The sequence below is a fragment of the Cryptomeria japonica genome, chromosome 7 (genome assembly GCF_030272615.1).
Source record: "Cryptomeria japonica chromosome 7, Sugi_1.0, whole genome shotgun sequence".
In the NCBI taxonomy this organism is placed as follows: Eukaryota; Viridiplantae; Streptophyta; class Pinopsida; order Cupressales; family Cupressaceae; genus Cryptomeria; species Cryptomeria japonica.
In genome coordinates this window covers 337,858,252-338,146,609 of record NC_081411.1, presented here as the reverse complement: position 1 = coordinate 338,146,609, position 288,358 = coordinate 337,858,252, and the positions used below count along the sequence as shown (strand labels likewise).

The following is a 288,358-nucleotide window of genomic DNA, read 5'->3' as shown; positions in this document are numbered from 1 at the left end:
AGACTTTAACCCTACTTTTGTCGCAAAATATAGGGTCTCTTGAAAAGGATATAAAGTTGAGAAAGAGAAAGCTAAGGAGGAATCTAAAAAGCAACCCACATTGTCTAAACAATTAATTAACAATTTCGTGGTTGCTTCTAATTCAAGAAATTATTCACAATCTTCTTCTTATTCATCTAATTATGGCATTGAGACCTATGAGGCCCCACCATCTCTTTTTCATTTGGCGTCCCTTTATGGTCATGGTTTTCACGTTTTACCTAAGAGTGGATATAATGGCAATGGTTGTGGTGCAAATGAACAAGGGATTAAAGTTCCTTTAGAAAATAATATGCATGAAGCTTCATTTGTACTTGGATATAATCCTTCAAAGCCTACAAAAGCTTCTAAAAGACCATCTCTCAATGTGAATGCTATATTTAGTAGTGATGATAAATTCACTTCAATTAGATCATCCTCTATATCTCGTAACACTCATCACCCTCATAAGGAAATTATGGTGATTGACAAGTCCCTTTATGAATGTCCTCAAGAGATTTCCAATCCTACTTATGATGGTTTATCTTCAATTTGTTCTAAAATCCTCTCTTCTAGACATAAAGCTCTAATGAGTTATACTTGTCCCTTTCCTAAGGTTTCTTGTGCACAAAAGGAGCATGACTTAGTGGCCTATTATTCCCCTACAAACTATTCTCTTCATCAAGAATTTTCAATATTTATCATCTTATGCATGTTTTTCCTCTCATCAATGGTAGAGAATTTAACATGTCATATTTAAAGTATTTATCCAATTTGTCATATCTTCAAATAACATTAGTGTCTATTATGTTGCTCATCATTATGTGAAATTGGTAGCTCACTTATAGGGGGCTCATTTTCATTCATGATAGTACAATTTCACGTGCAATCATACTTTGGAAGCAATATAATAGCCCATTTTTGTCCCATCTCTTGTCTCTATGTATGGGGGTAGGAGTGATTTCAAACATCTCTTCTTCTTAATATTAAATTTTTCCTCTTTGTGAAGTAGTGTCTTCTATAAGGATTTCTTATCAATTGTAGAGGTGTATATTCCTATTGGGAACTCCCTCTCTCATATTGGAACAAGTATCCCTAATTAGGATCTTTAATACATATCCTTAATTGGACATCTTCCTTAGTGTAGGAAGTCTTTAATCATTCATCAAATTATTTTCTTCATTGATTGGCATCTTTTATAAGGAACACTTCTATGTTGTGAATGTGCATATCCCTAATGAGGATCTCTTTACTTCTTTTAGAAGAATATTTCTTTTATAAATGATCTCTCTTTGATGACCTTGCCTCTATAATTGGGGGGCAAGAGTGGTATTCCAATCTTCTCTCTTTTTCCAATGATTCAACTTTCCTTTGTTGAGTTGCATTTTTCAAATGGATTTCATCTCTTGCATATAATATAGGTTTTGTATTTAGGACTTATTCTTTGTTGAGAATGATGCATCTTTTATGAACAATCTCTCCTTAGTGAAAGTGTGCAATCCTTTGCTAAGAATCCTCTTTTCTTAAATACTATAGAACGTGTGTATTCTTATTTTCCTTCTTCTCTCTTTCAAGATGTTATCTTAATCAAAGATCCCCTCTATTCTCAAAGGTGGATGTCTTTGAATAATGATCTCTTCTTGCTTTTTTACAATTTAAAAGGTAATTTTTTTATAAACCCTGATTTGGCATTTCTTTTTCGCTTAATCTTTTATCTTGTGTTAGAGAGCTCCAATACTCACACTCTTGGTTGTGTTGGAAATGGGTGTGGCTCTCTTTCTTACCAAACAATCCATGATGTGCTTCAATCTTGTATTAAGATTCATTGTGAGCATTTGTCATCACCTCTGTTCACAATTCCCTGTGGTAAACATGATACCTTGTTCCACCTCACTAATTAGCAAGCTGAAATGAGTGGGGGCATATAGCTACCCATGAATTTCATCACTTCCCTAGTAAGAATTATGAGATTTTGTGATTTGATCTAACATGTGGTTTTGTAGGGTGTGATTCCTAACAGTGTACTGCAGATACCGCTGGGGGCTTCGTCTGACACCTTATGGATATATCCTTTTTCATGAAATCTTTACTTTTCTATACTTTATCTTGCATATGCATGTAGTGTCATATGACTGCTAAAGTGGGGGTTAAATGTAGTGTCGTAAATTCTACACCCTTAATTGGGTGGTACAATTCCACACTTAGGTTAGCACCTGTCTTAGTGTATTTGCATTTTGCATTTCAAATTCCCTTTAAGAATTTAATTAATTAATTTAATTTAATCTAATGTCTTCTTTTATCCCTCTACACATCATAAAATTAGGCCCTTTACCCTAAGTGTGTCCATTATTATTTTATTCCTCCAATTAATCATTTCATTAAATACCCTAATTATGTCTTATTTCAACCTTCAAGGCCTGATTTCACATATCTAGACATCTCAAATTCCCACATACTCCTAGAATTTTCTTTAAAATCACAATATCTTGCTTCCCCAAAAATTTGGCAAAAAGTTGGTCAGATCGTTTGTTTGGACCATGTTGGTACCAACATGGTCCCGACTTTTTTTCCTCAAATTTCAGGAGCATGTTTTGGTGGCATTTTAATATTCAAACCCAAGAGATTGGAGAAAATTAGTATTTCTAGGTCGGCCTATGACTCAGAACAAAGTTAGGGTCTCATACATAAAGCCTTTCTTTCCTCATTTGAAGCATCTAATAAAATCTCATATCTAGCAATTGAAGGAGCCTCTTGTGAAGTGAAAGTATAGGTTATGTGAAGTCTACAACAAAAAATCAAACATTCATCAAGCATTTATCAAGCCTTCATCAATCATTTTCAACATCCATTAGGAGTTTTGAAGACATTGAAGAATAATAGGAGATCACCGACTGTTGATTGGCTTGTACCTCTCCCTTAGGGTTTGGTATGGTTTCATGTTATTTCCATGTCTTTGTATGAGCTTCATAACATTCATTTTCAGATTTAATATCATGCTTTAGATCCATTAATGTATTTGTGATTTCAAGAATTTACATTTACATTTACTATCATTTAGGGTTTGTTCTCCAAAGCATAGGGTAGAACTCTAAATTTACTTTCTTGTTCATCTAGGATCTTGCATACACACAAGATTCTTGCACACATATTTTCAATACATTATTGACTATTTGTGGAGGTGGAAAACACCAAAACAAGGGATTTAGCTAAGGCAAAACCCTATATAGCCACCCAGACACCATTTTTCAAGTTGTAGGTGGAGGTATAGAAATCTGGCGAACGCACAAATTTTGGGACCAAGAAAGACACAGGTACAGACTCAGCTTCAAAAATAGATCCCAGTTTCTGGGGACTAGGGTGTGGTGCCTTGGTCCAAGACTAGGGTGTGGCACCGTGGTCCTCCCAGTTTTCCTGTATTTTTTTCCAAATCTGCATCTCTAGCTCTCAAGACCCCGGATCTGCAGTTTCAGCAAAAGGATAGGGGTGCCCAATGCCCTAGGATCTACCAATTTTTCATTAGTTTCAACAGCAGGTCCACCTCTAAATCCATTTTCCAGCTCTCCTTTCTATCTTTTAGTTTCAATTTAGGTAGAATTTGCATTTTTGGTTTATGTGCACTTCATCTCTCATCTCCTAGCGTAGTTTATCATTGCGTCATATCTTGCACATCTCCTCTTCATTACAACAAAGGAATAGAAACCCTAAGAGATATTCCTTGAACCTCTCTCTTACAATAAGTGGTCAAAGTGAACTATCTCTCCAGGCTCTTTCGTATTCTAATGTATACATGAGAGTGGAATTAGGTCTTAGCTACTTGGTTCCATTTTTATGCTCCATAGTTTCCTTGCTCTATAAATATTTACTATTATGAATAAAACTCCATTCTAGCATTATATTTAATATTTCACAGCCAGAGGGACTTGTTCCTATAGCAATTATCGGACTTGTTACTTCTAAAATTGGACACAATTTTGAACTGTCAACTCTAGTCAACTCTTGGTGACAATGCAGTGCATGCTATTCAAATGTGGCACTCAATAGACTCCACACAACCCTAATGGGCCTTCAATACTCATTTTGTGGGAGTCTTTTTCATTTAACTCACTTCTCACCATGTTTTAAGCACCACGTCATCAAGTATCATATGCAGTGCCATCTTGTTCACACGTGCCCACCATCATTCAACTTCTTTCAAAGCTAGTATGATACATTTACAAGGTACATAAATTTCCACATGAATGACATCTCCATTTGGATTTACATTTCTTCCTTGTAACAACCCATAATCATTTTAAGATTGTATTTTGCATTGTATTAAGTATCAAAATTAATAAACATATTAAATACTATCCCTTTTGCGTCCAAGTGAGGACACTTTTCAGTTTCAGTTGGGCAAAGTGGTTATATTTTTGTATGATGTTTATGCATGCAAACTTTTGTAAGCATAAGTCTTTTAGCAATAACTCATTTTCAATTTTCACGTCTTTTTGCACTCTTTTCAAGTACTTTAATGACTATATGATAGCATGGTCATGTCATTAATTCCTATTTTAGCCTTCAGTTGTTATTTCTAAATCTTGTTAATTTTTGCATCTAAAACTCTTGCCTGAGTCTTGAATACCTTCTAAAGAGAAACCCTATCAAAAAGAGCTAAAATTTAGGACATTTTCAAATTTTGGAATTTAATAATAGTTTGAGGAGGAATTTTGGTCATGCGAGGAGACCTAGTTTGCAGATCACCTTGAACCATTCATAATTTCATAGATGATGAATATAAAAGGTGTTAGGATTCCCACAGATACTAAGAGGCAGGGGTGAATCAGTATCTAGCCGGTTAAAAGATTTTCTTGACTTAAAACATGTAGAGCATATTAATACTGTGTACCAGTAAACAGAAAGTAATGCAATAAACAGAGACAAAAGAAACCACATGAAAAACACACCATAACACAATATTTTAACGAGGAAACCCGGTGTGGGAAAAACCTCAGTGGGATTTGTGACCCACAATATTCGCTTACTGGCCAATAAGAGAATATTACTACTACAAGAGGGGCCTGCACATGCAGGAAGGCCAAGTGCCTAGAGCTCACTACTCAATTACAAAATGGGAAGTCTCACTGACTTACAAAATGGATTATATAAATCCAGTGTCTTGTACTTGCTTCAAAATAGCATCTATAATGCCAGATCTAGTACCAGTTTCTGCTCTTCTTCTTACATAAACCCTTAACCTATATTTCATATAATAGGTATGCCTTATTTCACCTAATTAAATTCCTCTATCCTTACATAATTGTTCTACAATGATCTCTCTTATATAAGAGTCATTTTACAAATTGCCAAGTCGGCTTACAATGATTTTTCAACAATAAACAAAATATATTAACAATAAAATTCATGTCGACTTTTGTGTCGGTATGCTTCCTTTCACTGTCGGTGTCGGTGGTCTGAGTGCTGGTGTAGTCTCTAATCTTGCTAGTGTTGGTGGAATGCCTTGCCGGTGTCATAGGATTGTCAGGTTTCCATCAATGACAAAACCTTCAATCACCTATAATGTCTCATTGGAGTGTGCATATGCCAACAATCTCCCCCTTTGGCATTGATGGCTACACTCATGAGAAAATTCAAAAAGTGTATCCAAAACTTGTAATCCAAAAATTATGTACCAAAAATATGTGAGCTCCCCCTGAGTAGATAAGTCTTTTGCTGATTATTTTCTCATACTACTACTCCCCCTTTGGCATCAATGACAAAGGTTGTAAAGTGTCAATAGAGTTGTAGTTTTCTATCTCAACCTTGTAACTGGGTGGTTACAATTTGAAAAAGATCCACCAAAATCAAATTTATGCTTTCCAAAAACTTCTTACTGTCTTTTATTGCTGCCTCTATTCTTTGAACTATATCGGTGAGGTGTTGCATATGCTTTGCCAGTGTTTTTTGTCCTTGTACTAGTGCCTCAGATATTTCCTTCCTCAGGGATGCTAGATAGTTCAGTCTTGGACTTAGTCCTAATCTCATATTCTTAGCCTTGTTTATTATTCTCTCCTTTTCTCTCTCTAGCTTCAGTAATTCTTCCTCAAAACTAGTTATCTTTTGCTCAAAAACTTATAATGTATCAGGTGAATTAACAAAATTGTTAGCAAGTTTATTTATTTCTTCTTGTACCTTGCTCATTTTCTAATCTATGTCAACTGTTAAAAAGTTTGTCTTACAAGTGTCTCTATACAAAGTTTTGAACTCCTTCAATGTATTACATAGTTCCGGTAGAAGTGTGTCAAATTGCCTAGTACACTTCTTTATTTTCTCCTCAGAGAATTTATGTTTTTCCTTTTCTAACCTCTCTTTGAATGCTTCCTCCTTTATTTGTTCAATTGTCACTGTGTTGTTAGTAATCTACTTAGACAAAGTGTCGAGTTGGCTCAACAAATCCTTATTATCTACATTACATTTTGGAGCTATCATCTTCAAAACTGGAATTGTGTCATCTATAGCTTTATATGCCTGTGAACTACAATTTGATATTTTCTTTAGAGAGTCCAAAAGTACTTCAGTTGCATTTGTTGATTTAAATCCTTCAGTTGAAGAGCTAACATTCTGAATTCCACCGGTGGGAGCAATATCCTTGCTTGCAGTGACCTCTAGTAGGTTAGTCTGTGATTCCATTTCCTTAAGAAAAGTTTTTTATTGTTCTCCTATTGTCGGTGGCACTATTTCCACATGGACCTATTGTTGTTCCAGAGCCTGTTGCTCTACTTGTCTCTCTATTTGTTGATCTATTGGAGTCTCTATTTTCCCATCTGTCGGTTTACCTTCAGTGTTATCAATGTTGTCAGCTACCGGTGGCTCACTAGCCATATCTATGTTATCGGTTGTGTCCTTGTCTATCATAATGTTGACCTTTTGAGTATCAACATCAACTGTGTATAAGACCTCAGGATTAGGATTTGTATCCTCTATATCCATACTCTCATTTGTCGGTTGATCTTCAGTTGTTGTTACCGGTGGAGTAATCAGAGGTAGTGGGGATAAGTTGTCTCTTATTTTGATACTAGGAGGTCCACCAACATTTCCTTTACCTTTGTCCTTGTCTTTCCGATATACCTTTATTGGTTTAGGGTTTCTGTATTCTTCCTATTTTTCTTTCTCAACAAGGAATATATCCCATGCATTTTCAGTTTCTTCTACAACTTCATTTACTTTTCCAACCATTAGTGCAATATGTCAGTGTACAATAGAGAATACTAACTGGTTAGCCTCTGCAATTATGTCATCTATTTCCTTTTGAGAGTTAACTAGGTAGACAACAAGTAATTTTTCAATTTTTTATTTTCTTGTCAAGTTCTACAATAGATTGTCTTCTTGCTTCCAATCTCTTGAATAGTTCATCTAGTATTTCATCTACAATTTGCATCAAGAACTTTTTGTAGATATCCAAGTGTAAAATAACACTATTTTCAACCTTTTCTTTATCATCAACTGATAGTGAGTCATATAGTTTGTTGATGTTTTTAAGTTTTCCTTCTTCTGTGATTTCACCCAACAGTTTGTTAATCGAAGAAATATTTTGTTGAGTCCTTTTCTTTGGTATCAACTTTTTCTTCTTAGGAGTAGATTTCTTGACCGAGGGCCTCACTGCCTACTATTTTTGCCTAGTTCTTTTGGGTGAAGGTGTGGATACCGGTGAAGGTTGTCTTTTCCTTACAACTCTTTTAAATTTAGTTGGCATGTCACTCTCTAAAGAAGTTACTACTGGTGAAAGGTGAGTTTCTAGTTGTTGTACCTGTAACTCATCTTCAGTGATAGCAATTTGTTTCAATACATCTTCTTTGATAGCCTTAGCCTACCTTGAACCTCATCTCACAGTTGCTTCAACTTTCTTTACTCTCTTCTTAGATTGAATTTGGCTTTCAATGGTCTCAGCACTACCAAATACCTCTTCCTTAGGTTCCTTGGGTGCTTACAGAAGGGCTTTTACATATGTTTCAATGATGTGATCATCAGTCTCATAAGCCATCTCAGTAACCCAAATTATTCTTGGGATAACATCTTCTATCCAAATCTCATCCTTTTTAATCACAAAACATATATCATCTTTGTATTTGTTAACAATTTCCTATGACAGTCTGACTCTTTTGTTCATTCTGACCTTTAGTGCTTGAAAATACTCATCAATATTCTTTTGTTTTCTTTCACCCATGTTGTTGAACAAGTATGATAACTATTTCCCTATCGGTATGTCAAATCCAAGATTCTTGACACCTATACCGAGCACCTATTTGGTTATGTGTAGCATTTAGCATAAAAGTAAGTTACCAAATCTAAATGTTCCTTTCTTATTCTTCTTGATCTTCCCTAAATTGTCGATCAATTCATCCTTTAACCATTCACATACATCAATTTTCACATTCTCATTTACCATATCGCGTGCACTTTTTATGCATAAACTGGAGACTAAGTTAAATCTATTTGTATGAGTTACTTTGTAACCTAGAATCATGCTAATGAATCTTACATTTATGTCGGTTACATCATTAACCCTCAAGGACCTTTTGTCGGATGTTGCACCTGTTAGATTTGTTACTAGGTCATTTGAGACCTTCTTTGTCTTGTCTGGTCTGTTACCGGTGGAAGGTAACCCTGTTACAGCTTTCACAGCTTCCTTTGTAATTTTATGAACCAAATCTAGCCAAAAAGAATGCACCATGTACCCTGCTCAATACTATCCTAATAACTTCTTTAGGAAAGTCTGGACTGCAGAGGATCTCAGTGAATCCTAGGGTTTCAACAATTTTGTGTTCAGGTTTTACATTTTTGAAGTCATCACATATGACAATCTTGTACATGTTTTTGATTTCTTCATCTCCTAATTCTTCTATATGGCAATGGATATAAATTCTAGGGTCTTCTGCAAAAACAACTCCTTTTGGGATTTGAGAAAATGCACCAACATTATCATCCTTTTTAGCTATCTCAGAACTAGCTGAAATACGGGCCTAGGGCATTCGATTACCTCGACTACAGTAAGGTTTGCTATGAATTCAAGTACAAAAGAGGATACCATGATTATAAATACCTTTTTCTACCTTTGGAAAGATTGATTTCTAAATGCTTTGCCTCTTTGCTCAAAATTCCTTAGCTCTAGAAATTTCATGCTCTTCAAATGTTTGGATGCTCGGTGAAGTGAAATGGAGCCAAAAACACTAATTTATAATGTCAATTTTCCATCTACCACATTTAATGCTTGCCGGTTAAGTAATTACTTAACTTTGTCTACCGGTATAGAAGTAATTTTCAACTTTTCACCATTAACCGAGGGAATAATAGCATATGTCTCATTGATTGCCAAACCCTCAAAGAAATTTCTTCAATATGATGAAGAGACTCCTTTCGTTGGAGTGCTACTCTATTTTGTCGGTGGAGTTTTGCTTGGTTCTACTGATGGAGGAGTATTCCCAACACCATTCAGTTCTGATTTCCTGATCCATTGTTTTGATAATTCTTGCTTAAATTCTTCAACCTTTTCTTTTCCTTTCAAACTAGAACCTTTGTTGTCTATCGGTGGTGCCTTACTTTTGCAGAATTTTGCAATATGTCCAATCTTGTTACAAGCATAACAAGTCACATTATTTTTCTGAATAGCCTTTCCATAACCTATGCCAGTTTGTGTTCTACATTGATTAGATAAGTGTCCAAATCTTCCACAAACATAACATCTCACATTCATTCTACAATTCTCAGAGTTATGACCAACTTTGTTGCATTTTGAACATTGACCAGTGGGTGCATTGGTATTCTGATAATTTCTAGATCTACATTGATTTTCTCTATGACCATACTTGTTACAATTAAAGCATTTGCCATTGAATTTATAAGCAGTAGGTTGTCTTACTGGTTTGCTATGATCCTGTGTGTTTGTAGTACCGGAGTTTTCACCAACTTCAAATCCAATTCCACAAGTGTCACCTTTAGGTTTTTGATTCTTCAGCAAGTTACCAAGTTCTTCTGAGCTTTTCTTGAATTTCTCTTTATGTTGATTTTCAGTATCTAGTTCTCTTTGTAAGACTTCTTTCTACCTCATCAGTTCATTTGAGTCATTCTATGTGTGCATCAGATCTATCTTCAACAAATCATTTTCATAGTTAAGTCTTGTGTTCTCATTTGCAACATCACTTAGTCTTCTAGTCAAATCTTCTTCATTCTTCTTTCTATCTTCAATTTCTTTACAGAATCTCATAGTCATGTCCTGCATCTCATTCTTTGTTGTCATGTTCTCTTGCTTCAGCTTGTTTATCATATCATTAAGAGTTTCTTTTTCATCATTCTTATTTTGCATCTTTTCACAAAGTTCTCTTCTCTTGTTTCTTGAAATAGTAAAATTTTCTTGAAGTGCTTGAATGATATCCTGAGCAGCCTTTAGATCATCTTCAAGTTTGATATTGTTCAATTTTCTGCATCATAGTCTAAGAGAGCTCCTTCAAGTTGCTTCATCAAGTTTTCCATCTCTACTGGTGTCAAGATCTTCCTCAAGTTGTCAGACTTTTGAAAACAGAGGACCAGGCTCTGATACCAATTGTTAGGATTCCCACAGATACTGAGAGGGGGGGGTGAATCAGTATCTAACCGGTTAAAAGATTTTCTTAACTTAAAACATGTAGAGCATATTAATACTGTGTACCGGTAAATAGAAAGTAATGCAATAAACAGAGACAAAAGCAACCACATGAAAAAAAAAACACCCCAACACAATATTTTAATGAGGAAACCTGGTGTGGGAAAAACCTCGATGGGATTTGTGACCCACAATATTCACTTACTGGCCAATAAGAGAATATTACTACTACAAGAGGGGCATACACATGCAGGAAGGCTAAGTGCCTAGAGCTCACTACTCAATTACAAAATGGGAAGTCTCACTGACTTACAAAATGGATTATATAAATCCAGTGTCTTGTACTACTTCAAAATAGCATCTATAATGCCAGATACAGTACCGATTTCTTTTCTGCTTCTTACATAAACCCTTAACCTATATTTCGCATAATAGGTATTCCTTATTTTGCCTAATTACATTCCTCTATCCTTACATAATTGTTCTATAATGATGTCTTTTATATAAGAGTCATTTTACAAATTGCCAAGTCAGCTTACAATGATTTTTCAATAATAAACAAAATATATTAACAATAAAATTCCTGTCAGCTTTTGTGTCGGTATGCTTCCTTTCACTACCGGTGTCGGTGGTCTGAGTGCTGGTGTAGAGTCTAATCTTGCTAGTGCTAGTGTAGAGTCTGATCTTGCTAGTGCCAGTGAAATGCCTTGCCGGTGTCATAGGATTGTAAGGTTGCCATCAATGACAAAACCTTCAATCACCTATAATGTCTCATTGGAGTGTGCATATGCCAACAAAAGCAAGGAAGAATTTGTGAATGTTGTTTGGGTTGGAGTTTGATTCAAACATAGCCCTACAATTTGCTCTTACTCTTGAGGATGACAAAGCCACAATGAACGGGCTCCGAATTAATGAAACTATAAAGGCTATAGTAAATGTTTTAGAGTTATCAATTGATAGTGAGGATTATATGAAGTCTCATTATGTTGTATTTTCAAAGGCAAAATTCACTAGGCTAGGATATAGACCCTTAGAAACTAGCAATAAAGAGATAAGTAACATTACCTAATAAGTGGGTGATAGAAACAACTCACATCATCAAGTATTTCACCTGTGAGGGCATATTGTCAACCCTAAATTATCATCACTTTAAATGTTTGAGTCACCTTAGGCATGGGAGGTTGATCAATGTGCCCACATATTTAGCACATTTCCTTGCACAAATGTAAGATGAAGTGTAGAAAGGTAAGGATACCTCATTAACCCACCACTGTCTTATAACATTGTTGGTGAAAAGAATATTAGGAATTTATTTTCCTCAAACGAGTTGGATAGAGTTTTTAGAAGTAAAGAAGGTTAAGCATCTAAATTTAGGCCTTGGGAGAAGGAAATTTATAATTATCAATAAAAATAAAAGTAGCTTTGAGGAGGAAGAATCTAGCTCCTCTTAAGAAGAAAAAACATTAGGTTATGAGTCTGAAATAGACCCTCTAAGGATGAATATGAAGAACCTAAAACCACACCCCCTACAGCCAAAACTAGAAGCAAAAAACTAGCTTAAAAGCCACCCTATACTAAAAGTGTTAAGAAATCCTCTATTGTAAAACAAGAGAAGGGTAAGGTAAATTTTGAAGAAAAGGGGAAATCAAACAAAGTAGTAAAAGAAACCCTTTATTTGGGCTCAATAAGAAAAAATGGGTTGTGAATTAATATGCTACTTCCCCATTAAAGAAAAAGAAAAAGAAGGATTTCCCCAAGAAGGAGTAGTAGAGAGATCCATCCCCTAATCATTCTAAGAAAAAGATGAATAGATGACCTTAAAAGGAAAAAAAAGACACCAAAAAAGGTAGAATCACGACCTAGGCTAGTAGAGGAACCTTTCCCTATTGTAGGAAAGAAAAGAAAAGCCAAAGATTAATTAAACCCTCCATCACCAAAATAGCCAACTCTTTTTTATTTGATTGAGAAGTTACCTCAAAATCAAAAGACTAAACCCTCTATTTATATACCTTTGATAGAGAAACCACCACCAGTATCTCTAATCTTGCATATAATTTCTAGGAAAAAGGTTTCAGCTACTACAGTTGACTTGGAGGAAGAATTAAAATTGAAAAAGGTTGTTAAACAAACAACCAAAAGATCTTAGAGGTTGAAAACTACTATGGGAAAGGAGAAGAAAAAGAAAACTCAACTTGTGATAGACAACCCTTCTGAGGCCAGTGGTGAGAATAATAAAACTAAGATGGAAGAAAAACTGTCAAAAAAAATCAATGTCAAGAGAGGCACAAGGTGTAGAAGGGATACACGATATGGAAGAGGAATCTTAGCATGAAGAGGAGGCAGTAGATGTAGAAGAGACTCGTAGTAAAGAAGAAGCACCAATTAAAGAGGATACACTAGAAATAGTGGAGGAGTAGAAGGTAGAAACAATGTTAAAATAAAAAAATGTTAAGGAATTAGAGGTTAAAGTCGTGAATGTAGATGACACTAATCTAGATCAATTAGCAAAAATGGTTGCTTAGGAAGCCAAAAGAATTGTACATCAAATCACTAGTACATTTCCTAAACAAGGTATACTATCACCTTCTATTCCCTTGTCCTGGCCTACTTTAGCATTAAAATTATGGAAGCAACTTAAGTAGTTACAATTGACAAAAGCAAAATGGATAAAAGAAAAGGAAGAAATGCAAATAAGACTTGATAAAGAGATCCAAGAGGAGACTAAAGTAAAAAAGATTGAATGGAAAAGTAGATCATATGGCCATTATGGTTCCTCAAATTATGAATTGTAGACTGCCAACCAAGGTATACAATCTCTTTCTCAAAGAGTGATGTTTCCAATTTATGCAATTTTATTGTGACTTACCCCACTCCTTAGTTACTCCAAAAGAATAATCTAATCTAGAATTCCATGGTGGAAGTGCAGAATTACTTGTGTGAGTTTTACTTATACAATCTTGTCGTACCTCGTGATGCAGAGTGGAATCCTCTCCTTAATGTTGGTGATCTCCAAGTGAGAGCTTTATGCTCCTACATGTATAATGAGGATAATAGACAAAAGAAAACAATGAATAAAAAGGAAATGAAGAAGACATCCATTTTAGGATTGAGAGCATAGTCAAAAGATCAAAATTTAATATCAAATAAATGGATCCTATTAATGAACAAGCCAAATATACAGTCTCAAGTATTTCAAAATAGGAGGAATAGATATGCCATGTTTACTTGGCTAGAAACAGCCACTAGGAATAGTGTATTAGCACTTGTGTTGCATAGAGATGGAAAGAATAGAGTGATGAGTTAAAAAGGAAAGAGCCACATTCCCTGTTCAATTACCATGTAACAATCTGGAGGATCAAAACTTTCATGTATTTGGTCGACAGGCAGGACCTTACATGGCTCCCATTTCTCTTTCATCCATATTTAATGTGGTGGCCAATGCTAGGTTAGCGAGGTGTTGAATATGATGTTGATCAAGAAGAATTGAGATGGAAAAGGATTGGAACATCAAATGGATTCTATTGAAATCCACTTACAGCCAATCTTGGGATTACTGCATCTGTTGATTTTAGGGAACTTCCTTTATTAAGAAATAGCTTGGTCACCCTACTTTGGGACAAGTAGGTAATTCTTTCAAGCAAAATGATCCAGGGTGGTTTATAATCATCTAAGAGTACCTCTTCAAGAGAAAAGGTTTCTTTCGGAGAAGACATAGATTGAGTAGAATCCTTTTCAGGAATATTAGGATTGCTAGGAGAAAACAATGATATTTGAGGAAAAAGGGATGCTAGAAGAAGCATTGAAAATGGTTGGGGAAGAATTTGCAAGCAAGCTTGGAAATTGGTATCAGCAAACAAAGTATACATCTTGTTCTTGTAAATGAATTTAACTTCCCTATGCAAAGTAGAAGGGACAAATTGCATATTATGAATCCATGGTCTTCCTAACAACAGATTATAAGTCAAACTATCAGGTATGACATAATTAGGTGTGGGTAAATTAATAGGTCCTACCTTAATAGGTAAGGTTATAATACCTATTGAAGACCTAGCCACATTATCAAAGTCATGAATAGTAAGAGAATCAGGTTTGATAAGAGAGGTGTCCACTTTAATCTTGTGTAATAGGTTCACACTACAAATATTAAGGCCTAAGCCATTATCCACTAGGGTTCGTCTTATATCATTACCATTGATAAGAAAAACAATCATAAGAGGATCATATTGATGTTGAACTTCATGAGGAGGTATCTCATTGTTAGGATTCCCACAAATACTGAGAGGGGGGGTGAATCAATATTTGACCAGTTACAAGATTTTCCTGACTTAAAACATGTAAAGCATATCAATACTGTATACCGGTAAATAGAGAGTAATGAAATAAACAAAGATAACAGTAACCACATGAAAAACACACCATAACATAGTAGTTTAACAAGGAAAACCGGTGGGGGAAAAACCTCAGTGGGATTTGTGACCCACAATATTCACTTACTAGCCAATAAGAGAATATTACTGCTACAATAGGGGCCTGCACATGCAGGAAGGCCAAGTGCCTAGAGCTCACTACTCAATTACAAAATGGATTATATAAATCCAATGTCTTGTACTACTTCAAAATAGCATCTACTATGCCAAATCCAATACCGGTTTAAGCTCTGCTTTATACATAAATGCTTAACCTATAATTCGCATAATAGGTCTGCCTTATTTTGCATATCTTCTACCTTTTTTTTTTTGGCTAAATGTTCTATAATGATCTCTTATATATATGAGTCATTTTACAACTTGCCAAGTTGGCTTACAATGATTTTACAATAATTAACAAAATATATTACAAACGAAATTCTTGTTGGCTTCGAAATTCTTGTTGGCTTCTATGTCGGTATGCTTCCTTTCACTGTCGGTGGTCTCTGTGCCGGTGTAGAGTCTATCTTTGCTAGTGCTGGTAAATTGTCTTACCAATGTCATAGGATTGCAAGGTCGCCATCAATGACAAAACCTTCAATCACCTACAATATCTCATTGGAGTGTGCATTTTCCAACAATCTCCCCCTTTGGCATTGATGGCAACACTCATGAGAAAAATCCAAAAATTGTTATCCAAAAAGAATCTACCAGAATTACCAAAATTGTGTACCAAAAGAATGTGTACTCCCCCTGAGTTGATGAGTCATTTACTGATTATTTTTCTCATTCCACTACTCCCCCTTTGGCATCAATGACAAAGGTTCTCAAAGTGTCAATTGAGTGTGGTTTCCAGTTTCACCCTTATAACCGGTTGGTTACAATCTAAAAAAGATCTGCCAAAACCAAATTCATGCTTTCAATGAACTTTTTGTTGTATTTTATTACAGCCTCTGTCCTCTGAACTGTACCGGTGAGGTGTTGCATTTGCTTTGTCGGTGTTTTCTATCCTTGAATCAAAGCATCAGATATTTCTTTTCTTAAGGAGGTGAGGTAGTCCAATTTTGGACTTAGTCTCCATTTTAGATCTTTAGCCTTACCTTTTATTCTTTCCTTTTCTCTTTCCAATTTTTGGAGTTCTTCCTCAAAACCTATTATTTTCTGCTCAAAAACTAATAATGAATCAGATGAATTAATGAAATTGTCAACTAGTTGATTTATTTCTTCTTGTATCTTGCTGATCTTCTTGTCTATATCAACTGTCAAAAAGTTAGTTTTAAACTCCTTCAGTGTACTACACAGTTCCGATAAAAGTGTGTCAAATTGCCTTGTATACTTCTTTATTTCTTCCTCAAAGAATTTGTGTTTTTCCTTCTCTAATCTCTCCTTGAATGCTTCATCTTTTATTTGTTCAACTGTCACAGTGTTGTCAGTAATATACTTAGACAAAGTTTCAAGTTGACTCAAAGAATCTTTATTATCTACATTACATTTAGGTGCTATCATTTTCAAAATTGGAATGGTATCATCTATTGCCTTGTATGCTTGTGAGCTACAATCTGTTATCTTCTTTATGGAATCCAAAAGAACTTTTGTTACATTAGTCGATTTGAATTCTACATTTGAAGAGCCAACACTCTGTATCCCGCCGACAGGAGCAATTTCCTTGCTTGTGGTGACCTCTGGTAGGTCAATTTGTGTTTCCATTTCTTTAAGCAAAGGTTTGGATTGCTCAGCTGTTGTCAGTGGCATTGTCTCTGTGTGAACCTGTTGTTGTGATGGAGCATGTTGCTCAATGTTATCATCTGTCGATTTACCTTCTATACCATTTATTACTGGTGGCTCACTAGCCATATCTGTTTTCCCAATTGTATCCTTATCTACCACAATATTGACTTTTTGTGTGTCAATGTCAACTGTATATAACACCTCAGAATTGGGATTGGTGTCCTCTTATGGTATGTCCATACTCTCACTAGCTAGTTGATTTTCAATGGTAACTACCAGTGGAGTATCTAGAGGTAGTGGGGATAGATTATCTATTATTTTTATGCTATGTGGTCCACCAACTTTGCCTTTTCCCTTATCCTTCTGATATACCTTGATGGGTTTAGGGTTTCTATATTCTTCGTACTATTCTTTCTCTACAAGGAATATGTCCCATGCATTAGCAGTTTCCTCTGCTACCTCATTCACTCTACCAACCATAAGTGCTACATGTCGGTGTGCAGTTGAAAATACTAACTAGTTAGCCTCAGAGATCAGATCATCTATCTCTTTTGGTGAGTTGACAGGATAAACAACAAGTAGTTTTTCAACTTTTATTTTCTTACCAAGCTCTACAACAGCTTGCCTTCTAGCTTCAAGTCTTTTAAACAGTTCTGCCAGTAATTCATCTACAACTTGCATTAAAAATTTCTTGTAAATGTCCAAGTGTAGAATTACACTATTTTCAACTTTTTCTTTTTCATCAGCTGATAATGAATCATATAATTTATTGATGTTTTTTAGCTTTCCATCCTCTGTTATTCCATCTAGAAGTTTGTCAATTGGAGCAATGGTTTGTTGAGTCTTCTTCTTGGGTGTTAACTTCTTCTTTGGGGTTACTTTTATAGCTGGGGGCCTTACTGCCTATTGTTTCTATCTGGTCCTTCTAGGAGAAGGTGTAGATACCAGTGAAGGTTCCCTTTTTCTCACAACTCTTTTAAATGTAGCTGGCATATCACTTTTCGAAGAAGTTGCAACCGGTGAAAGGTGAGTTTCTGGCTGTAGTGCTTCTAACTCATCTTCAGTAATAGTAGTTTGTTTAAGTATATCTTCTTTGATAGCTTTAACTTGTCTAGATCCTCTTCTAATTGTTTCTTCCACATTCTTTACCCTTTTCTTTGATTGGATTTGATTTTCAATAGTCTCAACACTGCCAAATACCTCTTCTTTAGGTTCCTTGGGTGCTTCCAGGAGGGCTTTTGCATATGTTTCAATTATGTGGTCATTAGTTTCATAACCCATTTCAGTAACCCAAATGGTTCTTGGGATAACTGCCTCCATCCAAATCTCATCCTTCTTAATAACAAAGCATATTTCATCCTTATACTTATTTACAATTGCTTGTGATAATCTAACTCTGGTATTCATCTAAGCCTTCAATGCCTGAAAGTACTCATTTATTTTATTTTCTTTGTTTTCACCCGTGTTATTTAGTAAATCAGACAATTGTTTGCCTACCGGTATATCAAAACCAAGATTTTTATTAATGATACCAGGCACTTGTTTTGTTATGTGTAGCATTAAATAGATAAGTAGGTTTCCAAATCTAAATGTCCCCTTTTTGTCTTTCTTTATCTTTCCAAGATTGTCAATAAGTTCATCTTTCAACCATTCACACACATCTATTTTTGCATTATCTTTAATCATATCATAGGCACTCTTTATGCATAAGCTAGAGATTGAGTTTAACCTATTTGCATGTGTGGTTTTGTAGCCTAAAATCATACTAATGAATCTGACATTGATGTCGGTTACATCATTTACTCTTAAGGATCTCTTATCAGATGTTGCACCTATTAGGTTAATCACTAGGTCATTTGAGACCACCTTTGTTTTATCAGGCCTGTTACTAGTGGAAGGTAACCCTGTCATAGCTTTTACTGCCTCTCTTGTAATTTTGTGAACTGAGTCCAACCAGAAGAATTCACCAAGGACCCTGCTTAGAACTATCCTTATAACATCCTTAGGAAAATTAGGAATACTGAGAATTTTAGTGAAACCTAGGGTTTCCACTATCTTGTGTTCAGCTTTAACATTGTCGATTTCATCACAAATTACTGATTTATACATGTTCTTCATTTCCTCATCACCTAATTCTTCTATGTGACAATGTATGTACATTATAGGGTCTTCAGCAAAAACTACTCCTTTGGGGATTTGAGAAAATGCACCAACATTATCATCTTTCTTGGAAATCTCAGGAACTAACTGAAATACAGGTCTAGGGCGTTTAAACACTTCGACTATAGTAGGGTTTGCTATGAATTCAGGAACAGATGAAGAAGCCATGGATATAAATACCTTTATCTACCTTAGGAATGATTACTTGTTGAATTGCTTCACTTCTTTGCTCGAAATGCCTTTTCTTAGGAATTTTTGCACTCTTTGAATGTTTGAATGCTCGGTGAAATGAAATTGGAGCCAAAACACTGATTTATAATGTTATTTTTGCTAACCACCATATTTAATGCTTGTCAGTTAAGTAATCACTTAACTTATCTACCAGTATAGAAGTAATTTCAACTTCTTACCATCAACCAAGGGAATTATAGCATGTTTCACATTTGATTGCCAAACCCTCAAAGAATTTTCTTCAGTTAGATGAAGAGTCTCCTATCGGTGGAGTGTTACTTTGTTCGGTTAATGGAGGAGTGTTCCTATCACCATTTAGATCTGATTTCCTGATCCATTGTTTTGAGAATTCTTGCTTTACTTCTTCAACCTTTTCTTTACCTTTCAAACTAGCACCATTATTACTTGCCGGTGAGGACTTGCTTCTACAAAATTTAGCAATATGTCCAATCTTGTTATAGGCATAACAAGTCACATTATTTTTTTTAATAGTTTTCCCATATCCTATGTCGGTTTGTGTTCTGCATTGATTAGATAAGTGTCCAAATCTTCCACAAACATAACATCTTACATTCATTCTACAATTCTCTGAATTATGACCAACTTTGTTGCATTTGGAACATTGACCGGTGGGTTTATTTGTGCTTTGATAATTTCTAGATCTACATTGATTTTCTATATGACCATACTTGTTACAGTTAAAGCATTTGCCATTAAATTTATAAGCAGTAAGTTGTCTTACCAGTTTGCCATGATCCTGTGTGTTTGCAGTACCTAAGCTTTCACCAGCTTCAAAGCCAAGGCCATTAGTGTTACCATTTGGTTTCTAATTCTTCAACAGGTCACCAAGTTCTTCTGATCTTTTCTTGAATTTTTCTTTATGTTGATTTGCAGCAGCCAGTTCTCCTTCCAAGATATTTTTTTGTCTCATGAGTTCATTTGAGTCATTATGTGCATGCATCAGATCTGTCTTCAACATATCATTTTCATAACTAAGTCTTGTATTTTCATTTGTAGCATCATTCAGTCTTCTAGTCAAATCTTCTTCATTCTTCTTTCTATCTTCAATTTCTTTACAAAATCTCATAGTCATATCCTGCATCTCATTCTTTGTTGTCATGTTTTCTTGTTTCAGCTTATTCATCAGATCACTAAGAGTTTCCTTTTCATCATTCTCATTTTGCATCTTTTCACAAAGTTCTCTTCTCTTGTTTCTTGCAATGGTAAGATTTTCTTGAAGTGCTTGAATGATATTGTGTGCAGCTTTTAGATCATCTTTAGGTTTGATATTTTTCAACTTTTCTACATCATAGTCTGAGAGAGCTCCTTCTAATTGCTTCATCAAGTTTTCCATCTCTACCGGTGTCAAGATCTTCCTCAAGTTGTTAGGCTTCTGAAAATAGAGGACCAAGCTCTAATACCAATTGTTAGGATTCCCACAGATACTGAGAGGGGGGGGTGAATCAGTATCTGATCGGTTATAAGATTTTCCTGACTTAAAACATGTAAAGCATATCAATATTGTATATCGGTAAATAGAGAGTAATGCAATAAACAAATATAATAGTAACCACATGAAAAACACACCATAACACAGTAGTGTAATGAGGAAACCCAATGTGGGAAAAACCTTGATGGGATTTGTGACCCACAATATTCACTTACTGGCCAATAAGAGAATATTACTGCTACAATAGGGGCCTGCACATGCAGGAAGGCCAAGTGCCTAGAGCTCACTGCTCAATTACAAAATGGGAAGTCTCACTGACTTACAAAATGGATTATATAAATCCAATGTCTTGTATAGCTTCAAAATAGCATCTACTATGCCAGATCTAATACCAGTTTAAGCTATGCTTTATACATAAACCCTTAACCTATAATTTGCATAATAGGTCTGCCCTATTTCGCTTATCTTCTACCTTTTTTTTTTTTTGCTAAATGTTCTACAATGATCTCTTATATATATGAGTCATTTTACAACTTGCTAAGTCGGCTTACAATGATTTTATAATAATTAACAAAATATATTACAAACAAAATTCTTGTCGACTTTTGTGTCGGTATGCTTCCTTTCACTGTCGGTGGTCTTTGTGCTGGTGTAGAGTCTATGTTTGTTGGTGCTAGTAAATTGTCTTGCCGGTGTCATAGGATTGCAAGATTGCCATCAATGACAGAACCTTCAATCACCTACAATTTCTCATTAGAGTGTGCATTTGCCAACACTCATCTTGTGTGAACACAATTTGAGCTTTAGGTGTTGTCACGGAGTCAATCAAAGAAGACATATTATTAGGTGTCACTATGGGTGGGACATCCAAAGTCTTTAAAGCATCTTGTAATATTCCATGATCCATGGAAGAAGTTTGAATTAGATCCCAAAGTGATATCTTGGTGGGAGTATCTTTAAGTTGTTTAATAAGATCATACTCCTTACCAAGACTTTGTCAAATATGAGGTGCTTGAGGAAGAATAGGTTGAGGATTAGGTAGTGAGAATGGAATAACTAGAGGAGGGGTGGGTTGCCTATTGTTTCTTGTGTTGTATGTATGAGCAACCAAATTATAACTCTCTCTAGTTATTTTTTTAGCATACCCATAGGGACTCTTAGTGGGATACCCTCCTTGCACGATGATAACAGGTTTATTGAGAGTGCAAAAGGGATCATTACCATAACCACCTTGAACCACAAAGAGATGCTTATTAGGAGATGTTTAAAAATTATGTTCATGTTAACATTTATATTGTTAATTAACCTTTTAGATGTGTGATCTTTTCTTGAAGAAATTAGAATTATGAAATTGTTAAGAGCATCATCCAACATAGCATGACCATATCCATTAAATGGTTTGTCTTTAGATGAAAAAGGAGATAAGTCATCATAAAGAGGATTGTTTTGAACCACCATGTTACTAGATTTAGAGGATGATTTGATGGGAATGTATTCATGGGAAGAACCATTCAACTTATCTTTATCATCTCTACAAAATGGCATAGTAACAAGGTTGATTAGCCTTTGGCAAAATGTTCGTTTAGAAGGATTAGGATATAAAATTCATCAAGAGCTTCGTCAATTTATTCCTTAATAAAATCATAATCGTCATAAGAAAATGCATTATCATATGAATGAAAATCTTGTAAATAAAGATCCAATATTTTTGAAATGAAAAATCCATACAAAACTTAAAACACACAATGCATACAATGTATAAAAAGTTTTGTTTTTTTATTCAAAAGAAAGATGCAATAACTATATCTAAATAAGAAATGCAAATCTAAGAAGATTGGATTCACGTTGGGTTCACCAAAATGTGTAGGATGAAAATGGAATCAAGTAAACTAGGACCTAATCCCACTCTCATGCACTCCCACTCGCATGCACACATTAGAATATGAAAGAGCCTAAGGAGATGATTCAATTTCAATACTTCTTGCAATAAAGAGAGAGAGTCAATTAATATGTTTAGGGTTTCTATTCCTTTGCAGCTATGAAGAGGAAAAATGCAACAAAATGATCAATTATGCTAAGAGAGATGAGCAAGAATGCATATATAAACTGAAATACTGAAAATTGCAGATCTCAAACTGAGACACTAAGTACAGAGTAGAAGAGGGAATTCAAGTGTGCACCTATCACCAGAATTTGAGGCTAACTAAGTAGAACCAGGGCACCACACTCTGTTCTCTAATACTGTAGAGAGTTTTCCTTCTAGAAATTGGGTCTTGAAATCTTGCACTGTTGAACTGCCACAAAAAGTCAAAATAGGACATAATTAGGGCTTTTGATGAATTAATCAATTGAAAGAATAAAATAAAAAGAGTCACACTAGGGTTAAGGGCCCAATTTTATGATGTGTGCAGTGATGAAAGAATACTTTAGATTTAATTAAATTAATTAGCTAAATGCTTAAAGATAATTTCAAATGCAAGATGCAAACACACTAAGGCAGGTGCTAACCTAATCATGGAATTGTACCACTAAGGGTGTACAAATTACAATTCTACAAAAAGATCATGCTTCAGGGGTAGCTCAATTGGGCTCTATCCTATCTCCCCATGTCATGTGGATCCCTATCCTTGGCCTCCACTTGTCTCCCCTTATCCCTACAACCCCTATGTAGGCCCCATGGCTGACCCGATCAAGTGCCCACTCTATTATGAGTGTGTGTTGCTTCTCAAGCTCTCATGTCTCCTAGAGCTCTCCCTCCTACTCAATTTCCCTATGCCCTTATTGGATGCCCTCTATGTGTTGTGCTAGCTCACTTGATCCTAGAAGTTGCCACACATACCTCTCTCTACCCTGATGGAACTATAACCTCATACTTGGTCATGTACCATCTTACCTCATGTGATAGCTCTTTGATGTCATCTAGCTAGTGCTCTACCATTGTGGCTAGTGCCCCATCTCCACCTCTTCCAGTGCCCCTCCTATCCTTATCTCACTCCCTCTAATAGAAAGTAGTCATCTCCTTTGTCCTTTGTTGAGCATGCTCTATAGCATCCCTCGATGTAGTGGTTTCATCCCTCTCCTAATATAGGTTGTCCCTCTCCCCCTATAGTTGAGTCCTCTCCTTTCCTAGCCCATCCCACTCTTGTCTTAGTTGATATTTCTCCTATCTAAGGTAATCCATCATGGTCATCACATCCTTCAACCTCTGCTCTGCCTGAGCTAATGCCTTCTATAGGGACTGAACTCATATAGCTAGGTCTATTGGTGCTATGGACCCATACCCCCTAATCTCCCTCTTGCCTTGTCTCCTCTCTCTGCCTTTTGTCTTGGGTGGTTGTGCTCTTATCTCCACTACCTATGTTGGTTCCTGCACACCCTCATCTATGTCCATGGCCATTGGATTATTCTATCCCAGTCCCTCCCCCCATCTCTTCTTATTGTTTGATCTACATCCCTCAACCTTCTCCTCGACACTCTCCTTCTTAATGTTGTCAGCATCCCCCTTTCCCTCAAAATTGTCATAGATGCTCTCATAACTTGTAGAGAAGACATATATAGGCCCACTCTCTTGCCTCTGGCCTATCCCTCCCTCATCCTCACCCATAGTGGTGGTAACCTTTCTCTCTCCACCAGCCTCAATACTCTTTATGCCCACCATGCTATGTATGTATTTGCCACCCTTGGGTCGGCCTACCCTACATGAGGATCCCATGATCCTATCTATAAGGGTTCAATTAGGTCCTTTTTGTGATTAATCATGTCCTCACTAGTGTGGGGCAAACTCTACAACCCTCTCCCTAGTCGTCCTCCAAAACCAGTGCTTTGGCTCCACTACATCCTACCTGAAGCCAAACTGCCTTCTGACTCTATCCAGCTGATACCTCTCCATAACATACTCCAATCGGCCTATAATGTAAATGGGTGTAATCACATATTGGTTATGTCTCATATCCTCTGCCCAACCTACTCTCCCCATGTAGGGCCTCCATGTGACGCTACCTACATCCACCTTGTTTATAGCCTATCTCCAATGATCCACATCATCCACACCCTCATGATGGAGCCCCTCTCTCTACCTATATAGTACTAGCTCTTTGCACTCCTATCAACTTTCCTTGTTGATTGTATGATCACAATATGCTCCCAAGCCCATACTTGTAATAATGTGATGTATCTAAAGTTGCAACCTACATGATAAAAAAATTCATGGAGCTCCCTGTATTGCTCCACCAACACCAATGTTCCTAAATGCCATAGGTTGACCTGTATCCACTACCTTGATGAAGATTTAAATCATCTCCAGTACCACTAACCTACCTCCTCTATCGAGCAAGATATAACCACTTATCAATGCACAAACATAGAAGTATATATGTCTATTTGTAAGCGGCTGTGTCAATGCCAACTCCAAAGATAGCTACCCATGGTGGAGTGATACATCTACTCCTGCCAATCTCTATACTACATTCTATTATGATGTCCTCTCTGCAATCACTCATACTCCATGAAGCTTGAGGATCTTATAAATATCCTCTCTTGTAATTTAAATCTCCCATATCGATAGCTGAAAGGTTGTGGTATTGCTCCTCCATCTCTCCACCAATGTTGTCACCATGGCCATGTGCACTCAGATTTGTGACATCCTCGCTAAGTTTCCCAAGCCAATGGCATCTATCCACACCCACTTTGCTACTCCAAACTGATCTACCATTCAAAGTACTGCAAATATCCTCTCCTGACTCACCAAGATGTTCACGCTCCACTACATCCAATCCACAAGACATGTTAGTCATTCTCCTAACTAATATTTTCTATAAACCCCTTCCTTTTTCTTCGAAGTGTCGAACCTACCACTTTTGGTGGCATTCCTATTGTTTCCCTTCTTTTGTGGCATTCCTTCCATTACTTGGTGTGATCCTATAGGCATATGACTGACTGTACAAACATCACTCCCCTTGCTTGTCCTATGTCACAAGATTGTGTTCCCACTACTAGTCCTAACTTTACTACATTCTAAAAGCTTGTTGGTTCATAGGAACATATTCCCGCTATCCTAGCAAGTAATCATGCTCTTGCAAGAATGCACTCTCGATCTACCATGCTTTTCTAGCTTAAACCCATTCCCCTTGCACAAGTAGTGGCCGCTTCCATGTGCATTCCCACATAACATGGTCTGACGGGAATTCTATTTTGTGACCTAACTCTAGGTAATAAATGATCAAAATTAACTACAAGGTCCAAGTTCTTTGGTCTCACCTATCGGTCAAGTCATTGGGATTGTTGGACGCTCACTATGACATCTGTGTTGTGCCTCAGTGTGCCCCTCGTTGCCATCTTATATGTCTGGGAATTCTCTAGAATGTACTAGGGTGCTTTAAATCTCTCATTTTCTCTCTCTAGCATAGTAAAAGTGAATAGTAAATTTTTAAATTTTCTGCTATAGGGCCTTCTTAAGCCCTAATTTTTACCGTCTTGGTCCCTTCGAGATCATTTTCACGTCATTTCTTCATATGGGAAATTTTACATTCAATATGTCACCCAGTCTTCCATTTCTTGTGCACCCTCTCAAGGGGGTATTACTAACTCTCTCTATCTGTCAGCTCTGCTCGACTATCCATTTTTTTCCTCCATCTAGGGCACTTTGTCACTATAGTTTCCTCAAGTTGTGTGTGTCTTTTTTAATTTGCAGTAATGCTATTTTAGTGCCACTGCAAAGAGGGGCAAAATGTAGATGCTTAAATTTGATTAATTTTATTAATCGAATTTAGTCGCCTTTGTCACATTTATTGATTAAATCATTGCATTATTTAATTAATTAATGTCTTTCTCCTAGCTAGATTAATTTAATTAATTAATTTGCACATTATTAATTAATGTATCTTGTTGATCATTTAATTAATTAATCTCCCCTTTCTTCTATTAAATAAAATAAATATATTTATTTGTTTTATTTAATTCACTTTGTCATTCTTCTTTATTCCCTAATTTGAATTAAATAATTAAAATTATTCCTAATTGGAGCATATGGCTCCTAATATTAACCCTCCCTCCTAACCCTTCCTCTAATCCTAACACACTAACTAACCCTTAGTTTCTAAACCAATCTTATCCTAATATGTGCATATTTCCTATTTTTAACAAATTGGAAAAAATTTTGGGTGTATTGCTCCCAAAATTGACATGTGCACTTCTCTCCACTCATCATCATATGCATTGACACTTGGCCTAAAAGAGAACAATTGTTACCATTTGCCTTGCCAATAGGCCTCACCAAGAGACAAGTGACACATTTTAAAGCATCTTCATCTCTACCTCAATTCTTATTTAATGGCTTCATTTTTTCTCACAATGGATCCACTCATATCATAGTAGCATTATAATATCATTTTACATCCTCAATCTACATACATCTTGCATTCATAATTAGCTTAGATTTCATATTTGCATAATCATGGAGCAAATTCAAGCACTCATACCAAAGTGAGCACATATTAAATCACACACAATCACATCAAACAAGCTTGGAGTTTGAATTCTTTGCCTACTCTATTATTTTCTTAGCTTCTTTTTTATCATCCAACCGTGAGTTTTTTCTTGGGTATTTGTGTAGTTTAGATTGTTTAGATTTTCTTTTTCAATTTGTTTTTGCTTACTCACAATTCCCTACACATAGTTTCCAATCTTATAAATTTGCAAAATAAAGTTTTAACTCATTGAACATTCATTACAACCCCAAAATCCTTTCAAAATCCTTCAATTCCTTCTAAATGATTCCTACAAGCTTTCCAAGCTAAGAAACCAAAAATAGAGGAATACCTAGCACTAGTAACCTTTAGCTCTTATAGAAAATGCTAGGAAATAAACAAGTTCAATACCAAAGATTAAAGATCAATCTCTATCCAATAAACTAACTAAAGGATGAGATTCAAGGTTTGGATAGTAGAAACATGAAAATATGAAACTCATATGAAAATCTAAAAATTAAGTTGCCTTAGTTGTGGAAAACCCCTTATTAGATCCTTCTTCTTTATGATGCCAAAAATCAACTTGTTAACCATGTTTAATAAACATATCTTATGTGAACTTATAACAAAAAAAAAAATGATTAACATCAACATAAGAAAATAACAATAACGCATAAATCAACAACATAACATCCACACAAAATGTAGGATTTACGTGGAGAAACACTTGTGGGAAAAAACTCCACCAAGAAGAAAGGGCATGCTTGTATTAACAACAATAAATATGCTTACAATACAATCACTTCCATTCTCCTATATTGGAGTTGAGGAAAAATCAACTCTACAGCTCCCAAAGATCACCTGCATGCAAACCTGTCACAGAAGGAGAGAAGCAAAAAAGCTATGGGGGCCAGAATTCAGAGATCTAGAAAAGAGGAGTCATATTGATTGTGCAACAAGAATGCAATTCAATAACTACAATTGTTATGAAAATACAAAGAGAGAATCCTTATAAAAGGATACTTGAAACCCTAAAAGTGAAAACCCTAAAGAATTACAAGATTCCTAAGTTTAGCTTAAGCATAGAGTATAATAGACTAATAATTAAATAAATAATTATTAGATAATAAAATATTACTCTAACACCCCCCCTTAAGATGAACTTAGAGAGTAGCTAAAAAACAACTAAGGACTGAAAAAATATGTAAAAAATACAGGAAAGCAACAATGGGTCCTAGCAACTAGGCTTGATGAGGTACCCAAGTACAATAAAATCTTTGTAAAGTGGAGAAAAAGGAGAAAACCTTGTGGGAACAAAACTCCTCTCCAAGAAGAGATGAAATCTCAAGTGAAGGACTAAGAAGCCTCCAAATAAGAGTGTTCCAGAAGTTAGGAACAAAAAAGAAGAGAATGAAGAACACCACTAAAGCATGAAATAGCTACAAACACTGTCAAAGAGTAACTGTTGATCTAAAGAACCTCCACTGAAATAGAACATGACCAGTTAGAGAAGACTATAATCTGAATGAGTGCCCTCAAATGACACTACTCAAATCAGATGGCAAACAAAGGCAAACAACTGAACTCGAAGATATAGATGGCATGAAACACCAAAGCCTAAAGAGTTGATCAATCGAACCAAGGAAGCATTAGAACAATAGGACAAACCTCCCCATAATGTTGAAAAGGGAGAGGGATGGGTACACTAAAAAGAATGGCCAACAAGAACTACATGATGAAGAACTAGGAACATCGAAGGTGTAGAGAAAGTATATAGTGTCATGGAAGGAACACTCACTTGACACACATCATGAGGATAATATCATGGAAGGAACATTCACATGACAAAGGTAGATGGAAAACAAAGGCAGACATCAACCCCCCATGGCACTTTATAAGTAGTGCATGTATAGTAAGACACAAGATGTGCAAGATCCCAAGTATGCAATGCATGGTGGCACTTTATCTTAGTGTATTTGCATAAATAAAATGCTACAATGATTAGAAGAGATAGAAGACTAGAAATAGAGATAACAACCAAAGATGAGACATCCTACTCAAAGAAAGAGATCCCAGGACCTGAAAACATCCAAGATATTCACCAGAGTGTTGAAAAGCAAAAAACTAAATAAAATATATCTGGATCAAAACTTGGAAATAAAAATCATATGAATAGAAATAACATAGAACAAGCTTTCCAATGATATAAAGTTTTCAAAAAACTGAGTTCAGATGCTCAAGTTATGTCTCCCAGAGTGCAAAAATGAACCTCTGGCTTTGACCAAAAAAAAAACAAAAAATACCATCAAAAAAGCAAAATTAAAAGTTCAAACCTCTCGATCTGGATAGAGCTAGGAAAGAGCTTTCCAACGATATAAGGTTTGTCAAAAAATGCCTCCGTATGACCAAGTTATGACCAAAAGAAAAAAAATCCCTTTTTTTTTTACGAAAATTTTCTGACACATTTGCAAGTACAACCGTATGGAATTGTGTGCCTCGAAAAATGTGCCAATAAAAAATCATGTCCCAGATGCCTTTGTCACTTAAAATAGGCAAATTATATATCAAAATTCATGGAATCGGTCTCCTGAATCCAACCGTGAGGTCCTTTTGGCACCAAAATGTACCAAAAAATTAGCTACCCCTAGAAATGGAAAAAACAACTATACAAACGCCTGAATACTCAAATCTGAAGAACAAGGCCCAAAAACTCTCATAAAGAGAATAGGGGCATGCAAATCTGGAGCTCTGATACCATATTGGAATTGAGGAAAAATCAACTCTACAGCTCCCAAAGATCACCTGTCACAGAAGGAGAGAAGCAAAAAAGCTATGGAGGCCAAAATTCAGAGATCTAGAAAAGAGGAGTCATATTGATTGTGCAACAAGAATACAATTCAATAATTACAATTGTTATGAAAATAAAAAGAGAGAATCCTTATAAAAGGATACTCGAAACCCTAAAGGTGAAAACCCTAAAGAATTACAAGATTCCTAAGTTTAGCTTAAGCATAGAGTATAATAGACTAATAATTAAATAAATAATTATTAGATAATAAAAGATTTCTCTAACATCCTATTTGCCTCCATCATAGTAGAACCTATGTACATGTGTACAACCTCCTTGTGTCTCCCATTCATCATTCATTCCTGTAGATAAAACTACATTCAACTATTCACCATTCTATCACACACAAAATCTACACCAAAATGTCGAATTTATAGAATGACAAGAGCTCTAAAACCACTAATAAAGGTTCCCAAAAGAAGAATCTTCATTAATCACGACCAAAACCCTTCAAATGCCTCCATGAAACTCTAAAAGATATCAGTTTAGCTTCCAATACCTTCCCTCCAATATGGACACCTATAATTGCAAGATAAACATTACATTATATGTAATAAATGATCGAAAACTAAGAGACACAGACACATGTTGCCTCTTCCATGCTCCCACTTCAAAAAGCCCATAGGTCACTATTTTTAAACTTTCTTATTAAATATCTTATTTTAGATATCCATAAGTGGGAAAAACAATATTAAGTATTTGTGTTTAAAGCCCACTTTTACCGCTACTACTACAACCCATCACCCCTTATGAATGTATTACAAACAATGGTGAGAATTAAATATTAGTAATTATTTTCCCAATACATCTTAAGTGCCTTAGGACACTTTTCAATTATGTTTCAACCATGTCATAGGATTTACAAGGTAGATTTCATCTTAATCTTAGCAAAGCAAAGCATGAATATAAACTTACTCATCTTCATACCCTTATTAGTAAACAAACCCTCTCAATTTAAGGTATTAGGGATGTGTAGATCCATGATCCTTGACTTATATCATATTAGGATCTTCATAGTAGGATCTTCAAGGGTCATGGATGTTTCCATCTTTGATCTTGATCTTTGTGTCTTGATATTAGGCTTTCAAGGGTCATGTATATTGTCATATCTGATCCCTCCTTTGCGGAGTGGAATCCATCTTTTAGGGGTGCGAAATCAAAACCTCCTCGATCCTCATTGTAAGCTCTATTAGCAAATATCAAGGGTCATGGATGACATCATTCCTAACCCAATTTTGGGTATCTGGGATGAGGTATCACTAATACTTGAAATTTTTTCTTCTTTTGATTTGTAGATTGGGGGTTGTGGATAGGAAGATCCCCAATCCTTGACTTAGGCCATTTTTCTATGCAAAACCCTAGCCACTCAAAACATGATAATCTTAACTAGCCTTCACACTGGGTGGTTTATGTATTTTAACAAATTTAGGGCATGAGTATGGGAGGAAAAACCCTACTTATTGGGAACAAAATCGAGCCAAATCCAATATCTAAGTCTAACCATCAAAGCACATACAAACTGACAAAGAATAAGGTAAATAAGAGAAGACCCAAAAAACACTCTTTCCATGTGGTGGAATGATGGAGGGTACCCCTACAGGTCGGACCAAAGAAAACAAAACAATAGAAAATAATGGTGTGAAGGTCCATAAGAGTAATCCTAAGCACAAAACACAAAAAAGAATGAAAGACAAAGCAAATAAACCAATGAAAACAACAAAACAAAACCATACCTTTGAAAAAGAAACACTTGTTATGCCGATCACTCGACCTTAAAAATCACCTAGGGAACCCTATCACACTCACACACTAAACAAGAGGAAATAAATTATGTGAGTGGCAAAAAACTAAAAAGTGAAGTGAGGATTATTGAATCTCAAATTGGGTATTTAAAGGTCAATAAGGCACATTAAATGCAACCAAGTGGTAGGTGAGGTGACACATGTTTGAGGGTCAAGGGTAGCAAGTGTGTTTGATAAAACATACACTCGTATCCCTTATCCTTGAAAGGAATCATTGGGAGTTGAGAATAGTAGGATCCTTGATCACTTCAAAGATAAGAAAAGGATAAGACCATGGGATCAGGAATCTAGGATCTCTAGTTTCCAAAATAGAAAAGGGATCTCCAAACCTCAATCCCCACAAGCCAAAAAGGGGCAAAAAGGAAAGGAAAACAAGAAGAAAAAAAAGGGAAGAAAGGAAATGATAAAAAGGGAAAAAGAAAGGAAAAAAACAAGGAGCAAAAGAAAAAGTGAAAAGAAAGCTAAAAAGGTGGTCCCCAGTTTTGTCAAGTGAGAAAATGGGGTGTGAGTTGTGGAGGAACAATAGTTCCCACTAGTCCTTAAACTAAGGGTAATAATAGGTTTATGATATAGAATTGTAGACACTTAAAAATAATTATTTTAATTATTTTTAATTCCTCACATAATTAATTAATTAATTATGTTAATTAAAATTATTCTCCATATTAATTAAATATAATTAATATTGTCACTATAGCATATGATTTATTTAATAAATCAATCCCTTTCTTTATTCTTCTAAAAAATCAAATCCTCACAAATCTTCCTCTTAGCTAATTAATTTGAATTAATTAGTTAACCTACATGATTCCTACAAATCATCTTCTTAATTCATCATTAACCTAATAAATTCTTCTAGAAACTCCCTAAACTCACTTAACATTATTCTTCTAATTCTTTATTCCCTCCACTCATTCTCTCTCCTAGTCAAATTCTCCTACAAATATAAATCCCACCTAACATTTCCTCTAATCCCCCTCCTAATGAGTTGTTAATGGCTAATCATCATGATTAGCCACAAAGTCAACTCTTTGTCCTTTCATCCAGCCACTAGCTTTAAATGCTCTTTTTCTAGATGAATGTAAGATTTTCAAAATCTCACATTCCTCTAGGCATTTCCCTCTCCCAAGGAATTTTTAATTCCTTTTTATTCTTCTAATCCCCATAATATCCCTTTTTGGAGAATTTTTAATTCCTCCAATGCATCTTGTAGAGTGTGGAGATACGAAATGCCTTTAAGGCATATTTCTTGGTCTCCACACCCTCTATTGGAGCTTGTGTGAGCTCACAAATAAATCTTAGCCCTTCATATTCATCCTAGCCATCCGTTTTCCTCTCCTCTTCCTATAAAATAGGGTTCCATCCCTTCATTCAAAACATTTTGAAATCCAGTAAGCTTATGCTGCTCTTTTGAGCCCAAGAAATCATCTTGGCAACTTGATCATCTCATCCTTATCATTCATTCTTATCATTTGTGCACAATATTGGAGAGCCATCCACATCCAACAATCAAAGGAGCACATCAAGTGGAGCATTATCAAGGGGCACCTTCACTTCATCAAGCTCAATCTGAAGGAGAAGGTAAAATAGCAAGGTGAAATGGTCTTTTATGATATTTTAGCATTCTGCATGTTTATTTCATTATGTTTTGATCAGTTTGCCTTTCAAATCTATTTTCCCCTCTTCAAGAATCAAAGATTGGCTATTAGGGGTAATGAGATTCTTAATTAGGATTTTGGAGTCCATTTACAAGACTTCACCTTCCTTGCCCATGATAGGCTCATCTTTAGCCTCTTGTTAAGAAAAGTTTTATCACTTCCATCATTGTTCAGAGTAGAATAGGCTAGGGTCATCTTGTTTAGGGTTTTTTGAACATCCTTAGAGATTGAATAATTCTTATGGTCTTGACCTTTAGAGGTCATTTAGAGAGAAAAAAAATCTTCTTCTATGGGCTCATTTGCCAAATGATCAGAGAGGATAAAAAATTTGTTCGACAAATTCATCTCTAACTAAGTCTTAGAAGAGGATGCAAGACTAATAGGCCTCTCTAAAATTGAAATAGAATAACTCTTACTCTCTAACTCTTGGACAATGGATTTGATAAGTGATCTCGAGTCTATGGGTTGGGCATCTTTAACAAATATGAAATCATTTAAATTGTCATTATTCTTAATAAATTTATAGAGTTCCAAGTTCTCTTTAACATTATCCTTCTTCATGTAAAACTTCTTGATCTTATCCAAATCATTTTGTTGTATATTATTTCTCCTAGGTTTATTATGTTTGGCGGTGCCATTAAAACCATACACATCATTTTTTCCTTTCGAGGGTTCTTGAATCTAGGATAGGGATTTAGAGATGGCAGAATAGGGTAAAGGATCTAATTAAATTTACCAACCTCCAAGGATTCTAGATAAGTAAAATTGCTATGGGGGTCATTTATAAGGCACAATTTATCCACTAGGTCCTTCAAGTCTTGGTGAATAGCATTAATTAGAGAATTGAGATTAGCAACTAGGTTAGCCTTAACCACTTTAAAGTCATTGCCAATGATAGGATTGTTACCCATACCAATATGTCTAGGGTTAGGATTCAAAGTTTCAATAGAGGTTATACCTTCTAGAGGCCTTTTCTTAACTTTGACACTAGTTTTTCTAGGTCAATTTGAGATTATAGGGAAGCTTCTTTGAATATGCCCTTCCTTATGGTAGAGATAACAAATATTTATGCCTCCAATAATTTCAATTTTAGACGAGAAGAGATCATTCTCAATATTGATTTCAATTGGGTCGGGTATTTTGATTCTTGAGTTAAGAGAGATGAAAACCCTCACATCTAGTTGAGGAAGGGTAACCCTCACATCATCCTACCTCACTACTTTCCCTAATGATGCAAGCATTTACAACTAAAGAGCTCCTAGAGAAATGGAGGGACATTTTTCATATTAATCCACCTAGGGCAAGATAAGGCCATAGCTTCATCATTATAGCATCAAACGACCATTTTAGGGCCCTAAAAGTATAATTCTTGGTATTCTAATATTGCCTATTAGTAATAGAATCTTGCATTTTGAAAAAAATAAAAAAACAATTTTTTTAATCATGTGACAAAAAGAAATTTGTATACACATTTTATTTAGCCAAACATTTTTAAACTATTCTCTTAAGAATTTTCTTGTTGACACTTTGGAAAGAACCACTACACCTAAGAATTTTCTTGTTGCTTTCTTAGTTAAGAAATTCAAGAATTTTTGGTGTGGGAGAAGTTATAAATGTTTAGGGTTTTGGTTTGGGTGCTTACCTCATCCTCCTTCTAGGATCTCATTCTCATTTCCAAGAAGCAAATTGTTAGCCACAAAACCAACACCTTTCGAAAATACCTTAGGGTTTTCAACTAGGGCATCTTTAAATTATTTAGTTTCATTGTTATTAATCTTTGATGCCTCTTCAATTTGGGTGGATGAATTCCTATCCATTAGCCACATGATAGACCACCATCCCAACACTCATCAAGGCCACTTCCATAGACCATACATGAGTACAAGATACCAAAAACAAGTTCTAATACTGTTGCCAACAATTAATGATAACAATGAGGAATAATAGCCATAAGGGGTGAGGGTGCTTATAAAGAGTGAGTTTCAAACCTAGGTGGACACTAACTATAATGTTGTAAAAATGAGGATTTCACCAAATAAGATAACAAAACCATGAATTTTACCTTAGGGACCACTACATTGAAAAAGAGGTGAATCCAATTGATCTAGCCACAATCCAAATAGGAAAAGCGCTCAAATTCTGATTAGATTCACAAGTTTTTAGTTTTCTTCTTGTTTCTAGTTGAAGGCTGGATGTAAATTAGGAAACTAGGGAAAAACAAGGGATAATTGAAGTAAATTGAAAAAGACAGTAAGCTACAGATGTTCCATGAAGCCAGAAACTAGGATCTAGGAAAAAGAAGATGTTTAGAATCTGTACCCAAAAGTTCGGCCTAATTTTTTAGGACCAGGTAGTACAGATTCACCCTTGTCCTTCAACTTTCACTCTAGCAAAAGTTGAACCTATTCATCATCAACAACTCTATTGGAATATTTGAGTACAACTCCTACGTCAATTCCTTATACATAGAAAGAGAGAAGAAAGTATTGTGGATTGGAGTTTTTCTTAGGTCAAACCCTAGTTAGGAATTAACCTTGAATTGAATAATGTATTTATACTGAAGTAAATGCTAAGATATATACCTTAGATCTGTAATTGTTGATGGAAGCATTGATGATGCAATTCTCTTTGAATGTAATCATAAATTTTGAATGTAATCATAAATTTTGAATGTAATGGTATGACAAACACATAAACATGAAAAACCTAATCAAATACACATGCTTGCATGAAGATTGATGTAACTTTTCTCCATAATGCTTGATGGATGAAATGATGCCTTGAATCTCTAAAAATGTTGGATGATGAATGCTTAATGGATGCATGAATATTATGGATAGGTAGTATATTGAGTCTTAGATCTAAAATGAATTGATATGATGTCTTTATATAGGGCTCCCTAGGTAAATTACAGATTAGGCCGACCTTCAATGGTCAAGTGTAGCCACAAGGACCAATTTACATTAGGGAGGGACAGAGCGTACTTGGTCCTAAATTGGTATATGTTTAAGGGGTACTAGGGCACTTGGGGACGCCTTGGTCTACGACTAGGGCATTGAGTGCCCTATTCCTCCAAAAATAGGACCAAAAATATATATCGAGAGAAGACAGTTCTAGGGGGGCCTACCTAGTGGTGTCAATAGGTGACATCGCGATTGGAGTAAAATGGGTCCAAAATGGGCCTAAGGGAAATGAAGATGGGACACACTAAAGTAGGAGCACAAACATGAGGTGTGAAATGTATTAGTTACAATTTATGATGCTACATGTAGCTCCCACTTTAATGGGAGTATGAGCCTATGCAAATACTCAGATTAAAGTAGAAAGATGAGAGAGAGAGAGAGGAGCAACTAGGAGCAAGACCATAAAGAGACAAGACATCACTAATTTCGAAGAACCAAGCACCCAATCTTATGATATTAACTCACACAATCAAATGTAAGGACACAAAAAACAAGATAAAGACAAAGAAACAAACAAAGACAACAAAGACAAAAAAATGCATGACATAAGGGGTTAGTACTAAAAACCAAAAAGGATCCAAGTCAACTATTTGAAGATACCTCAATAATCAAATGTCTCAATTCCACTGCTATCAAAGGAACACAAGTGGTCACATAAAAAGAGCAAGAGCATGCATCAAGTGGTTAATCATGATCCACAAATAACAAAGCGATGAGCTCATGGGGAGTAGAAAATAAAGAACATGGATGTCATATGTTAGAAAGTTGCATTATGCTAGGTGATCCATGAGAAGAAGAGCAAGAGAGGTCATGGAATCAATAAGCTAGCAAGTTGTGCTATGTTAGGTGACCCATAAGAATATGAATACTCACATAACACCAAGTTGTGTGATTCATGTAAAGAACAAGAGCCAGAATAGTCTAGCAAGGTATGTTATGCTAGTTCCACTCATCTTGAAAAAGGAAGAGATGAATGGTATAGCAAGTTGAGTTATGCTAGTCAACTCAACCTACTACTTATGTCACTATATGGTTTTAGGAGTTAAGCATCTCTTCTAAGAACTGGGTGTGGTTTTGAGCATGCAACAACCTATATAACACATGTAACAAAAACAAAATATGTCTGGTTTCAAAAACATCTCACATAAGAACTAGGTTTGGTTTTGTAGCGTCCTAAAATTGTGTACACCTTTACAATTTTGACTGCATTTGGGTCCTTCTCTTAGTGTTTGTACCCCTAGGCCTAACTGGGAACTGATTTTGCTCACACCATGCAAATATGAACTTAGCCCCTTATCTTAGCCCTAAAAAGGGGTAGAACCAGGGTGTCATGCCTTGGTCCTCCCTATTTGGGTAGCTCTTTAAAACCCTTTTTGCTATTTCAAATTTGAGCAAGAAACCTAGCGTCGTGTCGACTCATGTTAGAAAAATAGTAAGTTTTTTGATGGTCAAGTATAAAATGAGACTTTCCTCCCTCATTTTGATATACAAGCATAAGATACACACATACATTACAACACACAAGCAACTATATTCAAGCATTCAAGTAATTGAGCAAGTAATTGATCTTTCTTCAAGCCTTGGAGCATCAATTAGAGTCAAGATTCAAGCATTTCAAAATGGAGATTCACATCCTATTTTGTTAAAGACTTCATGAAACCCTAATCCCATATGGAGACAAACAAAACTTCACAAGGGGTTAAATCATTAGGTTTTCAGTCATTATTCAGCATTTCCCTCAAAAGGACAATCTTCCATTACAACAATTCAATTATATTTTATCTTTATTTCATAGTTAATTTCAAAACCGAGGTTTGACTTAGACAAACCCCCATTCCCAAACTATTTCCATTTCTTTATGTGTGCAGGAAACATGTACAAAGTTGTGATCTTCAAGATAAGCATTATTTACAGTGACGAATCAATCCCCCTTTGGTGTGTGGAAAGTTTGGAGGACCAAGGCAACCACCACCACAGTCCCAAAAAATTAGGAGCTCCTTCAAGGATCAAATCTGAATCTGCTTATATTTCTCAAATCTAGGTGTGTGGCTCAATCCAACGACTGTAGCTCTTTATTTCCAAAACTTTACCCTACTTTCAGAAAATCAACTTACAAAAGAGGGTAAACAAATTCATACCTTGAATCCTATAAGTATTTTCAGTCCTTATCCTTGTTTTTTTGTGACTAAATCTATTAGATTCAATCCCTCTTTTGAATGTAATAGGTCCTTAAGTCACAAAAATAGTGGTTTCTTCCTTCTATGGTGGAAACCCTATTTTTTCACCATTACATTTTTGTGAACCCGACTCCTTACACTTTTAATTATTATTTATATTCTTAGATCTGAGTGTTTATATAATTTAAAATTCAATTTTTCATTTATAAGTTTGATTTCCAAGTAAATCTTAAAAATTTAGAGGTTAAATTCACCAAAACCCTAATTTTTAAATTTAAAAATGAACTTGATGAATTACTTAATTTGGATTAATTATTTCATGTGTGAGTGTTTTCCCATTTCACAATTCAAAATTTTTACTTACAAGTTTAATTTCTAATCAAATTTTTAAAAATTAGAGGTTAATTTCAAAAACCCTAATTTTAAAAAATTTAAAATTTAACTTGTGGGTTGTCTAATTTTTGGATTGTTTTAGATCTAATTGTTAATGTTAATTCAAAATTGCAATCTTAGATCCAATTTAAAATTAATTTTAAAAATTAAGAGGTTATTTTCACAAAACCCTAATTTTTAAATTTAAATTTACTAGTGGATTGCATTTATCTTTTCAAAATCACAAATCAATTAATTGAATAATCATTTTTACAAAAATTTGCATTGTTTAATTATTTTAAAATTCAATCTCAAAATCTCAAATCTTAAATTTCAAATTTCCCTATTTTGTGCATGAGTTTCACTACTATTAGTCCAACCTATAATACCCCCATGAGAAGTTGTCGAAGTAAGGCTTCCCAAGATTTAATTATCGAGGAGGTGGGGCCTAATTTGGATAACTTGTGTCCATGAGGATGTCTTCCAATCCTACAAATGGCTTTTTTAATCCTCATTCTTTCCTTAATACTTATGATGTAGATGAATCACTCGCTAGGGTTTCCATTGACCAATTGGAGAAGATTGACAATGAATTTGAAAATTTTCAACAGTGGATGAGTCAACAATACCTAGAAAGTGAGGCTCTAATATTGATTGAAGGATTAAAAATAATGGTTCAAATTGATAAACTTGGTGTCGATTTGTTGCATGGTATTTCTCATATTGTGGATACTAATATTATGTCTATGAAGAGTTGTGCTAAAGTCCTTGGTTATACACAACCTCCTAGTCAAATTAATCATTCCATTCCTATGACTACTCCTATGGCTAATGTTCCCAATTTTACATCTAACATCATGGATACCTCTACACAAAATGTCATGCCTACACATGTTAGTCAAGGGGGCAATTCCACTATTCATAATTCCTTCATCCCTCCTCCTATAAGTCTTCCATTTGTTTCACAATCATCTACCATACCTACCTACCATAGTGTACCACCTCCTTATTCTCAAGCTCCTCCTTCATTCAACAATGTTACCCCTCCATCTCAATCTAACATGTCCAATTTCAATCCATACATCGAAGCTACCATCACTAATCTATCCTAGATAGTGTCTTTCTTACAACAACAAATAGCTTCCATGAATCAATCTAAGTATAATGTGCCCACATTTGATGTAGAAAGCACATTATCCAATGATATTGTTCGTATTCTCCCTCCTAAACATTTAGAAGTCCCTCAATTGGATCTTTATAATGGAAAAAGGTGACCCTTTAACTCATGTGAAAACATTTCAAACTTTGTGTAGAGACTTTGCTCATGACCAAAAACTTTTGGCTAAATTGTTTACTAGAATGCTTAGGGATAAAGCTTTGAAATGTTATTGTTCTTTTCCTCCTTATTCTATTACTTCATTTCAACAATTGGCTAATGCTTTCATTCAACAATTTCATAATAATATTGGTCCTAAGATTACTTTAACTGATTTGATGCATTGTAAGCAAGGTGTTAAAGAAAAAGTGACTTCTTTTATTGGTATATATAAACATCTATATTCACAAATTACTTTTCCTATTCCTAATCAAGATATTCAAAGAATTTTAATTTCTAATTTGCAAAAAGACATTAGAGATAAACTTCTCTTTTATGAGTTTACTTCCTTTACATAGTTGTGCACAATACTTCACAATTATCACCTTATAATCTCCTTCAATGGCTCCAACTCTTTAAAGTGAAAGTGCTCAATAACCTTTTGTGAAGTTCAAACCGAATAAGGGATTCATCAAGCTCAATGAAAACAGCAACACTCAAGTAGCAGTCACAACAATAGGTGTGCCTCCTTTGTCCAAGTATTTTAGAAAATAATTCACTCCTCTTAATGAATCTTTTCATAGTATATGATGCAATTGTTACAAAGGAATGTGTTGAATCTTCCCCCTATTTAACCACTTGATGCTTCAAAGCCTTTGTCACCTTACTTGATTCCAAAGCCTTTTTCCAATATCATTGTTAGCACACTGAAAAGTGAGATTCAAGACTTAATTGATAATAATAGTATATTTGTGGCTGGTGTAAACGATAAAGGAAACAAATTTGTAGTGCCTCCAAATCAAAATCTTTAAATTTTCACTAATACTTTACCTTCCCATTCCACTAATGTGATTGAGATTGATCATCTTGCCTTCTCTCCTACTGATCTTGGTCTTGAGTCTAATAATGTGGTGAAACTTATTGATAAAATTGAACCTCCTAAGGACTTACGCATCACATTTTATTGTAGTGAAACTATTGAAGCACCCAATGGCCCATTATATATCACTACGAGAATCAAATACATACCCTCACGAGGGGTGCTAATTCATCCAGCTTGTATTAATGTTATAACTAAAGAATTTATTTTTACTTTACAATTACATCATGACATGTGATGAAACTAATGTGATAGTTAGAGTCTTTGTTGGCTTCTCTTATCCTTCTATTAGTTCTATTACATTTCCTATTGAGGTTGGCACTAAGTGCTTAGATTTTGTCCCTATTATCATTCCTACATCAGATCAATTTTGTGTGAAGTTAGGACATCCTTGGCTCCCTTCCATGAAAGTGATCACTTCTACTATTCATAAGTATTTGATATTTCCTCATGATGATAAAATTATAATTGTTAATCAAAGAATGTATCGACCTATGATGAGACATGAGATTTTTGTCTTGATTTTTTTGGTCCGAACAATTCCAACCTCTTTAGCCTAGAAGTGATGTTCTCTTTAAATCCTATCAAAAATGAAAAAATGAGATGATTTTGTCCTTGAGTAAACCTAGAAATCCAACACTTAGTCTTCCTACCAAAAATGATCATATTCCTTCTCCTTAGGATACTCTCCCTCTTCCCCCTAAGGATAAACCTATTATTCCTAAAAAGGATAAACATGTTATTCCTCTTAAGGATAGACCTATTCCCCCTCCTCAAGATAGACCTGTTCTCCTCCCTACACCTTCTATTCCTCCTTTATATGGTGTGATTATGCATCCTACATCTTACAAAGGAGAGAACCCAACATCTCATATTGTTAAACCTAAAATCCCTTCTCCTATGCATCATTCCTTAAAAGAAGAAAATAAGTCTATGCCTGTTGAACCTAAACCACCACAACTTTCGACTAAAACTAAACATAATTATTGTATGAGAGAACACCAATGGAGATGTCGCACTAGGGCTCATGAACTTGCTTCTCAATCTATTTCTTCCCAAAAGACACCAATTGTTGATATAATCCCATTTTCTCAATCATCTCCTAACCAAGAGGTTCAACCTAAATCTCCAAGACATAAAATTATTAAGACATATGATGGTTCAAATTCTATTTCTATTAGATCTCCTATTTTTGTTAATCTTGATGAAGAAATAGGTGAGAATGTTGTTCATGATGAAAATTTTGATGCTATAATTCATATGATTAATATGAATATGTTGATGTTGACAGTGATTTATCTAAACAATTTTTGAAAGCATTAATCCTAGCTCCTAGTAATAGACAAAGTGAGTCATCATTAGAGCATGGTCCTTGTTTGGAGCTTGTGATATCTACATCTACCATGCTCGAGGTTTCTCCTCTTGCATGTCATCCACCTTCCCAAAATAATGATGAAAAAGATTGAGAGGTGGATGATTTGCATTGTCAGCTTCATTCATGCCATAGACTCTCTCTCTCTCTCTCTCTCTCTCTCTCTCTCTCTCTCTCTCTCTCTCTCTATCTATCTATCTCTTCTCTTTCTTATTTGTGACCTTCTTCTATTTATCGTCCCTATTGTTGTCTACTTCAGGACAATGCAAATCATTGAGATCTCTTTTGGTCTCTCCCATGTTGACTCAAAAGACACATGTTCCCTTCTTCCATGGTGCTTTTTCTTTCTTTGGGGGATGAGTACAACTCTATGCAAATATATATACATGATATATGTTATTTATCATAAAAATCATACTAACCTCGGAGTTAAATAAAACCTTTTCCTATTTTATGTATTGTAATCATTATCCTTTGATTTGCCCATTCTTGGGGGCATATTATTGTGATAACGTGCTTGTTCTTTTGGGTGTACCCTACATTAAAGTGATTGTGTACCCTACCTTAAATAAATTGCTCTCGATAAGGCATACACAATCACTTTAATGTGGAAGCATACACTCTACTCAATGATCTCTCTCTTTTTCATATCTTGATACTTAAGTTACTTCGAAAACTTAGTCTTTTGCTTCGTAATTTTGGTATTTTCTTTTCATGACGCATAGTAGAGAACCTTGCTAGGTTTGTAGTCATGGTTCTCTCTTTCTCTTTCCTTCGTGATGTCCCTTTTATCTCATTATCAAAGTTGTAAGATCCTAAAGTCCATTGGGGGCTTGGTGTATCTTGCCTCCTTGATGACTTGGTGAAAGTTTTTCAATGTGAACCCTTGTACTTTATTGAGAGTATGATTCAATTCATACTCTTACTAAAGTGGAGGCTAAATTTAGCATCCTAAAATTGCACCCCATTATAATTTTTATCACATTTGGGTCCTTACCTTAGCGTTTGCACCCTTAATACTGACTAGAACTTAATTCTACTTGCACCATGCAAATATGACTTCATTATCTCTATTTACACCAACTTAGCCCCTTATCCTAGCCCTAAAATGGGATAGTACCAAGGTGCCATGCGCTAGTCCTCAATAGGACCAGGGTGTCATGCCTTCATCCTCCCTATTTAGGCCCCTCTTTAAACCCTTTTTTCTATTTCAAATTTGAGTAGGAAACCTAGCCCTGAGTCGGATCATGTCAAAAAAATAGTCTTTCGATGTGCAAGTATAAAAGGATGTTTTCCTCCCTCATTTTGATATAAAAGCATAAGATACACACATACATTCAAGCAAACAAGCGACTATATTCAAGCATTCAAGCAATTGAGAAAGTAATCAATCTTCCTTCAAGCCTTGGAGCAACAATTAGAGTAAAGATTCAAGCATTTCAAAGTGGACATTAACATCCTATTTTGTTAAAGACTTCATGAAACCCTAATCCCATGTGGAGAAGAACAAAACTTCACAAGGAGGTATATCATTTGGTTTTCAGTCATTATTCAACATCTCCCTCAAAAGGATAAACTTCCATTACAACAATTTAATTATCTTTTATCTCTATTTCCTTGTTAACTCCAAAATAAAGGTTTTACTTAGGCAAACCCCTATTCTCAACCTATTTCCCTTTCTTTTTGTGTGTAGGAAATAGGTACAGAGCTACGATCTTTGGGATAAGCATTATTTGCAGTGACGAATCAATCTCCCTTTGTGGTGTGAAAATTTTGGAGGACCAGGGTGACCACCACCATGGTCCCTAAAAAATTAGGAGCTCCTTTGGGGATTAGATCCAAATTTGCTTATATTTCTCAAATCTAGGTGTGTGGCTCAATCTGACGACTGTTGCTCATTGTTTTTGTGTTTTACCTTAATTTCCAACACTTTACCCTAATTTCAACAAATGAACTTACAAAAGAGGGTAAATAAATTCACACCTTGAATCCAATCAGTATTTTTGGTCCTTATCCTTGTTGTTTTGTGACTAAATCTATTGGATACAACCCCTCTTTTGACTATAATGGGTCCTCAAGTCACAAAATTAGCGGTTTCTTCCTTCTATTGTGGAAGCCCTAATTTTTCACCATTACATGTTTGAAGAATGTATACCCCATATAAGACATATAATGGTTGCATCTAGTTTCGAGAATGAAGCATCTCATCTAAGAACTGGGTCTAGTTTCCACAATGTACACCCCATATAAGACATGCAAAATAAAAATTATAGTACAAAGTGAGTGTTATGTATGCTCCCCCAACTCCCTTAAGATGTCAACATAAAGGTATATTGATGTCTTAAGGAACCTAGAAACAAGGATACACACCGTCAACACCAAGGAGATATCCTTTAGGAAACAATGTATGCAAATCCAAAGAGATAGGACTCTTAGAAGCAAGGAAAAGATAGTTGTAAAATAGATATCTTGCAACAAGTGTAAAGGGAATCCTATGGAGGAGAAGGAAGAAGAGATATTTTCTCAAATACATCTACCTCCAAGAGGAGATTTTGAAAAAAATTAAATCATTGTCCAAAAGGAAGGAGAACAAGAATTCATACCGTCATCTCATTACTAGGAAAAAGTGATTCTTGATGAAGGATAACACACGTTTGACCCAAAGTGAGGGGTTTTTCAATAAGAGACATACATTGCCAAGTGAAGAAGAGGTTGTACAAAAGGATAAACACCTCTTGCATAAGAGAGAATCCTTTAGCAAACAAACTACTTCACACAAGGAATAACATTGTATCATAAGCAAACACCTCTCAACAAAGGAAAAGTGGATCCTTCAAAAGGATAAGAGAAATCGATGCCCCTGAAGCATAGGGACAAAGAGAAGAATCACACAACCTCCAAAGAGAGATTATACATAAAATATGTAGCACTTCAACCAAAGAAAAGGTCCTAAGAAAGTAACACACATGTACTCACATGAATGAAGATTCAATTGCAAGAAAAGACATCAAGATATGAAAAATATAGCTCAAAGGGAGATGCAATCATCGAAAGGAGAGAGGATTGAATATACTATCATTTCCCCCCAAGCGAGGAGACAAGGATGGATTATGTATTTTATGTTACTGTCTAGTTATGATTGGAACTGAATATTCATCACCACACATGACAAAGATCCCCCAATAAGGTGAAACTACTAACTCTATAGGGTGAGGAGCAACATAATAAGGTGAATGGAGTGCTAAGGCACCACCTCTTCAACAAGAAAAACCACAAGATCAGTTGTAAGAGATATGGAAGCCTGATCATATTGGTCTCAAACAAAAGCTTTACAATTTCTACGAGAAGGAGAATAACAATGATGAAAAAGACAATGTTAATCACCTTCTTTATTCTTATTATTATATCTTATGAAAGGAAAAACAATATTCTTATCATACTTCAATCTCTAAAACGTTCTTGTAACTAACTTGTCTTAATTGTCAATAGGTGTAGGTCTTGTCTCTTGAGATGTAGGACAAGGTGTGCTAGCAAAAAGAGAAGGATTGTTTTCTATTATTTTGATAATTCTATTATCAATGAGTGCTTGTATTTCATTTTGAAAATCGGGACATTCATTTGTATGATGATCATTAGTTTGATGCTATGTACACAAAACATTATTTGAGGAAGAAGCAAGTTTAGATGGATGATAGACTTTATGTTTTGAAAGATACTCCTTAAATCTTTGAACTTTAAGGAGCTCATCCATAGGTGAATGATAAGGATGTACCAGACTTTTTGTACTATCTTGTGGTGGAGGATTTATAGGGAATTTGATTCCTTGTTCATATTTTCCAAGTCCTTGTCCACTATAGCCTTGTTTTGAGATTATATTATAACAACTTCTATATGAACATTTTATTTGCAAGGAAGAAGGAATATTATTATGAATTTATCTAAAAATTATAGTATAATGGTACATGGAGGAATCAAAGGGATGAGTAAATGAAGAAGGTATATCCTTTGTTGGTAAATTCTCCTTTCTATGATCATCCATGTCCTCTTTGATAGGTTGGGAACAAGAGTCCTTATCATCTAAAGTTTCATCTTTACTTGAAGTTATGTGAGGAGATAGGTCATGAATAAAATGCATAACATCATCTTCCCAACAAATATGTTGATGATTAAGATAATCTCTAGGAGAATAATGAGGATCTAAAGAAATTGATACACCAACATTTTGATCTTGCCTCCTTGCACTAGAGTATGCACATGAGAAGAAGATGGTATCATGTTGCTCTTCAATGCTTGCTCTCCATTAAAGAAATCATTAATAGGAGATATTGACTCTTTCCTCATTCACATTAGATACCCTAAAAGAGGTACATGTATTAGTCTTTTCAATGTCGTCTTAAGGATTATCATTGTGTAGCATCCTAAAATTTCACCCCTTGCAATTTGTTACTACATTTGGGTCTTCTCCTTAGTGTTTCTACCCATTGGCCTGATTGAAGACCTGATTATGCATCACAAAAGCTAAAAAACATCAACTTTGCACTTATCCTGCACCTTGATCTTGGCCTAAAATAGGGTAGGACCTCACCAAGATGAGGGTGTGGCGCCTTGGTCCTCACCAGGACGAGGGCATGGTACTATGGTCCTCCCTAAAATGGGGCCCCTTTAGACCCTTTTTCCCAATCCAAATTTGAGTAGGATATCCCTCTCCATGTCAGCTCATGTCAGAAAATTAGCCAATTAACCCGATAGGCAAGTATATAAAAACACCAGTTCCTCTCCCAAACCATTTCTTCTCCCAAGAACACTAGCTGTTGACATAATTCCATTTTCCCCTAATAAGGATGTTCAACATAATTCTCCAAGACGCAAAATTCTTAAGATAAATGATGGTTCAAGTTATATTCCTATTAGAGCTCCTATTGTTATTAATCTTCATGAAGAAATAGGTGAGAATGTTGTTAATAATGAAAATGATGATCCTAATATTTCTGACACTATGGTCCTCCCTAAAATGGGGCCCCTTTAAACCCTTTTTCCCAATTCAAATTTAAGCGGGATTTCCCTCTCCATGTCGGCTCATGTCAGAAAATTAGACAATTAATCTGATAGGCAAGTATATAAAGAGGATTTCCCCTCTCATTTGAATATATACACACATCTCATGAAAAATCAAGAATCATTCAAGCACACAAGTGATCAATAATTCAAGAGTTCAAGAGAAATTGAGCCTTTTTCAATCTTCCTTCAAGCCTTGGAGCAGCAATAAAGTCAAGGATCAAGCATTGAAGTGGAGATCAACATCCTATTTCATGAAACCCTAATTCCATGTGGAGGCAAGCAAAACTTCACAAGGAGGTATAATCATTTCATTTATAGTCATAATTCAACATCTCCCTCAAAAGGAGAACATTTTCTTTCAGTGATTTCAATTACATTTATCTCAATTTCATGGTTAATTCCAAAACTAGGGTTTGACCGAAGGCAAGCCCCTATTCCCAACCTATTTTCCTTTCTTTCTGTGTGTAGGAAGCATGCACACAACTGTACTTCTGGAAGTAAGCTTCAGACATAGAGATGAAAGAACCCTTTTTGATGTGTGAAAAATTTAGTGTACCAAGAGGCAACGCCACAATCCCTCTATTTCAGGGCATTTTCATAAGACAAATCCGAATCAACTTATATTACTCAGATCCAGGTGCACGGCTGAATCCTAAATTTGTAGCTTAGTTTTTTCTCAATTTTGTCTTCAATTTTAGCACTTTACCCTAAATCAACATTTTGACTTACAAATGAGGGAAAAACACACCATAATCAATTGATCCACTTAGTATTCATTCCTTATCAGATTTCTGATTGAATCTAGTGGATTCTTCCCCTTTTTGAATGTAAAAGAAATCCCCCTCAAAGCCAAAATTGATTTGGTGATTTCTCCTTCTATGTAGCAAATTGCCAAATGAATTTTTTTCCTTTACATTTTGTTGAACCTCACATGTCCTACACTTACTTCTTATTTTTGTTTTTAGATCTAAGTGTGTATGCAATTTAAAATTCAAATTTTGATTTACAAAGTTGATTTCCTTGCAAATTTGAAAAATTTAGAGGTTAATTTCATTAAAACCCTAATTTTCCAAAATGAGCTTGTGAATTGCATAATTTGGAAAAACTATTTCAGATCTGAGTGTTATTCAATTTCAAGATTTAAATTTTCACTTTCAAGTCAAATTTCACATTTAAATTTTAAAATTAAGTTTAATTACAAAAACCCTAATTTTAAAAAAAAATTAAGTGAGCTTGTGGGTAGTTTAAATTTTGAATTTACTTATTCAAATTTGTCGTTAATTCCAATTCAAATTCAAAATTGCAATCTTGGATCAAATTTCAATTTTAAAATTAAGTGGTTAATTTTTTTTTATTTTTTTTGATAAATAGTGGGCTGAAGCCGATAAGGTGTACATACCCTACCCCCTTTGTGGGATTTGAACTTGTGACCTCTATTTCAAGAGTACAAGTTCTCCACCACTAGGCCAACTTAGGTTGTACAAAATTAAGTTGTTAATTAAGGCTACCCTAATTTTTGAATTTAAATTAATCTTGTGCATTTTTCAATTTTTCAATTTTTCAAAATTTCAACATTGGCTCTAACTGTAAATTCAAATTTCAAAATTAAGAGGCTCTTTCTACAAGACCCTAATTTTAAATTTAATTTATTATGGATCATTTCAAATTCAAATTTAAAATTAAGTGGTTCTTTTTACAAGGCTCTAATTTTAAATTTTCCTTTCAATTTTTTTAGAAATTAAGAGGTTATTTTTTCAACCCTAATTTTAAATTTGAATCTCTATCTCCTAGTGGGTAATTTTAATTTTAAATTAAGATTTTATTTTTAGCCCTAATTTTAAATTTCAATTTCCTAGGGGGTTGCATCTTTTCAATCAATTTGTTCATTTAATTGAGACATCATTTTTCATAGAATTTTGCAACTTAGATTCCAAAATTCAAAACTTCAAATTTCAAATTTCCAATTTCCCACCCTTACTACATGAGTTTTACTACTATTAGTCAAACCTACAATATCCCCATGAGAAGAAGTAGTATAATTAAGGCTTCCCAAGGTTTAATTACCGAAGAGATGGAGCCTAATTTGGATCTTTTTCAATAAGGGTATTGGTGGTTCTTCCAATCCTATGAATGTCCCCATTTATCCTTGTTTATGGTGAAAATGGATAACAATAATAACAAAATTGAAAGGCTAAATGAATTCAACCTCCAAACCCTAGCCTAACAACAACAAAGATCCACCATAACATATGAAGATTACCTAAGACAATGCAAATCAAATGAAATCACAAAGATTATACCATCACATGTCCAATAGGGTTTTGATCTCCATTCTTCCTATCTCCATTGATCTTGCTTGATATATTTGCTCTCATATTTTATGTGCACAAGAGCTCAACAAAGAACAGAATGTGGTTGCAAGTAGGATCGTAGTATAGTCAAATGATCAAAAATAGTTCATTAGGTCATTAGGGTTTGATAATGAAGGAAGCATCTCCTTAAATAGAAGACACTATAAGAAATGGAGGGATAAGATTGAGAGGTGTAAAAGGAGGTCGGCTAGGATTAGAGGGTAGGTAGAAGAAATAATAAAATAATGAAAGAGGTAGGTAGTGTAGGAATTAAGAGATGAATGACATGTGTCATGTGTAGAAAAAGGCTAATGAATTAATTAAATTAATAAAGATTTATTTAATTAATAGAAGAAGTGGGATCAATTAAATAAATAAATATTTATTTAATTTAAGAAAAGGATAATTTAAATAAATAAATGTATTTATTTAAATGAGAAATAAGACTAGAAGAGGATAAATGAATTAATTAAATAAATAAAGATTTATTTAATTAATAGAAGAATTAGGCTTAGATAATTAAATAAATAAAATATTTATTTAATTAGACATGACAATTTTGGGTGTCTACATTTTGCCCCTCTTTGAGACAATGCGGCTTGTCGCGTTGTTTCAAAGAAGATAATATGAACTGATACAGAGTTGCCCCAAGATGGGAATGATATGCCCCCTCAAGAGATTGGATGAAAAAATGTCTGAAAAGATCACAAACAATCTCTCGATAAGAAAGATGGGATAAAATGGACTGATCGGATAAAGTGACAAAGTCACAGGATAAAGAAGACTGACTCGGGAAATGAGGGCGAGGGCTAGGGTAGGCTATAAGATAGACCACGGGCAAAAGACTTCCTCATTGTCATCCACACATCCATGAGAGAAGAGTGCAGAGCGAGAAAAGAGCAGTAGCAGTCAGCAGCGATGGCTTTCGTTCACAAATTTGACCGCATTCATTGATTCCAGAGGCCAGCAGAGGTAGGAGAGGCAGTAAGTACCACAAAACCTCCTCATACTTCGATGCATTTATTTTTGTCATTAATGCATGATAGGTAGAGCAATAAATGCGCTTAGAAATAGGGTTCAAAAATGTCAAAAAATGGTTAGGTGCGTCTGCGTTGGTGCCAGACGCATCTGTGTCCACCAGGCACGTCTGGGTTTGTTCCAGGTGCGTCTATGTCTGGAACTGCATCTGTGTCGAATGCGGGTGCGTCTGTGCAGTGCAGGGGCATCTGTGCTAAGAAGGCACGTCTGTGTCGCCTAGGCGCGTCTGTGCAGAGCATAGGCACGTCTGTGTCGCCTAGGCGCGTCTGTGTTTTTCAGGCGTGTCTATGCAGTCTTTAAGCGCGTTTGTGTCAGGAAAGCGCGTTTATGTCCAAAAAATGCAAATTTTCATCTTCCAGGTCAAATCGGCAGTTCTATGATGAACATACGTTGTCGATTGGATAAGCTGCTGAGAGGATACACTCAAGAAGGTCCTCTAGGGAAGACTAGGATAGATCAAGGCACTTTGTGATGAACAGTGAGTACCAAGATAGAGTACTTTGTGATGAACAGGGAGTACCACTAGGATAGAAGCAACACTTTGTGATGAACAGTGAGTGTCACTAGGATAGATAGCCATATGCATTTAGATAAAAAGTAGCATTTTGTGATAAACAGTGAATGCCACTATGACTGACACGATTGATTTGCTTGACTGCAGGAGTATTTACTGATGCTAGAGTCACGAGAGAGATTCTCATTGACACAGAGATTGTGACCTGAGTTGACACTTGAGGACCGAGCAGTGATTGAGGCTATGGGATTGAGATACATTCTGTATGTGCCTGAGTTTCGGGCAAACATGGGATTGCTGACTGCACTGGCGGAGAGGTGGCACTCCGAGACATGTACTTTTCATTTGCCGATGGGGGAGATGATAGTCACCTTGGAGGATGTATACAGGATTCTGCAGATATCGATCGATGGGGAGTTAGTACCCTACGATCAAGACGGAGATAGGGATGCACTGAGACAAGTGTTCTAGGATCCAAGACTGAAGATGAGGGCGGGACATGTGGCATGGGATACCATGACATGGACAGGATTAGCACTACCAATAGTGTTGGCAAGAGTTATTAGTGGGTTCCTTTGTATCAATTTTGTACCATTTTGTATGATGATGTAGACACCTTCGGGTGATTGTAGCCATATGATTTTGACATCATTGTATCATGACACTTTATATATATATATATGAGATGATTCATCTTTGCGGCAGCTATATGCATGTGTACCTATGTGATGAGATGTTCTTATGTGATGCTTATGATATGGATGCAAATATGTATATGATGCAATGCAATATATTTTATTGTTCTTTTATGTTTTATATGTGTATGCATGATGCAAATGTGAATGTATGTAATGCAGATGGATATGATAATGCAAATGTAAATTGTGCTAACATGTGTTGTGTGCAGGATGTGATGTAGTTGTGATATCTATATGTATGTATGAAATGCTTATATGTGGTAATGCAGGTGCAAATACATGAAATGCAAATGTTTTTGGTGTGTCATTATACTCAGTCATGTGATAGTAGGCTACACAGACTCAAGAAGGATGATGGAAGTCAATCAAGAAAGAGGGATGAAAGATAGAAGATATGAAACTGAAAGAGCTTCTTGCACGTTATCATCATTGAGCTTTATTATGGCAAGTAGGTTATGACAATCGAAGCATATGTTCAACCCAGAAAGTCATTGTACCTATTTGCATGGAGATAAGACAGTCACAAACAAGGAATGCCCCAGTTCATACTAGACTCACAGTGTCCTCATATCCTTGGACAAGTCATAGCATTACTAAAAGACAATCCACAAACAGCAAATACAAATAGGTGACGATACTCCATCCTTGCCTTTTTAGTCAAAGACATCCTGGAGATATAATCTCTAGTCAGAGACATCCTGGAAAAGCTAAAAGACATGTCACCAAAAGATAAAATCAAAAGAAAACCAAGACTCGACACTAACATCCACTGTAGTCCTCAAGTTTAGTGTCTCTTGTCACTTGTATAAGTCTTATTTGATTGTAGTCACAATGTTTACTTTCACAAAAAGGATAGATAGCACTGAACCATATGTTGTCTGAGTCTATTGAAAGATTTGATTTGTTGAAGCTCATTGTTGCTGTTGTCTCATCTGAAACTGACTGAATCCATGAAGCTGATACTTTATTGCGGAGAAGATGAAACTTTATTGCGGACTGGCGATGCAGATGTTGTTTTATTGCAGATTGTGCGTGGATAGACTAAGGAAGTTGGAAGAAACTATACTCCTTGAAACATGTGATGTTCTTAGTTCCACACCCATCACTAGACATAGGATTTGCCGTAGCCACAGATAGGATTTGATTTATTATGGATGGAAAGGGAGGTGTATTATGAATGGCTAGCCAATCTTGGGTAGATCAATAACAAGCCATGATGGGAATGGGTAAGTTTATTATGGATGAATTGGTCGTGAGTGTGTGCAAAGTGAAAGGATGAAAGTGGATCCTAAAGGAGGGAGGAGCAATGTCTCTACGCATGGTGCTGGTGACCCAGTTTTCACCATGGTACTTGCCCAAGGCGCCACCAAAGTGGTTTTCACCATTGGACGAAATTATTTCTCTTTACTTTTTTCAATTTTTCAATGTTTTCTGTGTCACAAGGTGCCTATTTGCCAGGTTTTCACCGAGTAACAATTTTTTTTGTTTTTATAATTTTTTTTTTGTATTTTTGAAATTTTTTTATTTTTTATTTTTTGTATTTTTGAATTAGGATAGTCCGAAGAGCTATGTGTAGAACCTATGAAGGTGCATGCTGTTGATAGGATCCTCCAAAGGTTCACCTTCTGTAGTTGAGAGCTGATATGCCCCAGATCCATATACTGCTGTAATGATGTAAGGACCAAGCCAGTTTGGTTCAAACTTGCCCTTCTTCTCTCTGTCTTGCTGATTTTTGGGGTTTTCTCTGAGAACCAAATCACCTACCTCAAATGTGCGAGGCTTGACTTTGTGATTGTAGCTGCATTGTTCCTTGACTGAATGATGTGTAGCTTGAGTGACTGTCTTCCTTGATAAAGGAATTGAGATAGAATTACTAGTGTGTGGACTACATAGGCCCATATGCATGTCACCTAAAGAAGTTTGGGCATCCTTGACAACAAAGTCCTTCGAGGAAGCTCCATTAAAGGTCCATGATGTATCGCCAAAAGGGAATGGATGTGTGGAACAAGTGGATGAGTGATGAAGGCTTATGATTGTGAAAAGAAGTGAAAGTAGGATGACATGATAGAGACTAAGGATCAACAAGTATGCTTTATGACTTAAAATTGTAGAACTTTTGCCCCCAGTTATTTTAATATTAGGGGAGATCAACTCTTGCTCTTTTTGCTTCATAGGATTTTTATGCTTGACTTTGATCTTTGTAGAGTCCAATAGCTTTTGATTTTGATTTGGACTAAAGGACTTTTCTTTATTTTTGACTTTTAGATTTTTCTTTTCAAATCTTTATTTTTGATCCCCAATGAGTAAGAGCTTTTGTAATTCTTGTTGATCCAAGTCTGGGAGAGAAGTGAAAATGGAATGAGTGGATGATATGGTAAAGCTATGTGAGTTCTCAAGATGGTTGGCGATATGCTCAATAGATTCTTCATTGGAACCACTCTTAGGACTATTGATATCAAGAGTTGCTTGCACCACTAGAGGAGATTTGCATTCAGACTTAGTAGCCACAACACTAGGTGGTTCACACCCAATTCCTTGCAAATTGTTTATAGATTGTTCATGTTGACTGGATGTCTTAGGAAATAGTGGGAGTTGATCAACATGAAAGATATATTCACCACATCCCAGCTCTTTAATCTTGAACTTTTCTTTGATCTCTGCCTGTTTTGGTGCAGAAGCTTTTAAGGATTTTGGATCCACATATGCTGATGAAGGAATAGCTTCTCGATTGAATGGGATTGTTATTTTTGATCTAGGTTGAAAATTGTTGCAATATATGAATGGATTTGGGTCAGCTTTGATAGTCACTTCAACTCCATTGTGTGGAAACTTGATGCATCGATGATATGTTGATGGTACTGCGCTCATCTCATGAATACATGGGCGTCCCAAGAGTATGTTGTATGTGAGATCTAGATCAAGGACTTGACAAACCACATCCTTTGTAACCAGTCCAACTCTAAGAGGTAAGGTGACTGTGCCTTTGGATGAACACTCTTCATCATCATATGTTGTTATAGTAATTTTGTTTGTAGAATTCACAGCTTTGTCGGAATATCCCAATTGTTTAATAGTGCTCAATGTACAAATGTTTAGACCTGCTCCTCCATCTATCAGGACTCGTTTCATTTTATGTTTGTGTATGAAGGCTTCAATGTGTAAAGGTGCATTATGTGGCTGACTTATGGAGGCGTCATCAGCTTTTGTGAATGTAAGGGAGTGTGGAATGGAAAGGTATCCCACCATGGCTTGAAACTGGTCCACGTTTAGATCAGTAGGAATGACAGTTTCTCTCAAGATTTTGTCAAGAATGGCTTTATGAGCGGGGGATATACGTAAGAGCTCAATTATGGAGATGAGCGTGGGTGTCTTCCCTAACTGTTCTACAAGGTCATACTCAGGTTTGGTTGATGAAGAAGCAGTGTTTTTAGTGGAGGTACCTTGCAAAGTGATTTTACCTCGACGGGTTGTAACATGACATTCAGAAGTAGGTTCGGAAGAAGATCCAACACCTTTTAGGACAATCTTGGGTCTCTGAGTAGGATTCTCAGGGGTTTTGTCCTTGATGATAATAGTAGAGACATAATTATCCATCGAGATGTGATTGATAGTTGAATCATAGTTGTAAGATGCTTGGGTATAGTTGGTTTGATCATCTGTGGCTTTAGCTTTTCCCTTGTCATGTTTTGGGAATGGTTCCTTAAACATCTCATGTTCTTGATTGGATGAGTGTCCCTCAATCTCAATGTCACCTCTATCAATGAGATCTTGTACAATGTTCTTCAGTCGATGACAATTTCCTGTCTTATGACCCTTGCTCTTATGAAATTCACAATACTCATCATCATTCCACCAATTTGGTTTAACCTTTGGTTCATATGGAGGAAAATCTAGAACTGTGATTACCTTGTTTGCCACTAACTTTTTGAAGACTAACTCAAGTGGTTCTCCTAATGGGGTGTACTTCCTTCGTGATCTAGAAGTTGTTTGAGTATTCACTTGATTGTTTGTAGAAATTGATCCTGAAAAAATGAATTTGGGTCGCACTGTATTGGCATCAACAACATCATCATTGACTGTGTTCTTGTTTTTATTCCAAAATCTCGGCTTGTCTTTTCCCTTAAAGTCATCTTTGTTCTCCTTAAATATCTTAATGACTCCTTGCTCAATTAGGACCTTTTTTGTTGCTAAGCCTTTTTCAATGACGTCCCTAAAGGTGGACAAACAAGCTTTCCTTAGATCATAACCAATGTCTTTGTTAACGTTTTGTGTGAACATCTCTACCATTTGTTTTCGTGGAATTTCACAAGAGCATCTGCTAGCTAGATTCCTCCATCTTTGTAAAAATGACGCAAAAGACTCTCCCTCTTTTTGCTTGGTGTTGCATAAAGTAGTCACTGATATGTCTGTCTCTATATTGCAGGAGAAATGTTGGATAAATGCCTCTGCTAAGTCACCCCATGACTTAATACCAGGTGGGAGTTGGGAGAACCATTCCATAGCTTGGTCACCTAAGCTTTGTGGGAATAATCTCATCAAATATGTCTCTTCTGAAGCTACTTCAATTCAAGTTGTGAAAAATTGTCTTATGTGTGCCTTAGGATCCCCTTTTCCTCTATACTTATCAAATTTAGGCATCACAAAGTGTGTAGGAAATGGAGGCATTGGAATGCTCTTGTTGAATGGATAAGGACATATGTCTCTCATTGTGTATGTTGGCTTCGGTGTATTTATGTCCTCCATTTTCTTTTGTAAGTCCCTGATTTGTTGCTCCAAATTGCTCTTAGGTGGAGATCGACTTCTTGAAGCATACCCCATGTTTGAGGCACCAATTGGAGGAGGAGCATATTGCATATATGGATGATATTGATCATACACATGTTCATATGGAGGAGGTCTATAGTGATGCTGCATATATGGACCACTTGGTATAGATTCATGTTGAGGAACACCATATCTATTTTGTGCATGTATACCATACTCTACAGGCATGTCATGTTCTAATGTGTTGCCCCCAAATTTGACACAGGGTTTCCTTGTGTCCAAATTTTGAGCATGCCTTTGAATATCCAATTGCTTTGGTAGTTGATCCTTAGCATTTGTATGTGATTGAGCATATCTTTCTGCATAAGACTTCCATGATGGTCTGCGAAGGTGAGATCATATGCTTGACCATGTGTATGTGGGACCTTTGGTTTTTGAAACAAAGATGATGGTGATTCAGGCACAAGATGTGGTCCTCTATTTCCTCCACTATCAGGCCTCCTTTGATCCATGTTGGAGTGAGTTTGTTGCAAAGGTCGATTTTCCATTATTTGAGACATGTCAAAATCATGAGGTATCTTGGCTTCAATTTGTGCCATCATTTGTAAGAAGTATTGTTTATCTCTCCTCATTATTTCCTCAATCAGTCGATTGAAGCAGGGGTCCATAATGGATTCTTCCACATATGCTGAATGTACTGAAAAGTTGCCCATATTGTCATTGTGTGTATCATTGTTGTTTGTAGTGTCCATGTTCTCAACATTTGGAATGTTTCTATAGGCATCCATGTCAGGTAATGTGTTATGATCAGTATTGAAAAAGACATCATTGTCATACTCATAAGAACTCATGTTTGCGGACTCTTGAGCCTCTTTAGTTTCTCTCCTAGATTTTTTGAAGACGAGTTTCAACCATGAACTAGGTATTGACCGAGATGTGTGAGACTAGATGAAAAATGGAAAAAGTATGGAAGACCAAGAGTTGGATGGAGTGTAAATGAATCTGAGGTGTACTTGCAATGTCCAAAGTGTAAGACCAAGTATGTATGTAGTAGAGTAGGTGTGACTTCCAAAGAGAGGATAGTTTCTCTTGATGAGGTAAGTTGACCTTGACTCTAAGTAAGACCAAATGAGACCCAAAGGTGATAGACCTTGATGAGGGACCACTTAGCAAAATGTTGTTGTATGTAGTGTGCTGACAAAGTATAGTGAGGACAAGCAAGTGACCTTTTGACTCAAGTTTAGACAAGTGTGAATGTAAATCAAGATGTAAAGCAATGATGGACTTTGTGAGACCCAAAGACAAGTTGAATGCTAAATGAAACCTGGAGAAATGACCTAGGAAGCTCAAGAATTCTGAAACTGATTGCTCTTGTTTGCTGGACTGTAAAATTTTTTCAATTTGTGAAGTTGTTGGTTGTGACCAAATCTGAATGTTTGACTATTTTTTGTGACGAGAGAACACAATGTTGATGAGGACTCAATGTTTGCAAGTGTTTAGACTCAAAATGACTCCAAGAAAAGTGTGTTGTTTGATGTAAAATTGTTTTGCATACACTTGAAGACACAAGACACAATGTTTTGCTGTTTGGTCTTGAATGTTTGAATGTTTAAAATAAGTCAAGCACAATTCTTATGGTTGGCCAAGACAATAGTTGTTGATCCCACATAGGGTTTTACCCCCGAAGCTACGCTATTCAGAGCGGATACTTAGATGCTTGACCTCAATAACTCCACCCTCGACACTCACTTCTCGGGTCAGCCAAGCATCAGTCCCCACGAAAACTCCCCGTGGTGAACTTTGTATCTCTACTAAGAACCGTATGTGTGTGGGTCACTACCAGAGGTCCGACCTCCTGCCCCAACAACTAGAAGGATTTGGGCTTCTAAAACAAAAAGGTGCTAGTAAGGGCATCCGCTCGTGTGGCCATACATGAGGCACTTTCAGCTCTATAAATACAGAAGGCTCCCAACCGGTAGGGGTTACGCCCTACAACTGATCAAATAAATTTGATCAAACGGGTTTATGGGGAGACATAGTGTCGGTATGAACTAATCAACACACGTTATTCATAGTTTTCACCATGAATACATTTGTTTATAGTGGTTCGGAAGAGGTGGGTTTTCCTCACTACCACTTGGTTCATTCTCTTCTCACTAGTACTAATGACCACACGGGAAGACATGCCCTCTAAAGATTAAACAAAAAGAGCCTATTGCTCAAGACACAAAAGATAATGATTCAATTTTAGTGCACCAATGGAAGTGTTTGCTAGTCTATGAAAACAAGGCACACAATAAAAATCCAAAAAACCCTTGCCAAGGACCTGCAACAAAGAGTTGTTAGTAGTTTGAATTGTTTCAAATGATCACCCCTTCCTGCAAGCACACAAGTTAGGTAAATTTTAGATCCAAAAGACTTTGTGAAATAGGGGCCTTCAACAATGCATTTTGTTGACCAATTAAAAGATCTGATTCATCATAAAAAAAGAACACCTGTAAAATTTCAAGAGATTTCCAGAAATGTAAGAAAATCCAAAAAATTTACTAATTTGCTCCAAAAATTAATTTTTTATGAAAAATCATAAAAAATTCATATAAAATTCAAAATCAATCCAAAAAATATGAAATTTTTACTGGAGAGTCTTGATGGTCTTCCAAACCTACATAAAAAAATTTCTACAACAAATCCAAGCAATTTGTGAGATATGAGTAAAATAATGAAAAACCCTAATTTTCAAAGATCTAATTTTTGAGGAATTATTTTGCAGAAAATTTAAAATAAAAAAGACTATATCATATGTATAATTCTGAGATATTTCCAAAAATGTAATAAAATCCAAAAAATTTGCTAATTTTCTCTCAAAATTAATTTTTTATGAAAAATCATAAAAAATTCATATAAATTGCAAAATATATCCAAAAAATCTAAAATTTGTACTAGATCCTTCTAATACTTTTCTTGACCTGCATAAAAATTTTTATGCCAAAATTCAAAGCCGTTTGTGAGATATGATCAAAATAAGGAAAAACCCTAATTTTTAAAGATTCAATTTTTAGGGAAATATTTTGCATCAAAATTAAAATAAAAAAGAATAGATCCTGTGAATAATTATGAGAGATTTCCAAAAATGTAAGAAAATCCAAAAAATTCTCTCATTTTCTCTCAAAATTAATTTTTTATGAAAAATCATAAAAAATTCATAGAAAATGAAAATGTGCTCCAAAAAATCTGATTTTTGTATTGAGAGCTCCTAATACTTTCTTCAACCTGCAAAAAACATTTGGTGTAAAATTTCCTAGCCGTTTGTGAGATATGATCAAATCTCTCCAAGATCTTGATTTTTGGTCCAAAACCCTAGCTGGACAAGGTTATTCTCCAAATTGTTTTACAAAACAGCAATATAGGGTTAGAAAAATCTGCAAAAAACATAGATCTAAGAAAAATCCATGTCCCACAGGGCGTGCCAAAATGTTTATGGTGAAAATGGATAACAATAATAACAAAATTGAAAGGCTAAATGAATTCAACCACCAAACCCTAGCCTAACAACAACAAAGATCCACCATAACATATGAAAATTACCTAAGACAATGCAAATCAAATGAAATCACAAAGATTATACCATCACATGTCCAATAGGGTTTTGATCTCCATTCTTCCTATCTCCATTGATCTTGCTTGATATATTTGCTCTCAGATTTTATGTGCACAAGAGCTCAACAAAGAACGGAATGTGGTTGCAAGTAGGATCTTAGTATAGTCAAATGATCAAAAATAGTTCATTAGGTCATTAGGGTTTGATAATGAAGGAAGCATCTCCTTAAATAGAAGACACTATAAGAAATGGAGGGATAAGATTGAGAGGTGTAAAAGGAGGTTGGCTAGGATTAGAGGGTAGGTAGAAGAAATAATAAAATAATGAAAGAGGTAGGTAGTGTAGGAATTAAGAGATGAATGACATGTGTCATGTGTAGAAAAAGGCTAACGAATTAATTAAATAAATAAAGATTTATTTAATTAATAGAAGAAGTGGGATCAATTAAATAAATAAATATTTATTTAATTTAAGAAAAGGATAATTTAAATAAATAAATGTATTTATTTAAATGAGAAATAAGGCTAGAAGAGGATAAATGAATTAATAAAATAAATAAAGATTTATTTAATTAATAGAAGAATTAGGCTTAGATAATTAAATAAATAAAATATTTATTTAATTAGACATGACAATTTTGGGTGTCTACAATCCTCATTCTTTAGATAATTTTCATGATGTGGATGAATTACTAACTAGGGTTTCCATTGACCAATTGGAGAGGATTGACAATCAATTTGAAAATCTTCAACAATGGATGAGTCAACAATACCTGGAAAGTGAATCTCTCCCATTGATTGAAGGATTAAATAGAATGGTTCAAAGTGATAAACTTGGTGTAGATATCTTGCATGATATTGCTCATATTGTTGATTCTAATATTATGCCCATGAAGAGTTGTGTTGAAGCCCTAGCTTATACACAACCTCTTAGTCAAGTTAATCATTACATTCCCTTGACTACTCCTATGGCTAATGTTCCCACATTTACATCAAACATCATGGCTACCTCTACACAAAATGTGATACCTACGAATGTTAGTCAAGGGGGAAACTCCTCTTCTTTCATTCATCTAGCCATGAGTCTTCCATGTGTTACCCAATCCTCTCCCATACCTACCTATCATAATGTTCCACCTCCTTGTTATCAACCCCCGCCTTCCTATAACAACATCCCTCCTTATTCTCAAGCTCCTCCATTATTCAACAATGTTACTCCACCTTAATTCAATAATGTTACTCCTCCTCCTCAATCAAACATGTCCAATTTCAATCCTTCTATTGAAGCTACCATCAATAATTTAGCCCAAACAGTGTCTTCCTTGCAACAACAAATAACTTCTATGAATCAATCTAAGTATAATGTGCCCACATTTGATGTAGCAAACCCATTATCCAATGACATTGTCTGAGTTGTCCCTCCTAAACATGTTTAAGTCCCTCAATTGGAAATTTATAATGGAAAAGGTGATCCCTTGACTCATGTTAAAACATTTCAAACTTTGTGTAGTGACTTTGCTCATGATCAAAGATTGTTGGCTAAATTGTTTACTAGAACGTTAAGGGATAAAGCTTTGCAATGGTATTGTTCTTTGCCTCCTTATTCTATTACTTCTTTTCAACAATTAGCTAATTCTTTTATTCAACAATTTCACAATAATATTGGTCCTCAAATTACTTTGATTGATTTAATGCATTGTAAGCAAGGTGTGAAAGAAAAAGTGACTAATTTTATTGGTAGATATAAGCATTTGTATTCTCAAATTTCTTTTCTTGTGCCTGATCAATATATTCAAAGAATTTTCATTTCTAATTTACAAAAAGATATTAAGAATAAACTTCTCTTTTCTAAGTTTACTTCCTTTACGCAGTACTTCACAACTATCATCTTACCGTGAGTCAATTGGAACAATCATCCTCTTCAATGGCTCCGAATGATAAAGGTGAAAGTTCTCAACAACCTTTGGCAAAGTTCAAATCGAATAAGGGATTCATAAAATTTAATGACAACAACAACACTCAAGTGGTAGTCACAACAAGTGTGCCTCCTTTGTCCAAATACTTTAGAAAAGCATTCACTCCTCTTAATGAATCTTTGCATAGTATTATGTCTCTATTATTATAAAGGAATGTGTTGAAACTTCCCCCTATTAAACCAATTGATACAACCAAGCCTTTGCCAGCTTCTTATGATGCCAAAGCCTTTTTCTAATACCATTGTCAACCCGGTCATGATACTACAAAGTGTTATTCTTTGAGAAGTAAGATTCAAGACTTGATTAATAACAATACCATTTATGTGGCTAGTGTGAATGATAAAGGAAACAAATAAGTAGCTCCTCTTAATCAAAATCTTTAAATTTTCACTGATATTTTACCTTCCCATTCCACTAATGTGATTGAGACCGATCATCTTGCCTTCTCTCCCAATGATGTTGGCCTTGAGTCTAATAATATGGTGAATCTTATAGATCAAAAAGAACCTCCTAAGGAATTGTGCATTACATTTGATCCTAGTGAGACTATTAAAGCACCTGATGGCCCATTATATATAAGTGCAAAAATCAAAGGCATACCTTCTTGAGGAGTGCTTATTGATCCAACTGGCATGGTTAATGTGATAACTGAAGATTTCTTTATACTTTGCAATTGCATCAAGTGATATATGATGATATTGATGTGGTTGTTAGAGATTTTGATGACTTCTCTTGTCCTGCTATTGGTTCTATCACACTTCCTACTTATGTTGGCACTAAATGCTTAGATGTTAAATTTTCTATCATTCATAAATCCAATCAATTTCGTGCCAAGTTGGGACATCCTTGGCTCTATTCCATTAAAGAGATTGCTTTTAATGTTCATAAGTGTTTGAAATTTCCTAGTAATGATAAAATCAGAACTGTTAGTCATAACATATATCAACCTACAATGAGACATGGAGATGTTTGTCTTGATTATTTTTGGTCCAAACTATTCCAACCTCTTCAACCTAGAAGTGATGATCTCTTTAAATCCTAGCAAAAAAGGAAAAATGAGATGATTTTGTCATTGAGTAAACCTAGAAATCCAACACTTAGCATTCCTCTTGATGATCATATACCTCTTCTTAAGGATAAGATTGTTCTTCCTCCTAAGGAAAGAAATAATCTTCTTCCCATAGAGGAATCTATTCTTTCTCCTATGAATGAGTCCATTCTTCCTCCCAAGGATAGAAATGGTCCTCCTCCCAAGCATCAAGAAATTCCCTCCCCATCTCCTTCCTACACCTCCCATTCCTCCTTTATATGGTGTGGTTCTGCCTCCTACATCTTACAAAGAGAAGCAAATGGCCTCTCCTATTGTTTAACCTAAAAGACCTCAACTCATTCATCCTTCCTTAAAAGAAGAAAATAAGCCTATACATGATGAACCTAAACCTTCACAACCTTCAGCTAAACTTAAACCAAACCATTGGGCGGGAGAACACTGATGGAGATGTCGTGCTAGAGCCCGTGAACTTGCTTCCCAAACCATTTCTTCTCCCAAGGCACCAACTGTTGACATAATTCCATTTTCTCTAAATGAGGATGTTCAACCTAATTATCCAAGATGCAAAATGCTTAAGACAAATTATGGTTCAAGTTCTATTCCTATTAGAGCTCCTATTATGATTAATCTTGATGAAGAAATAGGTGAGAATGTTGTTAATAATGAAAATGTTGATCTTAATATTTCTGATGATGGATATGAATATGTTGATGTTGACAATAACTTACCTGAGAAATTTTCAAAAGCAGTAATCCTAGCTCCTAGTAATGAACAAAATGATCCATCATTAGAACATGGTCCTTGTTTGGAACTTGTGATAGCTCCATCTAGCATGCTCGATATGGTTCTTCTTGCATATTGTTTGCCTTCCCAAAATAATTATGAGCAAGACCAGGAGGTGGATAAGGTGCTTTATTAGCTTCATAAGCACTATAGATTTCTCTCTCTCTCTCTCTCTCTCTCTCTCTCTCTCTCTCTTGCTTGTTTGCAACATTCTTCTATTTGTCTCTCAATTCTTCTATTTTTTGTTCTTAGTGTTGTCTACTTGAGGACCTCTTTTGGTCTCTCCCATGTTGACTCAAAAGACACATATGTTCCCTTCTTCCATGGTGTTTTCCTTTCTTTAGGGGATGAGGACAATTCTATGCATATGTATACATGATATACATGAGTTATCATAAAAAGCATACTAACTCAAAAGTTAGGGGAAACCACCTCGTGCTTTGTGTTTTGTGTTCATTATCCTTTGATTTGTCCTCTCTTGGGGGCTAAATTATTGTGATAACGTGCTTGTCTTTTTGGGTGTATCCCACCTTAAAGCAATTGCTCTCGATAAAGCATGCACAATCGCTTTAACGTGGGGGCATACACTCCACTTAATGATTCTCTCTCTTACATATCTTGATACTTAATTACTTAGATTTTGCTTTGTAATTTTTGGTATTTTTCTTCTCATGACTCATCGTAAGAGAACCTTACTAGTTGTGGTCATGGCTCTCTTTTTATCTCTCTCATGATCTTCCCTTTTATCTTATCATTGAAGTTGTAAGATCCTAAAGTCCACTGGGAGCTTGGTGTATCTTGCCTCCTTGATGACTTGGTGAATGTTTTCAATTTGAACCCTTTGTACTTTACCAAGAGTATGATTGACTTCATACTCCCGCTAAAGTGGGGGCTAAATGTAGCGTCCTAAAATTGCACCCCTTGTAATTTTTGATCGCATTTGGGTCTTTGCCTTAGTGTTCACGCCCCTTGGTCTGATTGAAGATCTGATTATTCTCATACGCATCACAAATGCCAAAAATGTTGACTTTGCACTTATCCTACACCTTGATCTTGGCCTAAAATAGGGAAGGACCATGGCGTGGCACCATGGTCCTCCCTAAAATGGCACCCCTTTAAACCCTTTTTCCCAATTCAAATTTGAGTGAGATTTCCCTCTTCGTGTCAGCTCATGTCAAAAAATTAGCCAATTAACCCAACAGACAAGTGTATAAAGAGGATTTCCGCTCTCATTTGAATATATACACATATCTCATGAAAAATGAAGAAGCATTCAATCACATAAGTGATCAAGCATTCAACCGTTCAAGATCAATTGAGCATTTTCAGTCTTACTTCAAGCCTTGGAGCAATAATAAAGTCAAGGATCAAACATTGAAGTGGAAATCAAAATCCTATTTCATGAAACCCTAATTCGATGTGGAGGCAAACAAAACTTCAGAAGGAGGTATAATTATTTCATTTTCAGTTATAATTCAACATCTCCCTCAAAAGGAGAACATTTCCTTTTAGTTATTTCAATTACATTTATCTCAATTTCATGGCTAATTCCAAAACAAGGGTTTGACTGAAGGCAAGCCCCTATTCCCAACGTATTTCCCTTTCTTTCTGTGTGCAGGAAATAGGTGCACAACTGTACCTTTGGAAATAAGCTTCAGACACAGAGATGGAAGAACCCTCTTCGACGTGCAAAAAAATTAGAGGACAAAGAGGCAGTGCCACGATCCCTACTTTTTTGGGGATTTTCACAAGGCATATCTGAATTAGCTTATGTTACTTAGATCCAGGTGCATGACTGAATCCTAAATTTGCAGCTCAGTATTTTCTTAGTTTTGTCTTCAATTTCAACATTTTACTCTAAATCAGCATTTCAACTTGCAAAAGAGGGAAAAAGACATCATAATCAATCAATACACTTAGTATTCAATCCTTATCTTATTTGTGATTGAATCTAGTGGATTCCTCCCCTCTTTTGAATGTAAATGAAATACCCCTCAAAGTGAAAATTGATTTGGTGTTTTCTCCTTCTATGTTGAAAATTGCCAAATCAAATTTTCCCATTTACACATTATTTGCAAAAGCTTTTATGTGATCTACATATGCAATGCATTTTCTTAGAAATATCATCATAAAACAACATACAATATGGATAAAAGCTTTGTGAGATGATTTACAAGTAAGAATTATCTTTGAAATGCTAAAGACCTAAAAACACAAGTGAAAAATAAGTAATGTAAAGTGAAAGAAACCATTATCCAACACATGATTTTGATATGTAACTAAGAAACAATATAATCATATGTGAAATAGAAAACCAATTAGTTTTAGTAAATTCCATTATCAAATAGCCGAAATCAGATCTAAAAACACAAGTGAAAAATTATGCAACCCACAAGTCAATTTTAGAATAATAAATTAGGGTTTTTGTGAAATTAACCACTAAATTTATGTAATTCAATTATAAAATATGAATTATGAGTACAAAATTTAATGTTCAAATGGCTACAAATCATATCTGAGACTATAAATAAAAAATAAGCATGAAAGACATCGGGTTCACAAAAAATATAATGGTGTAAAAACTAGGGTTTCACTAATTAAGATAATAAAACCACTAATTTCACCTTAGGGACTGCTACATTGAAAGAGGGGAAAATCCATTAGATCTAGCCATAATCCAAATATGAAAAGGGGCTGAAATTCTAATTATATTCACTGGTTTTTAGTTTGCCCCCTCTTTCTAGTTAAAGGTTGGATGTGAATTAGGAAACTAGGGAAAAACAAGGGATAATTGAAACAAATCAACAAATATAGTAAGCTACAGATGTCCCATGGAGCCACAAATTAGGATCTGGGTAAAAGAAGATGTTTAGAATCTATACTCAAAAGTTTGACCTGATTTTTCAGGACTAGGTAGTACAGATTCGCCTTGGTCCTCTGACGTTCACTTTGTCAAAAGCTGAACCTATTCGTTGTCGTCAAATTTGTTAGAATATTTGAGTACAACTCCTGAGTCAATTCCTTGCACACAGAAAGAGAGAGGAAAGTGTTGTGGATAAGGGTTTCCTTTAGGTCAAACCTCGATTTAGGAAATAACACTAAATTGAATAATATAATTTTTTTTTTTTAGTAAGTAAATAGATGGATAGGCCAACACCTGTATTACTGGTAAAGTTTTTATATCCGAGAGGTGTCAATATATCATTCCCTCCAAAAAATAAAGTAATACCAATTTTAGAGACACGCAACAGAAAACCAATTGACTATCTATATATCAGCTCTGGCCAGGAGTACAAAATCTAAGCACAGAGGCCTATATCCATTCTATATTGTATTATCTATCCGAATTTATAAAACAGAGCTAAAAAATAAGAAAAGTATTTGAAAGACCAAAAAATTCTTGTGAGAAAGGGCACCATCATTCACTATCTGAGGAGCTTGAGAGATTGTCATAGACCTGCTGGGTAGCAAGGGCCTGAGCTACAACAGGGCAGTCTTTGCTGCAGTCCACATGAGCCTCTCTAGTCATAATTTCTTCCACCAGTCTCATGTCGTTTGGAATCCATAGCTCCCCATGCCCCAGACCCCAATTGTTGCCTTCCACCACAACACCATTCTCATCCACCCTAACGTCTTGCCTACCCTGCAAACCTTCCTCTCACACATATTTCCCCAGATCGAATCCCTTCGACCTTGCCAGACTGCCCATCACATACAAACTAAAGCTCAGGTTTCTATTTCGCACTAGATGACATTGATTGTATTTTTCCAACTCCATGGTCTACAGAATACAAAATTTCCTTGTCTGCCCCACCACATCTCGAGCCATGTAATATTGATGGGCCAACAAAATATGGTTCTGTTCGTCTATATTGTCCAAGACCATGTCAATTTTGCCCAAGAAGGAATGCTTGCAAACCATCTAACAAACCTTCTTCATTCAAGGTTTGCACACACCCATCTGAATGCAGATAGCCAAGAACATGGTCGAGATACTCGTGTTTGCCCTGTACTTGTGCGCTGCCCACAAAAATTCCAAACCCAAAATCTTCTTTACTGCATGCAGTAATAATGGGTGCTTCAACTCCATTACCATCAGGATCTGTTTCTCTATGATCTCTCTAAGAAATGCCATTTGTTGGTTAGTTGATTCCAATTTAGAATAGGGGTATCCATGCCTACAACTCCCAACTCCCTCAATGAGAATGAAACATGTGATGCAGTTGCAACCATTCTTGCCAAATATGTAATCCCCCTCCTGAAAAAGGTTGCAAGTTGAATTGAAGTAAATGCTACCTGAGATATAACTCAAATCTGTAATTGTTGATGGAAGGATTGATGATGTAATGCACTTTGAATGCAATCACAAATTTTGAATGTAATGGCACATGACAAACACATAAACATGAAAAACCTAATCAAATACACACGCTTGCATAAAGATTGATGTAACTTTGATCCATAATGCTTGAGGCTACCTTGAATCTCTAAGAATGCTTGATGATGAATGCTTAATGGATGCACAAATATTATGGATTGGAAGTGGATGGAGTCTTAGATCTAAAATGAATTGATAGGATGTCTTTATATAGATTTCCTTAGGTAAATTATCGATTAGGCTGACCTCCAATAATCAAGTGTAGCCAATTATCACACATGGGAGAGGAGAGGCAAGGAGAGCGGCGAGCGGGAAATTCAAATTTCAAATCTGGGAATGGCAGATTTCCTGGGGATGGCAGTCTTTTTGCGGGTGGAACTGGTAATCGGGTTGGTTTCCAGGCATCTCAGGGTACTGAAGGGGACATGGAGACAGTCAAATAGGTGGAAGACAAAGATTCCAAAATTGGGGACCCACATGATAGAGGTAAGGAAAAAAAATGGTCTTTGCTTTTTGGAGTGAAGCTACTGGTGAAATCTGGGCTACCGAAAGTTAAAAATATATCTGATCCTATGATAGGGCTTGCCATGATTTCTGTTCCGAATAAGCTGGTGGATCTCATTGTGTCTAGATTAGCTATGACCTTAGTTGGAAGGTTTGCTAGTTTTAGGCCTAACATTGATGTTGTTAGTAATTCTATAAGGAGGAAATGGGTTCTCAAAGGTCAAGTGGATGTGGCGGCTTTGCCTAGGGGTTTTTTTACCTTTGCTTTTAATTCTAAAGAAGATATGAATAAAGCTCCATGTGAAGGACCATGGATGTTTGGCAAGTCAACTTTGGCTTTACAGAAATGGGTTCCAAACCTTTCTCTTGACAAGTCCTTTTTTGTGTCAGTGCTTGTGTGGACACGTCTCCTGGGCCTCCTGCTGGAGTTCTAGAATGAGAAAGCCTTCAAGGGGATATCGAGTTCATTTGGAGAACTTCTCTCAATCGATCCGATGACTGCTGCAAAATCAAGGTTGGTTTTTGCCCATATCTGTGTTAATGTTAATCAAATGATGGATATGCCTCAATCTATTGAGATTATATCTAAATTGGGGAAATGGACCCAAGTGATTGAATATGAATCTCTCCCATTTGCTTATTTTAATTGTAAAAAGTTGGGTCATTGGGAAAAATCTTGTCCGCTTAAGAAGAGTAAGAGTGACAAGAGTGATAGTAGTTTGAAGCAGAAATGGCAAACGAAAGGTAAGAGAGAAGACCCACCAGTAGAGTGTGTTCCTGATAAGGAAGTGATTGAGTTGGAAAATGAGGATAAGAAGGATACAAATAGTAATAATGAAAAATCAGTTTGTGCTTGCTCTAATAATCAAATAGAAAGTACCAAAGAGGAAGAGCAAAGGATAGAGGCAAATGCTCAAAAACATGATTCAGAGGACCAGAAGGGAAGGCCTATCAGTCAGGATAAAGTTGGGGAAAGTTCCAATGATGATGCATCTCCTTCATCTAATACAAAAGCAAATGAGGGAGACTTCAATGAAGCGTAGGACTATAACATTTTGAATTTTGAGCCTCTTTTGTTATTAACCAATGGAAGCCCTAAGCCATCTCAATGCAAAACCCCATCTAATAGTTTGGAAATGGTGGCCCTGGAGGGAAATCTTAGGATTCTCAGTACTAAAGAAGGGAAATCAAATAAGGAAGGACCCAATGGAGGTATCTCAACTAGAAGCAAGAATAAGAAAATAGCAGATATTGGAAGCCACAATAAAAAGCAGGGGAGACCTTCTCTAGAAAATCAAAGGGAATAGGAAAATTGGAAGAACCGTGTTGATGGAACACAGAGCTCCATCGAGTCAACCTTATCCCCGGTTAAAGTATGAAGATAATTTCTTAGAATATAAGAGGGTTGAATGCCCCTCATAAGCATGATGTGTTACGTAATATTATAAGAGATCATAAACTGGATGTTGTCCTTGTTCAGGAAACTAAGATGTGTAAGGATAAAGTGGAAAGGATCAGAATATTTAAAAATAATGGAGTTATAGGAACCAGTTCCGAGGGTGCCTCTGAAGAAACAACGATTTTTTGGAACCAAAATACTACTATAGGTAAGGAAATCATTTCAGAAATCAATAGGACTTCAGTTTTGCTCGAGCATATTAAGGATAACTTTGTTTGGGTTATCACTAATGTCTATGAGCCTAACACCAAAGCTGGGAGATCTAAATATTGGAGGAGCCTTGCTGAAGACAGATTAAATTTTGCTGATAAAAGCTGGATAATAATGGGAGATTTCAATACATCGCTTAAAGAGGATGAGAAGATGGGAGGCCTTCCCTTGTAGCTAGATGGTAAACAAGATCTTATGGACTTTATTAATGATCAAGCTCTTATGGATGTCGATCTCCAAGGGATTAATTATACCTGGACCAATCGTAGAACTAGAGCTAATCTTATTCAAGTAAGGTTAGATAGATCCTTGATTTCTCCTGAGTGGTTATCTAAGTATAGTTGTTCTTTGGCGTCTATTATTAAGATTGGATCTGATCATTTCCCTATCTCTTTTACCACCAATTCTTTTTCTGCTAAGAGAAATTTCCCTTTTAAATTTGAAAAAGTGTGGTTATCCCATCCGTCTCTGGAAGCTTGTGTTGCTAATTGGTGGAGCTCCAAGGTTGAGGGAATGACTTTATTTAGAATAGCCAAAAAGCTCAATATTATAAAGGCCAAAATCAAAATTTGGAACAAAGAGATATTTGGTGATATCTTCAAAAGTAAAGCCCAAATTAAGACTGAAATTAAAGAAGTCCAAGATAAAATCCAAGAGGAAGGGCTTTCAAAGGATTTGAGATCTATTGAAAATGGCTTGTTGTCTAAATACCACACAATTATTTCTAATGAAGAGAATTTTTGGAGACAAAGATCAAGAGCCTTGTATTTGAAGGAAGGTGATAAAAATACCTGATTTTTTCACTTAACTACTCTTAAGGATAGGGTGGTTAACAAGATTTCTAGGTTATCCTGTGATAGGGGGATTTTATCAGATGAAAATGACATAAGAAAGGAAGCTCTGGATTTTTTTAGCAATCTCCTGGGAGAAGTGGATGATCTAGATTTAAGTAATCAAACCTTCTTTTGCAGGCTATCCCTTCCACCTTGAATGAGGAAGACATCAAAAATCTCTCTCAGATACCTTCTATTCAGGAAATCAAAAAGGTGGTGTTTTCTTTTCAAGGAGATAAGTCTCCTGGTCTGGATGGTTTTCCAATGTTCTTTTTCCATTCCTTTTGGCACACCGTGGAGACTAATATCTGTAATGGAGTTAAAGAATTCTTTGGTTCTAGAAGGCTTTTAAAAGAACTAAATGCGACCTTCATTGTTCTAATTATGAAGATTTCAGGGGTTGACTCTCTTAATAAGTTTAGACCTATTAGTCTTTGTAATTCTGTTTACAAGATTTTGTCTAAGGTTCTTACTTCTAGAATGTTGGATATTCTTCCCAGAATTATTTTAGCTCAGCAAAATGGTTTTGTCCCTGGTAGAAAGATTCTGGATTCCATTATTTCAGTTCATGAAAACATTCACTCTCTAATGGCTGCTAAAAATCAGGGTTTTTTTCTTAAGTTAGACATGTCTAAAGCCTATGATAGAGTGAATTGGCATTTTCTTTTCAGAATTACGAAAGCTTTTGGATTTGGGGAAAAAGTTATTCAACTCTACTCTCAATTGATGGAAACTTCCTCCTTTGCTGTTATTGTTAATGGATCTCCTTCTAGTTTCTTCAAAAGCACTGGAGGTCTAAGATAGGGGGATCCCATTTCCCCTATCTAGTTTCTTCAAAAGCACTGGAGGTCTAAGATAGGGAGATCCCATTTCCCCTATCTTGTTTACTATTTTAGCTGAAATTTTGGGTAGATTTATAATTAAAAATGTGGAAGAAGGTAATCTCAAAGGCTTGAAAACTTCATCTTCCAATGTAACTTGTACTCATGAACAATTTGTTGATGATTCGATTACCATGGGAGAAGCAACTATTAGGGAAGCAAGAAATATGAAGAATGTATGGATATTTATGAATCTGCTTCTGGCCAAAAAATTAATTGGGATAAGAGCTCGTTGTTCTTCATCAACACCCCTGTTCAAAGACAATTAAGGATTGAAAGAATTCTTGGATGTAAAATTGTTAAGTTTCCCTCTACTTACTTGGGGCTTCCCCTTTGTATTAATCCTGCAGAGAATTTCTGGATTAAGCTGGTTGATAGATTCAACTCTAAATTGGCTAGTTGGAAAGGAGCTATCCTTAGTCAAGTAGGCAAGGTTATGCTACTTAAAGATACTCTCCAAAACTTGCCCATTTATGCTCTTAGTCTGTTTAAAATCCCTAGAAACTTTGCGGAGGCAATTGAAAGAATCCAAAAAAAATTTCTTTGGTCGGGAGTGGAAGACAAGAATAGAATTCCCCTTATAGCTTGGAACAAAATATGTTCTCCTAAGGCCTCTGGGGGGGTTGGGTTTAAGGAATATTAGTTCTATGAATAATGTCTTATTAACAAAACAAATCTGGAGAATGAAAGGGGAGGAAAGATAATGGAATTTAATCTGGAAAAAGAAATATCTTCATATGCAACCTTCTAAGGAAGAATTTCTGGATAAATCTTTTACTGTTGAAGGTTCTACAATTTAGAATGTAGTTCAATCGGCTAAAAGTTGGGCTGTTGCTGGAAGAATGTGGAAATTGGGGAATGGAAGAAGTATCAGATTTTGGGAAGATAGATGGCTTCTGGATAAACCTTTGGACAATATTCTAATCCTTAAAGATTGGAAAGATTGGTTCAAAAATAGGTATGGGGGTTTGGTTAGAGACTATTGGAGAAATGGGAATTGGACTGAGTTTAGCCAACAATGTTCGGGATTAAAGTTTCTTGAGATTTTGCTTTCTCATAAAATTTTGAGGGACAATAAAGAGGATACTTTGATTTGGAGGGAGACCTCGGATGGGAATGACTTTGTGTCTTCTGCTGTGGCTATCCACAACAAAGTTCTAGAAGAGATTCCTATTTGGGCTAAAGTGTGGAATAAGAAGTTAATTCCTAAAGTTAATATCTTTTTTTGGATCTTTATCCAAAATAAGGTGCTGACTCTTGACAACCTCCAAAAGCATCGATTTTTTTTTCCTAACAAGTGTTCTATTTGTTGCAGGGAAGAGGAGTCTTCTTGTCATATTCTCTACCAGTGTACTTTTAGCCAAGAAATTTGGAAAATTATTTTTAGTAGGTGGAAGTTGAGTTGGGTTTTCCCAAACTCTATGGGGGAGTCTTGGCAGCAATGGTACTGTCCTAATTCCAACCCTAAGAATGTTGAGCTATGGTTACTTACTTTCCCTAATGTTATCTAGAACATCTGGAAGGAGCGCAACAATAGGATTTTTAGGGATAAAAGTGCTAACCCTGAAGTTGTGGTGGATAAAATCTATAGAGGTATATTTGAATGTCTTAATGGAACTGATCATGGTTTAGCAGCTAAAGAAGACTTTAATGATAGATGAAACCTTTCTATTACCAAATCAAGTAAGGAGAAGGGTAGGGATGGTTTGGTGTGGTGCTCTCCACTTCAAGGATGGATAAAGGCCAACTTTGATGGGGCGTCAAAGGGGAATCTGGGTAAAGCTGGTTATGGGGGCATTGTCAGGAATTTTGCTGGAAGTTGCCTTGTGGCAATCATTGGCCCCCTGGGTAGTCAAACTAGTCATTATGAAGAATCATTAGCTGCTTTGAATACTTTGATCATTGCTAAGAACCTAAATCATGATAACTTATGGCTAGAGGGAGACTCACTAAATATTATCATGTGCTTGAAGGGGGAAACTGAGCCATCGTGGTCTATAGAAAACATAATTTTTAAAGCTAGAGAAATTATTGCTAGCTTTAAAGTTATTATAATTGAACATGCCTTTAGAGAAAAAAATTTGGTTGCGGATAGCCTAGCGAACCTAGGTGTTAATTCCGAAGCTCAAACCATTTGGCACAGGGAAGATAATATTAATTTTAATATTAAAGATCTTCTAAGAAAGGATAGATTCATGGGGAAAGAGGGACCGCACAATCAATTATGATAGTTGTAATGAGTAATTTATGCATTTATAGAAAGGTTATGATTACTTGACAAAGGGGTAGAATCCTAATCAAAGATATTAATCCTCTGCACACTTTGTGGATTAACATTTTCAAATTTTTGAGAGACAACAAGAAGGAAGCTTTGAAATTGCAGAAGAACAAAGTTGGCATTTTGAACTTGACTATGGGAGGGGATCTAAGGAGGGAGGAAACATATAATATCTCTAGATGGAAGGAAATGCCAAAGATATGGACGAAGCTGGAAAAAGGGTTCATGACAAATTTTATGGAGAAGCTAGTCGATTACGATAAAGGTAGGGTTAATCTTGCAGTCTCTAAAATTACTGAAAACTGGAGTAACGAGTCTTTTAAAATCCATGGTGCGAGGTTCAAATTGGATGTGGGCCTCATAACGACTATAATAGGTATGCCCCACTCAGGTCTCAATTTTTTTAGAGATTTGAAAGTTTCTAATAACACGGTTAAGCTTTTTCCGCGTAAGGAGAATGAGAGGGCAAAAATTGGTAAAGCAACGGGGGGTTATTATGATGCTTCCAACATTAAGAAAATTTGGGGCTGTGTGTTGAATGCTATCATGGAATACATTACAGTGGAGGGTCATTTTACTAGGGCCCACACATACCATTTTGTGTTGTTAAATCATTTCAGGCATGAGAAAAGGGTTTCCCTATCGTACTACCTCTTCAGGTCTCTGTCGAGGTCTCTTAATAAGCACAACAAGAATCCTTTGAACTCGGTGCTTCATTGTGGCCTCATTTTGCTCATATATGAGCACTGCAAAATCCTTGCTATTCAGGAAAATAAGAGATTGTTCGCATCTCCAGGGAAAGGTAAGATAAAGTTGGAGGAAGGTGGACCCAGTAAGGAAGAGTCGACTCAGAGAAAAAAGAGCAAGAGTGCTACTGGGATGAAAATCCAAGAGGACAAGAATGATTCAGAGGATACCAGAAAAGATGGTAGTGAGATGGAAACGAATGAGTCTGGAGGTGAGGAAAGTTGGAAAGAAGAGGACGTGGGGGAAGAGGAAGGTGAAGCTGAGGACGTGTCCGACCAAGATAGTCCTACTCATAGTGCTAGATTAGGCAATGACAACAGCCAGCCAATGGTGGAGAAGGATGATAAGGTTAATGAGGAAAAATAAATGGATATTGAGAAGGAGAAGAATAAGGAACCTGAGAAGGAAATGGTCAAGGATAATTTGAGCAAGGATAAGGAGTGTGCTAGAGAAGAGTTATTTCTGGATAATCTCAAAAACCTAACCGAGGCTAGATTGGGTTTTGATAGGTGGACTTATGAATTTATAAAGAATCTGGAAAAAAATGGGAAGCAACTGGAGGAGAAAGGGAAGGAAGATGAAAGGAATGAAAAGAAATGGAAGCAGGACATGGAGGAAAAATCTAAGAAGATGGAAGCTCAGATTGATTATCTGGAGGAAAGAAAAGCTGTAATGAAAAACCTATTGGGAATGATTCCGGATAACTTGACTGCTGCCACTAAGAACCTAGAGGAAATCTCTAAGGTCCTTGAAAGTTCCAACTCTCCCAAATTGGTGGTGGACCTTGACATTGATGAAGATGCAATCGAGACTGGGATCGGGGAAAGCACTCTTGGTGGAGTGACAAAGAGAACTAGGGCAAGCTTGAAGAAAGCTGTTGTGGCCTCTTCTAAGGAAATCCCTAAACTTAGGGATAATATTAAAGAACTATATGGGATTAGTGGTAACTTGGCTAATGCCCTGAAAAACATAAATTAGTTCCTTTTCTGTGCTTTGTTTGTTTTGGTTGGTCGTCACTGGTATTATGGGGCTTTTTTGCTAGTTTTTTCTAGTTGCTATGCTGACTTTTTTGATGTATGTTCCTTCTGGTTTCTTAATGCTCTTTTTGTTGGTGTAAATAATTATTCATCTCAGATATTATTACACCTTACTTAAGTTTACTTAGGAAATGCATTTCATAGTAGTTTGGGTACGAGACACTTGGAAGTTTGTGCCACACTGGGATAGTGTGTGTAGGACAATTTCCACCTTTTATGGTGTGATCTTGTTGTTACACTCCACATTCAGTGGGTGATCCACCTCATGTGGATTATTGTATTGTTTCTCCTACCTACCTACACCTATTTCCTACCTACCCTTGTGTAAAGCGGAAAATCGAACCCTAGGTGTTCCCCCACTCCAAGGAGAGAGAAAGGAGGTCACTAGGATTGACGGTTTTCACTTAGGAGAGACTTTACATTCAAAAGAGGGGTTGAAACTCACAAGATCCAATCCCACACAATGCAAGATTGAATTCTAAATGAGTTTCAAGGGTTGAGACAACAAGGATACCCTCTTTTGTAAAGAATGTAGATAGAAGGATTGAACTAGGAGTGTATGTAAAAGTAGGAAAGATTCGCTTGTAGACGGAGATAGAGACACGGGATGAAGCTACAGACCTGAAATTAGCAGTAAAATGTCGAGACGATGCTGTCTTGCAAGTTTGAGTGAAAGTTGATGGGATGATGGCGCCCGGAGTGCACACGGTCCTCCGAAAAATCCGCGAAACAAAGGGGGATCTGTTCGTCTCTGCACAAGGATTCCAGATCTTCAATTACAGTCGTGTACCTGCAACCTACACACAGAAAAGAGAGGACGATTGGGGGGTTAGGGATTAGGGGTTTGCCTTCAGGTCAAACCCCGGTTTTGGAATTAACCAAGAAATGAGAATGCTGTAAATGTAAATGTTTGTAATGTAATCAAGTACTGATACCTTGTTGTAAGAATGTTTGTATTCTTACATGCGAAGGTGTAATGATGTTGTATGTTGTATGTTGTGTGTTGTAGGTGATCTCCTCTTCAATGGTTGAATCCTTGTCTTGAATGCAACACCTAGCCTTGAATGGAGACCTTGAATGCTCAATTGCTTGAAGGAATGCTTGAATGTTTGAATGTTTGAATGTTTTAATGTTTGCCTATCGCTTCCGCCTCTTGCACACATATGTTTTTCCTTCTCTTCCCGTGAGGGGAAATGTAGTTTATATACTTGTCAATTAGGGTTAGGAGACTAATTTTTACGACCTTAGGCCGACCTAGGAACATTATTTTCCAAATTGCAAACTTGAAGACCCGATGCCCAACAAGAGACCGGGCCCAAAATAGGGCCAGGGACCAGGGCACTGGGCGCCATGGTCCCACCTCCCGGGACAACAGGGTGCAAGGAGGATCAAGCCAAGGTGCAGAAAGATGTAGTTTTTGATGTCGTAAATAGGTTTTGGGGTCTCCATTCAGGTTCAACATTGCGCCGCCATTGTGAAGACCCAAATGCAGTCGAAATTGCAAGTGTCGCAATTTTACGACGCTACACCTTGTTTCTTATTGAGCCACATGTCATGTCTGTGTGCTCACATATCCATAAGCCTTGCCTATATAAGCAGGCTCATCTACTTTGTTTGTACGGGTAATCAATCTATATCTTGTAATGATTTAGTTGATCATATTTTGCATCTTGATAGAATACAGTTTATTCCCATCATATATTTTCTCTCTCTTATTTGTGCTTTCCATTGCCTCTTGATCTTGGCAAAATCTCACACTTTTTTCTTAAGGATCTTTTGTAAAGGGTTTCGAGGCCCCTTCAAAACCTGATTTTACCGTAATAAAAAATAATCAAGTGTAGCCGCATGGACCAAATTCCATCGGGGAGGGAGAAAGCCTACCCAGTCCTAAACAGGAACATGTTTAAGGGGGACTAGGGTGCTAGGGGGCACCCTGGTCCTCCAAAAATAGGACCAAAAACTTAGAGACCAAGAGAGCATAGTTCTAGGATGGGGCCCACCTAGTGGTGTCAATAGGTGACATTAAGGCTGGAGTAAGATGGGACCAAAATAGGCATAGGGGAAATGAATATGGGACACACTAAAGTAGGAGGACAAACATGACATGTGAATTGTACTAGTTACAATTTATGACTTCAACCTTTGTTCGTGACCTTTTTCACAAAGTTGTTATGAATTTCACCTATTGACCAATTTATGATGTGTATTATGACACTTCATAAGTCATCTTTTTTTGGTGGATAATTTAGGGGCTACTTTTGAGTGATTTTATCTCATGGGTTTCTAATTACCATTTTTTAAACCTTTTATAATTTCATTTTTGTAGAAAGTAAATTATGTGATTTTATGTTCGATTATATAATAATTATTTTAATCTATTTATTTTTGAAAAATATTGATCATTTTACCAAACTGTATAAATTCTAGTCAGGGCTTCACTTGTTGATTCTAATGAAGATCTCCTCTTTAAAATGGATGCATACACTTTCACTTCCATCCATCTTATTCTCTAAACTCTTCTTAAATATCACAAGCATAATATATTATGTAGAGAGGTTTTGTGCATAAGATGTTTCATCTTTTTAAAGCCCACTTAAACAATCAAATACTCAACAAAATTTTTATACAATTAATAAAGTCTATTTCTTTCTTAAATATTGAATGAAGATACATACACTAAGGGAATTTTTTCACCGTTTAGCTAGCTGTATTTTTATGATAGAAACTTTTAAATTCTATCCAGGATTTTACTTCAATTCCAACACACCCTTTAAGGTACATTCTTGTGGAAGTTATCTAAAACACATTCAAAATTTCACACGTGATATAATCTAATTCTAATAAATTTTAGATGAGATAAAATTTCACCTATGATAAATGACTTTTAATTCTAATTACTTTTGTAATGCAATAGAATATTTAACCAATATCCTATAAATAATATATTATATAAAATAAATATATTTTAGTAAGGATTATTATCAATTGGCAACAAATGAGTCAATTAAATGCTAGAATTTAAATAGTTTCACCAAATTTTATAATGTATAATTTTCTCAAACTTCTTTTAAAATATCAAAATTGGAGGATTTTCATCCACAAAGTTGTATTAGCTATCCAATACGGAATCATGAGCATGAGTCTTAGGTTGAACTTCTTCAGCTAAGAGGTAAGGACTAAGGGGTATCTATTCCACCAAATTTGTTGGGGCATGATCCCAACTTCATCCCTCTTTGATGTTGGAGCCTTGTACTCAACAAGACTTGATTCATAGTGGGCTCATTAAGAACCTTTCAACTTCACCAACATACTAAGGACCCATTGATTAATTTATCCACCATTCTATTGCACAAAAGTTGTGATGTAAGCTATGAAATCTTTTAACTTTTTTCATTTTGAATACAAAAAAGTTAATTGTGCAAACTCATTTTCATATCACTTTTGTATTTTATTTATTGTCTTATTTGATAAATGACATTATTTTTATTCTAAAGGTTGTGGCCAATGAATACAATTTATTTTATTTTCATATTACTTTTGTATTTTATACATTGTCTTATTTGATAAATGACATTATTGTAATTTTAAAGTTTGTGACCAATGACTACAATTTATTTCATTTATCATATTTGAGTCAATTTTAATTTATTGAAAAAGTGAAATAGACAAAACATGAGAAATTGTGATTAAAATAATTGACAATACTTTTTTTTAATTTACATCTATTAATTTAAAATACTGTCAAAATTAACAATAATAAAAAATAATATTTAATAAAGATTAATATATATTTATATATGTTTATTCATTTTATATCTATTTTAAATTTTTGTTGAAAAAGAATACTAATACATATTCAATTTCTTTTATTAATCTAATCAATAAAAATGTAAAATTAAAAAATTGAACAACAATCTTATAATCTATTAGTAATTCCAATAACACTAACATATACAATATTCAATTTATTAAACAAACAAAATTATCCATGAAACATTGAGTCTATTAGACACAACAAAATTATCGAGGAAACCTCTCCGATTGTTAGTTGTAAGATTTTTCCCTTATCCATAAGCTATCTTGCTCTAGCAAAGCATATTAAAATCTCGCTATCCCGTTGCCTCCCTCGTCTTGGATTTGTTTTCTCAACGGGTCTCCCGGGCCGATGCGGTCTCGTTAATCGGAATAACAATGGGAGTCGTCGTCCGTGAATGCCTCTATTATAATTTTAAAGCCTTTAACGTGGGACATACGCCAATAAGGGTATATAAACTGCGTTCCTTGCTAAAAAGCATTAGAAGCACAAGAGGAGTGAGCAAAATCAGCGATTATCCGGTGCAAAGGAGGTGCTTCACAGTAAACATGGGGACAATCTCAGCTCCTGTTGCAGAGAAAGTAAAACACACCATGGAGTTGTTCGGAGATGTTCGAAATGATGACTATTATTGGCTTAGAGACGATTCCAGGTCGAATCCCAAGGTCCTTGCTCATCTGCAGCAGGAGAATGCTTACACCAATGCAGTCATGTCTGGTAATAACATGCATTTCAATTATTAAATGTTGAGGTCATGGATTGTAGAGGTTGTCTTTTGTTTGGTAAATCGTAGGAGAGTAAATGGGTTGTCTTCTGAATACCTTGTTTTAAGTGAGGTTATGGGTCACCTTTTAATGATTTTGTGTTTAAGGTGGTTTCAAAGGTTTTGTTTGTCATTGATGTTAAAAATGATTGTCTTCTAAAAGCTTTCTCTCATGGTAAATTTTTAGGTAAAGTTATGAATCTTCTCAGAAGTTACCTCTGTGTAGAGATTTTAGGAGAAAAAAGTGATTTTACGTGATAAGATAGAATCTTGTGTAAGAAAATAAGAGTATCTATTTTTAAAATTTTAGATTTAAGGAGGTGTCTTTGAAATTGGGGTTGAAAGTTTCCTCTACAGACTTTCTTATTTTTTTTTAATTTTGTCCATAATTTCTATTGAACCATTTCTTATGAAAACTCATATTTTGGAAAGTCCCGTCAACCTAAAAACACCAATTTAAAACTTAATATTAAAAGTGAAAAATTCAATTTAATCTCATAACTGTATTTATTTTTTAATTTTATAAAATTGTTCCCAGGCCAAACCCCTTTCAGGAGACCACAGACTTATGGTGGATACAAGAAGGGGTTAGCATATTGTGTTGTGTTTAATTGGATCTCAAATATTTTCTGATCTTCGAATGCCCTGAAACTTCAAAGGTCATGTCAACACATTGACAATGATCAACTTGGCGTTTTGAAAACCACGAAGGACAGATTTTAAAATTTTTTTTTATTGCAGATGCATCTGATCAATCTTTTAGAATTGATTACATTAGTCATAGTTATGAGATACGGTTTTTGTTAAATTTGAACCAGAATAAATAGATAGCAGAAAACTAAACTTATGAACAACACAAACACAATAACTTATCCTAGGAAAACCCTCCACTTGAGGGTGAAAAACCCAGCCCACTCAAAAATGAACTTTATTGTATCTCTGAAAATGAATACAACTGTTGATAGTTTCAGATTACTATCAATCACAATAAGATAAGATAAGTTTGATTCTTTGCAAATCAATCATGAGAATGAAGTCAAATGATACATCACATACACATTCTATAAACCTTCATAAGTCTGAAAACTTTTATTGAGCTGCAATCACTCGGCTAAGCTTGCTCCTTTAACCACACTAACAGCAAAAGAAAGAGCGTTGAATATAAAGAATTGAATAGCAAGTGAAGAGACTCCACAATGGAAGAGGAAAAGTCACCGACAGCCAAAGACATCTTCACCGACAGCCACATAGACATCTTCACCGACAGCCACCAAAGCGATCATAAAAGAAGAGTATTGAAAGGAAAAATGGAAGCCAATGAAACGATTCAAGATAGGAAAAGATAACTGAAGTCACGAGATAAATGAGGGACGTTGCATATTGAATCTCTATCGCAGCTATAACTTCAACACTCCCTCTTAGCAAGAGAGAGATCTTTATTTCGTCATCTCATGACAGGTACATACAGCTGCAACCAAAGAAAGTTAACAGAGTCTCATCATAGATTTTATTCAATAAAATTGTTATCTCAGCATAACAATACTCACCATAGCTACTCCTAGAGGGTGAATGAAAACATAAATAAAAATTCTAAAGTCATACACATGAATTCCACCATAGCTACTCCTAGAGGGTGGATCAAAGGATTTCACCTCGAACTTCTCTCGCAGAGAAGAACTCATTAACAAGGGATTACACCTCAAACTTCTCCCTCATAGAGAAGAACTCATTAGTCAAGAGATTGCACCTCGAACTTCTCCCTCACAGAGAAGAACTCATTAGTCAAGAGATTGCACCTCGAACTTCTCCCTCACAGAGAAGAACTCATTAACAAGGGCTTTCACCTCAAACTTCTCCGTCACAGAGAAAAATGCTTTAACCAAATCTTTATGACGATGTAGCTCCCTCTGAAGCTGAAATGTTAGGCTCCCTCTGAAGCTGAAATGTCATGCTTCCTCTAAAGCTGAAATCAATCTTCTGACCTCCTTGTCCAAGTTTACTTCTGACGATATGTCAGACTCCCTCTGAATACTGATTCTTCCTCTGCGAAGAAATGCAAGCAATCTTCCTTCCTTGAATGCAATCTCTGATTCGTCCTTTTATAATTTTGCTCAGCAATGTAATTTCCATTCACTTGGATTGATCACACCGAAGCACCGAGTGATGATCTGATGGCTGTGTGGCCTTTGGCCCTTGCCATCACTCATCATCTGTCCACAATATCTGCCCCGTGCATAGTTTAAGCATCATCTGAAGAACTGTCTTTAATACCATCCACAACAAAGTGATGGACCAACCACATAAATGCGACAAAAATTCACCTGTAGCAGGGTGTGCCAGAAGGCTAAATTGCAGTGCCCATCCTAGGACAAAAGCACATGATCTACCTTCAAGCGATTAGGCTCTATAGGAGGAACCCACTCTAATACCATAAATTTGAACCAGAATAAATAGATAGCAGAAAACTAAACTTATGAACAACACAAACACAAGAACTTATCCTGGGAAAACCCTCCATTTGAGGGTGAAAAACCCAGCCCACTCAAAAATGAACTTTATTATATCTCTGAAAATGAATACAACTGTCGATAGTTTCAGATTACTATCAATCACAATAAGATAAGATAAGTTTGATTTTCTGCAAATCAATCATATGACAATGAAGTCAAATGATACATCACATATACATTCTATAAACCTTCATAAGTCTGAAAACTTTTGTTGAGCTGCAATCACTCGGCTAAGCTTGCTCCTTTAACCACACTAACAGCAAAAGAAAGAGCATTGATTATAAAGAATTGAATAGCAAGTGAAGAGACTCCACGATGGAAGAGGAAAAGTCACTGACAGCCAAAGACATCTTCACCGACAGCCACATAGACATCTTCACCGACAGCCACCAAAGCGATCATAAAAGAAGAATATCGAAAGGAAAAACGGAAGCCAATGAAACGATTCAAGATAGGAAAAGATAACTGAAGCCACGAGATAAATAAGGGACGTTGCAGCTTGAATCTCTATTGCAGCTCTAACTTCAACAGTTTTGAGGGATTTCACAGTGTGTATTTGGAATTTTATCCCATCATACTTAAACTAGAAATAAACTATTAGCCTTAGGATTTATAAAATCTATTTAGTATATTGAGTTCTATTGTAGCAAGTTTTTATTTTGATTATGGAAGTAACTGAACAAACTAAAAACGATGAGCTTTTTAGTTAATTGAGTTTTTTTAAAATCTGTCAAAATGACTAAAATTGAAAAAACTGATATAAAAATGAGATGGATTGCCGAAAATGGAGGTTTCATAGACAAAAATCGTGATTTATAAAACAATTCTTAAATTGCACATTATTGACCAAAAAACCAAGTCGACTTATTAATTTAAGAAACCAAAGATTTTTCGTGAAAAGAATCCTGGAGGACAAGCAGAGATAAATTGCAATGTATAAAAGATTTCTGCAACCATTGATTTTTTTCTAGGGGAGAGGACCTAGTAGTTGTGCACTCTAACTTCGCGCTTCTCAAAATCCTATGTGGAAATTTCAAATTACTCCCAATTTTTTACAGCAGCTTACTTGGCAAGTCCCCTGCTTATAACTAAGGTTTCAGGGCCACATCAACATGCTTTTTGCCAAGGTGTCCAAAATAGCCCCCAAAAAAGTTGAGACCTATAGGCGTGCAAAAGGGGCCCCAATACTTGTGCAGCTGATGTAGCATCACATGATTGGTTGATTTTCTCAACAAAGTATATTTCATTCAATTATTTGTACTCATCATCAGCAATAACAACTTTAAAGTCACAACTATTGGTGCAATACTGTACAAAAATTGGACATTAAATCAGCAAGTATGGGGGTATTAAATCAATAACTTCTATAGTTCTATCACAAGAATGGGAACACGCTCAACTACTGGGTCCTCTCCCCTATTCAAAGTCTTAATGTGAAAAGGTAATAATATAGTATCGATATATTTTTTCATCAATGTTAACAATTTTAACTCTAAACCACTTCTCCCCGATAATGGGGCAGCAGTATGTGGGCATTCGAAAGTAATTTTGGAAATTATATAAACTTTTATTTGTTAAAAATGATGTTTTGTCATATTGTAATGCATTGTTTGAATTTTTTTTTCTATATTTGAGATCTGCTGTTTAAAATGCTTTGTTTGAAAGTTTGCTACTTTGGTGCTAATGTTACATAAAACGTTTTATTTTTAAGATGTTTAAATTATTGTTTCAGAGCCTGGTGATCCTAGGGCCTAGGTTATGCAGACTTAAGAGCAAGTGCCAACTCACAAACATTGGAAGATAGTGTGATGTATCACATTTAGAATTACTATGAAAATTAGGCATTGAAATAATTCTTTCATATCATTTTCAAATCATATTCATGTGATTATAAATAGTTTTGTCAATTATATAGCTTTGAGCATTTTCCAAACTTTGGAGAACCTTCAATTCTCTCAAACCTACTGAACTTCTCGAACCTTGTTGCCATGGATCAGACTCAGTAGTAAATCAATACACTACAACGTCTCCACATATTTGCTAGAGTTATGGATTGGCTTTTAGCAGTGCAATTAAGATTTGTAAACATAAGCCATATTGACGAACCCAATAACTGTCTCTACATGTTGGATAGATTCAAAGGCTACCTATTCTGATAAGGAAGTTTGAATCGGGGTTAAGCTCTCTTGACTGCCCAATTGCTATTTAGAAAGTGGGCTAACTTTTTATTTTGAAAGAAGGGGTAAAAATTTATTAACTCTATTCCACTCTCTAGAAATATGACAAAAAGAGACAAACTCCAAAGAACTACTTAGACTCAAAACCTGTCTAACCACCAAGGACAAATGCCAATTTGCACCATCCAACTTTTTATCATTCAACGTATCCAACACAACTTGTGAATCAGATTCACAAATAATCTTATTCCAACCAAGGGTACAACCTCTTTCCACAACATAAAGAATAGCAAGGGCTTCCATGAGGTTATTAGTATGCTGTCTTTTGTAGATAGAAAAGAAAAAGATAACCTCCAAAAACAGAACTATCACTGCCAATGCCACCAACTCAGCATGTCCAGGATTTCCCTTGGAAGAGCCATTGATATTAACCTTCAAAACTTCTCAAGGAGGAGGAAACCACCAACCCTCACGATGAATCTTCCTCTTAGCCTATCAACATGTCCTCCCCATAGCATAACCAGAACCACAATCAGCCATATTCAAGTTTCTTATCATAGCCAAATCACTAGGGTCCACTATATCAAAAAGATTTTCACTTAGCAGAAATAGTCTCCTGAAGCTTCCTGATAATCCTTTGCCACAATTGATGTTGCCCAACTTTCTTATCTTGGAAGATCTTACGATTCCTTTCTAACCCAAAGATGCCAATTAATGAAAGTAGGACAATGGACTAAGCTACCTGAAGAAAAGAAGTCTTAGTAGGAGGCCTACCTAGTCTTCCCCAATAGTCAACCAAAGATGTGGCATGCATACAAGCCTGATTCCAAACTCCTCACAAGAGGTGCCGAATCTCCCTAGAGTAAGAACATTGGAAGAAAATATGTGAGTCATATTCCTCACTATTAATACAAAGAACACAAATAGAAGTACCTGGAAACCTCTCTTTCGAAAATTCTAATAATTGATAGAGTCCTGTTATTTTGTAAAACTTATGTTAAATTTTTCTGATCTTATCCTACACAGCCATGGGTGTTCCATTGACATGATAAGTCATTCAAACAAGAGAGTTGAAGTGCTTTGCATATATCAGATACTTAATGCATTTAACTCAGAATTCTTAGTCTTCATTCATCAGGGTTTTCAATCCATTGATGTCATTGTCTATCTTAAAATTATCATTTAAAAGAATGCTTTAATTTATTGAGCTATAGAATCATTAACAACATAGGGAGTGTATCCACCTATTTGGAGAGATCTTTAAAACAAATATTTGAGATAAATTTGATCTATCTTTTCTTGCATTTACCCCCCTCACAGAATCTGTCTGTATGATATGGCTGGGAGATTTGCGAAAGTTAATACAAAAGTTTGCAAATAAATAGAAAAACAAACATGACACTGGTCATGTTTTATACCGCCTGAACTTTGGCTTCATACTTGTGATTTTTTCCAGCTGTTACAAGTAGTCCTTTGTTTATAAGCCTACTTTATTTGATGTTAATAATGCTGTAATTTAAGACACTTTCTTTCTTTTTCGATTGCTGCAGATACAAAACAATTGGAAGAGGAGCTTTACAAAGAGTTACGAGGCCGAATCCAAGAAGCTGATATTACTGCTCCTCTTCGCAAAGGATCTTACTATTACTATGAAAAAACACTGGAGGGAAAGCAATATACACAATACTGTAGGAGGTACATTGTTGAGGGTGAAGGGCCTTCCTCTGTTGATGAAACAATGGAGACGGGACCTGATGCACCAGTGGAGGAGGTTCTATTTGATGAAAATGTGAAGGCTGAAAAACATGAATTTTATAATGTTGGAGCATTCAAGGTACATTTCTTGTGCATGATTATCTCTTATTTTCATATAAGGAAGGTATGTTGATGTCATCCCAATTCTCATGTGTTTGTAGATGAGCCCCAATCATAAGTTGATTGCATATGCAGAGGACACCAAAGGGGATGAAATATATACTGTCTATGTCATTGATGCAGAAACCAAAGAGTTCATTGGCAAACCTTTAACAGGAATTACTGACTACCTGGAATGGGCTGATAATGAGACACTAGTGTACATTACCATGGATGATATACATCGTAATGATAAGGTTTGTATCCCTGAACTATTTACATTTGAGTTATATTTGAATATATGATGTGTAAAAGCTATGGAGGATGCCTATGTTAAAAGCCAGTTTAAAAAATACTTGCAGTAAGATTTACAAAACCACATAGAGGAAAGGTTGTGAAAATCTATTTTTCTTCCAGTCTGCTCTCCAAGAGAAGCCAAATGAGGTTCAGGAGTTTGCTAGCAGTCAGAAAGAAACTAGACATGTTTCTTATTGTTTCAAATTTCTATACTACAATTGCCTGTAATAAAAACTAATATGGTTGTTCTAGCTGAATTTGTCCATTTTGGCTTGCCTTGGGAGGTTTGATGTCCTTTATCTCCTACATCTAGGTTGTCATTGGTGAGTCTGCATATCCATCCTTTTAGATACTAGAAGTTTATTTACAGCTAAACAACTGTTAAACCACAGCGCTGAAAGGAAGATACACTAAGAACCAGAATGCCTTTCATTAAATGCTAGTGGGAAAACAATAATAGGCATCCATATGATTGAGATTCATAGGCACACATGGCTGTGGAAGGAAAGATCACTGGTTTCCAGTATTATGAATCTCTATATCTCCCCCAACAAACAAGAAAGTAGATAGTGCATAATTGAATATACATAGTGGATGTTGACTAGAAGCTTGAGCTGGCTTGAGAATAACAATTTGAAATCATTACAATTAATGTTGGGACTTGAATGATATTCACTTGTAGAGAGTTCTTGAAGTAAGAGTTTAGCAATAAAATGGAATGTGGTAAGATATAGTGAGTTCTAGATGTTGCGGTACAATATTCATGTTGGTCAGAGATATATTCCATGGACCATGGCTGCCCCAGTTGATCAAGGACAAGGCCAATGGTCATGAAGTGTAAGTGTTGTCTTGTCGGGAAGCAAATCCCCAAGTTCCAAGCCTTTTCCTTCATGACCTTGGAATCCCGAAACCCCAAGTTCCAAGTCTTTTCCTTCATGATCCTAGAATCCTGAAACCTCAGTTTCCAAGCCTTTTCCTCCATGACTCCGGAATCCCGGAACCCCAAGTTCCAAGCTTTTTCCTTCATGACCCTGAAATCCTAAAGCCCTAAGTTCCAAGCCTTTTCTTTCATGACCTCAGAATCCTGGAGCCCCAAGTTCCAAGCCTTTTCCTTCATGACCCCAGAATCTCGGAGCCCCAAGTTCCAAGCCTTTTCCTTCATGACTCCAGAATCCCAAAACCTCAAGTCCCAAGCCTTTTCCTTCGTAACCCCGGAATCCCGGAACCTCAAGTTCCAAGCTTTTTCTTTCACGACCCCGGAACCCCAAGTTCCAAGCCTTTTCCTTCATGACCCCAGAACCCCAAGTTCCAAGCCTTTTCCTTCATGACCCCTAAATCTTGGAAACCCAAGTTCCAAGTCTTTTTCCTCATGACCTCGGAATCCCAGAACCTCAAGTTCCAAGCCTTTTTCCTCGTGATCCCAGAATCCCGGAACCCCAAGTTCCAAGCCTTTTCCTCCATGGCCCCGAAATCTCGGAACCCCAAGTTCCAAGCCTTTTTCCTTCATGACCTCGGAATCTCAGAACCTCAAGTTCCAAGCCTTTTCCTTCATGACCTTGGAATCTTGGAACCCCAAGTTCCAAGCCTTTTCTTCATGACCCTAGAATCCCAGAATACCTAGGTTCCAAGACTCCTCTTCCCTTGTGGCAAGACCCAACGTCCGACTTTCGATGACTTGCAACACTTCCAGATGATGTGATCAACACTCAAGGCTCTTAATGCTCCACCAACCCTTGCGACTTGTCTACTTTCATTCATGGAGCTACATGGGGTGCATATAATGCTTTTTGCAGGGTTGCCATCAGGTGGAGTCCAGGGCCATATTTATGGTCACTTGATGGCCTTAATGTCAAGCCTACATGCCCTGACTTTGGAATGTCAAACAATCCACCTTCTAGAAGTACTTTTCTTCTTGGGATTGCGTTGTCAGGGTATGGCCAAGTTGCTTGCACACACAACCATGTCAGGTTTGTGCACTTCCCTGCCTTCCTTGACTGACTTTCCTTGGTGCATGCTAGGGTCAAGGCTTCCCCTCCTTGTCCATTTGTAATATCCCTTGCTAAATCAGATTGAAAATTTCTGATTTAAACGCTCAAGGAATATTGTCAAACACTTGTCATGAAACTTTTGTATTTGCTGATTGTGGTTTTTTTTTGATATTCTGATTTATGAGATAATAATATGCATTCATTGAACTCAAAAGGTCATATATCAAAGTCTGAAACTAAATGAGAATGCAATGTAACACCTACCACTAGCCTTTCAATGACAATGTGTGACTGAAATCATATGAAATATACATCTACAGCTGTTAGACATTTCTACAAACATTTGGCATGCATTCTAAGAAACCAAAATTCACTTACAGCAGATTGTCATTAACACAAACACTTGTCATACATACATGTAATTCCCATGCAATCCTCATTCTTGACACTTGTATCATGAGTGCTAATACTCATCTGAAGTTGCTCCTAGGGTTGGCTTCATCCAGAAGTTGACATTGTGCTGATTGGAGATTTATTTTATCAAGAGTTTGAAGGGGTTTAAAGATCGATCAATTAGAGACTTGTGGCTTCTACTTGGCGGCCATTAAAGAGCAGATTGCAGGCTTTTATCAGCTGCTACAGTGCCCGTGAATAGTAACACTACAATACCCGTGAATAGTAAATCGCTACAGTACTAATGCATTTTAGAAGAGTTAATCTACAGAAATTCAAAGGGGTTTGAAGAGCGATTTTCAGATTGTTGGAGGCTACATTTATTGCTGTTAGTACCACTCATTGGCGCATGGGAATTACATGTATGCATGACAAGTGTTTGTGTTAATGACAATCTGCTGTAAGTGTATTTTGGTTTCTTAGAATGCATGCCAAATGTTTGTAGAAATGTCTAACAGCTGTAGATGCATATTTCATATGATTTCAGTCACACATTGTCATTGAAAGGCTAGCGGTAGGTGTTACATTGCATTCTCATTTAGTTTCAGACTTTGATATATGACCTTTTGAGTTCAATGAATGCATATTATTATCTCATAAATCAGAATATAAGAAAAAAACCACAATCAGCAAATGCAAAAGTTTCATGACAAGTGTTTGACAATATTCCTTGAGCATTTAAATCAGAAATTTTCAATCTGATTTAGCAAGGGATATTACAGTGGTATCAGAGCGGTTTCCTGCCAACCTGTTGGGTAGATTGATTCATCTAGTTAATAATGGTTACTTCAAGTACCCAGAATCAGCGGGACCAGAATATGAAGCAAGTGTATTCCTCATTGGAAAAGTTAAAACAAAACTAGAAGAAGCTGGATGAATTGATTTCACACCCTGCAAAACTTGATAGAATTGCTCGGTATATGACATCTATTTTTAAGGGGAAGGAGAAACATGAGGACTTTACAAGGGAAGTATCTAGAAACCTCTGTAATGAATTTCTAGCAACTTGTGACCAGCATACGGCTGAACCTATGGCGAGCAAAAATCAGACTTACATGGAGAAAGATGTTGGGCACAAGACACTTCATGATGACTCCAAGAGTGAAGAGGAGCAAGAGCAAAAAAGTAGGGTGAAATTTGAAGTGGGTGATGATGAGTCCCTTCATGATTCCTTTGCGGCTGATGTTAAATGCACTCACGAAAGTCCAGAGAAAAAAGATAAAAAGGTGAAACTTGAAGAGAATGTGGTGATTATTGGCACTCAAAAAGTTGTTATCAGTCATGATAACAAGTCTGATTTTCATGACAACAGCCTTGCACTTGAGCGTAATGATGATTTGAAAGTCATGGAAATTTCAGAAAGGGTTGTGGGAGTGACCTTGAGTATTAGCACCCGTGATACAAGTGTCAAGAATGAGGATTGCATGGGAATTTTGGCTCATAAGAGTTCTGATCTACATGACAGCAGTGATGAAATTTTGCATCAGCATGAGAGAGCAATGACTCCACATGTGCAAGATGCTTCTATTAAGTTGCTGCATGAAGGTACTCGAGATTTGGGTACTAATGGTGTAATGTGTGATGTGGATTCATGCCATTTAGAGTCTGATTTTTCAGATCAGACCTTAGAAAACAAGTTTGAAGATTCATGCTTTGGCATAGGATCCCAGAATCATGAGTTGGATGGCCATGTAGTTACATTGGAAGTGGAAGTGTGTGAAGATATTGTCATAACAACAACTTCTACCTTGTCAGTTGAGCCATCCTACAAGGTACATAGCAGCAATACCTTAGATTTTGATCTGTGCACAATTGATTGCACACATGATGCTGTTGATCACGAGGTGAGCGATGTTGATTCGGTTTCATACCATAGTGCAGATATGGGTGGAAAGAATGAGTCACAGGGGTATCATCGGCAGTTGAAGGTTAATGATGATATGTTTTCTACAGCTTTGGAGCATTTTGATGTCACTCGACAAATGTTGGCGACCTTTGGTTGGAGTACTCCTGAGACATTTGAGCACGGTGATAGTAGCCTTTCCCTAGCAGAGTTCCATGCACTTCGAGCAGCTATTGAGATAATGAAACAGAATTACTTGCAGTTACTTGCTGATAGGGATTATCTTCTCGAGTGGGATTTCACTTGCTACGATGCACTGAAGGGAAAGGAGGAGGTTGATGAGCTCACACATGAGCTTGAGGTGACTATGGACTCGTTGGAGAGCGCTCAGTCAGCCCTCCGTGAGTCACAGTCATAGGTTGAGGAACTTACCATCGCGTTGAGTTTAGCACAGTCTTCACCATCTGTGGATACAATTGAGTTTCCTATAGCATCACTTGGTGATGAGTTTACACCCACGGGTTGTAGTGATGGGTGTGTTGAGGATGTGGTTACATCCGTCATTGATGCAGGTACAAGTGACTTAGCTGGGATGATTATTTGGGTTGAGAGTAGCAGAGAACCACTTGTTGCATCAAGTTCTCTCGAGGTTAGTGCTATGACAGATGATACAGGTCAGATTGTTGATAGCTCTTGTGTGGCAATGGTGGACTCTCTAGAGAGTTGTGTGTTAGTATGCAACGTTATTCCATCCACTTCACATGGAACTCGCATAGTGTCATCTGGTTGGGAGTATGGCTCTCATGTAGATTTGTTTCCCTCTCCTCGAAGCAAATCTGTTACTTCATCCCATGCAGCTGATTTTGGACGCCAGCTTGTTGTTTCTCAGAGTCAAAGTGATCAGCTGCAGGTCTTAGAGGATAAGGTTGACTCAACCTTATATTGTTTTTACTGCACACATTCATTTGTTGAGTACCTTCTTGAGAGTCTTGAGTTTCGAGAGGGTCTGTTTGGAGCCACCAAGGATACTCTCATCCGAGGTTCTCTCGCCATCAAGCGTGGTGTGGGAGTAATTATTGATACTCTGACTACAATGCTTCCTAATAGAGATTTTGTGATTGGGTTTGCAGAGAGGGCTACCAAAGCCCCTACCCAATCAACTGTTCGAGGTCAGAGATTGGAGCCATCTCATGATTCCAGTATTGTTAGAGATGAGCCCTTGACCGAGGTTGGAGCGTTTTATCGCAACTACACAGTGAGGAGTGCTCATCACTTTTCTTTTGATCCACACGTGGACAACTTGATGATGCATCGGTGTGGATTGGTTTCAGGATTATACCATCCATTGTGGGATGGAGAGTTACCATCTTCAGTAGATGGAACTAGCAGTTGCAAGTACCCGACTCAGTTGATTGTTGGTGGCTACTTGCTCGAGCAATGTTCAGTTTCCCATCATGCCGATGTGTACCCGATGGAGATTGTTACTCCTATGACATAGAGACCATCTTTGGATACATGGCTTCAGAGAGACTATGGTGACAATGGGCATGATGGTTTAGTTGGATATCACATCCATGAAGGTTTAGTAGAGGTTGTGGAGAGATGTTGCGTAGCAGATGTTTCCAGGTACTCCTATCTTCACAGTATAGATGAATGTGTGTATAGATTGCACTAGGATCCAGGTGATGACAGAGTTATTGTTGCAGTTTGGATAGGTCCCATGGGTTGGCTTCACCACATCTTGCATGGTGAAGTGGCGATCAGTGTTGAGTAGTGAAAGTCTGAGGGAGGTTTACATGGCAGATTTCTACCCTGGATTTGGAATCCAGCTATACTATGTGGGACACTAGTGAGTATGTTGAGGGATCCTTTGTGTGCATCCGAATTCTGGTTGGTGTTCCCTGGTAGGTTTCATTGCATGTACATGGTGTGCATCGTTGGTAGTCTCATTTTGTGTTCTCATGTACATGATTTGTCTTAGATGCATAGTTCAGTTACGCATGTGTTAGATGATATGTTTGGCAGCTTATCTTGTGCAGTTTTGGGAAGCAAACATTGTCAGTTTTCAGAGTTGCTTCACTTGATGTTCATGTTCTTGTGACACCTGCTGTTGAGGTTGATTTAGTTTGGCAGGTCTTGTTAGTTGTGCCCTTGGTGTGGGCATTAGAGGAGTTGGTTGGTAATACTAGGGACATTACACGGGTCTTCATTTGGGATCCAGGTGGAGGAGTTTATTTGCAGTCGATATTGCTTGGGGACAAGCAATTTCAGGAGGGGCGGACTGTAATCTCCCCATTTTAGCAGACATGGTTTTTGGGCGATTAGCCTATCATTTTGACCCTCGTAGGCTAATGAGTATGGATAGAGGGTCTTCTGAGGCTTGTATCGTTTCTAGAGTTTAGTGTGTTTCGATTTGGCTTTCGTTCGGTATCATTTGAACTTCATTTGCTATACTTACTGTTTATAGTAAGTTTGAGATGTTAGAGATGGACCCTTTTTATTTTTAGTAAAGGAGTATGGTCATATGTAGCTTCATCATGTTAGCTCCCAGTTCAGACGACGTTCAAAAATGTTGAGTATTAATGGAGATATCAATGTTTATTTAGTTTAAATAAGCATTAATGTTTTGAGCTTATATTATTAAGTTATAATATAATTTAATATTATAACTTAAGGGTCCAAGTATCATTAAAGGGGACCTTTTAATTAATTAATTGTGGCTCTTTTACCAAGGTGAAATATTAAATGACAAAGTGAAAATATTATATCATTAAATGTCATTTAATATCATTAATGGATTTAATGCCTTATTGGAGAAAATCGAACCTTCATGGGAAATATATATATAAGGCTTTTGAAAAGAAGAGAAGGGGGATTGATCATTGTTATTTTTGATGAGAAGACTTGTCTCTTGGCTTTGGAGAAGAAGCTAGGGTTTCTGCAGCTTGTCTAGAGTATCGGCATTGGAGAACGTGAAGACTTCATTGCATCAGCAATCTGAGGGTGTGAGATATTCATTTGAAGTTGCTCCTATGGTTGGCTTCATCCAGAAGTTGACATTGTGCTGATTGGAGATTTATTGGCATAGCTGAGGGCATATGTATATGGCAGACTGAGAACATCATACAGAGGGTTTATTTGCTGCTCAGTGTCGTGAACAGTGCGCGTGAACAGTACGCATGAACAGCGCGCTACAGTGTCATGAACAGTGCGCGTGAACAGTGCACATGAACAATGCACTACAGTAGTTCGAATTCTATAGAAGGGAATTTAGAAAGGTGAACAACTATATATATTTGACAAGGGCTTTGCATATGAGGAGAATCAAACCAATATATCAAGGTAGCCATTGAAATTCCAGGTTTTCTATCTATGGGCATTGTATTAGAAAATCATTACTTCATTGCATCATTTGCTATTATGATTATATCATGAAATACTTGGAGGTTGCATATGTTTAATGGAGATATAAGTTGCATATTCCACATTCATGGTGACATTCAACATTGATCAGCCACTTAGCTTTCATTCCAACTGTTTGCTTAAATGCCTAATGGCTGTAGGTATACTTTGGGATGCATGACAAGTGTTTGTCTTAATGCCAACTAGCTGTACTAGTTAATTTCAGTCATTACATGTGTGTGTAAAGGTCTAAAACAGCTAGCATATCATTTCTATAACAACTTTGCATTGTTAGAAGCTTTCCATAACTTCCTTTGAAGCCTACAAACCCAAAGAAGACAAATAAAGAATTCACCACAACGGCTTCAAACATTGTATGCCAAGTGTTTGACAATATTCCTTGGGGTTCAAATAAGCGAAATAGGGTTAGATTAGCCAAGGGATATTAGACCATTGGTCTCTCTTCTGCGACCAGTTTGCTATATATAGGCTGTTAAGCCTCATTGTAAAGGGTTCTCTCTTTGTTGGCTTGAGCTTTTCTTTGCTCTTTCACTTCTCTTGAAGGCTTGTATATTTCTTGAATTTTTGCAATTATAAGTTTGGCCATTGGCCTGAGAATGAATTGAAGTTATCATTCTTGTCTTTCTTGAACTTATGCATGCTGTGTATGTTTCCTTACCTTCATCATAGGTGTATGTTTTATGGCTTTTCTCTCACATATATGCTATGTTAACTTGTTTTTGAGTGTGACTTGTGGGAAATCTTCTCCCCTTTGACATTCAACAAATTCTCACCTCCATACGTGCGTTTGGGGTCATTCATGCAATTGAAGTTTGTTCGTCTCCTGGGTATTTGATTGATTCTTTGTGTCATTTTTGGGTGGGGAGAGAAACATCTCTTATCTTGGTGCATCACCTCCTTTCATTTTCCTTTTTTCTCTGCAAGCTATTAGGATAGGGTTAGAAGTAGAGTTTGGAGTGTTGAGTTGGTTCAACACCTGCACTTGGATTGAGAAGGAAGCCGACCTTCTTTGGAGATTCAACCCTGTTGCGCAAGGTCCCACACTTTGGGGTTGTTTCCATGTTTCACAAGGTTGTTGAGTTGATAGCTCAGCAAGGGTGCAAGCTTTTGTGACAACAGTAATCACAAGTGATTTGGAGAAGAATTAACAATTGTTGTGATGTCCCCATGTTATCAAATAATAGTAATCTATATCTGAATATGCTCATGCATCAATTATTTAATTATAAGTTTATTATTCATTCAAATAGATTATTATATTACATATTTCATTAAATAGCATCTTCATATTAAAATTCTTATTAATATTTCAAGATCATTAATTAACCACTAAATCCCTCAAAAAGAAGTAATTATCAATCACAGTAAATAAATATTAAGGAAACATCTATATTCAGCATACTTAATAATGGCAGACCAAATCTGACGCATGTCAGATCTGTCTGCCTTTGCATTAATTAAAAAGACCATTCATAAACATATACAGCGATCTATATACAAGTTAACAATGCAACGAATAGATTAAGGGGCCATCGGACATGTTGAATTATGTTTTATTAAGCATTGATGAGGTGCGGTAACAGCAGCAGTTATTAATTAAAAGGCAAAAGGACAATTTATCAAAAGTCGCCACTTTTGCAAGGATCATATCCGTGGGAAACGACATAATCTTCCATCCAAATGAAGCAATATTTATACAGCATATCAACCACTCAAAAGAGGCATCGAATGCTGAAGGAGAAAGGCAGTTCGGTCAAATTGAGAATAGCAGTCACCAATTTAATTGGTAAGGAGGAGTCATGTCTTACTATTGATCGATCACCATTTCAATAAATAAATTTATAGATAATATAATAAGAATATTAAAGTATAAATATAATAGGAAGGATAATAAATTTCTTATAAAATTTAAAGTAATATTCTTGTATTATCAATAGAAATTATTATATGAAGAGAGTTAATGGGTTTGTGGACCATTAATAACTTATATAATAGATAATTAGTAAATACATAAATAATTAGTAATATAATTTATTTCATTTATTTAATTATGTATATATTCAAATCATAATAAGGATAATAGACCTATATATAATAATGATGTAAACAAGATTTATTTTTGCTTGTTATACATACATATATACTTGAAATAATATTAATAAGATCATATTTATATATTATGAAAAAAAAAAATTCTAAACATATATATGGAATAAATAAGTTAATAAGTAAATTGATTAATAAACTACAACTCCTATTTAAGGAATAAACAACATTGTGAAATTAAGGACTAATCGGTATGATATGCGTTACTACCAAAATTATGAATAAAGCAATTGCATATCCAAACCTAGTGGGGTAGATGAGGAATTAGGCAACAGGGATAGCAGGAACTAGGCCTCTGCCAGGTAGGCCACCCACTGCAGTTGACAAAGGGCTTCTGACAGTAGGGCCAAGGGGGAGTGTACCGCCCTTGGGCCTGATAAGCACTACGGGCATCCTATGGTAGCTAATCCTCTCAATCCCCTTAGGAATTAAATATGGGAATTGACTTATTGGTAATAAGTGATTTAAAAAAAAATGAATTTGGCTAATTACCCTATAAATAAATTATTCATACTCAAAATAAATTGTTGAAATCCACTGTTTATATGTCTCTTTAGATTGCGGAGTTGGGGACATTACAATTGTGTATAGAAAATAGTTTTGTTGTGTTGGTAAACAGATTTGTCACTTTGAAATATTCAGTTATGTGCCCAATGGGAGAGTTACAAAAAGGCTTCCAAAAGTTGGATAGATTGTTCTTCGGATACGATCGTCCTCTGCATTTGAGAGGGGCAGCTCCCTTGTATGATATGAGATTTTCTATTAAATTCCTCATGCGCCCTGTCTATGCTTTCCACATATTGCATGTATGAGCCAGGTCGATTTTAAAGAATAAGATTTGCAGCAATTTTAGGATTCAATGAAAACATTAACATTGGAAATATTCAACATATATTCATATATGATCTACTGGCACCAAGAAGAGACATCCACATAACATCCACGGGCTTGACTGGCTGTGTAGTAATAAGATTTAGCGTGTATTCAAGATAGACGTCATGAGCACAAAGGTCAACCAATAATATTCGCTAAGCTTCATATTGTAAGAAGGGCCTCATTAATTCAAAATTTTTAAGAACTTCCCTGCAAAATCCATTCTGTGTACATTCGGCAACCATTTCATTTCACTCCTTGTAACTTTATCTCTTGCTGTGTTAAATAGTTCATGTGATGCTTTGATGGACGTCCATTCGATGCTCCAAAACTCGCATTTTGGCACGGGCAAGAAGGATGCTAGCAAACATTGTTGAATTAGATTTTACACTTGCGAAATATATCCATTTGAAAACTCTCTCGCACTTTCAAGAAATTTCTCAACTTAAGCTTTTTGAGCAAGGGAGGTTAGAAAGTTAGGATTTGTGAGCAAGTGAGCATAATAGGTTAAGATTGCTCAATTTTTGAGCATATCTAACCCCCTAAGGTTATAATTTTGACTTTTCAAAGCAATAGGTTAGGATTTTGAAATTTTTGAGCAATAGGTTAGGCTTGCTCACTTTTTGAGCATTTTTAACCTATTAAGGTTAAAATTTTGACTTTTTTGAGCAATTAAGGGCTTTGAGCAAAAGATTTATTTCATCCGAACCTACCTAAGGAGTTTTGATTGCTCTTTCGCTTCAAAAGCTAAAAATGAGGAATATATTGAAAACAATTTAAAATATTTGAATTATTTTTAAAAGAATAATTCAAATATTTCCCATAAGACTTTAATACCTTGATTCAGGAAAAATGGCCACAACTTTCAATTGGTAAGTAGTTAGGCTCCGAAATTCGAAACACGCCTTCAAGGTAGGAGGAAAAGCATATACCATCATTTATTCCTCATGATGATACCTCGGATGTGGGATTTTAATTGATTTAAAGCAAGGAACTTAAAAATTTGAAAGTTTGAAGTATGGCAAACTGTGAATTGGGTTTAGGCAAAAATTGGTCATATGATACAAAACGATGCTTAGGACATGTTCACAAAGCAATTTTCCTCAATTCTTTATAATTTTCAAAATTCATCCATTTTTCACATTTTGATTGACAACAACCTTGGATCACATGCTCACTCATTACACAAGACACATATTTGGGCCTTCATTCAACATTGGGACCAATTTGAAGTTCAAATTTTAGGTATGTCAAATATGGGGCAATATGTTGGAAGCATAGTTTGCAAACTCGGACTCCACAAACCAAAAAAGGCAAAAAGTATGCAAAATCTTGACAAAACTCAATAACTTATAAAATACTTAATTTTTTTGAAAAAGCATAAGTTTAATGCAAAATATAGCTACAAAATGTATTAAATGAGTTTGATGGGGTTGAGGGGTAGTGCAATTGATGTGTTCCCAATTGTAATATAGAGTGGAGTTGAGGTGTAGAGCCCATGCCACCGAGCCCAAATGAAGACCTTTAAAACCACATAGACCTTCATAGCACACACCATTTTCATAATTGTTTAAAATGAAAAAAGCCATGCCTTTTCATCATTTGAACATCTAAACCATGTCTTGCAAGTTTTTTAGTTTGACTCACCAAAATTTGATTACTTACAAATTTTCTTTGTCACCAGTTGCTGAAAACTCTGCAGCTCAAACCGACAAGTTTTCTTAAATTAGAATACATTTTTGGGGTAAAAAATCAAGTCGGTGAGTTTGCGAATTATGATTGGAAGTATGAATGGCAATGCATGAGCACTTATGACAGAGATAGAATTTATGCTTGACTATTTTGTGGACTATGGAGAGAAGTATGAATGGCAATGCAGGAGCACTTATAATGAAGCTAGTGTAATATCCCTTTTTAAATTTTCCTTAATTTTCTTTGAATATAATCAACCCTAATTCACAATTGCAGAAGTTTGCATGACTAGTATAAATATAAAATCCTTATGATCCAGATATTTTTGCTGATAATTTTATAAATTAAATTTAATACTTAGAAAATACTTTAGAATGATCAAATTGTCTCTTTCCAGCAGTTGGTAAAACAGTCCCTTCTTTTTGCAACGATTTATTTTCAATAAATTGCCTTTGAGATGTCTCTAAATCTGTTGGAATCAGGGTTTTCTGTTTGCTGACTCAGGAATGAAATCAGGGGGTTTTTGTTCTCTAATTTGTAACCTAGAAGGGCTTCGTCCTCAAGTTGGTTGATTCACAGTCAACTCTCCTCAAGGAGTGAATATCAGATATACATTTGTTTTCAATGATATCTTCTTCACTGTGCTTAATCTCTCTCAAATAGAGTCCTCCTCCGACAATCACCACTCTTCCAATGCCCCTTGAAAAATAAACTTTAATTATAAGTCCATTAATTAATCCAAGTGTTGCCTTTTACTTTTGTGATTTCTTTTCATTTGGTATTTTTTTGTCCTTTATTGCTTAAGATAAGGGTTCGTGATCAACTTATCTTTTTTTATTGCTGATGTGGTTTGAGGTATTCAACATCTCTAAATTTATTTTTATTCGGCATCTCTAATTCCTTTGGTGCCTACTGAAACTAGTGGCTGTTTAGAAAAATAATTCTCCCTTGTCCTATAGTGGCTTCTCACAAATGTGATTCTCTTTTAACTACCTTAATTGTTAAGATTTCTAATTATTTTAATCAGGGCTTTTGAATCAGGGACATTATAGTTGGAGTTTATGCAACACAATTTGAGAGAAGGATAATGTCTTGAAAGATGACACAATATACCACAAGCAGTTAGAAGTGATGAAATGTTTGTGTGCTGATTAGGGCTTGGTGTTTGTACTATTGGCTATATGAGAACATGAATTTGTTGATAGTGTTACATGAGCAACTATTGGTTCATAGTGTGCTGCAATGGCTAAGTATACAAGGTGATTATCCATGTGGAGAGTGCGGTGCTAATATCATAATATGGCTGTAATATAGTTTGTGCGACTCTTGCCATCCCTTGTGTTGGTTGGACAATTAGATGATTGGAATTTTATGTTTATGTCTATAGGTATCATCTCATGTGAAGGTGCAAAGGTTGGATGGTTGGACATATTGGAAAAGGTTAGCATATGATAGAACATTGTTGGTGGAAGACATTAGATCAATTACAGAAGAGCATGCTATAGATTGAGACTTCGTATAAAGATTTGTTGTATTGAATCCCAAGATATGAATGATATAACCGTGAATGTCTTTTGCTGGTGGGTTTTCTCCCATAAAGGTTTCCCACATAAATATTTGAGTCTTGTGTAATCTTGTGCGTGCATTCTTTTCCATTAACTTATGTTAATGTTGTTAGATTTTGCGAAATATTGTTGACTGTTTTTAAATCACTATATCTTAAGTTTCTTTGATCCAATTTATTGGTATTTTGCATCAAGGTTGCAAATCCCCCACAATTATTTAATATGGTAGACTATTGTTGATAAGTTACTGGATAGTTTGTTGAGACTCTCACTTAAGAGCTTAGTTTTGTTCGTTGACATCATCATCAACATTATTTTTTTTGGTTGGATCGTATGATTTATATTGGCTAGGCATATGTTTAGGATATTGCCAATGACCATAAATCCTCTTATAACTTGGGCTAACCTAACACATTTTTTGTACCCTCTCATCTAACCTAACTCATGTATATTGGTGTGATCACAAGGCTTGGGTACTCGTAAAGCACACAAGCACGTTTGTGCATTTTTAAAATATGGGGGAAGAGTGATGGGGTTTTGAAGATCTATTGTGTTGGGACATAGGATAGAGTGAAAAACCTAATATGGTGGATTTTCTTCAAATCATTGTTCTTTCCCTATGCCAGCGAGAATGCTTAAATATGCTATGTGATTTGTTGTTTCATTTGACTATTGATGTTCATGAGTTAAATGTCATAGAGATATGGTCAATTATGAAAATAGTCATCATAAACTTGCATGTTAAAAATACTCCAACATAGTAATGAATCCACAAAAAAACTATTTTTATAAAGATTTCACTTCAATAGTGGGCTAATATAATGAAATTGTTTATTTATGACATCTTCACACCTTTTTGTTATCTTGCCTAGTGCTTGACATGCATAAGTTCTTAATTTTGCATTGCATGTACTAAAGCCTAAGTGGAAATGTAAGGACATGGATTTAGCACTAAACCAAGTGGAATATATGTTCAATGCATATTTGAAAGATGAGACAAATGAAACCATTGACAAGTTCTTCTTTGCTAATGTAATGTCATACTTGTTGTGACATTTTCACACATCTCCCCATTGCAAATGGGGACCCCTACTTTTTAGGCCCTCTTGGTCTTTTGGTTGTGTTTTTGTGGGTCTTTTTTGCGGCTATCCCTTCGATATCCCTGCCTGCAAGTGTTTTGGTGAATTTTGATCAAGTTTGCAAGTCGTTTGAGCAAATTTTGTTGTCTGGAACTCATTTGGTCCCTTTTTTAGGGTTTCGGCCTTCAAACTTAGATTTGAGGTCTTTTCCTTAGGGTTTTGGAAAAACTAAATATTGCATTGGAATGAGGATGCTTCAACGAAGCTACGGGTAAAATCTAAGCGAATTTTGAGCAACTTTCTATTTTTAGAAAGTTCCTATTTTTTAGGAATTTCACTACCTCTCCAATTGTCTTTATTTTGCCAAAAATCAAACTTACTATTTTTAGTAGTTTCTATTTTTTAGTAAGTTTCTATTTTTAGTAAGTGTTGTCTCGTCTTGATTTGCCCTAATTTTGACATTTTGACGTACTTAATATATTTAGTAAGTCTATTTTTGGTAGGTTCAGCATAGGTAGGGGTCCCGACACTAAAGATTGAGTATTCCTAAACATGTCTAAATCCGGAAAGTTTGAAAAGGCAGACAGTTGATCAAGAAACGACTAAGTGTGGAATTCATTCGACAAGTGGAAAGGCATCGGAAAATCTCTTAAGGCACAAAAATCCACCTTAATCCAAGATGGCATCCCGATTTGGAAAGTGCAAAAAAGGCGAAATTTGGAGAAAAGCCAAGCAAGAATCCTTCACCAGAGAAATGCATCCAAAAGAAGGTGATTGCCAAAGTAGGGTCTTGGAGGAATTTTCCTTCCAATACCAAATTCTTGCAGATGGTCTAAGTGGCGCTCATGTTTGGGAGTTGGGCGTTAAATTGGGGTCATGGAGGAATTTTCCTCCATGACCAAAATTCTTGAAGATCATGTTTTTGGTGCTCAATCATAAGGGAGGGCACCAAAATGGGGTTGTGGAGGAATTTTCCTCCACACCCAAATTCCTTCACTATGTCAATTTAGTGCCCAGGTATGGAGGTGGAGCGCCAAAACAAGGCTATGGAGGATTTTTCCTCCCCAAAAAACATTCCTCCACACCATGATTCCAACGCCCAATCAAGGGTATGGGGTGCCAAATTGAGGGTCAAGAGGAATTTTCCTCCTTGACCAAAATTCCTTGACCACATGGAAACAACGCCCAAGCTAGGTAAGAGAGTGCCAAATTGAGGTCATTCAGGAAAAGGTTAGAAAATGAAAGAATCCTTCACAAGGTGATTCCAGCGCCCAATCCAAGAAATGAGCGCTAAACGCAAGGCATCATGGAAAGTCAACAAAAGTCAAATTCCTCCATGACAGGGAATTAGTGCCCAGCTAGAGAATGGGGCGCCAAATGAAGGTAAGGAAGGTATTTTCCTTCCAAGAAGAAATTCCTCCACCACATGAAATCAGCGCCCAAGTTGGAGATGGAGTGCTAGACAGGGGTAAGGAAGAAATTTCATTCCGGATGAAGAATTCCTCCACGTGATGAAATTGTTATTGGAAGAGGGGCATGGAAATTAATTCATGGAAGAATTCAAAATTCCTCTCCCAAGATGGAAGTTCACCAAAGAATGAAGAAATTTCAAGAACGAGAAGAAAAATTGGCTGAGAGAAGTCTTCTCTCTCCTGAATTTCAAAGCTAAAAATGGAAAAATTCGTAAAAAATAGGAAAAGTGAAAAATTGATCAAGAATCTGCCTCAGATTATGATGAATTCAAAAAGCACAAAAAATTCCTTCCTCAAGGAACAAATTTCCAAAATTTCTTCTGTAATTCCAAAATGTGCCCAAGTTTGGAAGCAGGACGTGAAAATCAAGGTTCGAGAAGAAAACTTCAAGAATTCAAAAAATTCCTTAGGGAAGAAATGTGCCGAAGGTGAAGAATTTCAAGGCACAAGGAAAATTGGCTAAGACGATTTTCTCTCTCCAGAGCCTAGAACAAGACAAAATTCTTTAACCACAAAAAAATGGTTAGTGGATAGGAAAACCTTCCTTCAAGACGAAGTGTGCACAAAATTTTTCCTTAAGGACAAATTCTCTCTCCAAGAATTCCAAACGTACAAGAATCCTTCAGAAGTGGAAAAGATTGTTAAAATTCTTCCAAGGCAGGAAAATCTTCCAAAATATCTTTTGTGGGCCTGAAATGGAAAGGTTTTTATAAAGGATGAGTTGGTGACATGCAAAGATAATATTCCGTATTAATGAAGCACAACTTGAAAAATTATAGAAGTTCCTACGATGGCGGGGTCCACTTGCATGGTGAGAATCTATTGAACGCATCGCAGCATGGTGGTGCATTCATTGCTGGAATGTTTGACCAAGTGGCGGCCGAGTCAATCCATGGCAAGATAACAGAGCATTTATTGGATGGTGGAGCATTTATTACACATTGGGCAAACTTGATGGATAGTGGTGCTGAAATATCCTTTGTCAAGCAAAACAAACAAAAACTCTACGCTAGATGCAGCAAATACATTTTTATTGATTTTCAGATTTCTGGAAATAAACTGGAAATGAAATAAACAGAACCATTAAGAAATTTACTGTCTGAAGACATGTTCTACCTTATTACACATTCTCCAAAGCACTCACAAAACTTAGTGTCCACGGATAGCTATTTGTATCCCTGAAATCTTCATGAAACTTTGAGAACTTGGTGACTTCTAGAAGTCTGGAATGAGTTGTGGACTTCCTAAATCTTGAACTTCATGGCTGATTAAACTATTGCGATCCTCAACGGATGCTGGATGCTGATCCCACGCAGTTGCACTAACATGCAGACCTTGGGTGGCCATCCAAGCTGGTTATCATGGGGTTTTCGTCCCAGGACAGGCAAAGAGAAATAATAAAAATCAGAGTCATCAATAATATCCCCGCTTTAACTCTTCTCCAACCTTAAGAAGACAATCAAACCTAAAATCCACGCCCACCCTAATTCCTATAAATCAGGCGGCTTCCTTAGTTAATTCCAGTGATAATACTTTTCCCTTAAAAGTATTCATCAATTATGTATTTAGCGCCCCCTCCATAAAGGATAAGGAATCTAAAGAAAATGTTTGGATAATGAATTGCAATGGCCCCATCCTCATGACTGAAAATCAGGAGTCACTTAAGTGAACATGGACCCTGCCACCTTATTGAAAACAACCTCCTCTTTATTCACTAAAATCGACTAAGTGTTGGAGGAAAACTTACACTTAGCGAGTTGTTTATTGAGCTACAGCGGCGCTAGAGAGGGGACATGACAGATGCATTTAATGCCCAGGGACACCATTTTGGGTAAACAGGAATTTATTGCTAAGTGGGCATGATGGGTTATTAATGTTTATTCCCACCTTGTTGCATCATGTGTGTGGAATCTTTTGGGCCAAACCCTAATTAGGGTTTGCATGTAATCAAGGCTTGAGGCCTATATAAAGGGGTGACCCCTTCATTTGTAAAGAGAGGGAGATTTGTATGAAATTGTTGCAATAAGTTATTGAGATAATAAGAGTGAAACATCGTTCTTTGATGGTGTCCACTTAAGTTATTTTTCAAAGCTTGTGTGTTTACACCTTCCTCACTTAGAGTAGAATTTTATTTTCCAAGCATTTAGATGAATAGGATGATGATATTGTTTATAGTGAAATCTTTTGCTCATACCTTTTGCAAATAGATGATTTTTATTTGTAGTGTAAGGTTAGTTTGAGCCATTTTATGTGGAACTTTAACTTCGATCATCGTAGAACATTGTTCTTTGATGGTGTTCATTGGTGTTATGAAAATCTCTTGCACAACCTTTGAAGATTGCACCGCCTTTGTGTAGTTGTACAAAGTTGGCAAAACAAAGTGTGGTTGATTTCACTTAAGCAATCATTGTCTCCTATGTTCTTAGATTTAGCTTAGACTTCCTAAACCCTTTACCCTTTAATTTCAGTTCATTCCAGTTCAGTTCGTTTGAAGTAGAAGCATCGCAGAATGATGAAGTTCCAGCCATAGCAAAGACGTGAAAAACAATCCAAACGTAAGTCCCCTTGGATTACCAGCATATGACATCAAGCCATCTGAGTCACATCCATTGCATAATCGGAACCTTGGAGTCAATTGTTTGAACTTATTGCAATCTTAGCATACAATTGAACTTTGATCAAGAGAAGATAAGGTGACCATTGGGAAACTTTATTCTGTGTTGGTGTGGTCACAAAACGCACGTCAACAATACCTCGTTAAGAACACTGCCTTAATAAATATAGATCAGAGCTAGTCAATTTAAGGAGCCGACTAAGGGTAAAATGCCCATTCAATGAAGGGTCGACCAAGGCAAAAGAATACAATAGTAATTCAAAATAAGGGCTGACCAAGGTAAGAAAGATTATCAGTGATTAATTAAATGAATTCATTGTAAAAGGCCAACCATAGTTAAAAGGGTATAATTATTAATGGGGGCTGATTGAGAACTGGGCAATCCCTTGGATAAAGGCAGTGATATCGACATAATTAATAATCATTACCTTTATTAATGGACAACATAAAGCAGTTCTTAGAAAGTCATGTCTATTAGAAAAGAGATCTCCATTCAAAGGGTTGCATCACTTCACTTACATATAGAGATATAAAAGGGATGAGGGCGGAATCATCAAGTGAAAGCAGAAAAACAAAAGAAATATGTTCAGAATAAAAGCAAAAAGATACACACACACACATATATATATCTCAAATTTACAGCAGAATTTATATCCTGAAATATTTTCCAAAGGAGTCACATATATTGGACCAGCAAGTTTATAAATTATCTTAAGCCGTGTTGGTGTCTGTTTTATCATCTACCAAACATTATAATAAAGTACCCAAAGATAATTTATCCTTTCTTGAAAAATCACCGCTTATGCTAAGATTGCTAGAAGATCATATGGTGATTCCAAGGTTTCTTTTGTCAGGTCTTGACGTGTGGATAAGCTCAATGGGCATTGTGATTTGCAGGTAATACACAAAGGGACTTACGCTTGTATGAATTGTCAACAACTTTGGGACTCAGATGGATTTGTCAATTAAAGCTCTCTCTTTCTTTCTTTCTGGGATTTTTTGGGGTTTAAGACTTTCAAAAAAAGGACAAAAGGATAAGGGTTGAGAAATCTACTCTAATCCTATGAATTCCAGAGATGGTATTGATTCGATGAACTCAATAAACCACACTTTGTTCCACCTCACTTAAGACAACTTACACAAAGTGGATGCAATCTTCAAGGGATGTGCTTATGATCGAAAGTTTAAGCATACACAAAATGGAAAGCTCAGACTAACTTTACACAGTGAATGAAAATCATCCATTCACCAAAAGTATGAGCATAGATACACCATAAACCAATACTTATCAGATCTTTCATTCATCTAACAGCTAACCAATATGTTGAAGAAATTGAAAACCTTGCTTAATCACTCAAACAATTGGGATTACAAAGCCTTAAGAGAAAGCACACATGTAATATATTATCTGAAAAATGACCTTCACGCAACAATATTTCAAAAACCTCACCACACTCTCCAAATGAGAGGAGGAAACCTTATACAGTAGTCCTGAAATTATGAACGGCCAACATCGAACAATGATCAAGGGCTGAGATTAAAAGTTCAAAACCCTAATTAGGGTTTCCCTAAACTCTAACAGTTAAAATGAATAGGAAAGAGACAAGTGGCGCAATTGCTATTCTCACTGAGGTGGGTGTCTGTTGTGACGTATTCACACATCGCCCCATTGCAAATGGGGACCCTTGCTTTTTGCTTTCTAGGGTTAGTTTTCTTGGCTTAGTCTTTTAGGTTCTTGGCTATTAATCTTTGCATTGGAGAGTTGCTAGAGAGATCATTAGGATAGCAAGGTCTGCTTGAATTGAAGTGGGTCAGTAAGTGGTCCAGGTCAGGGTCCCTTCGAAAGCCTCCCCTTGGTTAGGCTTGGGTCTTGTATCTAGGGTTGAGTCTTGATTGAGTTTAGGGAAGTCTTTGTGTCATGCTAGGAGTCTTGCCTTTTGAGACCTATGTCATTGAGTTAAGGAAGTGATTGGATGTCTATGAGTATGTGTTCTCAAGGATTCTTCCCTTTGAGGGTTTGAGATTGGTCCAATTAATGAATGATGAAGTTCTTTTACCTCTAGGCATTGATTGGTATAAAATTGACCTATATTGCCCATAGAAAATGCCTAATGATCAAGTCTAGACTGTTAAGAATTTGAACTAGATTGTTAATTTTACTCCTGACCCTTCCAAAGGGACAAGAGCGAAATCCTCCTTAGCTCCCTTTTGACTCCTATTCTAGACAAAACCTTCACTTTATGGTGTGGATTGGGAGGAAATTAGCTTGAATTCACCCTTGGAGATGCCTTGGACAAACTTAGACTTGGAAATTTGGAGAAAAGGTCAAGAATTTGAGCATTATTGCAAAATTTGCTCCTGACCCTTCCAAGGGGTCCAGAGTGAATTTCCTTAGACTCTTCTCTTGCTCCTAGTTTAGACCTCAAAGCTTGCTCCTACGCCTTGACTGAGTGAGGAATGACCTATCTATGCCTTGTGAGCATGTTGGAACGAGATGGGATGAGGAAATTGAGCCTAAAACATCAATTTCGCTCCTGACCCTTTCAAAGGGTCCAGAGCGAAATTCTCCAAAGGACCTATTTCCTCATTAGAAACATTGAATGGTGGTCATGCATGGCAAGGAAAGGATTCAAAAGTTCAAGTCTAAGACAAAGTTTTGAGAAAGAAGTATGAATTGAGCCTAAAGGAGCAAATTTTGCTCCTGACCCTTCCAGAGGGTCCAAAGCGAAATTTCCCAAACCTCTATTTTGCTCCTTGTTTGGGGTTGAAATCTTGGTTCCTAAGGCATGGTTGAGAGAGGATTGATGTATACTTGCCTTGAGAAGTGGATTGGAGCAAAGGAAATGATGGAATTGAGACTAAATGACAAATTTCGCTCCTGGCCCTTCCAAAGGGTCCAGAGCGAATTTCACTTAAGCTCCTGACCCTTTCAAAGGGTCTACAGTGAATCCTCTTGAAACCTCCTTTTGCTCCCAATTTTGTATCAAGCCTAGTGTTGATTGAGGTTGATTAAACTTAGAGGCATCCTTAGGCATGCATTTAAGTGAGTTGTGGTCACAAAGAGTGAAGATTTTGTCCAAAATGCCAATTTCGCTCCTGACCCTTCCAAAGGGTCTAGAGCAAAATTCCTAGGTGGTCTAGTGTTTTGCTTAGGCCCTTGAGCGAAACCTATTCTTTGGTATTTTTGGAGGTGAATGATTTGATCTTAGTAAGGTAAGGTTGAAAATGAAGTCTATGTAAGGTAAATTGAGCAACTTTGTCAAATTTCGCTCTTGACCCTTCCAGAGGGTCCAAAATGAATTTCATTATAGGGCAAGTTGCTAGTTTGGAAGTCGACCATGTCCACATCATCAGTACAGGCGGCGAGTGTGCATTCCCAGTCAACTGCTTGTGCAAGGAAATTCTCATCAATGAGGAGAAAACTTGAAATTCTAGTGAAATCTCCTTTGAGAATTGTTCCTGAAACCTTAAAAAAGTTTGATTGGATTCTAGCTCTTAGATTTTTGGCACGCAAATGCTTTTCTTGCACCACCTCTTGCTGCCAGATTTTTGCTGCCACATGAAATACCTTATCCTTAACAATTTTCTCAACTTCCAAACACTCGACTTTAGATTTCTTCAAGGTTTCAGCCGTCGTTATCAAAGTAAAATACCAAGTGCTGAAGTCATATCTATTTCCTACTTGAATGATCCCTCCATCCACTAACTCCTGCTGAGAAAGCCCCCGAATGATCTTCAATTGTGGGAGAACCATATTCTGAATTTCTTCGACTTCTTCCCAATTCTCAGACAAATCCTGAATTCTGACCAACAAAGATGAGGTAGACTCATATGCTGATACCATTTTTTCAACAAGTGTATTTGCACGTTCTAAGGCCTCAGAAGTCCATTCCTTGGCTTCTCTAAAGGTAGCCTTCATATCATCATAGTCCCTCGTGAATTCTTGTGGAAGAGGTGCACGAGGAGCAACTGGTATTTCCTAATTGAGTGGCTTCGTCAACTGTATCACATACTTCTTCCACTGCTCGTTCTCTTCTTCCAATCTTTTCCTTTTCTCTGCTTTTTTGTTCAACCTTTCCTTCAATGTATTGCAAGTAAGATCAAACTCCTGAACTTCCTCGAGTTTGGTACTCTTTCCAAGGTTCACAGTGGTGATCTCATAATCCTTTGGAGCAATATTATCTTGAGTTTTACCTTCTTTGGGTACAACTATCTATACTGATCTGAATCGTGCACTATCTCTTTGAATTAAAGAGAACTTATTAGCTGATTTGGGGGGTCTTATCTCAATTGGTTTATTCACCATAGCCAGGAATGGTGCTGTGTTCTCTTCTGAATGAGCTTCCTCAGGAGCCTTAGCCTTTATTTTTTCTCTCAACCAATCTGGAATGGTTGATTGCTCCATGCCACTCATCAAATTTATCTTCAGTTTCCTTGGGCATAGTGACAATGCCATCAAGAAATTCTATCGAAGGCTCACGTTCTTCAACTTCTACAACCTTGGCAGGATTTGGCTCTTGAGCTAGTTCTTCCATTATCTCTTCAACTGAAGGAGAAGGAACTCTTACTTCATTATCTCCCATATTAGTATTTATCTCTTGTTCATTAATTGTAGTCCTGACTAGAACGATTGATGCAACACTTAAGCTCGAATGACCTTCATCTGATTTATACCCTTTGCTTGCATCTCCAACTATTTTCTTTCCTTTACCCCTCATAGAGTTTTTAGTGGGTTCTTTCCTTTTCGTGGACCCAACACTTGACAAAACACCATGGCTTGAAGACATCGATTCATTGGTTCCCATAAGATCATATGTGAGATTGACACCTTTTGATCTCAGACCCTTTGTCTTCTCCGTTGCCCACCATTTCGAATACTCAATCACTGGTCTCATGAGGTCGCTCAAATCAGACCTCTTAGAATTTGACCAATCAACCTAGGCAAGGGGCTCATTTCTCAATTTATCAAAGTGAGGATGCTCAAACTTAGGATCATCCTCAAGCTGATCTGCTACTCGAAATACTTCTGATACTCTAATCAAATTCAGGGGAAGTCTAGACCACAATATCCTTCTAATTTCAAAGCTATGGGTAGTCTTCTAGATCAGGTTTATGCTCGAATATCTCTCCATCAACCTTTTTCATTTGGTGAAAAAGGTCAAAATGCCTTTTGGCCTTATACTGAAAGAATGGGTACCAAGAAAGCTCCTTTTCGACACTAGTGGCAGCTTGTGCTGATGAACATGTCTCTAATCCATTTCCAACATGAAGGGGAAAAGATGCTCTTGTCTTTTGCTTCCCTCTTTGAACAATCATAAAGCTTTCAAGCTGCCTGATAACTTCAAGCAACATTACTGTGTTGGTGGGATAAATGGGTAACTTGTAAGGAGGTCCGGAGAATCCTTGAATCCTCAGATAAGTAAATCTAGGGTATTGGATGTACCAATACCTGAATCTGCTAACCAAATCTTTAGACTCCTGAGAGAGCCTTTGATGAAGACCACCTTGGAGCGGCCTGGTAATGTGTATCATGAATGCATCGTTGACTCTCTTAAAGTGAAGTTTTTCCTCCAAGTACAGCTATGGGTAGCAATCATAAACAACAAACTGATTCTCCTTATTCCCCACTTCTGTACAGGTGAGTCCTCTATATCTGTAAGTTCAAGCAAGAGAGTATACCAAATAAGAACTCATATAAAATGTCCTGTTCTTTTCCAAGTTCTTTAGTTGGTCATCAAGATTATTACTTATAATCTTTGCCCAATCAATCATCTTCACTCCGGTAGTTATTTCATTGATGAAGTAGCACATCCAAGGCTCAAATGGCACGCCTTGTGGACTACCCATGACTCTGTTCAACAAACCTATCAGGTCTCCGATATCCTCCTTGAAGTAGGCTCTCACAAGTTCCTTGGGTAACTTAGAAGCACCCTTCCTTGGCTTATCCAACCAGGAATGGTTGATATTGGCCTCAAATTCCTCAACATTATCTTGATATAGTTGTGTTGCTTCCTCCTTGGTCATGTAAATTGGGTTATGATATTCAGGAATGTGGAAAGCTTCCTTGATAACAACCTCACTAATGTTTGCCAAGACTCTCCCGTCAGGTGCTATGATTTCTCGGTTTATAGGATTGTAGTGTTTAGAGCATTCCACCACCAACTCAGTACACTACATCGCTGGAAGGAAACCAACAACTTGTACAATTCCATTTCTCATCATCTTTCTGTCAGTTGCTGTAGGCATCAGGTTGTCCAGGCCATACATTCGCTTCCTAAACTCTCTCAAGTTGATATGTCCCAAGTTAGTGTCTCTGACCAGCTTCCACTTGGACTTCATCTTATAGGGGAATCTTTATCCACCTAAAACTTCATCTTGGCTGTGAGATGTTCCAAAATCTGCAAAACAATCAAACCAACTCAAATTAAAATCTATACTTTCAAGCATAGTTTGTGAGTAATCTGTGGTTTTCACTTTCCTCTCAGCACTTAGCCACAAAAAACTTGATTATTCTGAGAATCTTAAGAAAAGCTTTGAAAATCACGGTATTTAGGAAATTTAAGGTCTGATTTTCACTTCAAAATCAGATTTTGAAAACATTAAGTCCAAGAAACTCCATTCAACATTACTTCAACTTGCTTTAAAGGGCAGAAAATTCAAAAGAGAAGAAGATTAATCTGTGAAATTTACTCTTTCTTTTCAAAACAAAACCACGTTAAAACCTTGATAGTCTGCCCACAAAATGAACTTTCACCTTCAAAGAATGAAAAATCAGATGTTGATTAATGAATTTGCCTCCCAAACAGTCAAAGTTCTTCTAAAATCTGTGTGCAAACTTGTGAAAAATGGGTGAAAATCTCAGACTTGTACTTGAACTCTTCTTCAAAACACTTCCAACCTGCAGAAATTCTTTCAAAATTTACTCTCAACTTGCAGAAAACCTTTCAAATTAACTCTCAACCTGCTCTAGAAACTTCAAACTTCATGTGTAAGAATGAAAGAGTGAATGAATTATTTGTACGAGAGTTCGAATTTGCATTTAGAAACTCAAAATCTTCTTCAAAATTTGTTTCTAATCCTTCCTCAGTGTTTCGAATCTGCAGGGAATGTTTCTAATTTGGTCTTCAGTGGACTTGTCATCTCTATCAAGTTCGAAATCCTCATCTTGTTTTACAAATGCAAGTTTCTAATTCGATTTTCAGTTCATAATGCGAACTAAATCTGCAATATTCTCTTTCAAAGAAACTTCTATTTTGGTTTTCAGTTCGAACTTGGGAATCAAATTTTGATGTCATCACCTTGGAATATTCCTTTGTCTCAAACTTAGCAAGTTTTCTCTCTTGGGCAGACTTCATTAGTTTCATTCTCTTTTCACTTGAGGTAGGGCGGACTTCATTGATTTCATGTCACATAGCATTGACCAAGGATGGACCTTGTTATGCTTCAAGGCGGACTTTTTTGAGTTTAGGCCCCCCCTCCTATCTTGCTTTAAGGCGGACTTCACCTGCATTGTGTACTTAAAAACACTTCCAAGGCGGACTTTGTACAACTTGTGCACCAAAACTTATGGCAGACTTTGTTGAGTTTCATGAACAAGGAGGGCAAACTTGCTCTAACCTTTGCACTTCTTCCACATGCTACTTCCTTCTCCTTTGGGCGGACTTGATCTGATTCTTGGCACCATTTCATACACTTAGCCATATTTTCTTTATCTCAAGGGGGACTTGGATTGATCTTCACACTTCACTCATTACCTTGGGCGGACTTCAATTCACTTGGGAACCTTTCATTTGCATCATAGGGCGGACTTTACTCTCTTCATGTCTCGTGGCGAACTTCACTTTGCATTGGATCCTTCAACTTTATTCCTAAGGCGGACTTTGTTTGATTCATGCACCCTCATCTTGGGCGGACTTCATCTCTTTTAGGAACTTCTTCATCATCCATAGGGCGGACTTTGTACCACTCATGAACATTGCCTCATACCCTAAGGTGGACTTTGTGAACCTTAGGCAGACTTCATTAACTTCTTGCATTTCTCACTCAAATCTTGTGCACCATCATTTATAGGGCGGACTTTATCATTTCCTTGCACCATGAAGGTGGACTTGGTAAATGTTGGGAACCAAGGGTGGCCGACTTCACTGAACTCTTGACCTTGTGAACATCCTTAGGTAGACTTTATAGAAGTTAGGAACTTCATACATGGGTGGACTTCAAGAAGCTCAGGCACCATGGGATCAAAACTCAAAATCTTCATAACTTGTGCAATTTTTCTTAGATCTGCTTGAAATTTGAAATTCATACATCTTTCATCCATTGAGTTCCTCAAGATCCCTAAAATCTAGGAAATTGGCTTTTTTGATCAAAACTTGAATTTTAGAGGAATTTGACAATTGTTTTCAGTGAATCTCAGAGCCAATAGTACAAACTCTAGATCCCCTTTCCCAAAATAGAAAAAATAAGCATCCCTAAAAAATAGGAAAAACTTTCCAAAAATAGCCACTTCGGGGATCGTGCTCAAAATGCCAAAAACGAAGCTTCCTAAAAAAATAGGAAAAAGCAAAAAGCAAAACTTTCCAAAAATAGAAAGTTGTCCAAATCTACTCAAATCAATCACAATCTTCATCCTTCAGCCTTTCTAGGCACTTTGACAGTGTCTAGACTTTGCTCTAACCATGGCTTGCACAAACTGACTCATGACTTCTAAAACTTGGACCATTCAAAACTGACAAACTTGGCAATACCTATGCAGGAAGGTCACAAGGCTCTAACAAAAACCCTAGAGAGCGAGAAGAAGGAAGGGTCCCCATTTTCAATGGGGTGATGTGTGAAAAGGTCACAACAAGCCCCAACCTATATTTATTTATTTCTCCTAGCAAGTGATTATAATGAATAGAAGAGGTATTTATTATCCCTTATTATAGCAGATTTTCCATTAGCAATATATTTTGAATTTATATTAATCTCTTGCAATCAGGAAGGATAGCCAACCTTTTGAGTTCATGAGACCCAAGCATGCCACCCCGAGATGAATGTTATGCTCGTGGGCTAGGGGGTGTGGAGTGCCTCTGGGCTTGACACCCCATCAAGTGCACCATTTTGAGATGGTTGGAGCCATACTCATGGGCCAGGGGGTGTTGAATGCCTTCGGGCTTGAACAAGTATGACAACCTCCAAGGTGGACTAAGGGATGGAGGGGATCTTACTTTTTCCATACTCGTGTTCTAGGGTGTGTTGAGTGCCCCTAGGCTTAGTATGCCACCCCGAGATGGATGGATGGGAGGTTAGCCAATGCTCTCACAATACAAATACCATTGTCCTTGAGATTGCAATTTGCCAGATAAGTCCTAATGAATTCCTAATATGATTGACTATTGGAATATACGTGCTCAAAATTATATTGATGTGGAATTAGATATTAATGATGGATTTATGGAATTAAATTCTATTATGGATTATTAATATTAATTTTACTAATATAAGTTTCTAGTGAATAATGATGTGTGTAGATCCTAAACCAGAAATAATTCCAAATAAGGGACTTTAGAGTTGGCAATTTTTTTACAAGTTTGTGTTACTGAGGATAATGCGTTTCTCAACTTGAGTTGGATTTGTTGTTTCAAGACTGAATTCAAGTAAATCCCAAAAGGGGACATTACATTTAATCCTATCCTATGCTGCTTGCTTTCCTTATTTAAAGGAGGCCATGTCCAAGGTTGCATGAGTAAGGCCTTCATATGTGGCACTAATAGATACAAAATTGAGGACTATTATCTTAGATAATAACTATCCCAAATTAAACTAGTAATGGAGGAAATGAAGGACTCATTAATGCCAACTTTATCATGGATGGTGGATGAACATTAGACATTGTCCACTCATCAATACTATGGTCACATGTAAGAAGGACCCTTGCTTCCTTAGGGCAATTAACTATTTGGGGAATCACAATGATACAAAGTTCTAGTTTCAAATCCTTCAAGATGCCAAATAGGTCATTGACCTTGATAATGTGCTACAATTTGTGACAGATGCAACATACATGCACAAGGTAGTTAAGGATTTTGTTGAAGCTACCTACAAGCAAATCTATTGGGTGAAATAGTTTCTACTTGATGTAAGAGATGTGTAGATTCTTCTTTACGCTCACAACATGCCATATGCACTATTTCAGAACTTCTCCAAGAAAGATTTTAGAAATTCTTTTTAGACCAAATATGCATTTTACTTCATTCTATTGGAGAGTATCATTGAGCTGCAAGAGCCATTGAAACTAATGATCATGACATAGGAGTTGAACTGGTGGGTTCCATGAAAGGTATAACAAGGATTGAGGGTGTAGTGGTAAGGACCAATGCTTTTTGGTCAGATGTTAAATACATAAGCTTTGTCATATCCCTAGATTTCACAATGTAATAAAATATGGAGATTTTGACAGTCCCAACATTTGGGGAGATATATGAGTGCATTGATAGCATGCTTAGCCAAATGAAGGTTGTTGTTCAATAGAGAGACCTGCATTGTAGATCTACAATGAGCATGTTTAGCTTATCATTTAGTGGAAGTGAGAGAAGCTCAACATTGCTTTGCACATGGCTGCCTACGTGTTGAACCTGAATTGGTATGTTTAGAGGCATAGTAGACTTTATCCTCATAGATGTGACATGGGGGTGAAGAGGCGCTTCATGAAGGCCATCAAGAAGATGTATAGTATAAAGGAAGCCACTTTGGTCCAACAAAAGTGGGACCAAATTTGCTGATCTTAAGGGCTACATGAGTTCAATAAAGACAGGGATATTTAGGCACAAGAAAACATTGTTATTTGGTGGTGGTTGTATGGGCCTTCATCCTTGATACTACATTGGCCATTCGGCCCTTATCACAGATTAATAGGTCCTTTGTTGCTGAGAGGAGTTGTTTACATACAATCTTCATCCATTCTATCAAGATGAATAGACTTGTTGTTTGCCAAGTAGAGAAGCTTGTGGTTTAACGTAGTACTTACATCTCATGGATAACAAGACAATTGAGCACAAGGAGAGTCTATCATACATGGTTGGTTGTGATGTAGTTGTAATATGCCAGGCTTATTTTTCTTTTGGTATTCGATAATTGTTTGATGGAACTTTAATATGCAGAAATAATACTATATAACAACTAAGTAACATTACACAACTAATACCACTTTCATGATATTATCAAATGCATTACAAATAATTATTCAAGTATTCAATTCTGAACTAGATGCAATTTTCACAAATTCAAGAACTGGAAATAATTGGTTTTGTACATAATATTATTAAAAATAGTTGAATGGGATATCTGACTTGTTCATTGAATCGACAGCTGAATAAGCTCCTTACCAGCAGCTGAACATAACTGCAATTTGCCTGACTTTTTCAAATATTTTGTGAGCCACCTTATTCCTTGCACTGCTTGTATACCACAAATTCCCTTTAGAACAGATGTGGCAGGGAGTAGAGGCTTCCTCGACCCCCACGATGCTCCTCACAGCTCCTTAACACTTTACACATCAAACTCTCAATTATTCACGCCACCTAGAGCTACATCCAATGCAATTCCCCAGACACCTCACATCACTCCTATAAGTGGGTGATGCTTTTTATAAAATTTAAAACTCCTCTGGCAAGGCTGTGTGACAAGATTTATACAGTCCTAATTGGAATGGGACACCTTCAATTTTCACCTTTTCACTTGTATGCTGCCCCAATGTCATCAATAATTTTTTAAAAGCTTAAATACCAACAAATAAGTTGGGCATTGATTTGTAGAGTCCTATTTATAATCCTCAATCCTTACTTTTTAACCTGCTTGCTACCTAAAAAAGTTCCCATGCCACCTTATAGTCATTCAACAACTTTCAATGCGAAGGGTAAAGATGGGTGACATATAAAAAAGTTATGGCCTGTTTTAGGCTTCTCCAACCTCCATTAAACTCTTGTTGGATTATTATAAACATTGTCTATAAGTTTTGCATGATTTTTGTAACAACTTGGATTGGTAAATTAAAATACCTAGATAATAGCTCCAAAATGCCTATGAACCTTGCATGAATCCACTTGTAGCTTGGCTAGGAGGGTTTTCGTCCTAGGGTAGTGTTGATGTGCGTTTTGTGACTACGCCTAACATAGAATAAAGTTGCCGAATGGTCACTTTACTCTCTCTTGATCAAAGTTCAATTGTATGCTAAGATTGTGATAAGTTTAGGCAATTGACTCCAAGGTTCCGACTTGCAATGGACGTGACTTACTTGGTTTGATGTGATATGCCTGTAATCCAAGGGGACTTACACACACATAAAGATTAAACAATTTATGACTGAGGAGGAATTTGATCACGAATGATTTGTCAATGAAAAGCTCTTATTTAGGACTTTTTGATTTGAAAATGCTGAAAGTAAAAGGAAGGGTTTAGAAAACAAAGGAGACAATGATTGTTTGAGTGAAATCAATTGCACTTTGTTTCGCCAACTTCGTACAACTACGCAAAGAGGGTGCAATCTTCAAAGGCTGTGCAAGAGATTTTCGTAACACCAATGAACACCATCAATGAACAATGTTCATCCGATGATGGAAGTTAAATTCCCACATAAAATGGCTCGGACTAACCTTGCATTGTTAATAACAATCAGCTATTAACAACAGGTATGATGAAAGACTTCACTACAAACAATATCATCAATGCCGTTCATCTAAATGCTGAAAATAAATCTACTCTAAGTGAGGAAATGAAGACCATGCAAGCTACAAAATAGGACAAGTAAACACCATCAAAAGAACAATGTATTAGAGTTTACTACTTCCATAGCTTATCACAACAATCTTAGACAATCTCTCCTCTCTTTACAAATGAGTGGATCACCCCTTTATATAGGCCTCTAGCCTTGATTGCATGCAAACCTTAATCGGGGTTTGACCCAAAAGATTCCACACACATGATGCAACAAGGTGGGAATAAACAATAAATGCCCATCATGCCCATTTACAATAAATTCATTCCTGCCCAAAATGGCGTTCTCTAGTGTGTTAAATGCACCACTTCTCCATCAAATTTGCCCAATATGTCATAAATATTCCACCATGCAAAATTACCCATGATGCCATAAATGCTCCATCATCTTCTAAATGTGACGTTTCCATGCAAAAGATGCTCCACTATTTCATTAATTATGCCAGCTACATGCAAAACATGCTCCACCACCTTGACATGTGTTGACCCAGCGACACTTGGTCAAATATTCCAGCCATGCGTGTGCCATTAAGTCAAAAGATTCTCATTTAGAAATGGATGACCATTATCTCGCTCATTAATGGCATATGCAACGAACCTGACGACAATGGTCTCCAATTCTCCTATGGAGACACTTGGCACGCTTTCCATCTTGAATTCCATCAAGGCAATTTCTTCTCCACACTTGGAGAAAAACTTCTCTCATTCTGCTGCCAATTTTTGAGTCTTCCGCATTGTGCTAGAAAATAAGGAAACATTTTCCAGATGCGCCATGGAAAATGATTCTACAAAGAAGAAATCATGCAATCTGTCCCTTAGGAAGTCCACTATCAATTCTCCCTCAACCAACCTTCTTGCGAATAATGCCTCAATTGCGTTGAGGATTTCCTCTTCTATGTTCTTGATTGAGTCCTTCAAAGTCTTAGATTCCACGTTGAATCTTTCAAAAGATTTCCTTCTAGTGCAAATAGCATAAAACCACTGCGGGAAATCATAGATTTCGTTTTCTTGGACCACTTTCCCATCAATCAACATCTGCCTAGGAACTTTCATTAACTTTTTGAGTCGTAGAATAGTCAAGTCTTGGTAAATGTGTACATCCTCCCATGAACTATCTGTGACTACTAGCTTGTAGGAACTCTAGAGTGAAGTCGAGCCAAATTCTCAATGAGTCCACTTGCTGAAGTGAAAACACCTTCCACCCACTCCTTAGAGCATTGAGATCTCTTCTTTACTTCTTCTATGCCATCAATAGGTTCCTTAGGAAGAGAGGAGGGAAGGACAAAAGATGGATCTTCCTTCCTAAGGGGACGTTTAAAACTTCGCACATATTCACACAGGGCTCGATTTTCACTCTTCACCTCTTGCATTTCTCTTTCATCTTCTTCATTTTCTCCTTCATGACCAGAGAAGATTCTTCAAATTCATCCACCACTTGCGTGCTGTGGAAGCATGCCCAAGATTAACTTCTTTGATTTTATACTGATCGGGCGTGATTTCATTTCTATCTTTATCAACTCTAGGTTTAGCGAAGTGTAATGTCTTGGATCTAGATTCATTACGTGTGATCTTCGAAAACTTCCGGGCTGCCTTCTTCTCTACCAGTTTATCCATCCCGCCAAAAAGTTCCAATTCTTGTGCTGGATCCTTTTCTTCCTCCGAATCCCTTCTTATCTTTTCCCTAAGGTAATCAGGAGCAGCTGTCGGTTGATCGTGAACTTCCACGTGCACTTGCTCTTGCTAAACTTCATCCATGTCTCCAAGAATTGTATTGATGAAAACATCCTAGTCTTGCTGTCCTGGTTTGGGAAGAATCTCTTGCCTTTGAATTTTAGGTGGAATAGGTCTGTGAGAAGTGCTGCGCTAAGAAAATCTTGTGCTAGAAAACTGCCAAGAACATTGTCCTGAGGCTGATTTCTTGGAACTTCTTGTGCAAACATTTCCATTTCCTACACGCTAGAGGAACTGGCCGACGATTGTGCCTCTTCCACCCTTGGCCTTTTCTGCTGAGGCTCTTCCGGCTGAATTTCTGGTTGTGCTTCTGGTTGGGCATCTTTCCTCTTCCTTGTTCTGGATTTCTTAGGAACATCCATTTCTTTATTATGTCCAACTCCTTTTTGCTGGATTTCTCCTTTCGCTTGGGCTTGTGATGATCCTTTTGTGGCATCATTTCTCATCAGTTGGTAACTCAAGTGGACATTTCTTTGCTTCAACACCCCGATGTGCCGATCCACCCAATGCCTGGTAAATTTCAAATTTGGCGTAGCCAAAACATTTAAATCATCAATTTTAGGTTCTGACCAATTCGGAGGTTGGATAGGTGTATCCTTCAACTTTTCAAATTTCGGCTGCATCACATTCGGATCTTCCTTCACCTGATTTGGCACCTGAATGATTTCACCATTTTGGATCATGTCAATGGGTAATTTGGAAAACATTCTTTTCGGGATCTCAAGATCATCCTTGGCATTTGCCTAAAAATCCTCGAAGTGAAATTTATGCCTGAACTTCATTTCGACGACCATCCTGATTTTGTTATATGGATCAAAGGAAGATCTGGTCGAATGGAATGTCAAGTGGTAGAATGCCAATTCCTCCAAGGAATTTTCCGCTGTCGCCAATGATGGACACAATTCAACATAGTCACCTATGACAATAGGGAATTCTACGGACAACTTCCTCTTCTTTTTTTGAATCATGTCGTAAGTAGTGAATTGTCTGGTAAGCTCCAGCAACACCATTTTATCCGATGGATATCTTGGTAATTTGTGTGGTTGAAGGCAAATCCTTGGACCCAGATATAAGTAAATTTTAAAACTGAATGTACACGGATCCAAATTTCTGCATCAGTGCTCTGGCCTCCGACGACACCCTTGTGTGAAGTTCATTCTGCAAATTTGGTTAGATTCATGATGAAAGTGTCGTTTGCCAACTTGAAAGACTTAGTGTCGTGCAGATGCAACTAGGGATAGCATTTGTGGACTTTCAACTGTCCTATGCCACATCCCATGGGCCCTTTTCCTGGTAAGCCATTGAAGTTGCCCATCCTCGCCAATGAATAAATCACATACAAGCTCATGTAGAAGGATTGGGTACGCTTCGCCTTTAGGTTCTTGAATTGCTCATGCACATAATGGCTTATCAACCTCGTCCAATCCACTATCCCATTGGCATTCATAACTTCGCCAATGAAGAAGAATATCCAGGTTTCAAATGTGAATGCATGGGGACATCCCATTATTCTATTCAACATTATTACAAGGTCTGTGTATTCTTGTTTGAAGTCAAGACAGGTGATTTGTTTAGGCATATTAGAAATATGTGGTATTGACTTCTGCATCCAGGTCTTGTTGATCATTTCGACACATCTTTCAACGCCGACTTTGTATATTGCTTCTGCTCTATCCTTGAGTTTGTAGGTCATAGAATGATGTGCCAGAATTCCAAAAGTTTCTCCAATAGCTTTGGTTGTCAGGTTAGCCAAAAGCTTGCCATCCGATGTCATAATCACTCGTCTTTCTTCATCATAGTGCTTTATGCATTCCAAAATCAGTTCTGGACATTGAATGGCTGGAGGGAAGCTGGTAGTTGAGACAATTCTGCTCTTGACAATTCTGGCAGCAGTAGGTGATGGAACATGTCCAAGTGTTCCAAACATCCTGATCCGGAAAGTACCCAGCTGGAAAGTTCCTAGGTTGGTGTTGCTGATTTCCTTCCACTTGGGAATAATTTTGGATTTTGGAAGGAATCCCTTCATCTTATTCTTGATTTGGGCCTGCAGGGAAGTAGCTGTAGCCTTGCTTTATTCTGCCATTGCTACAAAACAAGGTAAATTAACATTAAAAATCTTCATAAGGAATTAAATAAAATGTTGGAGAAGAAATTTGAGTCGGTAAATTCCTAATTAGGGAAAAAAAACCTCCGTGATCAAGAACTTCTTGAAAAGAAATAAAATTCTTCGTTTGTGAATCTTTGCCACTTCTCTCCAACTTCAACTTTCTCCAAAATTACATGTGAGAAATGAATTGAATCCTTCGTTTAAATAGTGTTGTTGTGTAGTTAGGTCGGATCCCTTCTAGGGCCGACCTAGTGCGCAAAGTGCCAAGTGGCCTGTCGGCCTTGGCATTTGGATATCTCAGTTGTATGAGTCTAATTTGGGGCAGGCCCTATTTGGGCGAACCACTTATGTGTAACTTGTGATTAAGTTAAATGTAACTTGCAACTAAGGGAGACTCATGTAACTTGTAATATATAGGTCTGACCCTATCCTTGGTGCCAAAAGTATATGGTTGACTTGAGGTCTATTAGGAGGTATTGATTCATATATATGCAAGGTCATGATTGCATCAATAGATATGAATTCAATAACATGAAGGTCATGTAGTGTGCTCGGGGGTGACGATAAGAGCTTATCATCTATGGTTGGAAAGGCAACAGATCTGATGTTTGCCTATGGTTAACGAGCAGTACCATAAAATCAACATGGTATCAGAGCGGGTTCCTTCTATAGAGCCTAACTGCTTGAAGGTAGATCCTGTGCTTTTGAGGGAGTTCAATCAAAGTAATTTGCAGATTGAGAAATCTAAGTGCAGGCAAAACTCGATTACCGAGCCTCTCAACCCAATCGTGAGCATCGCATATGTTCTGCGGCGAGTAATGACCGTTGAGGTGTTGATGATCGCCACAGATTTAGTTCGATGCCTTGGCGTTGAAAGTCGCCAAGCCTGGTATTGAAATGTTGACGGTAAGTGGAGTTGCTATGGACATCTCTGTTCGTTTTAACATTCTATATTCGAATTCTTCATTTGGGGAGGAGAACATGTTGTGGAGGATTCTCTCTGGCGATTGTAACATTTTACTAGCAAATGAAAGTGATGGAGTTTGCTCGCTTCACGACGCTCGTGGCTAGAGACATCGACAAGGTGGCAACAAGCATTTTGAGGATTCAACGAAGCGACACGAGTTGGTATGCGTGCTATCGACTGCTCATTATAATGGAAGGTTGAGATCGAGTCGTAGCATAGTGGCGAGTTTTGTGATAATCACATTAAGCCATACACAAATGTGAAATGTGTGCGTATGGGGACGGAAGTGAATGGAGGCACCTAACGATCAGGAATGGTGGAGAAGGCCTCCATGCAATAACGCCTTGCAACAACTCTCACATCATCCTAGAAGCTTCGAGAGTCACATGAAGCATTCATTTCGCTGAAGCCTGCATAGGCATCAGATGATAGTGCAACTGAAGGTCCAGTTATTCGAGTTCTTACTTATGTTGCTCTTGAAGATCATCTGAAGTTTGTCCTAGGATGGGCACTGCAGCTTAGCATTCTGGCACACCCTGCTACAAGTGGATTTTTGTTGCATTTATGTGGTTGGTCCATCACTTAGATGTGGATGGTATTAAAGACAATTTTTCAAATGATGCTTAAGCTATGCTCGGAGCAGATATTGTGGACAAATGATGAGTGATGGCAAGGGCCAAAGGCCACGTAGCCATCAGATCATCACTAGGTGCTTCGGTGTGATCAATCCAAGTGAATGGAAATTCCATTGCTGAGCAAAATTATAAAAGATAAGTACTCTTTATGTTTGAATAATGCTACATCATTGAATAGTGAATCATGTATTGACATTTCCCCCGACTATCATTATCTCTCTCTGAAATGCTTCCAGGACGAATCAAAGATTGCATTCAAGGAAGGAAGATTGCTTGCATTTCTGCATTGAGGAAGCATGACATTTCAGCTTCAGAGGGAGCTTGACATTTCAGCTTCAGAGGGAGCTTGACATTCCAGCTTCAGAGAGAGCCATGTCATCATGAAGATTTGGTTAATGCATTTTTCTCTGTGATGGAGAAATTATAGGTGAAAGCCCTTTTTAATGAGTTCTTCTTTGTGAGGGAGAAGATCTAGGTGCAATCCCTTGTTAATGAGTTCTTCTCTGTGAGTGAGAAGTTTGAGGTGTAATCCCTTGTTGATGCATTCTTCTCTGGGAGAAGTTTGAGGTTAAAGCCCTCGTTCCACCCTTTGCAAGTAGGTATGGTGGATCCACCCTCTACAAGTAGGCATGGTGGAGATGCATTCTTCTCTGGGAGAAGTCTGAGGTTAAAGCCCTCGTTCCACCCTCTGCGAGTAGGCATGGTGGAGATGCAATCTTCTTTGGGAGAAGTCTGAGGTTAGAGCCCTCGTTCCACCCTCTGCGAGTAGGCATGGTGGTAATGCACCCTCGTTCCACCCTTTGCGAGTAGGCATGGTGGTAATGCACCCTTCTCTGGGAGAAGGTTGAGGTGAAAGCCCTCTTCCACCCTCTGCGAGGAGGCATGGTGAGTCCACCCTCTGCGAGTAGTTATGGTGGGTATCATGGAAGAAATTCCATGATGTGCTTGTTCAGCCTCTGGGAGTAGCTGTGGTGAACGTATTATTCATGGGAGTAGCCATGGTGGTAGTCACTATGTGACTTGGTTATTTAGAAGTGGTAGTCACTATGTGACTTGGTTATTCAGAAGGAATCATCCCTAGCTAAGAGGGAGTGTTGTTGTGTAGCTACGTCGGATCCCTTCTAGGGTTGACCTAGTGCGCAAAATGCCAAGTGGCCTGTCAGACTTGGCATTTGGATATCTTAGTTGTATGAGTCTAATTTGGGGCAGGCCCTATTTGGGCGACCCACTTATGTGTAACTTGTGATTAAGTTAAATGTAACTTGCAACTAAGGGAGACTCATATGTAACTTGTAATATATAGGTCTGATCCTATCCTAGGTGCCAAAAGTATATGGCTGACTTGAGGTCTATTAGGAGGTATTGATTCATATATATGCAAGGTCATGATTGTATTGATAGATATGAATTCAATAACATCAAGGTCATGTAGTGTGCTCAGGGGTGACGATAAGAGCTTATCGTCTATGGTTGGAAAGGCAATAGATCTGATGTTTGCTTGTGGTTAACGAGCACTACCATAAAACCAACAAATAGAATTTATACTTTTTGAATTTATCTTGTTCCAGTGGAGATTTTTCATCAATTTGTCACATTTCCTATTTTTAGGAATTTTTTCAAATTTGGTTCCGACATTCAGGAGAGAGAAAACTCTCCCCCTTGACCAATTTGTCTTTGCCTCGAAATGTTTTCAATCTTTTTGCAAATTTCCATGCCTAAGAGAGGTTTTTGATCTTGTTCCCTAAGGGGATTTCCTTTGTTCTCTATCATGGACTTAATTTCCATGCCCCTCTTTTCAACTTCTTCCTTGAGTAGACTTTCGACCTCATGGAGGAAAATCTTGCTTGGAAGGAAATTCCTTCCTTACACCATTTTGGCTCTATTCTTTATCCTTGAGCACCATTTCCATGTCACGTTGGAATTTTGAACCTTTTAACATTTCCTCCTACACTTAAGTTTGGCACTCTAGTACTTGACCTGGGCACTGATTTGACCCTATGGAGGAATTCTTCCTTGGGAAGAAATTCCTCCTTATTTTAGTGCTCACCCTTGATGCTTGGGCACTGATTTCATGCCATGGAGGAATTTGACTTTGTTGACTTTTCCATGATGCCTTGAGTTTAGCGCTCCTCAACCTAACTGGGCGTGAATTTCATGTTGCTCAAGAATTTTGTTTGAGGAAGAAAGATCCTCCATACCCCCTATTTGACGCTTTCCAATTGGGCTTGGGCGTTGAATTGACCCCTTGCAGGAATATTTTTCATGGAGAAAATTCCTCCATGACCCCATTTTAGTGCCCATCTTCCATGCTTGGGTGCTGATTTGACATGGTGAAGGAATTTTGGGGTGGAAGGAAAATTCCTCCACATCCCCAATCTAGCACTCATCCATTTTGGACTTCATTTTGCCAATGCAAGGATTTTTCATTGATTCTTCACTAGACTTGCAATTTTTTGCACTTTCTAGTTTGGGTTGCCATCTTGGATTGAAGTGGATTTTTGTGCCTTAGGAGATTTTTCAATGCCTTTCCACTTCTGGAATGAATTCCACACTTAAGCCTTTTTTTTTTTTGGATCAACCACCTGCTTTTTTAACTTTCCGGATTCAGGAATGTTCAGTCTCTAGTGTCGAGACCCTTGCTTGTGATGAACCTGCCAAAAATAGACTTACTAAAAATAGTAAGTACTCCAAAACGTCAAAGTTAGGGCAAATTAGGGCAAGATGACTCTAAAAATAGAAAATGCTAAAAATAGTAAGTTTTATTTATGGGAAAATAAAGACAATTTGAGAGGCAACAAAATTCCTAACTTATAGGGACTTTCTAAAAATAGAAAGTTGCTCAGAATTTGCTCAACTTTCATTGGTAGCTCCCTTGAAGGGTCCCGATTCCAATGCAATGTTTAGTTTTTTCAAAACCCTAAGGAAAAGACCCTAAATGTAAGTTTGAAGGGTGAAACCCTAAAATGGACCAAACGAGTTCTAGACTTAGCCAAATTTACTCAAACTTGCAGACTTGATCAAACTCAATCCAAAACACCTGCAAATCGAGGAGATTGAAGAGATTGCCACGAATAGACCCAAAGAATCAAAACTATAAGATCAAGAGGACCTATAAAGTAGGGAGTCCCCATTTGGAATGGGGTGATGTGTGATTAGGTCACAACAGGTAGAAGATGATCAATTGATTGCTCTCCAAATTGAAGTCTTGAAAATGAAATGCCAAGAATGCCTTTTTCGTTTCCTCCTTTTATACACTTTTCCAAAAAATAATAAAATAGACCAAGGGTCCCTGACTTGACATTTACGCTTGCGAAGGGGACATTACAATAGTTGCTTACATCTCATGGATCACATGACAATTGGGAACAAGAAGTGCCTAGCAGCACAATGGGTGGAGGGCAAAATTGACATAGATTGATAAGGATATAGTCATGCATACTTAATTGGTGAAGGCCCTTGGAGCTATGTGTTAAATATTTCGGCAACTAAGAGGGGGGGGGGTGAATCTGTTGACAACTAACCTTTTTCTTCAATTCTTTCATAGGTCCGGAATAACCAATAGAATTAATTAAAACAGATATAACATGAAAGCACATACACAGAATAGATCACACAATAAACACCAGATTGACGTGGAAAACCCAAAGAGGGAAAAACCATGGAGAATGTTAATTCTCAATATATAGCATTGGTTAAGGTGATTTTTACAAAAGGTGGCTCACTGCCAGAGTGCTCACTGCAGGAGGGCTCATTGCCTAGAAAAGGCTCACTGCCGAAGGAAGAAGAAAGAAAAGAGAATCCGCCATTGAGACATAATCTGCAATACTGGAACTACTTCCGGTGCCTCTCAGCAACAACACACTTCACATATCAACATCAATCGGATTTTTCCTTGTCAGACTCGCACATCTTCCATACCTCCACACATTCAGATCATCCTCTTATTTATATTGTCTCCAGACAACATAATCTTCTAAGTCGGCCAAAAAGAGATTTGAAATAGGTTAGCGCTAAACATTCCGGTGGTGGAAAGGAACGAGAAGTAGACCATACCACAACGCACTTCATCGGACATATCAACACGTTACATCTATCACAAATATCAGAGCCAAATCATGACTCATACGCTACACAAATGCCGTTACTTATTCTCCAATTCCGGATCAAACTAGACCCAAAATAGCACTACCCAACTCAGCAAAAATAAGAATGGAACCAAGATACTCATGAATACAATCGATCAATACCATATTCAGTAAATAGAGAAATCCGGATCACCATCAACACGAACAAACAGTACTGAATATCAACTGTAACACATCTTTCGGAGCACCAAACATTCCGGGAAACACATCTTTTGGATTACCAACTTAAGGAATTGTTATCACAAAAGCTCGCACCCTTGTTGAGATACCAACTCGGCAATCTTGTGAAACATGGAAACAACCCCGAAGTGTGGGACCTTGCGCAAGGGGGTTGAATCTCCGGAGAAGGCCGACTTCCTTTTCAATCCAGGTGTAGGTGTTGAACCAACTCAACACTTTAAAACTTACTCCTAAGGCTATCCTAACAAATTGCAAAGGTACAGGGAAGAGAGAAATGCTTAAAACAAAAGGAGGTGATGCACCAAGAAGAGATTGTTTCTCTCCCTACCCGAAATGACACAAAGAGATGCACAAACTTCAGTTGTATGAGTGACCCCAATGCATGTATGGAGGTTAGAATTCACTGAATGTCAAGAGGGAAGAAGGTTTCCCACAAGTCACACTCATAAATAAATTTAACACAACATATATGAGAGAAGAACCACAAAACATACACCTATGATGAAGGTAGGAAACATACACAGCATACATAAGTTGAAAGAAGGCAAGAATGGTGATTTCAATTAATTATAAGGCCAATGACCAACTTACAGTTGCAAATTACAGAATGATACGAGAGAAGTGGGAGAGCATAAAATAGCTCAAGCTAGTAGGGAGAGAACCCTTTACAATGAGACTTAACAACAACCTTTATATAGAAAAATGGTTACAAGAGTGATCACGACTCCTACCTGTCAGTCTGGGAGTGCAGGGAAGTGCATGCAAGCAACCTAGCCATACCTTGAAAAGGCAACCCTGAGAAGGGTGGATTGATTGACCTTCCAAAGTTAGAGTATGCATACATGACATAAGTCACCACAAGAAGCATGGCCCCGTACTTCTCCTGATGGAAATCTTGCCAAAAACATTAAATGCACCCTTGTGGCTCCACAAAAGAAGGTGCATAAGTCACTAAAGCTGTTGGAGCATTTAAAGCTTTGAGTGTCGATCACGCCATTCGGAATTGTTGCAAGTTGGAAGTAGTTTGGAAGACTTCGGAGAATTGGGTCACTGAAGTTGGGGAAACTTTGGAGACCTGGGTCACCAAAGTTGGGAAGACTTAGGAACCTGGGACCTTGGGGGTTCTGGAGATCCGAGGTAGAAGAACTAGGAACTTGGGAACCTAGGGGTTCCGGAGTTCCGGGGTTGAAGAGTTAGGATCTTGGGAACCTGGGGGTTCCGGCGTTCTGGGGTAGAAGAAATAGGAATTTGGGAACCTGGGGGTTCCGGGGTTGAAGACTTAGGAACTTGGGAACCTGGGGGTTCTGGAGTTTCAGAGTAGAAGAACTAGGAACTTGGGAACTTGGGGGTTCCGGGGTTGAAGACTTAGGAACTTGGGAACCTGGGGGTTCCGGGGTAGAAGAACTAGGAACTTCCTTCTGACAAGACAACACTTCATACTTCATGATTCCATTGTCTTCTCTTGATCAACTGAGGCAGCGCTGGTCCATAGAACATATCTTTGATCGGTTCTTACTAATGGACCAAGGGTGTCATAAAAATGACAACAGGAACCGACCCCAAAACAATATGTTGACATCAATGACAACCATCAACATCACATTTGCAATAATCTGAGTCTAGCAGTTCTAGTGATGATGAGTATACCATGACATTGCATTAGACAGTGATTTAGATTAGCCATTGTACTTTGTATCTTAAATTTGATGAATAATAAAAAGTTTTGGATCAATTGGTTGTAAATTGTCAAATCTTTTGTATAAATTTCTGTTTCTTTTATTGATATTGCTTATATATATGATAAATTGCAACAATTTTTACCATTTTATTGTATTAATTATTGAAATACTAGTATTTTGTACTTATATTTGTGAAATACATTTATATATCTGAAAAGCTGCCCAAAATGCATGCCACTCAAGATATAATAGCAAAGAAAAAATCATCTGATATTCTTTTATTTGCAGTTAAGTGGTAGATTTGATATGCTGGATGTTATTGGTGTCAAATTTGTTTTTTGCGAATGTTATTTGTACAGTTGCTTCTATGGGTAGTTGAAAGAGGTTAATAATGCAAGTTGTTATTTCTCAGGTATGGAGGCATATTTTGGGTTCAGATCAGTCTGATGATTCTTGCCTGTATCATGAAAAGGATGACGAGTACTCTTTAGAGCTTATTGCATCAGAAAGCAAGCAATACCTTTTTGTTCTGTCAGGAAGTAAAACTACACAGTTTGTGTTATTTCTAAATGTTTCAGATGTACAGAAGGAACTAAAGTTCCTAACACAGCGTATTGAGGGAGTTGATATAGATCCAACTCATCGAGGGAATCATTTTTTCTTTAGAAGGAGGAGTGATGAGATTTTCAACTCTGAGCTACTGGTTTGCCCTGTAGATGACGTAACTGCCACAACAGTGCTCATCCCTCACAGGCCAAGGTAATATAAAGTCCATTTTTACCAGTTTATGTTTTCAGTTAGATTTTTTATTTCTTAGTTCAGTGGCTGAGAGTGCTTGATTAGATATTCTTGAGGATTATTTATTCCTGAATTTCTCATTATTGTAATAAAATGACAATTTTGTTTTGTTAAAAATTCCTGAACGTCAGCTTTCAAAGAGCAGCTGACCTCATAACAACATGTCTATATTGTTCACTTCTTGTCGATGCATAGTTTAGCCTGGATCTGTGTTGCAACTGTCTCTAGGTGTCTGAGAATCTGTCTTTCAATAGTTATAGAGGTATTCATGAATAAATAGATGTTTGCCATGGATAGATATTTTTCCTATAAGTATGCTCATAGAAAATTTACTTGCCATGTCAAGGTCATTCTTTTTGCTTTTATGTCATACAGATTGACTAGAAATATATTTCTGTCCTTTTGAGAGATGAAAGAGGAATTACAATCATCCATAGGATGGGGGATGTGTAATTCTTTTAAAAATCCCTTATTGAATGAGGAAATAATTTTGACTGAAATTGAGTAATGAGGATTCAAAAATGCATTATCACAAGAAGAATTAAACTCAAAGCCCATGAGATTCTCCTGGCTGAAACAAGCACCTTCCCTAGTAAGGCCATTGCCATGGTGCGCCTCCCAAGTTATCTAGTACGAGAGAAGAAGCCTGGGATGAAAGAAAACTTCAAGTGGATGAACAATGGGGCATCCCCCAAATGTGTTTCCAAATAATAAGAAAGAAATAGAGGCTTTTGTTATGGATGAATTTTGCAAGGCTATGTGAGATTGCTGGAGAAAGAAGAATTTTGCCTTGTTATCACCCCAGTTACAATCACCAACAGAAGGCATAGATAGGGACAAATATCCCTCGGAGGGGAGAAATTCTTATAGTCCAATTGAGAACTAGCTCACATCATCTTCGATGTGAAATGGGTAGATGGAAGAGGCCTAAAGAAGAATGGGTGGGAAGAGTTCATATCTTTTGCTTGGCTGGGGCAATTGAATCAGAAAAGTATTTTATTCTAGAATGTGAAGCCTACAGGGACGTTCTGGACAAATAGACAAATACATTAATGGTTGCTTTATTATAGGTTTTGTTTGAAGAAGAGAAGGTTGCGAAAACAGGGCAGATAAACTGCAAGCTTATTAGTGGAAGGTTGACAAATCAGAAAGATAAAATGGCAGGTTCTACTGTCCCGTTGGCTATTTTTGGCCTTGTGGATGTCAAAATGCTTTTATTCTATGGACAGTGCAAATTATTTTGTATAAGTTCATTTTCTTACATGAAAAGATGCAGTCATAAAAATAGCTTTTCTTTCTACTTTCTGTGTACATTGGGATGTAATTACTTAGTAGTAAAAATTCTAAAGAATTAAATCCTTTGTATGAGGCCAAATCACTCATAAATAATTGTTATTCCCGCAGAATAAAGTTGACGGAGGTGCAAGCATTTAAAGATCACCTTGTAGTGTATGAGCGTGATAATGGTCTAGTTAAAGTAACTGTTTATCATCTTCCACCTTTTGGGGAGGCTATTACAAGACTTTATGGTGGGCAGACTATTGAGTTTGTTGAACCAATATATTTAGTCTCATCTATGGAATCACAGTTCAATTCTCATGTACTACGATATAAGTATAGCTCATTCCGTACACCTCAATCTGTTTATGACTATGATATGAACACTGGAAAGTCAGTTTTGAAGAAGGTTACTCCGGTAAGTGGTTTATCTCTTGTATTTTTTTGGTAATTGATGATATTTATTGTTCAATTTTTTGATCTTTTTAATCAATACCAAATCTTTTGTAAGACAAGATTAGCTTAAGTTGTTTGAATTTTTATTGTTTCTTAAAGAGATCATCATTTTAAAATACACACTTCCAATTTACCATCTGAGTTTGACATTCAGATAAACTTTTTTTACATAAATCACTCAAAATAGCACTTGACAGATAAAGGAAGGGGTATTCAGGTTATGTACAGACTGGTGCATGTTGCTCAATGGAAAACCATTAATGGCACATGCAGGCTTGAGTATCAAGTTCTTATCTTTTGTGTAGAAAGCCCAAAAAGAGTTCTGATATAGAAAGGTGCAGGTTTATTTTGCACTGTACCACCGCCTTACATCCACCCTTTAAAACATATAAACATACTAAGAGATCATGACAATGTAAGATGCAGTTTTTTGCCAACTGTAAAGGTATATTACATCTTGAAATATAAGCTAATATTACTGTTACATTTTATGTTCGTTTATTTCTAATAAATTGGTTGTTTCAATACTTCTATTTTATAGGTCTTGGGAGGATTTGACAAGGAGAAATATGAAACTGTTAGAGAATGGGCAGAAGTTTCTGATGGGACAAAAGTGCCAATTTCTATTGTGTATAGAAGAGATTTAGTAAAACTAGATGGCACAGATCCTCTTCTTCTCTATGGATATGGCTCATATGAGGTATGCTTTCTTTGTAATAATGTGATATCACATCCACATCCATGCCTAAATTAATTCCCAGAATGCATTTGTTATATTACTTTTTTTAAAGGAAGTGATAACTCATAATACACTAATAAAATTCAAGTCATTTGAATCTCTGATCCATAAGTAGGGACGATATTTGATATCTTGCTTCATTAACATGAATTCTTTTTGACCTCAATATAAATTGATTAAAGAACTTGATGTTATTGCAGGATTATAGGAAACAATTCCTAGGATACTATGTCTAGCACAGTGAGTGTGCTTAGAAATGTATGGAAGTTTGCAATAACAAGTATGAGAGATTAGAAATAAAACTGTGTTCCAGGGAGGGCTAGTCAGCCTGCACCCTGCCGAGAAATTAAAAAATGTAAATTTCCAAGGGAAAAAAGTGCTAAAACCCCCTAAAAGCTTAAGTGGGAGTATTGCCACTGCAAATTCAGTACAAAATTCAGTACATTGTTTTTGGTTTTAAAATTTCAGCTTTTTATAGTTTTAGTTTAAATTATTTTAATGGCCATGACTTCATTGTCCCTAAAAGTGTGGATTTGTTTTGCTATACTCAAAACTCTGTTCTGGTTTCGATGCATCTTCTCATCATGGAAATTTGGAGAAACACAATAAATAAGAGACAATAACAATGTAACTTGGAGAAACCTAATTTAGGTAAAGACTATTAAAGAGTAAGCATTTAACTCCTTAAGCCATTATCCTGGGAGTCGTTAAAAATAGTTTACTACCTTTTAAATCCCTTTATGGATGCTCTTCCATACACTGTAAAACTTCTCAAATTGCTATCACATACCGTCAGCAAACTATTACTACACTAAAACTCATAGACTGATGCAATAAGAGCTTAACTCAATCAATTTTACAATAACGCTAAGAAAAACTACTTCAATTCTTACAAATGACCTTGCTTAGAGGTCTATAAAGAAAGGAGAGGGGATGTTGGAAAGAATCCCAAAAGATATTGGAAAACAAAAACCATGGATTTTGGAGGTGCTTCAATTTCCAAAAATGCCATGGGCATTGTCTTTTGTTTTATATCTGGGATTTTTTTTGCATTGGATGAGTTCAGCTGTGGTACAAAATGGTAGACAAATTTGACTATGATCAAACCCTTAACCCATCTTCATTTCTTGTCTAACTTTAATACCTTGAATGTTAGATGAATTTGACAATGATCAAACCTATCACTATGATTAATTTTTGTCTAACTTCAATACCTTGAGTGTTTGAATCAAAGATGTAAATATCTTAATCGGCAATAAATCTTTTGGCTGTAAGTTTTTAAAAAATCGGGAATCGGCAAAAAATCGGGGAAAAATCAGCAAAATTATCGAACATTTGAAAATATATAATTTCTTAAAATATTCTAAAAAACACATGTATACACTAAATTTATAGAACACAATAGCATATTACTGGTTTCCATCATATATAAATCATAGTTTGAGTCAAATACATACCATATAGCAAAGTGATATACCAAAAAACAAGTTCAAGTTCTAATTACGTTTGAGTCAAATACATATCGTAGAGTCTAGTCCACAAAACAAATCGAAGGCGTCGGGAGTTTTGATGCAGGTCGAAGGTGTTGTGGGTAGCAGTCGGCACTGGTAGATGAAGTCAAGCAATACAATAAAATGCATTTTTTTTCCCGTCCGCACTTTTATTGCCTTCTGCAAAAAAATTAGGGTTTCACGTCACTTTTTCAAGCCACGATTTTTCATTGCAAACATGCGATTAAACTAGAAAAAATTGCAATTTAAACTGATAAAAACTCGTAATTTTTAAGCAAAAATCACAAGCAATTTTTTTTTGAGATTAAATCGGCCGCCTGTTCGCATTGCGATATATCGCGATTTCGGCAATTTTTTGCCGATTTTTGCATCTTTGGTTTGAATCACTTTGTGCACATATGTCTTTATCCTTTTGTTGATGTGTGTTTTGTGACATACACCATTTGCAGAATAAAATACCAAGTATTCTATCCCCTGTTGAACAAGGAAAAAATGCTAAATGATGTGATCAAGGCTACCCCAAGGTTTCTATAGTCAGGTCATTACATGCAAATTGGATAGACTCCATTGAAGTGATGTGATTTTTTGGTATCACAAAGGGACTTACACAAGGACTTTATCAATTATCCTTTATGGAAAACCTAATTTTTTTTTGGTGCAGTTGGAACTTGAATTGACTTAACGTTTACCAAACAAAGATCAAAAGGAAAGGGATAGAGAATCTAATCTAAAACCTAACAATGCAATAAATGATTGCTGACTTAGTGAAACCAAACCAAGCTTTGCTTTGCCATGAATAAACAACTACAAAAAAGATGATGCTATCTCCAAAGGGTACGCAAATTATTTTCAACTCACTTATGCACATCAACACCATGAATAATAAGCATAGAGCAATTGAAGTTAAGATTTCAATATGAGTTCAGACTGACCATGCACTGCAATTTGCAATCAACAAATTTCAAATGGTATGAACATATAAGCTTCACCATTAATCAATAATAAGGTTTTCCATTCAACTAATTCAACTCCTTGTAAACAAATCTAAACTAATTGAGAAGTAGAAAGACAACAGGTTGAAACTCATACAAAGATCCACCATATCTTCAATGAAATCAAGTATTTATTTCAACATAGTCTTGACAACAATCTCTAGTCTCCTTCTACTATTCTAACTCTACTCTTGCTACTGTTAACTATTCTCGCTTCCTAGTCTATTTTTCTTTACAAATGAGAAGAGCAAGCCTTATACAAAGTTCTTGATTAGAAATGAAGGGCCCATATTGATTCAAAATCAACGACCAAGATAATTCAATGAAAAAATCCCAAGGTGAGGTAGTTACAACAACCATCTCATTGACCAATGAGAAAATTACAGATGTTCAAGTATATATCCCTTTGAGAATGGACCAATGAAAGAGGACTTGTGGTATTGGATAATAATTAATGTAGGGTCGTATATCACTTGTTCTCCTTGGACATGTTGACATGGCATCACTTGATTGGTTGAGGTGAATAGGCACCTCATCAGCCTGCACTCCTCTTAGATCATCACAAAGAAGTCATTGCATCCTTATCAATATCTCTTGATCCTCAACATCATCATCTTTTCGTATGACTGAATATGACACCTGATATATCCGATCACATTATCTTAATCAAGTATCTAACTTTGATTAACTCTTCTGAAACTATCATAATGTCCTCCTTGATCACATTTCATCTTCATGTTTTGTGATAGCTCATATTTATATATATACTACCTTTTGGCTTTTGTAGATATAATAACCATGCACTCTTCTTGCAAGGTAGACCTTATCAAATTGAATCAGCACATCAACAAGGAGAAACGCAAGGCAAGGAATTGACATCAATATGGTAAAGGTATCATGACAACTTAATGAGACAAATAATGACCATAACGACATATCAATGATGACTTTATGACGTAAAGTACTACCATACTTATGACACAAGAAAAGTATGGAACAACACATGCAACAAGACACAAATACTCTGTGTGCATTTTCAGGTTTTCAGAATTATGATGTCTTACCATTCTCCTTGGTTTGCTTCCCTCTTGATGAGCGCTCGCTTATACTGAGAGATGGGGGGTGGGTGAATCAATAGAAGCTAATCTTTTACTTTTTCAAACTTAATAATCACAATAGAAACAATAACACAACTTCAATTATGCAATACAAGAACACAGGGTTTACGTGGAAACCCTTATGAGAGAAAACCATGACCAGATATTGCTTATATAAAACTCTCTTACATGTTTTGTAGGCACTAACCTACCAGAGACACCAATCCTTACAATTTGTAAGCATGAAGCTATTGGAGGCACCAATCGCCACAGCTAAGCACCAACTTAGCAAGAGACACCAATCTCTTCTTTAGGAAGGACCAACTTCCAAACAAAGTTCCACCTTAGGAATGTTGCCTTTAGATGATCTCCTTCACAAATTTAATGCAACATTTACAACCCATACTTCCCTTCACAAATCTGCTTATAACATTTCTCAACATATGCACTCTTCTTCCACAAAAACTGCCTTAAATCTGCTCTAAATTACCTTCAGGATCTACTATAAATCTGCCTTAAAGGTCTGCTCTAATTTTTCTTTAGATCTGCCCTTGGTTTGCTCAAATTCTGCTTATAGATCTGCTATAAGTCTTCACTAAAATCTGCCTTTGATTAACCTCTCTCTTCTAACACAAATCTTTTGGTGTTGAATAATATTTTTATCTTTATCCCTCAACACAGTTTATTCCTCCAAAGTTTGTTTAAATGATATTACATTTGTCTTTCACACACCTCCTCCAAATTCCTTAATAAATCTACACTAATTCCCTTCACAAGTATCCTCCAAATTTCTTCATAATTCTGCTTACACATCTGCTATAACTTCTGTTTCTAAATCTGCTAACAGTCTGTTCATAATTCTCCTTCAGATTTGCTTATAATTCCTATTTAGGTCTTCTCCTAAATCTTCTTTGAATGGGAAATATATTTCATTGAATTGATTGTATTGTTTTCTGCCCACGCATCTTCTATTTATACCAATTATGCCTTTTTTAAGAGGAGCGACTCCTCAAAAGATGCAACTCCTTGAAGGGGTCAGCCAAACAATAAGTAATTAACTTTAATCACTGCATTCTTTAGTATGAGGTCGGCCATCCTAATTGCTGTCTTTATTAATCTTCATTGCTGCCTTATACTCATTAATCGCTGCCTTCTTATATTATTTGCTGCTCTTTATAATGATTCCATTGTATATAATTGTGAATGATTTAAATCATAGTTATATTGCAATGATTATTGATTGATTGATATTTACAAAAAGAGACAAAAGCCACTTAAATAGAGATTACAAGAGGATCTTTCCATAATGGAAACAATCAAGAATAGAAACATGAAAGGCATAAACAGAAGTTACTTAAAAACGACTAATTGACATACAAAATAGAGAGTTACTAACTAAATTATTTAAATGACTTAAAATGACCATTAAATATTACAATATTACTTTAATACACTCCCTTAATGGTCATTCTACTAACTATCCTAGAAATACTCTTGACATAATCTGCACAGATCATTTGGCCACTAACGCATAGAAGGCTGCCCCCTCTCTTTTGAATCCTCTGCGACATGAGCTTGCTTTTGAGACCCTCCCTAGTTGGACTTCTGATCAGCCGACCACTTTTTGCAGAACTCCTTCCTATGACTAAGCTTACCACAATCCTCTTAACCTTTGAATGTCTTACAACATGATGTTGGGTAACAAAGCCATCCCTCCCTTTATCCAGATATACCAAGATCAATACTTTGATTTTTGTTGATAAAAAATGGCAAAAAATTGAAACCATGATTTTGCCGAAAAATCAAACCCTTGATGTGATGCTGAAATCACATACCTTCATTTTGTGAAAAAATGGTAAAAAAAAACCTTCGTTTTTGTGGAAAAAACCCAATAAAACAGCAACACCCTTCTTGATTTTTTGTGGAAAAAAAATTAGAAAGCCCATAAAAATTCATGAAAGAGGAAACAAACCCCGATTTGTTGTGCCTTGCACACACTCCCTGTCGTCGACAGGCACCCCCCCTTTCTCGTTTTTGTTGCGTCCTCGCTGAGGTCCTGTTGTGACCTTTTTCACACATCACCCCATTGAAGATGGGGACCCTCTCCTTTCCTGCTTTCTAGGGTTTTTGTTAGTGCCATGTGGCCTTTCGCTTTAGTTCTCCTCGGTTCTGTTAAGTTTTGAGCGGTTTGAGTCCTAAAGATTGAAAGTCAATTTGTGTAAACCAAGTGATAACAGAGTCTAGACATCGTCAAAGTGCCTAGAAAGGCCAAAGGATGAAGAACGCAATTTGTTTGAACGAATTTGGACAACTTTCTATTTTTAGAAAGTTTGTTTTTTTGCTTTTTCCTATTTTTTAGGAAGTTTTGTTTTTGGCATTTTTAGCCCGATCCCCAGTATGGCTAGTTTTAGAAAGTTTTCCCTATTTTTTAGGGATGTCTACTTTTTGCTTTTTCAGAGTGGGGACCTAGGGTTTACACTGGTACCATCGACCTGCATCGATCGCGATCAAAGATTTTCAAGTTTTGACCCCAAAAGCTAAGTTCCTACATTTTAGGGGTCATGACGCTTCGGATGGGTTACTTGAATATGGATTTCAAGTACCATGTTAATCTGGCTATAATTGATGAAGTTATCAAATTTTGAAGTTTTTTTCAAGTATTTCTCTAAGTCTTGCTAATCAATGTTGATGGTGAATGTATGTCAGAAGCTCTTCAAACTCTGCCCTATGGATGATGGACAAGGTCATGGTTCCTCAAAAAGTCCGCCCAAGGTGGTCTCCAAAAAGTCCGCCCAAGGTGAACTTCAAAAAGTCCGCTCTCCAAGCAAAGTAAATGGTGTTATGTTCTCTAGTCCGCCTTGAAACATGAGCCAAAATTCCACCTAGGCTGAAGATGCACAAGACTCCAAAACTCCGCCCTATTCTTGGTTGCATTGGAACATGTATGAAAAAGTCCACCCATGATGGGAACTCTCAAAAGTCCGTCCTCAATATGCACAAGTCTCTCAAAGTTCGCCATAAGGGAGAGATGAAAAGTCCGCCCAAAAGGGGTGAATGAAGATGCCTAACTTCAAAAGTCCGCCCATGATGAAGAAGGTGCCTAAGTCTCTCAAAGTCCACCTTGATATGTGATGCTTGAGATGGAAAAAGTCTGCCTTACCTTGCCTTGAACAAGATTCAGAAAGTCCGCCCAAGGTGATGGAGAGGGAGTCCAAAGAAGTTCGCTAAAGGTGAACTCAAAACTCTGCCCTCCTAACATCATAGCCAGCTCAAAGTCCACCCAAGCAAGTGTTATGAACTCTATTACTCCGCCCTAGGTATGAAAGCCATGAACTCCAAAACTCCGCCCTCCTTTGGTGCCTAGGAAGCCAAAAGTCCGCCAAGGTAAGGTATGAAAAGTCCGCCCTAAGGTAGGAAACAAGTGTGAAAGGCAAGGTAAAATCCACCGTGGTCATATAAAGAGTGAAGTCCGCCTTCCTACTTGGAGATAAGACAAGCAAAAGTCCAACAAAGTCTGCCTTATAGATGATGATGATGGTGTAAGTAAGGTATGAAAGTCTGCCCTCCAAAGTCCGCCTTGTCTAAGTGATTGCCTTGGAGCATGAGCTGAAAGTCCGCCTTGCAATGAATGATGAAGTCTTCCAAAGTCTGCCCAAAGGATAAGTAAAGATGACCCCTTCCAAAGTCCGCCCTAGCATTGGAGCACAAGTCATCCAAAGTCCGCCCTGAAGTTGAGTTCTTAAAATCCGCCCTATGAAAGACTTTTGAAGTGCACAAAGTCCGCCTTGTCAAAGTTGAAGGTGTTTGGAAGAGAGAAAAGTCCGCCCTCCTAAGATCTTAACCAACCTAAAGTCTGCCTTGCAATGAAGGTTAAAGTTTTTCAAGTCTCTCCAAAGTCCGCCCTAGGAAGAAAGCACATGAGATGCACACATGAAGTAAAGTCTGCCTTAAAGGTTCCTAAGTGTGATAAACTCTGCCAAAAGTGATTAACGATAAGATGAAAACAAAGTCCGCCTTGATGGAGGTCAACTAAGTTTGACAATTGGAATATTTCGAGTGATGTCACTATGATCTTGAAGAATTCGAACTGAGATTTGAAAATAGAAAGTTTCTTAAGAGATGAATTTTGGAGATTGAGTTGATTTTGGAACTAGAATTCGAAATAGAAAGTTGCATTCAAAGGAATTCGAACTCAAGGATGATGACTATGCAACTTGAAACTGAATTAGAAACTTTCTTCATAAACATTTAAGACTAAAATGAAAATGGAAACAGATTTTAGAGAGTATCTGCGTGTTTCTAATTATGAAATTCAACTTCAATACAAATTCTTTCCTTCATTATTTTTCACAAGTGTTTGAAGTTTCAAGTGTTGACAGCAAAGTTAAGAGACATTCTTGCAGGTTGAAGGATATTCGAAGGATATTTCTGCAGATTGAACGTATTTTTGGAGAAGTTAAGAGCATTGAGTATCATTTCCAACCTTATTCTCCCACAAATACACGGATTTTGGAGATAAACCAGCTGATAGGAGGCAGATCTATCGAAGTTTTTGAGTTTTTAAAAGTTCCTTCTATCTTGTTGTCTCTTTCTTCTCATTCCGTCGAAGGTGAAGTTGGTTATGAAGGCAGATTTATTAAAATTTCTGAGTTCTTTGTTGGCAGATTCTAAAGGTTTTATCCAAACTTTCAATAAGAAAGATCATGCTAGATAGACTATTCCTTTCTTCTTTCTTTTACCTGCGTATCCAGGAAAGGTCGAATGAGGTCCTCCAAGTTATAATCTGAGTTCAAGTTTAAAATCAGAATCTGATATTCTCTAGGTTTTCACATATTCTTCAGAATTTACAAAATACCTACATGTGAAAACTTCATTTTTATGACTAAGTGTCGAGAGCAAAGTGAAAACACCAACCACTTAGCCACCAAACTCACAAGTTACTCTTAAAAGTATAAATTTTAACTTAATTTGGTGTGATTATTTTGCAGATCTCGCAGCCAGGATGAATTTTTTCGTGGATAAGGATTCCCCTCCGGAATCCAAGATGAGGTCTAAGTGGAAGCTGGTCGGAGACACGAACTTGGGACACATCAACTTGAGGGAGTTTAAGAAGCGAATGTATGGCCTTGACAACTTGATGCATACAGCAACTGCCAGAAAGATGATGAGAAATGGAATTGTACAGGCTGCTGGTTTCCTTCCAGCAATGCAGTGTGTTGAGTTAGTAGTAGAATGCTCTAAATACTATAATTCTATAAGCTGAGAGATCACAGCACCCGACGAGAGAGTCTTGGCGAATGTCAACGATGTTTTTATCAGGGAAGCTTTCCGCATCCTTGGATATTATAACCCTGTTTACATGACCAAGGAAGAAGCAACACGGCTATACCAGGATAATATTGAAGAATATGAGGCCAACATCAACCATCAATGGTTGGAAAAACCGAGGAAAGATGCTTCCAAGTTACTTAAAGATCTTATAAGAGCATATTTCAAGGAAGATATTCGAGATTTGATAGTTCTGCTAAATAGGGTCATGGGTAGTCCACAAGGTGCGCCATTTGAGCCTTGGATGTACTACTTCATCAATGAAATAAACACCGGAGTGAAGATGATTGATTGGGCAAAGATTATAAGTGATAATATTGATGCCCAACCGAAGGATTTAGAGAAAAATAGGACATTCTATATGAGTTCCTATCTGGTGTACTCTCTTGCTCGAACCTACAGATACAGAGGACTCACCTGTAGAGGGGAAGTGGGAAATAAAGAAAATCAGTTTGCTGTCTACGATTGCTACCCGCAGTTGCACTTAGAGGAAAAATTTCACTTCAAAAGAGTCAATGATGCATTCTTAATGCACATTACAAGGACACTCCAAGGTGGTCTGCATCACAGGCTCTCCCAGGAATCTAAAGATTTTATCATCAGATTTGGGCATTGGTACATCCAATATCCTAAGTTTACTTATCTAAGAATTCAAGGATTCTCCGGATCTCCCTATAAGCTATTTATGTATCCCACCAACAGGGTAGTATTGCTTGAAGTTATCAGGCAGCTGGAAAATTATATGATCATTCAGAGAGAGAAGCAAAAGAAGGCAGGGACATCTTCTCTCACTATTGGAAATGGATTGGAGACATGTCCATTGTCACAAGCTGCTGCTAGTGTTGAAAAGGAGCTTGCTTGGTACCCATTCTTCCAGTGTAAGGCTAGAGTACATTTTGATCCTTTTCGCAGATGAAAAGGGTCGATGGTGAAATATTTGAGCATAGATCGGATCTCGAAGATTATTGGGCTGATGTAGCTGATAGTTTTGAAATCAGAAAGAGATTTTGGTCCAGACTTCCCCTGAATTTGATTAGAGCAACAAAAGTATCTAGAGTAGCATATCAACTTGAAGAGGATCCCGAGTTTGAGCAGCCTCACTTTGACAAACTGAGAAATGAGTCCCTTGCCTTGGTTAATTGGTCACATTCTGAAAGGTCGGACTCGAGTGACCTTATGAGTTCAATAATTGAATATTTGAAATGGTGGGCAAGTGAGAAGGCAAAGGATCTTAAATCCAAAGGTACCAATCTCACATATGATCTCATGGGGACCAATGAATCAATGTCTTCAAACCATGGTGTTTCGTCAAGTGTTGGGTCCAGGAAAAGGAAAGAACCCATTGAAAATTCTCTAAGGGGTAAAGGAAAGAAAGTAGTTGGAGATACAGGTAAGAAATATAAATTTGACGAGGGTCAGTCGACCTTAAGTGCTGCATGTGCTGCTCTAGTCAAGGCTACAACTAATGAACAGAGGATGAATATTGATATAGGAGTAAGAGCTCTTTCCCCTTCAGTGGAAGAGTTAATGCAAGAACCAGCCCAAGAGCCGAATCCTGTTAAGAATGTAGAGGTTAAAGAACCTGAGTTTCCAAGGGACTTCCTAGATGGTATGGTTACAGGACCAAAGGAAACAAAGAATAAGTTTGATGAAAGTGGCATGGAGCAGTCAACCATTCCAGATTGGCTAAAGGAAAGAATAAAGGCTCAGGCTCCTAAAGAGGATCATTCAGAGGAGAACACATCAACATTCTTGGCTATGGTGAGTAAACCGATTGAGATGAGACTGCCCAAGCTAGCCAAGAGATTCTCTTTAATTCAAAGAGATAATGCAGGATTCAGAATAGTGCAAGTAGCTGTACCTAAAGAAGGTAAAACTCGGGACAATGTTGCTCCAGAAGATTATAAGATTACTACAGTAGAGTTGGGTAAGCCTACTCAAGCTCAAGAGGTTCAGTATTTTGACGATTCTTGCAATACCATCAAGGCAAGACTAGCTAAGGAGAAGGAGAAAAGAATTAAGGTTGAAGAAGAGAATCGACAATGGAGAAAATATGTTCTTCATCTAACTAAGCCACTTGATCATGAGATACCTATTACTCCGCCCATACCTCTTCCGCAAGAGTCGTTAAAGGAGTATGAAGACATGAAGGCAACCTTCAAAGAAGTGAAGGAATGGACGACAAATGCCTTAGAGCGTGCTGACATACTCATCAAGAACTTGATAGCAGCACATGAGTCCACATCTTCCTTATTGAGTAGAATTCGAGACATGGTTGAAGCTTGGGAAGATAGTGAAGATATTCAGAAGAGAATTATTCCATATTTGAAGGAAATCTAGGGACTTTCTCGGCAAGATCTTGTAAACAAGAAAGTCATCTAGCCTGGTGACTTGTATGATTTCAACACTTGGTACTTTACCTTGGTTACAAGGGCTGAATCTCTGAGAAAATCTGAGGATAAGTGTGCAGAAATTGAAAAAACCGTCAGAGATATTCAAGACAAGGTTCTCCTTGTGGCAGTTGAGATATTACAGCAGGATGAGGTGCGAGAGAAGCATCTGTGTGCGGAGAATTTGAGGGCCAAAGTTCAAGGAAATTTCTTCAAAGTTACAGGGCCAGTTCTCAAGGAAAATCTCTCCAGAGTCTCGAGCTTCATGCGCATAGACGAAGATTTCCTGACACAAACACTCAGTTGGGAAGATACTCTCGCCACTTGTATTGATGACATGGATATGGTTGACTTCCAAATCAACAATTTGCCAAGTGTGACCCTGGAGGAGGTGCGGATTATTGTGTCCAGATACAGTGAATCTACAAAAGGGGAAACTGGACACTCACCCCAGTGAGAATAGCAGCTGCGCCACTTGTCTTCTTCTTGTTCACTTTAACTGATAGAGTTTTGGGAAACCCTAATTAGGGTTTATAACTTTCAATCTGGGCCCTTGATCACTATTTGATCTTGGCCGTTCATTATTTTCCGAGAAACTATATAACGCTACCTCCTCTCATTTGGAGAGTGTGAGGTTTTTGATATATTGTTGCATGAAGGTCATTTTTTCAAATAATACATTGCATGTGCGCTTTCTCTTAAGGCTTTGTAATCTTTGTTATTTGAGTGATTAACATGGTTTCAATTTCCTCAACACATTAGTTAAAAGTTAATTTAGATTTGCTTTCAAAGTTGTTAGAATTGAATGAAGGATTTGATAAGTATTAATTAACGGTGTATCTCTGCTCATACTTTTGGTGAATGGATGATTTCCATTTCACTGTGCAAAGTTAGTCTGAGCCTATCCCCTGTGTATGCCAAAACTTTGATCATAAGCACAACCCATTGAAAATTGCACCCACTTTATGTAGTTGTCCTAAGTGTGGTGAAGCAAAGTGCGGTTTCTCGAGAACACCTAGTTAATACCGTCTCTAGAATTCGTAGGTTTAGATGAACTTTCTTAACCCTATCCCCTTTTCCCCTTTTGAAAGTCTAAATCTTGGAAAATCCAATAAAAAAAAAGAGAGAGAGCCTAAAATTGATAAATCTATCTAAGTCCAGAAGCTTGAAAGACATTCATAAACCTAAGTCCCCCTTGAGATTTTCAGCATACACTACCCAAGAAGCTATCCCACCAAAGTCGCTTGTTCGCATATATAGACCTTGGAATCAGTAGTGATTTTTCAGGAGAGGATAGAATACCTTTGGGTATCTTATTCTAATGTTTGGTAGATGTTAAAACGTACACCAACAGGTCCCGAGTAGGAGGTCTAGGTAGATTCGCGGAAAAGATGCAACAATGAGGAGTTTGAGCGTTGAGAAGATGATACGTCCTAAGTCATGGGAAATTCGCACCTTGAAAGATGATCACGATTTTGTTTGCAAAGGAAAGTTGAATGAAGAGTCTGAGGCGAAATTGCAAATTTTGCCGAGTTGACATTGCTCATGGGCAAAATTCAAGCCTGAAGTCGGTTGAGATGGGTGAGCAAGATTTTTCTCGCAAAAGCCTCTTTTAGGCCTAGGGGAAGAAAGGGCTTTCAAATTGGCCCTTTAAGCTGAAGAGAAGACAACTTAAAGAGCTTAAAGGCGGCCTCTATGGTCGAAATGCAAAACAAAGGCTCACAAGTCGGCTTGAAAGGCTGAAATTCAGGCCAAAATGCTTAATAAAGTTCAGAATTCGGCCTAAAGGGGCAAAATGCTAGACAAAGACTCCAAAATGGGTTTTTAAGCTGAAATTCAAGTCAAAATACAACTTTAAAGATAAATTCAGCCTAAAAGGCCAAAATGAGAGCCCAAAATTGGAAAATCGGCCTAAAAGGCCAAAATGCGAGTTACAAAGGTGTCTTTTGAAGCCGAAATGACACTTAAAGTTCACAAATCGGCCCCAAAGTCCAAAATTCAAGGAAAAGAAGGAAAATTGGCCTCCTAGGCCGAATTAGGAGACAAAGCTTGCAAAATAAGCTTGGGCGCCCAAAATAGGGAGAATGCCGTTTAAGTGTAATGACCAAAAACTCACAAATCGTTTTCCTAAGCCGAAAGTGTAACAACTCAAAAGCTCCCAAATCGCCTGTCTAAGCCGAAAATGATAACATCTCCAAATCACACATTTTCGGGTAACGTGGTCAAATTGTGATAGAGTTTAAAATTGCGCATTTTCCCTTGAATGGCCGAGCTTCCAAACAGAAAACCCCAAAGTTCAAATTGCGAAAAAAGCCTCTTAGGTCGAGACGAAGTTCAAAAGCTCTCAAAATCGGCTTAGAGGCTGAAAATGTAATAGGAGGTTAAATTTGTGCACTTAGCCTATTTAAGCCGAGTGAAAATCAAGGATGTATAAGTTCGTGATATCATCAAAATGCCAAAAATATCAAAAGAAAGAGGCTTATGAAATCGGCTTGTAAGCCGAGAGGGTTAGGATAAGCTTAAAATGTGCAATTGAATTTATCAGGCCAAAATGAAGTAAAAGACCAAGTTCTTTAAGCCAATAAGGTCCAGAATCACGTCGTGCCCTCTTCCAAGCCAAAAATAAGTAGAAGAAAAGTCGCGCAGTAGGGTTTTCTTGCTAAGCCGGAGAATCATTCAAGATTCAAAGTCTCCTTTCAGCCCAAAAATAAGTAGAAGAGAGATTGCGCTAGTCTTTGCATTCACCAAAAACCAAAGCAAATAAAATCTCCAAGTTCACGAAGGGTTTTCTTTTTGACCGAAAGTCACTCAAAGGATTGCATCGTGCAAATTGGCTTATGTAGCCGAAGTTTGTGGCAAAAGGATGAAAGAAAGGTCGAGCAAAATAGTGTTCCAGGCCGAAAGGGTGAAGAAAATGTGAAGACAAGTTCGTCATATATCTCCAAGTTCACAAAGGGTTTTCTTATTGACCGAAAAGCATTCAGAGCTCCAAGCGCATAATCTCCCTCATCTAGCCGACGTAGGAAGAGAGCCGAGGGTTACCTTCTAAGGGCACCCAAGACAAGCTCTTCGCTGCCAGGTAAGTTTGAATTTCTCCTTCAAAGGGTTAAAATTGTGCAAAGTAATCATGTTATTTACCCTAGGGTTAAAGTACGAATTAAAAATTCAAATTAATTTTAAAAACTTAGCACCCAAGATATAATCAGCATTCAATTGTAAAAAATCGACCCTTCCAGCTGGAATTTGAGACTTAGACAAATTTAGGAATCCTGGCACAGTTACACTCACATAAACTCGTCTTTAGGAAATTGCGAGCGCATAATCATCTTTTCAAAATGCGCATTCAAAATGATTAGCACAAGCAAGATTGAAAACTTAAACACTTAAGTCGCACAAATCAATAGCATCTGCAACCTTTTTATCGTCAGCAACATAGGAAATCACATTTTGAAAATCTGATCAAACCAACTAACTAAACTGACTGATTTTCAAATTCAAATTGCATTTAGTCCCCAGCGTAGAATTCAAATTGTTTAAAAGGCCTATTTCAAAACATTTTCAAATATTAAGTTGTCTGGCTGTTTAAAAAGCCTATTTCAAAACATTTTCGAATATTAAGTTGTCTGGCTGTTTAAACAATTTTTTTATTGCTAACGCCGTCTTTGGGCACTACTATCCTATATTTTCACATTAAAACCTGTTTCGTAATCCGTGTCCGGGTGTGTAGGATAAATGCCTAAGCAGGCAACAACATCTTCAAAGGCACCCGACGCACTAGAAGCATTGCAGACCTCCAAAGTTGATATCCCTCGTAAGCTCGAGAAAATGAAATATCAATATCAGGGAGGAGTAATCAAAGAGTCAAAAGTCCAAAGTATTTGGGACAATATAGGGGATACAGACCTCGGGCACATAGACATTTAGGACTTCAGAAACAGGGTGTACTCTCCCAATGCATATGGCAAACCCAGATGGATGTTGGAGAGTGGTATTGCTTAGGCTGCTGGTTTCTCATCGACCGTGCAAAATTATGAGCTTGTGGTTGAAGCCGCTAGGCATTACTAGCCTGAAACCAGATTAGTGGTGGTGAGAGGGATGGTAATGGCTGACTTCACACCTGAGGCTATTGGAGAAACATTTGATATTCCGCTTCTTGAGCGCGCCACTGCAGTAACCATTGACAAAGCCCAACTCGCTTATGACATGAATCCCGGTAAGTGCAAAACACTGATAAATGAAGAATGGTTTAAAGAAAGAAAAGCCTCGAGCACTAGGATTGGCGAAAAGACCCGCTGAAGCGAGTTCAACAATGAATAGGGGACATGGTTACCTTGCTTAGCCAAGTCATGGGACTTCCCCACTCCAACCTATTTGAGGAATGGATGTTCTATATTACCAAGAAAGTCTTCAGTGGGAAGGCTAAGTTTGACTGGGCTCAAATCATCAGCGACAACATTCATACACAGCTGGTTGAGCTTGAGGAGAAAAAGTACTTCACCATGACCTCCTACTTAGTCTATGTGTTTGCTCGGCATCAGCCGCTATCGGGATTGATAAAAAAGGGTGAGATTGGGAACGAGCCAAATTAGGTGAAAGTGTATGATTGCTACCCTCAGCTGCATTACTATAACATAGCTCAGAGAGAGAAAAACAACATTGCGTATGCAATTGGTCTGTATGAGCGTGTAAATGACGCATTTACAATGCGCATGGTCAGATTAATGTAAGGGGGGCTGCGCATAAGATTATCAAAGAAGGCTATCACACTGATTCCAAAGTACGGTACGTGGTTCATTCAGTTCCCTAGATTCTCCTACATTAGAATATTAGGCTTTGAGGGAACTCTGTATCGGCTTCCTCGTTACCCATCAGACAGATTAGTCCTCATGAAGGTTGCAAGACAGGCACACCCAACAGGTAGCATACTCAGGGACAAAAAGAAGTCGGGATTCACATTCCTAATGATCATAGGCAACCTTGATGTGCACTTCAAGAATTCTGTGCAAGCCGAGGAATCATTTGACGAGCTGACATCATATTGCTTGCAGGAGCACTTCCCCAGGAAGTACTTTGATCTTGCTGGATTGGGAGAGAAGGCCTATGGCAGGCATTACAGGGCTAAGGCGTCCAGAGAGCACTACTGGAGCAATTGTTCAGATGACTTTGAGGTTTGCCGACGGGAATACTCAAGATTGAGTGTTCAACAATTGCGAATTTACGAGTATCGCCAGGTCCCAGATCAGGTAACAGACTATGGGAACTGCTTGCAAGTTTAGGAGTATGAGGTAGTCAAAGACCTCCCGCAGCCACTCATTGGGCTTAGGACCCAATCACGGACTTTGAGGCCGTCATGGAGGGTCCAAGAAGATACACAGACAACTGGCTAGCCCAACAGATAGAGAGGCTAACCCATGAGCGAACCCAATTTACCTATAATATGATGGGTAGTCTAGATTCCCAGTCTTCAGAAGACGAGGGAACATCAAGCGTGCCAAGGGAGTAGGTTGAAAAACTTGAAAAGAAAAGAAAGAAGGCAAGGGCCAGTAAGAGAACCCGGACATCAAAAAGGACAAGAAGGGAGAAGATACCAATCAGAAGGCCAAAAGTTACTACCTCATCCAGGGATCCCAGTTTGGATGATGATGTAGTTGAGCTTGATCATCTACCAACTCCACCTCACAAAATGATCCAATTGCATCAGAGGCGAATGATCCGTAGATGCAAAGTGAGCATGAAATAGAAACACGGATCATTGGTTTGGAGAGACCTGAAAATCAGGTCGAAGATGGAGAGATTGTGCCAGATCAAGGGACTGACAAACAAGAGCCCATGCAAGGGAGCAAACATGAGTTGTAGCAGGAGGAAGGTGGCAACAAGGATGACACCACTGTTGAGGGAGAAAAAGAAGAAGATAGAACCCAAGAACCCAGTAGAACTGAGGAGCAGCCACTACTAGAAGCTACACATCAATTGCTCAATGATGTGGGAGAAAACTCAAGGGTGAGTAAAGGACCGGATACTGCACCCAATCCTCCTATGTCCGATCAGTTACGGATAGGCAGTGAATCAACTGAGGCATCCAAAGAGCAAAGTGGGGATTTGGTAGTCACATCAGGATAGCCCATCCCTCACGACTGGTTGATAGCCCAGGCACATCTGAAAGCGGCTATCAAGTCACCAATTAACATGGAGGACATCTTCTCTCGCAGAGGAGAAATAAAAGCCAAAGGAAAGAAAAAGCCAAGAACTTACTCTAGGATCACCAAGGATGAGCAAAGGAATCGGGCGATTCATATTCGTGCCCCACCTATAGACAAACCAACAGATTAGGTTGCATTAGCCGACTATAGCATCACAACCATCCCGATAGGGAGAGCAACCAAAGAGAAGGAGAGAGAAGAATTCAAAGATTCTGTGCAGAATGTGCTTAGGCAGCTAGATGAAAAAACCGTTGAAAGGGATATGTATCAAGCTCGTGTTGAGCAAGTTGAGGGATACATAGACCACCTGTTAAGACCGCTGCAACGTACTGTTGAGTCCCATATTCCTCCACTCAAGCAGCTATCAAGTCACCAATTAACCTGGAGGACATCTTATCTCGCAGAGGAGAAATAAAAGCCAAAGGAAAGAAAAAGCCAAGAACTTACTCTAGGATCACCAAGGATGAGCAAAGGAATCGGGTGAAACATATTCGTGCCCCACCTATAAACAAACCAACAGATCAGGTTGCATTAGCCGACTATAGCATCACATCCATCCCGATAGGGAGAGCAACCAAAGAGAAGGAGAGAGAAGAATTCAAAGATTCTATGCAGAATGTGCTTAGGCAGCTAGATGAAAACACCGTTGAAAGGGATATGTATCGAGCTTGTGCTGAGCACGCTGAGGGATACATAGACCACTTGTTAAGACCGCTGCAACGTACTGCTGAGTCCCATATTCCTCCACTCGCGTTGGCACAAAAAACTACAGCCAAGGTAGTCAGATAATGGATCCAAGGCATTAAGGCAAGAGGAAAGAGAATCATCGATGATGTATTTGAAGTAACACTCAAAATACATTCAACCCGACTAAAGATGGTGGAGGTAGAAAAGGAGCATGCCAAAATCTAGGAGACGATTGGCATGGCCCAACCACTCATGAGGGCTCTCTTCTGGACTCACACTCAGATTCCCACACTGCATACTATCCTGGATCCTCATGACATCAACACTTTCAAGGAATGGTATTGGATTACCTGCATGAAGATGGACATGGCGGACATCGTCAGAAAAACTCAGGAGGAGTGCGAGGACTTGTCTGGTATTGAGAGCACTGGTGAAGATATCCTTCAGGCATTGGTCACTGAATGGAAGGATAGAATGGGAGATGACGATGTAGTGTCACGATGGAATCGCAGGTTGAGGGCCGATAAAACTACATACTCTGCGGAAGACATAAAATGCATCAGCAGGCTGCACGCAGATATACTGCGTTTTGAGGATCATCAATCAGATTGGCGCGAGCGGCTGAGGATAGTCTACACTCATCTGGAGGGCATGTGGTTCAAAATGCGTAATCCTCCTATTCCTTCTAATAAGGAATTGTTCTTGGTTTGCATGAGGTTTCAAGAATATGTTCAGGAAGAGCGCGTGGCGAACTGGGACATCTGGAAAGGGTACTTGTGTGAGGAGATTGAATTTTTGGTGAAAGAATCTGCCTCGGGAAAGGAAAAAGTGCTTTCTTAAAAAAATATATGTTTATTTTAAATTCCAAATGCACTTTTCCAAGTTAAACTTCTTTTCAACTACCCAAAGTCATTGCAGTTTTTGAGCTCCATGCAAGTGCACTTTTTGGGGAGCAACTTTATGTTGGGTAGTTATTAGTTAGTTGGTAGTTGGTAGGGGATATTTTGTTCCTTATTAATTGGTATGGGCAGCCATACTTTGTAAGATGAATTTGGGCCACTTGTAAGATTAGATCTTGGCCATTCATCCATTTTTGAAAATCTATATAAGGGATGGTTTCTCCCTCATTTTGTAAGTCGTCAATAGGATCAAAATGTTGAAAAAGATGTTAAATTTGTTAAAATGATCCTATGTGTCAAATTGCCTTAGCTTGGCAATTTTATATTTCTAAGTGTTGAAGTTGCAACTTGCCTTAAAATTTGAACGAAAAATGATGAAAATGTGGCAAATTGATGCAAATTTTGTGTGAACATGCCAAAAGTTCCTATAGGGTTCGTTTTTCCATTCCTAGGAGGTGAAATGAACCCAAAAATGCACAAAGTCTTGATGGACTTATATTTTCCACCCTTCAAATCTTGGGAAAATTCATAAAGTTCCAATGGAAATATAATTTCCACTGCATAAATTGATGAAATTGGGTAAATGTGGGCTTTTAAAGTATGCAAATTAACTAAGTCCCGATGGAAAACATTTTTCCAGTGAGCAGTTAAGTCATAAATCACAAAGTCCTGATGAAAGGTGTTTTTCCACTGAGCAATAAAGATGAAAATCATGAAAGTCCCGATGGAGGTTGTTTTTCCACTCCATTTTGAGCATGAAGGTATCAATTTAATGTTAAGGATCATGAAAGTCCTTATGGAGGTCGAATTTCCACTCTAGGACTAAGTTTACATGCAAATGAAAGTGATAATGTGGAAAGTCTCGATGACTAGAGAATTTCCACTCAGGACAAAACTATGGAAATGAAGAGTCCTGATGGAGGTTGTTTTTCCATTGGGTTCACAAAGGGGAAAATGCATGAGGAATTAAGAGTCTAGATGACCTACAATTTTCCACTTGATGAAAAATGATCGAGACAATGCAAAAATAATGTGATTTGAGTGTTTTGATGGAGGTTGATTCTTCACTTGGGGCAAATTTACAAAGGTTTGACCAAAAGTATGAGTCTTGATGGACATCGATTTTCCACTTGAGGTATAGTTACCAGGTGATGGCTGAATTTCATTTAAAAATAAAGTCCCAATGGCCATCAGTTTTCTACAAAGAGGCTGGAAATCAACATAACATGAGAATTTTTAGGGACAAATTAGTCCTGATGAGGAGTGATTTTCCACCATTCCATTTTGTGGACAAAACAAGGAAAAAATAAGGTCAATTTAAATGTCCCCATGAATATCGATTTTTCACCTTGCTGAAGGTAACATGTTATTTATCCTACATTTGCCATGTGGTGATGATGAAAGGTGACTTGCTAAATAAAAGCACAGGCCAACAAGTAATAAAATATTATTAAGTGGCTTATTAGACTCCAAGTGAGCTGCAAGAAAGGAATGTTGAGATCGCCTAGGGTGTTGAAGGAGATTGTGCCACCATTGAAAAAGGTATTGCGCCCCCATTGGAAGTATTTTGCAGCATTACTAAAGGCGCCATTGCTGGCTGAGACCACCATTATCAGCCATTGTCCAAGGGAAAAATGTATCACTTCCAGTCACACCAAACACAAATTGCATGAACCACATGAATTGTGCCATGAAAGGGGATGATTTCCAGCTGATATAACATGATTTCTAGCTTATGTTTCAGACCTTTGTACTCAGAAATCAGACCTGAGACAGCGAACTGGGTTGCAATGCCATTCATTTTCTGAGTTTTGGAAGGATGTTTTCAGACTTACACATTAAAATCAGACCGATCCTGTCTGAAAATCAGATTTCTTTTATGTGAATTTTCCAAATTTTGATCCAAACATTTGTATTTTCCAGAATTATTTTTCATAACTTTGAATTTCAGATTTTAAAAAGCTAATAAGTCTGAAAATCCTTTAAAAATCAGAACTTAGTCAATTCTGGAAAATTAATTATTAGAGTTATCTTTGCAAATTTATTGACTTCTAGCTTCGTATAGGTACCATGTCAAAGGCGGGGATAGCTACAAGAAAGACTCAGCTGAAGAATGTGCTTGAAATGGAAGAAGGTTGGAGACACTAACATCAAGTACTTGGATAGGAAGAGGATGAAACGAAGGATGTACGGAACGAAGAACCAACTACCCTCTCCCTTAGTAGTCAACATAATGAAGAGTGGAATCTACCACGCAGCTGGTTTCCAACCATCAATACAATGCAATGAGCTCTTGGTTGAGTGTGTAAGGCACTACGATCCACAGTCAAGAACAATCTGAACGCCTAAGGGGTTGTGTTGATGTGTATTTTGTACACGACCAAACACAGAATAAAATACCTAAAGTTACCTTATCCTCTCTTGAGCAAAGTTTCCCGACTGCTGAAGATCTTGCCGAAGGATCAGTCGAGGCAACTCCAAGGTTCTTGTATGTAGGTTCTCTACTCGTGGATAAGCTCTCTGTGGTATGATGTGATTTTGCTGGAATCACAAGGGGACTTACACTTGATGACTAAACGTCTGATTTGCTTTGAATATTGCTGGAACACAGGATTTCACTAGCCTAGATTTTTTGAAAAAAAGGAAAAAAGGATGAGGGCGAGGGAAGGATCTAATTTTGACACTAAGAATGTAGGAGCAATGATTGATCTTTGATGAAATTCTAACTAAGTCTTGTTTTGACATCCCAGGACCATCTCCACAAGATTAGTGCGATCTTCGGAGGAAAGCTTTGTGATGTTCAGATCATCGTTACAGGCATAGACACCATCGGGCTGATGCATATCAGTGAAGAAGCGACAATTGAAGTTAAGCTTAAGCTGAATGATTCCAGTTGACTACACAAGGCAAGTCTGCAATCAACAAACTGCTAGTAGTATGGATATACAAATTTCACCATCAATCAGACACATTTCTTCCACTCATCTAATAACATGAAATCAAATCTGAGAAGTATAGAGACCATGCAAATTGTTGAATCGACCCACAGATTTCACCATTTCTTCAATGAAGTTTTACAAGCCTTTTACAACGACATCTTGGCAACAATCTTTGCCTTCTCTTTCTATTCTACTCTAACTGCTATTCTATTTGCTATTAATCATTAGCTATTCTAACCTTTATGAACTGACTATTAACCTTCTAGCCATTAATGACTAACTATTAGCCTTTACAAATGAGGAGCCAAGGCTTATATAGCGCTCACAATACAATTCAATGGCCCAGATCAATTTGAGATCAATGGCTGAGATTTTACAATAAAAACCCTAATTAGGGTTTGTTACAACAAACTCAATTCTGGCCAATGAAATAATTGCATTATTTGGACACATGTCTTCTCTGGAATATTCGACCAATGGATAACCGGGGTAAGTACATCAAAGTTTGTTTCATCTTTGATGAGTCAGGTACATTGAATCTGGATACGCTGAGGTGGACCAATCCGACTGGAGGAGTGATGATTGGGATGCCACCTTGTCTGACACTTGTAACTTGGTAGATGCTCAATTTGATGATGTTGAGAAGCTAACTTTAATTAACTCTTTTGAAACTGTCTGCTTCTTCAACGAACCCTTGCTTTAACCTCCTTTGTCTTTGATGTGCAGGATGGATGGTGTACCTTTCCTTGGAATGCTGGATTGGAAGATGTCGTCCTTGATGATGCTAGACTGGAGAAGGTCGTCCCTGATGATGTTGGACCGGAGAAGGTCGTCCTTGTTGATGCTGGACTGGAGAAGGTCGTCCTTGTCTTGGCCTGGTCTTCTTTCAACTACAAGACAAACCAAAAGATGATTAAGGACACATAATAAATTCATTTCAACATAGTATTTTACACCTTAAATCATCAACAAGAAGACATCAAAATGAAGTTTGTTCAAGATTCATTCTAGGGACAGGCTCTATAAGAATTTCGCCCTGGACCCTCTGGAAGGGTCAGGAGCGAAATTAGCATTCCTGGCTCAAATTGTTCTCACTTTGCAACCGTACTTGCTTAGAGACATGCCTAAGGATGCCCTCATTCTCAACCAACACCAATCTTGATGCAAATTTGGGGCAAAAGAGAGGTTTTTAAGAATTTCGCTCTGAACCCTTTGGAAGGGTCAGGAGCGAAATTCAGCTTTTAGGACAAAATCTATCATGTTTCCACTCCAAAATACCTTCCAAGGAAAGCACACACTAGTTTTCCTTCCTCCAGAGCCCAGGGATCCACGCCTTGACCTCTATCATGAGCAATTTGAGTGAAATTGGGAATTTCGCTTTGGACCCTCTGGAATGGTCAAGAGCGAAATTCCTGTTTTAGGCTTATTCCTCCATCTTCTTCACTTTCAATTTATCTTGCAAGGCTTAACTAACCTCCATCCAGTCTTTTCATGCCTTAGGAATCAAAATCCTATCTTGACACAAAGGGGAAATAGTGATTTTGATGAATTTCGCTCTGGACCCTTTGGAAGGGTCAGGAGCGAAATTCACTTTTTGCTTGCCCATTCACACCCAATTTGACTTTGTTCACTTCATTTCATCTGGATTCCCTCACATGGAATCCACTTCCCAACTTGGCAACATTGGTTTGATCTCCACAAGGCCTAAAAAGTCAAATTCGCTAAAAAAACTAGCCAGAGATAGGACCTATCCAGAATTTTGCTCTGGACCCTTTGGAAGGGTCAGGAGTGAATTTCTTGTTTTGAGCTCATTTCCTCATATTTGATGACTTTTGGCAATTCAAGGACATGCCCAAGGATACCTTTAATCTTGATCCACACTAGACTTGGCATAAAATTGAGGGAAAAGATAGGTTTTGCACAATTTCGCCCTGGACCCTCTGGAAGGGTCAGGAGCGAATTTCTTCCTCTAGCCCACAATCATCATTTTTGGAGACAACAATCAATTCAAGGGCAATCTCAAGGGCATCCCTCACCTTGGTCGAGGCATGGCTTGGCACAAATTTGAAAGGAATAGGTGGATTTTAGGATTTTCGCTCTCGACCCTTTGGAAGGGTTAGGAGCGAATATCTTGTTTTAGGCTTATTCCTCCATCTTTTCAACTTGAATCCACCTCAAAAGGCAAGAAAACCAATCCTGACACTCATCCAAGCTACAAAAACCCAAGTTTGACTTGATTCTGCTAGGAAAATAAGTGATTTTAGGAATTTCGCTCTGGACCCTTTGGAAGGGTCAGGAGTGAAATTCACTATTTGGCTCAATTCCTTCAATTTTGATAATCATTAGCAATTTGGAATCATTCCTAAGGACTTCCACCACAATTCACCTTAGTCTGCACTAGGCTTGGCACATTATTGGGAAAAAAGGTAGTTTTGAGAAAATTCGCCCTGGACCCTCTGGAAGGGTCAGGAGCGAATTTCTTAATTTAGGCTTATTCCTCCATCATTTCAAGTTGAATTCACCTCAAAAGGCTAGAAAACACTTCTCCTCTCACATCCAACTCAAGCTTGACTTGATTTTGCAAGAGAAAATAGGTGGTTGAAGAATTTTCGCTCTGAACCCTTTGGAAGGGTCAGGAGCGATTTTCCAATTTTGACCCAATTCCTTCAAACTTGATAATTTTTGGCGATTTGAAGCCATCCTTAAGGCCTTCTTTAATCATGATCCACACTATATTTGGCATGAAACTAAGGGAAAAGATAGGTTTTGCACAATTTCGCCTTGGACCATCTGGAAGGGTCAGGAGCGAATTTCCCTTTCTAGACCAAAATCATCATTCTTTCAATCCCAATCTTCTTTGCAAGGCAAAATCTCCTCTCTCTTCGCCCTATGAACAAGGTCTAAGCTCAAGCAAGGTTAAAAATATAGGCTTGTAAGGAATTTCGCTTTGGACCCTTTGGAAGGGTCAGGAACTAATTTTCCTTCCTTGGCTAAAACACTCATTCCTCAACTCTTTCAAATGTCCTTAAAGATTTCAATATGCCCATTCTCTCTTTCAACATGCCTTGGACATCAAAATTGGGTCAAACAAGGAAGGAAATGCATCTTAGGTAAATTTTCTCTTTGGACCCTTTGGAAGGGTCAGGAGCAAAAATCTCATTCTAGGCTTGATATTTCATCTTTTATTGCTTTCCATCATTTCTCAAGGCAAGAATATGTCTATCCCTCCATCATCATGCCTTGGACACTAAGAACTTGGCCTAACAAGGAAGACAATGAGGTCCATGAAGATTTTCGCTCTGGACCCTTTGGAAGGGTTAGGAGCGAAAATCATGTTTTGAGCTTGATTTTTCTTTCTCCAACGCTTTCAAACATTTCAAATGGCAAAAGATGTCCATCCTTCCTTTCAAGATGCCTTGCAAATCAAAATTTGGTCAAACTAGGGAGGAAATGAGGTCTAAGAAGATTTTCGCTCTAGACCCTTTGGAAGTTTCAGGAGTGAAAATCATTTTTTAGGCTTGATTGTTCATATTTCAAACTTCAATTTTCTCATGGAGGCAAATATAGATCGTTTCCATCAAAGGAGCAAGGTTTCAAGCCCAAACAAGGTAGCAAATGAGGTTTGTAAGGAATTTCGCTCTGGACCCTTTGGAAGGGTCAGGAGTGAAATTCTCTTTTGGGCTAAAATCTTGATCTTCCAAATCATCCCACTCCCTCTCAAGGCAAGAACATACTAATTCCTCCATCATGCCAACGCCTAGCCAAAACAAGGAAGAAAACAAGAGATATAAGGATTTTCGCTCTGGACCCTTTGGAAGGGTCAGGAGCGAAAATCATGTTTTGAGCTTGATTCTTGACTTTTCCAACTCCAATCCTCTTTGAGAGGCAAACATAGATCCTTTCTCTTGCATCTCCACCAAGATCTTGACTTTGGCTAGAGGGAAAATGAGTGCTTTCAAGAATTTCGCTCTGGACCCTTTGGAAGGGTCAGGAGCGAAATTCACTTTTTAGGCTAGAATCCTTCATTTTTTTAACCTCCAATCCTCTCTAGAAGGTAGCTAACATCATTATTCACCCAAGGGACAAGGTTTGTGGTCTAAGCAAGGTCAAAAAATAGGTGTGTAAGGAATTTCGCTCTGGAACCTTTGGAAGGGTCAGGGGCGAAATTCACCCTCCTGGACAAAATCCTCTCTCTTCAACGCTTCAAACATTCTCAAAGGCAAAAAACATGTCCAATCTCCCTTTCATCATGTCTTGAATGTCAAAATTTGGTCAAACAAGGAAGGGAATGAGGTCTAGGAAGATTTTCGCTCTGGACCCTTTGGAAGGGTCAACAGCGAAAATCTTAGTTTATGCTTGATCACTCACTTTTCCAACTCCAAACTACCTCAAGAAGCCAACTTAGATCATTTTCTACCTAAGGAACAAGGATTGGATCCCAAACAAGGTAGCCAAAAGAGGTTTATAGTGAATTTCGCTCTGGACCCTTTGGAAGGGTCAGGAGCGAAAATCATCCTTGGGCTCAAATCCTGACTTCATTTTCACATTTCCTCATTCAAACAAGCGTTTTTATCTTCATTCAAGCCTAGGAATGCGTTAGTTCTAGGTTTTGGTTAAAGTAGAATGTCTTATGGAGAATTTCGCTCTGGACCCTTTGGAAGGGTCAGGAGCGAAATTCGCTTTGGACCCTTTGAAAGGGTCAGGAGCAAAATTTGACATTTTGGTCTCTTCATTAGGATCATTTTATGGAATATAACATTTAAGTATAAGTGACATTTCTTATACTTTAAGTTATATTCCATATATACTGTCAGGATGTTTGAGAGTGGTTTTGGACCTCCAGGAGTTATATTGCAAAATCTAGTTTTTGGAGGATTCTTCAGTTTTCCAGACAGTCAAATTTCAGGATCAGGACATTCCAGACTTAGCCAAATTTCAGGGCATTTGAAGATCAGGATGACATTCCAGACTTCATCACTCACCAACTTGACCTAACTCGGACCTTCAAAGAGGATATTCACTCACCAAGCTTCATTGACCTCCTCAAACTCAAACAAGACACAATTAGCAACGAGAGCAAACCCAAGCCCTAAGGAAGACTATCAAAGAAACCCTAATTCTGGGGCCCCACAGACTCAACCTAGTTCAAGCAGAGCCTGCTATCCAGGTGATCCCCCTGGCGACACTCGAAAAGCAAATGCTAACAGACAAAACTCTAAAACCTAGAAAGAAAAACCCCACAAAGCGAAAAAAGAAGGGGTCCCCATTTGCAATGGGGCAATGTGTGAATACGTCACAACAGGTTGGTGCTTGCATATCTTGCCGAGGAGTCAGTAAGAGAGGTGTTTGGGATTCCTAGCCACCAAAGCATGCAAGCAATAACTAAGGAGGATGCCGACGATATGTTCGAGAAAGGATCATATGTATGTATGACACTCATCAATAATGAGTGGGTCCTTGAAACAAGGCGTCACCATTCCAAGTTACCTAAGAGACTCTTAAGTTCAGATTTCAAAGTAGTATAGTGATACGATATTTCTACTCGATAGGATCATGGGAATACCTCAAAGAGCTTTATTTGAAACATGGATGTTTTATTTCATTGAGGAAATATCTGCTGGAACAGTGATATAAGTTGGGAAAAGATTATAAGTGATAACTTAGATATCTAGTTGAGGAATTTGGAGAGAACGAAGTCTTTCTACATGACTTCTTACCTAGTCTACATGCTAGCAAGACACATCGTATACAAAGGACTAATGTCAATGGCGAAGTTGGGAACAAGCTAGGACAATATAGGGTGTATGAATGCTATCCACAACTCCACCTACATGAGAAAGAATAGTATAGAAGGGTGAATGATACATTCACCATGTACCTCACGTGGTTACTATAAGGTGGAGTACATTAGAGGTTGTCCAAGGAGGCAATGCCATTAGTATAAAACTATGGATCATGGTTTATTTAGTTGGCTATCTTTACATACCTAAGGGTTCAAGGATTCACCTCCGAACCATACAAGCTTCCTAGGTATTCGATTGACAAGATGGTGTTGCTTGAGGTAGTGAGGCAGCTATTGGAGTTTGTTTGCGTTCAGAAAGAGAAGCATAGGCAAGGTATTACTTATCCTATCACCCTTGGGAAAATGATGGAGATATGTCCCATTGCAGTAGCAACATATACAGTTAATGAAGAACTAGAATTCTTCCATCTTGGAATATACAAGGCAAGGAACCGCTTTGATCCATTCTAGAGGATTTTTACAACTAAAGGAGAAAAGTTTACACACAAGATTGACATCGAGGACTACTGGGCAAATCTTATAGATGAGTTTAGAGTTAAGAGAAAGATGTGGTCTCGAATGTTAGTGAATTTCATGAGGAAGTGTAACTTCTTCTTGATTCCTGATCAAGTGAAAGATGATGAGAATCATATCCATCCTCAATATGGGAAGGGGAAAGACAAGTCGGTTCCATCACTTGATTGGTCACAGCCCGAAGTAGTGGACTTGAGCATTTTGATGAGGGAAGTGAATGATTGCTCTAGAGAATGGGTAGACAAGAAGATAAACAAGCTAAGGAGGCAAATACCACCTTGACCTATGAGAAAATGAAGAGTGGGGAGTCTTGTCTCAATGATGACGAGAGAACTACAAGTGATGTGAGAGCAAACAATGACGAGGAAAGTCAAGCTCCTAAGAGAAGAAAGGGTATGTTTGGAGGAACACAAGCGAAGGGTAAGGAGATTGCTAGTCAGGAATCCAAACATAAGAAGCATAAGTCTGGCACTCCTTAGTCTACCATGAGCTCTTCGTTTGTCAAGGAGAATAATATGCCAGAAGAAGACAGTGATTCCGAACAAGGTTCTGATACGGAGATCCTATCGGATAATGATCAAGATGAACGTGCATCAACCCAATCAACACCACATGAAGATGAAGAACAACGACCAAGATCTCCAACCATTCAGCTTCAGGTCCATTTAGGCGATGATGTGATGGATCTTAGTAAGAAGGGAGAAAAAGATGAGGTAGTTTCTGCCTTGAAAGGACCTCATGATGATCATCAGCTCGAGGATGGAATGGAAATTTCCACAATTCTTGAGTGGTTGATGAATAGTATGGAAAAGAAGAAAGTTATAGAGGTGCAGCCCGTTGAAGATATAGATGACTTCTCAGCCTGGATTGGTAAGGCTAAAGAAAAGAAGGTGAAAAAGTTCTCTAAAATTACTAGAGATGATTTAGGATCACACATTTTGCAAGTGGCTTCCCCAACAGTTGATAAGCCTAGAGATGTGATCACTCCCATTGACTATCAAGTTACAACAATTGACCTTGGACCATCCATAAAACAACAAGAGTTTCGGGAGTTGAATGATTGTGCCAAGGCTATTGAGGCACGATTAAATAGAGTTGAAGAGAAGGAGGAAATGTTAGAAATGGAGAATAGGAAACTCAAGGAATACATTGAGGGGTTGAATCCCCTAAGGCATGAGTATTCTACATTTGTTTCACTCATTGCTATTGCCCAAGGATCACCTAATGATCATGAGGCAATGAGGAGTGCATACTAGGAGGTTGGAAAATGTATAGAAAATATTTCGAAGCAAGCAAATGACTTCCTAGTCCTAGTTCGTCCAAGCCTATGATAGAACAATGCTGCTCATAAGAAGAATACAATGCTTAGAGGGAGTATGGGAAGAGTCCAACTAGTGTAAGACAAGAATATTCCTTGCCTCAAGGTGTTGAAGCGGATTCCTACATTCACATTATTCCAAGAGGGAGTAATTCAAGAGGGAAATGTATATGATTTCCATGGATGGTATTGTTCTTTGGCGATGAAGAAGTCAATGTTTGATCATGCGAAGGATGAGTGCATGGAGATGGAAGGATCAATTTTAGAGATACAATCGAAGATCCTCACTTCAATTGAGGAATTATTGGGACATGATGTCCACACTTCTAGCACCTTGAATTTGGAAGGATTGAAAGAAAAGATGGAGTTTTTTACTTTCAAGGGCTAGAGTCTATCATGAAGAATCAATTAGTTGATTTGGTTTCCCTCAAGATCTTCATCCGCTATTTGCAAAAGCATACATTAGATTGGGATAACATTTTCGATGCTTGTTCAGATGCCTTGGATGTGATTGAATTGCTATAGGATGATTTGCCAAGTGTCACAATGGAGGAGCTCAATTTGGTCATGTCTAGATTTGTTGAATATGTAACCAGAGAGAGGGACGGAGGAAGGAATCTTCTAGAGGACAACTTGCTTGATGACTAGGCTTAATTTCGTTGGACCTCATTCCTCAAGTTTTGTGATATGGATAAGATTCCATTTTTTGATAGAAAGCCTAATTAGGGATGTGTTGGCATGATCTTGGCCCTTGATTCTAAATGAATCCTGGCTATTCATTTAATTTTGAGATTCTATATAAACCCCTTCTCTCATTTGTAAAGGAGAGATTTTGAGAATTGTCACTTAGATGCTACCAAAATTGAATTGAATCATTGAACTTGGGCGATTTTTATGAAATCTTGGAGTATTGTGTGGAGTTGTTCATTGTATGACAAAACCAAGCCTAGTTGAATTTCATAGAGTCATTCACCATCTCTCACATTCTAGGATTAAAATAGGATTAGAATAGAATTCCTAAACCCTTTCCTTTTGCATTTTATTTTAAAACCTTTGTTAGAAATAAGATCAAGTGCTCATTTTGCTAAATCATAAGTCATTTCACAACCGTGGCAAAATACTTCTATTCATGAAGGCTTGAGAACAATTGTGTAAGTCCCTTTCTGCATAGAGCATATCACATAAGCCATTGAGTTACCCACACGTCATGACCTAACATTAGGAACCTTGGAGTCGTCTTGGTTGATCATATATTTAGCATCTGATGTGATTTTGTTCAAGAGAGGGTAAAATACTTTGGTATTTTATTCTATGTTAGAGGTGTCTAATAAGCACATCAACAGGTTGTTAGTCCATTAGCCATAATATGAACACTTCAATAAACAATAATCATGAAGATAAGAAATTATATGATATTCTCTCTTTGCATATGATGACTAAATTGAATTATCTCAGCATAATTATCCTCAAATCACAATTTGATAACATAATTTAAAATGTGTAGCAAAGTATTTAACTTATAATTATTTTAAAATAACATAAATATACCTGTCCAAAATGGGGTGTGACAAAAATAATGCAAATATGGGCACCTAAATCTATAAATATGTCCTAGAGAGAAGGCACTTTAGGATCTAGAAAATCCATATTATGCAGATAGTAGCATGAATTTAGCAAGCTTTAGGTGCATTTAACAAATGCCACTATCTCATAGACAAAGGTAGAGAAGTTAAAATAGCTATGGTACTTCTTCAGAAAGTCAAGATCAATAATAATGAAAGTACTCAAGTATGCAGGCATGTGGGGTAGCAAACAGACCCAAATCTGCCCCTCATCAGAAGTACAATTCAATGAGATTCCTCCATGTATGGCATTATATCTCATCAATCTTCTCCATGGGAAATTGCCAATCTTTATTTATTCCTACAAATCTCAAAATTTTTGTGTTATCAAATCTCTAAATTCCTCTAAAATTAATGGGAACAATCACATCAATCTCATTCTAATGGAAATTTTCAACATAGTCAAGACTCTGAAGGGAAGTAAGAAGAGGGCTAGGAGCCAATCATCAATTAGCAAAGGCTCTTACACTTACAGAAAATTTTCCCATGGCAGTTTGCCTTTTGCACATGGACTGTACACCTAGAGAAACAGACGAAAGGAATTGAATCATAAAGCAAAAAGTTTGAATTGAATTCTGATATCTTTCCAATCCATAGAATAGGGAACTGGCAGCAAGCATCAGCAGTACCGCACTTTTTGATCAGGTCTATTTCTCTATCAGTTATATGCAAGCCCCATTTTAAAATAAACTCTAATTCAGGTTCGAAAGATAGTGGCTGACACACCAGGGTTTTAAGGAGATGGTGGACCAATGGCAGAAGTGTGCATTAAAATAAAGGTTCATGAGTTGTATAGGTTTCCAGGCAAACTCCTGTACCTAAAATATCATTTTGAAGAATTAAGACAAGAAAGGATTTGGGAACGTTTTACTCCAATCCATCCAAACCATTACCGAACTTGCTGCTGTGCAAAGAAAAATTAGAATTTCAGGACTCTCTTATGCCTGAAACATACAGTAACACAACTTCATCTAAGAATTTGCTAATATACTCAAGTTGGAAGGGCAGAATTGAAGGTGAAGATCAAGGGAACAATATTTAAAGCAAAGGGATTTGTACACACAATATTTCAGTAAATCTGTTTAAATAGACAGCATATAAACAACATTCAACCGATGGGAAGTTCATAACGGAAAAGTCATCCATAGTGCTGATGACATTGGTTTATGCTATAGCTTTCTTTAATGATATTCCTATGAGACATCAGCAACTTTCGGAAGGACAATGCCTCAATGGAAATTAGTTCAAAGGATCTCCAAGGTAATAGAAAGGGAGAATTCTAGCATATTAAGGTCTTCCAGTTTAAAAGAAATCAAACATATACTCTTTTGCTTCCAGTCAGATAAAGTTCCCTAGCGTAATGAATTTCAACCATGTTTTATCAGTATTCTCTGGATCAAATCAAATATGCTATTATGCTCACTCCATTTTAAATGGGAAAGGACCATTGAAAAGTCCTATTTATTTGTTTTAAGAAAAGAAAAGAAAAAAACTTATACAAAAAACATTCTTATGAGACCATTAAGATCATAAGTCAACAATGGTTCATAATGCTCAAGGAATGGAATTATTTATATGAATATCTGTAATGTTTAGGTATCCTGGGCAGATGCGACCAATTCAGTATGTGCAGAATCAGAGAGAACTCCTTGAGTCCTTCTTTAATAAATGACAAGGGTAAGATTGGCCATGATTTCCTTGTTGATCCTAACAGTCACCAATATATAGTAACTCGATATTTAATTAACCGCACACATTACATACTAGTTTGTATTACAAGATACAATGCCATATGTCTTATTTATTTAATCATAATAACAATGTATATAAATTTCCTGCTTACACTTCTGTTATTGATGGACATAAATGCAGTTTTATCTTTTTTTTGTTTCAGTGGTAATGAAGCTATGAAGATATACAAATAGATAATTTTCCTGCTTATATTTTTGTTATATATGGACATCAATATAGTTTTATTTTCTTTCTTTTAACAGTGACGATACTACGAAGATATAAAAATGTGATAATGATTTTCTACTTATACATATCAAAATGGCGATGTATGATAGCATGATCTAATAGGTCTGTGGATCATTTGTGTTTGCATCTTGCAACCATTATAGACGTTTTTTCTTGTGCTGAACTTGATGGTTTTTGTTTGTAGGTTTGCATAGATCCTGATTTTAGATCAACAAGACTATCCTTGGTTGATCGTGGCTTTGTATATGCAATTTCTCATGTTAGAGGAGGGGGTGAGATGGGTCGGAAGTGGTATGAAGATGGAAAGCTCTTAAAGAAAAGGAACACTTTCACTGATTTTATTGCTTGTGCTGAATATTTATTAATGCAGAAGTATGGTTCAAAGGACAAGTTATGCATTGATGGAAGAAGTGCAGGAGGCTTACTTATTGGCACAGTTTTAAATATGAGACCGGATTTATTTAAAGCAGCTATGGCAGGAGTGCCTTTTGTAGATGTTGTTACAACGATGCTAGATCCTAGCATTCCACTGACAACTTCTGAGTGGGAGGTAAATTCTTGCTAACACATTTCTTGTTAACATAGGAGATAAGTTGATAAACAAGAATATGTGGAAAAAACACCTTTGATAATTTTATTTACTTTGTTTATTCTAGAACTGTCTAAAATCTACATATATCTATTATTGCAAAAATTCCAACAACTAAAAATACTTTGAATTATTTGCAACATATTGCAGGAGTGGGGTGATCCACGGAAAGAGGAGTTCTACTTTTACATGAAGTCTTATTCTCCAATTGACAATGTGAGAACTTGTAATTAACTCAATTGTCATGTCTTCTTTTGTGTAATATGCATTTAGTTATAAAGTTACATCCCACTCTTTTTAAGTTTATTACTATCATACTAGTTATATTTTTTATTCAATTTTAATAGCACTTTTCTAATGAAAAATTGATTTGATTTGACAGTAGAAATGGATGGTTTTGTGCCATACTTCTATTTGTATGGTAATGTATCACCATTACTAATAGGATTATAAAATGCAAAAGTCATCAAGACAGATCTAAACATAGAAGCAACATGAAGAAAATGTAATGGATAAAAGACCTTAGTGAACACATTGGTAAGGATGGTCAGGGACACATTTGTTGTGATTCACATTGCCCTAGCTAAGGTTGTATAGTGTTTGTGTTGCACAAATGTATTGATTCTTTTGACATAGGCAACAACATAAATCATGGGTGTTAATTTGTCTAACATAGGAGGTTAGAAATTATTATGCATGAAATGATACTGCATTGTTTTCTTATTTTAGATGCATAGTGGGAGAAGTTTGGTGTTGAGGTGCCAAACCTTTAGAGGATTGCCATATGTGTTTTGAGCCAATCATGCAACACTCTAGGATGTGAGTGCTATTGGAGTATGCTTGAGCACATATATTTTAAGAGGCACAATGGATTGTTGGTGCAAAGGTTGAAGGATTTTGTTTATGTTAATTACAACCATTGCTTCTGTTAGAAGAATTTTTGGGTTTTGATTTACTTTCCATACATTAAAGGAGGTTTATCTACAACCAGATTGAATCAACAAGGATAAGGACTTGTGTATATTGACAATGACCATCCATGGTTTGATTAGGTTGATCTATCAGTAGGGGCGATAGCCATTATGGAAGAGGCAGAGAGAACGATTAGATCCGTTGGATGTTGCTGAGACATGCAAATATCATAGCAGCAGCAACATTGAGGCCATCTATGAGGTATGAGCATATGACCCACAATAGAGCTATTGGTGTTGGGCTAAGTTGCCAAATTAGGATTGGAATCAAAATGGGTACAATATGTCATAGTTGAACTACTCGCCAAAACCAAAAAGTCGCTAAGGCCCACAAAAAAGCTTGGCAAAAATTTGGTGAAAACTCAACAAAAACTTGGCAAAACCTTGGGAACTTAAAAAATTGCTTAAATTTACTTAGAAATGCATTTTTTTTGCAAAATTCAATTAGGAGATGCATCCAATGAGTCAATAAATGAGAATACAAAATAAACAAGCTAAGTCTAGATATATTTAATTGATTTAAATGCAAAGTGGGTACAAAATCACATCCTCATGAGGAATGCTGATGGATGGAAGCAAAATAGTAAATAGTTTTTGAAAACTAAAAGTAAATACATCAATGCAATTACACCTTGCTCTTCCCAGCTCTAGTAAAAACTAGGGGAGAGGTAGAACTAGAGGGTCTAGTCCTAGAAGTCTGTTTTGGATGTGCCTCCTCGCTTGGTATGACTGGCTCAGGCTGTGATTGGATCTCCATCGTGGTTTTAGCTTTGCCTCTAGCTTCTCTTGGCACTGGCAATGACTCCTCATTATCCTCATCCTCAATGTCATCTAATGTGAATCCAAAATTCACCCTCCTCCTCCATAGCCCGTCTCTCCAAATCATAGATGTCATCCTCAGTAAACAATGGAGGCTGGTCCTATAATGTCCAATCATTGTAAGGATCTATATCATCCAAATCAATTGGACCAACTGGTGCTTCCTCTACCTTCCTTATGTGCAACCAAAGATTATATTGCACAAAGACAAGGTTATTGAGGTGCTTTTGAGCTAACTTGCTCCTCTTCTTCGTGTGGATGGCCTTGAACAAGCTCCAATTGCGCTCACAACAGGATGAACTACAAGGCTAACATAAGATTCTGGGGGCAATTTTTTTGAGATTTGGGGTATTTCCACCCCAACTTTGCCACCAAGCATCTACAAAATAAACTATTGAAAAGTTAGAAAGCAAAGTGAAAAGTGAAAACATATTTAATCAAATTATCAATTACTTTAGACTCCAAAATCCAAATGGCAAATATTATACCTGGGGTTTGAGCGGTTGTTCCTCTCTTGGCCAGCTCTGAAGAGAATAGCTTACCCCTTGCTTCCTCATTATTTTGGAGTTCAGCCACAACGAGGTCTCTCATCTCAACCTCAAGTATCATCCTTTGAATGCATGTAGTGAGTCACTCCATGCCCTCTCCATTAGGATCTGAGTAAGAATCCTTGAACTTAAAACGAGGTTTGAGGTAGTACCCTGTTGCATGAATGGGTTGGTGGAGCTGATTGTTCCACCTCTTATAAATAATTTCTCAGATGGGATCAAATTTGAGTCTATCCCCCTCGTGTAGTAATTTTTGATAGACTCTTTGGCCCTATGCATGGCCTTCTAAACATAACCCATTGGGTTATGATCCCCATCTACCGAGCGGAGAACTCTAACCAAGGGCTCTGACACCTACAATTGAAAAATTCAAATTACAAAAAGATTAATTATTGAAGTTACAAATTAATAATGAGACTTGAATCAAGAATAATTAAATATTCAAGTTTTGAAGTTACGTTAACAATCTCTGCAACGCTTTGTGCAAATAGCTTGTCGAACTATGCATGCAACACCCTCTCTTTCAGGCTCTTTGAATAAAGTGAGTCTAGCCATGCTTGACTCACAAACATTTGTTTCAAAGCCGTCAATGCACCAAGAATGCTTTGCAACGTCAAGAAAATCAGTGCAAACCTTGTGACACCCACTCTTACCAAATCTTTCCGTGAGGTGTGCTCTCTCATCAAGTGAAGAACCCAAGGGTGACTTTAAATATATTTTGTGATCCTCCTTGCATCTTCTACAACTGGTGTCACCTAATCAAGTTTTCCTATGTCCTCCAAAAGAAGGTCAAGGACATGTGTTGCACAATGTGTCCAAAAAAGAGTGGGGTGCCTATCTTGGAGGATTCTACGTACTACCACATATGCTGCTGCATTATTTGTGATTTTTCCACCACATTCTCAACTCCCACCTCCATGACAATTTGCTCCAACATTAGAGCCAAAGTTTCAGCATTTTTCACCTTGTTAGAGGCATTCACCGATTTCAAGAACACCACATTGTTTTTGCAAGCAACCAAAAAATTAATTATGGTGCGCAGTTTTTGCCATCTGTCCACCCATTGAAAAGAATAGTGCAACCATGTTTTTTCCATTCTTTTCTTTGATCCTCCACCACTTCTTTTGCTCTATCAACTGCATTTGGGAGTTTAACATGCTTAAATTTAACTGAAACATTTAAACATAATGTAACTTGCTGAAACAAAAATAGCTGTTAACAAATATAGCCGTTAACATGATCAAATACAACTAGCATATAAATGAAGAGATTTTTTTATTTTATGAGATAACAATATCAAAAAGTAATTACATTGATCTAACCAAACATAAACGTAAGCTATGAAATTAAATAACATTGCATTAATTGAAAGAGAGATGGTTTAGAAGGTACATTACATCTGATGCTAACATTCTGAACTTCATAACTTTATCAAGATACCAGTGAGGAGGGAAAGTATCATCAAGGTGCTTTTCCGCCCAACCATGGACTATCTAGTCCCCCGTGTCATATCCAACTGGATTGGCCCTACCCTTCGCAGGGAGGTAACGGGAAGTGGAACTCAATGCCATTTGAGACTTGGTGTTAGGACCTACACGCATTAGTCGGTCATACACTAAGGGTAACTCCCTACTAGTATGCCGCTCTTGACTAGAGAGGTATCTGGTACTAATGATTAGACAGTTGCATGCATTACGTAGCACCACCTTGGCCAAGGTTTAAAACTGCAAGCACGAATTAATGCGTTGTCAATGATCACACCCTTCTCAGCATGGATTTAAGGTCAAATGGGTTTGAGTGAACTCATATAGGAACTATGACCGCATGTATGTTTAACTTTCATTTGTTATCAGCTCTAGTACTCTTAAAGTGACCTGTTTATTTCTTTAAGATCACATTGATTACTGATGGTTCAACTAAATCCCTGGCATGGGAAAATAGGGGGCATAAGAGCTGCCGACTGTACGTCCAACTCATAAGTATGGATTATATAACTGTGCCTGACATGTTTCCGCTGTCCTGGCATCTTGAGAGTAATCTCTCAATAGTAATGCTATCTGCAGTGAAGTACAACGGTGCCCTTCTACCCTCTTTCTTCCTAGGCTAGGGTCTTAGTTAATTTCATTAACTAGAGATGGTAATCTCAATTAGAAAGATCGTGTGATTCTGCTGTTTGATGTTATTTTAGTCTTAGGTAAATCTGAAATGCTCATTTAAGAGGTAAGGAATCTTCTTATTTCAGTCAAGGAAAGAGCACCCTTTCTAACTGAGAGGTGAGGTTATAGATCTTTACTAGTTTACTCTGCTGATTATCAGTTATTAACCATGCTGATATATGCTTATCAGTACATGTTAAATTTCATATACAAGGTTATACCTATACAAATACCTTCACATACCCGTTAAGTATTATCAGTTATAAACCATACTGATATATACTTAGTGGTATATGTCAATGTACATGTACAAGTATACACAATTACCCTTACCTTCACAAAAACGTAAAGTATATATCAGATACCGCAGATTTAGGCTAATTTTCTTAAAGCAAACGTAACAACCAGTTCGTATGCAGAGGTTTTGTAATAATTTACTTAAGTTTTCACAAAGGCTGCTGCTACAGTTAAGTTTCCTAATAGAGAGGATATAAATTTTACAACCAAACATTGATATAATACAGAGCCAGTAGTTCTATTAAAGAACTCAGATTAATTATAAATGCCGACAAATTTTCATGAAGAAAAAGAGGTCCTGCTGTTAAGAAGGAGCTAACAGCAGGGTCATAGCAGAAATAAAGATGTAAATTCCTTGTAATTTGCAAACTTTTCAAACCCTTACCCAAAATCAGGTGTACAGGTTCTTAAATTCTTTTTCTCTCTTTCTAAATCAGATTTAAAGAGAGAGAATAGTAATTCTCAGATGTACAGGTATTTATACATATTTATTTATATATATATCTCTATATATACAAATACATACGTATATATACCCATACATCTTCTCATGGAATAGAAAAAAATACAGTCAAAACTATATTAACCCTCTTCTTTTGTTTAAGAGCAGTTTACAAAGAATAAGAGTATCTTCCTACTCTAACTGTATATAATAAATGGAAATAACAACAACTGCATGTAATGTCCCCTACTAGGATTTGGTCTAACTAAACCATAATTAATCTACTTTCAAATGCTTACAACTTAAACTAACTTGATCAAGAGTCAAGGCTATCTTAACATGAAAACAAATCTGAGACATTCTTTCTTTAGTCGACCAAGTACTAGATAATTTAATCTTATTCTGATTCATTTATAAATCATTTACATTTATTAAATTACCAGTTTTATGAATTATTATATATTATTATAGAGTCGTTACTAAAAGATACTACATTAATTATATTTATTGTATTAATATTTGTTATTATATCAGTATCCCTATTTATAACCCTTATATTATTCCTTATTGTGATTGGAGTATATATATATATATATATATATAATAATGTTACCAATAATTTATATATTTGCTAATAACCTATTAAATTTGTATTCATTTTACTAATTGTATTAACAGTCTTTTATTATATTAACAACCTCATGTTGTGTTAACAGTATTTTATTTTATTAACAGAATCATGTGTGTTAATAGTATTTTATTTTACAGCATCATGTGTGTTAACATTATTTTATTATATCAGTACTTGTATTAGACTGTGAACAGCCCCTATTATCATATTAATGAAATGCTATATTCTAACCAGTAAATAAATATTAAACAGTTCCCTACGTATTATCACAGATTTATACTTACCGTGGCAACTGTGATGGTTGCTGGTGAAAGTCTTACCTTTCTTTTCTTTCTTTTTCCCTATTCTCTTTTATTATCTCCCGTGTGTCTCTTATCTTATTTTCCTCTGTGTGTGTTATATGCCTGTAACTAGACAACAGTTCTGATCTGAATTGATAATAATTTCATTTTTATAAGCACCATTATATTCCCTTATTTTTTTCTTCCTCCTCCGATGTATATCTTTTTGACCTTTTGTGAAGGAAGACGTCTCTTCATTGAGAGTCACATCCATTCTTAATAAGCACAAACGAATTGATTGATTCATGCTCCTTTACCATAATCAGTGGCCTATTAATTTTAACGCTGCTAACACAACCTATTCTTGCCCATCGATTTGATTAAACATGGTATTAAATAATGCTTGTTGCTGTTTACAATTTCTCCGTATTATGGATATGGATCACTGGCTTAATTTATATTAATCGTTGATATTAATCATTGTTTAGACAATTATTCTGGCAGAGAATCGCCGATCATGGGCTTCAGTTTGGCTTAGTTAATTAGTAATAATCGTAAACATTGTTTTATGCAAGCCGTTGCCACACTTATTGTCTTTTAATATTTGAAGTTGATTGATAATCGCCGATTGATAATTATTGTCTATTATCCTTAGTTACATTCTTTTATGAATTGCTGACTTATTTCATAATAGCCGACTTTCCTTAAAACATGATCGTAATTTCTACTTGCTGTGGTTTTGTTGTTGCTGTCATATATCATATACCTGATTGTAATAAGTGCAGATGAATATTTATGTGTCTATTTAATAAATATTTTATTATTGAAATTATTAATGTAAGTTAATATTTATTGTGGTTATTAATAATTTTTTGAATATTAGTTAATAATAAATATTGATTGTGGTTATAAATGCAAATCAATATTTATTTAAAAATTATTGTGAATAATGGTCGATAGTAATATACATGAACAAATAAATAAATAGTTTAGATCCTCTTCAAATGTAAATACTCAGAATATAAGGGATATTACAAATAGATGAAGATTGGATTGCATAAAGACCACATCCTTATCGTTCTCCGCATCCATAACTAAGTGGATGAATTATGTACTCCAATTTCACTTAGTTGAAGAACTGTAATATTATAAGATAAAACTATAAAGTTTAATAATAAATATTAATAAATATATTAATTAAAAAATAATAATATTTAATCATTACAAATAATCTTTGGTTTCATAATTATCATATTAATTACTAATAATCACTTTATTTAAGATATATATATATATATATATATAACGATCAAGGAGGGGATATGACAGTCTTATTATAATATTAATATTATTTTTATATTAATGAATGATTAATATTACTATTAATATTATTAATTACATAATAAATGATAATTTATTATTATGATGAAGAATCACAAAATCTATTATTGATTACATCACCAAGATGTGGGGTTATGACAACCCTCTCACTTTAGAGGAAAATTGTGAAGTCTCATAAATGAGACGATTTTCCCATATTATTAAATGTTAATTAATAAATGTTTTAATTATCGTATTTAGTCAATCACAATAATCTAATGTCCAAAGAGGGGTTATGACACTGCATTATATACTTTTTTGAATACCCCATTTACCAATTTCTAAATGAAAAGAATAAATGAAGAAATTATGCCTAGGCGTTAGGGTTTGAGCTTAAACATGACCTGAAAAGTGATGAGAAATGTCTACAGGTCGTTTTCTAGCACCCTTCCTTTTGCCAAACCTCTACTCTTGGAAACGTAGGCAGTAAATTGTGATTCGCAGCAAAAATGAAGAAATAGCAGAGTCGAAATAAGAAAAAAATGCAGAGAAAACCCTTCTATCTCACTGTTTTTGCAAGTAAGCCGTAATTCCTTTTGTTCCATATTGGCTTATGTATTTACCAAACATGTTTTTCCTCCATACGCCCTAATACTAGGTGGAATTCGAAATCTGCCAAGAGAAAGAGTCACACATTTTCCATGTTTGAGCTTCTTGAAGAAGATTCGATGCATTCATGCCGAAATTCTTTCCTCTCTGGAAGCTTCTTCAATGTTGCTTTTTAATATCCATGTTTTCCAAAATGCCCAATAAAAATGAATAGCAAGGTTGAATGATTTTATTGCTTTATAAGCATCACGTTTTATTTAAAGCAACTTCCTACATGCCCGATAAAATATTTTCCTTCATATCGATAATATAATGAAGTGTTGAAATATGTTTTAAGTTCCTTAATTCACTTGCCTGATAAAATTATATCTTGCTCATAAAATAAAGTGGTGTATATGAGCATAGTGCTATGAATAAGGGAAATATTTTGTTCAATAGTCCCTTTTTTTAAGTTAAAAATACCTTTAGAGACAAAAGGGAGGTCTCTTATTATTATTATATTTTTAACAACTAATATGGTTTTTCCCATTCCTTTTATTTTTAAGGTTACTTAACCTTTCAATAATATTGCATATATATTCATATATTTACATATATGAATATATACGCCTCAGGTAGGCATGAATATGGGGGCACGTATATTGTCGGCTATACATACTCTCATATCCATGCTACGCCTAAGATGTATATAGTGATATATTTATACTTATATAAATATTTATGCGTGATTAATCATCAGCTTTTGAGGCATTTAAAATAATAATTAATTAAACAATTAATTAAAAATTCATTAAAATGATAATAATGAGTTACCTCGAACGCAAACATAACCTAGGGTTGTGAACCCTAAAAACTTTGTGCGGACCATCTAGGAATACCTGACACGACGACCAACAAGGTTCAACAAGGTCAATCATAAGTCTACCTAGCTCAGGTTAGGGTTTCAGACGACAATGAGTTCTTTATTTCCTTTACCTCCTGACCTGATGATACTTTCCCTCCCTTGCGGAGGACGACGATCTCTTGCACACACTTTGCCAATTAAATTAGTTAGATCCAAAATCTTGCCCTGTTCTGACAATTCATAATTCATTGACAAAGGTAAAACATCATGTCACAGTGTTAACTATAAATTTATCAATTTAACAATTAAAGTCCATCAAATCATCATTATAAGCATAATTGACATCATTCAAATATGCATAAACATCTGAACATATTCATCAATTAAAGAATGAAAAACTAGGGCACATTCATTCCATTTAAACATAAAAACTAGGGCACGTTAAACATCTTGCAAGTTTAGCATGAATACACTAGGGCTAACATATATTAGGGCATAAATATTGCAAATTAACAACTAGGGCACAAGTGGGATGTAACAGGGAGCAACCTACAAGTACAAAGTGAAATTAAATCTTAGTACACAATTTTGATTTAATAAACAAGAAAAACATTTAAAAATGAAATCAAGTGGACTATTTACTAACCTCCCACCCAAGTCCTTGCGAGAAGGGGCCTTATATCCTTTTCTTGAAACCGTCAATGTGGTAACCAAATTAAGCCAATAAAGATTGTCTGCCACATTGAATGGGATGTTGTTGAAGTACCAAAAATTGGCACATGCAATGTTTGTTTTCTCATGCACCTCCCTATTCCATCTGGTTGCCTCTAATGATGGTTGTGCTCCAGGTGTGTTCCTGGGCACAAAATAATTACCTATAGACTGTGGCACATGTTGGATTATTTGTCATTGATGTCAAAGGCTGAATTGAGTTTGTTTATGAATGTTGGTTGAGCTGTCTTCTTGTATGCTTGATTGAGCAGCTTGACCCGCTTTAGGTGCTTGGTTGCTTACTTGTTTGAACTGTGTCCCTGCTTGTCTCTTGTCAGCAGCCACATCAGATGTTATGCACTGTCATGAGTTGAATATTCTTTATGGCACATCATTTTGCTTTGTGGGACTCGATTCTTTTTTAGTCTATATTTTGTTTTTTAAATCGGCAAATGAAAGTGGAGACCTCAAATTAATTACGTCAGCTCGCATGCTTGGATTACCCATGTTCTATCTATTTTTGGCTTGAGTGAACCATTTCGGTGAAGTCTTTAAATGTATTGCTAGGCGTTTTTCTTTAGTGCCAAATAAAACATTTTTGACGTGCTATATATGATGCTGTGTTTGAAGAACTATTTTATGTGCCAACATGGGTAATTTATTTTTTGCAGAGGTCGTGCTTGTGAATTCAATGTCTGGAAGACGTTTTAAAAAATATTCGTATTTGGTTGATATAAGTCTTTTTCTGGAGTGGGTTTAAACAGGGTACAAGAGTGATGCATTTGAATTTTCTTTGGTGTGTGCTGCTGTAAATAAGTTTTGGGAATGATAGAATCATTTTCAGATAAGGATTGTGGCACATATCTGTACGTAGAGTGTTTTGGTCAAAAATACGGTGGTGCAAGCATTGTATGTAGTATATAGAGTTGCAGGTTATGTTTTAATAGAGCAGAAAAATTGGGCATGGTTTTTAGTGATGTGTGGTGTCCAAAACAAAAACTATTGGCAGCTATTGTGGAATCTAGGGTTGCATTTTTGAAAAGAAGGCAGTTTTTGTGTTTAACTTGGTTCTCTTCTGTTGACTATGTTGTTCGACTTTTCTATGGTGAAGAGATATGTAAAGTATGTCATTGCTGTAGGAATATATAAAGAAGACATAGTATTTTAAAAATTTGAGACTGTTTTATGGATTATGTTTGGGTATTCAAGGGAAGTATCTATGATACGATTCTTTTAGTGAGAGCAAGGAAGCAATAATCATTTGGGGAATTAATCGACAAAACAAAAGTATAAGATTTTTTCAAAAAATCAGGAAAAAATCGGATTTACAAAAAAACGTAAAAAATTGCAGAAAAACAATCAAAAACTACTTTTTTTTGATATTTTAGGGCATTTCCATAGCATAGAGATATTGTAGGCAAATAAAATAGACACTTGAACACGTGAATTGCAGGAAATAGATTTTCGTTGTTTATATTCATATCATTGATTATGCTGCACAAAATATACTACACCATAAATAATATCTAGATGGTGATAGATGTCAAAATGTCAATTACAATATAGTTTGTGACTTTGAACAAAGTCAACTTGTAAACTAAGTATAAAATTCCAAAATATCAAATGTAGGCAATGACATGTAAACTAAGTATAAAATTCCAAAATATCAAATGTAGGCAATGACATGCTAGAGGGCAGAAGGCCCTGATGATGAAGCTCCCGGGTGAGAGCCTGTCCTAATTCGTTCAACCCATTGAGGACCAAAGTTGGCTTGCCTCATGATATCAAAATCTTCAGTCTCAAGCAGACGATCAACAACAACATAATCATCATCAACATTATCATCATCATCAACATCATCATTAACATCATCACCAACATCATCAACAACAATCAACTCACACTCTGGATATATCTCATCGAGGTCAATTGGCAAGCCTTCCTCAATAGTTCCTGATTTTGCCCATGTAGAAATTAGTGTTTCCCTTACAAGTGAAAAACACAATGAATAGTGAATACAATTTCAAAAACTGCAACTATATATTAATATTCTCACCTTGAGCTTTCCTTATCTTCAAGCGGAGGTTGTGATGAACAAATACCTAGTCATTCAGCCATTGTTGTGATAGGTGGTTGTGTTTCTTGGAATGTATGTGTTAAAAAGCACTCCAATTACGCTCACAAGTTGATGAGTTGCACAGTTGGCTCAAAATGCACACTGCCATCCACCTTAAATTTGGTATTTCGTCTCCAAAAGAAGCCCACCATGTAGCTGAAAAACACATTATATGGAGATGATATTGTAAGACTAAGAATATCTTATAATCTTAACAAACTTAATGAGCATGTTGGCAAAATAAAGAGTTTGTCAAAAGTTTATAGAGTCTACTTGATTGAATGGTCTTTCTGCTTTGTATAACAGCCCTAGAAGAGAGAAAACCCTTAGCATGCTTGTACATTTCCAATTCTATCGTAGCCGCATCAAATTTTTCCAAGCTAGTAAACATTTTTTCCATGCACTTGAAGAAGCCTTGTTTGATCTCAGCATTAATTTCCACGAAGTCAGTCTTATAGAATAACAAAGGATTGAGAAAGTATCATGCAGCATGGAGAGGAGTGTGCATCTGTCCATCCCATCTCCTCTCAGTTATATCCCACAACGACATATACCTATCCCTATTATTTTCCAGCTTACTCCTTATCACCTCCTTGGCCCTATCCATGGCCTCATACACATATCCCATGGGGAGTTTATCCCCATCCACTAGTGTCAAGCCTTTTACTAAAAGCTCTGAAAATTCTACAATTTGTTCAATAGATTCCCAAAAGGTGGTAGAATACATATACTCTGCCACTGCCATGCCATTTGCTTGAGTTGTGAAACCAGACTCCATCCACTCATCTGAAACAAACATTCGCCTCAAATTACCTTTTTGTTCACATAATGTTTGTAATGCAAGGAAATATGTTGCAAATCTTGTCACCCCTGGTTGAACTAGCTCCTTGCCTCCTGTGAAAGAATGCATTATAGCCAAAACCCTCATGTGATTATAAGCAAATTTGGTAACCTTGTGAGCTTCCTGAAATGCCGCCTTAACCCATTCAATTTTTCCAATGTCCTCTAGGGTTAGATCAAGGCAATGTGCTGCACATGGTATAAAAAACATGGAAGGGTATTTATCTGTCAGAAGTCTTCATGCAACAACACAAGCAACAACATTGTTTGTGATAAATTGAACCACATTTTGTGGCCCTACATCCGTAACTACCACGTCGTACATCTCAAACAATGCATTTGTGGATTTCATCATATTAGATGCATCCACAAATTTCAAAAAAACAGTGTCAATCTCACAAGAGACAAGGAAGTTAATGAGAGTTCAGTTCCTTCTATTTGTCCAACCATCTGATATGATGCTGCAACCAGTTCTAGCCCACTGTAACCGATGTTGTTTAACAACATCTTGAACATCCTCTACTGCATCTTTTAGCATACCAACCCTTAATGATTCATAAGATGGGGCTTGAAACCCAGGACCTACAGCGGCAATAGCATCTGCTATGGGTTGCCAATATGGATTTTTGGAAGCATGCAATGCCGTGTGAGAGGAGTACCAATAATTAACAATTGCCTTCTTTGCTTGTTCAGTGACAGTTTTCTTCCATCTTGTACTCTCCAAAGTGGTTTGTGATCCTAGTGTAGTATGAGGTTGGAAGAAAGCATTAATGCTTCCTCCACCTGTGTTTGGTCCACGTGCTATAGAATTATGTGTCGACCCAGATTCCCTGAAAGCCTCATCTTCACCATCCTCACCCAAATCGTTCATCGTAGGATTTGTAGAACTAGAACCTAGTTCAACCCCAATTGTTGCCTTTTTGGCCTTATTCTCAGCAATCCCTTCAAGAGATTGCTTTGCCTGATACGAGACATCTGCAGGGCATTTTTTGCATATCTCGATGTTATTTCCTCATTCTTTTGACAAATGCCGTTTGAAACGATAAATTCCATCATTGATGTCCTCTAGACACCAATTGCACTCAACCTTCGTGCTACCTGAAATTGTTGTGCAATGTATCCACGCAAAGTCTTTTTGACGTGGCATTCTGATCAAGAATCAGATCTGCAAAAACATTACAGAGTCTTTAACTTTTGAGTGAGAAAATCAAATTGTTGAGTTGAGGATTTTGATGCAGCAGGTTATGATGGTTTTGGCTGGTTTGAACATGTTAAAATTTTTTTGTGTAAAGTGTAAACCATGTGTTCAATTCAAAATGCAAATTGATCCAAAAATATCAAATTGTCACTAAAGCATAAACCATTACATGTCTTTTTGAGTTTCTTATTGATTTTGATCTAGGATTCAAATTCTTAAACAATATGGGAAATAATTCAACAAGTTTTCTCTGAAACAACTCTTCAAGTTCAAACTATCCTTGGATTTTCTACTATAGTTATTTGATGTTAATGAAAACATTCCAGGACAAATGTATGCCATGCTTGAAGATTTCAATATATAGCAGTAGTCCCAAAACTCTAGTTTTCAGATCTTTTCTTTCTTACATGTTACTCCTATGATTTGGTTTATTAGACAAGAATGGAGACAAAAATTTAGACTCTGAAGGAGCAAGTTAAGTGACTTGCACAATTATTTAATGTGATACTGTAATTTCTAAATTTACGGATAAAATTACTGTAATTTCTAAATTTCTATTTAATGTGATATAGTAATTAAATAGAAATTTAGAAATTACTCATAAAATTACAATAATTTCTAAATTTCTAATTAAACTACAGTGTATCAAATTACTGTTAACATAGTGTTATTGATATATTTAATACTTATTTTGATGTATAATTCTTTTTCATCAAAATAAGTTAAAAAACTGATATATCAATTACAGGCAGTAACTTTATATTTGACATATCAAATTATAGTATAAAATATACTGTAATATTTATCTGTTAAATGTAATTTACAATATAAAATATCAAATATTTATACAGTATATTTTATACTGTAATTTACAATTTTACAGTATATCAAATATTATACACAAATTATAGTATAAAATTTACAATTTTACAGTAAATCAAATATTTATACACAAATTACAGTATAAATTTATAAAATATACACTGTTAAATGTAAATTACAGTAGAAAATGTAAATTATATGTATGCTCAAACTATATGTATGCAGTACATGATGTATAAAATACAATATAAGTTACAGTATAACTATACATCATGTATAAAATATACTGTATAAGTTAACAGTAAAATACAATAACATTATAATGGTAATTTACATTTAACAGTAACTTACTGTATTTTGTAATATACTGTATAAGTTAACAGTAAAATACAGTAACAATAACAGTATACATGATGTATATTTTATACTGTAATTTATATGTTAACAGTAACTTATACGATAACAGTATAAGTTACTGTTAAATGTAAATTACAGTATAAAATATACTATATATCAACAACTAATACAATGATTGTTAAATGTAAATTTATATATCTACAACGTATTTTGATGAAGAAAATTTGTAAAATTTTTGGAAAGAAATGGCATAAATTCTTGATAAATAATGGTTGGGAAAATGTGTTGCCTTACTCTTGTTGGGAAAATAGACGAATTTTAGCAGCTCTGGGAAGATATGCCCCTCGCACCTAGCAGCCTCTCGCACCTAGCAACTCACGCGATCAACCAGCAGAGCGTCAAACTTAGTGTGTGTCAGCTCCGATATGAGAAACCCTATTGCGTCACACACTATAAAGGAAAAAAACACATTTTTTGCACCTTATTTTTGCGATATCAGGGTTTTTTCGTGCCACGGCGATTACGGGAGATTAATCGTGCGATTTATTCCGGTTTTAATTGGGAAAAAGTTGTCGAAAATCGTTTTGATTGGTCAACGATTTTAATCAGCGATTTTGGGAAATTAATCGGCAACACATCCGATTCTCGATTAATCGGGTATAATCGTGATTAATACCAGATTGTTGCTTCTATGGGTGAGAGTATTGGAAGAGTTTCATAGTAGTTGCCCATGTATAGTCACACTTTATTTGTGCGGCCTCCCTGTAGCCATGAGTTATTCATCATTGCTCATGTTATGAAGATTATTGTTGAAGTCTGAATCATCGGGTTATTGTTCTGAGTCACAACATTATTTGAGAGCTTAAACAAAGGACATGGACTAAAGTATGAAGTTGCTCATTGTTCTATGATTACGAAAGAAAGGTTCTAGCAGTACAGTTGATTGAAATAATTCAGATGCGAATATAGTGGAGCTGAGAGATCATTCTAAAGAAATGTATATTTGAAAGGTTGAAAGTCAGGAAGCTGTAATTGAAATTTCTTAAAATCTTATATTGAGGTCGATGTTGGATTGATTTAGCAGAGCTATATTCTAAGGTTGATTTTAGTATCAAATTGGATGTTGTGATTGTTACAGATTGCAAATAAGCTTCTATAAAATGCAGAGTGATTGATTTGTTTGAGATTTTTTTATCAGCCTGGGTTGAGTGTGATAGTGGACACAATCAAGCAAATTAGTTTTTTTTTATGAGGAACGAAGTTGGTATTAGAATAATATCTTTCTCTTTGTGTTATTAATGGTCATTTAAGTTGTTTCTAATTTCACCTCTAGTTAACGATTGTTTCTTTTAGAAACATCCTCTTTGTAACTCTATTTAAAGGAGCTTTGTCTCCTTGATTAATTGAACATCGATTCTTTGAAATCCATATGCTTTTGCATCTGTATTATGGTATTAGAGCCTTGGTTATTTTCGAAATAATTTTTCAATTAAAAATTCGTCATGAATTTTTAATAGTTTTTTTTGAAAAATTTCTTTGTTTATTCGAAATTGCTACTTTGGCAGTTCATTTTAGCTGTAGCTACTAGGGTTTTCTGGCTATTTTCTGCCCTCTCCCGCGACCCGTCTCTCTTGCATTTCGCGCAACCACGTGATGCGTTTTTTTCCCGCCTGCAGATTTTTTTTTTGCCATTTTTGGATGGAAATCTGCATTTTCGGCTAGGGTTTTGAGCCTCCAGATTCAGTTAAATTTTTTTTCTGAGCACAGATTCGTGGTGGGTTTTTCGAGATCTCAACTAGGTCGTTGTCTGAATTTTTTGGGTGCCTCAATTTTCGTGCCTCGATTTTCAAGTTAGCGGATCCAGATTCTGACAGTAGATTTTTTGGGTTTTTCGCAAGGATTTTTGGGTTGTCTTTGGATTTTTCTGGGTCAGCCAAATTTTTTTTCTTGAAATTTGTGCTCGCCGTACTTCATTTTTTGAAGTCTGTACCTACATCTGCCTCTATGTCTGCATTGGGATTCGAATTTTTGGAATTCCGTTCCAGTGCCTCTTCTCAATTTTTTCGTTTTCTGTGCATTGGGAAACGTGCAAGATGGCATCATTGACCAACTTAATGTTGGAATGCAGTTAGGTTTTGTGCACTTAGCATCTTCTCAGTACCTCATTTTTCGTGCCTTGAAAAGCGTGAAGATGGCTTATGGGCATTGATGTTTGTTTCGGTTTTTAATTTTTTTTTTACCTAAAAAAAATTTCTGATGGGTTTTAATATTTTTTTCCCTTGAAAAAATCTGCGGGTTTTAATAATTGTCCTAAACAATTATCTGTGGGTTTTTAAATATTTTTTGTCCCTGTAAAAAAAAAAATCATGAGGGTTTATGATTTTTTCCTCAAAAATTGTACTTTGCTGTAGTCTGTTTTTCGTCACACTTGGAGTTGTTGTGTGAACATCTGCACTAGTCTCTTATTTGCAGTCTCTTTTCGGGTATCTTGCTCATTTGCAATAGTTTGGAGGGTTTGCTGTTCTTGGTGTGTCTCTGGTTATAGGGAGGGACAGTTCTCCAACATCAGGTTGGACGGTTAGTGTTGTTTTGGGTATTTCCAGAAGTTATGCAGTTTCTGGGAGGGTTGGTGGCAGACTCATCTCAAGTGGCAGAGTTAGTGGCAAGCTCTTGTCTTCTGTTGCAGCGTGTTCTGAGAAGAAGGGGGCAACGTTTTTTTCCTGCTTGCAGATTTTTTTCTGCCATTTTTGGACGGAAATCTGCATTTTCGGCTAGGGTTTTGACCCTCCAGATTCAGTCGAAATTTTTTTTTGAGCACAGATTCGTGGTGGGTTTTTCGAGATCTCAACTGGGTCGTCGTCTGAATTTTTTGGGTGCCTCAATTTTTGTGCCAACGGATCCAGATTCTGACAGCAGATTCTTTCTGGGTTTTTTGCAAGGATTTCTGGGTTGTCTTCGGATTTTTTTTGGTCAGTCGAAATTCTTTTCTTGAAATTCGTGCCCAACGTACTTCATTTTTTGAAGTCTGTACTTGCATCTGCCTCTGTTTCTACATTGGGATTTGAATGTTTTGAATTCTGTGCTAGCAAATCTTCTCAGTTTTTTTGTTTTTCGTGCATTGGGAAACGTGCAAGATGGCGTCATTGACCAACTTGATGTTGGAAGGCAATCAGGTTTTGTGCACTTAGCATTTTCTCAGTACCTTGTTTTTCGTGCCTCAAAAAGCGTGAAGATGGCTTATGGGCATCGATGTTTGTTTCAGTTATTAATATTTTTTAACCTAAAAAAAAATTCTGATGGGTTTTAATATTTTTTCCCTTGAAAAAATCTGTGGGTTTTAATAATTTTGTCCTAAAAAATTATCTGTGGGTTTTTAAATATTTCGTCCCTTTAAAAAAAAAATCACGAGGGTTTATGATTTTTTCCTCAAAAATTTTACTTTGCTGCAATCTGTTTTTAGTCACATCTGGAGTTGTGCGAATATCTGCACCAGTCTCTTGTTTGCAATCTATTTTCGGGCACCTTGCTCATTTGCAATAGTTTGGAGGGTTTGCCGATTTTTTCCTTAAAATCATGACAGTTGTTCTTGGTGTGTCTCTGGTTACAGGGAGGGACAGTTCTCCAACATCAGGTTGGATGATTGGTGTTGTTTTGGGTATCTCTAGAAGTTTTGCAGTTTCTGGGAGGGTCGGTGGCAGACTCATCTCAAGTGGCAGAGTTAGTGGTAGGCTCTTGTCTTCTGTTGCAGCGTGTTCTCAGAAGAAGGGGGCATGCTTCTCTGTTATTTCTCTTGGTAATTAGAATGATGACCATTAAGGGAGGGTATTAGAATAATATCTTTCTCTTTGTGTTATTAATGGTCATTTAAGTTGTTGCTAATTTCGCCTCTAGTTTGTTGGCATATGCACACTCCAATGAGACATTGTATGTGATTGAAGGTTTTGTCATTGATGGCAACCTTACAATCCTATGGCACCGGCAAGGCATTACACCGGCATCAGCAGAACACACTCTACACCGGCACTCAGAACATTGGCACCGGCACAGAGAAAGGAAGCATACCGGCATAGAGGCCGACGGGATTTTTGATATATTACATTTTGTTTATTATTGTAAAAACCTTGTAAACCGACTTGGCAAGTTGTAAAATGACTCTTATATATAAAAGAGATCATTGTAGACATTTTGTAAGGAAGTAATGTAAGCGAAAAAGTAAGGAGAAAAAGATTAGGCAGACCTATTATGCGAAATATAGGTTAAGGGGTATATGTAAAGAACATAGCAGAAACCGGTACTGAATCTGGCATTGAAGATGCTGTTGTAAAGCAGTACAAGTTATTGGATTTGTATAATCCACATTGTAAGTCAGTGAGACTTCCCATTTGAGCAGTGAGCTCTAGGCAGTTGGCCTTCCTGCATGTGCAGGCCCCTATTGTAAGTAATATTCTCTTATTGGCCAGTAAGTGAATATTGTGGGTCACAAATCCCACCGAGGTTTTTCCCACACCGGGTTTCCTCATTAAATCATTGTGTTATGGTATGATTTTCATGTGGTTTCTTTCATTTCTGTTTATTGCATTATTTCTTGCATACCAGTACACTGTTACAATATGTTTTGCATGTTTTAAGTTGAGAAATTCTAATTACCGGTTAGATATTGATTCACCCCCCCCCTCTTAGTATCTGTGAGTTTCCTAACAATTGGTACCAGAGCTTGGTCCTCTATTTTCAGAAGCCTAATAGCTTGAGGAAGATCTTGACATTGGTAAAGATGGAAAATCTGATGAAGCAACTTGAAGCAGCTCTCTCAGACTATGATGCAGAAAAATTGAAAAATATCAAATTAGAAGATGATCTAAAAGCAACTCAGGATATCATTCAGGCACTTCAAGAGAATCTTACTATTGCAAGAAATAAGAGAAGAGAACTTTGTGAAAAGATGCAAAATGAGAATGATGAAAAGGAATCATTTAATGATATGTTAAGTAAACTGAAATTGGAGAACATAACTACAAAGAATGAGATGCAGGATATGACTATGAGATTTTGTAAAGAGATTGAAGATAGGAAGAAAAATGAAGAAGAATTGACCAGAAGACTAAGTGATGCAGCAAATGAGAACACAAGACTTAGCTATGAAAATGATCTATTAAAGACAGATCTGATGCACACTCAGAATGACTCCAATGAACTGATGAGACAAAAAGAAGTCTTAGAAAGAGAACTAGAAACTGCAAATCAACATAAAGAAAAATTCAAGAAAAGCTCAGAGGTAAATCACTGAAGAATAAAAAACCTAAAGGTGACACTTCTGGAATTGGCTTTGAAGTTGGTGAAAGCTCCGGTACTGCAAACACACAGGATCACAGCAAACCGGTAAGGCAACCTAATGCTTATAAATTCAATGGAAAATGCTTTAATTGTAATAAGTATGGTCATAGAGCAAATGAATGTAGATCTAGAAATTATCAGAATATCAACACACCCACTAGTCAATGTTCTAAATGCAACAAAGTTGGTCACAATTTTGAGAATTGCAGAATGAATGTGAGATGTTATGTTTGTGGAAGATTTGGACATTTATCTAATCAATGCAGAACACAAACCGACATAGGTTATGGGAAAGCTATTTAGAAGAATAATGTAACTTGTTATGCATGTAACAAGATTGGGCATATTGCAAAATTCTGTAGAAGTAAAGGATCACCGACAGACAACAAAAGTTCTAGCTTGAAAGGTAAAGAAAAAGTTGAAAAGGTTAAGCAAGAATTCTCAAAACAATGGATTAGAATTAGAAAAGCTGATCTAAATATTGGGAATACTCCTCCACCGGTAGAACTAGTCAATGCTTCACCGGTAGGACAGAGTGATGCTTCACCGACAGGACAGAGTGATGCTCCACCGGCAGGAAGTTCTTCATCGAATTGAAAAAAGTTTCCTTGAGGGTTTGGCGATCTAATGACACATGTGCTATCATTCCCTCTGTTAGAGATGAGAAGTTGGAAATTACTAAATTACCGGCAGACAATGTTAAGTGAATACTTAACCGGCATGCATTTAATGTGGTAGATGGCAAATTAACACTATAAATTTGTGGTTTTGGCTCCATTTCATTTCACCAAGATTTCAAATATACGAAGAGCGTGAAGATTCCGAGCTAAGGCATTTCGAGCAAGAGGCAAGAACACTTCAAGCAATCATCCATCCTAAAGGCAGTAAAAGTTATTTTATCATGGCATCCACCTTTGCACTTGAATATATAGCAAACCCTACTGTTATCGAAATTGTAAAAAGACCTAGGCCCGTATTTCAATTAGTTCCCGAAGTAGCAAAGAAAGATGATACTTCAGGTATTTTTTCTCAAATTCCTAAAGGAGTTGTTTATGCTAAAGACCCCAGAATTTACATTCACTACAACATTGAGGAACTAGGAGATGAAGAGATTAAAACCATGTTTAAATCTGTCATATGTGATGAATCCGGTAATGTAAAAGATGAACATAAGATCATTGAAACCCTAGGATTTACAGAGATCCTTAGCATTCCTGAATTCCCCAAGGATGTGATTAGGATAGTCTTAAGCAGGGTACATGGTGAATTTTTCTGGTTAGATGCAATTCACAAAATCACCAAGGAAGCTGTGAAAGTTGTCACAGGGTTACCGACCACCGGTAAAAGGACAGACAAGACCAAGAAGGTCTCCAATGACCTAGTTATGAACCTAACTAGTGCCACATCTGATAAAAGGTCCTTAAGAGTCAATGATGTAAAAGATACTAATGTAAGATTTATCAGCATGATATTAGGATATAAGGCAACTCATGCAAACGGACTCGATTCAGTGTCAAGTTTGTGCATTAAAAGTGCTTATGATATGGTCACAAATAATGCAAAGATTGATGTATGTGAGTGGTTGAAGGACGAATTAATTGACAACTTAGGCAAGATTAAGAAGGACAAGAAAGGAACTTTTAGGTTTGGAAATCTGCTAGTATGTCTGATGCTACTTATAACCAAATAGGTTCCCGGTATAGGCTACAAAGAACTTGGATATGATATACCGGTAGGTAAACATCTAACAAAATTATTCAACAATACGGGAGAAGATAAGGATCAGAATATCCAAGACTATTTTCAAGCACTAAAGGCCAAAATGAAGAAAAGAATCAGATTATCACAAAAGATTGTTGACAAATATAAGGATAACATTTGCTTTGTAATTAAGAAGGATGAGATCTGGATGGAAGCAGTCATCCCTAGGATAGTTTGGGTAACAGAAATGGGTTATGAAACATATGACCTTATCATTGAAACATATGCTAAAGCACTTTTGGAAGCCCCTAAAGAACCTAAGGAAGAAGTATTTGGTAGTGCAGAAACTATTGAAAGCCAAATACAATCTAAGAAGAGAGTAAAAAAGGTTGAGGCAGTTGTAAGAAGAGGTTCTAGGCAAGCAAAGGAAATCAAGGATAAAGTAATGGAACAAACCGGTATAACAGAGGATGAGTTAGCAGCTTCACAATCCGAAACTCACCTATCACCGGTAGGCACATCTTCAGAGAATGACATGCCTGCAACTTTCAAGAGAGTTGTAAGGAAAAGAGATCCCTCACCGGCAACCACACCCTCACCTAGGAGGACGAGACAAAAACAACAAGCAGTGAGATCTCCGGTAAGAAAGGCTACACCAAAGAAGAAATTGAAACCCAAGAAGAAGAAGAGGACAAATAAGGACATGGCCCCTCTTGACATACTGTTGAATGAAATTACAGAGGAAGGGAAACTGAAGAATATAGAGAAATTATATGACACTTTGACAGCTGATGAAAAAGAACAAGTAGAAAACAGTGTTATATTGCATATGGATATGTATAAGAAATTTTTGATGGAAGTTGTAGATGAAGTATCAGATAAACTATTCAAAAGGCTGGAAGCAAGGAGACAAGCAGTAATAGAACTTGACAAGAAAATAAAGATAGAAAAGCTACTTGCTGTATACCCGGTGAATTCACCCAAAGAAATTGATGACTTAATTGCTGAAGCAAACCGGTCAGTATTCTCTACTGCACACTAGCACATCGCTTTAATGGTTGGAAGAGTTAATGAGGTGACTGAGGAGACAGAAAATGCATGGGACATTTTCCTAGTGGAAAAAGAAAAACAAGAAGAATACACGAGCCACAAACCTATAAAGGTATATCAGAAGGATAAAGACAAGGGTAAAGGTAAAGTTGGTGGACCACCTAGTATCAAGGTTAAAGACAACTTACCCCCACCTCTTTTGATTACTCCATCGGTAACAACCACAGCTACAAAAGATCAACCAACAGTTGAAAGTATGGATGTAGAGGATGTCAATCCTAATCCTGAAGTCTTATATACAGTGGATGTTGATACTCAAAAGATCAACATTGTGGTAGACAAAGATACAGCTGATAAGACTGACATGGCTAGTGAGCCTCCGGTAGATGAGCAAACTGAAAACACACGAGAAACCGACAGATGTCAAAGAGCAACAGGTAGAAACTCAGACTCAGACTGAGAGAATGCAACAAACAGAGAAACAAATAGAGCAAAAGGCTCCGGAACAGGAACAACAACAGGTACAGGAACAGGTTCATGAGGAAACAGTGCAATCGGCAACTGAAGAAGTAGAAAAACCATTGCTTAAGGAAATGCAAACACAAACAGACCTACCAGAGGTCAATACAAGCTTGGTTACTGTTGTGACCATTTCACACATCGCCCCATTGCAAATGGGGACCCCCTCTTTTTGCCTGTTTTTCGCTCGTTTTTCGCCTTCGTTCTTAGGATTTTGTTAGTCAGTTAATTGTCTGGATTTAGGGTCAACCCTTAGGGTTTTAATTAATGTCTTTTTAGGCCAAAATCCAGTCGTTTTGAGAGCTTTTTGAGCTTCTTTTTCTAGGATGCAAATTTTGAATGCAATGAATTCGCCAGAATGGTCTAAATTTTCAATTGGAATGTTGATGCAGAGCTTAAATTTGTCTAAGTGTTGAAAGGGAAATGTGAATTTTGTCCGATTGAATATTTTTGACCAAATTTTGACCTTTTTGATTTTTGATCCTAGGCATTGGGAATGATTTGTTTTCGCCTTGTAAAGTGATAAAATGTGTAAAATCATGTTATTTTGGCCTGTAGGAGCAAAATCGCTCCTGTCCCTCAGTGAAGGACGGGAGCTCGTTTTCAAATATCTTACTATTCCTGCAGAGTCAAGATGAATTTCGAGTTGGAAGTGATGGAGAAAGGCGAGATCTTTCCATTGAATATAAATTGAAGATTTTCATGAACACAGAAGTGCCTCCAGGAGTAAAATCGCTCCTGTCCCTCAGTGAAGGACCGGAGCTACAAATCAAATTTTGCTTAGTCCTTGCAAGATTTCAACGACTTGACGATTTGAAGAGATCCAAAGGGAGATGTTTTATCAGATGAATATAATTTGAAGTGCAAACATGAAGGAGAATGGTCCAGAATGCAAAAATCGCTCCTGTCCCTCAGGAAGGGACCAGGGCGAAGTACATTATAGCTCCCGTCCCTCTCCAAGGGACCAGAGCGATATTCTTCATAGGGCAAAATTCAGGCAAAGATCAAGTCAAGTTTAAGTTTGATGGCAAGGAAGACGGTGAAATGAACTCATTGAAGACAAATTGAAGATTTTGAAACGTTAACAAGGGTCCCAAAATGCCTAGTTCGCTCCTGTCCCTCAGGAAGGGACCAGGGCGATTTTTGTTGTGCATGATTTTCTTGCCAAGTTTGAACCGATTTCAAGGCATGGATGAATGGAAGGGCACATTGCGAATCCATTGAATATAAATTTGAAAGCTAGCGAAGTGAAATGAAGACCACAAGAGCTAGATCGCTCCTGTCCCTCTCCAAGGGACCAGGGCGATACAGTGAGTATGTTGCCTTTTCCTCAAGTTTAAAACCGATCCAAGTCAGGAACAAGGTGGCGAAGACGTTTCAAGGCATCTCTATCAAAGCGCAAGTTACCAAGGTCATCACATTGAAGGAATTTGCACTCTAAGACCCAGTTCGCTCCTGTCCCTCAGGAAGGGACCAAAGCGAAATTTGTATAAAGGCATAGATTTCAAAAGACAAGCAAGTGTCGAGCTACCAAGAGGATCGAAAGGATGTCATTCCATGCATTGAAGATAATTGCAAGTTGAAGAACGTAAGAACAAGCTCACAATGTTGAACTTCGCTCCTGTCCCTCTCCAAGGGACCAGAGCGATATTGAGTGTATTGATCAATTTATGCAAAAATGACGTTAAGACAAGACTTCACAAGGTCGTAAGGGGTCCATGGTGTGATTAAAAGGTGATACACAAAGACTTCGAACGTAAAATGATCATCAAATTGAACACAGAGACCATATCGCTCCTGTCCCTCTCCAAGGGACCAGGGCGATTTGCTTAAGACTTTTCATTTTGTTTCAAATGCATGCCAAGTCAAAGTTTTTCAAAGTCATACAAGGTTCAAGGCATCTTCTGAAAGTGATATATCAAAGTTTGGAACGTCCAAATGTTGTCAAACAAGCTAAGGAGTCTATATCGCTCCTGTCCTTTGGACAGGGACCAAAGCGATTTCTACAAAAACATTCATACTCCTTCAAAATCAAGGCAAGGCAAAGATGGACGAGGTAAAGGACGCTATTTGGAAGGCAATAAACGATGAACAAAGGTTAAATGTTTACAAATTTGAGCCAAGACATGGAGATCGCTCCTATCCCTCTTCAAGGGACCAGGGCGATGTTAGCCAAAACACATGATATCCTTTGAAAATCACGTTAAGATAAAGTCGCACAAGGTTTTAAACGGCATTTGGAAGACATCACAACGAAGATTGAAGTTCAAAGTTACAAAGATTAAGGAGAAAAGAATGGATCGCTCCTGTCCCTCTCCAAGGGACAAGGGCGATGATACATCCAAAGCCACTCATGCACACATGCAAGGCGACCTAACTCGAAGGACCCGACAAAAATGACGATTTGAACGTGGAAATGAAGAAGTTGAACGTGGAAATTGCAAAAATCATGACCAAAATGGTGGATCGCTCCTGTCCCTCTCCAAGGGACCAGGGCGATGAGGTACATCCCACTCCATTTTCATGAATTTGGCGCTCAAATGAACATTTTAAATTTACTTTAAATGCTAAGATCGATGAGTTTGAAAATCCTATTAAGTTGGCATTTAAAAAATTGCGTTTGGCATTTATTAATTATTTTGCCTTGTTAAAAAATCGAAATTTATTAATTAAAAATAAAAGGCATTTAATAATTAATTAATTAATCATTAAAAAATCGAATGGAGCGCTTTGATATGTGAGTCGGCCTTGTTATTTATTTAAAAAATCGTTTAAAATTGCCTTATTTTCACCAAGTCGGCCTTGAGGGTGAATTGTGATATGAGCGCTATATAAGGGGGGTAAAAACTATCATTTTTACATCATTATTTTATCATTCAAGTGCGAGCTTTCATCCCAATCAAAGGTAGTGCGAAATTGTGTTTGGAGAGGTACGAATATCATCCAAAGGTGGCGTAGATACTTCAAAGGCGGTGCGAATTTCATTCAAAGCAAGTTGGCGCTAATTTCATCCAAGGTGGGGCGAATCCAAGTCTTCATTGGTGCGAATTTGCCAAGGCTTGAAGATCACGTCAAAGGCGAACTTGAAGATCACGTCAAAGACAAGGGTGGCGAAGTTGATAATTTGAAAGAGATCTCATACGTCAATTTTGCCTAGGCAATATTATTCCTTTTTGCATTCTAGAGTTAGCTCTCTACTGAGGTATGGCGATTTGATTTTATTGCTTTATTTGTTCATCGTCATATTTTAAATTTTGAAATTTTGAATTTTGAATTTCTAGCTCAATCGTTATTTTTAGGAAATGATAACTCTAAAGACTTATCATGACGTTTCCTAAAAAATTTATCTCTCTAATCAACATTATTCATTGCAAAATCTAGTTCTCATAATGAAATGTTGTGTAGGTATGGCGACCCCGAAGGCGGGAGCATCCACCAGTCGCTCAGCTCTCATGAAAGAAGATCAGAAGACCGAAGAAGTGGAGACCAAGATCGTGTCGAAGTGGAGCAATATTGGAGATACAAATTTGGGGAACTTTAGCACGAAGAAGTTTCGAGAGGTCCCTTACATCGGCAAGCCATCACCTGTCGCCCGGAGAATAATAGAGAGTGGCATCATTAAGGCGGCCGGCTTTCCTCCAGCTGTGCAGTGCCACGAGTTGATGATCGAGTGTGCTCGTCACTATAATCCACAGTCCAGAACGATCGTGTCCAATGAGGGAAACACTTTGGCATACCTTTCAGAAGAGGCTATAAGTGAAGCTTTCCATCTTCCAGAGCACAGGGACATGATATACAAGAGCGTAGAAGGAGCCAGGTCAATGTACGATGATGATCCAGATGCTTGCCTAAGCATTATTAACAAGAACTGGCTACTCAAGAGCCGTCCCTGTCTAAGCAAGATCCCGAACACACCGCACAGGATTGATTTCCAGGAGGAGTACAGAGATTTGATTACCATGCTCAACCGAGTTATAGGAGCACCTCGTGCCTTCTATTTTGAAAAGTGGATGTTTTACTTCATCCAAGTGATTGTTCAGGGTAAAGGTACGATACATTGGGCTAGGATGATTAGCCATTGCTTGGACGTACAGTTGAGGAGACTCAGGGCTACTAAGTCCTTCCACATGAGTTCATACGTTATCTATGCTTTGATTAGGAGTGTTGAGTACGCAGGACTGCTTCACAGAGGAGTGATTGGAAGAGGACCCGGCGAGGTCAGAGCTTGTGATTCCTATGCCTACTTGCATCATCCGCCAGGGAAAAACTACAAGTTAGTTAATGATACCTTCACGATGAACATCACAAGGACGTTGCAAGGAGGGATTCACAACAGATTATCTCAGGATGCCCAGGAACTAATGAAGAGGTACGGTGCTTGGTTCATTCAGTTTCCCAAGTTCACTTACATTAGAGTGCATGGATGTCCTTTACCTCCATACATGTTGCCGAGATATCCGACAGACAGAATTGTGTTACTTGAAGTACGAGACAGTTGACAGCATATGCTAAGGCATTCAGACACAGACATCAGAATGGAGTCTCAGTACCGATCATTTTGGGTAATTCAGTTGAGGTATGTCCTAATGTTTTAGCCATGGATGACGCAGAGAAGGAGTTAGCCTTGTATTCTTTTTCATCTTTTGCTTTGAGAGAGAGCTTTGATCCACATGGACATTTAGAGGAGACGGTCGGCAAGAAGTTTAAGCATGAGTACCAAATTGAAGATTTTATGATGAATCTCTTAGACGATCTTGAAGTGAAACGAAAAATGCATTCTAGATTGCCTTTGGATTTCATCAGGAAATGCAGAATTTACAGAGTGGCCGACCAAGCTCAGGACAATGGCAGACATATCCAGTCTTCCTATGATAAAGAAAGCAAAACAATAAGGTTGGATTGGAATGAGCCCGAGGTCGTGGATTTAGATGCTTTGATGGCACCAGTCTTGTCTTGTACTCGCAGATGGGTAGATGTTCAGCATCAGAAATTGAGGGAACAAGGCATAGCTATGTCTTTTACTTTGGAAGAGAAACCAGCCGAAGGTGGAGCAAGTGTGAGTGAAGGCAATCCTAATCCTAGGAATTCAGGTGAAGGTAACCTTCGATGTGGCAGTGAGGGCAATCTCCATCCAAGAGGTTCAAAGAGGAAAGAAAGGTCAGAAAAGAAAGAGTCTTCCAAGAAAAAGCAAGGGGCCAACAAAGATCGATCATCAGGTACTTCTTCTAGACCAGAGAATAGAACAATTCAAGTGGAAGAATCTATGGAGTCTATGGTACAGAACGACAGGCAGGAAGAAGGACAGGCACAGCATGGTTCATCCGATGGATCTCTCCAAGACTATGAGTTAGAAGAAGATAATGAGATGACATCTCCTCCCAGAGAAGAAGAAATAGTGCATAAGGAGATTCAAGTTCAAGAGACAAGATCGAATATCCCAGATTGGTTGAAGGAAAGATTGACTAAGGTGATCGTAGTAGAGGACGAGGACAATGCAATTGATTTAGAGAGCCTTGTTGGACGCTCACATGAAGTAACAGAAAAGAAGAGGGCTACAAAGATGTCCAAGATGATTCGAGATGAGACTGGATCCAGAAAACTGCAGATAGCTACACCGGCAGCAGACAAATATGAGGGTGAGATCCTAGCAGAGGAATATGATATACAGACTATTGAGTTAGGACCATCCACAACAGAGCAGACAATGGATGATGCCACCGACTCATTTGAGGCATTGAAGGACAAGCTTAGAGAAGAAATGGAGAAGAATAGAAAGCTTGAGAGAGAAGTCGGTGCATGGAGGACGTATTTCAGTCACATCAATGAACCTTTGGGACGTCAGGATCCAGTTAGATCACCAGTGCAGGCACTTCCACTTCAATCAATCAATGAAGCAGAAAGATTCAGGAACATGGTCCAACGTACAAGTAATTGGATGGATAGATCTCATACAGTGGCTATAGAGTTTGTTACAAGGATGATGAAGACTATTTATAGGGCTATCAAAGTTCTTGAGATAATCCACAATTTGATGATAACAGTAGCTGCATTTGCCCATACCAAGGACGTTATCATTCCTGTCTTGAAAGTTATAAGACACACATCAAGGAGGATCTTAGCGCAGGAGAAGATCTTGGAGGGTGATTCTCACAGTTTGCTTCATTGGTCAACCTTACTCCATATGAAGAGTGTTTTCTTCGAAGACATCAGTGCTAGATGTGGTCAAGTTGAGGAGGTGATCAATCCGATCCAGGACAGAGTATTTGAGGTACTTCGTACCATTCTTGGCAGAAGGATCGAGGTCGAGACAGATGTGGATATGCAGGAATTTGAGGATAGAATCAAGATCATCTTTTGCAAGGACGCAAATGTTACAGATGAACAGTATGATCAGATGTTTGCCACCATGCTCCTGATTGAAAGAACGAAGGAACTTGAACCTTCATGGGACGCAGCTCTTCTAGATGCATTCGATCAGGTCATCCACTTAGAAGAGAGTATGAAGAATCTTCCCAAAATTCCAATTGCAGAAATCGAAGGAATCGTGACAAAATTCATTGCATATGCTAAGAAAGAGAATTGGAAAGGGAATAAGATTCTAGATGAAAGGTTGTTACAGATGACATGACATCTTATTTCTCATTGGTTTATGCCTCCTAGGTTTTTGTGCCAAATTTAATATTTGGCTATGTATTTAATATTGTTCAGTAAAAAGGAGGTCATTTGTAACAAACCCTAATTAGGGTTTAGGTGTCATGATCTTGTCCGTTGATTTACTTTCAATCTGGACCTTTCATTGTAATTGGGGATGCTATTTATACCCCCATTTTTCATTTCATTTGAGAGTAATAGTCAATAGTGAAATAGTGCAAGAGTCAATAGAGATTAGAGTTAGAAGCAATTTTATTTTCATAGTAAGATTGAGTTTTGAAGAGAGAAATTCAAGCAATTGTTGTACATGATAACTTGGAAATCAATAAAATATTGAAGTTATGGTGTTTTGTTGCAAATTTCTTGAGTTATCTTCATGGTTGTTTGATCTACTTGAATCGTGCTCAATCAAAGTAGTTTGTTAATTTGAAGGACAAAGTGTGAGATTTGATATTTGGTAGGATTCGTAATCCAAACCACTAGCTTCTTGCTGATTGTAGGAAAGCCTTGCGTGGTCGACTGGAAAATACTTTGAGTCCCTTAATCTTCAATCATTATTGTATCTTAGATATGTACCTTTGTGGTAGTGTCCTTGATCTTTGATGTATTGAACATCATTTTATCACCTTAGAAGATCGCACTAATTTCAATTGAGTTGTTATCTTATGGCAAAATTGAAGTTGGTTGAATCTTGCCAAGTCTCGTCCATACTAAGTCATTCATAGGGCTAGACTAGATTAGACCTCTTTCAAACCCTATCCTTTTGTTATTTTTTTTGAAAGTTCCTTTAGTTTAGTAAAATCTTGGACTTTTGGAATACGTAAGACCCCTTGGAGGAAACAGCAAATCACATCATACCACTAAAAGCTTGTCCACACGTAGAGACCCTACTAAAAGAACCTTGGAGTCTACCTAACTGATCCTTTGTGCAGATCTTCAGCAGTTAGAGACTATTTTCTCAAGAGAGGATAAGATGCCTATTGGTATTTTATTCTGTGTATGATGCTGTATAAAATACACGTCAACAGTTACTTCCACCGGCGGTACTTAGAATGTTGGTTCCACATCATCAGGCTACAAATCAATTAATGTGACTGAAGTACTCTTAGATTCAATTAAAAGGATAACAGATTGTAGCTCACAAGCTTATAAGGCAATAGATGATACCATACCAATTTTGAAGGTAATTGCTCCTAACTGTAATATAGACAATAAAGATTCTTTAGGACAACTTGATACCTTGTGTAAATATATCACAGAAAACATTGAGAAAATAAAGGAAGAGACATTGAAGGACAAAGTAGAAATTGAAAAACAAAGATTCTTTGATGAGTAGATAAAGAAGTGTACTAGGGATTTTAACACACTTCTACCGGAACTGTGTAACTTATTGAAAGAGTACAAAACTCTGTACAAAGACACCTGTAAGACAAACTTTTTGACTGTAGACATAGATAAGAAAATAAGCAAGGTACAGGATGAAATCAATAAACTTGCTGATAATTTTGTTAACTCACCTGATACATTATCAGTTTTTGAGCAAAAGATAACAAATTTTGAGGAAGAATTACTTAAATTAGAAAGAGAAAAGGAGAGAATAGTGAATAAGGCAAAGCATCTGAGATTAAAACTGAGTCCAAGATTGGACTATCTAGCATCATTGCGGAAGGAAATATCTGAGGCAGTGATACAGGGACAGAAAACACCGGCAGAGCATTTGCAGCACCTCATCGGTACAGCTAAAAGAACAGAGACAACAATAAGAGACAGTAAAAAGTTTATGGAGAGTATAAACTTGATTTTGGCAGATCTATTTCAAGTTGTAACTACCTAGTTACAAGGTTGAAACCACAAACTCTACTGACATCTTGACAACCTTTGTCATTGATGCCAAAGGGGGAGTAGTGGTATGAGAAAATTCAAATATAATAGGAATCATATGCTCAGGGGGAGCACACATTTTTGGTAACATTTTTGGACTTCACATTTTTGGATACACTTTTGAAATTTCTCATGAGTGTTGCCATCAATGCCAAAGGGGGAGATTGTTGACATATGCACACTCCAATGAGCCATTGTATGTGATTGAAGGTTTTGTCATTGATGGCAACCTTACAATCCTATGGCACCAGCAAGGCATTACACCGACATCAGCAGAACACACTCTACACTGACACTCAGAACACCGACATCGGCACCGGCACAGAGAAAGGAAGCATACCGGCATAGAGGCCGACAGGATTTTTGATATATTACATTTTGTTTATTATTATAAAAACCTTGTAAGCCGACTTGGCAAGTTGTAAAATGACTCTTATATATAAAAGAGATCATTGTAGACATTTTGTAAGGAAGTAATGTAAGCGAAAAAGTAAGGAGAAAAAGATTAGGCAGACCTATTATGCGAAATATAGGTTAAGGGGTATATGTAAAGAACATAGCAGAAACCGGTACTGAATCTGGCATTGAAGATGCTGTTGTAAAGCAGTACAAGTTATTGGATTTGTATAATCCACATTGTAAGTCAGTGAGACTTCCCATTCGAGCAGTGAGCTCTAGGCAGTTGGCCTCTTGCATGTGCAGGCCCCTATTGTAAGTAATATTCTCTTATTGGCCAGTGAGTGAATATTGTGGGTCACAAATCCCACCGAAGTTTTTCCCACACCGGGTTTCCTTGTTAAATCATTGTGTTATGGTGTGATTTTCATGTGGTTTCTTTCATTTCTGTTTATTGCATTATTTCTTGCATACCGGTACACTATTACAATATGTTCTACATGTTTTAAGTTGAGAAATTCTAATTACCGGTTAGATACTCATTCACCCCCCCTCTCAGTATCTATGAGTTTCTTAACATAGTTAACGATTGTTTCTTTTAGAAATGTGGTGTTTGTAACTCTATTTAAAGGAGCTTTGTCTCCTTGATTAATTGAACAACATCGATTCTTTGAAATCCATATGCTTTTGCATCTGTATTAGTTGGTGCTTCAGATTTTGTGGTTTAAGAGAGTTGGTGCTCTTTGTGAGTTGGAGCTCACTTTTGTAACATTGGGTTGGAGCCCATTTGAGTTAATGAAATCTATTTGATGCCGTGGTTTTTTACCCGAAAGGGTTTTCCACAAGATATTTGGTGTACTTGTCAATGTGGTTATTCTTATTGTGATTCTACGTGTTTTAAATTTCTTAAGGTCAAATTTTTGCAATACTGATTCAACACCCCGACCCCCTCCTGCCCCACCTTAGTATTGCTTATGTGTTTCTCAGGATTGATGGTGATGCAGCAGGAGCTCTACTAGAAGAAGTAGACGTGGTGGCCGAGGTGGTGTTGGGTTTGCGGATACGTGGGCCACGACGAGAGCCATCTATGCCTTGAAGTGCTTCTTCTTCAAGGTCAATTGAAGCACCTTGAGATTCAGCTATGGCTAGTTTTGTCCTCTCCCTTTGCAACTATTTCTCTTCCCCAATTGCAAGTATGACATTAATATCTCTTTTTATTTCTTCTATGGCCCCAGAACATACCCTAACATCATGCTTCTCGATGCCTACAAGGTGGTATTTGAGGCGGTTTATGATTCCATGAAATACTCTTTCACATTTGATGCATATGATCGACCTAGGTTCCGGTCCTTCAAAGGCATACTTCCGAGCCCTATATCTAGCACCTTTAGGACGAGTGCCTACATAACTAGATGGGAATGCATCTAATGATGGAGTAGATACTGAAGCTGAAGCTGAACCACCTATATTTGCCATTATAAATTAATGGTTAACTATTAACCTACACATACAAAGTGAAAAGACAAAGTTAATATTTTAGTTAAAAAAAATTAGCAAACTATCTAAATTAGTTTAAATAATTTTAGATATCATTGAAAGTTTAAAAAAATAAAAAAAATTGTTAGGGTTTGATTTTTTTTTAAAAAACTAGAGATTTTTGAAAAAACAGTGAAAAAATCAATAAAAATTGTCAATCATGGTGTTAAATCTTGTTCATATGACTCTAAATCAATTTAGACTACTTAGGAATGATTTTCTATTCATCTAGATGCAACAAAAAATAAATAAAATGTTTTAAAAAAACATAGGAAAAGAAAATCAGAAACCTACCTCAGAATCTGATTATGCTTTAAAAACCACCTCAAATCCACTTATAATTGATAAGAATCGATGGAAATCAGATTGGAAATGCTTGGGAGGGTGTTTTTCCCTTTAGCAGCAAATTAGAAAACTCAAAATGATAAAATGAACTTCTTTTTTTGACGTTTTTTACATATGAAGCAGCGTAGGCAAATTTTTAATATAGACTTGCGAGTTTTTGGGCGTAAAATCTCGCCAAAGGAAAAAACACGCCAAGTTTTATGTGAGTAGTCCAGAATTTTTTTTTCGGATGCTAGGTACATTTGGGTACATCCATACAAAAAAAATAAAAAATTGTAAATATATATTGAAAATTAAATATATTAGTTACAAATAAAAAAAAATATATGCATTAAAATTGAATATATTAATTATATAAAAATCATAAATATATATTAAAAATAAAAAATATTAATTATAAATGAAAACTGTATATACATTAAAAATTTATTTATTAATTATATATTAAAAATTAAATATATACATCATAAATTAAAAATAAACTTATTTATATTCAGTAATTTTGTGTAAATATACAAATTTTTTAATTCAAATTTTTAAATTTTATATTATTGTTAATTTTAAATTTTATTACATATTATTAATACATAATTTAATAAGTATTTAATAGTTTATTTTATTTTTTTAAATGAAGGGGTAAAAATTTGTGAATTAGAAGCAATGAATACAAGGCACAGAAACTCAATAAACCCAACAAAGGGCCACAATCCAAGAAAGACAACATCGAACCTTTCAAAGGCCTCCAAAAGTCCCCAAATAGCCTCTCATGTCCTTTCTATTTAAATCCTCTAACACTCGAGCATACTCCATGGACGAGTTATGCTAGTCCTTAACACTCCATGCCCATATCCACCTAGAAGAACATTTTGCCAAGCAACTTGCTACTTTGTTCCACTCCCAAGGAATGTGACAAAAAGTCACGGAGTCCAAAGAATTACTAACACTAGAGATTTGTTTGATCGCCAGAGCCAATTCCTAGTTAGCTCAATCCCACTGCTGCTTGTTCAACATATTATATACTACTTGTGAATCGGATTCACAAAAATCCTTTCTCCAACCAAGGGCACAACTCCTTTTTAAAGCATAAAGAATAGTCAAAGCTTCCATAAAGTTGTTAGTTTGATGTCCTTTATAAATAGAGAAGAGAAATAGAACAACCGCCAACCTATCCCTTCCAATGCCACCAATCCTAGTGTGTCTAAGATTTCCTCTGGAGGACCCATTAATATTGATTTTCAACACTTCATGAGGAGGGGGGTGACCACAAGCCATCCCATTGAATCTTCCTTTTAGCATGCCGATCCTTCCTGTGCATCGAGAAATTCCTATTATAGTCAACGAGACCCAAAGATCGAAGTACTCTCGCATCCCTACAATCCACAAGAGTAGGCAAATCATACTTTGTTGATAGGGTCTCTTGCAACACGCTAATAATTCCCAGCCAGAGTTGATGAACCATCATTTGCTTATCTTGGAATATCCTTCCATTTCTCTCTAACCAAATTTGCCAAATAATTAGAGTGTGCACAATGCTCTAGGCAATACGAAGAAATGGAGTCTTAGCTGGAGGGTTCCCCAAATGACCCCAAAATTCATCTAAAGAAATAACATGATAACAAGCTTGATTCCAAGTCACCCATGAAAAGTGCCAAATGTCCCTATAAAAGGGACATTGAAAGAACAAATGTATGGAGCATTCCTCATTGCTATTGCACATAACACATATAGAGGGACCTTGAAATCCTCTCTTACATAAATTCTCCTAGGTGAGGCACCTATTCTGCACAACCAGCCAAGAGAAAAATTGCATTTAGGCCAAGAGAATTTGTTCCAAGCCTGTCTCCACTAGGAATTGCAGTTCTCCCGTAAATCTACTTGTGCAATTCTTGATAACCCGAGGCAATTGTAAATTTACCCTTTGGATCTAGGCTCAAGGCAAGAACATCTCTTCCCAATAAAGAATCACAAACTCTGCCTGCCAAAATAATAACAAGCTCCTCACAATCCTCCTTTGAAACCCCACACGGTCACTCATGTGGTTCTTTTCATTCGAACACCTCTACTTGACCTAGGTTTTTGGAAGATTTGAAGTCCTCCACTCTACTCCAATCGACTTTAAGAAAACTGTTATGTAAACATTGCAAGTGTGGGTACATAGATTAAATAGGAGGGTGCCAATCCCATGAATCAAGCCATAATAGAGCCTCAAAACCTTTATTATAGATCTAAAATAATCTTTGTTTGACTTTTAGAGTGCTCCAAATCATAGAACCCTTGCCCCAAAGATTGGATTGAGGAACATCAATACTCTCTACCCCTCTCAAATATTTAGAGGTAATGATGCTAGCCTAGTCCTGATCCTGATTAGTGCACCACCTCCAATAAAGCTAGGTTGGCAAAACCTTACCATTAAAACTTTTTTGTCAAAGACCAAGACCAGCTTCCTGTTTTGGCCTACAAACATAATCCCATTTAATCAAACTCCACTTCTTCAGAAGTAGGTTTCCCATTCGTAAGAATTGTCGTGAGAGGGCCTCAAATTCTTTAATAAAGATTGTAGGAGTTGCCAACACAAAGATCTATATATGGGAAGAGCTTGAACTATTGACTTCAAAAGAGTCACTCTGCCAGCAATTGAAAGCCACTTGCAAGTCCAATGTCAAACTTTCTAGTGAAGCTTATCTAGAATATCTTGCCAAAACCCTTTAGGCAAAGAACACACAACAATGGGAATACCAAGATAGACAAAAGGAAGGGAGCCATTTTGAAATATGAGAATCCGAGCAATCCTATTTCGAATAAGCTTCAGAGAAATCTTTTGCCCTGAGGCTACCAGGTAAGTATCCAAAAGTATAGATGACACACTTGCAGAGTACTCGGCGACTTTCAAAAACTCGCCGAGTTTTTGAGCTCTGTGAGTTTTTCTGACTTTAACTCGCAGCAAAAACTCGTCGAGTTTTTAGCAAAAACTCGGCGAGTTTCTTTTAAAAATTCAGGTAGACTAAAAAAAGAGGCCCAAACATGTGAAAAAATTTGGTCTTTCCGTCAGGATTCATATATCGAATATAACATTTAAGTATAAGAAAGAAGAAAGATATATATGGAATATAACATTTGGTCTCTTCTTTCTTTTACTTTAAGTTATATTCCATATATACTGTCAGGATGTTTGAGAGTGATTTCGGACCTCCAGGAGTTATAATGCAAAATCTAGTTTTTGGAGGATTTTTCAATTTTCCAGACTTAGTCAAATTTCAGGATCCTTCGGCGATGCCCCTTGACCCCAACTTGGGGGCGCTGCACCCAAACCCCTGTCGAAAAATATAGGGGGAAACTGCACTGATGGAAGTAGGGAAAATTTAAACTCCGAGTCTGATTAGGCTCCATATAACAACATAATTAGCATTCAAGAAATCCTGGTATTATACATTTTTGAGTTGAAAGTTTGAAACTATGAGTATGAATGATGAAATTTCAAATATGATGAAAGTTTGAAACTAGTTTTAGCTAGAACTGGGAAGAGGAAGTTGTATTTACTTTTGGTTTTACAAAAACTATTTACTATTTTGCTTCCAGCCATCAGCATTTCTCATGAGGATGTGATTTTGTAGACACTTTGCATTTAAATATATCTAGAATTAGCTTGTTTCTTTTGTGTTATCATTTATTGACTCATTGGATGCATCTTCTCATTAAATTTTGCAAAAAAAATGCATTTTTTATTAAAATTAAGTGTGTTTTTACGTTGCCGAGTTTTTCTTGAGTTTTCGCTGAGTTTTTTTTCTCAGGGGCTTGGCAAGTCGAGCCGAGTCGCGAGTAGTTCAACTATGTCCAAAACCATTCTCAAATTTATTGCCTCTTCAACTTTGGCCAAACCCATCAAAGTTGTTTCATCAACAAACTGTAAATGAGAGTGGGAGGGCAGGCTATTACCCTAGCTCCATCCTTGGATCAAACCTTGTCTCACATGAGACTTAATGAATCTTCCTAAATCTTCAGCCATTAAGATAAACAAATAGGGAGAAAGGGATCCCCCTTTTGAATTCTTGTAGAAGCTCCAAAGAGATCAAAAGGTTAGCTATTGATAAGCACAAAAAAGGAAGAAGTAACACAAGTCTTGACCCACTCAATCTATTCACTACCAAACCCAAAAGCATCCTGAAACTTAAATAGGAAGGCCCATTTAACTTGGTCATAAAATTTGGCCATGTCTATCTTGATGAACATTACTTTCTCTTTAGAGATTGCTATGAAATGAATAGCTTCAATTGCAATAACAATCCAATCTAGGATTTGTCTACCAACGACAAAGCCACCTTACTCCTTAGAAATTAGACTGCTAAGCCATGGCTTGAGTTGCTTCGCTATCAACTTAGTTATGATTTTGTAGACCACATTGCATAGGGCTATTGGTCTAAAAATGTCCAAAGAATCAGCCACCTCTCTTTTCAGAATGAGAGCAAGGAATGTAGCATTCATGGCTCACAATATTTGTTTGTTCCTTTCAGATTCTTGCACAACCTCTAGAAGATCAAGCTTGATAATCTCCCAGAAATGCTGATAAAATTCTACAGGAAACCCTTTAGGGCTCGAGGCTCTCCCTTTCTTCATCCGAAACACTATCTCATCCAATTCGACCATAGAAATAGGTCCGATCAGCACCTCGTTCATCTCATGAGAGACTAAAGAAAAGATACACTCCCAAATGAGTTTTTCTTCCTCTCTAGCAAGAGGAGAGTCCTTAGCAAACAAAGAAGAATAAAATTGCACAGTCTAGCATGAAATCTCATAGAAAGAAGAAAGTTGATTCCCCTCAGAGGACCTAAGAGAGGATATTAGGTTCTCGTGCCGTCTATCCTTGATAGAGTTGTGGAAAAGGAAGTCTTCCTATTGCCTTTTTGAAGCCACTCTATGTGTGAAATTTGTTTCCAAAATATTTCTTCCAACTCCTTCACAGCTTTAGACTCCATTTTATAGTTTTCCTAAGTTAAACCATGATCACAGATTTGATGAGTAACGACATCCAAATGGGCCTGGGCAGTTGGTTTAGACAAAAAACATTACCAAAGCGCCATCACTCCTATCTTTTCAGCATATATTTGACAAGTCGGAGTCTCTTAACAAAAGAGTACATTGCCGTGCCATAGGCAATATGCCACCATTCGGACATAAGTTCTTGAAGAGAAGAATCTCGAAGACACATAAGTTGAAATTTGAAAGAGGGCTTTTTTAAGTAAGTGAAAATTCTTGCAGAGATTTATGATCGGCCAATGATTAGAACCTCTCCAATCTAGGATCTTAGAGCTAGTGGTTGAGCTATCTCCAACCCAAAGCTAGAAACAAGGAACGTATCTAGCCTTTCAGAGATAGCATCTTCCCCACTTCTCTTATTCTTCCAAGTAAAAATGTCATTGTTAGGCTTAATGTCCATTAGATTCAATTGAACAATATGATCCCTTAGAAGCTTGGAAGAAAGCAACAACCGGGCTGCTTCTCCCTCTTCTGCAAACAAGAAACAACATTAAAGTCCCCTACAAGGATTGAAGGGAGATAAAGGGCAAGAGAACACACGAACCTTATATGACACCAAAGCAAGGATTTCCTTGGAAGATCAGTCGGACCATAAACATTGGTAAAGATGATGACTTCACCCGATTCCAAACTCGAAGCTACTGTAGAAATAGAAGATTTACTAGAGATCCACCAAAGCGAAACAACTTTGTGCAGGTCCCAAAAACAAGCAACACCACTTGAACTACCATGAGCCCCCCCACATTAACAATGACATCTACCCCAAATCTTAGAGGCCATGTTTAACATACTTTCCACATACAACTTTGTCTCTTGGATGAGAATAATGTTAAGAGAATTAGTGTGTATCAACTCTTGAATAGCCTTTTGTGTAGGGATGCTATTGATACCCCTTACGTTCCATGAGAGAACAATTAATTTTTATATGGAGAGAAGTGGGAATCAATGGTTTTCACTGACCTAAATTCAACTAACGTCTCACCAATTAATTTCACTTTTTCCTGATATTTCTTGCGTCCCACCTTCAGAGGTTTCTTTGGAGTAGCCTTTTTGATGGCCTTTTGTTATAAGCCCAAGACTGGTGGGGTTCCTTTGGTTTTCCCAATGTCTGCATCATCCTTCTCTACAATAGACACAGAGCTGGCCATGACAGGACCATCTTTTACCTGTTTATGCTCACTTGCCATGAACTCTTTGGGAGTAGATTGATGGCCTTTTGTTGTAAGCCTAAGACTGGCGGGGTTTCTTTGCTTATCCCAATGTTTGCAACATCCTTCTCTACATAAACCCAAAGATGGATCTTTAACCTCTTTATGCTCACTTGCCACAAACACCTCAGGACTAGATTGAGGCAGACCTGTATCCATTAGAGCACATTGTCCTCCAACCTGAGCTAAGATGAGGCTATCAGTTTCTTGAGAATTTGAGTACACATCACCTAAAGAACCAACAACCAGTTGTAATCCTATTGGAACGTCTTCCTCCTGGGCCATATCATCTTATGCATCAAATCTGTTGAATATTTCATCACCCTATTCCTGATGGTTCTCTTATTTCCTCTGCCCTTGTTGCGAGCCTTTACAGGAACAAATCCCTCCTTATCTGCAACCCCCTCTGTCATAGGGGCTTTCCCTTTATTAGCCTTAGGTGCAGGATGAGAAGGAGCATTAGCCAAAACTGCTGCATGATTGACTGTAGGGCATCTCGGCTACAAGTGACCATATTCATGGCATATCCAACATTGAAAAGTGAGAGATTCATAATCAAACTGTTCAATAAGAGGGATCCAAGACAAATTTCAACCCAATCTGGTAACGGTTTATTTAAATCTATTTCAACACAAACCCAGGCAGAAGAGATTACCTTTTTAACACTGAGTGAAAGCAGAGCATAGCATAGCCTCCATACCAGCTTAAAAAAGGAGCATATTTTTGGCTATAATCAGAAGTTGTTGGGTAGTTTTGCAAGTTGTCAAATCTGAGGTTGAAAAAGAGAATATAATGTTGTAGCTGATTTGTTTGCTAAAATAGGTGTTTAAACACTAGTAAGTAATTTTATATTTTATCACGAAGCTATGCTTAACATAATTCAAACCATGATAGACATAGGATTTGCATTTATCTCACAATAATGATAATACATAACCAACAAATTGCTTTACCAAGATTCAAATTCCTTGTCTCCTGGTCTATTAAAATATTATTGGTCAACATCAATAGTCTTTTGTTTCAAAGCCCCACTTTTGATGCTGTTGCTGTATTGAATTCCATTTACTTGTGCTGATAAGATGTCAATATGCCACCAGTACTTTGGACCTTGTCCATTCACTTTTTCTTTTTGTTCTTTTATCAATCCCCACCTATACCAAGATTTTTCTCTTTATATTTTCTGTTTAAATGGCCCTAACACAGATCACATGTCTATGAGCTCCCATGTCTCTTGCAATAATAAGTGTGATATCTCACTAAACTATTTACACGTCATCATTCAACAACTATATGCAGTCATATGCCTTTCCTTTGGAAAAAAATGGTTACAGCTATATTCTCTTATTTCACAGCTGTACACTTTCATTCTACAGGTTTACTCTTTGTCTTACAGCTGTATGCTTTCATTCGACAGCTCTATACAGTCATACTTTTGTTCATTCTACAGCTCTATGTAGTTGGATGTTTACTGATTGTTGGAAAAGAGTTATATTTGTATACTCGTATTCTATAGTTGTATGTTTTATTTGTGGATAGTAGTCACACTCTGGTTCATTTTACAGCTGAACTGCTCATTCTACTGTTCTATGCAGTCCAAAAGAAATTTATGTGATTTCTGCTGTATGGATGAATATTGCATGAAACCAAAAGTAAGCATTTATAGAAGTTTATCATAGTCATTTGCTTTTCAGCTGCAGGTAAGTATTTAGAGAAATTTATCAGTCATTTGCTTTCTAGCTGTTGGTCAAGCATTTAGAGATGTTTATCATAGTCATTTGCATTTTTGCTTTAGGTCAAGTACCATCTAACCACTTATTTTTTATTTTTGGGGCCTTTTGAGACTGTTGTGGTATCAATACAAACATATTAGTAAAGCAGGAAGGGCATTGTATCTGTGAACGTTCTGGATCACAGCTTGTGCAAATTCAGTTTTTTAATCACCTTTGATTTTATTCACCATTTTATCAAGAAAACCAAATGTTATATCCTCTTGCAAGATTGGTCTATTTTCAGTGATGGGCAATCAAGGATCATTAATGTTTAGTCTCAAGATTTTTACTTTTTGAGAAGATCAACTTGTTTTCATGGTGATGCAATGAATGAACATCTAATTTGTAAACAATTTTTTCTTCATTTTCTTTTGGAGATATGCAAGGCAATATTGTTCTTCCATTTTTTATTTGCACTTTTTAACACATCACTACTATTTATTTAGTTTGAATTGGAAAGCTTTTAATCAACCTCATTTCCTTTTTATATCATGCAAAGCATTACCACATTATTCCAGAATTTCTAACCATAGCTCCTGATTGAGGGCTGAAATATTACAGGTCCAGGCACAGAATTACCCCAACATTTTAGTCACTGGAGGTCTTCATGGTAAGCATAGAGTTCTAGCATTGGTTTATTTGTAATTTTTTCTTTTATACATCTTGTAATGTGGATTACTGGTGTAACAGATCCACGTGTTTTGTACTCGGAGCCTGCAAAATATGTTGCAAAGTTAAGAGAAAAGAAGACCGATGATAATTTATTGTTATTCAGGTGTGAACTTGGTGCTGGACATTTTTCAAAATCTGGCCGGTAAGCATACATCATTACTGATTTCCTTGTCAAAATAAGATGTGGAAATTTACTTTTAACAAGCAGTCTTTGTGATTTTATTCGATCCAAATTATATTTTATGAATATATTTTAATGCTTGCCTTATTATTTCATCATACATAATTATAGAGCTCTAGTTATAGAGTCTTTCAATTTTTTGTTGAAACCTTCACATGAATAGTCTTAGTAGGTTCTATTGCTTGTGTTATGACCAACTGACCCATTGATTTGTAGAAGATGATTGCATGCTATGTAAATACTCTTCTTGATCATTTTGTTGACGACATACACATGTCCACCACAAGCATTTGACCAAGTTTTCTTTTACAGGAAACAGCAAATGTTCCACTTTTTATGATTTGAACTTTTAATTGTAATCTGGGATCAGTTTAGATATTCCATTCTCTACAGCCTTGTCTCATTGCACTTGTGCATATGTGTGCTTGTAAAATTTTTGCTGAATGATGGTAGGTAACATAGATGATATTTTAGGCCTTGCTGTTTGCCTTGTTAATTACTTCTTTGCATCTGTGTCAGTTAGTACCAATCTTACATTTTTCGTTCTAGGATATGAGCTATGTCAATTTTATGTTTCTTCTATATGCATCTTCAGTGCAATGCCTCATTTCACTTTTTGTATATGGATGCTTGTAAAATTTTATCTGAATGACACTAGGTAACATAGCTGATACTTTAGGCCTTGCTGCTTCCCATGTGAATTGTATGTCTGCATCTGCATCAACTAGTACCAATCATTCATTGTTGTTCATGAGTTATTTCAGTTGTTTGTTTTGTCCATGTGCATCTTCTTGTAATGTTTTGTTCTACTTCAGTTAGCTGGATGGGAAGATTATATCGAATCCTAAGTTTTTTAGGCAGAACAACTATAGACAAATATCTGACCTATCATTTATCATGAAGTTATGAATTCTAATATGGAATTTTTTTTCAATTGATTTGATTCTTGAAGAGTGAGGCCATCATGGAAAAGGAATCTTGTAGTTGCTCAGATGAAACTCATTCTCTTACGATATTTGACTTAGATTGCTAGAAATTAGGATCTTAGGGTACTAATCATTATAAACAAGATCATAAAGTAAATGAAATGAGAAACATACATGCATAAATGTACACATTACACAAGATATACATGGGGAAAACCCTTTCAGGTTAAAAACCCCATAAAGCATTATTAATTAAAACACTTACAAAGATGGTCTATCATAAAATAGACATGAACCTGGGGATACTCCTCCAATACTTCCACTTGGCCAATAATACCTCTTGTGCATAGTGATACAACTCACCATCAAGCTCCAAATTTACACAACTCTCAAATGAGAGAGAACCTTCTTAAATATAGGAGGAAGGGTGGCTTCACTAGTCACACCTTTTCAATAACCCCCATTCATAAATAATTAATAATCTAATATTTATTATATTATAATTATTTCAAATGGGATATGCTTATAAAGCTTATAATATATAAGGTTTAATAACCTTATATTAGAACATTATATATAAATGTTATTAGGATGTGACCCCTAATAACATTATGTTCTAACATAGATACATAGACATTTGATGCTTGCCCTCAATGTAAAGTGGAGAAGAATAAAGTTAGTATTGTAAAATTGATTCCATTACCATATGATGTTTGTTTCAAAGCACCAACCAGTATCTGAGCAAGATTGCATGGAAGTATAGCAGAGATTGGAGAAGTGTGCATGGAAGAATCTGAAGGTGAATATGAGGACTCAATTTCTATGGAAGGAAATTAAAACCCTTAACCCATTCAAGAGCCAAGAGACTAGGTCACAGATAAGGAGGAGAAATGAAAAAGTAAGACAATAAGTTCAATTGGCATTGATTCAATTTCTAGTTAAGGAAATTAAAACCTTTCACCCATTCAAGAGCCAAGATACTTGATCAAAGATAAGGAAGAGGAATGAAAAAGGACTAAGACAAGAAGTTACTTCAATTAGTGTGGCATATAGATGTCTAAACCATCATGGAGGCGATGTCACAGGGTTCACCCAATTTTATGTTTGAAGTTCAAAATTCAGTAAACCTAATGAAAACTTCAAAAAATATTGCAATTGGCTCTAAAATTTGTATGATAAAGTGCTCAAGTTTTTGCATTAAAATCTATATAAACAAAAGGCGTTTGTTGTCTGTTGGTGTTGCTAGTTGCTTCTCTTGAATTTGTTGGTTGATGTGGATGCTTCTTGTTGTAGAGTTGAGATTAAACTATCCTATTTTGTGTTGAGGAAATAGTGTGCAATGTGTGTGATTTGTGAAATGAGCTTGACACTACCAGTAATGACTTGTGTGAGCTTGGGAGTCTGTGCTGAGGCAGCAATTGCAAGCTTGAATAGGTGGGCTCAGCCTTGGGGAGTCTAAATTGAGATAATTTAGCAACTGCTACAGACAATGGAAAAGACAATAAAATAAAATAAAAGAAGAGAAAAGCCTATGGCCATTAATAAACAATTTTGAGATTGCTAATAATATCTATAAATGTGAAGATTTATATCAATAAAAGGAACATGATACTATATGGCTGTCTGTATGGCCAGAAATTGTCACTCAAATCCCTTTTCCTTCAACAAGTTACCAAATGAAATGATGGTGTGGTTTGATATGTTTTAAGTGATCATTAAAAACAAGATTCATCATAAGCTTCAACATATTCATTGTTTTAACACAAAGATTGTAGGTTGTGTTCACTGCAACAAAATCATCCAATTGTAATTTGTGTTACATCTAAACAAATTCCCATGGCAGCTTAGCGTCCTGTTAGTGTGTCTATAATTATTTGGTTGTATTCCAACAAACCTCCATTGCTAGTATAATGATGATTATAACATTTATGACCCCCTAAGACCAACTTGGTCTATTGGACAAAGTATGAGAATATTACTTCTATACGTGGGCATATTGCGAAACAAAATCTCTCTTTGATTATTGTAAGTTAGCAAATTTTGTAAGTAGCATTGGTATGAGATATTATTAATTTTTTCCTAATATTAGCAAGGGTTGGAGAAATAAGCAAAATGTGTAAAGCATATTATACACTACTGATTTGTATGAATTCTCAATTTAGCTCAAAATTATAGTGTTATGTAATATGGTTCTATAATGTATACGATGAATGCATTATATATATAATTTTTAAATTTTTGAAATGAAGAGTAGAAATAGGAAGTTAGTTGCTTGTGGTAGGCTCAAGAGAGGCAGATAATGAGAACAATGAGGATAAGATGGAATAGGATGAATGGAATGGATATTGGGACAATTCCGTAGAGGACTTGTTGTTGGACCTCGAGTTTGAGGTGTGTTTGAAAGCTTCAGAGGTGAGATCAGGGTTTGTTGGGAAATGCATCTCCTCTTCAGTTCTGGGATTGCAAATGGTTTTAAATGGACAATGTTTTCTTGTGGCTAGTGGCTTATAGTAGAGGTTGAAATGAAGGTACCTCCTCCCGTCTCTTGCATGCAATATCCAAAATGCCTTGTTGAAGTAGTGGGGAAGTGATTTGCTATTTTGCAAGGAGCATTGCGTGAAGAGCACCATGGAGGTGATGGTGCTAGTTTTTATTTTACTCCCCTTGGCCTCTTAAGGGAGATGCTTGTTCTTTGCCACCGACCATTAATAGATCTCTTGGGGAGTCAATTGGATTTGGATCCTCAAAGTCCCGTGTGTGGGTTGGATGATCCTTCTAGTCACAACATGATGTTTGGTTTTGCTCTTGGAATGCCAACAACTTTTGAGGTTGCAATTGGTGTTATTCTTAGAATGTTGGCTAAGAATTCATGGGCCATATGGTTAAAGGAAAAGCTCCATTCTTTCTCTTCTATCTCCCTTGTAGGCAGTTGGGGATGGTAAGAATCTTCTTCTGGATTCTTGATTCTCTTGTAAATCGTGCTTCATTAGGCTAGATTTTCTCTCATTGGATGTTTTCAAGAATTGGGCCACGAGAAAATGAATGTTTTATAACCATTATAATATCATTGCTATTAGAAATGGATTCTTTTTCATCCTCGATGATTGTCCATGTTTTTGGGTAAGTCTAGGCTCTTCTTGAAAAAATGGGCATTGGGTCTCGACCCTAAGAAGGAATGCATTAACAATGTTTCTATTTGGGTGAAGTTCCCAAGCTTGTTGGTATAGTGGGAGGAGGATGTCTTGATTGGTATTGCTATCTCTATTGGTCAACTCATAGCCATTGGTATGGTGATGAAATCTAGGAAATGCCTACTATTTACTAGATTTTATGTTAATGCTATTGTGGATTAGATGCTCCCTTCTATTAATTACATTGTCCTCTCAATTTGGTAAATAGGCATAATAGATTGCCTACATAGACTCCTTGGTCTTGTGCCATGTTTGTCACAAGGATGAACGCCTTCTTCTTGTTTGTTCAAAAATTAGGAGGAAGACATACTCATGGAGGAAAAAAGAAAATAAGGGTCTTGGCCTTTCTTAGTTGATGAAGGTTTTTCCCTTGGTGAGGAATGTTGTTGAGGGGGACTTTCTTTAGATAGGTTTATCTCTAGCTACAATGGTGCTCCATTCTTGGATCCTCTTGGCATTGATGGGAGGGGCTTAGAGATGGTTATCAAGGTCAAAATATTGTTAATGAGGACTTGAATGGATCCCTTCACACACTTGTTTCGCTTTCAAATTTAAGGATAAAAAGGCAGAATTATATGGAGAGGTTAACAAGAAGTCCTATGTAGTCATGTGATTTAGGGTTGGTAGTAAAGAAAGGGAATCCAACTAGTAAGAAAATTAGTGTCAATGATTCAATGACTAATATTTGTGACCATATTCAGAGCTCTTTGGAGTGCTTTGGCCTCAAGCCACCATGATATGGTAGATTTATTGATGCAATATTTGATTTCTCGTTTAGCCCCTATAGGGAGGGTCTATAGGTGTTGTTGGTAGTTTTTAGCACTGTTGATGTGTTTTTTGTGCACCTCAAACATAGAATAAGATACCAAGGTATCTCATCCCCTCTTGAACAAAATCTTCCCAAATGCTAAACTATGTGATCAATTGGAAGACTCTAAGGTTCCAAAATTTCAGGTCTTGACGTATGGATAAGCTCAATGGTTTGATGTGATAATGCTAGAATCACAAAGGGGACTTACATTGAATCTTGAATGCTTTGAATGTTGTTGGAACTTGGGACTAACTCATCTAACAAAGAAAGAACAAAAGGAAAGGGTTTAGGAAGACTAATCTACTCCTAGGAATATAGGATGTAGTGAATGACTTGGTGAGATTCTACTAGACTTTTCTTTGACATCAATGAACAACTCCACAAGGCTAGTGCAATCTTCTATGGTAAATATATGATGTTCAAATTACCACCAACATAGACACCATCAAGGCAGTGCATATCAATGTGTGAATAGCAATTGAAGTTAAGCTTGAATAATGATTCCAATTGACCATGCAAGGCAAGTTTACAATCAGCAAACTGCTAGTAGCATGTGCAAATCAAATCAGAAATACTGAGAGGGGGGGTGAATCAGTATTTCAAAAAGTTATAATACAAATTGAGCCAGAATAATAGAGTTGAAACAATAATTACAAAGAGGACACAAAGTTTATCTCGTGGAAAACCCTTTTGGGTAAAAAACCACGACATCAAAAGCTTTCATTAAAACAAATTGGCACCAACCCACTAGGCTCTAACCCTGAATACAATGCAGAGCACCAACTTTGTATGATTGAAGCATCAACTTCAATCAGCTAAGGCACCAACCTTAGTCTTGTCATGAATACAGAATAGTATTGTGAAAATAACACATACAACTCATACAGGTTACACATTTAAGTACATACTTCAACTTAGATGTATGAAGTTAAACACTATATTCAAAATAGCACATCTTGGGAGTTGCCAACATAAACAAGATCTTTCAACATCAATGTCTAGATGTGAACATCTATCTACCACACAAATCTCCAGTTACTACAGTCAAGACAACTCCTCAACCTAAGAGATTATTTCTATTCATTTTCAAACATGAACTACGCCTACAATTTTTCATTCAAACCTTGCACCTTTGTCAACTAGAAGTGATACTTCCAAAAAATTCATTTTCTTTCCACACACTCACTCGATGCAGGAAATTTTTTATACATAAAGCTTATTCAACAGAATCATTAAAAAAACGTTTTCTTTTCTTACATTTTTTTACATACTAATACACTTATTTCTCACCATACTATGAGTTCGCTGACTCTTTTCTTCTGAAAAGAAACGACAGCCACTTCAAAAAAATACTCAAATTTCTTTTTTTGTCTCTACTGAATATATTTCATTCGATAAGATATGATACGTTATGCCTGATAAATTGTGAAAGTTCTTTTTAAAAAACAGATGGCAAAAAAAAATGCCTGGATATATATATTTCCCATGAAATATATATATCCAGGCATTTTTTTTGCCATCTGTTTTTTAAAAAGAACTTTCACAATTTATCAGGCATAACGTATCATATCTTATCGAATGTAATACACAAAAGATTTTTAAATGCTCCCTTGAAGAAAAATTTCCAAAAATACAAACCCAACTTTTTATCATCACCGATCAGAAAAAAAAAGCAAAATTGTTGTCGAATTCAAAAAGAAATCCCTATGTCGACTACAACATCAACATGTTTATAATAAAAAATTGAACAAGCTCAGAAAACCCGATGCATTGAGTAGTCCCAAATAAATTTTTCAAAAAGAAAAATGCCCAGCCAGTAATTCATAACTTTTGCCGCCCAAAAAAAACTTTCTACGTGCCACTTCTAAGCATCGAATACCGGTAAGAAAAATCACAAAATTTGATTGAAATGCCTTTGTCAGAACATTCTTGAACGAACATAGGAGCAAAGAGAAAAAAACAAAAACATTTCCATTAAAGAATGAACCAGATTCTCAACAACAAAAACCGAAATTGTCCTCTGCAAATCAAGCGCTTAGAAAACACTTGTCAATACACACCCAGATATATCTTCAAAAATCATGCTGAATAAAAAATGAATTCTCTGCATTATTTTCAATCAAAACATTCAACACTTGGCATGAGAAAAAGTCAACACAATTGCATACATAACGTATAATACCCTCTCCATGTAAAGGCTCAGAAATTCGATTTAACCAATTACCACTCTAATCAAACTCAACATAAAAAAATGTGGCAACCAGCTGTCCAGTTTGAATGTAGAAAAAAAACAAATTGATTCATTTGTCTCATAAACAAAGATTGACTCTTTGAATATTCTAGAGGAGGATGTGTCACCATAGCCTGATTTGACAAACAAATAAGCAACCTTCCAGGTTAGATAAACAAGTAAACATATAGAACAAGTGGCTGAAACAGGTGAATTAAACCACCTTGATTATTTATCTTTGACATCAATGACAACATATGTAACAGTATGGATATGCGAATTCCACCATTAATCATCCACAAAATCTTTCATTCAATTAACCAACATTAAAATAAATAAAAGTAGAAACTATGCAACTTGTTGAAACAACACATGTTACCATATCTTCAATGAAAAGAGTATATTCATTTACAAGTCTTAGCAACAATTTCTTCTTCTCCTACTCTACTCGACTTTAACTTTTTAATTCCTAATTGCCTTAGCAACTATTCTTCTACTCTTCTAACATTAACCTTTACAAATGAGAGAGCTAAACCTTATATAGAGGTCTCATTACAATGAACAACTCCGATTGATTCACAATCAATGGCCAAGATCGAAAGATAGAAACCCTAATTAGGGTTTGTTACAACCACCATTACATTGGCCAATGAGAGATGAGGATAGGTAAGATAAATAATATTTGATGTAGCGCCACGTGTCACTTGTTCCATCCTTGAATGAACCCTTTGATTGAACAAATGGTGATTGGGATGCCACCTCAACTTGCATTTGTAGACTTAATCAATTTGCCTTGAACATTCCTCTTGATGTTTGGAATTCCTTGTGGTGCTTTGCATTTTGTTCTTAGGTTTGAACTATTTCCCCATTAACGTTCTTTGACTTTGAGATCCTTTCATGTAGGTCCTTCTTCATAATGTGGAATCCTCCTGTGCTCATATTTTGGATTTGTCTTTCCTCATTTTTTCACCATTATAGCGAAGCTTTCTTCATGTTTGAGCTAGTCCTCACCTTTGCTTTTGTAAATGATGAATACTAAGAGGGGGGCGGGTGAATTAGTATACCAAAAAATACTGTACTTAAACACTTTAATAGTCTAGCAGTAAACCGGTAAAACAGTTTAACAAACAAACCAGTTAACACACATGCAAACCAAATAGCAAATAATGCATTCACCCACAGAAGCACAATCCCATAACACGAGATTTTGACGTGGAAACCCAAATGGGAAAAACCACGGTGAGATGAAACTCATAAGTAACTATCTGTAAAATAGTAACCAGACCGGTTAAGGTCATACAATGTTCTTTACCAGAACAGATCCTGTTAGGAATCTCAATCTCTGTTAGGAGATAAGTACGATTAAAGACTACCTTGTGAGAGGATTTCAGATCCACAGATGTGAACCACCTTGTTAGAGGATTTACAAAGGCTTTTCTGGGCCTACCCGGTTAAGGGTTTCTAACTTGTCAAAGATGTGAGTAATGAACAAGTGAATGATCTAGCAAATGGCACAGTCTGCTTGATTAGATCCATTGTAGCTCATAGCTAATGCATTTCAGCATTACTTCAGTCTTCAGTAACTCCTTACTCTGTTACAACTCATAGACTTGATCTTCTTAGTTAAGATCGCACATTCAAGAAGTTTTTCAACCACTACAAAACCTAACAGCTATATTCGCATACTCTCTCACTCTTTTTTTAAAACCCAAGACATGATGTCCTTAAAAGGAATCTAATTTCATGTCAGTTCAATAGGATTTCATTACAAGTTCCTAGGTTCATTGTATCTAGACACATTTGATAACACGGCACAAAATCACCGTCAAAGTGTCGGTGGATGGTAACTCATCACAAAAATATACCGGTTGGTAACTCATCACAGAGTATTACCGGTTTGTCCAACTTTCCGGTTACCGGTTGGTAACTCAAAGTATTACTGGTTTGAACAGATTTCCGGTTGACAAAACTTGAAGACTGGGAAAAAGATAATTACCGCTTCTGGCTCCTTTGCTCTGCTTTGCTTGAGATCCTTAGACCGCTTGATCTCTCTATGTCGCTTGGGTCTTTATACCGCTTGAGACCGGTAAACACTTTCTGCATAACATTGATAGTCGAAAGACTACAACATGATACCGGTTTGGAACAATTACCGGTTGAGCATAATTCATACATTCACAAAGTGATCTCATAGCAAGTGTGTGACCATCAATGACAATCACAACATAATCATCAAAAATGGCAACAATCTCCCCCTTTGACATTGATATCCTTAGACCGCTTGATCTCTCTATGTCGCTTGGGTCTTTATACCGCTTGAGATCGGTAAACACTTTCTGCATAACATTGATAGTTGAAAGACTACAACATGATACCGGTTTGGAACAATGACCGGTTGAGCATAATTCATACATTCACAAAGTGATCTCATAGCAAGTGTGTGACCATCAATGACAATCACAACATAATCATCAAAAATGGCAACAATCTCCCCCTTTGACATTGATGGCAACACTTGGGAAAATTTTTGACTTTTAAGTGTTTTACAACAAAATCATGCCATAAATAAAATTACTCCCCCTAAGCATATACACGATCCCTTTTGCAAACAATACAATGTATACTACTTTCTTATAGAGATAGACATGAAAGTATACATAGCATGCATCAAAATTTAAATATAGATACTATTCCCCATCAAAATTTTAATTCAAGTATACTACTCCCTCTTTGCCAACAATGACAAACTACAACTGAATAACCTCTGTTCTATTTGCATTAACAAAATAAGAGTTTATGACAATAAAAAGTGAAATTTGTCAAAAATGGATTTAAAGTCCTGCATAAATGTCTTCATGGATAAAGACCATGATTCAAGCAATGAGGTAGCAACCTCATTCTTCGTTTGCATCTGATAGACCTGCTCCTCCATGGCATCCATGGTACTCATCTCTTGAGTGACTGTTAGGGCATCTAGATTGAGGTAGCATTTCTGGAGAATTTGTAGTCTTGGCAGTAGGACCAGTTGAAGTTCCTGCAAATTATGTGTTTGGTTGCTTATCTCTGCCTCAATTCTTGCAGACTGGAGTTGAAACCGGTGAGCAGTTTGTCCATATGTGGAGAAGGAATCATATGGTATCTTGAAGGTGCTAATAAATGACTACATATCAGATTGCAGTTTGTCCTTCTGAGTGAGCACATCATCACAGAATAGATGAGGTTGACAAATCTTGCTGTGTAGTAGATTGCCCTCATCCATTGCATCTCTGATGTCCTTTTGTGCCTTCTGGAGTTCTGACTGAAGCTCGTTCAACTTCTTTACCAAGGCAATGTTCAGAGCCTTTTCATGCTTCTTCTTGGCATTTGTTTCTACAACTTCTTCCAGGCTTTGGACCTGGTCTTCCACAACTGTACATAGAATCTTTAATTGGGCAAGTGAGCAATCGGTACTGGGGAGGTTTGTACTGGGTATCAAATTGGTGAGTGTTTCCACCGTAGTTTGGATAACATCTTCCTCCTGTTTCTCCTGACCTTCAGTTTCTGCTGGTGCATCCGGAGTAACATTGTCATCGTTTAAGGCATCAACATCAATTGTTTCCATTTGAGTGGTGATCGGTTCTCCTTCACTGTTGTATACTTCATCCAATTGAGTGATTTCCGGTTGTTGCTCAGCCTTTTCATTGGCTTCAACTACTTGATGCAATCTTAATGCTGATTGAGCAAGGGAGTGGATATCTTTGACCACTTCCGAAACTTTTCCCTCCAGCAACTGGAGTCTTCTTCTTCTCATGAAGAAGAGGCCCTTATATCTCTCCACTACTTCGTACAATTCTGATCTAGGTACATAAGTGAAGTAATGTGAAAATACTTCTTCTCTTATTTCCTGTTCTTTCTCTATGGCAATTCGTCATTTGTTATCTAAAGAGTTATATAAAGAATCAGGTGTCTTAGACTTAATTTCTGAAGGCCACCAGTCATTAATACATAAATAATTAATAACTTCCTGTTCAACTTCTTTTTCAACATCATTAAAATCATCAAAACATTCTTTCAAATCACCAAGTACTTTTCTTCTAATATTCTTAATTGTTCTTTGACAATGTGTCAAAGGTTTGTAAGAGGAAATATCAATATTTACCGGTGCCGATGTTGCCGGTTCATTCTTTGTCTTTTTCCTCGTCTGCCTAGTCTTCTTAGGCTGTTCTTCAGAGACAGTGTCTTCTGAGTCTGGTGTATTGTTCTTTGTCTTCTGCTTCCTCTCGAAGACTTTGGCAGGTGCCGCTTCCGGTTTCTTCTTTATTGGTGACCGCTTGGTCACTTTGGGACTTGCTGGAGTAACTTGTGCCGATGCTGAAGGCACTGCCTTTCCCTTCTTTACTGAGGGTTCTTGAACAAGTGTAACCCTTTCTAGATAGGTACCAGTTCTCTTTGCCTTTGGATCAAGAGGCGAGGCAAGTAGGGTAGAGGCATACCCATCCAACATTTCATACATTACCTCATATCCCATTGGTTCCACTTCTTCCTGTCTAGGCTCAACCGCCTCCATTATGCACTCATCAACTTTGATGGTGAAGCAGATGTCCTCCTCATACTTTTTTACTATATCACCGTATATTCTTACCCTTTGGTTCATTTTGCATTTGAACTCATCAAAGTATTTGTTCAGTACTTCCAGATAGCCAGTTCCAACCGCTTGTAGGCTTTCCTTGATTTGCTTTGTCCCCGGTTGGTCAGCAGACCACTGAATATCACCTACTTCTAGAAAGTAGCCTTGGAAGTAAAAGAACAACCCAACCAATAGTTGTCGAACTTAATCTCAGTGCATTGTCCTGTTTGATCGACTTGAGATTCAACAAAACTTGTCTTTGCATACAAGTGCACAGATCAAATGATGCATCTTCCTTGATCATCCTATAGGCGACATTTACCGCTGCAGTAGAGACAGAGTTGATTCTGTTGGCATGGAACGTCCAGTATCCTATCACCATACATGCATATTTGACAAGATCGTCCTTGATTGAATTGACAGTCATACCCCGCGAATCGCTCATAGAACTGGTGTGCTTAGTCATTTCTGTCTTGCTAATCTTTCTTAGGGCTGGCACTTCACTGACGTTGTAGAAACTGGTGACGACATGAATCGCTTCTGGTGTGATATCATTCATCCGCTCTAAGTACATCTTATCACCGTCTACTCTGCTCAAAATAATTCGAATGTGATCATCCGAAAATTCTTCAAGAAAATAGGCTGCGTTGTGAAGTTTCTTCTTTTCCAGAATGCTGAATTCCGGTTTAATCTTCTTATCCTTTCCACAGAACAAACTCAACTGGGAATGGATCATCAGAGATCCTAGGTCTTCAATGTTGCAGTCAATGAAATCTGAAATGCCTTCTTCCACTATGACACCAGTGGGTATTTGAGATAGGGCATTGTATTTTGCCTTCTGTTGAATGAAGTCTATAGAATCAACGGGTGCACTAGAGCTAGCATGTGATGCGGAAGCCATGATAAACAGAGAATTTTTGAAAACTACCTTCGTAGATTGAAATTTAGGGCTTCGCAATTTGAACTTCACTACACACTCCTTCGGTTGTTGAAATACCGCTTTGCGTTCTACACTTCTCCAACAGATGTTTGCTTCAGATTCTTCTTCAAGATTTTGATAAATTCTTTGAATCGCAGTGTAAATCACTTTTCTTCTCTCTACACTTGAAAACTTCTTCGCTCGAAAAATGATAGTTAGAAATGATTTGAAAATTCCTTTTAAACAAATTCTCCAACAACCATAATAAATGCTCCACTATTAGGGTGTAAACCCTAATTTTGCCTTATACCGTTTCCGGTCTTCTGTCAATCTGACAAGTATCTCATACCGGTTAAGGTCTTTCACCGGTGTCAACCGGGGGTTCGAGATATTTTACCGTTTGCTCCCCCTAAGCTTTTCTGATGCTTAGTTTGTCAGTTCAACGACTTCCACACTGGGTGCAGAAACCGGTTCTTCTTGAATCAGTTCTTCTGGCTTCTTCTTCTAGGTTTTCTTCATATTTGCTTGAACAATTTCAATATCAATTTTTCTTTCCGGAGTGACCGGTATATCATCCGATATACTCTTTCTACTTTTGCAGAATCTTGTTGAATGACCCGCTTTGTTGCAATGATAGCAAACCATTCCAGGTGCTCTCCAAGGTCCATTATTCATGTTTCCATTCTTCCTTCTGCATGTTGCAACAGTGTGACCATGACCATGGCAAATCATACAAATTGCTTTCCATCCGGTTGCCGCTTGATAGCCATCGCTACCTGACTGATGACTATAGGCATTAAACCGGTATGGGTTCCGGTTCCCAGAGGGTTCAGGAAAAACTCCTTGATTCCTTTGAGGATACCTTCCAGTATTGTGCATGATAGACCTGCATTCAAATGCTCTATGCCCAAACTTGTTGCATGCATAACAATTACCTTTGAATCTATTGGATCTAGGCTTATCGTTTAGAAAATAAGGAAAATTATTGTAAGCCTTACTTCTACATACATTAGCATTGTGTCCTTCCTTGAGACAGTTAAAGCAAACAGGTTTGAACTTTTGCTCACCTTTATCCTTTGATGCCGGTTGTTTCTTTGATGCTCCATTTTTTGTTCCAAAGGTCTCACCTTCCTCATAATCAGAGAAACCAAGTCCATTGGTATTCTTTACCGGTTTAGCTGATTCTAGTTTCTGCTCTAACTTGACAGTGCTCTTATTGAATTTGGCAAGTATTTCCTTTGACTCAGTGAGTTCTTTGGAAATAGCAGCATTGGATTCCTTCAAGGTTGCATTCTCAGAGATAGCCATGTTTAGTTCACCTTGCACTTCTTCTTTTTCCATTTTGCTTTCATGAAGACGAGCGGTAAGTGCACTAATCTCTTGCTTCAGCTTTGAGATCTCATAGCCTTTTGTCTTTTACCAGATCTTCAGCTTTCCTCCGGTTCTCAAGCTCTTGACACATTCGGATAGTCAATCCTTCCAACTCCTTTCTCAGGTTGGAATTGGATTCATTCAGCTTTTCTACTTCTTGAATTAGGGCTTCCATGTCCGCTTCATCAGAAGAACTATTTTCAGTTAGCTCCATCAGTTTTTTAGCATGTTCTCTCCTTTTTGCCTGAGAGGCCTTATATTTGACCATAAGTTCATCATAGGATTGTTCAGACTGAGTGAGCCGATGATTAAGTTCCCTCACACTGTATTCCCCCATATCTCTTTCCAAGTGGTTAGACTTATAGAAAGGTTGGCTCTGATACCAATTGATGAATACTAAGAGGGGGGGGGGGGTGAATTAGTATACCAAAAAATACTGTACTTAAACACTTTAATAGTCTAGCAGTAAACTGGTAAAACAGTTTAGCAAACAAACCGGTTAACACACATGCAAACCAAATAGCAAATAATGCATTCACCCACAGAAGCACAATCACCATAACACGAGATTTTGATGTGGAAACCCAAATGGGAAAAACCACGGTGAGATGAAACTCACAAGTAACTATCTGCAGAATAGTAACCAGACCGGTTAAGGTCATACAATGTTCTTTACCAGAACAGATCCTGTTAGGAATCTCAATCTCTATTAGGAGATAAGTCCAATTAAGGACTACCTTGTGAGAGGATTTTAGATCCACAGATGTGAACCACCTTGTTAGAGGATTTACAAAGGCTTTTTTGGGCCTACCCGGTTAAGGGTTTCTAACTTGTCAAAGATGTGAGTAATCAACAAGTGAATGATCTAGCAAATGGCACAGTTTGCTTGACTAGATCCATTGTAGCTCATAGCTAATGCATTTCAGCATTACTTCAGTCTTCAGTAACTCCTTACTCTGTTACAACTCACAGACTTGATCTTCTCAGTTAAGATCGCACATTCAAGAAGTTTTTCAACCACTACAAAACCTAACAGCTATATTCGCATACACTCTCTCACTCTTTTTTTAAAACCCTAGACATGATGTCCTTAAAAGGAATCTGATTTCATGTCGGTTCAATAGGATTTCATTACAAGTTCCTAGGTTCATTGTATCTAGACACATTTGAAAACATGACACAAAATCACCGTCAAAGTGTCGGTGGATGGTAACTCATCACAAAAATATACCGGTTGGTAACTCATCACAGAGTATTACCGGTTTGTCTAACTTTCCAGTTACCGGTTGGTAACTCAGAGTGAGACCGGTTTGAATAGATTTCCGGTTGACAAAACTTGAAGACTGGGAAAAAGATAACTACCACTTCTGGCTCCTTTGCTTCGCTCCGCTTGAGATCCTTTTAGACCGCTTGATCTCTCTATGCCGCTTGGGTCTTTATACCGCTTGAGATCGGTAAACACTTTCTGCATAACATTGATAGTCTAAAGACTACAACATGATACCGGTTTGGAACAATTACTGGTTGAGCATAATTCATACATTCACAAAGTGATCTCATAGCAGGTGTGTGACCATCAATGACAATCACAACATAATCATAAAAAATGCCAACAGTAAATCCTCTTCCAATCCTTGAATTGTTGATCTTCCTCATTCGCATTTGTGATGTTGTCCTTGCAATATGCTTTTAGAATCCTTTCTCCAAATCGTACCATTATCTTCTTGAATTTGAACATGGCATTGTTTGAGTTTCTTCATTCTTGCATTTCACTTGCTTGTCATCTTGGAGCTGATCCTTCGTCACTTGTTGCTTTGAAGTGTTGATCCCTTGGTATCCCTGCAAGTTGCATCCTCTTTCACTCCAAGCCTTGATCATTATGCTTCCCTTCCTTAGCAGACCTGCAAAACAAACAAATATTGAATCAAACCAGCTATGAGATAAACTTTGTTTCAGCCTTGGTGGGAAATCAATCATTGTAGGGACTAATTCAGTCCTTGAAACATCTGTATTATCTTTGTCCATTTCTTCACTCGGTGGAAATTTGATGCCTATAGGGACTACTTTGTCATTGATCTTCATTTGAATTGATTTGTCTCTTGGTGGAGAATCAATGGGTATAGGGACAAAGCATTTTGCACATTCACTTTCACTCTTTGCAAATTTAGCCCTCAAGTAGAAATCCGACCCTCATCGGGACTCATTGCCCTTGAAAATTTTGTGTTGATTTGATCACCATTTGATGGAGTGGAAATTTGAACCTCATAGGGGCTTTTTGTTCCCGTCCTAACTTGTGATAGGTAATTTGAACAATTAATTTTCTAGAATTAACTTAGGTTCTGATTTCAAATGATTTTCAAACTCATGAGCTTTCTAAAATCAGAAATTTGGAGTTATGAAACATGATTCTAGAAAATACAAGTGCTTGGATCAAAATCTGGAAAATTCGTCTCGAATAAAACCGATTTTCAGACTTAGGATAGGTCTGATTTCAATGTGTAAGTCTGAAAATGCCCTTCCAAACTCAAAAAATGAATGATATTGCAACCCAGTTCTCTGTTTTAGGTCTGATTTCTGAGTGTAAAGGTCTGAAACATCTCTGAAAAACGTGTTCTATCAGCTGGAAATCATCTCCTTCATGGTGCAATTCATGTAGTTGATGCAACTTGCATTCACTTGGCTGGAAATGGTGTTTTTTCAGCCATGAGATCATGGCTGGTAATGGTGGTCTCAGCCAACAATTATGTTGCAAATACCTCCAATGGTGGCGCTATCAATGCCTTAGGCAAAAATCACACCTCTCCCTTGACAATGGCGAACTCTAAATGAGCTCTCCCAGCTCTTCGAACATCACATCAGTCACAAAATAATAAAATATTAGTCGTTGGACTGTGTCTTTTATTCATTCTTTTACCTTGAAAAGTCACCACACAACCAATGTGGGATTAAAAAAATGTGTTAACCCAACAAGGTGGAAAATCACTATGCATCGGGACATTTAAACTTAGCTTGATTTCTCATTTTGTTTCGTCCACCAAATGGAATGGTGGAAAATTGCACTTCATAGGGACTGATTTTCCATTCAAATCATATTCACTTTGCCTTTAAAAATTCATTTGATCATGCAAGGGGAAAATCGATGTCCATCAAGACACTTGATTTCCATCATTAATTCACTTTCCTTCACATATTTTCCCCAAGTGGAAATTCACCTTGCATTGGGACTGACTATCCTTGAAAATTCCTCACAAAACTTAGTCAAATACCGCTTGGTGGAAAATCGATAGTCATCTAGACACTTAAAGTTGTTCAAGTCCTTTCAAATCAACCTCAAGTGGAGATTCAATGGGTATAGGGACAAATCAGCACTTGCATAATCTTTGCTCACTCACCCACTTGTAGCCTCATTCACTTTGATCCCACTTTGTTCCAATCCACAATGAATGTGGGATAAATATTATAAAATACCAGCCTAGTGGAGAAACATGGGTCATTGGGACACCTCATTGTCCTTTGTTTTGTCTTGAGTGGAAATTCTTGAGTCATCGGGACTTACCACAAAATCACTTGCAAACTCAGTCTTGGAGTGGAAAAATGACTTCCATCAGGACTTTTATAATCCTTAACATTAAATTAACACTTCCATGCTCAAAATGGAGTGGAAAATCATGCTTCATCGGTACTTTAACTACTGGAAAAATGCCTCCCATCGAAACTTTTGATTTTATGCCTTAATTGCTTGGTGGAAAAACGTTTTCCATTGGGACTTTGTTGATTTTCATGCTTTTGAAGTCCACTCTTACCCATTTTCATCAATTTATGAAGTGGAAATTCTATTTCCATCAGGACTTCAACATTTTCTTAAGATTTGAAGAAAATAGAAGGCCATTGGGACTTTATGCATTTTTGGGTTTATTTCACCTCCTAGGAGTGGAAAAACGACTCCTATGGGACTTAACATTTTGGCACAAAATTTACATCAATTTGCAACATTTTTAACATTTTTGCTCACATTTCAAGGCAAATTGAAACTCAACACTTAGAAAAATAAACTGACAAGCTAAGGCAACTTGACACCTAGGATCTTTTCCTTGCAATTTTAACATCGTTTTACATTTTGATGTGACAACCTCTCACAAGAAAAGGCGAACACTAGGAAATTATTGCTAAACTAGGACAACCTAAGCAAAACACCTATTGTAAAGAGCGAAATTATTGAAAACATTACAACAAGCATCAAGTATTTCTAATCCATGTTGTGGTCCTTTGTTGGGTGCTAGGATTCATTGCTATATTTGTTTAGATCATTTTTAAGTATTTGGGGCCCTTTCAAAGCCTCTTTTATACCCTCTATCCAAAAAAAATGCTTTACATGTGAATAATTGAAAATTTTCTTTTTTTTAATTTTTAAACATTGTAATTTTGTTTGCTGTCCCTAAAAAAGGTCTCTTAGACCAGCTTGTGCCGGAAACTCCATGGTATTTGGGTTTTTGAGTTTGCCCATATTTTGTTTTATCACTTTGATGAAGTTTGTTAGGTACTTTGGGCTCTTTAATTGGCTCCCATAATTACTTCTTCTTGTTGTGTTTTTTGGACGTTAATGCCCTTACTGTATTTGCTTTTGATGTGACAACCTTTGTTTGGTTGTTGAGTCTTCTATAATACATTTATGATTTACTAATGGTGACTATAAATTGAACTTTTTAGGTCCCTCAATGGGCTCATTTTATAGTTGACTTTGTTGATTGTAACTAGGAAGAATGCGGATTCCAATTGCCTTAAGGCAACATTGGAATCCGCCAAGGGCTGGGCCCTTTCTCTCCCCTCTCACACACCACACTAAAGGGAAACGTGTTCCCTCTAATAGGGCCGACCCTTTAACTAAAAGACACACACCACTCAAAAGGGAAACGTGTTCCCTCTAATAGGGCCGACCCTATAAAGTAATAAAATAAATAAAAGGGATCAGCACCAAGCCGACCTCAAATAGGTCCTCTTGCCTCATATAAATAAACAACTACTTGACCTCATTAACATACAAGGACATCACATGCGATAATCATTCTGCAAGTGCGAAAATCAGAAAGAAAGAATTCTAAATGCGAAGTGAAGGAAGTGTACATTGAGGCGATTGTTAATACAAGGGTGAACTTCAATAGAAGATGCGAATTGCAAGACATATGTGAAGCCAAAGACAATTTCCAGATCTGTTCATCTGAAGGTCATCTTGCTGCTATATGCAAAACAGATTCAAGAGGTGTATTGCTGTGTGAAAGGCTTAGACAAATTGGTATTCCACTTCAAAGCTACCAGCTAAGTAATGTACTGTTACAATTGGATATAATTCATAGTCTGATTTGAGGATCTGTTGGCTGGGTTTTTCCTCCTAGGAGGTTTTCCCAGGGTATTTGTGTGTCGTGTTCATTTTGCTCAATTTATGTTTATGTCTAAGTCTGAAAGTAATTAAACTAAACAGCAAATATATTGATTTAGTAATTAACTTCAGTTTTTTGAGTATAGTTTAAATCTGAAAGTCTAAAATTTAACAGACTTAACTGATTGCCCACCTATTTCCTCAAATGTAAATTCTCTTTAGTGCAGAGAGTTATGTTTTATTGTTGAACTTCAATATGATTTTAATGGGTATTTTTATTTCAAAGGAAAATTACATGAGCATTTTCATACCAAACAAGCTCCAACATTTTTGTGAGCTTTTTAGTAGTCATTTTTTCTCTTAATGACATAGCTTCTAAATAAATCAAAGCAAAAAGAAAAAAAGCAAAAGAACTTTGAAATATTTTAAAACTCATTGAAGATTAAACAGTGTATTTTTGGGTTGCTTCTTCAGAAATAAAATTGAATATTTAGCACACTATATGGGAAAGGAACAGTGATGTCTAATTGGCTTGGATATTCTAATGCATGATTAACTAACATGAAAAAGTATGATCTTTTATCAACTTTATGGCTGTCCTAAAGTTTATGCCATTGAAACAAACAATCTAAGACTACAAATTGAATGCTTTATAAAACTTTATGGTTAACATCTACATTTTTAAAAATTTGCATTTAGTTAAATGACATAACTTGACATATGATAGGAATGAAAACAAGTAAGCAAATGAATCACATAGAGAGAATGAAACACAAGGATTTACATCCGATAAATGTAGTGTGGGAGTACCTCGGAAGAAAGGAACTACCATCTCCACTATTATTTTGCATGCTTGCACAAAGCCAATTGCTTGACATGAACCATCAAATGCATTGTAGCTTTTGAACTAGCACTTATATAGTGATTTACAGGCATGTTTCAATATGTATTATTTGCTTATTCAACATGCTTGATTGCTGCCCTCAACTCTTGAAGTCACCTCGTCTTAAGAATTTTGTTAGATCACTCTTGTCAGTGCCTTTAGTTGACCCCTAGGGCTAAAATTTATGCTCAGGGATTGGAAAATGAGTTGAAAGCTTAAAATATCTATGTAGTTTTGTGTCGAGTTTAAACTGCATGTGTTATTGAGCCACAACTACCACTTTTGAGTCTAGGTGTGGCCTTTGGATGTTTGGATCATTTGAAAGAGTGCTAATGTAAGAACCCCTGTCCTTTTTACACATTTTTTCAGTTTTGGTTGATTGACATTTTGTCAAACACTGGGCATGTATTCATCTTTAGGACTGATTTTTGAGTTTGTTTTTTGCCTCAAAAGTTTAGAGTTTGAGTTTGATATTTGTTCCCAATGCCAAATCATAGATAAACACATATAAATGATAAACAATAACATGGGAAACAAATGATGAAGAAACACACCATAAATTTATGATTTCTCCTTGAACAACAATGGAAAATACAATGATATCAGATCTAATAAAGGTCTGAAATTACTACAACAGCGAATGAGCTCCTTCAGATATGAGGGTTATAATTAATCAAAAAGATTTCACACATACTCGAATGCATAAATAGAAGCCCATTATTAAGTGAAAAACACAACTGCCTCAAAATGGTGACCAAATATGAAGTAGCTGGCTGATATAGGCAGCAAACGACCCTTGAAATTCTGATATATAAAGCTGACCTCCTAACTCTAGCCAAACAATGCCAAACTCTACGAAAATATGCCAACTCCTTAAAAAATCTCCTCCAAACCCTATGTACAACTTAGCAATGAAATACTAACAAATCCTTGCTCAAACAAATCAAAACCTGCTGCTAACACTGTTCACATCACTGTAGCAGCAATGTAATGGCATTGTTGATGCAGGAGCATCTTGCCAGTCCATGCCAAAATGGGAGCTTTGAAATAGTGTCTGGACTTCCATCAATGCATGACGGTGTGGGAAATTTTGTTAGGTATAATATTTAAAATTCTATGTCGGTATATATCCAAATATGGAAGCATAGACCTGGCATAACTGTTGACAGAATGCCCCAATGAAATGGAATATATCTGCAGATAGGATTTGCAAAGAAGGCTGTACACTTGGCAGGCTTAATGCCAAATTCCAGAACCATAGCCAATATCCTTCCTATGTGTAGAAAGTCTATGGCTGGGAGTTTGTAACAGAAACAACAACAATAGAAGGGAAATAAATCAAGGTAGAACAATAAAAGATTACAGAAGATGGCATCGATGGAATATAAGAGTAGTATGATGGCATCGATGGAATAGAAGAGTGTGGGTCTACATAGAGAGAATACCAGCCAATAAGGTGGGGCTGCGTGGCAAATGAATACATTGGAGTTACATAACATCATTAAATGAAAATTTGAAGAGCTGCAGATAAAACTAATGCTAGTGAATCTATAATAACCGGTAGAGGGGCAGCTACATAATCTGCTGCTAGCTCATATAATGATGCTATAGGTTATGGATCTAGTACTGTATATGCTGACTCTGCTACCTACGCCTTTGCAGCCTTTGCATCTGGTGCTGGTTGTGGTTGATAAGCTGGAACAGGCTCGGATGCTTTAGGTACTGATACTGGAACTGGGTCTTGATCTGATGCATCTGTATATGGCTATAGATCTGTCTCTGCATCTGTCTCTACTTATCTTGCTTATGGGACTGGAACTACTGCTTATGGGTCAACTGAAGGGGGGGTGATTTGCATTGTAGGAGAGGAGGCCTAAGGGAAGGCACCAGCCAATTTGTTGTATCAATGAAGGAAGTAAAATGTGTGCGGGCTTTGCATCTAGTGAGAGAAGTATTGTGAGGTTTAAGGGAGTTGAAATGAGCACAAAGAAGAGTGTGTTGACATGGGCAATTAGAATGTGGGATTTTGGCATGCGAATAGAGTCAAAGCAAGTTCCATTGTAGAGGCTTCAGCTAGGTTTATGAAATGTTATGTAGGGAGGGAAAGAGGCCAATAGAAGGCCAATGCTTGTAAATTTGTGTTTGCAAAATTAATAGAATAAAACTTTATTAGTTGTTGCAATCTAGTCTCTATTATATGTTGTGTTCTTGAGTCTTAGAGTTGCAGAGCTGAGGGCATGTTTCATACTTCATCAACTGTTCATGGCACTATTCGTGTTACTGCAAATAAGCCCAAACTATAGATTCATACAACCTCTAATAGGCACATTAGCTTCATCATTGGATCCAAAACTTGTGAATAAGCTCAATAGCGAATTCTCAATGAATCCACCACTCAAGTAGAGTTGGGTTTTCATCCAACCTACGAATTCCCAAGGGTTTTTGTCCCAGGGCACAAAAAACTGAAAGCCAAAAGCTCCCAAATTCTCCAAGAGAAAATAATAAACCAAGCTCGCTAAAAATGAACTCTTAAGAGTTTTATAACTTTCTTGGGATAGCTCACACTTTTCCAGCCAATGTGGGATAAATAGATATACTTTTCTTTTTAATATTCATGTCTCCAATGCTTTTAGTGAAAGGGAACTTTCAAATTTTAAATAACTTTTCCCCTTACTTAAGTTCCCGCATTAATAAAGTTGAAAATTTAATTTAACTTTATAACTTAACTTTATTTTTAAATAAATTAATAATCGCAAGTGATTATCAAAATCTCCAGTCGAAATCAACACTATCATCAATAGGATATTATTCAGGAGTTGTCCATCAATCCAAACCCGACCCAACTAACTTAGTATAAATAGTAAGTATCTTAAAAGCACACCAAAACACCTCATAATTGTTTGCAACTGAATTCGTCCAGGGCAATATCCTCAAGATCCCTTAAATGTCTTGGTTAGCCTACAAGACCATGGAGAAAAAGGCTAATGACAACCTCATACAACATGTGCGACAACCTCATACAACATGTGCTAGAAATGGGACATTACAGCTAATGCACCTATTTCTTTTAATCTTTAATTTGATCCCGCATCTCTAACTTACCTAATTTTATCTTAGTGGGGTTAAGGTAGAGGTCTTCAGCTCTTCTTCAGTCACATAGGTTAGAAATAGTCACATAGGTTAGAAATACTATTGCAAGATCGATTTTAGATGAGGTAGTAATGGATTCAAAGGTGACTTTTATTGATTGACCTACAAAAGAGCTTGAGGTTTTTTCCAACATTTGCATGCTGAAAGAAGCATGCTATGATAAGGAATAATATTGAAATTTAAATTTGAAACTAAATAATGGAATTTGGTGGAAACTAATTACTTATCGATTCTCCACTTTATACTCAAATTTTCAAAACAAACAATAGTAGTCAATGATTTCCTCTTCTACCATAGCAATTCCTTTTATTTGTACCTTTATTATTGTAAAATGTTATGTTTGCTATTTCATGTGCATCTATCTCAACTGCACGATGGTTCTTATCAAAGTCTATGGTTTAACATTATTGCATCGACTTATTTTATTGCAGATTTGATCGACTAGAGGAAGATGCTTTTATAACTGCGTTCTTTTTGAAGTCAGTGGGCATGCTTTCTAAATGAAAATGTTGTCATTATTGATGAGTCAAATGTAATTGTGTTCCTGAGGTGGAATTTTCATTTCTTTTATGAATTGTCCATGGAAATTTGTTTAGATGATGTTTCCAATTATTGGTTCCATCATTAAATGATGATGAAGTCATTGTATCGTTGAAACATTTATCTTAGTGAAAGCTTCATATGACTTTTAGTTTGCATGACTTTAATTTGGTTGTTGTAGATCACATTTTTGGCAATGACACTTTAATTTTAGCTATTATTAGTGAATTCTTTCTAAGTCCTTTTATCTATAACAAATAAAAATTGCTTGGTCAATTTGAAACGTGTAATAATAATGATAACCATCTTATCAATAACAAGGCTCTCCAGAGTATGGTGTTGGTGACAGGGTTTTGGGCCTCCATTGTTTTGTTTTGGATGCTTCAATATATTTGAATAAAAAGTTTCAACACTTGCACATGGTATTTTATCGAGGTATACAGAGGATAAGTATTGTGACTTACCAATGGCAGTGATTGCTTGACAACATGATTAGGATGACAGGTTTGGCGATGATGACACTTTATTGTCATGATGACTATATATTTGAGAGAATTGAGATGGTGAATGGTATTTATATATGAGATCACATCATTCTAGACAGTAAAAATATAGATAACTTGAATATGAGATATACTTTTTGCACGACTTGTTGGATAAGATATTTGCTACTATGTTTTTCCATGTCATATGGGATCACCATTCTATTGCATGCTATCATATATATGTGTGTTTGAGATTCTCCTCTCCTTTGGTGATTTTAGGAAAGCCAGGTGATGTATGTGATATGCAACTTTTCAAAGAATGTGAATTATTGATAGTAAATCGATGATTTATTTTCTTGTGTTGTGTCAGCAGTCTTGAATTTTTAATTCTTACGCTATTTAGCCATTTGGGTTTTGGAATGTTCTTTTATTTTTTATTTTTCCTTTAGAGATCTATATAATTATATTTTTGGTTGGAATTGAAATGTTGTGTTATTTTACTATTAATTTTCATTTTTGCAATTTTTTTATGAGACTTATTTGGATCTATGATTTTATATTACTTGGATCAACTTGCTATTTAAGTGATAAAAAAATTGGTAATTAAAAAAGAGAAATCAAATGTTTCCTTATATATAATTAGATATGAAATCTTGATGATTAATGAGTAAAATATTTTCCCAAGGATATAGTTAATTAAAGTATCAAATAAGGTGATAACTTTTGTTAGAAACATGTAAATGTTGAATGATAAAAATATGAATTTGGGTATAGCATAAACTTGTGTAACTTTATTCTAGATAATCGTGCTATTAAAAGTAGGAGCTAAGTGGTTGAGGGAAATGTAAGACTCCTCTGTGTGTTTTTAGTCATTAATTCTTTTGATGATTGGTATAAAGTAAATCGGTTTAGTTGTGTTTGATGATAACAGATTTACTAAGATTTGTATATGATATTTTCATTCAATTTTTATATCATGAATATTTATTTTATGTGTATTTATTATAAGTATTTAAATTAAAATGAAAATAATTTAAGTTTTTAATAATTTTTTTTTTTTTTTTAATTATTCATTTGATTTTATATCATAAGTGTGCCTTTAATTGTATAAATTATATGTTATTTGATTTGAGAATATTTACTCATTCATGTTTGGTTTAAAGTAAATTGGTTTATTTGTGTTTGATGATAATAGATTTACTAAGATTTGTATATGATATTTTCATTCATTTTTTATATCATGAATATTTCTTTTATGTTGTATTTATTATAAGTATATAAATTAAAATAAAAATAATTTAACTTTTTAATAATATTATAATTTTTTTTTTTGAATTATTCTTTCGATTGTATATCATAAGTGTGCCTTGAATTGTATTAATTATATGTTATTTGATTTGAAAATATTCACCCATTTAGTAGTTTTGTTACAAAATAAATTATCTATATTAGGGTGGATTAGAACATTGTATATGCAATATGAAATGAAATTTTATTAATGAAAGGTATTTTGAAGAGAAATTGCAATTGAATTTTATATGTATTATGGATATTTAGTATTATGCTGATTGCATTCAAATTACTTTGTTTATATTGAAACATTTTAATGAGTGGAATTGAGTGCAAGCAACTCTATGACCAATGAGAAAAAATGGAGGTTACTTGAAAACTTCAATTGTGTATAATTAGTTGAGTTTAACTTAGTCAATATGAAGAGGCTAAGGTCTTTAGTGATGTGTAATTTATTTTTTTGATGTGAAATTTATTATTTATAATATCATTTTTTAAAATTTATTTTTTATTTTTTATGTTGCATGTATATTGTCGTGTGATGAGAAAATTGTATTTTGAATGTTCTGTTGGGGAGTTAATGAAAGAATATGTTATCTTAAGAGTTGAATTCATTTATATTTTCTTTTAAGATTTAAGGTGGATTTAAAGTGTCATTTTCATTTCATTTTGGGTTTTCTAAGGTCCCAGATCATAAATTTAAGGGTTAAGACTTTTTTTTAGGAATCAATTAAATCATATAGGATTAAATTTTTTGTTTTTATGCCTATTTCTAAATGTAATGAGATTTTGACATATTTAGTCAAGTCTAAGCATGTTTTAGTGGGACTACTTTTCTTACACAATTGAAAGATAAGTTTGAAGATGTCATTCCATAAAGATTGCTCACACATGAGCAAAAAAAATTAGGGTGGTTTTGAAGAATAATTGTGAAGATGACAAGTGTCACCTCTACATTGAAGTTTGAAGAGATTGAGTTTTTAGTTAATTCCCAATTGAGAATGAAAGGAGATTTTTTTGGCTCTAAGTTTTTGATTATGATTATTTTTACAAATGTGGTTGTTGATAAATTTTAGAAGGTTGAGAGAAGGGTTTTGTCAAGGAGAAGCTTGGGATTAAGGATACTTTTGAGGAAGATGCTTGTGCTTCTTCATTTTATTTTTTTAAGGTGATTTGGAAGCTTTATAGAGGTAGCTATCTTTGCTACAATATTATAGTTATATTTTAATATGATTAGATGATATTGAAATATGTGAAAATATCTATGGGTTGTTTTTATTTCTTTTGTATTTTAAAGTTTTGGTTGAATTAGGTTATGGTGGAGTTGTTTCCTCTCTTTATCAAATATTGAAAAAAGGAAAAAATTCCATGGATTTTTAAGTAGTTGTTTAGTAGGGATTGACATTTCATTATGTGGTTGAAACTAGGGTTCCAAAGGCCCTCCTAGCTTAGAGGTGGCTTGTGAGCAAGCCTAAGGTTGACAGGTGAGCCTTCCATTGATCATATTAGAGTATTTTGTAATATTTGCCTAAGTTATGGATGCATTTGGAGCTTACATTTTCATTGAGATGTATTATTTATATTGTCATTTCATTGGATATGGGAAATAAATTGTGAAGATATTTTCAAAGGTTGTTTTTGAAGATAATTGTGAAAGAAGATATCCACACAATTGTGGATGTAAATCGTGCATATAAATATATGCTCAATAAAGTAAAATTAATATTTATTAAACATTCAAGCTATCACATAATTGTTGCTTTATAATAAGAGTAGTGGAAAAGAAAAATAAATAAATGAATTAATAAATAATCAAAAGTGAAAAAAAAAGGAAAAAATTCGGCAAGGGGCTTGACACCCCAACCCTTGACGACAATAACTAGGAAAGGTAAATCGTCGCCCTACACCATAGAGGGGATGCATTCCTTGGAAGGGGTGTGGCTTCCCACAGGCTAGCCATCTTCCTTTCTATTAATTTGCAAAAACATACATCCATCAAGAAATTATTAACCCCTTCACTCAATGCATTAATCCTCTCCATTTGAGAGGCAGAGAATAGGTCTCCGTTTAAACCAATAAAGTTGGCAAAGGGGGTAATGGAAAACATCTCCATCCCTTTCCTATATAGAGAAAGAGCCTCTGCCATTTTCTTCTTTTTACCTACTGCCTCCACATCAAACACATCGACAATAAACCCACCGTTGGGATTTGGAGAGACCAAATCCAAAGTTGTGATGACCCCTTGTACCTTTCCTGCAGAATCTTGTGTGCCAGTTTGGAAGGCCTTATAATGCCTCCCGGTTGCTTGCATGAACACTGTGAAAAACCTCTGAAAAATCTAGCATCATGCTTGTGCCCTGCCTCAACAAATGCTGACCCGAGGACATTTTTTATTACCGACAATAAAAATTCCTCCAACACAAACAATCTTTTGAGCTGCTTATCAATATCATCCTTTAGACAGAGGCACACCACACCGAAGAAGATCGTCCCTGTCATTTCCAGCCTCCCTAATGCTTCGCTTATGATTGCCCCTCAACAGAAACAATCTTTTGAGCTGCTTATCAATATCATCCCTTAGACAGAGGCACACCACACCGAAGAAGATCGTCCCTGTCATTTCCAGCCTCCCTAATGCTTCGCTTATGATTGCCCCTCAACAGAAACAATCTTTTGAGCTGCTTATCAATATCATCCTTTAGACAGAGGCACACCAAACCGAAGAATATCGTCCCTGTCATTTCCAGCCTCCCTAATGCTTCGCTTATGATTGCCCCTCAATAGAAAGAATGAGAACAATTTATAAACAACAAGAAGTCTCCAAAAATCCAGTCCAAAACGCTGAAAATTGAGGATCTGCTCCTTTCTCCCAGATAATTTGGAAAATTTTGCGGATCATTGAAGCATATCTACTCACCAAATCTCGATCGTGATCCCTTATACAAAGAATGAGTGGTATTTTGGCATAATGTAGAGACCTCTAACAACCAAATATGAAAATATGTACTTCCTCTCTCAACAACAAATACTACATCGCTCGTGACCAACCTCAAAGCTGTCTTAGTCATCCTATTGGAGGTAATTGCATCCAACACTTCTTCGTTAAGCTCTGCCAAAGACCAAATCCTTTCCTTTTGTGAGAATTCCACTCCCATGTTGGCCAATTTATCAGCCACCCAGTTAGCCTCTCTGCATGTATGTGATATGGAAACATCCTCCATTCCATCTAGGTACTTTTTAATAATCTTCAACCACCTCCTTAACTTCTAATTTTGATCTTCATTTTTATTTACTACATCAATGCAAATGAGGGAATCCCCTTCTATGTCTAATGCCTGAATACCTTTCCGGTTGCATAAACTCAAACCACATGCTAGAGGCTTGAATTCGGCTTCGTTGTTTGTGGCCTCACCAACCTTTCTAGCCAGAGCCCACACACACTGCCCTCTATCATCTCTAACAATACATCTAGCCCTTGCCACATCCACATTACACTGTGCCACTCCATCAAGCCCACACACACTGCCCTCTATCATCTCTAATAATACATCTAGCCCTTGCCACATCCGCATTACACTGTGCCACTCCATCAAAATTTAATTTTAGCCTTCCTTAAACTGGGGCTATCCATTGAACATTTTTCGTAGCCACTCCTTTTCTTGGGGCCAATGACGTTGGTGGCTTTAAAATTTCTCACTTCTAAATATTTGAATCCCAAGTGGTAAAATATAAATTCTTGTAAAATTTTTGATACCACCTCACAAATACCTGCTTCTATTTTGTTCGTAATTTCCCCAATCGATAATTCCTTGTCTTGAAAAACAATTATGTTGTTCTCCTTCCATAAATACCAAACCAACATAGATGAAGCTATGATCCAGATATCGCTCCAGGTTTTCTTTCTATCTCTGCTCGACCACCCTTGCAGACAATTTAAGAGAGTATTTTGTCCAGCGCACATCCACGTCGAAGAGGATAAAAGCCAATCCCAATATGTTTTAGCAAAAGAGCATGTTAACAAAATGTGATTGTTAGTTTCCTTGTCTTCATGACACAAAGGGCAAATGAAGCTCCCAAGCCTAAGGCTTGTCATCCAAGTCTACGTATAAGGCAAAACATGTACATGTTATTTGAATTAAAAATGTGTATGTGTTATTTCAAATAAGAACATGTATATGCGTTTACGAAAGCAAAACACACATGTTATAGTAAACAAGCAAAACATGTATGTGTTTTATTGACATAAAGCTAGAAAAGTAACATGCTCTTAGATGCCAATGCCTTTGGCCTTAGTTTTTTTTCATCAGGATATATACATAAAATATAACTTAAAGTAAATGTTCTCTTTGTCTTTTATCTTTCTTTTTCTTTAAGTTATATTTTATGTATATATTGACAAGATGTTTGAGAATTGTTTTAGATCTCTAGGAGTCATTGTAGATTCTAGATTTTAAGAGATCTTATAATTTTTAGACTTAGTCAAATTTCAATAATTAATATGCTCCTATCATAATTCTCTCTCTATCTCTATTTCACTCTCTGTCTCCCTTGATCTCTAGACCTATCTGTCTTCCTATCACTCTCTCTTTTCTCCCCTCTCCCCCATCTCTATACACATTATCTGCTCTCTATGTCACCTCTCTCCTTCCTTTTGTCTACTTATCTCTATCTCCTCTCTCCCTCTTCCTACATAGATCCCCTCACTCCCTTCCTACATCTACTTCTCTACATACCTCTCTCTCTCTCTCTCTCTCAAGGTTTCACATCAATCTACCCTCATCTAGGTCTCTCGCCTCTCTCCCTTAGTCCCTCTCTATCGATCCACCACTTTCCCATCCCTCTCATCTCTCTCTGACTTCTCTATCTCTCCCCTCTCAAAGTCTCTCCTTCCCTCACTCTTTACCTCTCTACCTCTCCCTCCCTATCTTATTACACACATATCTCACTCCCCTCTATATCTCTCATCTCACTCTTTCTCCTATTGGGTCTCTCACCTCTCTACCTCTCTCCCTTTGTCCCTCTTTATCAATAATACGAGACAAAAGGAGAGAGGTGAGATTAAGATATAGAGGGATATAGACAAATAAATATGAAAGGATGGAGGGAGTGGTATGTAGATAAATGGGGGGAGTGAGGGAGAGGGAGGTAGATATAGATAAGAACAGAGAAAAGAAATGAGAGAGAGGTAGGGTAATAGGTCGGGAGGGAGATAGATGTAGGTTGAGAAAGAGGTACTAGGGAGGGATAGTGGGGAGATAGGTAAGATTGATAGAAGTGACAAGGGAATGTTTGAGAGATAGAGGGAAGGAGATATATATAGAGAAAGAGAGAGGGACATGGGAAATAGAGATAAGTTGAGAGGGGGGAAATATATAGAGAGGCAAGAGGGAAGGAGAGAGATAGAGAGAGGTGAGATAGATAGAAGCGGAGGGGAGAGTTGGAGCGATGAAGGGAAAGAGAGCTATTCAAAGAGAGGGAAGGTAGATAGAGACAAGTATTTAGAGAGATAGTGTGCAAAGGGTGTTGGAAGTACGTGTTGTTGTGGTTGTCATTGATGTAAAACTTGTTCTGGATAGTTGTTGGTTCAAAATATCTGTAATGCAAAGATATCTTGTTGTGTTGATGTTGTAGTTATTCTATGGGTTGTTCCAGAAGTGTTCAAGTTTGGAAAGTGTTTTTGATGTTGTTTGATGTTGTTATCTTCTTTGATTATGTTTTTGGTATTATGGATGTGATAGTTCTGTGGTCCGAAAATATCTTTCTATTCTTCTGAAGTTGCAACATATTTCATAGCACATTGTGATATTCTACGTTAAACCTATCTTTGGGTTCATATATGATATTTGGAAGGTTATTGGATGTGTTATAGGTCTCTCCATAGCATGTGGAGATATAGAGTAGAGTTATTTGCATTGGAGGATATGTTTTGACTGTTAATTGCTTGTATGAATGTGTTCCGTGTTGGTATGTTGTTAGTTTCATTTTTGTGATGCAAATTGATGTATTGACCTTTGGAAGATGTGTTTTGGTCCCCTCTTTCTCTTAGAGTGGATCAATGTGTGTGTTTTTGGTCAAGAAGGTGTATTTTGGTTCAAGACGACTTGATTCAAGCTTTGATGATCTATCTTGTATATAAAGAATGTTGTGTGTGTAGAGAGTATGCGTAGAAGAGTTGTGATTGAATGATATGCAAGTTGTTTGAGACTATGATAGAGGCATATGATAGAGTGTTAATAGTTATGGTCTGAGTTGTGTGAGTTGATATTGTTTGTTTGATGCAGAATTCAAGGACAACTTCATGATCATGAGATCCTTCTTTTTAAATCATTTTTTTATCTTGCCCCAAGAGCTATTAGCCTTGGTTTGCAAGTCTGGAGTAGTGAGCTAATTCATTGTAATCTGATATTCATAGTGGATATATTTTGTGGGCAAGTGCTCACCGTAGTTTTTCCTTGTTTGGGTTTTCCACATAGAAAATCTTGGTGTTCATGTTTTGTGTTTGTTTTGTTGATTAATTGTTTATGTGTTGCATTAATTTTTGTTCAAGACTGATTCACCCCCCTTTACAATCCTACCTTGGGTTTAACAATTGGTATTAGAGTGAGGTTCCTCTTGAGTAATCTTAACCACTTGAGGTAGATCCGGTATGGCGTAAGACGCACATTTCAAGGTTCTGATATTTGATGGTACAAACTGTAGACATCTAAAATATGTTAAATTAATATTTAATTAATTATGTCTTTTCGCATAATCAATTTAATTGTGTTGATCCCCTTCCTCTTAAGATTAATTAAATCAAATTTAATTAATCTTATCACTATAGTTATGTAATTAATTCATCAAAAATAATTATTTCCTCATTTTTCTAAAGTCATTCCAATCATTCAAATTCTTCTAAATTTCTATTAATTAATTAACTTTAATTAACTAAGCTAACCATGTGATTCCTACAAATCACCTTTCTTAATCCTATCATCTAGCCTCATTAATCACCTTCTAATCATGCTTATTATTTCCCCTAATTTTATATTCCTCCTCTGATTATCTCTCCTCATGTCACATCCTCCTAACTTTCCCACTTGTATTCTAATCCCTTATCAAACCACCTAATCTCCCCGACCCTAATCACTTGCACAATCTTGATCACCTTGATTAGGGATGAGTCAACTCTTTGCAATAAATGATGTGTCCCTCTCACATTCCAAACTTTAAATGCACCAACTTTGTCTCTTCTAAGAAATGCCAAATTTTTGCACATTCCCATATCCCCTCTTCCCAAGGAAAATTTTAATTCCTTTATCCCTTTATTCTTCTGACACAATCTTTTATTTTGGAATTTTTAATTCCTCCTCGCTTTCCCCAAGGAATTTTATATTCCTATTTCTCTTCTCAATGTACTTGGGGAACTCCTCCCCATTTACTTATGGGGTGTGGAGACAAGAAATGCCTTTATGGCATATCTCAATTAGGTGTTTTGAGTCTTAGGAGTTAGGGTTAGGTCCATTTTGATTCAATAAGGTCTGTTGAGACCAATTGTAATGTTATTTTATGTTTTTAAAGTCTATATGTCTAATTCAGAGTCATGATTTTCAAATTTGTAAAGTTGCTCAAAAAGTTCTCATTACTGTCATTGGGATAGCTAAACCGATGAAGTGCCATTGTTCAAAAGTTGTCATTTTGTTGTCAACAGGATAACCTAACCAATAAGATATCATTGTTGTCATTAGGATAGTTTATACTATCGGGATTGTAAAAATATGTTTAGCTAACTTTGATGGGTTATTCCGATAGGCATCCACATGCAGTGTTCGGTATAGTTATACCAAAATAGTGAAACAAGTGACATCATAATAGTTTGTTCTATCAATATTACATAAAATTGTTGCTCCGCCTTGAAGAGTTATTTCGATGGGTGATGAAGAAGACATGTTCCAAATTGTTATCCCGATATCGGTGTCCAATGTTGATTTAGTAGCTCGACATTGTTATTCCAACGACGGTGTCCAACATTCATTTGTCAGTTCGATATTGCTATTTCGACACCTATGTCTGGCAGTGATTTATTAGATTAGGAAATCGATATTTAGGCAGCCCAAAGGTCATCATGGAAAAGTTCAAATTTGATATAAATTGTATGAGCAATGGTTGGAAAAGGGGGGAACTGGGGATTTTGCAATGTAAAATCTGTAACTGTTTTTCAAATTTGAAATCATTGGCACCAAATTGGAAGCTTATTTTTTGTAATTCACTTTGTTTCTGAAATTTGTCCTATTTTTTTTTTTTTTTTTTCTGCATTTGTATGTTGTTGTTTGGATTCCAGTTGTTAAGGTGAGCACCTGTGGATTAAGAGTAGTGTGTTATCTTCCATTTGTTGATGATTGAAATTCTAAGTAGTTAAAAAGGAGAAAGATTTTGCAGAATTTTCATGAGGTTGCCTAGTTAGGTAGGATAACTAGGGTTCTGACATAAATTTGAACATTTCTCCCTACTTGGTTGACATAACACCTTGTGTTGCTAATTTGATGAGAATATAAGTTTATTTGTTGCAATTTGATTGTTTAATTTGTAGCCGAGAGTCTCTGCAAGGGGTGTTTTGTGTTTTTAATTTTGTAGGTTTGAAGGTAAGAGTCTCTGTAGTGCATCAATTTGAATGCATGTTTATTGTGTTTTGTTTGATTTGTGAAACTAACCATTGATCTAGGTTTTCCCCCTCTTCATTTTGGCATGCCCAGTGGGACCCCAAGTCCCTTAGATTTCACATTTTTTATGTCTTTTGTAGCAAGTTTTTCGCAGGTTGTGCATCGATGTCTCCGATTGTGCTTTGGCATCTTTGCCTCTGCTTTGATGTCCCCACATAAGTGAATTGATTTCTTTGTTCAAAAAATTCTCTCTCCTAATGATTTCTCTGTAGGAATCTATGGTTCAATGTCTCTTCTTGCAAATCAGTATTTCCACCTTTGTTTAGGCATTTCCATTGCTTTTTCTATTTTATTTTTGTTTTTCCTACTTTTCGCATTAAAAATTCAAAAATCTAATTTTTTTTTTCACATATTAAGTTCTAAAAACTAAAAAAAGGTTGCATCCAGTTGTTTAGTAGTGAGTGTAAACAATTTATCCTGTAGATTTTTATTTTAATAATAGTATTTTTAGGCGATTTTAATTGATCTTTTAGGAGGGCTATGCTTTAGTGCTTGCATAGACATTTTGACATTTGTGCTTACAGATCAACATCTCCGTTGTTCTCTCTTTCTTGCTCTGCTTCTGTATTCAAATTTTTGAATTTTGAAGCTAACCTATTTTTTTTTAAACTTGTATTTATGTCTCCACATCTTGTTTTGACGTCTTCACTCAAGTAATTTTTCCCACTTGTTTTCAAATTTTAAAAATTTGAATTTGCAGGCTAACACTTCTTTTTACAGGAGCTAAATTAGCGTATGCACAGATGGATCAACGTTTGTGCATGCACTTTGGTGTCTATGTTGTAAGTGGTTTATTTTGTGATTTTTCTGATTTTCTCTATTTCATACAACGTGTCCATGTGTTCAAGGCCAAAAATTGAAACTGCTAACTTCTATTGCAGAGCGTTTTTCAAAGAGTTGTGTGTTTTTTTTTCCACTAGTCTATATTTCCTTTATACATCAAGGTATAATGGTTATTTGTGTGATTTGAATGCATGCTTATTGTGTTTGGTTTGATTTGTGCAACTAACCATTGATCTATGTTTTCTCCCTCTTCACAAAATTTTCGTATTGGAAGGAGAACAAAATCACATTTGGAGAAATTACAAAATTGACTATGGGAAACCATTCAGATCAAATATACACCTTCGTACGGTGGTTCTCAAACTTCAAATAAGATAAAGGTAAAGTAGACTAATGCAAAGGACAAAGCTATAATTTTCAGAACTTGCATAAGTGATTCAATGTTTGGAAGAGTAAAAAGATTGAAAGAAGCTAAAGCTATGTGGAACAAGCCGTGTTTGGCATTTGAAAGAGATCCGAAGACAAAACAGGCTATATTTAAGAATAATTGAAGATGAAGGTGTTGAGAACTATATTAATAGAGTGAATGGTCTTTTTGATGATATTAGAGTTGTCAATGGAAATTTCGAAGAATATGATGTTGTTCAGAAGATCTTGTTGACCCTACCAAAATCCTACAAAGCAACAAGGTATGTGTCATTCAACAAAAAAATGACTTGAGCAAGTATACTATTAATTAGCTTACCAATACCTTAGTAGCCTTTGAAATTTTAGTAATGGAGGAAGAGAAAAGGAAAAAAAGAAACAACATTTAATGTTTCAAGACATGATGATCCGAAATGTAGTGGAGATTTGGATGAAGCTGAAGCAAACTTTGTGAGAAGATTGCAGCAAGGCACTAGAAAATATAAAGGTAAGTTACCTCTAAAATATTTTTCTTGTGGTAGAATTGGACATTATGCTTCTCACTGCATTTACATGATATATTATAAGAGACCATATGATGATGAGAAGAGAAACAAAACTAGGAAGTGCAACTTTAACAAAAGAGAAAAGAAGGGCTTATGTCTATAGAGGAACATACATCTAAAGATGAGATTGATGATGATTTGAATGAAGAATCTTTGTTTTTAGTAATTGAAGAAAAGAATAATGCTTTGGAGAAACTAGAAGAGGAGAAGATAGTCAAGACTGCATTGCATGCCAAGATAAAACCAAATACATGGATCGTTGACTTCAGATGTTCAAATCATATGACTAGTGATAAAGACAAGTTTATTAAGCTCAAGAGATATGATGGTGGATCAGTGAATGTTTTTGGAGAAGATGGAGTAGCTATCCGAGGAATTGAAAGTGTTTCTATTGATGGTAGGCATAAAATTGATGATGTTTATTATGCTGAAGGAATCAGACAGTATGTTAAGTGTCAGTCTGATGCATAGAAAAGGTTATGAAGTTTTGTTCAGTAGCACCAGATGTGTGATTAGAAAAGAGCAGACTGGTAAGAGAGTTACAAAAGGAGTTAGAATAGGTAGAAGTGTATACTAGATCAAGGATAAAAAAGGAGAGTAAATGTTTTCTAATACAAAGTAATGAATGTTGGTTGTGGCACAAAAGGATGGGACACGTGTTGATTTTGACAATATGATCAAGATTTGTAGATCTGAAGCAGATAGAGATTTACCTAGACTTGTGAATCCTATTGATATAGTGTGTAGAGAATGTCAATTAGAGAAGCAAACAAAGAGAAGATTCAAGAATGAGGAGTACTCCATTACAAAACCAATGGAGCTGATTCATATAAATCTGAGTGGATTGTTAAGGTAGTATGCCTCAAACTTAGTGGTTGAAACCTCTTATAAAGAACTCGTTTCAGAAAGTTTGGTGTGACCTATTCAGCGTGTTGGTGAAGTCGAGAAGAGATGTGGATTTCGGTGTAATATCTGAGTTCGATAGGACTCTTCAAGCAGTTTGTAGAAGCCATACTTCTTATCGATATCGCCAAGACAATTGATGTGTCTTGGCGAAGTTAGGAATTTCGGTGTGGGACTTGCTTTCAGGAAGACATTTCTAGTTGCTAGGCTAAGCTATGGTTCTTGCCGATGAAGGTCATGTCGATGAGACCTTGCTGAAGTCTTGGTGACAAGAAGGAAATTCAGGGTAACTTTGGTGTTCACTAAGATAGTTCAAGTCAGTAGTCGAAGCCATGTATTTCTCTGATGAGTTACCATTTCGGTGTAACTTTTGTTGAGTCTAGGTGAAGAACAATTTTCGATACAACATTATTGTTTAGTGAGATAGTTTGAGTAATTTGTTGGAGGCATGTTTCTCACCAATGAACTATGACATCGATAAGACATGAGGATTGTTTGGACGATACAACTGATTTCAATAAGACATTGTAGTTCAATGAGAGAGTTCTAAGTCACTGTTGAAGGTGAACCTCTTGCCAATAAGCCATGAAATGTGGTGGGACCATGATGGACTCATGATGACTTGTCGAGTTGTTAATCGATGATTGGTCCAAGCTAGAGCATTAGGAATTCATTGAGAGTTCTTTGTGTCTATTAGACAACTCATGGGTCTGATGGTTGGAAGCCATGGAAACTAAATCAAACCATTTTCTGTGCAGGAGATATAAACTTTTGGAAAAATAGTTGCAAAGTGATGATGGTTCTGTTGGATGTTGAAGTGTTGATCGACTGTTTTTGTAATCCATGTGTTTCAAAATAGTTCTATCTAAACAAATTCTAGGTTAGAGTATGAAATCCTGTATCTTGTATGTAATTACTTTTTACTATAATACAAGTGGGTAGTGCTTTGGTGTGTGGGTGTTTCATGCATAAGGGTTTTCCCATGTGTAAATCTTGTGTTCATTCTGTGTTGCTCTGTTTCTTGCATTGTGCATCTTAATGACTGTAATTGTATTAAAAGTAATCCCTTCTTCTCTCCTCTAAGAAATGAACATTTTGAAAGGCGTTTTCGCACTCTTCTTTCCTTGCAAGTGGTATCAAAGCCTAGCCAGTTGTGTTATCCTTGTGGGTAGGACAAGGTTTTTGTGTTAATTTTGCAGTGGGAGTTTTGCAAAGAATAGATGTTTGAACTTGCATATTGAAGATGGTGAGCACTTCAGGGAGAGTAGACATTGAGAATTTGAGTGGTGGCAACTACGAGTTATGGAAACTCAAGATTGAAGACATGTTGGTGGATAGGGATCCCTGGGTTGCAGTGTCTAGAACTAACCATTAGGCATGAAACAAGAAGATTGAGACCTCACATATAGGAAAGCCAAAGGGATAATTAGATTATGTCTAGCAGATTTTGTTCTCTTGAATGTTCACGAGGAGAAGACAACAACTTCTTTGTGGAAGAAACTTGGTGACATTTATTAGGGAAAGTATATGGTAAATAAGTTGTTCCTAAGGAAGAAGTTATATTCCTTGAAGATGAGCGAAGGGGAATCTGTGGCACACCATCTAAATGCTTTCAACATGATCATTGCATAGTTAACTTCTATGGGAGTAAAGATTAAGGATGATAATTATTGTATGCTTTTGTTGTGTTCCTTGCTTGACACTTGGGATCATTAGGTGATGGTTATAGGAAGTACAACAACCACTTTCAAAATGGAAGATGTGGTTGCTTCATTGTTGTTAGAAGAGGCATGGAGAAAATATTCTGAGATGGCCAAGGAGGCTCTTGCTATTCAAAGAAGATCAAAGGAAAAGGCAAACAGAAGGACAAGAAGTCTAAATCTGAATCGAAGGAGAGATCAAAGTCTCCTGAGAAGAAGTCCAAGGCGAAGTGCTGGAATTGTGGGCAGACTGGCCATATCCGAAAGGATTTTAAAGAGGATAAGAAGAAGAAGAAGAAGAAGAAGAACTCTTCTGACACCGAATCTTCTCAGAGTGATGTAGATGCCTTCATCATTGCCTTGGCAACTCAAACAACTGGTAATGTCTGGTTAATCGATTCAAGTGTATCATTCCACATGACATCTCATAGAGAATGATTCTAAAAGTATGAGGAATATGTTGGTGGAAAGGTATACCTGACTAGTGATTCATCAGTTGAAATTGTTGGTCGATGAAGAGTTAGAATTCAGTTTCTTGATGGAAGAATTAAGGGAATTGATGGCATAATGCACATACTAGGTTTGGCTCAAAATTTGCTTTCTGTTAGTAAGCTAAATGATGCTGGTGTACACGATACATTCTTGGGTGGTGGCTATAAGATGACTAGAGGATCCATGGTGTTTTCTAAGGGTGCATGACTTGGTACTCTATTTAAGCTGGATGCATAGTCTGTTCAATGTAACAGTGTGTCTGGAAAATCTAAAAAAGCTACTTGGAAGGATAATGTTGCAAGATCAATTGAGGTTAAACTTTTTGTTAAGAAAACAATGTTATGAGATTATAGACTCAGTCACATAGGAGAGAAGGGCTTAAAAGATTTGAAAAATAACAATTTGGTTGAGAGACTTGAAGATTGTAATTTTGAATTCAATTTTTTTGAACATTGCATATATGGAAAGCAACACCGTGTTTCATTTTACTCTAGTCCTCATAAATCTTCTGGTTTGCTAGATTATGTTCACTCTAATGTATTTGGTCTAGTTAATGTTCTTTCGTTATCAAAATCTAGATATTATGTTTCTTTCATAGATGATTATTTGAGGAGGGCATTTGTGTATTTTCTAAAAAGTAAATTAGAAGTGTTCAATTAGTTTAAGGAGTTAAAAAACTTGGTTTAAAATTAAACTAGTAGAAAAATTAAATGCTTAAGGACTAATAATGGCGGTGAGTTTTGTTCTATAGAGTTTGAACAATATTGCGAAGACCATGAAATTAAAAGGCATAAGACCACACCTTACACTCCACAACAAAATGGAGTTGCTAGAGAAAACACCTATGGAAGCATGGTCTAGTAAGAAGCCCTCTCTAAGACATATTCATGTCTTTGTCTATGAGGCATATGCTTATGTGCTTGATGTAAATAGATCCAAGTTGGAAAACAAAGCTATTAAGTGTGTCTTCATTGGCTATGGCTTGGGTGTGAAGGGATACAAAATTTGGAATCTTGTGACTGAGAAGGTGTTGTACAACATAAGTGTAATCTTCCATGAATTGAAGCCTACCTCAGTTGGTCTACAACTTGAAAAGATAGAGAAAGAGGAAGCAACAATTGAAATTCCTCTAACTCTAGAAAAGGAGGAACTGTGAACTCCAAGTGTGCCAGAAAGAGAGGAGAGCTCAAGTAGCTTTGAGAGTTTTGATCAAGAAGAAGAAAAAGAACCTCCACCTCAGCCATTGAGGAGGTCTACATGGGAGAGGAGACAACCAAATAGGTATGGTTATTCAATGTTGGGTTTTGATTGTTCCTATGCTTTGACTACTAACACTAATGAGCCTAGGACTATGAAGGAGGCGATTGATATGTCTGATTTAGATTCGTGGTTGGAGGTCATGAATGAAGAAATGGCTTCATTGAAGAAGAATGAAACTCGAGATGTAGTGCCCTTGCCTGAAGGTAGAAAACCAATTGGCTATAAATGGGTATTTAAGAAGAAAATTGGTCTAGATGGCAGCGTGGAAAAGTGCAAAGCTAGATTGGTCAAGAAAGGTTATTCCCAGATAGAGGGAATTGATTTGGAAAAATATTTTCTCCTGTAGCAAAACTGACATCTATCTGATTTTTTTTGTCACTTGCAACATCATATAATTTTGAGATTAAGTAGATGGATGTGAAGACATTGTTCCTTCATGGTGACTTGGAGGAAGAGATTTATATGTCATAGCCTAAGCACTTTGTTGAAAAAGGTAAAGAATATTTTGTTCGTAAGTTGAAAAAATCTCTCTATGATTTAAAAAAGTCACCTAGAAAGTGGTACCAGAATTTTGACACCTTTATGTTGTCATTGGGATTGGTAAGATCAAAATCTGGTCATTATGTGTATTACAAGAATAAAAAATGGTCATTTTCTTATCATTTCTTTGTATGTGGATGACATGTTATTCATTGGGAATGATAAGGGTATGATTTCTACTTTAAAATCTTAGTTGTCAACATGGTTTGAAATGAAAGACTTAGGTGCAACTAGGTATATTTTGGGAGTGAAAATCAATAGGGATAGGAAGAGTAGAAATCTTTGATTCAGCTAAAGAGAGTACATTAGTACTGTCCTTGAGAGTTTTAATATGTCAGAATGTAAGTAGTTAGTTGTTCCAGTGTTGTAGGGAACAAAACTTTCTGTTGAAGATTGTCCAAAATCTCCTATCGTGATGAAAGACATGACCAAGATGCCTTATGCAAGTGATGTTGACAGCTTAATGTATGCAATGGTCTGTACTAGGCCATATATTGCCCAAGCAGTGGGAGTACTAAGTCGGTTTATGGCAAATCCAAGAAGACTGTATTGGGAGGTTGTGAAGAGAGTGTTTAGATACTTGAGAGGAACTTCTCAGTATGCTTTGTGTTACCATGGAAACTTAGTTGGATCATAGAAGAACTATCAACATTCAGGGATATGTGGATTCAAATTATGTAAGGGACATTAACAACAAAATATCTACTAGTGGATATGTATTCACGTTGAATGTTTGTGCAATTAGTTGGATGAGCAAGAGACAAGTTGTAGTCGCTTTATCTAGTACAGAGGTAGAGTTCATGGCAACAACTTGAGCCTGTCAAGAGGTTTGGTTTAAGCATGTGTTCTAATGTTGGGTTTAATGCAAGGTAGATCTCTATCTGTTGTGACAGTCAAAGTGCAATTTTCTTGGAAAAAAATCCCTTTCCATGCCAGGACGAAACATGTTGATGTGCAATATCACTTTGTTTGTGACATGGTGGAAGATGGAAAGGTTAATCTTGAAAAGGTGGATACTCTAAAGAATGTTGTAGATGCATTGACAAAGCCTGTGAGCATGCCTAAGTTCAAAAGGTGTTAACTCTATGGGCCTTGGAGCCCATGATTCTTAGTAGTCTCTAAGTGTTCAAGAGGTACTAGTAAGTTCTTTGACAAGTAGAAGAACGTTGACGTAGTATGCCTCAAAATTACTGGTTGAAACATCTCATAAAAAGCGTTGGAAAAATGAATACTGAGAGAGGAGGTTAATCAATGTTCATACAAAAATTCATTTTTCATTAACTTTTTCATACTTGATTTGTTTATACAATATAAAGCAAGATGAAATGAACAACAATATACTCAAACATACATAAGAACATGACACAAGGAAATCACCTGAGTGGAAATCCTCTTGGGGAATAAAACCACTCAAAATGCCTCACTGACTTATCTAAAAATTTCTTTCTTACGATGGCTCACTGGTTATAGATTTCCTCAATGGCAAAGATGTGCCTCACTTGAAATCACAACAACTTCTCAATCACTTTTGAATTTCATACACAATAGTTTCATCTCTGTTTCTTTCTACAACATCCTCTAATCTCACATTACTTAAGATTCAGAGACAAAAGTCCAAGTACAACATACTAATATGTATATGTTTGTATATACAACAATATGAGATACTTTTACAATTCATCAATTTCAAAGAGCACTGAATGTGCTATCAATAGTGCTTTGAAGGAAAATAATATGAATGAAATACTTTTTACAAGATGAGAATAATATTTCTTTTTTGTTCAACACACTGAAGAATGAATTCAAGAAAGTACATATAGTGTTTTCCATTTTCAAACTAAAACATAACTTCCATCCTTAACCACTTTCTTTAACAAGTACCATAATGATAATGACACTACTTAATGCCTTCACAACAAAATGCTTTGCTGTTATACATCATGAAATTTGAATATCACTTTATGCTAACCAAAGAATGGTAACTCAAGACTGAACTTGCATTACAAAAAGAGTTTAGACAATAGTCTCCAAAACCCATATCACAATTTGTACAATAACACAATTTTAACCCTCCAAAGAGTTAACATAACAAGAAAGCAAACAAAGATGAAAAAGGCATCATGGCCATACGTACAAGGAATGCTAAACCCGTAACTAGGGTTTGAGAACACAAATCACTATAGACCAAAGAACATGACAATAAATCTTGGATAGGGTTTCTTTTAACTCATATAACAATATCCAACAAAAAAAAACTTTGAACTTGGGTTAATTGTTTAAAGAAGAATACTTACAACTTGTACATATAACTATATTTTTATTTCAAAACAAATTGAAATGAAAATTGTTTTTTAGTTGTAAGAAAAAATATTTTTCAAGATGAACTAACAAGGAAACCGAATCCCTAAAAATGTGCAAACTAAAACAAAGATTTAGGAATAGAAACACTTGATTATTCCCTTCGAACCAACTGGAAACTATCTTTGTTCTTCATAATTACCATGGCTCACAAATGCTAACAAAGTCCATTAACAAGTTCTACATAATCTCAATTGAAACCGAATGCCATGTCTTTGAAGTCAAAACTGTTACAAACTACTCACTGTATCTTCCTCGGTTGAGAGAAAACAAAACCCAATAGTCATGTGTGTTCCCTATCTTGAGCTCAAGGGCTTTCAAATAAAATGACTTCGTTGCACTTCATTTATTTATCATAAAGTGTCGGTAGACCACTATGTCCCACTCACCATTCATTTCAGTGGGATATTTTGACCAAGTAAATTAATATGCCCACCAAGTCCTAGTGACTTCACATAACCACTTTCCATGCCTTAGAAACATGTAATGTCATTAGGAAAAATAAGAAAACTTTAAGTCTATTGGTAGATAATTCATGTCAAAAGCCATTTAGACTCTAAATTGAGCACTTTTGTAAGCTGGCCTGACAATTGAACATCCTTTGAATAAATCGAAGTACGCAAGTGTATCATAGAAAGATATAACTCTGAATACCCATAGACAACATTAGATCAATCCTTGTCATAAGTCATTAACCAAGGCAAGATATACATCCACCATGATGTTTTAGAATTTGACATTAATGGCAATCAAAGATCAAGAGGGGCAACAAAAAGAACTAGTTTTATAAAGTTTGGTGTGACCTATTCAGTGTCTTGGTAAAGTTGAGTAGAGCTGTGGATTTCAGTGTGACATCTAAGTTCGACAAGACTCTTCAAGCAGTTTGTAGAAGACATACTTCCTACCGATATTGCCAAGATAGTTGATGTGTCTTGGCAAAGTCAGGAATTTTAGTGTGAGACTCGCTTTTGGGAAGACATTTCTAGCTGCTAGTCGAAGTTATGGTTCTTGCCAATGAAGGTCATGTCGATGAGAATTTGCTGAAGTCTTTGTGACAAGAAGGGATTTCGAGGTAACTTCGGTGTTCGCTAAGACAATTCAAGTCAGTAGTCAAAGCCATGTCTTTCTCTGATGAGTTACCATTTCAGTGTGACTTTTGTTGAGTCTGGGTGAAGAACTATTTTTGATATCACATTAGTGTTCAGCGAGATAGCTTGAGCAGTTTTCTAGAGGCATGTTTCTCGCTGATGAACTATGACATCGATAAGACATGAGGATTGTATTGATGATACAGCTGATTTCGATAAGACATTGAATTTCAATGAGTTAGTTCTAAGTCATTGTCGAAGGTGATCCTCCTGCCAATAAGCCATGAAATGTGGTGGGACCACGATGGACTCATGCTAACTTGTTGAGTTGTCTGTCGACGATTGGTCCAAGTTGGAGCATTGGGAATTCATTGAGAGTTCTCTGTGTTTGTTGGAGAGATTGTGGGTCAAATGGTTGGAAGCCATGGAAACTGAATTGATCCATTTTTTGTCCAGGAGATATAAACTTTTGGAAAATAGTTGCAAAGTGATGATGGTCAATTGATGGTTTTTTTGGATGCTAAAGTGTAGACCGATTGTGTTTGTAATCTGTGTGTTTTGAAACTGTTATGTAATCTGCAATTTTGCCTGAATAGAGGCTAGCTCAGAGCATGAAATCCTGTATCTTGTATGAAATTACTTTTTACTATAATACAAGTGGGTAGTGCTTTGGTGTGTGGGTGTTTCACCTATAATAGTTTTCCCACGTGAAAATGTTGTGTTCATTCTATGTTTGGAAATTCTTTGTGTTGCTCTATTTCCTACATTGTGCATCTTAATGACCATGATTGGATTAAAAGAAATCCCTACATCTCTCCTCTAAGAAATTGACATTTTGGAAGGAATTTCCACACTCTTCTTTCCTTACATGGACCTACAAGGACAAGAGGTTTAAATGGAGAAAGGTATTTTATGTTACTTATTGATGACTATTCTAGAATGACTTGGGTTACATTTCTAAAGGATAAATATGAGGCTTTTGAAAGATTCAAAGTTTTCAAATTCATGGTTGAAAATCAAGTAGATGCTAATATTAAGTGCCTAAGATATGATAGAAGAAGATACTTTACTTCATGGGAATTTGATTAATTTTGTGAAATTCATGGGATTAGAAAGCACTTTTCTTCTTCGAGGACTCCTTAGTAGAATAGTGTTGTGGAAAGAAAGAATAGGTCTATTATAGAGATGACAAAGACTTTGTTAAAGGATGTTATTTTGGCTAAAGTGTATTGGAAAGAGGTAGTACATATTGTTGTATATCTTCTTAACAGGGTGTAGATTAGAGTAAATCATACCAAAATACCTTATGAGCTGTCAAATGGAAGGTTGCCTACTATGAAATACTTCAAGATTTTTGGAAGCAAGTGTAATATCAGAAGAGTTGAGGACAATCTTGGGAGGTTTGACTCTAGAGTAGATGAAGGAATTTTTCTAGGATATGCTACAAATATCAAGGCTTACTAGTGTTTCAAAAAAAGGCCGAACAAGATAGTAGAGAGTACAAAGGTGAAGGTATGCGAAGAATGGAATCAAATTGAACCGAAGACTGAAATTGAGGTGGAGATTGTTTCAACAATTATAAAGAAGACAAATGATTTGGAAGAGAGAAAGGAGAAGGAATCAAATGATTAACAAGAAGAAGAGGAAGATTCAACAAAAGTTCATGCTAAATATGTCTAGAAGCATCATTCAGAAAAATCGATAATTGGAGACAAGACAAATTGTGTTCATGTTGAGAATGGGTGTCTCAAACTTCCTGGTTGAAATCTCAATTAGATGGCAATTGATTTCTATAATTAGCAGTTCGATGTAGAAACATTTTGTGTTGTCGACCAACTCCAAAGGCAGTTGAACACCTTTCGTGTTTTACACACATCATTTGAAGTCATTTTGATTAACATTCGATTTCACTATGTCACCCCCAACCATTAGCCGAAGTCATACTTTTTCATTGACAAAGACCATTTTGATGTAGGCTTTGGTGAGTCTTGCCAAAAATATAAGAAGATTTTGGTGTGGCTAGGGGTTTCAGTAAGTCATCCAAAGGAGTTCATTGAAGTCTAATTTTGTGGCGATAAGACTATTTCGATATAGCGATTGGTTGGTCTTGCCAACAAAAGTCTCTTGTCGATGTAGCAAGTGTTCGATGTTGGTGCTAGAGAGAATTATTTTGATGTAACTTTGCATTTTGATAAAGCCAGCTTGAGAGAATGACGAAGCCCGATTCTATGCCGATAAGCTTTGAGATGGTCTTGATGGGGACCACGACTAACTCGTGTTGTCATGCAAAAGTTGGAAGTTGATGATTGGTCTGAATTGGAACATTTGTCGATAGTCTTTAGGATTCAATGGGGACCACGTCTGACTAGTTTTTTCTTACTGAATTGGATGTTGATAATAGGTACAAGTTGGAGTCTGAGGAGAGTGGTTGGAATTTGGTGTAGATTACACAGTGTGTTGAAGTTAGGTAGAAATGGTCAGATGACCTTAGCCTTTCAAATGTCTAACTGGCCTTACGACCTTAGACATTTGCATGATTAATCTTTCTCTTCTATCCTTGCATTCTAATCATAGATCAATATATTGTATGATGATCGATTTAATCATCTATATAACTATCAAATCATACATGCTATCGATCCTATGTATAATTAGTATTATCTTTATATTACTAATTAAACATAGCACCGATTGCATTTATATATATCAATCCGTATGTGCTATGATTAATATTGTGATCATTACATGTTATCAGTTAACTAATTATATCGATTGCAAATTGTGGTTAAATGTCACTTATTATTGATCGCTACTGATTGACATGGCTCCACATAAGAGTCATGACTCTATGTGGAACTATGTTGGTTCCACATAGAGCTGTGACTCTATGCAGTCCACAAAAGCATAGATATATCAACACTATCACATTGGGTGGTATATAGAGACAACAGTCGACATGATAAGGTACAGTCGATATACGAAGGTGAAGATCAATATAAGTGCTGTCAATATCATTGATTGATATTATTACAAGTGCAATCGATATTCTGTAGATATATATAGTGTGATCAACATTAAAGTAAATGATGAAATATACGTATAGATATTACTGTGAATAATTCAAAATAAAAGATTAATCAAAATATCAGTAATACAATTATATTCTGTAAATTGAAACATATAGAAATATAATATTGGATTAAATCTAAAGTGATAATAAAAATTTAAAACACCATATATATATAAATCTGATAAAAAATTTAACATGGCATTAGAGCCAGCATAGGAAAAAGATCAGATCAGAGCTATATAGGCAAGTCTATCCTCTATACATCCTTAAATTCTACAACTCCCTTTTATACATCAAAATGGTGAATGGTGTTAGATTTGAGGATCGACTTAAAGGAGCTTCCAACTTTGTATCTTGGAAGTTTAGGATCATGCTTGCCTTAAGAGAAAATGAATTAGATGAATTCGTAAAGAAAGCTATACCGGAATCAGAAGAAGAAGAAAAAAAGATTCAATGGATGAGAAAGAACAATAAAGCCATGAAGATGTTAGTTGACATAGTGAAAGATCATATCATGCCAATTATCTCCAAGATGGAGACTGCCTATGACATGTTCAAATCATTAGAGAACATGTATGAGATAAACAACACAAGCCAAGCTCTTTCCCTAAAGCAACAAATCCATCATGTAAAAATGATCAAGGGTAAATCTATCAACTCATACTTCATGAGGATAACAAAACTGAGAGACTAGCTCTCCACCATTGGTCACACAATTGAAAGTAAAGAGTTAACCATGTTAGCCCTCAATGGTCTCCCTTCTTCTTGGGAATCATTCTTTCAAGGGATAAGTGCACGATCTAAACTTCCTAAGTTTGATTGTCTAAAAACTGATTGTATTCAAGAAGAGTCTAGATTGACGATAAGAGGCATTGGCCAAAGCTCCAAATATGAAGATATTAATGTTCTTGCCTCGCACTCCTCAAAGATGAAAGGTAAGAAAGGATATTTAAAAAGGAAGAAAGATGAGGAATCCAATGGTTCTCCTACATTCAAAAGAAGGAAGGATATTTCAGAAATCCAATGTTTTAGATGTGACAAATATGGGCAGTATGCAATGCAATGTCCAACTAGGACTATGCCTCAAGCTTCCATTGCAAATATTGGTGAGAATCTTCTGTAAAAGGATTCATATTCTGACTTGGAAGAGTTTATAGAGTTTTGAAGTTCTATTTGTGATGAAGAGCTTGAAATTCAGGAGGAATATACAAAGGAATTTAGTGGAGATTCTGAGATTTTGCATTTCCATCTTTTTATAAAACAAATATTTACCTGCAGAAGTGCAACAGTTTACTTGTGAAAGCCATGGAGGCATTTGTGCAGATGATGATAGCATCTAGGGTTACAAAGAAAGTTGAGACAAGAAGGATTTCCCAGTGAGAGGGAGCATATTGCAAGAAGATTTTGTTCTAAATCTCAGGATGGTCATATTCCTGCCTAGGGCTCAATCTTATGACAGTAGATCCATGGTAGTTATTGATCTAGCACTTCCAACCATACAAAGATCATACCGGATGACGAGAGTCTCCTGAAGCAAGATATATTCCATGATTGGGACCATGTGAGCAGGGGATGCTTCCGTGACAGAGGGAGTAGCTAAGAGAATATGCTTCGATTGATATCCCAGGATCTTGATCATATTGATTCAGAGGGAGTGGACTATGTCAAGTTAATTTCTCTAGTGATCAATCAAAAGACTATGCTTCATGAGATGGAGTCTCATATATAAATGTTGGAAAGCCTTTACATTGACTCCTAGGTCATGAGGTTCCTAGATAGATGGAAACTTGGTGAGCTTGGAATACCCCAAGACTGATGCAAAATCCAACCTTATATTTTATGAAAGGTCAAGGCATGCGAAGATCAAGAGGAAAGGTATGTTATTAAATTGAGATATATTAGTACAGATGAACAAGCTACATATAACCTCACCAAGCCTCTCTCTAGAATAAAGTTTGCATACTTTTGAGGTAAGCTTGTTATGGTAGAAAATGTAGCCCTAGCTGAGATTGAGTCTCAACAACATTGATATGTTTTCAATAGTACTAATGTATTCTCTAAGATGTTTAATGTGTAATCTGATATGGTTCATGATTATTGTCATGTGTGTGACTCCATGACTTCATTGGTTCAGTGCTTGATGGGCCCTTGTTATCATTATTGGGAGGTGACGATCTATCAATGATGAACACTTGTATATGTGATCTTTATTGTAAGGTGACGATCTTACATTATTGATTTTACCATCATGATGGATATCATGAGACGTGATATATGTGGATATGTCATGATGGTTGATATCTCTTGAAGTAATATATACTGATGGTGGATATCATGAGACGTGGTATCTGTGGATAAGCCATGATGGATGATATTACATTAAGAGATATTCATGGTGGATATTATGTGACGTAATATCCATGGATATGCCATGAAGTAATATCTATATGCCATAATGGTGGATATCATGAGACGTGATATCTGTGGACAAGCCATAATGGTGGATGTTACATTAAGAGAATTATGGTGGATATAATGTGACATGATATCCGTGGACATTCCATAACACTTGATATCACAGTGAGGTGATATTTTCTCTCACACATATAGTGGAAGATATTGTGTTTTTATCATCACAATGAGGTGGTGTAACTTATTGAAGGATAGATGGATTCCTCCCTAGCTAAGAGGGAGTGTTGAAGTTAGGTAGCAATGGTCAGATGAGCCTAACCTTTCAAATGTCTAACTGGCCTTACGACCTTAGACATTTGCATGATTAATCTTTCTCTTCTATCCTTGCATTCTAATCATAGATCAACATACTATATGATGATCGATTTAATCATGTATATAACTATCAAATCATACATACTATCGATCCTATGTATAATTAGTAATAGATTTATATTATTAATTATATATAGCACCGATTGCATTTATATATATCAATCTGTATGTGCTATGATTAATATTGTTATCATTACATGTTATTGGTTAACTAATTATACCGATTGCAAATTGTGGTTAAACGCCACTTATTATTGATCGTTATTGATTGACATGGCTCCACATAGGAGGCACGAATCTATGTGGAACTATGTTGGTTCCACATAGAGCCGTGACTCTATGCAGTCCACAAAAGCATAGATATATCGACACTATCACATTGGGTGGTATATATAGACAACAATCGATACGATCAGGTGCTATGAAGGTGAAGATCAATATAAGTGTTGTCAATATCATTGATTGATATTATTACAAGTGCAATCGATATTCTATAGATATATATAGTGTGATCAACATTAAAGTAAATGCTGAAATATACGTATAGATATTATTGTGAATAATTCAAAATCAGAGATTAATCAAAATATCAATAATACAATTATATTCTATAAATTGAAACATATAAAATATAAAATTGGATTAAATCTAAAGTGACAATAAAAATTTAAAATACCATATATATAAATCTAATAAAAAATTTAACACAGTGTTTTAAACAACCGAAGAGTCCGATAGTTAAGCTGTATGGAAGCTGAATTGAACTATTTTCTGTGTAAGGGTATAAATAATCTATAGGATGTTGGCATTGTGTTGTCATTGATGTCAACTAGTATAGCATAATTCAGGACAACTGATATGGGAAAATATTTGATATACTGTTAGTGCTATCAACCGGTAGTGTGTACAGTGAAGCCACCAGGTAAGCTTGTGGGAGTAACCGGTTTACATGTCAGTCTTGGGAAGAAGGAGCCGGTTTGTGAGTATGCATGCTGATGCCAAACAAACATGATAGGGAAGTGACTGGTGAGTGATATGAACCAACAAGCTTGTTGCAGTATGAACTAATGAAGGGTCAACAGTGCAACTGATGTGTTAGTATGTTGTCAACTAGTAGGACTCCCACCGAGAAAGAGAAGGTTGATAGAGTGTGTGCTGGTTCAGTAAGCAAAGATGACATATGGAAAAGATACCAGGACATATATCAAGTTGAAGAGATACCCTCTCTTGAGTGAAGTCACATCATTACCGACAAGTGACTTAGATGCTCACTTCCACCAATACATGTGCAGTTTGGGGTACTAGTTTAGGACCTAACAGAAAAATGAAGATGAGAGGACTATGATTCAGGGGGAGTTCACAGTCATATTTTATGATTGGTATCTAATACACTTGACATAGGTGGAGTTCAAGTGTCATTGTTGCTGCATTGTGGACCGGTATACAGGGAGATGTGAACAAAGATGCGAGTTACCTGCATAGGGGGTTAATATGTCAAACAGATTTGTGTCAGCTCTCTGGTTCAAGTGATGCTAGTTGAGAGGTTGCAGAGCATAGTGGTAAAAAGGGAATAAACAACCAGTACAAAATACCAAATACTACATGTGTTGACATCAATGCTAAAGGGGGAGATTGTTGGCATTGTGTTGTCATTGATGTCAACCGGTATAGCATAAAGCAGGACAACCGGTATGGGAAAATAGTTGATATGTTGTTAGTGCTATCAACCGGTAGTGTGTACAGTGAAGCCACCAGGTAAGCATGTGGGAGTAACTGGTTTACATGTCAGTATTGGGAAGAAGGAACCGGTTTGTGAGTATGCATGCTGATGCCAAACAAGCATGATAGAGAAGTGACTGGTGAGTGATATGAACTGACAAGCTTGTGATTGGTAAATTTTTCTGCAATATGAATTAATGAAGGGTCAGAAGTGCAAACAATATGTTAGTATGTTATCAACTAGCCCACCGAGAAAGAGAAGGTTGACAAAGTGTGAGCTAGTTCAGTAAGCAAAGATGACATATGAAATAGCTACTAGGACATATGTCAAGTTGAAGAGATATCCTCTCTTGAGTGAAGTCACATCATTACCGACAGGTGACTTAGATGCTCACTTCCACCAGTACATGTGCAGTTTGAGGTATCGGTTTAAGACTTGACAAAAAAAGGAGGACTAGAGGGTTGTGATTTAGGGGGAGTTCATAGTCATATTTTATGACTAGTATCTAATACACTTGACACATGTGGAGTTCAAGTGTCATTGTTGCTACACCATGGATCGGTATACAGGGAGATGTGAACAAAGATGTGAGTTACCTGCACAGGGGGAGAATGTGTCAAAAAAATTGGTGTTAGCTCTCCGGTTCAAGTGCTGCTAGTTGAGAGGTTGCAGAGCATAGTGGTAAAAAGGGAACAAGAAACCAATACAAAATGGGAAGAGAGAGCTTGTAGTCTATTGGCTCTCAAGACCCTTCGCCATTGTTGTCAAAGGGGGAGAAAGGATTTGTAGTATAGTAGGTACTACATGTGTTGACATCAATGCCAAAGGGGAAGACTGTTTGCATTGTGTTGTCATTGATGTCAACTGGTATAGAATAAAGCAGGACAACCAGTATGGGAGAATAGTTGATATGCTATTAGTGCTATCAATCGGTAGTGTGTATAGTGAAGCCACTAGATAAGCATGTGGGAGTAACCAGTTTACATGTCAGTATTGGGAAGAAGGAATCGGTTTGTGAGTATGCATGATGATGCCAAACAAGCATGATAGAGAAGTGACTGGTGAGTGATATGAACCGACAAGCTTGTGACTAGTAGAGTTTATTGCAGTATGAACTAATTAAGGGTCAACACTGCAACAAATATGTTAGTATGTTGTTAACTAGCAGGATTCCCATCGAGAAAGAGAAGGTTGACAGAGTGTGTACTGGTTTAGTAAGCAAAGATGACATATGGAAAAGCTACCGGGATATATGTCAAGTTGAAGAGAGATCCTCTCTTGGGTGAAGTCACATCATTACCGACAGGTGACTTAGATCTTCCTCCACCGGTGTTTGCTAGTTGAAGTGCAATTGTCTATTCCTCCCCTCTGGTAAATAATAATACCTTTCTTATCCCACAACATACATGACATACATCATGACTCTCTGGGATAAGTTAGTCATAGTAAGAAAAGTCAGGTGATTGGATGCATAGACCGGATGACTAAATCATGGGAGGTGTTGCAGAGGTGTGCGGCTCAAGGAAGGTCAAACAAAGGTGTTTGATGGGTTGCATCGATTGATGCAGAGTGTCCAAGTGTAGAATGAGGTTGGTGATGCAATCTGCAAAACCATTTATGGTGATTGATCTTGAGCCTTGTTGATGGACTGTCCATGTTTGCTAAGTTTAGCAAACATGCCTTGGAAGGAAGAAGATATGGTAGGAGATTCCTGATTTCTTGCAGGTTGTTCATCCTCACACATAATGAGATCTGATTGACTTCCTGATCAGTGGAAGAAACCCTTGCATGCCAACAATTTGAAGCTGTGTTTTGGTGGGAAAACTTAGTAATAAGTATGAAGGCAGAAGACTGTATTCGATGATGTTGTTTGGTGAAGGAGAGTGATCCTAAGAAGAAAAGAGAGTAGATAAGACTGAGAAGAGTCAAGGAATCTAGCATTTTAAGAAAAGAGCTAGCAGGGAAGGTTAAACTGGTGAGAGGGTTTAACAATGGTTTAACTGGCAAGATCAGACAAGCCAGTAAACTACAAAGTGAGTTGCAGAGGTGAGAACTGACAGTGTCCAAGCCAACTAGAAGTTAGTGAAGAGTGAAGTAGCTGCATGAGTGTATGGGAGAGAAGATCCGCTGGGTAGTGAGTAGAGAAAGGATTAACCGGTGAGAAGAGTAATCGACAATAGGTGTATGTTCTGACTGACCATCCAACAGGTAGAGGTAGAACCGGTGTGTCAGTAACAACAAGTGAAGGTGAGCAGAGAGATTGAGAGAGAGATAGAAGGAAGAGTAGAAGGCAACTGGTGAGGTAGAGGAGGTGAGAAACTGATAGGGTAAAGTATGTGCAGTGGTTACAAGATTCACTTGTAATTAGACTATTACTTTTGTAATTGATTATGTACATGATAGATCATTGAGTTGGAGCTCGGTGTAGGGGTTGGTGCTCCCTGGGTTGGTGCCCTAAATGTTGTAACCAAAAGTTTTAATTGTGAGCCTAGATTGGAGCAGTTGACTCCAACAACACTTCTCACTGAGGTTTTTCCCATCTTGGGTTTTCCTCATGTATACCGATGTTATGTGATGTGCCCTTTGTGTGGTTGATTTGTGTTGTCTAGCTTTATCTTACTGGTAGGTTTGCTTGGTCCTTAGGTTGGTAACTAGTAATCTCTCTTGGAGTTAAAAGCGCTAAGAATTTAGAAATCACTGATTCACCCCCGCTTCTCAATGGCATCTTGAGTTCAACATAGGAATGGTTGTTCAAGTTGATCAATCAGTTGATAAAGTTAGTCTACTGGTTGGTTGATGTTTCTGTTGGGTGCTAAATTGCATAATCTATTGTGCCTGTAATATGTGTGATCTAATTTGATCTAATATTGTATGCTACCTAAATAGAGGCTAGTACAGAGCGTTACGTCTGTATCTTGTATTTGACTTGTTTTACTATAATACAAGAAGATACTGCTTTGTGCATGGGTTTTTCACCCGTAAGGGTTTTCCCATGTGAAAATATGGTGTTAAATCCGTGTTTGGAAATTTTTCATGTTGCTCTATTTTTTGATATTGTGAATCTTAATGCCTATAATTGGAATTAAAAGCAATCTCTGCTTCTCTCCTCTTTGAATTCATCATTTCGAAGGTATTTCCCGCACTCTAATTTCCTTACAATTTAGACAAGAAGGAAGATTGCAGAAGCTCAAGAACAAGCCTATTATTGTTTTCTATCAAAGACCGAGCCGAAGACTTATGAAGCGAGTCAAGATGAGAGTTGAGTAAAATAAATAGAATAAGAACTAAATCAGATACAAAAGAACAAGACTTGGGAACCGATACCTAGACTAGTGGACAAGAATGTGATAGGAACTAAATGGGTGTTCAAGAACAAGCTAAATGAGCAAGGACAAGCTACAAGGAATAAAGCAAGACTGGTATGTAAAGGATATTCTTAGGTGGAAGGCATAGACTTTGAAGAAAATTTCTCTCTTGTAGCAAAGATGGAAGCTATACGTATGTTTCTTACATTTCTAGTTACAAAAAATTTAGAGTTTATCAGATGGATATCAAATCAACATTTTTGAATGGAGATCTAGAAGAAGAAGTATACATTGATCAACCAAATGGGTTTAGACTGACATAGGTTTGGATATGATGTGTAGACTAAAGAAAGGATTATACGGACTCAAACAAGCACCTAGACCTGGTATGCAAGATTAGACAAGTATTTGTTTCAACATAATTTCATAAAAGGTACAACAAACAATAATATTTATTTCAAGATTGATGGAGATAAGTTATTGATTGTTATAGTTTATGTTGATGACATTATATCTGGAGGAAATGATAGCCTATGCAAAAAGTTTGCTAAAGAGATGTAGAAAGATTTTGAGATGTCAATGATTGGTGAATTATCCTTCTCTATTGGGTTACAAATTATTGAATCTGAGGATGAAATTTTTATCTCACAAAGAAACTATGTGAAAGAGATGTTGAAGAAATTTGGTTTTGATGACTATAAACTAGTTACAACTCCTTTAACTATTGGATGCAAGATGAGAAAATATGACGAGTCTTTGGAGATTGAACAAAAGTACAAATCGATGATTGGTGGATTGTTTGTATTTGATTACATCCAGACTAGATATCATGCCGGTTGTGTGTTTGGTGGCTAGGTTTCGGGCAAATCCGAATGTGACACATGAGCAAGATGTAAAAAGAAGTTTTAGATTTTTGAAAGGTGTTGTGGATTTTGGACTTTGGTATAAAAAAGATGGAGATTTTATGTTGAAATCTTATATTGACATAGATTGGGATTGAAGTTTTGATAAACAAAAGAGTACTAGTGGTGGTTATTTCTTCTTAGGAGATAGATTGGTCTCATGGTTCAATAAGAAATAGGATTCAGTTTCCCTATCTACTAATGATATTAGATTTCCATAATCCATAATTTGATGTCTCTACTTTCTAGATTCGATTATGTAATTTTTTTTGGATCAATGATTCGGATCACACTTTGTGATCCATCATAAAGATAAAGAGAGTTGAGAGACATTGTCGAAGTAGAGTACATTGCAACAACATCATGTTGTACTTAGGTAAATTAGATGAGATAGAATCTTAAAGATATCAGGGTAACATATGATGACACAATTCCCATTATGTGTGACAATACAAGTGCAATAAAAATTTCAAAGAATCGAGTTATGTATTCAAGAATAGAACAAATTTCAATCAAATATCACTACTTAAGGAAGAAGGTTGTTGAGAAGGAAGTTCGATTGGAATACATTTCTACAAAGGAAAAAGTTGTAGATAATTTCACTAAGGCATTGACAAAGGATACATTTGGGTTTCTTTAGGAGAAGCTTGGGGTTATTACACCTCCTTCTAGCTAGGTGCATTTTGGAGATGCATCTTTCCAGGGGGAGCCTTCATGCGTAATTATTTTCCTAGATTGATGCTATTGCTGCTCTTAGGGGGAGAAACAGAGCGTGTAGTGGTGTTTTGTCCTTTGTCTTTGATGAAAAAGGGGGAGAGATTGAGCATCTAAGGGAGAGATAGTTGTTTGGGAGAGGTAGAGCAATTTTTGTAGTGCTTCAAATAGAGCAGTATTGCTTTGTAGGTTGGTCAAGTGCTGAGTTTAGTCAAGTGTTGCCATCAATGACAAAGGGAGAGACTGTTGAAAGTATTTATTGTTGTGGTTTTCATTTATATCAAACTTGTTCCAGATAGTTGAAGGTCTGAAAAGTCTATGGTGCAAATATATCTTGCTGTGTTGATGTTGCAGTTGTTCCAGAAGTATTTGGGTTTGAAAAATATTGCTGATGTTGTTTGATGTTGTTATCTTCTTTTGGCTATTTTTTGGTATTATGAATGTATTATGGTTTTATTTTTTTGGTTATGTGTAAGAACTCTTTCCAAATTGGCACTATTATATAAGTGATCAATTTTCTATAAAACTACACATTGCAACCACAAAATGAGGTACAAGCTTAGTATTAAAATTCCATTGAGATTGCTATTTTTATCCACATAACATATAGACATGCCTGAAATAGCACAAAAGAGGATAGGATGATAATTAAGGAGTATCATTTTTATATGAGTGATGTAGATCTCACTTCTTTGAGTATGTGCAACATTATTTTGAGATTTTTTTTTGAGTTCTTGCAGGAGAAAAATATTGCAATGGACCGACATCTCATTTAGTTAGATAACTACATGGGTCAATTCAATAATGCTTATATGTTTTATTTGTTGAGTAGAATGCATACAAAGAGGGGTGTACCTCATATTTAGAGTTTTTTTGAAGCTGAGCATGGGAAGGAGGAGCATGATGGAGTAGGTGCATATTTGAAGAGATCTCTAGTTAAGGAGAAATTAAAGATCCTAGATCCTAAATTTTGTGATGGACATTCTATTATTAATTGGTGTAGTTCAACAACGTCACAGGGAGAGATACTTGATTCAACATCACACAGATTCTTTTGGTTGGTTGAGGAGGGCATAGTAGGGCATAGACTGGATAGTTAGACAATCAATTATTCTTCAAAGATGCATTCATTTCAATGCTTATATGCAAGTACATGGACCATTTGGACATGCAAGTTGGTTTGTTTTTGTTAGAGTTGTACTCAAAGTGACTGGGATCAATGTGAGTCCATTGAGTGGGTGGATACATGGGTTCCATAATATCTAACTCCTTTATCTCAAGTAATATCCATGCCGAATGATGAAATGGATAGCTTAGTTGAGTACAACCGTCTTTAAAAAAATTCTACAACTAGGCCAAGTTTTTGCAGTTGTTGCACTGCAAGGGAATGAAGAGAGATCAAACTATTAGCTAACATGATGTGTATAGGGAAAGAATAAGCTAACACAATTGATGATAGATGATGATGGGTTCATGTATCCTACAAGTTCAATTATTGTTGCAGGAACTTGGTTGCAAACATACATGATTAGAAAGAATGGTATACTTGCATTTGAAGACTATGAGAAACACAAAACCATTCTCATATATTCGCACCTTGTTGTAGCAACAAATGTTAATTTTTTGAAGCATCATGCAAAACCAAAGATAAAAGAATTATGGAGAATTTGTAGTGCTGATCATGGAGCAATATTGGATACTCTTAAGAAAAGAGATGACCCTTGAGGAACACTTTATTAGCATATATAGCTCATACTAATTGACTATAAGGAATGGAAGGTACAATGCATTGCTAATAATAACATCCATATGGTTCATTAAGTTCATTATTCTTAGGTTCATTAATTTGTTTGGTTAATAAAATTATTCTTCTCATGGCTTGGGAATGCAAAGATTACAAAAATGATGGACACTTGATTGAATAGTGATAATAATGAAGCAATACTGGATAGTCTTAAGCAAAGAGATGACCTTTAAGGCACACTTGAATATCATATCTAGCTTACCAATTGACTATAAGGAAAGGAAGGTACAATGCATTGTTAATAATAACAACCCTATGGTTCATTATACTTACGTTCATTGATTTGGTTGGTTAATAAACTTATTCTTCTCATGGTTTTGGAGTGCAGGGATTACAAAAAATGATGGACATACATGATTCAAATACCAAATTGAAGAAGTGAATTTGTTACAATTACAATGCATCTAACTTTGGAGTTTATGTTACTTTCGTTGTTAAATTACTGTAACTCAATATTCTTTCTTTAATACTTATATTTTATATAATATTGCAATGTAGGTGTCTTTGAGAGTACCAGTGGTTGGAGCTATGCTTTAGGGAGCATGAATATCATAATCAAATGTATTAGTTGTGTATTTAGGATTGTTGGATAGCATTGATGTATTTGTATATGATGACATTGATGTGGTTGGATTGTTGATAGCATTGATATATTTGTATATGATAACATTAATGTAGTTATATTGATGATATATAATGTATTTGTACATGAGGACATTTGTAGGTATACATAAATGAGTTGGTTTGTGCCTATTTAGAGGCTAAATTTTGTACATGTAAATTATAAAATTTTGTGATGATTTTTTTGTATGATTATGCTTGTTCACGATGATCACCTTTATGTGTGATGATTATTATTGTTATGTTAGACATAATATAGTTGTAGTTATAGATAATATCGACATGTTAGATTGCAAACCTACCTAGCCAGACGTGTTGGCACTAACAGGTCGTGCCCATGATGAACACAATGAGAATTAGGCTATGTTGCAACTTTCATTTAATGCCTCTAGCAATTTTTGCATCAATAGAAAAAATGCTACCCTAAGAATATTGCTCTGAATCTTGGAAATCTGAGAAATTTATTATAGAGGGGTCTCACATGACCCTATAGGTTTAAATAGATCATTTAAAAGTGCAATGGATCCCGAAAAATAACCTCTCAAAGTTTGATAATATTTTGCACTTAGGGCACTGTTAGGGTATGACACTGAGTTTTCAGGTGAGTTGGGAGGTAAAATAGTAATATCCCTAAGGTAAAACCACCTTATCAGACATGTTGGCACTAATGGTTCACACCCAAGATAAACAAAATGAGAATTAGGATTCATTGTAATTTTTCATTGAATGCCCGACAATTTTTGTGTCAATAGAAAAATTACTGTCATTGGAAAAGCACTTTGAATCTTGAAAATCAAAGATAGGTTATTATAGGGGGCCTCTCATGATCTTGTAGGTTTAGACATATCATTTGCAAGTACCATGGATTTTGAAAAACAACATGTCAATGTTTGATATTGTTTTTGCACTTAGGGCACTTAAGGGACAATGTTGCTAGGGTATGGCACTGAGCATTTGGGCAAGTTGGGAAGAAATACAAGAGTATACTAAGGGTAAAACTGCCTAACCAAACATTTTGGTAGTGCCAGTTCGTGCCTACAACATACAAAATGAGAATTAGGATCCATTGCAACTTTTCATTGAATGCCTTTGACGGTTTGTGTCAATAGAAAAATCGTTGCCCTATGAAAACTACTTAGAATCTTGAAAATACGAGAAAGGTTATTGCAGAGGGGCCTCACGTGACCCTGTAAGTTCAAATAGATTATTCACAAGTGCTACAGGTTCTAAGAAACAACTTGTCAAATTTAGATAATGTTTTGCACTTAGGTCACTTAAGGGATAGTGCTGCTAGGGTATGACACTGAGCGTTCAGGCAGTTTGGGAGGAAAAATAAGAGTATCCCTAGGGTAAAACCACCTAACCAGATGTGTTGGCACTATTAGTTTGTGTCCACAATGAATAGAATGAGAATTAGGACCCATTGCAACTTTTTTTGAATGCCTTTGATAATTTTTGTGTCAATTAAAAAATCGTTGCCCTAGGAAAATCACTCTGAACCTTGGAAATACGAGACAAGTTATTGTAGAGGAGCTTCATGTGACCTTGTAGGTTTGGACAAATTTCAAGAAACATCCTGTCAAAGCTTGACAATTTTTTAAACCTAGGGCACTTAAGGGACAATGTTGTTAGGATATGGCACTCCACATTCTAGCGAGTTGGGAGACAAAACAAGAGTATTCCTAAGGTAAAATTGCCTAACCAAATGTGTTGGAACTAACGGTTCACACCCATGACAAACAAAATGAGAATTACACTCTGTTGCAACTTTTAATTAAATGCCTTTGACAATTTTTGTGTCAACAGAAAAATCGTTGCCCTAGAAAAACCACTCCAAATCTTGAAAATACTAAACAGGTTATTGTCACTAACTCAATTGATTGCAAAAGCCACCAAAAATTTCCAACGAAAGACCAATAATTATTTGTATCGTCGGGTACCTATGCAAAATTTCTATTTTTTTTCATTTCTGCTCGACGTTCGTTGAACTTCTGACACTTCGTGATTTTCATCGCTATTTTGACACTCTTAAATTTGTGGGCCAACGGGTATATGTTTAGCACCACCTTAAATATATGGGCCAATGGGTATATGGTTAGCATTCATCAGGGTTCCGATGAATGTTTTTTGATAAATAAAATTGATTTCAACAATTTATCTATAATTGTGACCCAGTGCATCTAATGCTTGTCAAAAAGCATTTATAACTAACTGTGTAGGGGATTCTAGACTCTTAATAGGGGATTTTGACCTTTGAGGGTCTTTTACCTTTTGTCAAATTAAATATATGCACTTCTGTGGCTGACTCTTCAACTTGATCCATTGTAATCAAATTTGCATATACTTGGGAGCTTGGTAAAGAAAAATCATGTCAGATAATATTATTTCAGAACAAAATGAAGAGACAATCGCTAGATTGTGGGCTATATTGAAAAGAAAGGGTGATGGGTACAAGGGTTTAAAGATGAGAAGACTTTTAATCACAACAATTGAGAAACATTGTAGGCAACATGGTCACGTTGAAGGGGGGCATGATTATCGCCCATTGGTAAGATGTTCACTATATGTCTTTATATTGATTGAATTTGTAAATGTTTATATCATTTTAACATTTTGTATATATACAAAAAATCACTTGATCATGATCATGGTTTATTTGTGTCAATCATTATTATAAAGGTGGGGCACCCTAGGGCACATGATATGGATTATCACGACCTGAAGAATGTGGTTTTGCAAGCGGAGGAACATGGTGCTATGAATATCGAAGATGAACTTAATGATCCTATGGAAGAAGATGATCATGCACCAGAAAACACAGTTGAAGATGATGGTACAAATACATTGATCCATGACACATTTAGTGGTGTAGCTAATCATGATGATTGAGATGACTTTGATGATGTTCATTAGTTACCTGTACTTGAGAAGGCATACAATCCTCTTTATGAAGGCTCCCAAACAACTCTTCTCTCTGTTGTATTGTTGGTGTTTAATTTGAAAGTTATGAATGGTTTATCCAACATAGCAACCTCACAGATGTTAAGGTATGTCATATATGTCATCTTTTTTCATCTATTTTTGTTGTTAGTTCATCATTAGTAAATAAAGGATGAAATATCTACCATTAATATTCTTTATATTAACAATTTGTTTTTGTTGTAGATTGATAGGTGAATTTTTGTGACCACCATCAAATATTTTACCTCACTCATACCGAGATTTATCTGCCATTATGAAAGATATTGGAATGGAGTATCAAGCAATAGATGCATATCTCAATGATCATATTATATATCATAAACAACATGAATTTTCAACAGAATGCCCGAAATACCATATTAGTAGATATCGATCAGATCAACTAACAAAAAAGGTGCTTCACAAGGTTCTTCATTATATTCCCATTATTCCATGTATACAACGATTATTTAGGTGTAAAACCTTAGCACAATTTATGGATTACCATGCACAAAATAAAGTGGAGATGACATTCTTTGAATGCTTGCAGATGGTTCTGCATTTTGGGACATGGAGGAAAAATGGCCACACTTTAAAGAAGAACCTCGTAATCTCAGGATTTCATTAGCAATGGACAGTGTCAATCCATTTGGAGAGATGAGATCTATTTACTCGGTGTGGTCTATTTTTTTTATCAACAAAAACATTCCTCCATGGATGGCAATAAAGAGGGAGCATATAATGTTGACAATGATTGTTCTAGGTATTTGTTTACATCAATTTTCTTTAACGTAGTAGCATCTCATTTGTCTTATTTATTGCATAATGACTTATATTTTTTCCATTTAATAGTCATGTACATTAATTTATATATATTGCAGTAAAATGGTTATAATAATTATGTAATGTTTATGTTCATTCAACTAGGAAAGTACCAAGTTAAAGATACGAATGTATATATTGAGCCTCTTATCGACGAGTTACTAAAGTTATGGAATATCATCACTATGTATGGTGTCTCAAGACCAATAGGACAAAGACAATTTCAATTCCATGCAATGCTTGTATGGACAATTCATGATGCTCGAGGGCTAGCACATTTTTGTGGTATGTTATAACGTTCGACTGCACTTTAATGATATTTAATTTTATGAAGTAGATATTATTATGATTATAAAAATATACATATTTAATCCAATTATATATGATCTTGTAGGTCTTCAAACAAAGGGAAAATTTGCATGTCCCGTTTGTGGCCCACAGATGAAATCTCATTGTTCAACAAGTATAGGAAAGCAAGTGTTTGATGAGTAGAGGCACTTCCTCCACATAAATCATAAGTATTGAACTACTGACAAAAATCTTTTCAATTGGAAAGAAGAAACTACATCAAAACCACGAAGAATGACACCTCGCCTATGGAATTTGGAATATCCTAGAATTAATTGTTAAGGTTATACATCAGATCAAATTGTTTATCTATCATATATGATATGTTTGAAATTTATATTTTTATATTATGTTTTGTTTACTTGTGCTATAATTGACAATGATTGTCATTGTTAATTTGTTTAACTTATATTCTTTATGAAGGCCATCAAGGCATTAGTGGCCGACTTCCACAAGGACTGAAAAGTTATCCTAGATAATTTAGTAGGTTACCCTACTATGAGAAGCTACAAATTGTGAATTTGTTTGATACAATGCATATAAAAAATAATATAAAAGAAACATTATGGAAAATATTGGATGGAAGGCATGACAAAGAAAAAATTGTCAAAATTTGTAGTGACATTTAGGAAGCCAATCATGCAATGAAAAATGTCATTCAATTAAATAGCGATGGAGACCAAATTAATATAAGCGCCCTTCCTTGGTTATTAACAGAGCAACAAAGAAATGCTATAAAATAAGTCATACGAAAAATTTGATTTCCCATAGGATTTGTAGCGAACATAAACAATATCATAACAAAGAAAGGCGAATTTGGGTTAGTGATGAAAACACATGATTGGCATACCTTCATTGAGGTAATTATTGTGGTATATATATATATATATATATATATATATATATATATATATGTAGCGTTGTAAATTGTACGCACTTGCTAGGGTGGTACAATTTCACACCTAGTTTAGCACCCGCCTTGGCGCATTTTGCATTTTGCATTGCATTTGCCCTTTAGCACTTAATTAATTAAAGTAATTAGGTCTAAGGTTCTATTTTATCATCTCCCATATCATAAAGTTGGGCCCTTTTCATTAAAGTGTGCCTCTTTCATTTTATTCCTCTAATACATCATTTAATCAAAAACCCTAATTAGGTCCTATTTTGAACTTGGGGGCTTGATTTTGGGGGTCAAAACATCTCAAAATCACCTGTAACTTCAGGATTCGCTCTAAAATCATCATATCTGACGGCCCTGAAAATTTGGTGAAAAGTTGTCAGGACCATGGTGCCCGGAGTGCACACGGTCCCGGACATTTTTCCCAAAATTTTAGGAGCGCAATCCAATCATAAAATAAATCTTAACCCAAGAAATTGGCAGGAGATTCAATCTCTAGGTTGGCCAAAAGTTCAAATTAAGACCTAGGGTTTCATATATAAGAGCTCTCTTTCTTCATTTGAAAGGATCGGAATTTTGGCTTCAAGGACCTTCTATGCAGTGAAAGAGCAGATCTTTGAAGACTTCAACAACATTCAACATCCATCCATCAAGCATTCATCAATTTCATTCATCCATTTAGGGCTTTGAAGGCATTGAAGAGCAATAAGGGATCACCGACTGAAGATTGGCTTGTACCCCTCCCTTGGGGTTGGGTATGATTTCATGTTGTTTTCATGTCTTTGCATAAGCTTCCTTATATCATTTGTATTCATGCTTTAGATCTCTTTACATCTTGATTTGGAGCATTTACATTGTCATTTACAAGCAATTAGGGTTTACTTTCTAGGTTGCTCTAGTTTGCTTACTTGCATTTTAGGATCTTGCACACACACAAGTTCTGCACACACACTACTTTTACAATACAACTTGGCTATTCATGGAGGTGGAAATCACCAAAGTGGGGGTTTGACTAAGGCAAAACCCTATATAGCCGCCCACCATACCTTTTCAGATATAAGTGCAGGTTTTGGGATTCGGACGACGCCGCAAGTTGCAGATCCGATGGAAGCGGACCGAGACAAAACAACACACCAAATTTTAGAGCAAAAGACTAGGATAGGGGCATGGGGTGCCCTGGTCTTGCTAGGACAGGGGCGTTGGGCGCCCTGGTCCCTGGGACAGGGGCGCTGGGCGCCCTGGTCCTTCTATCAGACAGCAAGTTTCAGACAGCTTTTCAGGTGGCAGAACAACAATTTTAGGAGCAGTTTCAGGGGCAGTATCAGGACAGTGGTGCCTGTGCCCCCGTCCTGAACATTTTCACTCGGATTTTAACTTCGGGTACACATCGGCATTCTTGTCTTGTCCTTGTGTTTACAGCTTTCCATTGTTTAATCTTAATTCTGCAATCTTGTTATTAGTTCATACTTGCACTTTGGGATTAGGAATTGAACTTGCATCATTTTATCTTTCAATTACAACAAAGGAATAAAAATCCTAATAGGTAGCCTGTGGCTCTCTCTTCCACAAAAAGAAGTAGCCAATTGTGTGATACCTCTAGGCTCTTTCGTATTCCACAATGTGTGTCAAAAGGTAGGATTAGGACATGTTAGCCTAGTCTCGCTTTTTCCCCTACACATTTTGGTGAACCTGACGTGAATCTTATTATTGCTTTCTCTTGCATTACATTTGTTAGATCTAAATCTATATTTAGCGTGTTTCATTTAAGTTTCATAAAAAAAAAAAAAAAAAAAAAGAAGGAAAAGAAAGAGTGTGTTTTGTTTCTTTGCATTGTGTGTTTAAGTTTTATGCAATTTTTTATTTCAAAATGTCAGATTTCTATTTGCAAGATGTTCATATTTGTGATGATGTATGCAATTATTTTGATTATGAGTTAGATGAAGCTTTAGATGAGTTTTTGAACCCTAAAGATACCAAACCTTCATTTTACCAAAAACTCATAAACATTGTTACTATGCCATTTTGTTGTGATGAGAAAGATAAGTCGAATGATTCCTCTCAAGGGTACATTCCTATCAACTCTTCCACTAAATCTAGTAACATGGTTGTTTTCAATGATCCCCTCTATGAAGAGATATCTCCTTTTGAATCAAAAGATAAACCTTTTAATAGATATGATCATGCTTTGTTGGATGATGCCCTTGATGACTTTGTGGCTCCTAAAAAACACTCCCTTCATGAGGATCCTTTTGTGCAAGAAGATGACATTATCCCTACATTTCCTAGTGATGGCATTTCCTTTTCCAACAAAATTCCCACTAGAGATGATGAAATAATGATAAATTCTTACCTGTCTCCTAAATTTTGTCTTACCCATAAGCATCCCTTAGAGAAAGAAGATGAAATAATAAGCAATTTCCTTAATTCTCTCTCGCCTAAAGATCATATTGAACATATTTTGAGGAAAGAGGATGAGTTTAACACATCTATTGATGCTCTCCCTCCTAAGGATGAGGAATTAATAAACAATGTTATCTCCTCTCCCGAAATTGACAATACTTCAAACACTCCTTTCAACAACCTCACTATTTGGGATGAACCATTAGAAGAAGGTGTAGATTATTCTCTTCCCCATGAGAGAACCCTAGCCAAAGGGGATGAAATCAAGATTGAAAACTCCCTTGATAGTTTCTCACCTTCCTTGAATCTCAATCATTCTCCCTCTAAAAATAAAGCATCTCCCTCTGCTCAACTTGGTTCTACTCATAAGGAAACCCTAGTTCAAAACAAGATGGTTAACATCTCTTTCAAAGATCTCCATCTCAAAAGTGAGACTTTAGAGAGTAATGTTGATCCTTCTCCTAGAGAGTTTATTCCCCATGTAGATCCTTTGATGATAGAGGATGATATGACCTTTCCTAGTATTACTCTTCCTACTGGAACATCAATGCCTACCCCTTGTCTCTCTCCTAAAATTGATTTAATCCGTGATAAGATTTTAGTGCAAGAGAAGACTATCAATAATTCTTCCAACACTTTTGTTCATTCCTCTAAACCATCCTCAATTAATTTGTTACGTGTGAATGAAACACCTAACAAACCTCTCTTCACTGTCCAAGGTGCCTGTCCTTCTCAAAATTCTCAACCTTTGAATAAGCCTATCTTAGTGGTCCAAGGTGGTTATGCTAATGATTCTTTTTGCACTCCTAAGAAACCTATTATTACTGTGCAAGGAGTTTATTCTACTAAGAGCCCTTATGAGTATGCTAAGCAACTGACTAGAGACAGTTATAATGCGGTTGCTCATACCTATAACACAAGAAATAATAGGAAACCTAATCCTCCTCCAGTTATCCCAACTTCACTTCCTCCTTCCCAACCTATTCTTCCTCAAGCTCCTCGTATTTCACAAATGCTTAGTAAGGACTATGATCTCATAGAACAACTTAAAGCTACCCCTGCTAAGATATCCCTTTGGGATTTGATCCAAATTTCTTCCGCTCATCATGGAATGTTACAAGATGCCTTGAAATATTTGAATGTTCCTCCACCTAATACATCTAGTAATATAGTGTCTTTGGTTAACTCTGTGATGAATCCTAAAGCTCAAATTGTGTTTACTCAAGATGAGTTGCCTACTAGCGAAATTCAACATCAATATGATCCCTTGATGATTGTGGTTATCATAAATGACACTACTATAAGACGAACACTGGTAGATAATGGTTCCGGCCTTAATGTGTGTAGCATTAATCTATTGCATAAGATGAATGTGGATACATCCCTTATTGAGCCTGACTCTCGTCCCATTCGAGGCTTTGATAATGTGGCTAAGTCTTCATTAGGTATTATCACCTTACCCATCACAGTGGGACCTGTTACTTTGCCTACTCCTATCCATGTTATGTCGAGAAATCTAACATACAACTTGTTATTAGGGAGACCTTGGATTCACAGTATGCAAGCTGTCCCCTCTACATTGCATAGACAAGTTAAATTTATTTATAATAATAAGACATATACCTTGATAGGTGATACTAATTTTCAAGCTTGTTTGCAAACATCTACTTCCAAAGGGAGTTCTTCTAAGCCTTCCTCTTCTAGTGATGACTCGTTAAACAAGATACCTATGGATGAATCATCACCCTCTGATAATCAAAATTCTTTGGATGAGTCTGAAGTTCCTGAAGAAGATTCTTCTCAACTTGAATCTACACATGAAAAGGCTTTTGATCCTGAGAAGGTTCTCGTAGAAGACGATTGGGGATCTCTTGATTTCAATCCCACCTTTGTAGGTGAGTATAGGGTTCCTCCTAGAGAGCTTAAAGTTAAAAAGAAGGAAGAAACTAGAGATCAATCAGTCTTACTTGAACCTATGAGCAATAATTTTGTGGCTGCTTCTCAAACTTCTTCTCCTCACACCTCTAATTCTGAAGAATTTGATTCTTTGTCTTATGAAAAACCACCTTTTCTTTCTGAAATGGCTAATCGTTATGGTCGTGGTTTTCATATTTTAGCTAAGAGTGGCTATAGTGGAAATGGTTGTGGCGCAAATGAACAAGGAATTAAAGTTCCTTTAGAACATAACATGCATGAATATTCATTTGGACTTGGATATAATCTTTCTAAGCCCACCAAAGCATCTAAAAGACCATCTCTCAATGTGAATGCTATATTTAGTAGTGATGATGATCTCACTTCAACTAAATCATCTTCTACTTCTATCAACTCTCATTCCCCTCATAAGGAAATCTTGGCGATGAACAAATCTCTTTATGACTCCCCTCAAATTTCTAAATCCACTTATGAATCTTTATCTCCTATTCATCATAAAGTCCTTTCCTCCAGGGATAAGGCTCTAATAAATTACACTCATCCCTCTTCTAAGATTTCTTGTGACTTTTCTTCTTCATTTTTTATCACTTTATACATGTTTTTGATCTCACTTATAGTTGAGCATTTAGCATGTCATATTCAAATACCTCATTTAGTCTATCATGTCTTTAAATAACATTAATGGCTATTATGTTGCTCATCATTATGTGACATTGGTAGCTCATTTACTGGGGGCTCATTGTCATTCATGATGGTACAATTTCAAGTGCAATCATATTTTTGAAGCAACATAATAGCCTAATTTTTCTATGTTATCTCTTGTTCCTATGGGGACAAGAGTGATTTCATACATCTCTTCCTTTTATGGTTAAAATTTCCCTTTGGGGTAATAGTGTGGAAATATTGATCATCTTTTCTTTAGAATTCTCTTTTCCTAGATATGGGAGAAGATGTGTATTCTCTTTCTTATCCTACCCACTTCTTGTGAGGAGCATTTTACATACACTAATGTCTTGCTAGCATGAACTCATGTGAGTATGTAGTACATTTTTCTTATGTCTAAATCTCTCCCTAGAAGATTGTGTAAGTCCTTCTCATTATCCTTATCCTTGGGAGGCAATGATCTTTCCTTATTTTTATCTAAGGATCCACTTTTTCCTATTTCGTGGATGGTGTGAACTTTATTACTTGATGTTATTCCTTGTATGCATTTGTTGTTGTTTGTTCAAGGATTCTCTCTTACAAGAGGTGTAAGTCCTTGACTACAACTTCTTTTGCACTTGGTAAAATACATCCATAATGAATTCACTCTCCCAATTGGGTTTAAAAAAAAAAAAAAAAGCGTCATCCTTCATTAAGAATCACTTTCACCTCGCAAAAGAAGGAAGTATTGCATTGTTATTCTCTTCTTTGTCTTATTCTAGAAGATGTTATATTTGTCTAAGACAATTCCTCTCGGGGATAGGTGTCTTTTGTACAAAGATCTCTTCTCCTCTAAGGATCTCCTTTACACATACTACAAGATATCCCTTTTTCAACTATCTTATCCTTGCTTAAAGAGTGCAAAACTCTCTTGCTTGGATCTATGACATTGTTGCATTTTTGGGGTATCTTCTTTTGTGATGAAGGTAGGTATCCTTGTTCTACTTTGCTTATGACATAAACATTACACTTTTTGAGCAATGGGTCATTCTTGGAACCAGAGCACAGACTCTTAGAGCGAGATGTCTCCATTTTTCTTTTATGCAAGGTGATTATTCTCGGAACCAGAGCACAGACTCTTAGAGCAAGACGTCACACTTTTGTACTATACATATACAGGTTGTAGCATACTCGGGCATAGACTCCTATGAGGTGCTTCTAACCTTACTTACACACACACACACGAGGTTGAGTGGAACTAGCGGCATAAGGCTAGACTTTCTCACTCTCTTCCCTTACATGGATCACCTAGACAGACTCTAGAGGCTAGTTTTCCATGTCCTTTTTCCCATGGATCACCTAGACAAGATCTAGGGGCGAGAAGTCCATGTTTTCTCTCTCACTATTCTTCTCATGGATCACCAATGTGTGTATTCATGCTTTTTTTCCTTTCTTTTCTTCTCTTTGCATTTTGTTTCCATTTACATCCTTCATCTTGTGTTAGAGAACTCTCAAATCCTCACACTCTTTGTTGTGTTGGAATTGAGATTTAGTCCTCTTTCTTACCAAATGACTCTCCATTATTTTTTGATCTCATATCAAATCTTCTTATGAGCATTTGTCATCAATATTCTTTAACAATTCGAAGTGGTAAACATGATACCCTATTTCAACTCACTAAAATTAGCAAGCCGAAACAGGGGGGGGCATATAGCTACCCTCAAATTTTCATCACCTTCCTTAGTAAGCATTAGGTGATTTTGTGATCTAACGTGTGTTTTGTAGGGTGCGGTTCCTAACTGAGTACTATAGATGCTGCTGGGGGCTTCCTCCGACAACTTATGGATATATCCTTTTTCAAATAATGTTTACTTTTCTGTACTTTAGCTTGCATATGCACATAGTGTTCATATGACCGCTAAAGTGGGGGCTAAATGTAGCGTCGTAAATTGTATGCACTTGCTAGGGTGGTACAATTTCACACCTAGTTTAGCACCCGCCTTGGCACATTTTGCATTTTGCATTGCATTTCCCCTTTAGCACTTAATTAATTAAAGTAATTAGGTCTAAGGTTCTATTTTATCATCTCCCATATCATAAAGTTGGGCCCTTTTCATTAAAGTGTGCCCCTTTCATTTTATTCCTCTAATACATCATTTAATCAAAAACCCTAATTAGGTCCTATTTTGAACTTGGGGGCTTGATTTCAGGGGTCAAAACATCTCAAAATCACCTGTAACTTCGATATTCACTCTAAAATCATCATAGCTGACGGCCCTGAAAATTTGGTGAAAAGTTGTCGGGACCATGGCACCTGGAGTGCACACGGTCCCGGACATTTTTCCCAAAATTTTAGGAGCGCAATCCAATCATAAAATAAATCTTAACCCCAAGAACTTGGTGGGAGATTCAATCTCTAGGTCGGCCAAAAGTTGAAATTAAGACCTAGGGTTTCATATATAAGAGCTCTCTTTCTTCATTTGAAAGGATCAGAATTTTGGCTTCAGGGACCTTCTATGCAGTGAAAGAGCAGATCTTTGAAGACTTAAACAACATTCAACATCCATCCATCAAGCATTCATCAATTTCATTCATCCATTTAGGGCTTTGAAGGCATTGAAGAGCAATAAGGGATCACCGATTGAAGATTGGCTTGTACCCCTCCCTTGGGGTTGGGTATGATTTCATGTTGTTTTCATGTCTTTGCATAAGCTTCCTTATATCATTTGTATTCATGCTTTAGATCTCTTTACATCTTGATTTGGAGCATTTACATTGTCATTTACAAGCAATTAGGGTTTACTTTCTAGGTTGCTCTAGTTTGCTTACTTGCATTTTAGGATCTTGCACACACACAAGTTCTGCACACACACTACTTTTACAATACAACTTGGCTATTCGTGGAGGTGGAAATCACCAAAGCGGGGGTTTGACTAAGGCAAAACCCTATATAGCCGCCCACCATACCTTTTCAGATATAAGTGCAGGTTTCGGGATTCGGACGATGCCGCAAGTTGCAGATCCAACGGAAGCGGACCGAGACAGAACAACACACCAAATTTCAGAGCAAAAGACCAGGATAGGGGCGTGGGGCACCCTGGTCCTGCCCTGGGATAGGGGCGCTGGGCGCCCTGGTCCTTCTGTCAGACAGCAAGTTTCAGATAGCTTTTCAGGTGGCAGAACACAGTTTCAGGAGCAGTTTCAGGGGTAGTATCAGGACAGTGGCGCTTGCGCCCCCGTCCCAAACATTTTCACTCAGATTTTAACCTCGGGTACGCATTTACATTCTTGTCTTGTCCTTGTGTTTACAGCTTTCCATTGTTTAATCTTAATTCTGCAATCTTGTTATTAGTTCATACTTGCACTTTGGGATTAGGAATTGAACTTGTATCATTTTATCTTTCAATTACAACAAAGGAATAGAAATCCTAATAGGTAGCCCGTGGCTCTCTCTTCCACAAAAAGAAGTAGCCAATTGTGTGATACCTCTAGGCTCTTTCGTATTCCACAATGTGTGTCAAAAGGTAGGATTAGGACATGTTAGCCTAGTCTCGCTTTTTCCCCTACACAATATATATATATATATATATATATATATATATATATATATTTGTATACTGCATGTACTTTTCTGTGTATTATGTTTACTAGTTTTGGAAAAATATTGAAAAGATCATTTTATAATTGTTGCAGTACATTCTACCTCTATCTCTCATAGACAACTTCGACAACAACGTCAAACAAGTTATATATGATCTTGGAAAATACATGAGGTAAGTAGTGATATTTGTTCAATTCATTGTATACATCTTATATTTTCCATTTGTTTTACTTGTTATGTAATATATTGTATATTTTTCTTAAATCTCATTAATATATTTATGAATTGAATCACTTGTGTTAGCAGCAGCCAAGAAGGAAGATTGAGAGGGGGGGTGAATTAGTCTTCACCAAAACATAAAACTTTAAGCGCAACAACAGATCTACCAAAATACAACAATAACCATATAAACAAATTAACATCACAATACACAACACCAAGATTTTTGACGTGGAAAACTCGGTTAAGGGAAAAGCCATGGTGGGAACCTACCCACAGTAAGATGATACTCTGCAGTAGTATGCAGAAATATTACAATGGGGAATGCACATGCATTCAGGCACACTGCCTAGAGCTCACTGCTCAAAAAAATAAAAATTGCCCGAAAGGCTACAACCCTTAGGGAAGTCTCAGTGACTTACAATATAATTCAGACTACAATACGGAAGTAGTGAACTGAAAGAATAGCATCTCTAAATGCCTAATTACAGTTCTTGTTAAGCACAAATGTCTGCCCTGCAACACCAATCTCACCTCAAACTCAACACTGAATGATAAATAACTTGTTCACACATACACCACTCTTTGATAATGTAGACACAATCATCGACACAAAATATATGACAATATCACCTATATATACAATTCCTCAACCTTGATAGCAAGGTCAGCTAAACCCTCAACCCCTAATTATAAAATTACATCACATGATACAATGATAGACCATCGAACCAATATAATGATTTAATATCATAACAAGGTCCTAAATCAAATTCCCAAAGGAACAAATCCACCAAAAACCATGCCAAGATCATTCACAACACGCTACACCACCGAAAATGCTGCATAACCTGAAAATCAATACCGGTTGATAGAAACCGCCAAAATATCACACAAAAATCAATTTGGATCACCAAAAAAAATAGGACATGACTAGGAAACACCAACAAGCACATTAGAATTATCCGGAATAGTTGCACCAATGCTATTTTTCAAATTTTAATCTATCAATGTCTAGAAGCTCAAGAACACAACCAATCAACAAGTGTCATGAAGAAAGGTAACTTGCGGAGCACCAAATCACAAACCATATGAAAAAAAGATACACAAGATCATCCCAAATAATATCCCAAAGTCTCGACACCAAATTTGATCACACCAGAATATACCGGAGGAAATATCAACCTTTGCAACACAGTGATCAACAACACCAAATTGCAAAACCGGATCAAAAAATCTTCCTAATTACACTGGAATAAATCATTGGAATATGTTGACATCAATGACAATAACATATCCTAGTAGTAGTAATGACCAACCATATCAAACAATCTCCCCAACAATAGACTACTCCAGCAAAGGAGCAACACCAAATCATCAATCCAGATGAAAGATAAAGCTATGAAATTCACCGGATCGATGCAACTCAATGCATCTAGTTCTCATTAGGAGGGGTGGATACCCCTAACTTGTCTCTCAAATAAACAAATTTATCTGCAGGTAAAGGCTTAGTGAAAATATCAGCTATCTATTCCTTTGTGGATACATACTCCAGCTTCATCTTCTCCTCACTAACTTGCTCTCTCAGGTAATGATATTTGATTGATATATGCTTAGTCTTTGAATGTTGTACAATATTATTTAACATGTTGATAGTACTAGAATTATCACAGTAAATAACAATAGACTCATCATGAATAACTCTGATATCTTTCAAAATTTTCTTCATCCAAACCACTCAAGTGCAATTACTAGCAGAATCAATGTATTCTATTTCAGTAGTAGATAAAGGTACTGAATCTTATATCTTGCTAGCCCAAGAAACCAACTTCTTTCCCAAAAATAATTCTCCACTGGTAGTGCTCTTCCGGTCATCTACATCACCAGCCCAATTAGCATCAGTGTAGGCACACAACATGAAATCATCATTCCTCAGGTACCATAAGCTATAATCCATAGTTCCCTTTAGATATCTGAATATCCATTTAATAGCAGTGACATGACTCTCTTTCGGATCAGCTTGATATCTGGCAGCCATACACACATCATGCATAATATCAGGCCTAGTCTGAGTAAGATATAGCAGTCCACCAACTATAGATATGTACAAACTCTTATTAGCTTTTGAAGATTCATCATTTTTAGACAATTTACAACCAGTCACCATAGGAGTTCCAACCGGTTTGGAGTCATCTAATCCAAATTTCTTCAACAATTCCTTCACATAGTTTGAGATATGAATATACCTTTTTCTGTTTGTGCAATCTGCAACCCTAAGAAGAATTTCATCTCACCAATCATAGACATCTCAAATTATTTTTGCATATCATCGACAAACTTCATACTCAAGTCATCATCACCACCAAAGATAATATCATTAACAAAGACTTCAACAATCAGGATGTTATCATTTTCAACCTTGAAATACAAATTACTATCAACAACACCTTTAGTAAATCCCAGTTTCAACAAGTATTTGTCTAATCTAGCATACCAGGCTCTAGGAGCTTGTTTCAATCCATAAAGAGATTTCTTCAACTTACATACCATGTCTCCATCATCTGACAGTGAAAATCCATTAGGCTATTCAATGTAAACTTCTTCCTCTAGATCACCATTCAAAAAGGCTGATTTGACATCCATCTAATATACCTTGAAATATTTATAAGCAACATAAGAAAGCAACAATCTAGCAGCTTTAAGTCTAGCAACTAGAGAAAAAGTCTCCTCATAATCAATTCCTTCTTTCCGTGAGTATCCTTTGTAGACCAATCTATCTTTACTTCTGACAACTTCATTGGCTTCATTCAACTTGTTTATGAATACCCATTTAGTACCAATAACATTCTTATCCTTAGGTCTAGGCACAAGTTCCCAAGCATTGTTCCTTTCAATCTGATCTAGTTCTTTTTCCATGGCTCTCATCCAACTTTCATCTTTGCAAGCTTCAACAACATCTTTAGTTTCAACTTTATAAATCAAACATACTTCTTTAACAACTAACCTTCTTCTAGTCATTACACCCTTATTCTTATCACCAATAATCTGACTTTTAGAGTGATTCAAAATTACATACATTGGAGTCCTTTGATTGTTCCGATTATCAAGTTCCTAAACATCTTCATCGACAACAACAACATCTGGATTAACAGTCTCTACCAGATCATTCTGCTCAGGTTCTTCAGGCTGAACAAGAGTCAAAACAACATGTTGACCATCATCATAACCATATACTCTGATCTCCTTCCCAAGGCTCTCATCCACTTTCACATTTGCACTCTCAACTATCTTTCTCAATCTCTTATTATAGCACCAGTAAATTTTTCTCTTAGTT

General features: G+C 36.6%; 1 protein-coding gene across 1 annotated transcript; it reads left to right on the top strand.

The window, feature by feature from the left end:
• The first annotated feature begins 80,705 nt into the window (after positions 1–80,705).
• LOC131039079 (uncharacterized) lies at positions 80,706–235,934 on the top strand. The gene is made up of 11 exons (XM_057971727.2): positions 80,706–81,144; positions 87,428–87,711; positions 87,794–87,988; positions 131,746–132,092; positions 133,536–133,827; positions 134,407–134,565; positions 168,068–168,433; positions 168,623–168,688; positions 211,414–211,462; positions 211,543–211,666; positions 235,598–235,934. The coding sequence occupies exons 1-11, from the start codon at positions 80,805–80,807 to the stop codon at positions 235,668–235,670; spliced, it is 2,295 nt and encodes a 764-aa protein (XP_057827710.2). The 5' UTR covers positions 80,706–80,804; the 3' UTR covers positions 235,671–235,934.
• Positions 235,935–288,358: the final 52,424 nt, after the last annotated feature.

Coding starts and splice junctions, on each gene's coding strand:
- LOC131039079 (XM_057971727.2), top strand. CDS start 80,805: ATGGGAGTCGTCGTCCGTGAATGCCTCTATTATAATTTTAAAGCCTTT. Junction 81,145..87,427: donor CACCAATGCAGTCATGTCTG/GTAATAACATGC, acceptor CGATTGCTGCAG/ATACAAAACAATTGGAAGAG. Junction 132,093..133,535: donor CTCATCCCTCACAGGCCAAG/GTAATATAAAGT, acceptor TTATTCCCGCAG/AATAAAGTTGACGGAGGTGC.